At 44.0% G+C, this 239,577-nt stretch overlaps 3 protein-coding genes and 1 non-coding gene across 6 annotated transcripts; 3 read left to right on the top strand and 1 right to left on the bottom strand.

Moving 5' to 3' along the window:
* The first annotated feature begins 17,504 nt into the window (after positions 1-17,504).
* AGXT (alanine--glyoxylate and serine--pyruvate aminotransferase) lies at positions 17,505-34,369 on the top strand. Its single transcript, XM_038749714.1, has 11 exons — positions 17,505-18,123; positions 18,884-19,076; positions 20,707-20,771; positions 23,173-23,273; positions 24,811-24,881; positions 25,241-25,325; positions 26,776-26,871; positions 28,963-29,032; positions 30,051-30,146; positions 31,706-31,834; positions 33,735-34,369. The coding sequence occupies exons 1-11, from the start codon at positions 17,860-17,862 to the stop codon at positions 33,840-33,842; spliced, it is 1,278 nt and encodes a 425-aa protein (XP_038605642.1). The 5' UTR covers positions 17,505-17,859; the 3' UTR covers positions 33,843-34,369.
* Positions 34,370-36,397: 2,028 nt separating this feature from the next.
* MAB21L4 (mab-21 like 4) lies at positions 36,398-79,699 on the bottom strand. Of its 3 annotated transcripts, none has more exons than XM_038749163.1 (8): positions 79,648-79,699; positions 60,822-60,906; positions 57,845-57,950; positions 56,899-57,441; positions 50,699-50,924; positions 47,177-47,330; positions 39,726-40,079; positions 36,398-37,043 (listed from the first exon to the last, which is right to left on the bottom strand). In XM_038749163.1, exons 4-8 carry the CDS (start codon positions 57,383-57,385, stop codon positions 36,951-36,953), a joined length of 1,314 nt encoding a protein of 437 aa, XP_038605091.1. In that variant the 5' UTR covers positions 57,386-57,441; positions 57,845-57,950; positions 60,822-60,906; positions 79,648-79,699; the 3' UTR covers positions 36,398-36,950. The 3 variants fall into 3 exon arrangements, with proteins under 3 accessions (XP_038605091.1, XP_038605090.1, XP_038605092.1); XM_038749162.1 differs by lacking the exon at positions 79,648-79,699 and adding an exon at positions 61,641-61,689; XM_038749164.1 differs by lacking the exons at positions 57,845-57,950; positions 60,822-60,906; positions 79,648-79,699 and adding an exon at positions 61,641-61,708.
* Positions 79,700-82,842: 3,143 nt separating this feature from the next.
* Positions 82,843-233,138, top strand: CROCC2 (ciliary rootlet coiled-coil, rootletin family member 2). The gene is given in 36 exon segments (XM_038749439.1): positions 82,843-82,908; positions 109,803-109,953; positions 110,668-110,813; positions 120,241-120,383; positions 120,555-120,606; positions 124,098-124,181; positions 127,280-127,386; positions 129,140-129,305; positions 134,120-134,226; positions 135,754-135,981; positions 139,742-139,838; positions 139,937-140,026; positions 140,894-141,109; positions 144,335-144,534; positions 145,945-146,127; positions 147,394-147,538; positions 149,186-149,332; positions 151,326-151,556; positions 152,650-152,843; positions 155,395-155,522; positions 156,802-156,971; positions 161,181-161,360; positions 165,127-165,261; positions 171,446-171,589; positions 175,414-175,652; positions 177,450-177,609; positions 182,609-182,776; positions 187,158-187,509; positions 188,577-188,779; positions 196,139-196,259; positions 197,229-197,392; positions 204,493-204,933; positions 214,647-214,796; positions 216,200-216,400; positions 231,134-231,313; positions 232,665-233,138. Coding segments are annotated over 36 exon segments (5,973 nt in total). The 3' UTR covers positions 232,749-233,138.
* LOC119931172 lies at positions 130,716-130,853 on the top strand. The gene has a single exon (XR_005452029.1). It is a non-coding gene; the product is annotated as a small nucleolar RNA SNORA7 (small nucleolar RNA).
* Positions 233,139-239,577: the final 6,439 nt, after the last annotated feature.

The raw sequence follows: 239,577 nt of genomic DNA, 5'->3' as shown, positions 1-239,577 counted from the left end.
TAATTAGGTTGGACACCATCTTAACCCCCATTTTACAGATGAAGTAACTGAAGTTGTGACTTGCATGGCTCAGTGGAAAGAGCATGGGCTTTGGAGTCAGAGGTCATGGGTTCAAATCCAGGCTCCACCAATTGTCAGCTGTGTGACTTTGGGCAAGTCACTTCACTTCTCTTGACCTTAGTTACCTCATCTGTAAAATGGGGATTAAGACTGTGAGCCCCCTGTGGGACAACCTGACCACCTTGTAACCTCCCCAGTGCTTAGAATGGTGCTTTGCACATAGTAAGCACTTAATAAATGCCATCATCATTATTATTATTATACAGCAGGCAAATGGCAGAACCAAGATTAGAAGCCAGGTCCTCTGATTCCCAGGCCCATGATCTTTCCAATAGACCTCACTGCTAGTTATCTAGCAGCCTAAAGATATAATAATGATGGCATTTGTTAAGCGCTCACTATGTGCAAAGCACTGATCAAAGCGCTGGGGAGGATACAAGGTAATCAGGTTGTCCCATGTGGGGCTCACAGTCTTAATCCCCATTGTGCAGATGAGGTAACCGAGGCACAGAGAAGTTAAGTGGCTTGCCCAAAGTCACACAGCTGACAAGCCAGGATTAGAGCCCATGACCTCTGACTCCCGAGCCCGGGCTCTTTCCACTGAGCCATGCTGCTTCCTTGATATGCTTGAGTTACTTCAGCTATTTCTTTGCCCCTAGTCTTGGAGCTACTGAGTAAATTCCTATGTCTTCAGTCTCCGTGTGGCCAGGGAACATGTCTACCAACTTTGTTGTACTCTCCCAAGCACTTAGTACAGTACTCTGTACACACGAAGTGCTCAATAAATACCACATTGACTGAAATCTAAGTCCCAAATCCTCCCTTTTCTTTACACATACCAAATAACAATTAATTCGGTGCTCTTTCCACTAAGCCACTCAAGTCACAACTTCTCTGTGCCTCAGTTACTTCATCTGTAAAATGGGGGTTAAGACCATGTCCAACCTAATTAACTTGTAGCTACCCCAACACTGAGTTTAGTTCCTGGCACATAGTAAGAGCATATACCATTCTCCATCACCCCCATCTTACCTCCTTCCCTTCCCCACTGCACCTGTGTATATGTATATATGTTTGTACATATTTATTACTCTATTTATTTATTTTACTTGTACATATCTATTCTATTTATTTTATTTTGTAAGTTTGGTTTTGTTCTCTGTCTCCCCCTTTTAGACTGTGAGCCCACTGTTGGGTAGGGACTGTCTCTATATGTTGCTGACTTGTACTTCCCAAGCGCTGAGTACAGTGCTCTGCACACAATAAGCGCTCAATAAATACGATTGATTGATTGATTTCAAAAAAACAACAGCTATCCAAACACCTTGTTGAATAATAATTAATAATTATGGTATTTGTTTATTTGGGTTCCTCCCTACACATGCAAATTTTAGGATATTTGTTAAGCTCTTACTATATGCCAGGCACTGTACTAAGCACTGGAGTAGACACAAGCTAATCAGCTTGGATAGAGTCTATGTCCCTCATGGGGCTCGCAGTCTTAATCCCCATTTTGCAGGTGAGGTAACTGAGGCACAGAGAAGTGTAATAGTATAATAGTAGTAGTATTGGAGCTACTGAGTAAATTCCTATGTCTTCAGTCTCCGTGTGGTCAGGGAACATGAAGATTTCAGTAATAATAATAGTATAATGCTGCATAAGCACAATAATTTCATTCAGATTAGGCATTCTAACTAGACACTGCTATTTGGTCACCAGTTCCCCAGGAGTATCCTACCCAAAATGTGAGGTGAAAATATATGCATATATAAGAATTTTTGGAGATATTCTGCTAAATGGAAAGGCCTAATGACAGAGTAGCTCATCATAGGCAGCGTGGGTGATTACCAACTCTGTTGTATTGCACTCTCCCAAGCACTTAGTATAGTGCTCTGCTAAATAAATACCAAATAAATAAATGCTAATCCCAGTGACTGATTGATTTTTGATCCTGAAGAAATAAGAATGTATCAGGAAAAATAATTAGCTCATTGCACAAGCATGTCAACCACATGGAGGGACCGTCTCTATGTGTTGCCAACTTGTACTTCCCAAGCGCTTAGTACAGTGCTCTGCACAAAGTAAGCACTAAATAAATATGATTGAATGAATTAATGAATGAATTGAACAGAAATTCTCTCACACAAAAGTCCCCCCCTTATCATTTGTGATTTATCAAAATATCAATCAATGCCTACAATTCCATCATCAGTGGGGTTGTATGTTCTGATGGTCATTTTTTTTCCTCATTACTGAAAAAGGGCAATATTAAAAATAGATTTCAGTTTGTAAAACCTCTCCTGAGGGAAAAAGGACCTTGTATGGGGTTTGGTAGAGAAAGGAATTAAATCCTTCCGATGAGGCTACAAGTAGCCCCTGTCTAGTGTGGTCAAGTCCTGGGGGGAAGGCCTACGTAATGTCCTGACAGAGGAGCTGATCCTGCACTATTTGCAATGGTGCTCAACTCGGGCCGGGACGCACGGGGAGAACGTGCAGCTTTACATGAATTTTGGTAATTCTCTCTAGGGAACCACTGTTTAGGACAAGTTAACAGAAAAAACCCCCAAAAGCAACTTCCCTGTTATACAAAATCATGAAAAGTAGCACTTCTGAGCTGCTCCCCGAGCCTATCAGAAAATAATGCCCTAGTGGAAAGAGCACGAGCCTGGGAATCAGAGGACTTGGGTTCTAACATGTCCTCTTCAACAATTTGCAATTTGAGTGCATCCTCTAGACTGTACGTTCGTTATGAACAGGGAATGTGACTTTATTTTTGTATTGTATTCTCCCAGGTGCTTAGTACAGTGCTCTGCACCCAGTAGGTGCTCAGTAAATATGATTGAATGAAAGTCACTTGTGCCACTTTTTCTTCATCTGTAAAATGGTGATTCAGTACCTGTTCTCCCTTCTGCTTCCACTGTGAGCTCCATGTGGGACAGAGATTATTCAGTCAGTCATTCATTCGATTGTATTTATTGAGCGCTTACTGTGTGCAGAGCAGTGTACTAAGCGCTTGGTAAGTACAATTCGGCAACAGATAGAGACGATCCCTACCCAACAACGGGCTCACAGTCTAGAAGGGGGAGACAGACAACAAAACAAGTAGGCAGGAATCGATAGCATCAAAATAGATAAATAGAATTATAGATATATACACATCATTAATAAAATAAATAGAATAATAAGTATGTACAAATATACACAATTGCTGTGGGGTGGGGAAGGGGGTAGAGCAGAGGGAGGGAGCAGGATTCTATTTCATCTTGATGTATTCAAACCAGTCCCTGGTATATCTTTTTGTATGCATTCATTCAATCGTATTTACTGAGCGCTTACTGTGTGCAGAGCACTGTACTAAGCGCTTGATCTCGCCCTCCCACTATTTTGTACATTTACCTCTGCAAGTCCCCACTAGGCTGTAAGCTGAGACAACCCATTGTTCTGCTTGTGCACTATGAAAACTTTTGACTATTTAATTATTTATGTCCACTTGTATTATCTTGTATCCACTCCAGTGCTTGACACATGGTAAATGCTTGACAGACACTGCTATTAAGTGGGCGTTCCCCAGGAGTTGAATGTTGCAGCCCCAGATAAACTTGCACAGCTAGTTGTTTAACTTCACCTGATTCTTCCACATCCTTGGGGTTTGAAAGTTTAGTTTACACAGATCACCCTATCCTACCTCATGGAGTGTCCCAGACTGAGCCCCCTTTTTCCTCTCCTCCTCCCCATCCCCCCCGCCCTACCTCCTTCCCCTCCCCACAGCACCTGTATATGTTTGTACAGATTTATTACTCTATTTCACTTGTACATATTTACTATTCTATTTATTTTGTTAATGATGTGCATCTAGCTTTACTTCTATTTATTCTAATGACTTGACACCTGTCCGCATGTTTGTTTTGTTGTCCGTCTCCCCCTTCTAGACTATGAGCCCGTCGTTGGGTAGGGACCGTCTCTATATGTTGCCAACTTGGACTTCCCAAGTGCTTAGTACAGTGCTCTGCACACGGTAAGCACTCAATAAATACAATTGCATGGACATGTTGCCAACTTGTACTTCCCAAGCGCTTAGTACAGTGCTCTTCACACAGTAAGCCCTCAATAAATACGATTGATTGAATGAATGAATGAATGCCCCTGAAGGAAGCTGTTTCCATCATTCCATCGTATTTACCGAGCGCTTTCTGTGAAAAGAGCACTGTACTAAGCAAACATGAGCCTGCTGTCTTCTAGACTGTGAGCCTGCTGTTGGGTAGGGACCATCTCTATATGTTGCCAACTTGTACTTCCCAAGCGCTTAGTACGGTGCTCTGCACACAGTAAGTGATCAATAAATATGATTGAATAAATGAATGAACAGTATGACAGACACATTCCCCGTCAACAGTGAATTTACAGTCTAGTGGAGCACCTTCACTGTTTGAGTAGATGTTTCCAATTGAGGGAGAATCAGATTGCCTCAAACCAACTCCATCAAGTCAATGACAAATTCCAAATGGCATTTGAGAAGAAGCGTGACTTAGTGAATAAAGCGAGGGCTAGGGAACCAGAGAACATGGGTTCTCATCCCAGTTCCACTATTTACCTGCTGTATGACATCTAGCAACATCTCTGTGCCTCAGTTTCCTCAACTGCAAAAGGACAATTCACTATCTGTTCTCCCTCCTACTTGGACTGTGAGGCCCATGAGGGACAGGGACAGTGTCCAACCTGATTACCTTGTATCTATCCTGGCGCTTAGACCAGTGCTTGATACATATGAAGTATTTAGCAAATACCCTAAAAAATTTCATTCAAAAAAAAAAAAGGAAAGAAAGAAATCAATGCCAACCTATTATTAATATTGCTAGTTGAAAAGTCTCATTAGGGCCAAGATTAAGGTTAGGCCCATGACATACGGACAGGTAGCTATAAATTTTTGTAACTGACCACAACTGAGAGTTGGCTGACAATTTTAGATTGGTATTTGGTTTGAAAGTGTTTATTATATGGCTGCTATAGACTATTTTTCTTCTTGTTCCTAGACTAAATTATCAACAAGAATTACTGGGGTCTCCCAGGAGCACAGACAAGCACTAGATAGGAGCCCTATCCATGGGAGCAGTGCAAGAATAAACAGGGGCTGCAGTCACGCGGCCTAAAACTCCCATCCATCAGAGGTCCGGGGTCTTTGGGGTGACCCCTGGGACCACTGTACCTCCCACTCCATCACTGGAGGGGTGGAGAGATTTGGTCACGCTTAAACAGGGCAGATGGAAGCCTTCATTTCCTACAATTAGAATGAAGACCAAGAATCTGGGTAAACCAAGGGCAGGCCTGCATGGACCAGTGAGGAGCTGGAGGATGAGTGCCTCCCAGCAGAAATATAACCCTGCTGCTTTCTTCTTCAGGTTAATAACAATAATAATAATGGTATTTGTTAAGCAGTTACTATGTGCAAAGCACTGTTCTGAGTGCTGGGAAGGTTACAAGGTGATCAGGTTGTCCCACGGGGGGGCTCACAGCCTTAATCCCCATTTTACAGGTGAGGTAACTGAGACATAGAGAAGTTAAGTGACTTGCCCAAAGTCACACAGCTGACAGTTGGCAGAGCCGGGATTTGAACCCATGACCTCTGACTCCAAAGCCTGGGCTCTTTCCACTGAGCCACGCTGCTTCTCTTACAGAAGCAGAATCGGTCCATTTATTTCTTTCCCAGTTTGCTCGTCCTCCTGACCACCCCTTTCAGGCTGAGCGTCCTGTAGGCTAATGTGAGGGAATATGGGGCTCAATTCTGAGGCTCTGCTGACCAACTCAGAAGACTTCACTGGTTACATTCTATTTTTTGCACAATTTCTCTTTTGTTTCTGGTGAATTCAGTGCTTTCCATGTTTCTTTTCAAAAAAAAAAACAAAACGAGGTACTTTTCAACATGCATTGTGGAGCATTCTTGTTGCTGTCTTTGTCATTGTCATCATCATCAACAAAATTCTGTATGGATGCCCAGACTAACAATACAGAAAGGCACCATTTTACATCCTAAGTAAATTGACCTTCTGGAAGAGTGGATGCAACATAGGTGAGCCTGCATGTTTAGAAAAGCTATTTTCTCCTTTCCTTTGTTTTGTCTTCTAGACTGTGAGCCCGCTGTTGGGTAGGGACCGTCTCTATATCTTTTCAACTTGTACTTCCCAAGTGCTTAGTACAGTGCTCTGCACACAGTAAGAGCTCAATAAATATGATTGAATGAATGAATATCCTTGTACTTTTCGCTAGCTTTTTAGCACATACTATACTTTGGGCTTTTTTGTTGTTGTTTTTTATGGTATTTGTTAAGCACTTGCTATGTGCAAGGCACTGCGCTAAGCGCTGGGGTAGATACAAGCTAATCAGGTTGGACACAGTACCTGTGGCATATAAGGCTCACAGTCTTACTCCCCATTTTACAAACGAAGGTAACAGACACAGAGAAGTTAGGTGACTTGCCAAGGTCACATGGCTGACAAGGGATGGATCTGGGATTTAGAACCCAGGAGTAAAAATGAGAGAGACAGCAGACAGGGCTTGCCTTCAGAGAAACAACATTCAGCTATTATACATATATATAATCACGTACAAAATCATTATAACCCTTATAAAGATGGCCCTAATCAAACGACGTCTAGACATCCTTTCTGTGCCTCCTTCCCATTCCTCTCAAGAGCTTGACTCAGTACAAAGAGTTATCACCACTGTTATTATTTAGTCTACCATGTATTTTCTTAACACTTGTTATTGCATCTAATAATGGTCACCACAAGCTCCTCTTAGTAGTCTTATTTTCACGGGACATATTTGCAGTGAAGCTCTTTCATAACAAGGAAAAATGACAGTTAAACCTGCTAAATTCAGATTTTTCTTCATCCCTAGTCCCTGGCCGTCCTCAGTTCTGTGAAGAAATCCTTGTAAGAGGGTTAACATGACAATTCTGTCTCAGATTAGAATTTCTTCTGGAACTTGGAATTCACAGAGGAAACGGAAAGGAGGTGCCTAAAAGATCTCAAAGGCATTAGGCTGTTAGAGTCACAGAGCTAAATCACACCAAATATCAGAATAAAAAACCAAAAGAGATATAATATTCATGGTCATCTAAATCAAGCTGTGCTTCTACCAAAGTACTCCAAATCTTTGGTACTGACTGGCATTTTCCTGGGAGTTCTAAATGGCATTTTCTTGGAAAATTAAGTGTCCTTTTAGGGCCTTAATTGTTTATTTCCTCGTAAATAATTCACTCACTTAGGAAACCCTCTATAGCCAAGTTTTTCAAAGGATTGTGGGCACTCTGATTAGCTCCCTCCCACTCCCTTAGATAGGGTCATCCCTACAGCTTTAAATCTAGGCCTTTGGACTGCTCCTTCACCCTCCCCAAACCTTATTCATGAGCTAAGGTTAAGCCCGTGAGAATTGCATATAAACTAGGTCGGTGATTTGAGTAAAGTCACAGAGCAAATTGGCACCAGAACCAAGAACACAAAACGCCAATTCCAAACGTTTACAGTAGTGGTACAAAAATAAATAAATAAATAAAAGGCTGCCCGTAGTCAATCATCTATCATTTGATAATTTTCAGTTAGGCAGCCAGGGTAATTATGCAAGCTCAGTGTCATTTTATAATAATGATGATGATAATGATGGTATCTGTTAAGCGCTTACTATGTGCAAAGCACTGTTCTAAGCGCTGGGGAGGTTACAAGGTGATCAGGTTGTCCCACGGGGGGCTCACAGTCTTAATCCCCGTTTTCCAGTTGAGGAAACTGAGGCACAGAGAAGTTAAGTGACTTGCCCAAAGTCACACAGCTGACAAGTGGCGGAGCCGGGATTTGAACCCATGACCTCTGACTCCAAAGCCCGGGCTCTTTCCACTGAGCCACGCACGATGCTTCTCTTCTCTAGTTATTTTATCCCCACCAACAGCCAATAACACAGCAGCATTTAATCCCCAAGAGAAATATTTGTCTTGCCTTTGGGAAGCATCATGGCATAGTGGATATAGCACGGGCCTGGCAATCAGAAGGTCATCGGTTCTAATCCTGGCACTTCTACTTGTCTGAAGTGCAAATGATTTCAATTCTCTGTGCCTCAGTCACCTCACTTGTAAAATGGGCATTGAGATTGTGAGCTCCATATGGGACAGAGACGGTATTCAACCCAATTTGCTTGTATACACCCCAGCACTTAGTACAGTACCTGGCAAATAGCGCTTAAACACCATAATTATTATTATTATTTTCAGTATGTGTAGTTCACCATCAAGTCTTATTAAAAATAACTGCATCATCTTTTCGGTCCCAGCTGCCCGAGGGTAGGAGTTGAATAGATCAAGGATTGTGTCCCAAGGGCATATTGGTGTCTTTAAAAAAAGAAAATGGCATATGTTACATATGTTAAATCCTTACTATGTGCCAGGCACTGTTCTAAGCACTGGGGTAGATTCTGTCCCACATAGGGCTCACAGTATTAGCACCCATTTTACAGGTGAGGTAACTGAGGCACAGAGAAGTGAAGTGGCATAGCCAAGAGAAGAAGACAAATGGCAGGGCCAGGATTAGAGTCCCAGACCACGTTCTTTCCTCTGGGCTACACTGCTCCTCACATATCACTAGCAAATTACTGGGCATTCCCTCTGTAAGGCCTGAGTAAGGAAGTGTGGTCTTACATCGGAATCATGCTGATCTGAGGGTAATCTGTAAATACAATCCCTTCCTGTCCTGCATGGGGGGTTGGTTCATTAAAACGCCAATTTGTTTTCTATGCCTCCCTACACACCATCCATTCCATTAAAGAAAAACATTTCCCTACGACCCTCATATGTTCGCATCCTCCAATCTCCAGTTCAATTCAGTTCCCTTTGGTGCATAAGCAGCCCATGTTATCCACTTCTCCAAGTCACTGCTTGGTTGACATGTGATACCAACGATATTTCATCATCAGTAGTGGTATTTATTGAGTGCTTACTGTGTTCAGAGCACTGTACTAAGGGCTTGGGAGAGTACAATACAATAGAGTCGGTAGATAGTTTCCCTGCCTGCAACAATGGTAAAGCAGGAGTTTGTGAAATTCATTTGGCTCTTGTCTCGGCAAATTAGCCTCCCTTCAGATCGGCAAAAAAAAAGGATAAACAGATATCTGAACTAACTTGGGTGTGCACTTCTAAACAAAACGAGCTAATTGAAGGCACATCTATAATAGGCCTTCCCAAACCATGCTCTCATTTCTTCTTCTCCTACTCCCTTCTGTGTCACCCGGATTTGCTCTCTTTATTTACCCCTCCCTCAGTCCAACAGCACTTATGATGCTATTGATCAGAGAAGCAGCGTGGCTCAGTGGAAAGAGCCCGGGCTTTGGAGTCAGAGGTCGTCGGTTCAAATCCTGGCTCCGCCAACTGTCAGCTGTGTGACTTTGGGCAAGTCACTTAACTTCTCTGGGCCTCAGTTACCTCATCTGTCAAATGGGAATTAAAACTGTGAGCCCTCCGTGGGACAACCTGATCACCTTGTAACCTCCCCAGAGCTTAGAACAGTGCTTTGCACATAGTAAGCGCCTAACAAATACCATCATTATTATTATTGATACCTGTCTACTTGTTTTGTTGTCTGTCTCCCCCCTTCTAGACTGTGAGCCCGCTGTTAGGTAGGAATTGTCTCTATCTGTTGCCGAATTGTACTTTCCAAGTGCTTAGTACAGTGCTCTGCACACAGTAAGCGCTCAGTACAATTGAATGAATATCCATTATTTATATTAATATCTGTCTTCCTCTCTAGACTGTAAGCTCACTGAGGGCAAGGAACGTGTCTGTTATATTGCTATACTGTACTCTCCCAAGTGCTTCATATAATGTTCTGAACATAGTAAGTGCTCAATAAATATGATTGATTGAACGAGCTCATATTTGCATTATGATCTGTCAAAGATATGTCGGTTGATTTTAGAGTGAAAGCACCTAGAGGGTAAGGATTTGCTCAGGGGCAGACACAACAGGCCTCCACAGGCACTGGCCCTTCACGGTCTTATCCCCCAACCCCTCAGCCCACCATAGCCCACTGGTCCAGTCCAGCCCTGGCAAAGATGATATCTGAGCATGGCTTAGTGGCTAGAACACAGGTCTGGATGTCAGAAGGACCTGGATTCTAATCCTGGCTCTGCCATATGTCTTGCTGTGCAATCTTGGTCAAGTCATTTAACTTCTCTGTCTCAGCATCATCTGGAAAAATGGGGATTAAGAGTGTGAGCCTCATGTGGGATAGGGACTGTGTCCAACCTGATCAACTTGTATCTACTCCAGTGTTTAAAACACTGCTTGGTATATACTAAGCATTTAACAAGTGCCACAATAATAATAATTATTATTATTATTATCAGGTACTCATCTACCTGAGCACAACACATCTCTGAGGGGTCTTCAGAGATGAGGGGGTTTGGCGGGGGGGGGCGGTCACTAACTGGCAGTGAGTCCACCAGCTGGACAGCCATTCCTGATTTATTCACCTCAAATGCCTTCTCCATGCAGCTCAATGAGATGCAATGAACTTCTAAGGAAAGGCATGGAATAGGCTCTTCAGCTCACAATCCCTCAAGCTGATAATAATAACAATAGTAATAATAATAATGGCATTTGTTAAGCTCTTCCTATGTGCAAAGCACTGTTCTAAGCTCTGGGGGGGATACAAGGTGATGAGGTTGTCCCATGTGGGGCACACAGTCCTAATCCCCATTTTACAGATGAGGTAACTGAGGCTCAGAGAAGTTAAGTGATTTGCCCAAAGTCACACAACTGACAAGTGGCAGAGCCGAGATTAGAACCCATGACCTCCGACCCCCAAGCCCGGGCTCTTTCCACTGAGCCATGCTGCTTCCCAGTGAGGCCTTGGATGGGAAACTGAGGCTTAATGATTATGCAAATTCTCACTTTACTTTTTTTTGGAGGGGTGGGAGAGGAAGGCAAGGGACAATGGACTCTGTTCCCCTCAAGCCCGTTAAGTGTATTCACTCTGTCGGATGGGAAAGAGTTCATTTCCCTCAGTCAGTGCTAAAAAGTTAAAAGTCCATATCACAAAACAGCCAAATTCTGCGCCAGTTTGGTTTAAGGACACCAGAACTGGAAGACATGGAGTTGTTGGAAACAGACTTGGCGGACATTAATATAGCAATGGTAAAGGAGGAGTTGGTGAAATTCATCTAGCTCTTGTCTCTGCAAAGATAAATTAGCCTCTGACCTTGACTGACCTGTTACAAATTAGCCTCCATTCAGATCAGCAAAAAGGTAAAACAGATATCTGAACTAACTTGGGTGTGCACTGCTAAACAAAATGAGCTGTGTTTTGGGTCGTCCATGGTTCTCCCAGTAAAAGCCACTGGGAAAGTCTTGAATGGGGAGTACGGAACACACAACAATACCATTGCTGTATGACCAATGCACAAATTATCTTGTTCAATTAGCTGAATTACCCTCAGTCCCAAGTAATTCAGATAATTGGCATTCAACTATTCTTTCTGAATCTTATTTTCCTCCCACTGTTGACCACTACTTTATTAAAAATAATAATAATAATGGTATTTGTTAAGCACTTACTACATGCCAGTCACCGTACTAAGCACTGGGGTGGCTACACGCAAATTGGGTCGGACGCAGTCCCTGTGCTATGTGGGGCTCACAGCCTCAATCCCCATTTGACAGATGAGGTAACTGAGGCACAGAGAAGTAACTTGCCCAAGGTTGCATAGCAGACAAGTGGCAGAGATTAGAACCCTTGACCTTCTCACTCATAGGCCCATGCTACTTAGACTTTAAGCTTAGAAGTAAATGATAAATGTTTATTCTAGATGGAACTACAGGGTAGCCCTGGATCGTATTCTTGCAATTAAAGTAGTATTTTGTTAATGATGGAAAGGGTCTCCAATGGGGAACCCACTGCCAAGCACATAATTGTGACCCTGCTGATTCAGATTACGCTAACATCTACTGGCCACTAGTGAAGATAAAAATGATGATGATAATAATCGTATTTGTTAAATGCTTACTATGTGCTCAGCACAATACTGCTCTGGGGTAGAACCAAGATTATCAGGTTGGTGCCAGTCCCTGTCCCATATGGGTCTCACAGCCTAATTGGGGAAGAAAGAACAGGTTTTTAAATCTACATTTTACAGATGAGGAACCTGAGCCACAGAGAAGTGACTTGTCCAAGGTCACACAGCAGGCAAATGGTAAAAATCACTACTAGAACCCAGCTTCACTCCCTCTCAGGCCCATGCTCTTTCAGGAGGCCTCACTTGTTTCCCAGTGAAGGTTCAAGGATTCCTTTCAAAGAGGCTCACGTGGAACCAGGGGGTTCCAGCAGTGACATTGCCAGGGAATCTCTCATTATCACCCATCTGTGGGAATCCATTAATCAGGGCGCGTTGGTTAGTTTGTCTGCCTCGTCACACAAGAGTGACTGGTTAACCCGGGGGGTGTTTATTATCTGTGATATTTACACCCAATCGGCTTCCACTTGATGGAAACTCCCTCTTGGTTGCATCAATGCATCCTAGATGAGCACATACACCCCATTTAAATCAATAAAGACAAGGGGAACCTGGAGTTCTTGACAAAGCCCAATTTCAAAGAGAGATTTTGGCTTGTAGCTCACAGCAATACAGCCTCACTCCAAGACCACCCTGGAGGTCGAGCTGGGGCTCATCTTGAAAGACGAGCTCTCTGAATGAGGCTATTCCATGATGCAGTGATGTCACCTAGAACAGTGCCTGACACCAAATGCATTCATACACATATTATGTTCAGTAAGTGTATTAAATATTGGCACAGGCATACCTCACCTCGCTACTCTCGGGTTCAAATCCCGGTTCCGCCACATGTCAGCTGTGTGACTCTGGGCAAGTCACAACTTCTCTGGGCCTCAGTTACCTCATCTGTAAAATGGAGATTAAGACTGCGAGCCCCCTGTTGGACAACCTGATCACCTTGTATCTCCCCAGTGCTTAGAACAGTGCTTTGCCCATAGTAAGCGCTTAATAAATGCCATTATTATTATTATTACTCTACTACTACTACTACAGTCCACACACTTTATTCCTCTAATGCTATCCTACTCACTGTACGTCAATCTCATCTATCTTGCTGCCAACCTCTCTCCCATGTCCTGCTTCTGACCTGGAATGCCTTCCCTCCTTGAATCTGACAGAAAATTACTCTTCACCCCTTCAAAGCTTTATTGAAGGCACATCTCTTCCAAGAGGCCTTCCCTAACTAAGCCCTTCTTTCCTCTTCTCCCTCTCCCTTCTGCATCTCCTTGACTTGCTTCCTTTATTCAGCCCCCTCATGATAGCCCCACATCACTTATTTATTTATATTAATGTCTGTCTCCCCCTCTTGACTGTAAGCTCATTTTAGACAGGGAATGAGTCTATTTATTCTTACATTGTACTCTCCTAAACGCTTGGTACAGTGCTCTATACACGGTAAATGCTAAATAAATGTGATGGCTATTACAGAGGGCTGTTCTTCCTGTTCAAAAGACAGTTCTGCTCCACTGAGATTTCATCCTTCCTTGTGCTTGAGGAGAAAAAGATGACGTCTTTTACAGTGGGCGTGCATAGAGTGGTGTAGCTTTCTGACTGCTTAGCTTCCTAAAAAGGGCTTCTCAGACATCCAAGCTGCTGATGAATGAGATTCCATCTTCCCCTATCACATTTATAGTGAAGTAAAAAGGTGAAGAAGTAGCATTCTCTAGTCAGCTGGATATTATCAGCGAAATTGAGTGCTTACTGTAGGTTTGTTTTCTTTCCAATAGTTGTGATGGGAAATGGCTGAGAATGTAGCATTTCATCAGACCAGTAATGAGTGTGGCCCTTAAGCTGGCTATCCTAAAGGTTGATGCCTTCATTTTTTGAGAAACAGAATTGAATATTTCGGGGTAATGGAATTATCAAGTTGAATGCACTGTACTTTGTGCCTGGGAAAGTACAACAGATGCACAAGAAACATACTCCTGCCCACAAGCCACTTACCCTCTAATGGGTACCAAAGTCAGAGATGGAGATATACTTCAGATGAACGCTGCACAAACTAGGTATTCCATATACACTGATAAGGATGATAATGTGGATGAGAAAACAATGGAGAGAGCATGAGCCTGGGAGTTGGAAAGACCTAAATTCTAATGCCGCTCCGCCACCTCTCTACTGTGTGATCTCGGCAAGTCACTTAACTTCTCTGAGCCTCAGTTACCTCATCTGTAAAATGGGGATTGACAGACCACGTGGAACATGGACTGTATCCAACCTCAGTAACATATATCTAACCCAGGGCTTAGTAGACAGAGTGCCTAGCACAGAGTGCTTAGTACCATAAAAAAGACAACATACTTTTTAAAATTCTTCAGTTTCATTACTATCAGAAGCAACTTCTAGACTGTGAGCCCGCTGTTGGGTAGGGACCGTTTCTATATGTTGCCAACTTGTACTTCCCAAGTGCTCTGCACACAGTAAGCTCTCAATAAATACAATTTAAAAATACTGCAGACACTGTATTAAATGAAGGAAAATGCTGGTCAAAAGGTCTGTAGGCTGACATTGTTTAACTTAACCGCAAAACAGTATCAACAGTATCAGCTGTCTGAAATTCCTTCTCCCTTCAAACCTGCCTGATGAACTGAGCAGTGCACTCAATTCATGAGTTAGAAAACAGAACCAAGAAAACCAGGATGTCTTTGGAGAGCCTGGAGGATAATAGTGGGGCCTTCCTACTTGGAAGGGTGATGAAATCTAGACCTAGGCACGTATGGCATCTCAAGCAAATTCTTCCGCACCAACTGTAAACAGGGCCGGATTAATTAAATCTGGGGTCCGAGGCTGAACGCCTTGGGGGATCCATGGAAATGATATCATCTGTGGAGCCGCATGATGATGTCATGACGTGAATTATGATGAATTATGATGAATTATGAATTCATGATGAATTATTATGAATTATGATGGCATCAGCCCAGTGTCCCTAGCCAGAGTGGCAGCGGTGATACAGATGGCCTTGGTTTGCTTCTCCTGCCCAGCCAATCAGCTTGGGCTAAGTCTTCCCTAGTCACGACCCCTACTACAACCTCAGTACTGTCAGTAGTAATAATTATGGTACTTGTTAAGCACTTACTCTGTGCCAAGCACTATACTAAGCCCTGGGGTAGATACAAGCTGAATCGGGTTGAATACAGTCCCTGTCCCATACGGGGCTCACACACTTAATCCCCATTTTACAGAGAAGTGAAGCGACTTGCCCAAGGTCCCACAGCAGACATGTGGCAGAGCTGGAATTGGCCTCCCAGGGCCGTGCTCTATCCACAAAGCCATGCTGCTTCCCTGCAATGTTATGCCACATTTGTACATATCTACTTACATCCTCTAGGATTTAATCACAAATCCATCTTTCTGTTCTCTTTTTCCTACCTGTAATTTACATTGTTCTCCTTGAGGGCAATGTGTATGCTTTCCCAAGTGTTTAGAAGGGTGCTCTACACCAAGGGGGGCACTGAAATGCTGTGGCTGGGGTTTCGCCCTCACAATCTATGTCCTATTAAGTGAAGAAAAAAGTGTCAATCTCAGAGATACCTAGGAAAGGAGCTAATCTGCCCATGCCCCCAAATCACAGCTAGTATTTGGGACTCAGCAAGCCCAGTTTGACTGCCTCCAGTCCTTTGTGTCACCAAATGGGAATTAATGGTATTTATTAAATGCTTACTTTCATATTTATTGAGCTCTAACTGTGTGCAAAGCAATGTATTAAGCCCTTGCTTTCTGTATGCTCTGCACTAAGCACTTGGGAAAGTACAGTACACCAGAGTTGGTAATAATAATAATAACGGTATTTGTTAAGCACTTACTATGTGCAAAGCACTGTTCTAAGCGCTGGGGAGGTTACAAGGTGATCAGGTTGTCCCTGGGGGGCGGGGGGACTCACAGTTTTAATCCCCATTTTACAGATGAGGTAACTGAGGCACAGAGAAGTTAAGTGACTTGCTCCAAGTCACACAGCTGACAGTTGGTGGGGTCAGGATTTGAACCCATGACCTCTGACTCCAAAGCCCGGGTTCTTTCCACTGAGCCACGCTGCTTCTCATGGTAGGCATGATCCCTGCCCACAAGGAGTTAGCAGTTCATAGGAGGAGTTTTTAAAAAATGGTATTTAAGTGTTTACTATGTAGCAGGTACTGTACTAAGGAGTAGAGGGAGGAGTGAGGCCACAGGGACTGCAGACCATTGCCGATGCTACTATGCCCTAGGATGTTGCACGTGAGCAGAGACCAGTTTGGGAAGGTTTATTTGGGTGCCAAGCAGTATAAGAAGCAGTGTGACTCAATGGAAAGAGCCCGGGCTTGGGAGTCAGAGGTCATGGGTTCAAATCCCGGATCCGCCAACTGTCCGCTGTGTGACTTTGAGCAAGTCACATAACTTCTCTGTGCCTCTGTTACCTTATCTGTAAAATGGGGATTAAGACTGTGAGCCCCACGTGGGATAACCTGATCACCTTGTATCCTCCCCAGCAATTAGAACAGTGCTTTGCACATAGTAAGCTCTTAACAGATGCCATCATTTTTACTATTATTATTATTATTATGACCCCAAGCAGCAACCACGTTAGTAAGATAAAGAGTGGGTGTATTTTCAGGAAGGTCAGGGGGACCCGATGACCAAAGTCCCTGTTGGTCTCTGTCTTTATCCAACCCTGCCAATGATCCAGGCTCAAAATCAAATAGCTTGACAAGATCGCTTAAGGCGATGTCCTAAAATACAGTCAGTTCCCCAACCCTGAAGCTTTGCTAGGTAGGACATGTTAGGAGAACTGATCAAAGGTATTTATCGAGCTCTTACTACATGCAGAGCAGTGTACTAAGCACTTGGGAGTGTACAGTACAACCGTTACAAACAGGACCCTCAGACAGCTGTGACAACCACAATCAGACAAGGCAGAACAAATATTTCAAGGACACAGTGAAGTACAAACTCAGAAAACAGGGTATAACACCAACAAGCACCCAGCTCAGTGTATAGCAGTTCATTGCTTCACAGTTTCCCTCAGCGGGTGGGGAATACATCACATTTTGCATAAATATTTTCTCCTGGCTCACAGAAGGCAGATTAAAGTCTATGAAGGTGAGTGCGTGATTGGGTATGACAGACGGATTGAGGTCACATCATGTTAATTTTTACTTTATGATTTAAGTTCAAATTGACTCCCGTATTATTTTAAAAATCAGCCACTCTTGGCAGCTTTTTGTTTAAAAGAACAGAGAAAAGCTGCTAGTGCAAGTAAAATGTGACGCTTGAGGTCCCAACAGGTTCAGAGTTCACTTGGTTGGAAGAGTTGGGGGAGGGAGAGAGTGTCTCTTAGAACACACACTACTGGATTTGAAAAACTTCAAGAAAGAGTGAGGACTTAAGAAAAACTCCACAATCAAGTAACTTTACTTTTTCAGAAGTCGAATCCTGTTGGCTCGTGGCTGCCATTTTTTAAAAGACAACCGGACTGGGCAACAGTTGAAGAGAATTTGAGACAGTTATATTTTATTGACACTGAATTCTGGGGCAAAGGTACAAACAAAGCACAGAGTTTCAGAGTTCATCAGCCTGCAAGTCAGACCCTTTCCACAGGAACCGAGATAAATAACCAGTTAAGCCAAAAAAGAGAAAACAACAAAAACTACAGCCTAGGTACCTAATATTGACTCATCTTATCTCCAACGGAAGAAGAAACCTTTTTTAATCTGGGGCTGAGGTAACTAGGTAAAGATGCAGAGAATAGTTCAGAGCAATTCTTTTCTTGCCTTCGGACCAGCCTTTTGGCCTCCAGCTCATCTGCCCAGGCATATCCCTCAATACTGCCGAGCCATGTCATCTCAAAGGCTGCTAGTGTCTCCACCCCCATCACTTCTGAAACCTCTTGTGATTCCAGACAAGCTATTGTTGGGACCTGGGCCTTCCAATCTTCCTTCCCGAGTAATGGCAGCTGGAGGGCTCCAGATGATTGGACATATGCATAAAGAGATGTTCCAGGTAAGCAAGGTATCTTCTCCATCTCTAAATCTGGCTCTCATGACTAAAGGAAACCCAGGGACTCAGCTCTTTTCTTTAAGGGAAATAGGAAATCACCACCGGGTTGAGTCATTCTCCTTGTCCTTTACCTGCTCTTATTTGTCGTATGTGTGTTCACTTCCTTAAAAAAAAAAAAAGGCTTCCAGTGTTTGGAAGTTTTAAGGTTGATCACACGTCCTTCAACATTATAAATGAATAAATGCTTTGGACCATATAGCTTCTTTCACAAACATGTTTCTTGAACTAGTCAGCAGGAGATTCTGTCTCAAATAATAATTCAACCCCCTCAGATTTTTATACCTGCTCACAGAACTGTCTCCAAGTAGAAGAAATGGGAATTTAGTCGACAGAGAAAGAACAAGATTAGTCAATCATTTAATCTGTGTCTCAGCCAGCCTTGATAAACCTTCATTCAGTGTTTATTTGGCTCAGAGCACAAAATTCCCCTGAACTCGGGAGGGGAGGAGGAAGGATGGATTACAAAGGAAACAATGCACAGAGTCCCTTCCATTAAGATACTAACTCGGTTTGAAACATCAGCTTCATAGCCTTCATTTCACCCCGCACGAGGAAAAGAAAAATAGATCTGTAATAGCTCTTCACGGCAGGAGTCCAAGTGAGAGTGAAAGCCTGAGTATTCTTTGTGCTCTGGAGAATTGTTTTGCTTTTACTGCTTGTCAATGAGATAACTGGAAATGATGCCTTTTTGCATTCCCTTCAGATTATGGATGAAATCAAAGAGGGGATTCAGTACGCTTTCCAGACCAAGAACCGTATCACTTTGGCCATCTCTGGGTCTGGACACTCTGCCATGGAAGCTGCCCTCTTCAATACATTGGAGCCTGGTGACTCCGTGCTGGTGGGAGTCAATGGAATCTGGGGCCAGCGGGCAGCTGATATCGCTGAGAGAATAGGTAAAATACAGGATCTCCTCTCGCTTGAGTTCCAGGACGAAAGGCCTTTATAAATGGTAAAGGAGAGAAGTTCCAGGACCCCAGGGATTAAACTGGACTCAGTCCAGGGACCTGGCCTTTAATATCAAGAGGAAATTAGTTCCATCTCAGCGGCCTGAACATCAGAGAAAGAAAGGGCACCCAAAAGGAGAGAGAAGATGAAAGAAGTTCGGAGAAGATAGTCACCGCTTGCATTTCCCCTTCTAAATACGTAGGGCATATTTAATCCACCACTTCTGAATTGGGGAGGCTTAGAGGAGAGGTTTGGATAATGTTTGGGACACAGAGCAAGGAGAGAGAGAAGAGAAAATGCCTGTGAAAAGTGGTGCCCTAAGTTTTAAAATTTAGGAGCAGGGCCATAGATATCATTAAACACACATCTGGGTCTGAAAACTTGGACATCTCATGGTAAATATTTTCTTTTATATGAATGGGATAGTTTCAAACACTTTCCTCACCCTAAAATACAGGACATTCTCTTTAAACTCAAGGAGCTTGGGAAAGCTTTGTAATCAACTGAATTTACTGAGTATTTACCATGAGCAGAGCACATTTCTAAGTCCTAGGGAGAGTACAATAATAATAATAATAATAATACCTATTAAGGGCTTACTATGTCCCAAGCACTGTTCTAAGCCCTGGGGTAGATAAAAGTTCATCAGCTCAGACACAGTTCCTGTCCCATATGAGGCTCACACTCATCCCCATTTTACAGATGAGGTAACTGAGGCACAGAGAAGTTTAGTGACTTGCCCAACAGAGTTAGCAGACACATTCCCTAACCAAATGGATTTTACAGAGTTGAGGAGCAGTGCACCTAAGTAATCTTATCAAGCATTTCATTGGCAGGCACTTTTCTTCCAAATTGAGCTGGGAGTTTCTTTGTCTGCATGCAGGGAAAGCAGGACAGAGTTGGCCTTTCTAGAGTTTTCAAAAGTCCTATCATCTGGCTAACCAGCACTCAATGGACCCAGATTTTAGATATGGACACTTTAATAACTACGATTCCAATAGTGAAGACTATCAGGCACAGCCAGCCTGGCCATCTGAACAATGCCACACATCATTACTACTGAGATTCACAATTAGAAAAATCACGAACACTGGGGGGTGTTTGCCTCATTTAAGATCTCTGCCCTTAATTTTTTTATGAATGAGAAATGAAGAGAGGTAAGCAAAGACATTGGAGTCAGGCAGTCACTCAGTTTAATCACCAGTTCTACTGTTTGGAGACATTGCAATCATGTTTCACTAAAAGTTTTTCATAAAATCAAACTCATACAACACTTCTAGGTTCAAATTAATAGACATTACAGGTGAAAAGCAAGAGTATTATGTAGTTTCATGGAACTATAAACAAACATTGAAAAATGGTATCCTAAAAGGGTTAATATTATCACTGCTCTTCCTTGTCCTAGGATCACAAGTGGATTTAATAGTTAATTTTCCCCTGAGATTCAGAATTTGGAAAGGTAGCCAGGTGGGCTGGTAATGAATGGCAAAACAAAAAATCATAACCAGAGGTTTCAAATTCCATCTTGCGCTTTTTTCCCCTACTACTTAATCTCTTCTCTGATTATACATGTTTCAGGAGGTAAAGTACACCAACTAGTGAAGCCCCCTGGAGGATACTATACCTTGCAAGATATAGAAAAGGTAAGTCTCAGGTGAATATTTATCTCAAATACATTTGTAGTATTTGAGTGAAAACCCAAACAATACGATCCTATTAATTTTAACCACCTCAATCTGGAATTCATGATCATTTAGAAATGGCACTTACCCACTCTTTCCTGCATTCCCTCCTCCTATTGGTACCTGAGAAAAAAAATACGTTACTCAAGCAGGAAGCTTTTCATCTAACTGGTGCTTAATGAAGTCTTCTTTAACAAGCCTAACAAGAACACCTGTGAAGGGCTTCAATGTGGAGCCTCTCAGAGCACTTCCTGTCTCCAATAGCCCCACAATCAGATTTAAAGGGCCAAAGAGCATATGGAAGTAAATTTATCAGTACCTCGAGTCCTGCAATACATTTTCATCTAAAAAATATGTTTCTACCATTCAAATTTTGCAGTGGAAAGAGCACGGGCTTTGGAGTCAGGGGTCATGGGTTCGAATCCCGGCTCTGCCACTTAGCTGTGTGATTTTGGGCGTCACTTAACCTCTCTGTGCCTTCAGTTCCCTCATCTGTAAAATGGGGATTAAGACTGTGAGCCCCCAGTGGGACAACCTGATCTCCTTGTAACCTCCCCAGCGCTTAGAACAGTGCTTTGCGCATAGTAAGCACTTAATAAATGCCATCATTATTATTATTATTAGAAGGAGCATGGCTCAGTAGAAAAAACCCGGGCTTTGGAGTCAGAGGTCATGGGTTCAAATCCTGGCTCCGCCACTTGTCAGCTGTATGACTTTAGGCAAGTCACTTAACTTCCTTGTGCCTCAGTTCCCTCATCTGTAAAATGGGGAAGAAGACTGTGAGCCCCCCGAAGGACAACCTGATCACCTTGTAACTTCCCCAGTGCTTGGAACAGTGCTTTGCACATAGTAAGCGCTTAATAAATGCCATCATCATTATTATTATTATTAGATAAATTCATTCCAGTCAGGCTAATCCACACACCCCAGTTTAGCTGTGTTATTGGCAGATTCTTGTGTAAGGTCCTGGGCAATTTTAGAAAGCGGTATAATGTCCAGAATTGAACTGTTCTGGCTAAGCAGGTCTACTATCCCTGAACTGATCTTCAGCTGCTTTGCTTCCCTTTAAAAGCCTGGGCTGAAGCATGCTCAGGGACTGCTCATTTTAATCCCCACAGCATTCTGACATTGACAAATCCGGGGATGTTATAATCCCAATTTCTTACTTTCCCTCCCCCAGCACAATTTTACAGTTGCTGACAGGTAAAGGGAAAGTATGTACAGTTTGATTGGTTTTCACTAAAGTAACATGCTCCAACTAGTCAAATAATCATGACATTTCAATCAATCAATGAATCAATCGTATTTATCGCTCACTTACTGTGTGCAGAGCACTGAACTAAGCTCTTGGAAGAATACCTTATAACAGAGTTACCAAATCATTTAGCAGTAAGTGCTTACTAAATCTTAAGTGCTGGATTAGGTACAAGTTTATCAGTTCAGACATTGTCCCTGTCCTACACTGGGCTCATCTATTGTATTGTACTCTCCCAATCACTTAATACAGTGCTCTGCACACAGAAAATGTTCAATAAATACCCTTGATTGATTCATCTCTATTTTACAGATAAGGAAATTCAGGCCCTGAGTGGTTAAATGGTCTGTAGAAGTTACAAACAGCAGGCCTCTGGCAGAGCTGGAATTAGAATCTGATTCACTTAACTCACTCTCATGCTCTTCCCAAAAGGAAAAAAGTCTTGCTTTCAGAAAGGTGTATGGAAAACTGTTCCAAATATATGAAGTCACAGAAAATGATCGTGAAGTATTTTGAGCCTCTAGGAAGGAACATATGTGTATTTCATATCATTACATTCCACTTGATAAAATAACCACAGTACTGAATGAACTATGTTCAGGGCATAGCAATAATAAGAATAATAATGGCATTTATTAAGCACTAACTGTGTGCACTGTTCTAAGCATGGGGGAGGTTACAAGGTGAATAGGTTGTCCCATGAGGGGCTCACAGTCTTAATACCCATTTTACAGATGAGGTCACTGAGGCACAGAGAAGTTAAGTGACTTGCCCAGAGTCACACAGCTGACAATTGACAGAGCTGGGATTTGAACCCATGACCTCTGACTCCAAAGCACGGGGCTCTTTCCACTGAGCCACGCTGCTTCTCCATTGTGCCTCACTAGGTAATACAACAACATCCCTTTGTTAATTCACTCTTACCGTTGGAATCCTCATGCATTCCTATAAATAGCTTCAAGATTTGTTGAGTGAATAACAATACGGACTGCAAGCCAGATAGCAATGAAAACCATTTCTCCATTTTTAAGCTCAGTGGCCCAAGCATCACTATTTTCTGCATTCAGTTTTTGCATTTGTCCTCATGAAAGTTCTCTCTTATTCAAGGGTCTAACACAACATAAGCCTGTGCTGCTTTTCCTCACACAAGGAGAATCTTCCAGTGGAGTTCTGCAGCCTCTGGATGGATTTGGAGACCTTTGCCACAGGTCGGTCAAACAAATCCATAGATCTGGATACGTAGGGGTGGCAGTTGCGGGAGAGGAGGGGTAGCTGAGTGGAAAATTGGCCTGCCATTTCAGTTTAAATTTGCAATTCTTAGCCCAAATCCAATAGGTGCCTTAAATTCACTTCCATTCTTACTGGTTTGCTTTTGTACTGTATTGGTTTGCTTCAGTCCTTTGTTTTTCCAAATTTATCAGTCAATTAATCAAGCATATTTATTGAGCAGTTACTGTGTGCAGAGCTTTGTACTAAGCATGTGGGAGAATACAATACATAATTGGGGAAAGCAATACTTCTGTCTCCCAGGCCCCACTGCACCATGCTGAAAATGAACCGTTAAAGTTGGCCCGTCTCTGTTTTATTTCCCTAAAGAAATGGCCCTAATTACGTTCCTGCTACGGTATTAGTAAAATGGTACATGGAGGGCAAATTACCATCCTGAGCACTTGGGAAAATAGAATAGAAGCAAGATTCCCATGCCCTGCCCTCTGGGGACTTGGCGTTTAAGGCCATTGTATCCCATGTTGGGAATACAATTTCCCAGCATGGAAAAGGTTATGGCAGCAGGGGGATCAAAAGTGAAATACAGCTAGGATGTTAGCAGGAGTTGATAAAAGTTAACCAGATCAGATGCAGTGTCTGTCCACTTGGGACTCACATTCTAAGTAGGAGGGAGAATCAGTATTGAACCCCATTTTACAGTTGAGGAGACTGAGGCACAGAGAAGTGAAGTGCCGTATCCAGAGTCGCGCAGCTAGCTGCTTCAGAGAAGCAGCGTGGCTCAGTGGAAAGAGCACGGGCTTTGGAGTCAGAGGTCATGGGTTTGAATCCCGGCTCTGCCACATGTCTGCTGTGTGACCTTGGGCAAGTCACTTAACTTCTCTGAGCCTCAGTTCCCTCATCTGTAAAATGGGGATTGAGACTGTGAGACTTAATCCCATGCTCTCAGTAGAAGGGTAAAACATGACTAGGAATATGCTATAAAAGAGACATACTTCAAATATTGATGATTTTGGAATCAACAGGTCTCATCGAGCTGATTAGGGCCACTCAGCTCTGCTGTCCGAAGTTGGCTTGTATAAATCTGAAAGGGAGCACTTACGTGGCTTTCTCACTGAAAGAGATGATGGAGGTGCCAGGAGGGGCATTTAAAACTTTCTGAGAGCCTGAGTACAAAATGTCAATAGCTGAGAAAAAAGAAAGGATTACCTTGTATCTACTCCAGAGCTTTGAACAGTGCTTGGCACATAGTAAGCGCTTAACAAATACCATAATTATTATTAGAAAAATGACTCAGTCGCATGAAAGTAAGTAATGAGACGCATAAACCCCAAACACCACATACATCACAATCAAGGACACACACTCACACCCACGCACATGCACACACACACACACATATTCTAACAAAAGGGGAAACATTTTGAAGTATAGATTTGAAAGGCTGGAGGTGTGGTAGAAGAAACCATAGCATTTTCCTAAGTCCTGATTTAGTTAATCTTCCTTTGCCTTTCCTTTCAGGTATAACTGCTTACTCCTGGTTGACTGTGTGGCATCACTAGGAGGAACTCCAATCTACATGGACAAGCAGGGTGAGAAGCTATGATCTCATCCTTTCTAGGCCCCACTGGCCAACCCCTTTCTGAGGCAGCCCACAGTTGACATTTACAACCAAGGGAAGCAACCTGGGCCTCTTCCCACAACCCGTGGCCTCCGCTTTTGAGGCTAAGCCATCTGCTCCCCTTCTAATCAAAATGATTCACAAACCGTCCCCCTTCCCTATGCTTCCTCCTGCAAGCACTGCCTGCCAGGAATTCTGTTCAGAGCAACAGAACAGGCTGGGACTGTAAATGCCCTGATTGCTCCAAAAGGGATCCTCGGGTCTGAAACCCCATTTTTACGACGCAGTGCTGGATTTCTAATGGCTTTCCCTTCCTTTCTTTTTTCTCAGCTATTGACATTTTGTACTCGGGCTCTCAGAAAGTCTTAAACGCCCCTCCTGGCACCTCCATCATCTCTTTCAGTGAGAAAGCCACGTAAGTGCTCCCTTTCAGATTTATACAAGCCAACTTTGGACAGCAGAGCTGAGTGGCCCTAATCAGCTCAATGAGACCTGTTGATTCCAAAATCATCAATATTTGAAGTATGTCTCTTTTATAGCATGTTCCTAATCATGTCTCCCCCTTCTATACTGTGAGCCCACTGTTGGGTAGGGACCGTCTCTATATGTTGCCAACTTGTACTTCCCAAGCGCTAAGTACAGTGCTCTGCACACAGTAAGCGCTCAATAAATACGATTGAATGAATGAATGAATGAATGTTTTACCCTTCTACTGAGAGCATGGAATTAAGTGAAAAGGCCAAGGTTATTCTGCAATGTCTTCTGCCATCATCTTTTCACCAACAGTTTCTTCTTAGAACAGTGCTTTGCACATAGTAAGTGCTTAATAAATGCCATTATTATTATTATTCTACTAATTGGATCTCCATAACCTTTCTGGATATGCCAGTCCACATTCATCAGATTATTAGCCAGTCAATGATCTTATTGGTCTTTATATCCACACAGGGCCTTGAAGAAGTAGAGTAAAGGTGGAAGAGAAAGAAAGAGTAGGGAGGAGAGGGAGAGCGGAAAATGGAGAGAAAGAGATGAGAGGGAAAACAAGAGAGAAGGCTAGAGAAAGAGGAAGAGAAGGAGGGGAAGAAAGAAGAGAGATAAATAGAGCAGAACAGAGGATGGGAGAAATACCTTCATGGTCAAAGACTCTACTTGAAGGGAGATTTTAATCCTCCATGCAAGTGGGATGAAAAGACCAATACAGAAATGGAAACAGAGATACTAGATCCAAAGGTGAGATTATCTAGAGCAAATGAGGAAAGCAGCCTGACACAGTGGAGAAACCAAGAGTCCTGGGAGCCCAGAGGACCTGGAGTCTATTTCCGACTCTGCCAATTGCTTGCTGTATGGTCATGGGCAAGTCGCTTAACTTCTCTGTGTCACTGCTTCCTTAACTGCAAAATGGATATTCAATGCCCGTTCCTCCCTTCTTCTTAAACTAGGACAGAGACCGTGCCCAAACTAATAAACTTGGGAATCTTCCCCAGTGCTTAGAGCAGTGTTTGACACATAGAAAGCGCTTAACAAATACAATAAACATAATTATAGTACTTAGGAGAAGCAGCGTGGCTTAGTGGAAAGAGCATGGACCTGTGAGTTGGAGGACCTGGATTCTAATCCTGACTTCACCACCTGTCTTCTGTGTGGCCTTGGGCAATGACTTAATTTTTCTGTGCCTCAGTTTCCTCATCCATAAAATAGGGACTGAATCCTACCCTTTCTTACTATATCAACTGCATACAACTTGATCATCTTTTTCCAACCCATTGCTTGGTGCAGTACTTGGCATACAGTAAGCTCTTAACAAGTACCCTCATCGTTATTATTATTAATATCATTATTATTATTATTGCCCTTTCTTGATTCAGAAAGAAAATTTTCAGCCGGAAGACAAAACCCGTTTCCTTTGCTCTAGACTTGAGTTGGCTGGCCAATCTTTGGGGCTGCGACGATAAGCCGAGAATGTGAGTGATGTGGAATTGTTTCTTTGCCAGATGCATAAAGTTTTCTTACACGTCCAATATTACCTCCCTTTGAATGTGGCCTGATGGAAAGTGCACAGGACTGGAAGGACAAGAGACTCAGTTTCTGGTCCTGGATCCTCAACTCTCTTGCTGTGTCACCTTGGTCAAGTCACTTGAATTATCTGTGCCTCAGTTCCCTCCTCTGTAAAATGAGGATTAATTGTCTGTTCTCCCTCTTCAACTGTGAGCTCTGAGTAGGACAGGGGCTGTGTTTGATCTGATTCATTCATTCAGTCAGTCAATCGTATTTATTCATTCATTGATTCAATCAATCGTATTTATTGAGTGCTTATTGTGTGCAGAGCACTGTACTAAGCACTTGGGAAGTACAAGCCGGCAACATATAGAGACGGTCCCTACCCAACAGTGGGCTCACAGTCTAGAAGGGGGAGACGGAGAACAAAACAAAACATATTAACGAAATAAAATAAATAGAATAAATATGTACAAATAAAATAGAGTAATAAATACGTACAAACATATATACATATATACAGGTGCTGTGGGAAAGGTAAGGAGGTAAGGTGGGGGGATGGGGGAGTGTTTATTGAGCTCTTACTATGTGCAGAGCACTGTACTAAGTGCTTAGGAAGTACAAGCCGGCAACATATAGAGATGGTTCCTACCCGACAACGGGCTCACAGTCTAAAAGGGGGAGACAGACAACAAAAACAAAACAAAACATGTAGACAGGTGTCAAAACCGTCAGAATAAATAGAATTATAGCTATATGCACATCATTAATAGAATAGTAAATATGTACAAGTAAAATAAATAGAGTAATAAATATGTACAAATATATACAAGTGCTGTGGGGAAGGGAAGGAGGTAGGGTGGGGGGGAGATGGGTTGGGGAGGAGGAGAGGAAAAAGGGGGATCAGTTTGGGAAGGCCTCCTGGAGAAGGTGAGCTCTCAGTAGGGCTTTGAAGGGAGGAAGAGAGCTAGTTTGGAGGATGTGTGGAGGGAGGGCATTCCAGGCTATGGGATGTAGATACGATTCCCCTGGAACTCCCTTCAGGACAAGTGGTGAAGTCAGGATATGATGTATCCCCCTGGCATTCCAGGCCAGGGGATGTAGATCTGATTCCATCAGATCTATGTCAGTACTTAGAGTGTTTGGTACATAGAGGTGCTTAACAAACATTGCAGCGAATATTATCATTATTATGATTTATTCCCTCAATCCAATCATTCTTGGATCTACCTTTCGCACGTCTTCAAAATGCCAGCTAGCCCAACCTCACTCTGGCCCCTCCTCCCCAAGGGGGTCATTAGGTCCAGGACTGATGTTTATTTACCTTGGGAGTCAGAGGTCATGGGTTCAAATCCCAGCTCCGCCAATTGTCAGCTGTGTGACTTTAGGCAAATCACTTCACTTCTCTGGGCCTCAGTTACCCAGTCTGGAAAATGGGGATTGGGATTGTGAGCCCCACATGGAACAACTTGATCACTTGTATCCTCCCCAGCGCTTAGAACAGTGCTTTGCACATAGTGAGCACTTAATAAATGCCATCATTATACTAACAGCAACTAAAGCTTACTAAATGGCAACAAGGCTATGCCTTGCATTGGGTTTTCTATGGCACCTTTTTCCACATACATCTAACTACTTTTACTGGGATGAAGGCACACAATTATTATGTAAATTCTGCCCAAGGAGCCCCATAGTAGTCCGGGGTGGGGGGGTAGGGGAAGTGGTGGAAAAAGAATGTCGCACCAATATTCCACTCTTTCCCCCATATTTCTCCATTTCGTCTCCTCCCCCTGCCCTCCCACCACCCCCACACACCTCCTAGTTCTGCAAAGCCTCTTCCCTACATTTCTGCCACTCTTTACAAAAATGCTGCCTCCCAGCAGACAGTCACATGCCAAGATCTGGGATGAGAGAGGGACCCTTCCCCCCCAACAATGGGGACTGCCTTCTTTGGTATTTTTTGGGGGGAAATCATAATTTCAAATCATGCTAATTCTGATACGTTAAGTTGGGCCTGATTTAGTTGGATGGAAAATGAAGTGTCTTTTGCTACGCAGATATCACCATACCACACCAATTATCAGCCTGTACAGTCTGCGAGAGAGTTTGGCCATCCTAGCTGAGCAGGTGAGCAGCTTTTTCAACTACCAAAACGAAGGACAAAGTGGAAAGTAAATGCAGAGACAGCAGGAAAGGAGACCCTTGCTTCAGCATACTTTAGGCGATGGTTCAATCACCTTTACTGATGGAAGATCAGGTTTACCTTCTCTTCATTTTTGAGTTTTAATCTGAGAATGAGACACACGGGGCTGTGAGGTCAACTAGCCTATCCCCCAGGCTTTGGGCAGGAACATGTCACCCCAGGCGCTGAGAGTCTAACCCAAATCCAAGACCATCAGAAAAGGACTTTCACGTCCCTCTCTGGTGACCCTTTCACCAGAGTGTTGAACAACACCTTCAGCAAATTCTGTCTCTCCCTTCGTGCTCCCTAAATCCATTCCTTCTCACTCCACCTAATGGAAGCTAGAGAACAGTTGCTTACCTTTCTCTCTGTAGAAGTCTGTTTTACACTTAAAACTTCCTTAACCTTCTCCTCTTGAGGCTGAAAGATCCCAATCCTTTTCCTTGTAGATCTTACTTCCTTTTAAATCTCGGCTCTTCTCTAAACCTTCTGCAGGCTATCAGATAGGGTTTCTCTAGTCTATACCCCCATCGTCATATGGTTCCCCTTCACTTAATTCTATTCTTATCATGCCTGTTAACTCGAGAAGTAGCATGGCTCAGTGAAAAGAGCATAGGTTTGGGAGACAGAGGTCATGGGTGCTAATTCCGGCTCTGCCATTTGTCTGCTATGTGACCTTGGGCAAGAGACTGAACATCTCTGTGCCTCAGTTCCTTCATCTGTAAAATGGGGGTTAAGATTGTGAGCCCCACGTGGGACAACCTGATTGCCTTGTATCTACCCCAGCACTTAGAACAGTGCTTGGCATATAATAAGCGCTTAACAGATACCATCGTTACTGTTATTATTATTATTATTATTATTATTGCAGAATCCCTTTCTGCTGGATTCATTCCTAGCTACTCATTACCATTCCAATGTATAAACATGTACTTATCTGCTAAATGTCCTTTTCCTCTTCAGGGTTTAGAGAAATCCTGGAAGCATCATGAGGAGGTGACTCAGTATCTGTATGAGGGGCTGCAAAAACTCGGACTCAAGCTCTTTGTGAAGGAGCCGGTAAGTAAGGGAGGACCAAGGCCCCTGCTGGAGTGGGCACTACAGAGAAGCAGCGTGGCTCAGTGGAAAGAGCCCGGGCTTGGGAATCAGAGGTCATGGGTTCAAATCCCGCTCCACCAATTGGCAGCTGTGTGACTTTGGGCAAGTCACTTATCTTCTCTGAGCCTCAGTTACCTCATCTGGAAAATGGGGATTAAGATTGTGAGCCCCACAGGGGACAACCTGATCACCTTGTACCCTCCACAGAGCTTAGAATGGTGCTTTGCACATAGTAAGCACTTAACAAATACCAAAATTATTATTATTACTATTATTAGTTGTTAGAGAAGAAGCCCTGGGCTGTTTCTGAAAGACAGTTCGGTCTCATCTTGGCCCACTTAGCTGGCATCTCCAAGAACCTTTAAATTAGTTATGGAAAGACCTTCAGACCTGCTTGGGCATCTTGGAGCCATTTAGACAGAGAGTAAAATGAGGAAGCAAGATGTCTAAAATTTGTCATTCAGCCCAAATGACCTGCCCCCTGGTTTCTACATTTTAATCACTGCTCTCTTCCCCTTTGGAGAGAGAAATGTCACTACTTAGCAGTAACTCCCAGTCAAGTCTGGTCTCTCCATCCAATGTATATGAAAGGATTGAAGGCTGTAAACTCCTTTACAACAAGCATAATGTGCATCGCCTCTGTTGTACTATACTTTCCAAAGTGCTTAACCATTGGTTAATTGATTGAGGCAAGACAATCAACCTGTGAATTCAAATGAGTCAGGATTTGGAGGCCTAATTGTCTCAACTTGCTACCTCAGTTTGACTGCAGCATGACCGAGTGGTTAGATGTTGGGCCCGGAAGTCAGAGGGACCTGGGTTCTAATCCTGACTCTGCCACTTGTCTGCTGTAGGACCTTGGGCAAATCACAACTTTTTTGTGCCTCAGTTCCCTCACCTGTAAAATGGGGATTAAGACTGTGAGCCCCGTTTGGGACATGGACTATATCCAACCTGATTACCTCGAATCTACCCCAGTGCTTAGAACAGTGCCTGGCACATAGTAGATGATTAACATTTATTTACATCACCTCCTCCAAGAGGCCTTCTCAGACTGAGCCCCCTTTTTCCTCTCCTCCTCCCCATCACCCCCGCCCTACCTTCTTCCCCTCTCCACAGCACCTGCATATATGTTTGTACAGATTTATAACTCTATTTATTTTACTTGTACATATTTACTATTCTATTTATTTTGTTAATGATGTGCATCTAGCTTTACTTCTATTTATTCTGATGACTTGACACCTGTCCACATGTTTTGTTTTGTTGTCTGTCTCCCCCTTCTAGACTGTGAGCCCATTGTTGGGTAGGGACTGTTTCTATATGTTACCAACTTGTACTTCCCAAGGGCTTACTTAGTACAGTGCTCTGCACACTGCAAGCGCTCAATAAATACGAATGAATGAACAAATACGATTTTTAAAAAAATACAATCTCAGTGAAGGTTTGGAAGTGGCAGGAAGGTTTGGAAAGTGGAAAGTTGACTGTGATGCAACTGATTCCATTACTCTGTCTTCCAGGCGGTGCGACTACCCACGGTCACCACTGTGGCAGTGCCTGAGGGATACAACTGGAAGGATATAGTAGACTTTCTTATGAATAAGTATGGAATAGAAATCACTGGAGGCCTGGGTCCTTCCATGGGAATGGTAAGCCTGGGAGAGCGGGAAATTTGGGAGTGCTTTGCTCATAGTAAGTGCTCAATAAATGCCATTATTATTATTAAGTAGCCCCTGTCACGCCCGATTAGGCCATGTGGGTGGGTAGAGACAACAACTTCAGCTCAAGTGTGCATAGTAAAGTTCACCATGGAAGTGTCTTCACAGCCCAGCTGGGATACTTTGGCGAACTAGGATTAAGGGCAGTCCCTGCATCCTTTTAGGGCTACTAATCAGATGTCACAGTTCAGAGGTCAATCAAATAAGGAAGGGTGTTGCTGGGCTTCCACATAGCTGCTATGGCTGACCTATCCTGTTCCCCCAAGCGGGTGAAAAAAAAAATCTCCATTAAGCACGAGGGGAGGAGGGAGGATGGGAGGCGGGGAAGAAAAAGATTACCATGATGTCTGGGAAGAAGCAATGCTTGGTAATTTATTATGAAGAATGTGATGGAAAGATGGCAAAGATTTGGGCCTATGGTCAGTGTGGTCCAACCCTTAATTTTTCAATAGAGAAGTTACCATCTGCTTCCCAAAAAAGGGCCAGAGTGCTGTATTGCCACAATCATAGTATCAGATGCTAAATGCCCTCAGGGGAATGGGAAGGCAGAGGCAGAAATATTTGATTCACTCCCTCACCCAAATGCACACTTGCTCTTCAAACTGATGATGGAGTATGGAGGGTGGTATCATCTGCACCACTCCCCACACCCGGAGGCCAATGGAAGCTAACTCCATCCCACAAGTTCATAGCCTTCTTTGGTACTGAGTAGAGGGTATATGACACTTCCTCTTTCCTCTTAAACCAAGTCCTTCCACTCTCTTGTCATGTGTGTGGAGAGAGAGAGAGAGAGAGAGAGAGAGAGAGAGAGAGAGAGAGAAAGAGAGAGAGAGAGATGTGTTGGGGGGAGACTGCTCTTGGGAAGGTGTTCATCTGTCTTCTGGCTGCACACAGTTCTTAGTTAGGGGTGTTCTATCTTCTCTCCCCTTGGACTCCAAATGAGTGAGTCCACCTGTATTCTATTGTCTGGTTGTGCGTGTGTGTTTGTATGTGTGTGTGTTTGCACCTTTTCCTTTTATGATTGGATTGCCCCTTATTGGTTGGGGGGCTCTACAGATGGAAGGAAAATGGAAGGGGAAGAAAGCAAGACCCCTTTCTACTACTCAATTGACCAAGTCATGATGGGGGCCACAGTTGATTAAGAAATTTGGTACTTGCTTGGTTTGGGGCACATTTGCCAAACCTATCAAGGCAGCTCCCTTGATAGCTTAGTCCAGTGCTCTGCACACAGTAAGTGCTCAATAAATATGACTGAATGAATGAACCTCCCCTCTCCTGATCTAGAATATGGGTAATTCCATAAGTGCTTTCTCTATCACCAGAAAGTTCAGCAGTGAATATTCAGCAGTAGGTGGAGTGGGAAAGTGATCTGAGATGAACGTAGTGTCCAAACTCTACAAACTTCATAGCTTTCAAAATCTGGGCATTGTTTTTGGTTTTAGCTAGCTTAATACTAGAGGTACTTTTCAATTCTTCTTCCTCCCTACTATCCCTTGGATTTGAGAGGTTGCCTCTTGCATAATGCCTGACCCCCCTTCCTTGGGGCTGTCAGCTCATCGTGGGCAGGGAATGTGTCTACCGACTCTGGAATGTTGTACTCTCCCAAGTGCTTAGTATAGTGCTCTGAACACGGTAAACACTCAAATACCACTGATGATTGATCTAGACTGTGAGCCTGCTGTTGGGTAGGGACCATCTTTATATGTTGCCAACTTGTACTTCCCAAGCACTTAGTACAGTGCTCTGCACACAGTAAGCGCTCAATAAATATGATTGAATGAATGAGAAAACATAACCTTTCTATTTTTTTCTCTTTCTCTCTCTCCATCAGGTGCTGAGGATTGGACTCTTAGGCTATAACTGTAGCAAAGCTAATGTCGACAAGGTCATTCAGGCCTTAAGGGAGGCACTCCAGCAATGCACTAAGAACAAGATTTGAAAGAGAGAATCCTCTGAGCCAACTTGGAAGAAGAGACTTCCTCACCCACCGCCAGCCAGAACTCACCAATACTTTGTTTGGAAATATGTCAATGTAATCTTTGGAGAAAGGAAGAAGAAGAAATAGGAACAGGTTTTTTTTCAAGATAAGAAGTAGCAGTAGAAGGGAGAATATGGGGGAAAGAAAGTGAGAGGATGAGAGAAGAGATTGAGAAAAGATTTTTTTTCTGCTCTAGTACTCCTTTCTCATTTTAGTCTTTACTTTATGAACCATTTTCTCTCCTACCCAGATTTATCTATTCTGAAGAGAAGACTGAGCAGCCCAAAAACTCTGTTGAAAAAATTCACACCGACTTGGGTAATTCCAAAAACTTTCTGAATTTGGGCAATTTTTTCTTCCTTTTTGTCTAAAAAACCACTTACATGGGAATCTTAGAGTGTTTTTTTCTAGCTAAATGGAAGTCTATGTGATGTAAACACTGTCCTTGTTGGAGGACAACCAGGGAAATAAAATGTTGCAACTCCAAATTTGCCCTGTAATGCAAGACTTAGACCCCCAAAAGTTTCAAATAGGCTCTAAATTAAGGTTAAAGTTCCATAAACAATGAGTAACCAAGCTGATAAACAAAGGATGAGCAATCAGTATGAAAGGACTGCAGGATCTGTTTCAATCTTTTCAGCCACAGTCCACATAATCCGAAGTGTCGTATTTGTCTACGAAACTCAGTCATAGGAATTCCATACAATCCTTTAGACAATAGCTATTTCCTCTTGAAAACTCTCCTCAGCATATCAGGAAAAAAATTGGAGTCAAAGTTCCTCTTGCTTACCCCTGTTTCATCTGAGCTATCTGCTCTCCTTGAAATGCCATACGGTTGCCTTACTTTAAGCCTTGGCCAGTCTTCCAATCTTCCTGTCTCTGTGTCTCCATTTTCATTTCCTCAGAGAGGAGATAATGCCCTGCCTAGGATAAAGGACTGGCAGTGAGAGGACCTGAGTTCTAATCTTGACTGTGCCATGTGTCTGCTGTGTGATCTTGGCCAAGTCACTTAATTTCTCTGTGCCCCGGTTTCCTCATCTATAAAATGGGGCTTTAATTCCTGCTTCCCTCCCCCTTAAAAACTGTCAGTCTCTTGTGGGACAGGGACTGTGTCCAATACAATTTCTTTTTTTTTTTTTTAATATCCACCCCAGCACTCAGGACAGAGCCTGGCATGTAGTCAGCACTTAACATATACCATAATTGCTAGTTTTAGATATTTCCAGCCCAAACATACTCCAGCATTTTGCCTCCACCCCATAATAATTTGGGTACGTGTTAAGAGGATACTATGTGCTGAGCACTCTTCTAAGCACTGAGATAGATACAATATAAGTAGATTGGAACCAGCCCCTCCCTCATGGGTAAGTCTAATGGGGAGGGGTGGAGTAAGCATTTCATCACCATTATATAGATGAGAAAATTGAGGCTTTGAGAATTTAAGTGACCAAGGTCACGCAGCAGACACATGGAGGAAAAGGGATTAGAACCCTGACTCCTAATCCTGTGCCTTTTTCCATTAGACTCATCAAAAACAACATTTGTGATCTCTAAGAAATAAACTTAGATCTCTCAGAAAACTGAGGCGGGGGAAATAGATAGTGCCTGAAGTAACACATGAGCCCTTTTCAAGAAATAATTAATAATAGAAAAATGAACATGGCTTCTCTGGATTGCCCGGGTTCAACAACTTTCCTTCTAGCTACCAGGTTTCCTTGGAGATTTTAACTGGGAATCGGGAAAAATAATCACTGCTGTCCAGATCATGCCCTAAGCCACTTATAAAAGCAAGCGCCCAGCTTAGGGGCCTAAAATCATGGCTGGATTGGAAAGAAGTGATGAGCTGATAAAGAGTGTTGTCTTTGCCATCTTCCGTGGATTTAGTTGGATTAGTTCTGTAATGTTATTTGATATATTTATAAAAGGAAATATACCAGTGCGTCATTATGTGATCCTCACTAAGTTTGTATACAGCTCAAAGAAGCAGAGTTCAATATTAGATCCACAGGAGGCAGGGCGAGTGTAGCACTCCAAGCTGCTAGAGTCCTTTCTGGACTTTTGCAACCTGCCAGGAGATAATGTGTCTCCCTGTCTCGGATCTGGTTTGTTTGATCATCTCCCTGGGTTTTCTGTGGCTTCTTTTAAGCTCACTGTGAGTACGGAACAGGTCTGCTAATTCTGTTGTATTGCGCTCTCCCAAGCGCTTAGTACATGCCCTGCGCATTGTAAGTGCTCAATAAATATGATTGATTGATTGATTCTTGAACCAAAGCAGAAATCCGGAGGTTTATCAGTCTCACTGTGAACCCTGAACCTCCGGCTCTCTTGCTCACAATAAATCCACTCATTCATTTCAGCTAGTTGTGTTTCAATCCGTGTCAATGTCAGGCAAATATATGAGTCAGGAGAGCTACGGATCCTGCTAATGAAATCACCACACAGTCTCTTCCTCGAGCTTAATGCCAAAAGGCTAATCAGGCAACATTCAAAGAACAATCACACAAATACGGAGGGTGTCTCTTACATAGACCCATTGGCAACTATTTATTAAAGCCCAAAGATGCAATGTAACATCACTGAGGAGACACACATGTACATACAGCACATGTAATGAAGCCCTCTATCTCATTCTAGCACTTCTGTTTTCACAGTGCTTTGCAAGCTATTTTAATTAGTGTGAACAAATCTCCATATAAAGGGAAGATTTAAACAAGAATCATGCTAGTTTAGGGAAGCAGAAAACACGCTAAGTCTTGCACCTTGGCTTGGGAATCAATTTCAAGGGAGAAAACATCACTAACAGTATATGAGTACCGCAGTGGCGAGGTCTGCAGTCCAGACGTAACCCATCACCTCTTATTATAGAATAAAACTGGAGGGTAAATTCCAGGCCTGTCCTAGAAGCTGAGGCCCATTCACAGTTAAGTGTAACTTGCATCTGCTCTCTGAGCTTTCAGAAATTCACCACACGAGGAAGTCCTGGCAGAGAGAGGTTTTAAATACCATAGGAGAGGCCCCAAGAATGATCCATAAAATCCAGAGTTCCTAGGAATGAAACTATGATTTTTCTCAACTCCCAACTTCCCCTATTTTCTTGGTCTTGGAGAAGACATTTTGCATAGCAGAAATCCGGTCTTTCTCTTGAATATTGAAGACCTGGAACTAAAGAACCGGAAATGCGAGGTCAATTGAAAGAAAGAAACATCACAGATAGCTTCAGAATTGAGAGAAGTTAAATGCTGGGGAGAAACTAACTCTGGAGTGATTAATGGTACTATAATAGAGGAGAAGTATGGCCAATGGAAAGCGCATGGGCTTGGGAATCAGAAGGACCTGAGTTCTAATCCCAGCTCTGCCACTTTTCTGCTTTGTTACTTCATGCAAGTCACTTAACTTCTCTGTGCCCCAGTTTCCTCATCTAGAAAATGGGGATATAATACCTGTTCTCCTGCCTATTTAGAATGTGAACCCTGGATGGGGCAGTTCCTCGGTCCAACCTGAATGCCTTGTATTTTACCCTAGTGCTTAGCACAGAGAAAACACTTAAAAAATACCACTTTAATACCAGATTGCTTTCCTTCAGCTAATCCTCTAGATTGTCTGTTCATTGTGGGTAGGGGATGTGTCTCGTCATTCTGTTGTATTGTACTCTCCCAAGAGCTCAGTACAGTGCTCTGCACACAATAAGTGCTCAAAATATATGATGGATTGATTTCCACACAGAGTGCATCCCTTTAGCAGGGATAACTCAACATGAGCTCTGTTCTCCCCAGTAAGGAGAGGAAGGAAGAAAGAGCCCCTAACACAGCACCTGGGCCCCACTTCTCCCATCTCACCAGGCTTACTGCAGGATATTGGGGTGGTAGTTACACAATGAAGCAGCATGGTATAGTGGAAAGAGCCCAGGCTTGGGACTCTAGACTGTGAGCCCACTGTTGGGTAGGGACCATCTCTATATGTTGCCAACTTGTACTTCCCAAGCGCTTAGTACAGTGCTCTGCACACAGTAAGCACTCAATAAATACGATTGAATGAATGAATGTCAGAAGGACCTGAGTTCAAATTCCAGCTCTGCCACGTGTCTGCGGTGTGACCTTGGACATGTCACTTCATTTCTCTGGGCCTCACTTATCTGGAAAATAGGGATCAAGGCTATGAGCCCCATGTGGGACTGGGACTGCGTCCAACTCAATTTGCTTGTATCCACCCCAGTACTTAGTACAGTGCCTGGCATATAGTAAATGCTTAACAGACACCGTAATTATTATTATTATTATTTATGATTATTAGGGAAAAATTCACAGGTGGGAATTGAACTTGGACCCTGTCCCTCATGGGCCTCACAATCCAAACTGTGACCCCAGTCTCACCAGGGAATGAACTATGATAAAATTGCTAAAGGATCCCTCTATGTTGCTTAATGATAAAGGCCAGGGCAAGAGACTGGAAGGGAGAATTCTTGGATTTAGTACTAAATACTGGGTGAAAGATTGTCACCTCTTCCAGTCTCTGTCACTGAAGAAACTCTCTCCTGGATTGATTCTGGCCTGAATGCAGGGTTGGGAGAGCCATTGGATCCAACAGTGTTTCCTCAAAGTTTATATGAGAAATTATTTGAAATTTTCTGATGTGAGGAATAGTATAAGAAAAGAGTTATTGAATCCCTCAATAGCAGAAGAACACAAAGAAGCTGAGTGATGTTTTTTCTTAAACCAAACCATCCTCCACTCCCCAAACAAAAGCCTTTCAACCCTATGAAGAATGTGGGCCATTATTTTTCAATCAATAAATAAATCAATGGTATTTATTGAAAGCTTATTGGGTGCAGAGCACTATATTAAAAGCTTGGAAACTCTTGTAGACATGTTCAATTAATTATGACTTTCAAATTTCCTGCTTGGGTTGCAATCCTGTATTTTGGGATGGCACATAAATGGAAAAAGCTATTTCAGTTTTACATAGAAGAAGCAAATGATGGAAAAGACCATTCTAAGGCAAACTGAAAGGAGTGAGATACTGATCTTCATCATTCCTTCTATAAAATCTTGGAGCTTATTTTAAAATGCCACACATATTAACAAAAACAACAACAACAATAATAATAATGGTATTTGTTAAGTACTTATTATGTACCAAGCCCTGTACTAAGCTAAGTGAAACGCCATGCAAAGTAATCAGGTTTGAAAAGAACTTATTGGGATCAATCAAATGATCAACTCTATCCCCAGGTTCACGGTATGGTGCTGATTCCACTTTTACCATCTCCATCCATCCATTTTGTGTGCTCAGAACTCTCTTCGGGTCACCTCAGCTTACCCCCTTAAAGAGGAGACATGTGATTTCTGGGAAATTTTGAGGAAGCCACACTTTGAAAAGTTTGTACCCTGCAGACTTTGCATTTTGGTGTTTTTTATTTGGACATAAGGGTTTTAAGCTTTCTTTCCCTTTTTGGTTCGTTTTCAGTCTCAACCTACCCTCCTAAAGAAGAGACATCCCCACTATTTCTGGGTAATTTTGAGGAAGCTACACTATCATCTTACCCTCCTAAAGAGGAGACATCCCCATGATTTCTGGGCAATTTTGAGGAAGCCATACTATGAAAAGATTGTACCCCGCATACCCTGGATTTTGGTGTCTTATTTGGACATCAAGCTTTTAAACTTTCTTCCCCTTTTTGGTTCATTTTCAATCCCACCACTCCCGCTTTCCCACCTGGCCAGGAGCTCTCTGCCTAATCCTTGGATGTAAGCTATGGGGTTTAGTGCTACAGGTTGAAAAACTGTGGACAGCCCTCACTGAATAGCATAAGGTTAATTTCTTGTAGTGCCCAGCCCAAGATAGTACCTTGTCCAGCAGGACATCAAAATAGGCCGTATCCCAGTAGGCTCTGTTGTTGGCAGGAAGTTGCAGGAAGGCTTTGATGCCATTGTCAATCCGCTGTGGGCTGGTGATCCGATGGGTGATATGAATCTTCAGGAACCGTTCCGGCTGACTGGCAAATTTCTCTACTTGTTGGTACAGAAAGTTCAGGTCTAGATCCTGCCTTTCGAACACGTTGCGCTCTGGGTACAGGAAATGGGGAAGGTTTTTGGTGGCCAGGCAGCACAGCAAGATCACCAGGAGTCGATAGACGGAGCCTTCCAAGTCCTCCCAGTCAGCAGAGGAGGGGAATATTTCGGTGGCCCAGAGCAGCACCATCTGAGCAGAACAGAAACAAACCATTTAGCATCTTAATCCGAGTATAAAAGGAGAACCGAGGAGAAGTCATTCTTCGTGGACGGCTACCCTTTTCAAAACCAACTCCTAGGTGTCTTACAACTTAGGCATACCTAGCTTTAGTTTTCAAAGATACCGTTACTTTTGTGAGTTGAAAAGCAGCATGGCCTGGTGGATAGAGCAGGGTGTAAGAAGGGGGTAAGAAGGACCTGGGTTCTAATCCCAGTTCCACCAGGTGCCTGCTTTCTGACCTTGGGCAAGTCATTTTGCTACTCTGTGCTTTGTTTACCTCAACTGCAAAATGGGGATTAATGCCGTGAGCTCCATGTGGGACGTGGATTGTGTCCGACCTGATTAGCTTGTATCTACCCCAGCACTTAAAACAGTGCCTGGCTACGTAGTAAGTGCTTATCGAATACCATAAAGAAAAGAAAAAAAGAGTTCCTCTAGATTCATGTTTCTGCTGAACACAGTAGTCCGGTAGTTTCTTAATTAAAAAAGAGGGGTTTTCCTCTTCCGTTACCCAAATGAATAGGGGGGTGGGGAGAGAGGTCTCTGTGGCCAGAGAGTGGGGAGTGCGTCTGGATTTGCTCTGTTCTGTTGCCCTGACGTTCTGGAAATTTTAGGTGTGTGGGCACACTAGCCACAGAAAGCGTGTTATATGTGGTGCTGGAGCTTTGGAATCCTACTGCCTGGGCAAAGCTGAGGCCCAGGAGTTCGCAGAAGGAAGGGAAGATGGAGGAGCAGAAGGCATCTGTAACCCCCAACCAGATAATGTTTAAGGCAGGGAAAAGTAACAGGAGGCCAGATGGGAAACAAATTGCCATGCCCAGGCTTTCACCACGGGTTGAGCAGCCTGGCTGCCCCAACCAATCAGGACTCCCCCAAAAAGAAGGGCTCAGGGCAATGTCTGGCCCACCCACACCTGGCCCTGTTAATAATAATAAGAATAATGGCATTTATTAAGCACTTACTATGTGCAAAGCACTGTTCTAAGCACTGGGGAGGGTACAAGGTGATCATGTTGTCCCACGGGGGGCTCACAGTCTTAATCCCCATTTTACAGATGAGGGAACTGAGGCACAGAGAAGTTAAGTGACTTGCCCAAAGCCACACAGCTGACAATAGGCAGAGCCGGGATTGGAACCCATGACCTCTGACTCCAAAGCCCGTGGTCTTTCCACTGAGCCACGCTGCTTCTGTAACGCTGCTTGTTAACTCACAAGTGCTGAACATATGGTTGCCATTTGCCTCTCGGGTTGGTTCAGTATCTATCAGCATGAAGGCAACCACGGCAACATAATGGTCTTTTTTCAGGCAGATAGATATAGATTTAAATAAAATGCAGTATCAGATGGGATATAAAATACTTTACTGAGAGCTTTTTCAAGGGGAAAAAGTGTGATCAACCTATTTGAATTATACTGTGCTAGAAGTGGACAGCACTTTGGCAGGCACAGGATGAATCCCAGCTGGAACTGGGGAGCGGACAGGGCTAGCCCCCCTGACACCTTGCCACAGCTCTTTCATCTTGGCTTCTGTGTCCATTCCTTCCTTTCTGCCCCTTCTTCCTTCCTTTCCCCCTCGTCCCCCTCTCCAGCCCCCCATCTTACCTCCTTCCGTTCCCCACAGCACCTATATAAACGTATATATGTTTGTACATATTTATTACTCTATTTTATTTGTACATATCTATTCTATTTATTTTATTTTGTTAGTATGTTTGGTTTTGTTCTCTGTCTCCCCGTTTTAGACTGTGAGCCCACTGTTGGGTAGGGACTGTCTCTATATGTTGCCAACTTGTACTTCCCAAGCACTTAGTACAGTGCTCTGCACACAGTAAGCACTCAATAAATACGATTGATTGATTGATTGATTGATTGATTCTGCCGCTCTGTGACATCACCCTCTAACATTTTGCCACTTTCGCCCCCAATCCCTTCTGGCGTCGGGGATGCGTAACCAGCATCTTGGGGAAGTCTAACTCTACTGCCATCCTGGGAACGTCTGGCCATCCACCACCTTGGGAAGGTCAGGCAGTTTGCCAGCGCATCGTGCTGTGTGATGCCCCCAAGTCATTCATTCAATCATATTTATTGAGCGCTTACTGGGTGCAGAGCATTGTACTAAGCGCTTGGGAAGTACAAGTTGGCAACATATAGAGACGGTCCCTACCCAAGTCACTGCTTACCTTGAAGCTGGCCTAGGCTGGGAGGAAGGGTATGTGAAAGATAAGGTTTATTCCGTTCCCTAAGTGCCCAAGAGAAACTTAGCTAGTAAATCTGAGAAAATATTAATAAAATGTTTATCGTGAGATGAATTGGTCCTCTCTTGGTTTTCCTGTTGCCTGCATCAGGTCTGCACAGGGCAAGAGTACTTTTTAACAGTGCTCAGTGCTTAGAACAGTGCTTTGCACCTAGTAAGCACTTAATAAATGCCATTATTATTATTATTACTATTAAGCATTTGAAGGGGCGAGTAGGGCTCCAACAGTTTAAAATGTTTTTGTGTTTGGCTTTAATAATCATAATAACTCTAGTGTTCATTAAGGGCTTACTATGTGCCAAACACCCTACTAAGCACTGGGGCAGAGACAAGATAATCGGGTTGGACACAGCCCCAATCCCACACAGGGCTCACAGTCTTAATCCCCATTTTACAGTTGAGGTAACTGAGGCAAAGAGAAGAGAAGTGACTTGCCCAAGGTCACATAACAGATGAGTAGGGGAGCTTGGATTAAAACCCAGGTCTTCTGACTCTCAGGACTGTGCTTTTTTCACTAGGCCATGCTGCTTTGGGTCTATAGTGATTCTTCAATTGAAAAAGGCTAGAAATGAGGGAAGAGGGGTAAAGCCATTTCACAGATCGGCAGGAAGGCTTGAATTCCAACTTTTAATTCATTCATTCATTCATTCAATCGTATTTATTGAGCACTTACTGTGTGCATTGCTGCCACTAGTCTAATTAGTGGGTTCCTGGACAAGACCCGTCTCTCTCTCTAGGCTCCATTCAACTCTCTACAAGGTGGAAAATGCAATACTATGCTTCTTGCCAGGAGTTGACAGGAAGCTCATTATGGGTGGGGAACATGTCTCCCAATAATAATAATAATAATGATGGCATTTGTTAAGCGCTTACTATGTGCAAAGCACTGTTCTAAGCGCTGGGGTGGATACAAGGTGATCACGTGGGGCTCACAAGCCTTCATCCCCATTTTCCAGATTAGGTAACAGGCACAGAGAAGTTAAGTGACTTACCCAAGGTCACACAGCTGACAATTGGCAGAGCTGGGATTTGAACCCATGACCTCTGACTCCCAAGCCCGTGCTCTTTCCTTTGAGCCATGTTGCTTCTCTATAATGATGGCATCTGTTAAGCGTTTACTATGTGCCAAGCACTGTTCTAAGCGCTGGGGTAGATAAAGGTGATCAGGTTGTCGCACGTGGGGCTCACAGTCTACAACCCCATTTTACAGATGAGGGAACTAAGGCCCAGAGAAGTGAAGTGACTTGCCCAAAGACACACAGCTGACAGTTGGCAGAGCCGGGATTTGAACCCATGACCTCTGACTCCCAGTAATAATAATAATAATAATGATGGCCTTTATTAAGTGCTTACTACAAGCAAAGCACTGTTCTAAGCGCTGGGGAAGTTACAAGGTGATCAGGTTGTCCCATGGGGGGATCACAGTTAATCCCCATTTTACAGATGAGGTAACTGAGGCACAGAGAAGTGAAGTGACTTGCCCAAAGTCACACAGCTGACAATCGGCGGAGCTGGGATTTGAACCCATGACCTCTGACTCCAAAGCCCGGACTCTTTCCACTGAGCCACGCTGCTTCTCATGCACGTGACCACCATCTCCCTTGGCAATGGTGGCTTGTCAACAAATAGCTCCATTAAAATCAGCCACGCAGCAAACCGCCAATTCCGAACTCATCTCTGAGGCAACAGGAGAGTGGAACGTGTCAGTTCAATAAGTGACCAGACAAATATTTAGACACTGATTCAAATGAAAGCATATATTACTAGTAAACAATCTTCAAAACACTCTCTGGCTCTCATTTCTTCCTTTGTATTTTCTCTCTCTTGCGTGTCCTACTTACCTACTCATTCATTCATTCAATCGTATTTATTGAGCACTTACTGTGTGCAGAGCACTGGACTAAGCGCTTGGGAAGTACAAGTTGGCAACATATAGAGACGGTCCCTACCCAACAGTGGGCTCACAGTCTAGAAGGGGGAGACAGAGAACAAAACAAAACATATTCACAAAATAAGTAGAATAAATATGTACAAGTAAAATAAATAAATAAATAGAGTAATACAGCCTCAGCACATGGGGAAACACGAATGGCAGGGATGAGAGAGTGCGAATAGTGCTATGCAGACCACCACCGCTATAATCAATTCCTTAGCCCAGGTTCTCCATGCCAAGGACTTGGGCGCTGAAGCTGATCAGCCGCATAAAACAGGCAAAACTTTCTCTGTTTTAAACCCGTTCCTGATCCTCCACGAGCCTAGTTTTTAATGTTGGCTCCTCGTGGCTCAGTGGAAACAGCCCAGGCTTTGGAGTCAGAGGTCATGGGTTCAAAACCCGGCTCTGCCACTTGTCAGCTGTGTGACTTTGGGCAAGTCACTTAACTTCTTTGAGCCTCAGTTCCCTCATCTCTAAAATGGGGATGAAGACTGTGAGCCCCACGTGGGACAAGCTGATCACCTTGTAAGCTCCCCAGCGCTTAGAACAGTGCTTTGCACATAGTTAGCGCTTAATCAATGCCCTAAAAAAAGTCAGAATATGTCTCCTTGATAACCCTTCTACAGCTATTTCTTCCCACCAGATTGGGAGATTCCCACCAGATTTCCCCTATCTGAATCGTGGTTGGGGGCTTCCTAAGTGACTCTGCCCAATCTTGCGGAGAGAAGTGGGGAGGCATTTCTCTCTAGAGACCCCCAGGTGAGTTGATGATCGCCCATCACTTCAGCTGGAGATTGGAGATTCTAAAGACTAGCATCTAAGTGGTTCAAAATGCTCCATCAATCAACTAGATAATAATAATAACAATAATAAGGGCATTTATTAAGCGCTTACTATGTGCAAAGCACTGTTCTAAGCACTGGGGAGGTTACAAGGTGATCAGGTTGTCCCACGGGGGGCTCACAGTCTTAATCCCCATTTTACAGATGAGGTAACTGAGGCACAGAGACCTTAAGTGACTTGCCCAAAGTCACACAGCTAAGTGGGCGGAGCCAGGATTTGAACCCCTGACCTCTGACTCCAAAGCCCGGGCTCTTTCCACTGAGCCACGATGCTTCTCATAGTTACAGTGCTTGGCACATAGTAAGCGCTTAACAAATACCAATATTTTTATTATCATTGAGTGATGACTGTGTGGAGAGCACCCTACTAAGATCCGGGGGGGAGTACAATACAATAGAGTTGGGAGGCATAATCCCTGACCTCAAGGAGTTGACAGTCTAGTGCTCAGGACCTGAATAAGTCAAGCAAGTGAAGCAGTGTGACCTAGGGGATAAAACACAGGACTGGGAGTCAGAAGGACCTGGGTTCTAATCTCTGCTCCTCCATTTTGCCCACTGTGTGACTCTGGGCAAGTCATTTCACTCCTCAGTTACCTCATCTGAAAAATAGAGATCAAGAGTATGAACCCAATATGGGACACGGACTGTGTCCGACCCGATTAGCTTGTATCTACCTCATTCATTCATTCATTCATTCAATCATATTTATTGAGCGCTAACTGTGTGCAGAGCACTGTACTAAGCGCTTGGGAAGTACAAGTTGGCAACATATCTCATTGCTTAGAACAGTGTTTGACACATAGTAAGAGCTTAACAAATACCATGAGGAAAAAAAAGGAAGCTCCAGTTTCCAAGGTCACCTCCACCAAATCATATTAACCCTGTAGGAGTCTAGGGGGAATACAGTTTCTTCGTTTTAGGAAGTCCAAACTTCCAGGGGTGTGAGATTTCTTTTTATTCGTACTACTTCCTGTTCTATCTATTGTACTATCTTCTGTTTCTAATTTTTGCCTGTCTGCTCCATTAAATTATAAGCTCCTTGATGACAGGAAATACGTACCCTGCTTCTGTGTACTCTCCTAAGTGCTTAGCATTCAGCAAATTCCACTGATGGATTGCTCTATATGTTGCCAACTTGTACTTCCCAAGTGCTTAGTACAGTGCTGTGTACACAGTAAGCACTCAATAAATACGATTGATTGATTGATTGATTGAAAGCAGCATGGCCTAGTTGACAGCATGTGGATCTGGGAGCCAAAGGACCTAAATTCTCATTTTGGTTCCACCACTATCTTACTGTGTGACCTTGGACAAGTAACTGAACTTCTCCGTGCCTTAGTATTCTCATCTGACACAGAGATTAAATACACATTCTCCCTCATCCTTAGACTGTGAGATCCTTGTAGGACAGGGACTGTGACTGGCGTGATTAACTCTTATCTAATCAGTGTAAGAACAGAGCTCGACAAATACCATTAAAAAATTGGGTACTAACCATAGAAAAAAACAAAATGGCATATCATGTCAACAACAATAGAGTATTTGATCAAATGCTGTTTCACCTGAGCTGTATTTGTAATCTCTGATTGTCAGGGTCCCCTTTCATAAAAGAATGTTTAACCCACCTCTCACTATATCTCACACCAGTCTCAGATATATAATCGTCTCCCCAGTGGATTATACCGGGGCAAGGTAAGGGAGAAAGGAAAAGTAGAACCAAAGTCCTCTAGACTGTAAGATCATTATGGGCGGGGAACATGTCTGCTAATTCTGTTGTATTGTACTCTCCCAAGTGCTTAGTATAGTTCTCTGCACATAGTAAGAGTTCAATAAATACTATTGATTGATTAATTGAAGAGGATGGGAGCCTAGATGGGGTACACGGCAGAGAAAACATTCCTTTGTCTTGACTGTGAGCCCACTGTTGGGTAGGGACTGTCTCTATATGTTGCCAACTTGTACTTCCCAAGTGCTTAGTACAGTGCTCTGCACACAGTAAGCACTCAATACGATTGATTGATTGATTGACAACATCTTACCTTCAGATGAGTAAATGTGAGGCCTGCTGTCTTTCCCCCGTCTCTCCATTTCTCGTTGTTGACCCGGTCCAAGATGGAAAGGCTGTCCAGGCGGTGACCCTTGAGTGTTCCCACAATACTAAGGAGCTTCGAAAGAAGATGATTGGTGGAAACCCTGGAAAAACAAGGAGAGAAACATTTGAAATCCTCATGGTTACAGTTCAGCTGGAAGTGGCCTGAAATCTTAATATTTAGGAGGGATTTCCACTTTCATTTACCTTAAAAATCTGATCAACCAATCAGTGGTATTTATTGACTTTGTGAAATGATGACTTAAAAGGGGGTTTAATGAGTCCCCATTTTGGATAGAAAGCCTTTGAGGAACATCCTTCCTTGTGGGCAGGGAATGTTTCCACCCAACTCTTATAGTGTACTCTCCCAAGCACTTAGTACAGTGCTCACCACACTGTAAGTGCTCAATAAATATAATTGATTGGTACTTCTGTCAGCACAGTCTGCCTGGATAGAACACGAAGCCATGTTGGAAGAGACATTTTGTGTGTAGTTGTATGTCACTGGTCAAGGTGGGAGACCGTAATATGAGTTTTTCTTAAATTAAGGTTCATCATGACCATAACCCACAGGTTATAGAAGAACCAAGATTCAGGAAATGCAGGACTGTTTCACCTCATCAGATTCAATCGGGGGTAGTGTGGCCTAGTGAAAAGAGCACAGGCTTGGGAGTTGGAAGACTTGGGTTCTAGTCCCAGCTCTACTACTCGTCTTCCGTGTGACCTAAGGTAAGTCACTTCCATTCTCTATACCTCAGTTTCCTCAAATGTAAAATGGAGATTCAATACCTGTTCACCCACCTACTTAGACTGTGAGCCCCATTAGGGTTGGAGACTGTGTCTGACCTGGTTAACCTGAAGCTACCTCAGGGCTTAGAACAGTTGTGAATGCTTAACAAACACCATAATTAACCTGCCAAAAATTACATCTTTACCCATCTGGGTCCATGATTGCACCTATGAGTCTTCATGCTAAACTGAAAGAATCAACTGCAGAAATTATTTCATTCTGTTTTTCCTTAACGCCAGTTTGGCCGGAACGAACAATTGCGGACTTTTAATTTTTATAGCTAATAGCTCATGAAAGCCACAGAATGAAAACTCCTGGCCCCATTTCCTTTTTTCACTGAATCCCAGCAAGCCTGGGCAACATATTTATTTCCCAAACTAAATTCAAATGCTCTTCCTCTGATGGTCACTCCCAGACTGTCAACGTTTCAGAGAAGAAATGACTGTTCCAAATAGTCCCCACTGATGAAGATGCCGAGTAGGGGAATAAATCTTCTGCCTTGCAAGAAAATGCTGCATTCAGAAACAACGGATCATTTGACAAGTCACTTCCCTTGCTCTACAAAGATGACTCATCACACCAACTAACATTCCCCCACCCTCTTTCACGTCTTAAGGAATGAACAATTTCCACTCAGGGAGACGACCTAGAACTCTACATTTTTATTTTTCTAATGTAATGAAAGCACCTCTCCTTAAGCTTAAGCAAAATTGTTGCACTATGGTGACTATTCGCCATCCTAAAATGAGAAACAAGCTTTCATGTTGATAACCAATGGCCCAATTCCTGGGTGCTAAATTACTGCTAGGCCCAAGAAGCCCTTATTTCAGGGCAGATTGTTTATTACATGTGCTCAGAGGTTTTTCAGAGCAGTGGACGTCTGGGCAATAGAACCACTTATTGAAGCAGAGGGATGATGTCTTCAGCGTTCTGCTTCCAACTAGAGAGACCATTCATCTGGTTTGGTTCCAGACAGTCCAGTTTTCAGCTGATCCACCCCTGTCTACTATGAATACAGCACCGGAGGCCTTTACGACATCTATTTGTATATCAAAACTCCCAGCCTCCCACCACCTCAACTCCTGCCACCGAGTCCTATGCTTCTAAGGTCCTCTGGTTCTGACCCAAGGGTTGGGGGATTCATGCTGTAAAGTTGTGTACAGTGTCATTTCACTGCATTAAGTAATCAGCATAAGGCACACAATGTAATGAATGTCTGTTACTTTTGGTTTAGGAAAGGGGCATCTGCCATCTTTGGCAAGCAGCATGGCTTGGTGGAAAGAACATAGGCCTGAGAGTTAGAGGTCCTGAATTCTAATCCCGGTTTCACCATTTGCAGCTGAGCGACCTTGGGCAAGTCAACTTCTCTGGGCCTCAGTTTCCTCAACTGTAAAATGGGGATTCAATCCCCAATCTCCATTTTTCTCAGATTGTGTGTCCATGTGGGACGGGGACACTATCTGACCTTATAAACTTGTACCTACCTCAGCTCTGAGAATAGTGTTTAACACATTGTAAGTGCTTGACAAAAAAAATATTATTACTGAGTGTCGTCAGTGGCCACCGAGGCCCCAGGAACACCCCATCAGTCCCACTCTCAAATATTTGTGGCCTGCAAACCGAGAACATGCCCATCTGGCTGGGAGGAGATAGTCTAACTGTGATGGGCCTTGTCTGCTCTCTGTTCCTAAAATTTGAGGTCCGACTCATTTCACCTGAATCTAAGCTCCTTGTGGGCAGGGAAGCTGTCCCTTCTTCATTCTGGACTTCCCAAGAGTCTAGTACAATACATTGCCCCAACTCGGTGCTCAATAAATACCACTACTGCTCACCTACAGTGGTTCAACAGGCCCAACTTTACTTCATATTCGATCCAACCTTCTTATTTCAACTGAAGTGAAAGCCGACTATCCTATCGCCAATCTTATCTATTGTCCTAAACTGGCATCTGGCACAGGACTGAACCCACAGGGGGCAAGATGTAGCTATGACTTCCAAGTGGAGGGTATGCCTTTTTTCAGGGTGCCCCATATAGAATAACAGCACCTTCTGACAGCCCTTCCAAGTGTGAGGAGCAAGAAAAGAGGGAAAGGGTACTGGGCCCAGAAGTATTAAAAACAACCAAGACTTATTTTGACTTCAAGAGAGAAAATGCAGCCAATCCAGCCCATGTGTTACTGCTGTAGCGAAAAGAGGAAAGGGAACCTTGGGTTGAAATCCAGTCAATCATTCCTTTAAAACAAGTTCTGAGATGACTCGGGTCACATTTCTGCTTTTTAATTCTATCCTCACCTCTAAGTATAATTCAGCTCTACCTCACAGGGGTGAGGCAGAAATTAACTATTGTTTATAAAAGTCCTCTTGAAACATAAAAGATGTTATGCAAATGCAGATTATAATTACTGCTATCTCCTTGGGTGAGACCCAATAATTAGATGCTAAATTCTGAGAGTCATCTGGAAAGATGAAGGAGCTCCTCTGGATATTTTGAAAGTGTTAGAAGCTTCCTGAAATGCTTTTCAGCTGGTCCCCATGCTAGGTTTGGCTATCCAGGCCCACACAGCCTCACTTCCAGTAATATTGTCAGGCCAGCAATTACAAGGGAAAAAGCTGTGTCCAAATAACTTCTGGTACCTGGCCCTTGGAATTCTTTGAGCAAAGTAAATCTAAAACAGCATTTACCCCCAGTAGTGAGAGCTTGAGGGGATGAGATCAGCCCCCTCACATATGACTTTCTTCATGCTGTCTTCCGGGAATCCTTGTGTAAGTTGAGTTCTTCCAAGTTTAAGGATATTGTGATTTCTCTTCACCACCGGCACAATGTTGAATCGAATCATTCTCCAGCCACTGGAAACCAGCAGAGACATATGGAGGTTTTCTTCCTTTAAATTCGCAGCATTCAGAGCACCTGAAATGGCAGATAATGTTCAGACCAAACATAAAATGAAATGCTGGCTATCCTTATGTGTGTCTTTAAAAATCGCTGCATTTCTTTTTTCCTAGAGAAGTTCTTTTATGTGGCTATTTTCCACCTCCTCATCACCTTCTTTGATTCAATCATCTTCCTAGCTATTGTTCTCATTCTCCAATTTATTTTCTAGGAAAGCTTTGAATGCGTCTACCAACTCTGATATATTGTACTCTCCCAAGCTCTTATTACTGTCCTTATACACACAGTAAGCACTCATATATGATTAATTGATCTTCATTTGATGTATCCCTTTCTCAACCACTGCTATTTACTTCCCACCTGTTTGAATAACCATTACTACCAGTTCTACCATGGCAACTTGTTGGTTATCTATTTCTTGTAATGCTCCATTAGCTTGAGGTTATAGTATAGTAACTGCTATCAGGTTGCTGGAGGAAAGGTACTTTTAATATATTACTTATTAGGGGCGATTACCAACAACAACTGGGTGATCAAAATATAATTGTGCTTTCTTTTTGCCTTTCGGTTTTCATGCAAGTTCTCCTATATTAGGAGTTCTATTCTGCAGGATAAAATTAAATGATCTGTCTCTTCCTATTGTAAAACAAGTTCAAAGAAAAATATGCTAAAGGGAAAAAATCCTCTTTATATTTTGCTGGCCTTAGGAACAAAACTCCTTGAATTCTTTGCCCAAGCACTTCAGGAATATTTCCTCCTATGTGGATTTTGAGTATAAAAAAACTAAACTTATGAACCCTAGTCTTAGAATTTTTTCTCACCAGGAGTAAATAATAATTAGAAAAATAATATTTATTTAGCCCTTACTATGTGCTGTAGTAGATATAAGATAGTCCAGTCAGGCACAGAACCTGAGGAGAATTTAATCCCCATTTAACAAATGAGGAAAATGAGACAACAGAGAAGTTAAGTGACTTGCCCAAGGTCAAGCATACGGGAAATGACAGAGTCAAGACTAGAACCCAAATCACCTGACTTGTAGTACAATGCTCTTTCTAGTAGGCCATGATTAGATTGTAGTTTAATGGCAGGGATATTGAATATCCACACTCTTTTCCCAAGAGGACTGCACCGAAGATGCAGAGGCTGATAGGAGAAGTTTGATAGCTCTATTCGGAGGAAGGAAAATAAACACTAGGGAAAGAAAGGAAAATAGAGAAATAGGGAGAGAGAAGGAGATGGCCAGTGGAGAGAGGAGAAGAGATACTGTGAGTTGAGCAAAACAGGAAAGGGTAGCACATTCAGAGAGTCATTAAATACCTTTGATTTACTGATTGTTCATGAGAAAGACAAGGAGAGGAAGAGAGGGATAAGGTGCAACACAACAGAACAGGATACTGTGAAACTGATGGATTGTAAGTTGCTGGAGGGCAGTCATTTTTTCGTATTAGTCTACCTTTACTAAAGGGCCCCAGATACTCAGTACAATATGTCCCGCACATAGTAAACCCTCAACGAATATTGGTGATGATAATGAGAGGGTTCAGGAGTAGGGGAGGGAGCAGAGAAATAGAAAGAAATGAAAAAAATGCTAAAATCATGTGACAGTTTCATAGGAATCAACTAGTTACGTTTCTAAAAGTTAGAGTAGCACCACTGCAATATTATAGCATGACATCGAAGGCCCCAGAGGGTGGACTACCAGCGATTTTTTTAAAGTTATTTCATAAAACTCATTGTATTCCGTGGCTGAAACACGATCGGCAGAGACCAGAGAGTCTGAATGGTTCTGATCACTAGTAATGTAACCAATTCCTCCTTGCAGGAAGCCTTCTTATGGGCAGGGAACGCATCTACAACTCTTTTGAATTGTACTCTCCCAAGTAATAATAATAATGATGGTATTTGTTCAGTGCTTACTATGTGCAAAGCACTGTTCTAAGCGCTGGGGGGGGTATAAGGTGATCAGGTTGTCCCACGTGGGGCTCACAGACTTAATCCCCATTTTACAGATGAGGGAACTGAGGCACTGAGAAGTTAAGTGACTTGCCCAAAGTCACACAGCTGACAATTGGCAGAGGCAAGATTTCATTCATTCATTCAATCGTATTTATTGAGCGCTTACTGTTTTTGAACCTATGACCTCTGACTCCAAAGCCCGTGTTCTTTCCACTGTGCCACGCTGCTTCTCCAGTACTTAGTACAGTGCTCTGCACACAGTAAGTGTTCAATAAATACCATTGACTGAACCAAGGTTCATCCATCATTCTTGACAGGAAACTCCACCACATGAATTCCATAAACCTCTAAGGACTGACGACATATGTAAATTTTCCAAATAATTGAGGACCCAAAAATGCTGGCCTGAATTTTACAGTCCTTTCAGGCAGAAAATTCCTTCTACCTGAAATATCCAGGTAACTGGGGATCTGATATATTTCAGAGACTACTGTGCATATATCGCATGGATAGACTCAGCTTTATATGACCAACATCGTATCCAGAGAGCCTAAATTCCTGAAACAGGACAGCATTCCATTGGTTAAATATTATCTCAGAAGGACTTCTGGTAATAATGCAGTAAGACTCTGATGAAGAGCCTGTGTCCTAGTAATAAAATAATCAGTTAATCATATTAATCGAGCACTTTCTATGTGCAGAGCACTGTGCTAAGCCCTTAGGAGAGTACAATATAACAGAGTTGTTATACATGTTCCCTGGCCACGAGGAGTTATCATTCTAGCCCCGGGGGAGCAGGGCTGACTTTAAAATAAATTACATTTATTAATATGTTCAGAAGTGCTGTGGGGCTCAGTGAGGGGTGAATAAAGGGTACACATTCAAGTGCAAGAGCGATGCAGAAGGGAAAAGAGAGTAGGGGAAATGAGAGCTTGGTCAGAGAAGGCCTCTTGGAGGAGAAGTGATAGTAATAATAATAATAATGACATTTATTAAGCACGTACTATGTGCAAAGCACTGTTCTAAGCACTGGGGAGGTTACAAGATGATCAGCTTGTCCCACAGGGGGCTCACAGTCTTAATCCCCCTTTTACAGATGTGGTAACTGAAGCACAGAGAAGTGAAGTGACTTGCTCAAAGTCACACAACTGACAATTGGCAGAGCCGGGATTTGAACCCATGACCTCTGACTCCAAAGCCCGTGCTCTTTCCACTGAGCCACGCTCATTCTCCAATAGACACAACTAAAGGGACAAAGTGATGAAATAAAGGAGTTTTCAGTAAACCATGACATCGGTCAAGTTCCTTGAAAGCTTGTGAATCCTGTTAGGCCCACTGCAGGCACTGAGTAGTCATTCATTCAATCGTATTTATTGAGAGCTTACTGTGTGCAGAGCACTGTATTGAGCGCTTGGGAAGTACAAGTCAGCAACATATACAGTATCTCACTTTCCTTGCTATTTGCAGGAAAGAGATGTGACCCACCCCAACAACAACTCACTAAGGAGGCTCAAGTTCTGATTAAATCTGCTGAGTTGAAGCAACAACCGAAAAGCAGATTTTCCCAGCAAAGGTTAGTAGTAATCAAATGTCAAAATCCCTGGAATAAATATTTTAAGACTGATAAAACTGAAACAATGTTTTCTGGGAAACTGTTTCTGAACCATCTTTGTTGGCTGAAGGTGAACTTCCATCTTTTTAATGAAGCAGATTTTGTTATCCGCTCACTTACCCTGGACAAAATGCTCCTCCTCTCCCCTCTTTCACTGCAACTTGTCTGTTCAAATGACTAATGTTTCTGTTCTGTCCATAATGTAATTCTGGGACTCAAAGAAACAGATCAACAACATCCAACAACAGTCTGGTATTCAGTCTAAAGATGAAACTATTTTGGCAGTGGTAGAGAAAGACACAACTCCTTTTCAATGCATATAGTTGGGAAAATGTCCAAATAATCTTGATTACAACCTGTGCTCCAGAGGGGTTGGTCTTGTTAAACCTGTCTGCTGCACATAAACTACCTGTTTCCAGGTGTTTTCCTTATAAGAAAGGTGTTCTAAAAAATATGACTGGAATTTAATAAACACAGTAAGGTTTGTACCTTACTGTCACTGTACCCAAGACTTAAATCAAGCAAGAGCTTGCATAACCTCATATTCAACATTCCTTTGTGTTAAATCCTATACCTCTCCTCGGAAGATCTCAAGAACTGGGAGATTTGCACTTGGTTTCTTGGGGAAATCCCAGTCAGCAGGAAACTGTGTGTGGGGGTTTCACGTGAAATTTGTCAGATTCTTCAACTGAATTCTTCTACGTTAAAATTCTGGTAAGATCCTCTGCATGCACTTGGCTGACACACTAGTTACTGTATGGCATGGAAAGGAAGACATCTTTGTTTTAAAGTTTGCTTCTACATAGTCAAGCCCAGTCAAGCAGCAATTGACTGGATGCAGAACAAAACTGCTACATCCAACCGAATTGCTGCTAACTCTGGGTAGTATATGATGACCACCCTGTGCCTGGAGCATAATTCCAAATCCTTGAGATTTAATTTTTTAAATAGACATTCTCTTACAGCAACATCAAGGGTGACTTAAGAGATGAAGGGGATTACAGGATGAGACGTGATCCAGAAATTAGCATAGACAAGCTAAAAACATTTAGCTAATAAAGATGTTCAGACCCCTTGTTTCTCATATACACTACGCTTACCCTCTCCTGAGCAAATCAACCTCTTTGGGTAAGAGTCAGATTGTTGTTTTCTGCCATGAAATCAGATGCTGCTTTCTGCAGCACCTTTATTTTCTCATCCTGCTCTGGGAGATCAATCAATCAATCAATCGTATTTATTGAGCCCTTATTGTGTGCAGAGCACTGTACTAAGCGCTTGGGAAGTACAAGTTGTCAACATACAGAGACGGTCCCTACCCAACAGTGGGCTCAATGCTTGGACATTTAGGAACACAGTTTCCAGGCTCATTCTTTCTCCACGATTTGTGTACCTCACATCTTGTATTATTTGGATTTTTTGGAACGCTAAATGAAGGGACAAGTTGCTTAATAATAACAACAATAATATTTGTTGAGCACTTACTATGGGCCAAGCACTTTGCTAAGTACTGGTGTAGATCCAAGATCATCAGGTCCCTCATGGGGCTCACAGTCTAAGTAGGAGAGAAAATGGGCATTGACTCCCCATTCTGCAGACGAGGGCTGAGGCCCAGAGAAGTTAAGTGACTTCTTTATGTTGCCAACTTGTACTTCCCAAGCCCTTAGTACAGTGCTCTGCACACAGTAAGCGCTCAGTAAATACAATTGAATGAAAGTGACTTGCCCAAGATCACACAGCAGACAAATGACGTGGAAAAAATAATAATAATTTGGGTATTTGTTAAGCACTTACTATGTGCCAAGCACTGTTCTAAGTGCTGAAAACCAACCGCACCCCAGAGGGGACTCGAACACAGAATCCCTGGCTTAGGAGGCCAGTGCCTTATCCAGTAGGCCACTGGGGCTTAATAATAACGATGGCATTTGTTAAGCGCTTACTATGCGCCAAGCACTGTTCTAAGCGCTGGGGAGGTTACAAGGTGATCAGGTTGTCCCACGGGGGGCTCACAGTCTTAATCCCCATTTTACAGATGAGGGAGCTGAGGCCCAGAGGAGTGAAGTGACTTGCCCAAAGTCACACAGCTGACAAGTGGCGGAGCCGGGATTAGAACCCATGACCTCTGGCTCCCAAGCCGGGGCTCTTTCCACTGAGCCACGCTGCGGGATTAAAACCCACGTCCTCCAACTCTCGGGCCTGTACTCTTTCCACTAGGCCATACTGCTCCCCTGCTGCTTTCCTAAGCAGCCTGTCTCTGAACCTCAGTCAAAATCCTGTTGGTTTCTTTCACCGTCTCTTTCAATTAGCACCTCTCTTCTGTGCCTCATCTCCCCGCTGAGGTAAAGAGTAAAGAAACAAATCCTAAATTCTTCCCGTATTCTGAATCGCCCACAAGCCATCTGTGGCTCACAAGATTCATGGTACCTGGCATGATGAGTTGATGGTGCTTGCAGTGAACGATGGCAGCAACAAGCAGGTTCTTCAAAAGCGTGAGGATCTTTCCAGGAACAATGTGTCCCACGCACTCAGGGTCATCCAGTGCGCTGAATACGTCCTCTGTCATCCACTCTTCCATGCCAGCTGCTTCCCTGGGAATCCCCAGTGAACAGGAAACTGGCGCGTTTGGCGTTTCCTCAGATTCGTTACCTGAGTTCTCCTTAACCAGAAGGGCGTCGGCATTCACCCGCAGAGGAACTTCCATCGTTAATTCATCCTCAGAGGTTCGGAGGGCAAACTGAAAGGCCTCTAAGTCTCTTGAATAATCCACTATGAACCTGGAATCCATATCGTGGACTCTCTCCAGCACAGTCAGCAAAACATTCTCCGCTCTTTGGTAATCCTGCATCTTTTGAGCCTCCCGCGACCGAATGGCTTGGATGTAATGATGCCAGAGAGAGATCTTAACAGCCATGGCTAAGCACAGGAGCGAACAGTCCGGGAACAAATATTCTTTCAGCGATGTATCTCCTGCCAACCAGACAAGGACATCAGTACAGTTAGTGCAGCTCTGGGAAGGAAAGGATGAATGTAGAAGGGAGGGGAAAGAAAGAAAGATTCAGGGATCAGAACAGGTACATAAGAGGGAGGAGCACCTAGTGAAATTCCAGTAGAACAAACAGCTCACTGTTTCCCTCTTAAATAGTTGACATGGGGCCAAGTCCCTTTGAAGTGAATTGTTGAGTCAGACAACTAACAATTAGCGATATCAGGCAAAGTGCCCAGTCAGGAAGGGGAACTCCAGGTACCTTCTCTCCCAGCAATCCCAGCCAGCATCCTCACCAATCCTCTCCTGGCTCCCTCTCTTCATTCCTATTTATATTAAACATGCACCAACTTAATTAGCAGCATGGAATACCAGCTGGAAACTTACCAAAAGCCACAGGTAGCAGGCTTGTCAACACCAGTAATTCCTTACTGTATCCCTCTGAAGAATGTAGTATTTGTCTCTCCGTTCACTAAGAATCTGATTTTCCTCCCTGCAGAAGGGAAATATGGTCAGGGCAGTGGAGGTCCATTGCCAGTGACTGATGTCAGTGTGGCTGAGCGGCTTAATGGAAAGAGCCCGGGCTTGGGAGTCAGAGGATGTGGTTTCTAATTCCGGCTCCACCTCTTCTCTGTCGTGTGACCTTGTGTAAGTCACTTCATTTCTCTGAGCCTCAGTTCCCTCCCCCTTCTAGACCGTGAGCCCACTGTTGGGTAGGGACCGTCTCTATATGTTGCCAACTTGCATTTCCCAAGTACAGTGCTCTGCACACAGTAAGTGCTCAATAAATACGATTGAATGAATGAATGAATAAAATGGGGATTGAGACTGTGAGCCCTGTGTGGGACAGGGACTATGTCCAACCTGAGTTGCTTGTATCCACCGCAATGCTTAGGACAGTACCTGGCACAAAGTAAGTGTTTAACAAATGTCGTTATTATTGTTATTATTATTATTAGAGACTCCCCTTCTACAGAGCTGAAAAGTCACAATGGCCAGAGTAGAGAGACTGGTGAGCAGACCACTGCCACCAGGAAGTGAATCTCAGCTTGAAATGAAGGGGAGGTTGCTTCATTCTCCTTAACTCCTAAAATTGCTCTGCTGAGCCCTCAGGGGCTTGAATAGAAAACTTAGAATTGATGAGAGCAATGATAATCCACTCTTTTTGTTTATTCATTCATTCATTCAATCATATTTATTGAGCGCTTACTGTGTGCAGAGCACTGTACTAAGCGCTTGGGAAGTACAAGTTGGCAACATATAGAGACGGTCCCTACCCAACAGTGGGCTCACAGTCTAGAAAAAAACAAGGGAGTTCTAAGAACTCTTTAAACATGGCATTGTTCCTCCCAAGAACCCAGTAAAGCAGAGAGAGGGCAAGCAAGTTCTAAAACATTTCACAGATGAGAAGAGTGAGACAGTGAGAGGTTAACTGCCTTACCGAAGTTCCCTCAGCAAATTAGGCTGTCACTTGGAATGCGAACATAACCTGGACTCCTGGTGATTGTTCTTTCCATGCAACCTTTCTTTTAAGTTATCCTAATTTAACCAAAGGTCAGGAAGGAGCCGTCAATTTTTTCTAAGGTGAGCTATGACATGGTCCTCGAGGCCTCATTCTCTATTTTCTCCTCACAATCCCCCCTATTTCCCACAGTATAATGGCCTTGGTCAAGCTTACTGAGGCTAGAATGGCATGTGGAGGGAATCTTTTAGAAGAAAACACTGTATTGGGCTCAATTCTGTGTGGGGCTAAACTCACACAGATGTAATAATAATAGTAATAATAATAATAATAATAATAATAATAACGGTATTCGTTAAGCGCTTACTATGTGTAAAGCCCTGTTCTAAGCACTGGGGAGGTTACAAGGTGATCAGGTTGTCCCACGGGGGGCTCACAGTCTTAATCCCCATTTTACAGATGAGGGAGCTGAGGCACAGAGAAGTTAAGTGACTTGCCCAAAGTCACACAGCTGACAGTTGGAGGAGCCGGGATTTGAAACCATGACCTCCGACTCCAAAACCCGGGCTCTTTCCACTGAGCCAGGCTGCTTCTCAGTGGTACTGTACTTTCTCAATCATTCAATCGTATTGAGCGCTTACTGTGTGCAGAGCACTGTACTAAGCGCTTGGGAAGTACAAGTTGGCAACATATAGAGATGGTCCCTACCCAACAGCGGGCTCACAGTCTTCGGTGTTCTGTACACAGTAAATGCTCAATAAATACCATGGTTTGATTGATAGATCCAAGCTTGCCCCCAGAACTCTGAAATTAGCACATCTGCCCATCTGCCCCCAAATATTTTAGACTTTTCCATATCTCCACTCTCCCTCCCTCCCACCCTGCTCTCCCCGTCTCTGGTCAGCCCCCAAACCTTGGGCATCTGGTGGAGCAGGGGAAGAAGGAAGGCTTGTGGCCTCCAACAAATAGCCTCCACTTGGGGCTGTGGAAATTTTGAGCCAATTAGGCGTCATGCACCTGGAGACGCTCCAACATCAAGGGGCCCAATGTCAGCGTGATCAATCCATCAATCACATTTATTGAGCACTTACTGTGTGCAAAACACTGTATTAAGTGCTTGGGAGAGTACATTATAACTGAATTGGTAGACATGTTCCCTGCCCACAGGGAGCTTACATTCTAGAGGGGCAGAGAGCTATTAATATAAATAAGCTATGGATAATCTAAATAAATAAATTAGATCGATCCCAACTTAATGATGCTTTCATGCTGAATTGAGAAAAAAATCCCCAACACTAGTTTATAATAAAATAAAATGCTAAAACATATTCAGCCAATGCTCATTACATCCAAAGTTAATTAAGTGGATATTGTTTCCTCTCACTTAAGTGAGGTTCTCACTAGAGACCATGATTGCTCGAGGAAACTTATTCTGTTCACCATCTCGCATTCATTCAATCGTATTTATTGAGCGCTTACTGTGTGCAGACCTCTCACCGTTTTACACCTCAGATTTTTTCACCCAGTTGACTCTCTAAATCCCTGACAAGCAAACCTTGCAACTACACTTTGCTTTCAGCTCCTTCACATCCCTCCTTTCCCTCATGCTGCTCTCCCGGCCTAGATCTCTCTCCCTGGCCGGATCTGACGAAGCACAGCTCTCCCAATGATCAAAGTCCTTCTAAAATATTACCTCCTCCCACAGTCCACCTTCCTGAGGTATTTCAGCCAGGCAGTCTCCCTAGGTCTTACCTCTATATCATTTACTCTGATTAGAGAAGCAACAGGGCCTAATGGAAATAATTTGGGCATGGGAGGGACCTGGGTTCTAATCCCAGCTCTGCCATTTTTCCTGCTGTGTGACCTTGGGCAAATCACTTAACTTCTCTGTGCCTCACTTACCTTATCTATAAAATGGGGATTAGGATTCCTTTTCTCCTGGCAACACGCAAAGGAATCAGCCCTGCAGCGGGTCTTCATAATGAAACTACGAAATTACAAAATTATAGGATGAAATTAGCTTTAATTCTATTTGTTCTGTCGATTTTGACCACTGTCTATGTTTTTTGTTTTGTCATCTGTCTCCCCCTTCCAGCCCGTGAGCCCGTTGTGGGGTAGGGACCGTCTCTATATGTTAACGACTTGTATTCCCAATTGCTTAGTACAGTGCTCTGCACACAGTAAGTGCTCAATAAATACGACTGAATGAATGAATATGGGACATGGATTGGGTCCAACCTGATTAGCTTGTATCTACCTCACCTCTTAGTATAATGCCTCCCACATAGTATGCACATAACAAATACCACAAAAAAATTAGTAAAAATTGTCATGTATTAGTAAATATTTTCCTGCCTGGTGTGTTCTTCTGTTGTCCTTTCTCAAACACTTAGCACAGTGCATTGGGCACTCAATAAATACTCTTACCATCATCATGTCCACCTGCAGGGAAAAATCACCCTCCCCATAGTTAGCTAAAGAAGCAAAATAACTTTAGCTCCCCTAAGGCACAGGTGGCTCCTGGAAAATGTTTTCAGTGCTTTCTTAAGTTTGCTCTTGGTTGATGTGGCTGTTGATTTCTGAGAACAAGAATCCAGCAGTGCCAGGACTGCAGGAAATCGGAGTCTGTGAAGCCCTCCCTTTTTCTAGCCTAAAGTGGAATCAGCTGTAATTCTCATGCTATTCTGGCCACAGCTAAAAGTTAGAATTCTCAGGTCTTACCTTCAGAAACTGATTTTTTTCAGCACCTGCAGGTTAAGCTCTGCTGCCCTCAGACCTGCAATCTTCTTGACTTCGATCTGAGCTTGTGTGTGACTACCTAAGAGCTGAATCTGATCCTTAACTTTGCTTAGCTGTAATCATGGTGACGTGAGCAATGACGGGAGTGTCCGCAAACACTGCTGGAGACAGACCGATTTCATTTCCTCCTACACAGGTGTTGCCTCAAAAAGATATTCACATTAATATATGTTGCCAACTTGTACTTCCCAAGCGCTTAGTACAGTGCTCTGCACGCAATAAGTGCTCAATAAATACATCTGAATGAATGAAGCCTGGCACCATTCCAGATAGTAATATTTTGAGCAATGCCACTCTAGCTACACACACATACACTGTTACTGCCATCACCAGATTTGGGGATTCAAACTTCATCATTTATTTATACAATTTATTTTCTGTAGCAATTCATGTAATTTAGAAGGGTCTGACAACTCAGGGAAGCACAAAGGCATATTAGATCGGGGACAACTCTGCCACTTGTCTGCTCGGTGACCTTCGGAAAGTCATCTAACTTCTCCATCTCTCAGTTACTTCATCTGTAAAATGGGGATTAAGACTGTGAGCACCATGTGGGACTTTGGACTGTGTCCAACCTGATTAGCTTGTATCTACCACAGCGCTTAGTACAGTGCCTGGTACATAGTAAGCACTTAACAATTACGATAAAAATAGACATAATCATTTTCCAGTTAAGAACAAAAAACTAAATCTCATTGTAGACGTCATGCTGACACTATTACTGACACTACCTTACCACTTGGTAGTTGGGTTAATGAGATAAAATAATACTGTGAGTAAACAAGATAAAATCAATTAAGCAAAGTTAAATCTACTTCATGAAGACATAAGTACTGAGTCAGTCAGTATTAAAGCAAATCATAGCAATTGAAACACTGGATTGCAATTTCTATTCTACATAACATATAATTCATGCTCCCCAAACAATCTGCCTTGGATGCCAGAAAAGTTAGAATGCTTATATTCAATGAAAAACCATTGCTTTATTATATAACAATCCTCTAGACTTTAAGCTCCTTGAGATCAGGGAATGTATCAACCAACTCTATTTTATTGTACTCTCCCAAGTACTCTGCACACAGTAAATACTCGATAAATAGCATTGATTGATTATCTTGAAGAACTTTGCTTCTACGGGTCCCAAAACATGTTCACTCATCAGGATAGGTATTCTTGTCCTCACTTTACAGAGAACCTAAGAAATCTGTTGGGTTTTTTAAATACCCAAATTTGCCTAGGGTAAAGCCAATATCAGTCAGAAAAGATTTGCAAGATCTGAATATTTCTTAATATCTCTGATGAAATAGGACTGGAGGATGGAGAGATATACTGCTAACACTTGTCTTAAACCTGCATGGAAGGAATAAATTGAGGTCCTGCAGAGATTTTTTTTCTATGAATTTGCAGTGTAGCTTCAGGTCAAAAGTTTTTTTTATCATATTCATTTTACTTATATATAACCACTTGAAATTTCCTGTCAACAATATACCAAGAATAGACAAACTCAGCTAGAGGTTCTCCCCATGCTGACCTGTTCTCTAGAATTGTTTTCTCACAAGGAAGGTTTCTCCCTATGAAACTGATAACAAATGCACATCCAGAATAATTAAACCCAGATTTCTCCATTCATGGCCTAGATTGTGCCCTGGTTAAATTACCGAGGACATGCCTGTTCTTGTAAATTGCCATATCATGGATTGCTCTACCAACACATTCCCTAAACGCACATTTCCCCTATTCTCCCTCCCTTCTCAATCACCTATACATTTGGTCTGTGCCCTTCAAGCACTTTGATATTTATCTCACCCCCACCTCCAGCACTTATGTATAAATCCATCTTCAATTTATTTTAATGTCTGTCTCCCCCTTTAGTTTGTAAGCTCCTCTGGGGCAGGAATCATGTCTACCAACTCTATTAAATTGTACTTTCCTAAATACTTGGTACAGTGGTCTGCACACAGTAAGCATTTAATTAATACTATTAATTGACTGATTAATTGATTCCTGCTTCCCACAGATGTACTTTCCTAACAACATAGGTCCTCTTGAGGTAGAGTGCCCTCTTTTAGGATAATCCCCAAAACCATTATTTACAATCCTCCTGTCAAGGCCCAGGGGAGGATGGTCACTGAAATTACCTGGAACGTTTCTGACCATAAATCATCTCTTTCTCCAACAGATGGAACCTAATCAAGGATAGGAACCATGTCTTTCTCTTTTCTCCTCACAATCCAGTGTTTCAATTGCTGTGATTTGCTTTAATACTGACTGATTCAGTACTTATGTCTTCATGAAGTAGATTCAACTTTGCTTAATTGATTTTATCTTGTTTACAATCACTACCAGCTCTATGTCCATTTTTAAATGCATTGTTTTCTTTTTTCCATATTTTCTTTAAAATGAATTCATTTCCCATGGTTTGATCATTGCCTTTACAAGTCTCATTTTATTAATGGCATTTTATTAAGTGCTTACTACGTGCAAAGCACTGTTCTAAGCGCTGGGGAGGTTACAAGATGATCAGGTTGTCCCCTGTGGGGTTCACAGTCTTCATTCCTATTTTACAGATGAGGGAACTGAGGCACGGAGAAGTTAAGTGACTTGCCCAAAGTCACACAGCTGATAAGTGGCGGAGTCAGGATTAGAACTCATGACCTCTGACTCCCAAGCCCAGGCTCTTTCCACTGAGCCACGTTGCTTCTCTTGCTGTCTACTTGTTTTGTTTTGTTGCCTGTCTCCCCCTTCTAGACTGTGAGCCCGTTGTTGGGTAGGGATTCTATATAGGGTCTCTATATGTTGCCGAATTGTACTTTCCAAGTGCTTAGTACAATGCTTTGCACACAGTAAGCGCTCAATAAATACGATTGAACGAATGAATGCTTGCCTCCTCCTGTAATTCTCCTTCAATCAAAGCTCTCTAAGACAGCTCAGCCTGTGCCTCCATTTAGTCAATCTGAGACTTAAAATTTCAGAAGAGAGCTGGAGAACTGGGAAAGAGGCCAGAGGCAAACAAGGAAAAGATCCAACCAGTTGGAAAATAAATCCTCTGAGCAATAAAGCTGTCACTGGTCTCAGCAATCCTCTCGACACCAGACCGCATTACTTCACAGCACCTACATGATAGTAAGCACTCAATAAATACTATCGATTGCTTGATTGATTGACAAGTGCCTCAAAGTTAAAACCAGATCCTCATTTAAAATAATTGGAAACTAAAGAGGGATTGGTATCTGTGGAAATGACAATACTTAAATTCATTTGTCACGTGATGTCATCAAATCACGATTTGATTCATTTGATTCATGGAATTGAGGCAACAGCATGACTGCATCTGCATTTCCCAACTGGGCCCTTTTTGAGAGATTGTGCCCAGTTCATTTCAACTGTGATCTTCACTTCAGTACTTCAGTGACAGCAACTGTGTTTCCCAATGCCACAAGTAATCAGTCAATCAATCGGTGGTATTAATTGAGTTCTTACCTTGTGCAGAGCACTATGCTAAGACTTGAGAGAGGACAGACAGTTGGTAGTCACAATCACTACCCTCAAGAAGCTTACGGTCTTAAAGAAGCAGCATGGCCTAAAGGCAAGAGCCCAGACTTGGGAGTAAGAGGACGTGGGTTCTAATCCGGACTCCATCACTTGTCTTCTGGTGATTTTAGGCAAGTCACTTAACTTCTCTGTGCCTCAGTTACTCCATCTGTAAAATGGGGATTAAGACTGTGAGCCCCGCACGGGACAGCCTGATCACCTTATTGCTACCGCAGTGCTTAGACAGTGCTTGGCAAATAGTAAACGCTCAACAAATACCATAATTACTATTATTAGGTGGCTTGGAAATCAGAGGGGTCTTCAAAACCATTCAGACTAGAGACTAGCAGCCTGAAAGAGAAACTGCTCAGCCCTGGAGAGAAGTACCACAGCCTTGACATCTTCAGGCTTCCCATCAGCTACTTGCTCATCCCAAGAAGGGGAAAGGGATACCAGCAGTGTGAGCTCTTTTCAACGTTTAGGACATTGGAAAGGTTGTGACCGAGATTGTGACTGTTGTGAATGTCAGACTTTCAGCAGTGAGAAGCCTAAAACTCAGCTTCTCTAACCACACAAACCTATTGCTACTTCGGTATTTTTCACTTGTCTGTTGTTTTTGTGCTTTTATTGTTTCATTTTTCCTTTTGCTTGCCACCAACCCACTCTCCCCACCTTATTTATAAATTATGAAACTGTGTGGTCCAGAGACTATGTCTAATTCTCACCCATGCATTTTTCCAAGTGCTTATTACAATGCTTTGCAGGCACTAGGCATTTAGGCATAAGAGAAGCAGCGTGGCTCAGTGGAAAGAGCACGGGCTTTGGAGTCAGAGGTCATGGGTTCAAATCGCGGCTCCGCCACTTGTCAGCTGTGTGACTTTGGACAAGTCACTTAACTTCCCTGGGCCTCAGTTACCTAATCTGGAAAATGGGGATTAAGACTGTGAGCCCCCCGTGGGACAACCTGATCACCTTGTAACCTCTCCAGTGCTTAGAACAGTGCTTTGCACATAGTAAGTGTTTAATAAATGCCATTATTATTATTATTTAGTAAATCCCATGATTACAATACTCTAAACTCTAAATCACAGATCTATTTTGTGATTCTATACTGCTGTGATCCTATCCCCCAAAAAAGTGTGACTTTCTCCATTCTAAACACAGTCCTCCCTTCTTCAAAACGGCACTCTAGCATGACGATTAAGAGAGAAGCAGGCGAATGATAAAGAATGGAACTAGAAAGTGGATTAGAATAGGGCAGCCAAGGGAAAAATAAGGGAATTAGCCTTGAGAAGGGAAGGCTGTAGAGTGATTGACAATTTTTTAAGTGTTTAGGTTATATGGAGGGAAGTGACTATTTAGTCCCATCTCTATAAAGATTAACCAGGGAGGAAATAGACTTTAACTGTAGCAATGCAGATTTTAGTCAGACCTAAGGACTAACTTTCTGATTGTAATGATTGGTTACTGAGGAAGAAAATGCAATCATTCTTCCTGGAGGTTTTAGAAATAAGGTAGACTCCCAGTTTGAGATCATTTGATCTCCCCCCTGGACTGTAAGCTCCTTGTGGGCAGGGAATACTCATTCATTCATTCAATCATATTTATTGAGCACTTACTGTGTGCAGAGCACTGTACTAAGCACTTGGGAAGTACAAGTCAGCCACATATTTACTATTCTATTTATTTTATTTTGTTAATGTGTTTTGTTTCATTGTCTGTCTCCCCCTTCTAGACTGTGAGCCCGCTGTTGGGTAGGGACAGTCTCTATCTGTTGCCAACTTGTACTTCCCTAGCGCTTAGTACAGTGCTCTGCACACAGTAAGCCCTCAATAAATACGATTGAATGAATGAATATAGAGACGGTCCCTACCCAACAATGGGCTCACAGTCTAGAAGGGAGAGACAGACAACAAAACAAAACATGGAGACAGGTGCCAAAATCGTCAGAGCAAATAGAATTATAGCTATATGCACATAATTAACAAAATAAATAGAATAGTAAATATGTACAAGCAAAATAGGATAATAAATCTGTACAAATATATACAAATATGTCTGCTATATTGTTATAGTGTACACTCCCAAGTACAACGCAGTATACTACAGTGCTCTGCACAGAGTAAGTGCTCAATAAATAGAAATTACTGACTGACTGACTGGATGGGGCAGGGGTCATGCTCTTGATGACCTATTTGGTCTTTTCCAGTCTTCTGTTTCAGAATCCAGTGAAAAAGGAGAGGTGGGTGACCAGGAGCATACGCAAACAGAAATGAATACTACCTGGGGATGTCCCAGTTCTAGAATTTTCCAGCACTCTCTGGGTCCCTGGAAACAGTCTTCCCTGTCCAATCCACCAAGCCAACCTCACTTTCTCTTTCAAATCCCTCCTGGACAGGCTTCGTGGAAAACTGGATTTTATGAATAATCCTCTCCAGAAGGTTACTTACTTGCCACAGATAAAGAGGGAAGCAAAAAGGGAAAAAACACATAAAGGCAATTAATTGTTTAAGGGAAACAGACAATGATTCAGATGCTACATCCACCTGCCCTCGCCTAAGGGGCTTTCCACATTTGATTGCTCTGATTAGTCCGAATAGGTAGAGCTAAAATCTTCCTTTCTACTTCATGGTTATAAAATGCTGAATAATAATTTAAAAAGCCAAACTGAAATTTGCAAGCTGGAACTGGAAGGAGAATCAGTTCTGAAAAGCAGTCCAATCAGACTGACTGACTGAGAGGAGGCTGCTAGCTGTTCAACCCTTTCTGGTTTATCACATATTTTGCTCATATAATAATGGAAAATAATAATAATAATGGTATTTGTTAAGCGCTTATTAATGTACCAGACACTGGGGTGGATACAAGCAAATCGAGTTGGACACAGTCCCTGTCCTATGAGGGGCTCATAGTCTCAATCCCCATTTTACAGATGAGTAACTGAGGCACAGAGAAGGGAAGTGACTTGCCCAAGGTCACACAGTACAGAAGAGGCAGAGCTGGGATTAGAACCCGTGACCTTCTGACTCTGTCCACTACACCATGTTGCTTCTCCACCGAAAGTGTCTAATGTCATCAACCTCTCTGTCCAATTGATTTTTATGCGTTGCAGCTCACTGAACAATTATGGGAGTTGCTTTCTGGATTCAAAACTGAAGATGAAAGCTTTCAGTGCATTTATTTTGTTTCCTAAAATTCCTTAATTCAGGCATTTACATTACCGTATTTCAGTTTTAGGTATTGAAATAAGTCAATGATTATTCTGTTTTTGAAATCAAAGAAAAATGGATTATCAGTAAATTAGTGTATTTATTGAGTGCTGACTGGGTGCAGAGCACTGTATGAAGCACTTGGAAGAGTAAAATATTAGAGAAGCAGCGTGGCTCAGTGGAAAGAGCACGGGCTTTGGAGTCAGAGGTCATGGGTCCAAATTCCAGCTCTGCCTATTTTCAGCTGTGTGACTTTGGGCATGTCACTTCACTTATCTGGGCCTCAGTTCCCTCATCTGTAAAATGGGGATTAAGATTGTGAGCCCCCGTGGGACAACCTGATCACTGTGTAACCTCCCCAGAACTTAGAACAGTGCTTTGCACATAGTAAGCCATAATAAATGCCATTATTATTATCATTATGATAAAGTGGGTAGACATGATCCACAAGGAGTTTACAGGCTAGAGGGGAATGGCATCCCTGGATGGTATTGTAAATATAACGAAATACCACTGAACTGATAAATTATTTGTTTTAACTGAAATTTGTGAAGTAGTGTTTGGAATTTAAATGCTGCTTGCTAATTGTGGGGCATCTTGCCAAGCTTATGAAAGAAAAGAAAAAGGAAAGTCCCAGAATGAGAAAAAAACGATCTCCTTCAGTCCATCATTTATATCTCTGTAGACATGGGAAGCAGTGTGGACTAGTGGAAAGAGCATGAGCTGGGGAGTTAGAGAACCTGTGTTCTAATCCTGGCTCCACCATATGTCTGCTGCATGACCTTAGAAACGTCATTTCACTTCTCTGGATCTCAGTTACCTCATCTGGAAAATGGAGATAAAACTGTGAGCCAGGACTGTGTCCAACCTTATATCTATCCCAGTGCTTAGTACAGTGGCTGGCCTATTGTAAACGCTTAACAAATGACATTAAAAAAAAGGAGCAATATCTTAACCTTGAGACACACAGCATTATCAACATAGAGCTCAGCATACTGGGATCATTGCCACACCAGTAATCATTCTGGAATTGCTGCCTTTGTTCAAATTAATTAGATGAGGGAAACACTGATTTTGCACAAATCAGTGGGATTATAGCCTATTTCTACTCTTCAGCTCTGGATATCTGGTCTGGGGTGCTCAATAAATAGAATTTATGAAATAAATTGTCCCATGACACACCAACTGAAAAATCTGCCTAGCATGATTCTGCTGCTTGTCTTGAGAGGTAACATGCGTGGCTCAGTGGAACAAGCTCAGGTTTTGGAGTCAGAGGTCATGGGTTCAAATCCCACTCCACCAGTTGCCAGATGTGTGACTTTGGGCAAGTCACTTAACTTCTCTGTACCTCAGTTACCTCATCTGTAAAAGAGGGATTAAGACTGTGAGCCCCACAAGGGACAACCTGATCACCTTGTAACCTCCCCAGCGCTTAGAACAGTGCTTTGCACATAGTAAGTGCTTAATAAATGCCATTATTATTATTATTAGGGCTAGTGGCTAGGAGTCAGGAGCTCCGGTTTCTAGTCCCAGTTCAGCCCCTGACCTGCTTTATGACTTCGAGCCAGTGCCTTAATTTTTCTGAGTCTCAGTTTCCTCATCTGTAAAGCGGGGATAAGATACCATCTCTCTCTCTCTCTCTTAGATTATGAGTTCCATGTGGACTAGGGACTATATCTAATCTGATTATCTGCAACTACCCCAGCACTTAGCAGAGTGCCTTGATATATGAGAAGTACGTAATAACAGCACAACATGTTTTCTAAAGATATGTAGATTGTTTAATCAGTATTTGCTGTAATAAAGGATGAGTAACGTTCTTAGAGCTAGGTTAAAAAAAAGCCTTTATTTGGGAAGATATCATCCCTTACCATGCTTGAGGTTCTGGGATAAATCAGTCAAGTATGCTGCCCCACCTGAATTCCTTCCACCACAGAAACCAAGGGCTATGATTTCACAGTTCTGTTTAGGTAGACACACCTTGGTCCACGTGAGTTTGGCACAAATCTGCTAAAAATCCCTCCTTCCTTCACCTCTCCCTTCCCTGTGATTCAGGTCAAAGCAATTTCCTGATACAAACAAATACCTGCTCAGCCTGCCGGGAGAGTGATTGTCGGTCATTAAATGCCATTAAAAAAAAAAAGTCATAGGCCTTGACTCTGGAATTGGGGGACATGGGGGTGTTGGGAAGAGAACATTTTCATTCTTTCCACTTCCTTTGGTTCTTTTTCTTCTTCCATACTCCAACCCACCCACCCAGTTTTCCTCCTCTCTTCCTTAGCCAAAAAGGTTTCCAAAAAGTTCTGACTATTAAATAATAATAATTTTGGTATTTGATAAGCGCTTACTATGTGCCAAGCACTGTTCTAAGCACTGGGGGAGATACAAGGTAATGCGGTTGTCCCACATGGGGCTCGCAGTCTTAGTCCCCATTTTCCAGATGAGGTAACTGAGGCACAGAGAAGTTCAATGACTTGCCCAAAGTCACACAGCGGCTAAGTGGCGGAGGCAGGATTAGAACCCATGACCTCTGATTCCCAAGCCTGTGCTCTTTCCACTGCACCAAGCTGCTTCTCTTTCTAAAAGGATAGTGGGGAGTGGGGGAGATAGTGTAGCATTACAGCCACATGCTAACAAAAGATTTCCAAGGGAATTGGGGTTTTAGAAGTCACTGAACTTCTAAGAACTGAGAGACTGACTGAGGGAAACAGAAAATAAATAAACAATGGGTTCTGACTTCCGCTAGAGCTAAAAGTGTGGGCAGGATATGTGTCCACCCTCGTTATTAAATTAGTCTCGCCAAGTATTTAGTGACGTGCTCTGCACACAGTAAGTTTTCAATAGTCAATCAACAAATTGATTGACTGACTGTGTTTGATTTCTTTCTACAGACTCCTAAAGCATTTTCTATGGTATTCGTTAAGCACTTACTCCGAGTCAAACACTGCTCTAAGCACTGGAGCAGATTCAAGTGAATAAGGATGGACACAGTCCCCTGTCCCATATGGGGCTCACAATCAAAGTAGGAGGGAAAGCAGGAGAACTGAGGCACAGAGAAGTTAAGTGACTTGCCCAAGGTCACACAGCAAACATTTAGCAGAGCCGGGATTAGAGCCCAGATCCTCTGATTCCGAGGCCTGCTCTCTTTCCACTAGGCCACACTGAGTCTCATTAATACTTTCCATAATAATAATGATAGTATTATTAAGCGCTTACTATGTGCAAAGCACTGTTCTAAGCTCCGGGGAGGTTACAAGGTGATCAGGTTGTCCCACGGGGGGCTCACAGTCTTAATCCCCATTTTACAGATGAGGTCACTGAGGCACAGAGAAGTTAAGTGACTTGCCCAAAGTCACACAGCTGACATTTGGCGGAGCCGGGGTTTGAACCCATGACTTCTGACTCCAAAGCCCGGGCTCTTACCACTGAGCCACGCTGTTCCTCTTGTATGCCTAACAAAAACCCCGTAATTTATGAGTGTGTAATGGAGACACCAAAAGACACAGAGACAGGTAGTGACACACTTAGAGATGAGAGAGACAAACAGAGAGATGTAGAAATGGAGGAGACAGAGATGGAAAGACCAAGAGATCGTGTTAACCGACTCTTGTTGCATTGTGCTTTCCCAAGTGCTTAGTGCTTAGACAGTGCTCTGCACAAAGGAAGACCTCAACAAATAATAATAATAATAATAATGATGGCATTTGGTAAGCACTTACTATATGCAAAGCACTGTTCTAAGCACAAGTTGATCAGGTTGTTCCACATGGGGCTCACAGTTTTAATCCCCATTTTACAGATGAGGGAACTGAGGCACAGAGAAGTTAAGTGACTTGCCCAAAGTCACACAGCTGGCAATTGGCGGAGCCGGGATATGAACCCATGACCTCTGACACCAAAACCTGTACTCTTTCCACTGAGACATGCTGCTTCTCTACCACTGGTTGATTAATTGATGAAAAGAGAGAGAGAATCGAGTGGGAGAGAGCAGAAAGATAAATACAGAGCTGCAACGGATAGAAGGTGTGGTCTTAGAAATAGAGACTACTAGAGAGATGGAGGGACAGAAATGGACAGGGTAAAGACACAGAGGTAAAGACGAATAAAGGCAGATCTGTGGCAGAAGGGAGAGAGAGCAGGACATGACTCCCACATCCTGCCATGAGGGAATATCTCCAAGTCAATCAGAACCCTCACAAGTGGAAACAAGTCTTCTTTAGTATTTATAGAATTCCAGAGAATGTGACCGCAAATCTCATCTGGCGAAAATTGGGTGCATTGAACAGTGAAGTTACCTCTGACAAACCTGGAAAGAACATGGGGTCTCAAACTTCCTCTGACCCTCTTCAAAGTCCCGTCACTCTCCATTACCACCAAAAGCGTGTCCCAGGTCTGCTATTTCTCTCTTCTCTAATTGGGTTTTCTTCCTTTGCCCAGTTGTGAGCAACCCTAACTCCAAAACCACTGGGCAAGAAATATACTTATTGAGCATTCAACAGATACTGTTAAAAAAAGATACAGTCCCAATCATATACAGGGCTCATAGCTTAAGTAGGAGGGAGAACAGGTATTGAACCCTCATTTTATAGTTGAGGATAATGAGGCACAATGGAGTTTAGTGACTTGCCCAAGGTTAAATATAGGTGAGTGGCAGAGCTGAGGATTCGAACCCAGCTCCTCTGACTTCCAAGCCTGTGCCCTATCCACCAGGTTACATTGGTTTTCTGAAATATCTCTCAGGAACCACCTTTTCTCTCCCCATGATCCATACAAATACAAATTTTCCTGCAAATTAAAAACATATTTTTAATTTTTTTAGGAATAGAACATCCTCTTCATAATGGAGCAGGACAAGGAAAATGATCTGTTTGATTTTCTGGAAGTAAATCTCAGTGTATGGAAATATTATTAGTGGCAGTAAATACTGAATATTAGTTTTGCTGTCACGCTTAGCCATTAAGGAAATATATTGGGATGACAACGTCTGTCTGTATAGGGTACAAACAGCCACCTGTAAAGACTCGAGAGACGTTTATCAGAGATGATATGTTTTTCCAAAGATATCTATCAAAACAACATGAATAAGTCAGCTGAGGTGGGAGGAGATTACTGATTATATTGTTCACATTGTTTACTTGTCATCAATTCCATATTCTCTCTACACTGGAAAAGACTCAAGCCATCTGGCAAAACTGTCACTGCGGTAAACTCAGGACAGAGAAGGGCCCCCAGCATGGAAGTTTATGATCAAAGTGGAAACAAGGTGTATTTGTCAGACGAAAGTATTAAAAAAGATAATAACAATAATAACGGTATTTGTTAAGCGCTTACTATGTGCAAAGCACTGTTCTAAGCACTGGGAGGATACCAAGTGATCAGGTTGTCCCATGAGGGGCTCACACTCTGAATCCCCATTTTACAGATGAGGTAACTGAGGCACAGAGAAGTTAAGTGACTTGCCCAAAGTCACACAGCAGATAAGTGGTGGAGCGGGGATTAGAACCCATGACCTCTGACTCCCAAGCCCGGGCTTTTTCCACTGAGCCACGCTGCTTCCTTACATAGATCAGGTTTAGGGGGCAGAGTGGGAAGGGAAAGAGTTGCAGTTTTCATCCCACTCCTTGAGAAAAAGAGCCCAAGCTTCTATCTCCGGAAAATTGGGTGGCATTCTGGAAAAGGACTAAAAACACGGACATTGGAGAGTGTAGTTTACTCATCCTCGCTTCTTCAGTGAAAGCAGGAACTGAGTGAGAACGAATCTATTATCCCTGCCAAGGAAAGAAACTTCGAGATGGAAGAAGATTCAGAACCACAGACGCTGACCAAGGCAAGTCTCCCTTGAAGAGCCCAAGCTGCAGGAAGTTAGAAGCCAAATTACGCCAAATGGTGAGGCAGCAGGCAGTACTGGATAGAACACGGTCCTGGGAATCAGAAGGTCTTGGGTTCTAATCCAGACTCCGCCACTTGTCTGCTGTGTGACCTTGGGTAAGTCACTCCTTAGACAAGTCACTTCACTTCTCTGTGCCTCAGTTACCTCATCTGTAAAAAGGGGATTGAGACTGTGAGCCTCATGTGGGACAGGGACCGAGTCCAACCCGATTTGTTTGTATCCACTCCAGTGCTTAGTACTGTGCCTGGCACATAGTAAGCGTTTAATAAATACCATTATCATTATTATTATCAAATTCATTCATTCAATCGTATTTATTGAGCACTTACTGTGTGCAGAGCACTGTACTAAGCACTTGGGAAGTCCAAGTTGGCAACATATAGAGATGGTCCCTACCCAACAGTGGGCTCACAGTCTACTCTGAAGGTAAGGCTGGAAAATAGAAGAGATTGTTCTTCACTTCTTGAGGCCCTTTATGACCTTGCTCGTGGGACCCCAATCCCCCAGCTGTGTTGTGCAGCATCTGGGGTCAATTTCCTTTCTTAGAAAGGGGAGGGCCCTTGCTTGTTCCCGTGACTAGAGCCAAGGGCTTTCCCAAAAGTCTTCTGCCATCTTCCAACCAGTCAGATTAACTCTCTCCTGCCAATCTCCGCCAGGTTTAATGCAATAAAGATGTCTGGCATGAAAAATCATCTGTTAAAATAATAGGGAAGAGTCAAGTAGATAGTTATTGTCAAGGGCCCCCAGTGTGAATTCTCTCCCCAAATTCTGGATGCTCTTCAATCAGCCCTGAACAAGAACCAGCCCTGTAAATGAATCATCTCAGTCACCTCCAATACCAAGACAAACCCACGTAGTCACACGGAGAATCCCTAGAGTCCAGCCCACCAGTAACACCAATAAACCTCTTCTGTTTAGTATTATTACTGGGAAATGGCCATGAGTGAATACACTGCTGTGTTAACTCAAAAAGAGCCACACTTTCCCTCTCAGAACCAGCAGTCAGAAGAAAAACTCTAGGGGATTTGGGCCTTAAATCTAAATCCTGGAATTTTCTCAGCTGTTAAGAGAGAAAGAGAGGTGAGGGGTGGACAGAGAGAAAGAGAGGAGGGAAAGGAGAAAGAGAGAGAGAGAGAGAGAGAGTTCTCTGGACAACTCCTGGTTAAAGAAACAAGCCCTAAGGTCCCTAATGCCATAAACTGTGGTCTGTGGTAAATTGTTCTGCTCCTGAAGCATCCCTGTTGTTACATTAATCAGTCTAGGTGCTGACATATGGCAAAACACCATAATCAGTCTCCTAAATTTGCTGTTTGCCACCTATTCATGTAGGTGGCCTATGGATTGAATTATAATAATAACAGCATGATATCAACAATTACCTTTTGTACTTGTAAAGAGTCTGGCCTCTGAGCGAGGATCTTGGAAGCCTTTTCCAACCTTGTCTTTTTATGTAATTACCACTTATTCACTATTATTATTACCACGATCACTATTATTACCACTTAGTCTGTGCCAGGTGCTATTCTGAACACTGAGGTAAATGCAGAGCCAAATTTAGATCCAGTCCCAAGAACACAGGAGACCCTGAATCCCAACCTTTCATGGAGGTATCCAAATCTAATAGTCCTGAGTCTACAGGTCGATTCAGATTGTAAGGACAAGTCAAATCAAACTTCAGTCCCCTAAAGCCTGCCTTTTGGGCATTGGGTTGGGCGGAGAGGAGCAGAGAGGAGGTATAGCAAGAGGGAAAGAGACCTAAAAGAAAATGTACTTTCTTTCTTCCAACACTCCCTTCTCCAAAATCTCCTTTGCCTCATCGCCATATCCCAAAGAAAAGGCTCTGCCGTGATCTAGGTCCCTGCAACAACTCGCGCTGGCTCTCAGTGGAGCAAGTCTGACTGACCTGTGAGCCGGGGGAGGCGAGCCAAGAAAAAATCCATCCTGCCAGGTCCAGTTGAGGTTGGACAGGAGTGGGGTTGCCCTGCCCTGCTCTTCTTCCTTGGGAGTTTTTTGGATTCGGGTCTGTGTCTCTTCCCCGATACAGTGTCACCACACTTACAAAATGTCTGTAATAATAATAATGGTGGTGGTATTTGTTAAGCGCTTACTATGATGATGATGATGGCATTTGTTAACCGCTTACTATGTGCCAAGCACTGTTCTAAGCGCTGGGGGGGATACAAGGTAATCAGGTTGTCCCACATGGGGCTCACAGTCTGAATCCCAATTTTCCAGATGAGGGAACTGAGGCACAGAGAAGTTAAATGACTTGCCCAAAGTCACACAACTGACAAGTGGCAGAGTAGGTATTAGAACCCATGACCTCTGGCTCCCAAGCCCGTGCTCTTTCCTCTGAGCCACGCTGCTTCTACTATGTGCCAAGCACTGTTAGATGAGGGAACTGAGGCACAGAGAAGTTAAGTGACTTGCCCAAAGTCACACAGCTGATAAGTGGCAGAGTCGGGATTAGAACCCATGACCTCTGGCTCCCAAGCCCGTGCTCTTTCCTCTGAGCCACACTGCTTCTACTATGTGCCAAGCACTGTTCTAAGCACTGCGGTAGATACAAGGTAATCGTGTTGTCCCACAAGGGGCTCAGAGTCTTAATCTCCATTTTGCAGATGAGGGAACAGAGAAGTTAAGTGACTTGCCCAAAGTCACACAGCTGACAGTTGGCAGAGACTGGATTTGAACCCATGACTTCTGACTCCCAAGCCCGTGCTCTTTCCATTGAACCACTCCGCTTGTCAGACTAGACACAAGTAACTGGTGCATTTCTTTAGCAAAGATGATGGCCATTATTTGACATTTTACATTTGACTGCATAAAGTGTTTGAAGCCTTCTTTGAAATACACCTGGACTCTGTGGATAATCCTCAGCACCTGAAAGAGTTGACCAGCCTTGAGTCAACTCCTTGATGGTCCAGAAGACCAGTGCTTTGCACATAGTAAGCGCTTAATAAATGTCATTATTGTTATTTAAATAAAAGGTAATACGGTAATCAAGTGAGCCTGGTTGACCATTGAGAAATTAGGGACAATGGCCCTGGTTAACCTGTACCAAATTTGCATCTGAACTAGATTTCAAGGGGCTCAGAGTCTTAATCCCCATTTTGCAGGTGAGGGAACCGAGGCCCAAAGAAGTTAAGTGACTTGCCCAAGGTCACACAGCAGACAAGTGGCGGAGTCGGGATTAGAACGCATGATCTCTGACTCCCAAATCCGTGCTCTTTCCACTGAGCCACGCTGCTTCTCTGAACTCACTAGGACTACAAGTCCCAGAAGTTCACAGGGACACGAATACAAATGTGCCACTTGGCACATGCCCAGTCCCCATTACCCAGAAATGAAACCGGTGCCACCACGCTTGGCCTGGGCTCAGTGTCAAGGATAGACCATAGGCTTGGGAGTCAGATGAACATGGGTTCTAATCCTGACAGCACCTCTTGTCTGCTGTGAGACCTTGGGCAAGTCACGTTACTCTCTGGACCTCCGGTATCTCAGCTATAAAATGAGGATTAAAACTGTGAGCCCCACATGGGACGGGATTAGCCACCCTGGTGCTTAGAACAGTGCCAGGCATATTGTGTGCACTTAACAAATACCATTATCATCATCATCCCACTCTTGTGGCCAGAGCTAAACCAGGGGAAGCCTGAGGGTCTTATCTCCCTCACTCCAGTATTTCAGCTATAAAATGAAGATTAAAACTGTGAGCCCCACATGGGACAGGATTAGCCACCCTGGCACTTAGAACAGTGCCAGGCATACTGTGTGCACTTAACAAATACCATTATCATCATCATCCCACTCTTGTGGCCAGAGCTAAGCCAGGGGAAGCCTGGGGGTCTTAGCTCCCTCCAGGGCTCCAGTGTGATCATAAGAGAGCAAACAATCGTCCCTATGCATGAAAACACTTATAATAATAATAATAATAATAATGGCATTTATTAAGTGCTTACTATGTGCAAAGCACTGTTCTAAGCGCTGGGGAGGTTACAAGGTGATCAGGTTGTCCCACGGGGGGCTCACAGTCTTCATCCCCATTTTACAGATGAGGGAACTGGGGCCCAGAGAAGTTAAGTGACTTGCCCAAAGTCACACAGCTGACAAGTGGCAGAGCCACGATTTGAACCCATGACCTCTGACTCCAAAGCCCGGGCTCTTTCCACTGAGCCACGCTGAGACTGAATCATTGATTCGAAAGTCAGATGTCATCCCACTATAGGCCTAATGGATAGAACACAGTACTGGGAGTCAGAAGGACCTGGGTTCTAATCCCTGCTCCGCCACTTGGCTGCTGTGTAACCTTGGGCAAGTCACTTCCCTTCTCTGGGATTCAGTTACCTCATCTGGAAAATGGGGATTAAGACTGTGAGCCCCACGTGGGACCTTATTTTTATGTATCCACCCCAGTGCTTAGTACAGTGCCTGGCACATATTAAGTGCTTAATTATTATTATCACTATTGTTATTATTTGGAGTCCTAGTGAAGATCCCAGTGATTTGTCCAGCAGATGGGAATGTCTCATACAACAAACATCAATCAGTCAATCATTGTCATTGAGCACTTACAGCTTTCAGAGCACTGTAGTAAGCACTTGAAAGAGAACAAGAGTTGGCAGACACGTTCCCTGCCCACAGTCTAGAGGGAGACAGCAACATTAGCATGAATAAATACATGAATTATGGATATGTACATGGAGACTGTGGGCTGAAGGTGGGGTAAAGTGTGCAAATCCAAGTACAAAGTGGATGAGGATAGGAAGAGCTTTCATGTTCCATGGCCACTTGACTGTATCCTTGCTCGTTGCCAGACTGGCTAGTAGGAGGAGGAGGAGAAGGAGGAGGAAGAGCAGGAGTAGTTATAGTAGTAGTAGTAATTGTAGTAGTAGTAATAGAAGTAGCAGCAGCAGCACTTGGTAAATATTATTTATGCCCACTATTGTATAATGCCTATTAAATGCCTACCGTGTGAAAAGCCCTGCCTAAGGGTTGGGACTCCATTCCTGCCTCTCAAAGAGCTCACAACCTAAGAGTAAGGAGTGGGAGGATGCATGTTATCGACACATAAGGAAAGTTAAAAACAAAGAAGTTAAATTTTTGTGAGACCTAGGCTGTTTTGAAGTCATATTGATACTGATACATTTGATTCTTTTGGAAGACAGCTGTGCCTCCTTTTTTGGGACAGCTGAAAAATTAGGCTGCTTTAATCAGAATGATTTACTCACGTATAATATGAACAATGGAGCCGTTGCAAGTTCAACAGAGAGTTTCAAATGGCAGTTGTTTTCTTTACCTCTTGGGGTAATTGTTCTTTCTATCATGTTTTTCTTGGTCCCATGCCAGTTTTATTCTCTCCACCCGATACATTCCTTCTCAATCCATCCTCCAAAACTCATGGCCCGTGTGAAAGCTGGAAGAAAGAGATGAAAGAAGGAAAGAATTAAAGAAAACATAAGGCCCAGAGTAACAAAGGGGACTGGACATAAGGAAACTAGACGTTAGAGCAAGCACTTTGTTCTGTGGGTCAAGAAGAATCTGTGAGTGCCAAGGCCCGAGTTGGACTCTGGAGCCAAAAAAGGGGGCATCAAAGATTCCTCAATACCTTCCTCCCCACCCCCTTAAACACCCGTCAGGCTAGTACTGTCCATGGATTCTTCAACAGTTTTGTTTTGGTTTCTTGCCCTGTGCAGATGTGGAGAAAAAAAGCAAATTTCTAATTAACGAAAATAATCAAAAAGAAATTTCATACACTTTAAACCATTATCTGAATTTCCCACTGTCTTCATAGTTATTTCCTTCAACCACAAAATACAGCTGCATTTATGTGGAAGTTTCCATTATAGTGTGGCTCAGTGGAAATTGCCCAGGCTTTGGAGTCAGAAGTCATGTGTTCAAATCCCGGCTCTGCCAATTGTCAGCTGTGTGACTTTGGGCAAGTCATTTCACTTCTCTGGGCCTCAGTTCCCTCATCTGTAAAATGGGGATTAAGACTGTGAGCCCCCCGTGGGACAACCTGATCACCTCGTAACCTCCCCAGTGCTTAGAATAGTGCTTTGCACATAGTAAGTGCCTAATAAATGCCATCATTATTATTATTATTATGTTGCAGAGCAATGTGTGTGTGTGTGTATTTTAATTTAAAAGGTTGAAACATCTGTGGCTAGTTAGGAATAAACACATCTGGCATACACAACATGATACACATCTGGAAATATCTCCCTTCCTATTAGATTATCATTGCCTTCTTAGTTTTGGCAAAATTTCCTTGCATTCCTTCTGGTTTCATTATAACCGCTTGTCCAGTGACACTCTAGAGAAAGGCAAAGAGAAATACTTGTTTACAATCATGGTACTTTTCAAAAGGGAAAAGTGGGGAAGGATAAAGAAACAGCATTAAAATAGCAAGGTGCTTTAAGCTATAAATCCATCATACCTTTGTCCTCGGAGTTTCTCACTTCTGTACAACATAATGACGGAAGAAACTACTAGTGAACTATTTGAAGTTGATTACCCATTATATTGAGCAATTCAGAATCCCAGATATTTTTCAAATTATCTTTCAAACCAGTTATAGATACATTCATGCTTATTTTGTGCCATTCTCTCCAAGTTGAAATAGGCTGAACAATAAACAAGATTCAGTGAGTGGTATTTATTGAGCTCTTAGTATGTGCAGAGCTCTGTAGTAAGTGCTTGGAAGTGTACAGTACAATAAAATTGTAGACATGATCCATTTCTTCAGTTGAAATAGGCTGAACAATAAACAAGATTCAGTGAGTGGTATTTATTGAGCTCTTAGTATGAGCAGAGCTCTGTAGTAAGTGCTTGGAAGTGTACAGTACAATAGAATTGTAGACATGATCCATTTCTTCAAGGAGTCTACAATATAGTCGATCCTATAATAGGTCTCCCCTTCTTCCCCAAACTTTCCCCATATACTTTGGGATGAACCCTTAAAAATTTCCAACACCGCTGTGTGAGGATTCCAGAAATTATGTGGACGCGGTCTTCTAGACTGCGAGTCCGTTGTTGGGTAAGGACCGTCTCTATATGTTGCCGACTTGTACTTCCCAAGCGCTTAGTACAGTGCTCTATACACCGTAAGCGCTCAATAAATACGATTGAATGAATGAATGAATGAATGACAGCTGAAGCCCGGTCCTGAGACTACCCAAAAATGAGATGTTTTGATTCTTAAAGTTCTAAAAATGAAATCTGCATGATGTAAGTGCCCTCACCTTTGAAAGACCCCTTTCATTACGTACGTGACCTAATGGAAAGAGCACGGGCTTTGGAGTCGGAAAGACCTGGGTACTAATCCTGGCTCCTCCAATAATAACAATAATTGTGGTATTTGTTAAGTACTTACCAGAAGGCCGGTACTGTACTAAGCATGGGGGTGGATATAAGCAAATGGGGATGGACACAGTCTATGTACCACATGAGGCTCACAGTCTCAATCCCCATTTTACAGATAAAGTAATTGAGGCACAGAGAAGTTAAGTGACTTACCCAAGGTCACCCAACGGACACCTGGCCAAGTCAGGATTAGAACCCAGGTCCTTCTGACTCCCAGTCCCAGGCTCTATCACTAGGCCACGTTGCTTGTCTTTGAAACTTTGAACCATTTACCCCCAACCCTTTAATTCCCATTTAACTGATGGTTAATAGAACATTACTTGTACATATTTACTATTCTACTTATTTTAATGATGTCCATATAGCTTTAATTCTATTTCTTCTGACGATTTTGACACCTGTCTCTATGTTTTGTTTTGTTGTCTGTCTCCCCCTTCCAAACCGTGAGCCCGCTGTTGGGTAGGGACCGTCTGTATATGTTGCCAACTTGTACTTCCCAAGCGCTTAGTACAGTGCTCTGCACACAGTAAGTGCTCAATAAATACGATTGAATGAATGGAAAACACCGGGTTTTTCAAGAACACAAAAACTATCACTTTATGGTAGAAATTTGCACACGCTTGCCTTGAACCCAGGCCCGAGTGTCTGTATTTGTGACCAGGTTTATGTCCGAAGGAAGTGTTGCTGAATGAGTTTACAGGTTCCGGTGTGCGTACCTGAAGTGTCGCTTCCTCTTCTGGACTTTTCCCTGGTTAGACATTTGAACCAAAGCGTCCCAAAGTCTCCAGGAAACAAACCATACTGCCTCGGCATTCTTTAGTCCCCAAGGTAACGATGCTCCTGAATTAGGTTTCCAGGGTAATGCCCAGCCCTCCGCGTCTTGGTTTCCAAGGCAATAAGATACTCCAGTGAGGCGGAGCAGGTTCTGCAAACTGCAACAGAAGAGAAAATTGAGTCTTGGACAACGCAAATTCTTAGATTGGGCCTGGAACTGGACTCGGGGGCCTATTCTACTTGTTAAAGCCCTTTGGGATAATTCAGATAGCTTTGCACTGACTTTTTTGAAACGGAAAAAGAGTTCATTAGGGCTTTCTGTTTGTTTCCACCTTGCCTATTACCCTGGGCGATGATGAGTTCTCCTTCGAGCGATCGAGGTGACGGGAATCCGGGGCTGAAGCTGGAAGCTGTGATTCAGGTCAGTTGGAAACCAATCTGACCTTCCTGAAGTTAGTGTGTGGAAGGAGTGGGTCAGAAGAGGTTAAAATGATATTTTCTCTCTTCTTCCCTCTGATTTCTTCCTCTGTTGCAGGTCCCCAAGGTTGCTTCCCCGAAGCTACACAAATGCAATCACTTTGAGAATGTTTTTTGAAAACCTCACAAAACCTCTTTCCCCAAATTTTCATTTAGTGCTTCATTGTTTCGTTTCCAGACTGAGCCCATTGTTGGGTGGGGACCGTCTCTATATGTTGCCAACTTGTACTTCCCAAGCGCTTAGTACAGTGCTCTGCACACAGTAAGTGCTCAATAAATACGATTGAATGAATAAATGAATGAATTGTCCTACAAAGCTTTTTTCATGGGCTTCAGGCCAAAAAAAAATTGGACGAAGAGGGTTGATGGGACGTAAGAAAATTGGGGGGCTGTCAGACTGTTGTCTGACATCTCTGAGTGCAAAAGCTGAAATTGTTTAATGATAAATTCGAGAGTTTATAAACAGCTCTATCACTGTTCTCTCTATATACCATACACTCTTCTTGAAAATTGTGCACTTTTTGTTATGCTATTTGTTAAGCACTTTGTTAAGCATTTGTTAAGAAGCAGCATGGCTCAGTGGAAGGAGCCTGGGCTTTGGCGTCAGAGGTCATGGGTTCGAATCCTGACTCTGCCAACTGTCAGCTGTGTGACTTTGGGCAAGTCACTTAACTTCTCTGTGCCTCAGTTACCTCATCTGTAAAATGGGGATTAAGACTGTGAGCCCCACGTGGGACAACCTGATCACCTTGTAACCTCCTCAGCACTTAGAACAGTGCTTTGCACATAGTAAGTGCTTAATAAATGCCATTATTATTATTATTATTATTATTATTATTATTATTATTATTATTATTATGTGCCAGGCACTGTACGAAGTCCCACACAGGGCTCAATGTCTTAATCCCCATTTTCCAGATGAGGTAACTGAGGCACAGAAAAGTTAAGTGACTTGCCCAAGATCACGCAGCAGACATGTAGTAGAGGGAGATTAGAATGCAGGTCTCTCTAACCCCCAGGCCCATGCTCTACCCACTTGCTCACCCGCTTTTCTTGAAGCACTTGAAGATATTTTGTATGTCCTGTTATCATAGACAAGCAGTGTGGCTCAGTGGAAAGAGCCCGGGCTTTGGAATCAGAGGTCATGGGCTCAAATCCCAGCTCTGCCAATTGTCAGCTGTGTGACTTTGGGCAAGTCACTTCACTTCTCTGTGCCTCAGTTACCTCATCTGTAAAAATGGGGGTTAAGACTGTGAGCCCCCTGTGGGACAACCTGATCACCTTGTAACCTCCCCAACACTTAGAAGACTGCTTTGCATCTAGTAAGCACTTAATAAATGCCATCATCATTATTATTATTAACATTCACTTCATCCTACTCTCAGAGAAGCAGTGTCACCTAATGGAAAGAGCCCAGGGAGTCAGAGGGCCTGGGTTCTAATCCCAGCTCTGCCACGTGTCTGCTGCGTGACCTTTGACAAATCGCTTAACTTCTCTGTGCCTCATCTGTAAAATGGGGATTAAGGCTGGGAGCCCCATGTGAGACATGGACTGTGTCCAACCTGATTATCTTGTATCCACCCCAGTGGTTAGTACAGTGCCTGGAACATAGTAAGCTCTTAAGAGATATCACACTTATTATTATTTTATTCTATCTACTCCAACACTTAGTACAGTACTTAGCACATTGTAAGTGCTTAATATCGTTTAAAAAAAAAACACTTATCCGACAAGTTATTCCACCACCACCAGTTGGATATGAAGGTTAGGGAATAGAACATTAACCCAGGGGAGGAACTTTCTTCAACCCAAGAGCTTTTTTTCAGGTGTGCCTTTGTGGGGAAGGGGTGAATGGAGCAGGAGGAAGGCAGGTGATGTCTTATTGCATTGTGTTAATTGCAGGTGTATCAATTAGTGTTCTTCCCTGCATTATAGCGCTAACTTCAAATACTGATTAATTATATAACCTAAATTAAGGGACTGTGGTAGTCATAGGGCTTCAAACTCCATTTTCCCACCCTGTATTCATTCATTTGTTCATTCAATTGTATTTATTGAGTGCTTACTGTTTGCAGAGCACTGTACTAAGCACTTGGGAAGTACAAGTATAATTATTAGGAATAATAGCCCCAGAAAGATATGGGATTTAAGTACCTCGAAATTAACATCAACCCCAAGGTCCATTATTTTTTTTAGAGATTCAAAAAAATGAGCACAGACTTCTCCTAAAATAAGAACCCCACTGTTTTCACAATTCCTTTTTCCTCTTCTCCTAATGCCAAAACAGCTAACGTGGAAAGTTTGATTTTCATCCTGTCTTTAGTTCATCCTCAGAGGAGAGCCGCGTTAGAACCCAAAGATCAGAGTACATGACAGATCTGAAAATATTTGCTTTAGAAATAAGAAAGCTATCTGAAGGCAGCGGCTGTAATCAACCTGGCTTATAAAGTAATAATAGGCAGTTGGTCTATTATTTTCACCCTGTGTGATCGTTATCTCCGTCTGAGCGCCAAGGCACGCCAGAAACAGGCGCCATCGAGATGCAAAGATAATCTCTTTCTTTTATTTAAATTCATGCTGTCCTTCAGCTTGGAGGCTAGAGTGCTTGCCTGGGGAGCTGAGGAAGGTATTAGTTAGGATTCTGAAAAGGATGCAGAATTGGCCCCGGGGTGAGCGGGAGGCATCCATTTGACCCCATCCTAGATCAAGGAAACCGCTCTGCTGCAGGAAAGATAATAATAATTCTGGCGTTTGCATCGTGCACTGTACTAAGTGCTGGAGAAGATACAAAATGGTCAGGTCGGAGACAAAGTATCTATCCCAAATGAGGCTCACATGTTGGGGGGAGAAAATGCATTTATTCGGTCCCCATTTTACGGATGGGAACATGGAGTTGTGGAGAAGTTAAGTGACTTGGCCAAGGTCATACGACTGGCAGACGAAAGATCCGGGATTAGAACCTAAATCCTCCCATTTCCAAACTAGGGCTTGTTCTACTAGGCCACACTGCTATGGCATAGTGTATAGAACATGGGCCTGGGAAGCAGAAGGTCATGGGTTCTAATCCCAGCCTTGCCACTTGCCTGCCGTGTGGCCTTGAGCTTCTCTGTGCCTCAGTTACCTCATCTGTAAAATGGGGATTGAGACTGTGAGCCCCACTTTGGGACAGGGATTGTGTCCAACCCAACTGGTCTGTATCCACCCCAGTGCTTAGTACAGTACCTGGCACATAGTAAGCACTTAACAAATACCATTATTATTGTTATTATCCATTAATAATAATAATAATAATAATAATAATGACATTTAGTAAGCGCTTACTATGTACAAAGCACTGTTCTAAGCACTGGTGAGGTTACAAGGTGATCAGTTTGTCCCACGGAGGGCTCACAGTCTTCATCCCTATTTTACAGATGAGGTAACTGAGGTCCAGAGAAGTTAGGTGACTTGTCCAAAGTCACACAGCTGACAATATACGTTTGTACAGATTTATTACTCTATTTTATTTGTACATATTTACTATTCCATTTATTTAATTTTGTTAACATGTTTTGTTTTGTTGTCTGTCTCCCCCTTCTAGACTGTGAGCCCGCTGTTGGATAGGGACCGTCTCTATCTGTTGCCAACTTGCACTTCCCAAGCGCTTAGTACAGTGCTCTGCACACAGTAAGGGCTCAATAAATACGATTGAATGAATGAATTGGCAGAGCTGGAATTAGGCCACAACCCTGAATTATTGTCCCAGGATAGGGCTCAGGCACAGCAATTATTGGGAACTGAAGGAGGGATGAAGGAGGAGCAGTGTGGCTCAGTGGAAAGAGCCTGGGCTTTGGAGTCAGAGGTCATGGGTTCAAGTCCCGGCTCCACCAATTGTGAGCTGTGTGACTTTGCGCAAGTCACTTCACTTCTCTGTGCCTCAGTTACCTCATCTGTAAAATGGGGATTAAGACTGTGAGCCCCCTGTGGGACAACATGATCACCTTGTAACCTCCCCAGTGCTTAGAACAGTGCTTTGCACATAGTAAGTGCTTAATAAATGCCCACATTATTATTATTATTATTATCCCCATTAGAGGCAGAATTGCCAAACTGAAATAGACATGTTGCTTTCCTCACACTAATGAGAGTAGGCGAAAAATCTGGGCTGGACCACCTAGTAAAAACAACTGAGTAAGAATGTAGGTTGGCTCTTCCTGCTCTTAATGAAGAGGACGTGATTGTAAAGAGGTTAATATTGAGGAAAGCGATGGTTTATCCTGATTGTGGGGCCTTCCACCTCAGGTGCTGCAACGATCATTTCAGCAGAGTAGGGATGATGCATCTCTCGAAGAAGCATTTCTAAAGAAGCAGCGTGGCTCAGTGGAGAGAGCACGGGCTTGGGAGTCAGAGGTCGTGGGTTCTAATCCGCTGGTCAGCTGTGTGACGTTGGGCAAGTCACTTCACTTCTCCGGGCCTCAGTTATCTCATCTGTAAAATGGGGATTATAATAATAATAATGTTGGTATTTGTTAAGTGCTTACTATGTGCCAAGCACTGTTCTAAGCGCTGGGGTAGGTACAAGGTAATCAGGTTGTCCCACGTGGGGCTCCCAGTCTTCACCCCCATTTTACAGATGAGGGAACTGAGGCCCAGAGAAGTTAAGTGACTTGCCCAAGGTCACACGGCAGCGTGGCTCAGTGGAAAGAGCCCGGGCTTTGGAGTCAGAGGTCATGGGTTCAAATCCCGGCTCCCCCACTTGTCAGCTGTGTGACTTTGGACAAGTCACTTAACTTCTCTGCACCTCAGTTACCTCATCTGTAAAATGAGAGTTAAGACTGTGAGCCCCCCATGGGACAACCTGATCACCTTGTAACCTCCCCAGTGCTTAGAACAGTGCTTTGCACATAGTAAGCATTTAATACATGTTATCATTATTATTATTATCAAGTGGCGGAGTCAGGATTTGAACCCATGATCTCTGACTCCAAAGCCCATGCTCCTTCCACGGAGCCACGCTGCAGACTGTGAGCCCCACGTGGGACAACCTGATTACCTTGTATCTATCCCAGCACTTAGAACAGTGCTTGGCACATAGTAAGCACTTAAGTACCAAAATTATTAAATTATTGTTATTAGAATTGACTATTTCATTTCGAAAAGTCAGGGTTACCATATGTACCATTTGCCCACTGTGGAAACTACTCAATCATAAATCGTGTATTCCCCACACAGACCGCAGTGGAGTAGCTCTATAAAATCCCGCAAAGATTAGAGAAGCAGTGTGGCTCAGTGGAAAGAGCCCAGGCTTTGGAGTCAGAGGTCACGGGTTCAAATCCTGGCTCTGCCAATTGCCTGCTGTGTGACCTTGGGCAAGTCACTTAACTTCTCTGTGCCTCAGTTCCTTCATCTGTAAAATGGGGGTTAAGACTGTGAGCCCCCCGTGGGATAACCTGATCACTTTGTAACCTTCCCAACGCTTAGAACAGTGCTTTGCACATAGTAAGCGCTTAATAAATGCCTTATTATTATTATGAGCAGAACTCTTGCTGGTTTGATCACCCTTCTCCGATCATTTCCTGTTCTTAGAAAGATTTCTCCACAGTTTATTTTCCTGCCAGCCTCAAATTGTTGCCATTATCGATATGTCTGTGTTCCTCCTCTGATCTCAGAGAAACCTTTCCTCTTCATTTTAGAAGCAGCATGGCCTATTGGAAAGAGCACCGGCTTGGGAAGCGAAGGCCCTGGGTCCTAATCTTCGCTCTAACACTTGGCAGCTGTGCAACCTTGGGCAGGTCATTTAACGTCTCGGTGCCTCAGTTTCCTCATCTGTAAAACAAGATTCAATAGCTGTTCTTCCTCCTAGTTAGGCCATAAGCCCCACGGGTGGAGGGACCGCGTCTCAACCGATCATCTTTCTCAGGGCTCGGTACATTGCTTGGCACATGGCAAGTGCTGAATGATATCGCATTTATTATATGCTCCGGAGAAAGGGAGGAGACTGGGCCGGCCCCCGAACATTATCTGAGCCCATGATCATTTAAGTCAAATTTCATTCTGGCCCGGATTGTGGAACAGCTGGGAGTAGGGAAGGCATTATCCCCTGAGTACAGTTTATGCAGTGCACTCATGAACTACTAAGAATTGCCCAAAAATGGCCCTCTAAATGGCTGCTTAATTGCCAGCAATGTAACCTAGTGGATAGTTCGTGGTACAGGGAGTCAGGAGACCTGGGTTCTAAATCCAACTCCAATTACCTGCTGTGCGGCCTTGGGTCAGTCACTTAATTTATCTATGCCTCAGTTTCCTCATCTGTAAAATGGGGATTAAATATGCATGGTAAGTGCTTAACAAAAACCAGTTATTACTTGCGGGGTACTTTCACAAGTGCTTAAAAAAACCCACAAGCATGGTTAAGCACTTACCATGCATTTTTGTGTCTGTTCTCGCTCCCCCTTCGATTGAACATGTGAGGTAGAAACTGTGTGATCTGTTTGTATTGTTTCTACCCCATGGCTTAGCGCAATGCTTGGCACGGAAGAGTGCTTACAAATTGCACTATTATTATTATTATCATTATTATTATCATCATCTTCTTCATTCTATCTTCTCTTGAAACACAGAAAAAGATCGGAGGGAGGTGACTGGCTTCCCATTTGCTTCCCATATTCTAATCCCTGTGGCTCTTGAGGTTACTCCAGGGGTTTAAATGATGAATCGAGGGGCTGTCTCAGGGGCTATCTCAAGGCTATCACACTCCAGGCTGACTAGCCCTGGTCCAGAAGACCCCCAGAAGGCCTTAGCAGGGGTCCTGAAACCCATCACCGGACACTCTCCCACTCCCAGTATGCGACTAACCACTGTGCAATTGAGACCTTAATAGGTCTCTGTTTCTGATCCAAGATTAGAATTCATTATCATTTGACTCCAAGGAATTGAGGTTATAGTTGAGTTTCTGTGAAGCATCAGTGTCACCTAGTGGCGTGCCTCCAAATTTAAAATTTAAAATATCACCATCTTATTCGAAAAAAATGGAAGTTCTTCAGATGTGATCAAGCCGTGGCACTGTACTGTACTAAGCACTTGGGAGAATACAATATACTCTGTGCAAACACTATTCTAAGTGCCGGGTTAGATACAAGCTAATCATGTTGGACACAGTCCATCTCCCACATGGGCTCCCAGTCTCAATTCCCGTTTTATGGACGAGGTAAATGAGGTACCAAGAAGTTAAGTGACTTGCCCAAGGTCACTCAGCAGACAAGTGGCAGAGCTGAGATTAGAACTCAGGTCCTTCTGAGCCCTGTGCTCTATCCACTAGGACCAGAGGTAACCCATCTGTTCATCAGAGATGGGGACAGGGGAAGAGGAGTAGAGTGAAGCACTTTGGAAAGTGAGAATATGTGCTGGAGAGGGAATTTATCTTTATTTACCTTACCCATTGGGATTGGATTTGTTGTCCATCTGTGTGAGTAATACCCCGTCTATAGGATTTCAACAGACTAACCCTAGGCTGGCCCCTCCATGATATGGAAAAACTGTCATTCTATCACCTGCTATCAGAACGTTTGGTCAATGGAAACATCCTTGTAAAAATTTTAGTTTGCAATCTCCTCCACTAGCTTCCTGTTGGCTAGAGACCTTGATTTTCACTCCCATTGTTCTCGCCCAAGTGTCCATACAGTGCTCTATACATGGTAAATGCTCAGTGAAGATTACTGATTGATTAATTGCCCAAGGCCTCACCCCCATTTTCCCTTATAAATATAATAAAATTTCCTCATTTTTCTTCTTAATCTTGACTTGAACAGTCATAGAGCGGGGGAGAAGGAGGGGCAGATCAGGGCTATACAATCATCATACATAGATAATTGGATAAACATGTATAATAATAATTATGGTATTTGTTCATTCATTCATTCAATCATATTTATTGAGCACTTACTGTGTGCAGAGCACTGTATTAAGCGCTTGGGAAGTACAAGTTGGCAACATATAGACACTGTCCCTACCCAACAATAAGCTCACAGTCTAGGAGGGGGAGACAGACAACAAAACAAAACATGTATGTAGACAGGTGTCAAAATAGTCAGAACAAATAGAATTAAAGCTATATGCACATCATTAACAAAATAAATAGTAAATATTTATAACTAAAATAGAGTAATAAATCTGTACAATCAATCATATTTATTGAGCACTTACTGTGTGCAGAGCACTGTACTAAGCGCTTGGGAAGTACAAGTTGGCAACATATAGAGACGGTCCCTACCCAACGGTGGGCTCACAGTCTAGAAGGGGGAGACAGAGAACAAAACAAAACATATTAACAAAATAAAATAAATAGAATAGATATGTACAAGTAAAATAAATAGAATAGATATGTACAAGTAAAATAAATAAATAAATACAGTAATAAATATGTACAAACATATATACATATATACAGGCATATATGTATATATATATATATATATAAATTCAATTGTATTTATTGAGTGCTTACTGTGTGCAGATGACTGTACTAAGCGCTTGGGAAGTACAAGTTGGCAACATATAGAGACGGTCCCTACCCAACATATATGTGTGTATATATATACACAGGTGCTGAGGGGAGGGGAAGGAGGTTGGGCGGGGGGATGGATACAAAGTAATCAGGTTGTCCCACATGGGGCTCACAGTCTTAATCCCCAAGTTACAGACAAGGTAACTGAGGCACAGAGAAGTGAAGTGACTTGCCTAAGGCCTGAAAGCAGACAAGTAGCAGAGTCTGGATTAGAACCCAGGTCCTGTAACTCCCAAGCCCTTGCTCTTGGCACTAGGCCATGCTGTTTCTCTATTTGCTTCTGCTTCTTTTACCAGAGCTGCACAGGTCAATAGTTCATCACCATGAGTTGCTTAACTTACGCTATTCGTACTCTATAGGAAAATGCTCACAACTGGGCTGAAATGTACCTTTAATGAGAGTCCAGGTGTGGCCCAAAGATTGTTACTTTTCGTTGGAACTCTGCTATAAAACTAAGCATGCCAAGCCTATGACAAGGTTTTATAGGGAAATTTCTGGTAGGCTTAATAAGAAAAAAAAACCCTTACCCCACCTGGCAGGAAGACCTTTATTGTTAAAGATGCTCTCAGGTTGTTTTGAATGGACCCTAGGTAGTTCTAAATATAGTACTTCATCTAGATGTGGGAATAACTGGGTTGGGTTACAGATCTTAAGAATTTGGGTGGGTCTGTGTTGGGAGAGAGGAAAAAGAAAGATCGTGAGTTAGAAGCCAAATCCTCCTCTACTGTCCTTTGTAGAAATACCCACTTGGATCCATAATGCCACAAGACAATGAACATGCTGTGGAAAAGTTCCTGCTGCAGGCAAAAATAATAAAAAAAATGGTCACATTCATACCAAAATATAAATATACCGTACCAATATATAAATATATACCAAAAAACGAAAGGCATTTTCATTGCTACAGGAATTGCAGAAGATCAATAAAGACGGTTTCGATTAACAGTCAGCCCCCCTAGACTTCCAGGTTCCTGAAGAATTAATTGTCAAGTAAATCAGGCAGATCCACAAACGATCACATTCCCATGTCAGTCTCTTAAATCCCAATCCACTATCCTGTTTTCTACCCTTCTGGTAGAAAAAGATCAGCGATTCCTCTGCAATTGGAGAATTGCAAACTGTGCACAGGTATTGAAAGTCAGTCATGTTTCTGAATGAGGCATCTCCACAGATGTTTGGCTTCCACAAATAAGATTTGGTTTTTCAGGTTCTCTCTGACAAACTGCCATGAGAGTATGTGGAGAATATTCTGATGATGATAATAAGAAGAAGAAGAATAGCAATAGCACTCATAACAATAACATTCAACAACAACGAATCCAATGTATTTGCTGAAATAAAAGCACAATGTATTTGCTGAAACGTGCAGTAAATAATTGCTCCTGCCGTGGCCTCCTGAAGATAATTGACACTGGGGCAGAGAAAGGACAGAGCAGTTAATTAAAGAAAATTACACAAAGTTCAAGAGGAAAGGTTATGCTTGGGGTGGCAGACTCAGAAGAGAAGAATGTCGTTCATGCTTAAAATCCGTGCACTGCTCTGAGCTTGGGGAATAAAGGACTAAGTTTGGCGTGACAAATTTAAGAGGACAAGGCCATTCCTACACACGGCGAGTGCGTCCAACCATCTTGCATTAGCTATGCCGAATGTCTTTCCTTTCACCCTCAGCATTCCTTGCCAGTTTGCATGAAATGAAACAGGCAAACAGTTTTCCTAGCTTTGCTCAGACAATTAGAAGACATGTTCCCCATCTGCTAGACCTGACCCGGTTGTCATCCTAATAACTGGGACCTTGGGGAAGCCACCTGAATAATAATGATGGCATTTATTAAGCGCTTACTATGTGCATAGCACTGTTCTAAGCACTGGGGAGGATACAAGGTGATCAAGCTGTCCCATGGGGGGCTCACGGTCTTAATCCCCATTTTACAGATGAGGGAACTGAGGCCCAGAGAAGTGAAGTGACTTGCCCAAAGTCACACAGATGACAAGTGGAGGAGCCAGGATTTGAACCCATGACCTCTGACTCCAAAGTTCATTGTCTTTCCACTGAGCCAAGCTGAAAACGTGCCCCCCATTGGATTAGGTGTGAAACCTCCTCCACCCATCTGGCCCCAGGGCCACCATCTCCGGCGCCATCAGTTACCTCCTCTGTAAAATGGGGTTGAAGAGTGTGAGTGAGCCTCACGTGGGACGGGGATTGTGTCCAGCGCTTAGAACAATGCTTGGCACCTAGTAAGCTTAACAAATACCATAATAATAATGATAATAACCGGCCCAGAAACCGAAATCAGATGTGGTGGTTAGTCGGTTGTCTGATTTCTGCCCTTGAGTCCCAGCTTCAGGCCTAGGGATGCAATCAGAATGCACTCTCAGCATCTCTCTAATAATAATGATGGTATTTGTTAAGCGCTTACTATGTGCAAAGCACTGTTCTAAGTGCTGGGGAGGTTACAAGGTGATCAGGTTGTCTTACGGAGGGCTCACAGTCTTCATTCCCATTTTACAGATGAGGTAACTGAGGCACAGAGAAGTGAAGTGACTTGCCCAAAGTCGCGCAGCTGACAGTTGGCGGAGCCGAGATTTGAACCCATGACCTCTGACTCCAAAGCCCGGGCTCTTTCCACAGAGGCACGCTGCTTCTATCTCTCCTTCCGCAAAGTTTAAGCCTTCAGGTCCCAGTGTATGTATGTACGTATGTCCCAATGAATGAATGCATGTCTCATTCATTCCAATGTATTTATTGAACGCTTACTGTGTGCTCTGCATTTTACTAAAGGCTTGGAAAGTAGAATTCAGCAATAGAGACAATCCCTACCCCACAACAGGCTCACAGTCTAGAAGGGGGAGGAGACTGATATCAAAATAAGTAAACAGGCAACAATAGCATGAATATAAATAAATAATAATAATAATAATGGTATTTGTTAAGCACTTACTATGTTCTAAGCGCTAATTACAGATATATACACATCATTAATAAAATGAATAGAATAATAAATATGTAGCTATATACAAAAGTGCTGTGGGGCAGGGAGGGGAGTAGAGACAATCCCTACCCCACAACAGGCTCACAGTCTAGAAGGGGGAGGAGACTGATATCAAAATAAGTAAACGGGCAACAATAGCATTAATATGACTAAATAATAATAATAATAATGGTATTTGTTAAGCACTTACTATGTTCTAAGCTCTAATTACAGATATATACACATCATTAATAACATGAATAGAATAATAAATATGTACAAGTATACAAATGTGCTGTGGGGCAGGGAGGGGAGTAGAGACAATCCCTACCCCATAACAGGCTCACAGTCTAGAAGGGGGAGGAGACTGATATCAAAATAAGTAAATGGGCAGCAATAGCATGAATATAAATAAATAATAATAATAATAATGGTATTTGTTAAGCACTTACTATGTTCTCAGCCCTAATTAGAGATATATACGCATCATTAACAAAATGAATAGAATAATAAATATGTACATATATACAAAAGTGCTGTGGGGCAGGGAGGGGAGTAGAGACAATCCCTACCCCATAACAGGCTCACAGTCTAGAAGGGGGAGAAGACTGATATCAAAATAAGTAAACAGGCAGCAATAGCATGAATATAAATAAATAATAATAATGGTATTTGTTAAGCACTTACTATGTTCTAAGCACTAATTACAGATATACACACATCATTAGTAAAATGAATAGAATAATAAATATGTACATATATAGAAAAGTGCAGAAGGAGGGAGTCGGGGCGATGGGGAGGGGAGGAGGAGCAGAGGAAAAGGGGGGTTCAGTCTGGGAAGGCCTCCTGAGGGAGGACTCAAAGATTTGCACAACAATGCCAATAATAGCAATAATAATGAGAAGCAGTGTGGCTCAGCAGAGAGAACACAACCTAAGAGTCAAAAGGACCAGGATTCTAATCCTAACTCTGCCCCTTGTCTGCTGTGTGACCTTGGGAAAGTAACTTAACTTTTCTGCGCCTCAGTTTCCTCCTCTGTAAAATGGGTACTAAGACTGTGAGCCCCATGTGGGACAGGGACTGTGTACAACCTACCCCAGCGCTTAGCACAGTGCCTGGCACATAGTAAGCGCTTAACAAATACCTTAAAAAATATGATTTACTGCAGCGCTCAGCACCGTGACTGTCACCATAGAAAGCGCTTAACAAATAACTTAAAAAATACAGTTTACTCCAGTGCTCAGCACAGTGACTGTCAACATAGAAAGCACTTAACAAATAACATAAGAAATACAATTTACTCCAGTGCTTAGCATAGTGTCTGGTACATAGTAAGTGCTTAACAAATACCTTAAAAAAATGCAATTTACTCAAGTGCTCAGCACAGTGACTGGCACATAGTAAGTGCTTAACAAATAACTTAAAAAATACAATTTACTCCAGTGCTTAGCACAGTGACTGTCAGAACAGAAAGCACTTAACAAATAACTTAAAAAATACAATTTACTCCAGTGCTTAGCATAGTGTCTGGTACATAGTAAGTGCTTAACAAATACCTTAAAAAAATACAATTTACTCCAGTGCTTAGCACAGTGACTGTCAACATAGAAAGCACTTAACAAATAACTTAAAAAATACAATTTACTCCAGTGCTCAGCACAGTGACTGTCAACATAGAAAGCACTTAACAAATAACTTAAAAAATACAATTTACTCCCGTGCTTAGCACAGTGACTGTCAACATAGAAAGCACTTAACAAATAACTTAAAAAATACAATTTACTCCAGTGCTCAGCACAGTGACTGTCAAAATAGTAAGCGCTTAACAAATACCTTAAAAAATACAATTTACTCCAGTGCTTAGCACAGTGACTGTCAACATGGAAAGCACTTAACAAATAACTTAAAAAATACAAGTTACTCCAGTGCTGAGCATAGTGCCTGGTACATAACAAGTGCTCAACAAATACCTTAAAAAAATACAATTTACTCCAGTACTCAGCACAATGACTGGCACACAGTAAGCACTTAATAAATACCTTAAAAATACAATTTACTCCAGCGTTTAGCACAGTGACTGGCACATAGTAAGCATTTAACAAATAACTTAAAAAATACAATTTACTCCAGTGCTCAGCACAGTGACTGGCACATAGTAAGCACTTAAAAAATACCATAAAAAACAGAAACAAAAAACAACAACAACAACAACCAGGTAGTGGAGAGGAGACAGCTATTCCCTGGCCCATGACAGCCCTTAGAGGAGAAGGGGGTTAACTCAGCCTTAAGATTTGGCTTCAGCATTTCTGCCATGATGCAGACTATAACTGCCAGGATGCTCTCAGCAAGGGTTTTTGCTTGTTTTGTCATGCATCAAAGCGAGCACAACAAAGCTGCTCTGCTGGACACCACATTAGAGAACCGGGATCTAGGAGAAAGGGGGAGAGAGAGGGGGACTCTGTGTTGCATCCTCTAGAGCTCAAGATTGAAGCAAGCCAAATGTGACCCGTGACCTGACCCACGGAAAAAACCAGAAACAACTCAAAGGAAACGCATGGGATTAATAGCCATTCTTGCGGATAGATTGCGTGAACAAAATTTCCAATTAGCCCTTCTCATCTTGGCCAATTCCGGAATGCTGATGGGAGTTTGATCTAAGGTCTGGAGAAACATTTTTGGGTGGTGGATTACGCCGTACTTTCAGTTTTTACTAAAGATGCCTTGTTATACTAAATCTGCGTGAGAATAATAATAATAATGATATTAGTTAAGCGCTTACTATGTGCCGAGCACTGTTCTAAGCGTTGGGGTAGATACAAGGTGATCAGGTTCATTCATTCATTCAATCAATCGTATTTATTGAGCGCTTACTGTGTGCAGAGCACTGTACTAGGTGCTTGGGAAGTACAAGTTGGCAACATGTTGGTAGTTGGTAGTTGGTAGTGAGTCCTACATGGGGCTCACAGTCTTAATCCCCATTTTACAGGTGAGGGAACTGAGGCACAGAGAAGACAAGTGACTTGCCCAAAGTCACATAGCTGGTCAGTGGCGGAGCCGGGATTAGAACCCACGCCCTCTGACTCGAGGAGAAGTAGCGTAGTTTAGTGGAAAGATCATGGGCTTGGGAGTCAGAGGCTGTGGGTTCTAATCTGCCGCTTGTCTTCTGTGTGACTTGGGGCAATCCACTTAACTTCTCTGTGCCTCCGTTACCTCATCTGTAAAATGGGGATTAAGACTGTGAGCTCCATGTGGGGCAATCTCATTACCTTGTATCTACGCCAGTGCTTAGGACAGTGCTCGGCACAAAGCGCTTAATAAATACAATAACTATTATTATTATTATTGTTTTCTCTCATTCCCTGAGCTCGGTTGTCTAAATACAGCAGGGCTTTTTTTAATGATATTTGTTAAGCACCTATTATACTAGTTACAAGCTAATTAGGTTGGACACAGTACACATGGGCTGTACAGTCTTAATCCCCATTTTGTAGAGAAAGTAACTATGGCACAGAGAAGTTAACTGACTTGCCCAAGGTCACACAGCTGACAAGTGGAGGAGCCAGAATTAGAACCCAGGTCCTTCTGACTCCCAGACTTGTGCTTTATCCATTAATAATAATAATAATAATTGTATTAAGTGCTTACTATGCGCCAGGCCATCGTTCGAAGCGCTCTGGTTTGTACAAGATAATCAGGTCAGACACAGTTCCTGTCCCACATTGGGCTCACAGTCTTAATCCCCATTTTTACAGATGAGGGAACTGAGGCACAGAAAAGTTAAGTGACTTGACCCAGGCCACACAGCAGACAGGTAGCAGAGGCTGGATTAGAACCCATGACCTTCTGACTCCCCTGGGCCATGCTGCTTCTCTCTGGAAATCACAACTCTGCATTAAAACTTAAGAGGGGGAGAAAGCAAAGCCGAAAAACCATACTACTAGCAAGAGTGGCTCAGCTATTTTGTAATAGAGGTAAATCCCTCCCCTGTCATGCCCAAGTAGAGTGGCTTGGTGGTATTTGGGAAAAGCTTATTTAATGCCAAGCACTGAACTAAGAACTGGAGCAGATAAGAGGATCGGGTTGAACACAATTCCTGTCCCTCGGGGGGCTCACGGCTCTGCCACACAGCCTCCAGGCGAAGGGCAGGTGTCCTAATTTTTTAGTAATAGTGATATTATTTATGATTTATTTATTAAATTATTACTGTATAATAATATTAATTGTGGTATTTGTTAAGCACTTACTTTGTGCCTAAGCACTGGGGTCAATATAAGCAAATCCCTTTGGACACAGTCCCTGTCCCTCATGGGGCTCACAGTCTCAGTCCCCATTTTACGGATGAGGTAACAGACACAGAGGAAATGAAGTGACTTACCCAAGGTCACACAGCAGACAAGTGGCAGAGCTGGGATTCGAACCCACAACCTTCTGACTTCGAGGCCCATGTTTGCCCCACTATGCCACACTTCTTCTCTACAGAGAAGCTCTGTAGCATTGTGAGAGAATACACTGGTGGGATTTGGACACTGTCCCTGTCCCTGAGCCCACTGGTGGGTAGGGACTGTCTCTATATGTTGCCAACTTGTACTTCCCAAGCGCTTAGTACAGTGCTCTGCACACAGTAAGCACTCAATAAATACGATTGAATGAATGAATGAATTCCTGGAGGCAGAGAAATCAGGGCACTCACCCAAGGCCACACTACAGGGGGCTCATCGCTCCCCCCTTCTGAGTGCTACTTCAGAGAGCTACCCTAAGGCAAGACCACAAAGGGATGGTGGGAGCAGACATATAGCTAATTTGCCAAGCCCAGCTCCCCTTCTTCCTGTCCCCTACCACTCTGTGCAAAGACACCCCTGCAAAATTCCACTTTACCAAGGGAGAAGATCCAAGGTTCTGCCCTGTCTTCCATTTCTTTTTATTATTAATAATAATAATAATAATAATAATGGTATTTGTTAAGAGCTTATTAGGTGCCACTGGGGTAGATACAAAGTACACAGGTTGTCCCACATGGGGCTCACAGTCTTAATCCCCATTTTACAGATGAGGTAACTGAGGCACAGAGAAGTTACGTGATTTGCCCAAAGTCACATAACTGACAAGTGGCAGAGCTGGAATTAGAACCCATGACATATCTATTCTATTTATTTTATTTTGTTAATATGTTTTGTTTTGTTCTCTGTCTCCCCCTTCTAGACTGTGAGTCCACTGTTGGGTAGGGACCGTCTCTATATGTTGCCAACTTGTACTTCTCAAGCGCTTAGTACAGTGCTCTGCACACAGTAAGCGCTCAATAAATACGATTGACTGATTGATTGATTGACCTCCGAATTCCAAGCCCGTGCTCTTTCCAGTAAGCCATGCTTTTCCTCCTCTTCTTCCTCCTTCTCCTCCTCCTCCTCCTCTGACACTACAGGGAACAGTGAGGACTGGGCTAGGAAGGTTGGGACAGGGGTGGGGGAGACCTTCAGAGCTTTTTCTTCCTTATCCTCCTTTTCTACGGCTACCACCTGCTCTCCCTCCATCTCCACGTTCACCTGGCCTCCAAACTCAGTGTGTGGGACCACTGGAAGTGGTGGGAGGCAGCGTGGCCACAGTGAGGTCCATCATGTTGGAGGGGTAGACAAAAAATGTTACAAGAATAGATTTGTACTTCCCAAGCGCTTAGTACAGTGCTCTGCACACAGTAAGCGCTCAATAAATACAACTGAATGAATGAATGAAAGAAGAGAGCATGGGGAGACCTGGGAGACAGGGAGGTAAGTTCAAGGTTTGCAAAAAGAGACTGAAATTCAGCAGGAGTGGGGACAACTTGGCTAGGAAGGAAGGCAGATATTCCCCATCTCCCCATTATCATTCCTTTCCAAACTTTTTGTCCACATGCTGGCTTCATTTCCTGTAGGAAGCAGGGCAGTTATCCCCCATCTCCTCACTACCATTCATTTCCAAACTTCTTGCCCACCGGCTGGCTTCATTTTTTCCTCTGCTCCAATTAATACTCTCTTTACCACCTTGCCATCGGTCTTCCTCCTCTCCCCTCCTTGGAAATGGCCCTTTTCAAAGGCACCACTGTCCTCTTCCTTGCCAAATCCAGTGCCTTCTACTCCATCCTAATCCTCCTCAACCTCTCGGTTGCCTTCAATACTGAGGACCATCCCTTCTCCTGGAAACATTATCTAATCTCTCTGGCTGCTCCTTCTCAATCTCTTTGTAACTACAGGGATCCCTAAAGGCTCAGGTCTAGGCCCTCTTCTATTTTCCATCTACATTTACTGCTTTGAAGAACTCATTTTCTCCCATAGCTTCAACCACCATCTCTAGTGCCAACCTCTCTCCTCTACAGACTTGGATTCCTTCCTGTCTTCCTGGACATACTGGACATTGTACTCTCCAAAATGTTTAGTGCAGGGCGCACAGTAAGTGCTCAATAAATACCTTTGACTGATTGTATGATTAACAAAGAGCTTAGGCCTACTTATGTAATGAAATTGCTAACTTGGACATTTAATCTGCCATATATTTGAAAAGAGGTGATTTCCACCCCGCTGACATAGATCTAAATTGAACTTATCAGATGGGTAATTAATACATTTTAGAAAACAAAATAATGCTACCTTTTCATTCCCAGTGGAATTCAAACTAAATTTTTAACCAGCCTTCCTCATCAGATCGCCAATACGCTGAAAGGGGTGAGAATCAGTAGCTTAAAGAAGTATTCTTGTGCTGCTAAACTAATTCACAACTGTAGCTGAATTTATATATAAATCTTATCTTCTTTCAAGCTAACCTACTTAATATGCTTAGTTCTCTTCTCCCCACTGACCTGTTGCTCACAACCTTCTCCATAAAGCAGAACTCACAGAACTCACCCCTTCAAAACTGACATTTCTCCCTGCCTTCAAAGCCCTTCTGCAACACATTTTCCCCAGGACCGATTCATTTCTAACCTCCCACCTTAGATCCACCAACAGCCACTTCAGCCCTTCTGTGCCCTTTAAGCACTTAAATACTCACAATCCCCCATAGATCTCTCTGCTTTTACCTTGTATACATATACATTCGTATAATAGTATATAGCTCAAATTTATTTAAAGGTCTGTCCCCCAGATAGATTGTAAAATCCTTGTGGGTAAAATCATGTATACCAATTCTAGTGTACTTTTCCAAGCAGTGCAGTGCTGTGCTCAGGATAGAGGTTGAAATCAATCAATGGTATTTACTGAGCAATTATTATGTGCAGAGCACAGTACTAAGCACTCCAGATTGTAAGCTCATTGTGAGCAGGGAATATGTCTGTTATATGGTTATATTCTACTCTCCCCAGTGCTTAATGCAGTGCTTTGCATACAGTAAGTGCTCAATAAATGCAATTGACTGACTTACTACAACACAACAGAATTAGCAGATACGTTCCTTGCCTATAACGATAATAATAATGATGGCATTTATTAAGCACTATGTGCAAAGCACTGTTCTAAGCGCTGGGGAGGTTGCAAGGTGGTCAGGTTGTCCCACCTGCTCATCATCCAGGGGAGTGCATTCTGTTACACCAATTTTTACCAGTTACCTCCTCTCTGACCTTGAGCTTGACTTTCTCTGTGCTTCGGTTTCCTCACCTGTCAAATGGGGATTCAATAATAATAACAATAATAATGGCATTTATTAAGTGCTTAGTATGTGCAAAGCACTGTTCTAAGTGCTGGGGAGGTTACAAGGTGATCAGGTTGTCCCACGGGGGGCTCACAGTCTTAATCCCCACTTTACAGATGAGGGAACTGAGGCACAGAGAAGTGAAGTGACTTGCCCAAAGTCACTCAGCTGACAATTGGCAGAGCTGGGATTTGAACCCCTGACCTCTGACTCCCAAACCTGGGCTCTTTCCACTGAGCCATGCTGCTTCTCTGTGTAGAACAATACCTGTTCTACCTCCTATTTAGACTTGGAAGTCCCATTTGGGACAGGAGCAGGGTCCTACTTGATTATTTTATATTTGTCCAGTGCTCTCAGTACAGTCCTTGGCACTGCATAAACGTTTAACAAATAACACAATTACCACGGGTATTGTCTTCGAAAAGAAAATGCCATCATTTCCTTTCTACCCAACCCAACGTTTGACAGGGGTGTCTGTGGTATGAAAGGCTCCTACCTGACGCCAAGAGACCCGAAGCTCAGGAAATGAGCTCCATGGTAGGGCAAGATCTCCTCAGAGGTCTGCAGGTCTCAACCCCTACAATGTGGTATTTTTCTTCTATGAAGTCTCCTATTCAGGACTCCTTGCATGCCTGGTGCTTTGCAGGGACTTTATGTCTGTCCTCTGGAGAGATATTTGAATGTTTTCTGAATTCCTGTTTGGATTACCACATCTGGGAAAATAAATAAAATATCCAGGAAAGGAAATGGAAAGATTGATGAAACCAAGTAGCCCACATGCTGGCAAACCAGAGTAGTTGGGCATTGGGTTGTTACTGCTCTCTTTCTTTCTCACCACAAGAGAGCAATGAAGCCTCAAAAATCTTAAAGGAGTTGGAGCCCGTAAATCCCAAGGATTATTAGGAGAACTCAGAGTACCGAGTGCCCTGAGAATAATAATAATAATAATAATGGCACTTATTAAGCGCTTACTATGTGCAAAGCACTGTTCTAAGCGCTGGGGAGGTTACAAGGTGATCAGGTTGTCCCACGGAGGGCTCACAGTCTTCATCCCCATTTTACAGATGAGGGAACTGAGGCCCAGAGAAGTTAAGTGACTTGCCCAAAGTCACACAGCTGACAGCAGTACTTGAGAAGCAGCGTGGCTCAGTGGAAAGAGCCTGGGCTTTGGAGTCAGAGGTCAAGGGTTCATATCCCGACTCCTCCACTTGTCAGCTGTGTGACTTTGGGCAAGCCAGTTCATTTCTCTGTGCCTCAGTTCCCTCATCTGTAAAATGGGGATTAAGACTGTGAGCCTCCCATGGGACAACCTGATTGCCTTCTAACCTCCCCAGCACTTAGAACAGTGCTTTGCACATAGTAAGCGCTTAATAAATGCCATCTTTATTGTTATTATTACCCAGATTTCTCACAAGGAAAGAAAAGCAAAGTTTTCTAGCCTTGAAATAGCGTGACCCTTGGAATGTCTATTTGATCTTACAATAAAATCACCTTTGAAAGCAAAATTTTCTTATTTGAATAGATAATGACATTGGTCACCAAAATAACACAAAATAAATGCTAGCATTTCTTAAGCACTTACTACACACCTAGCACTGTTCTAAGTGGTGGGGGAATATAAGATAGTCAGGTCCTCTGTGGGACTTGCAGTAGGAGGGAGAACAGGTATTGAGTCCCCACTTGCAAATGAGAGAACTGAGGAACAGAGAAGTAAAGTGACTTGCCTGAGGTCACACAGCAGGTACATGGTGGAGCTGGGATTAGAACTCAGATCTTCTGACTCCAAGGCCCCTGCTCTTTCCACAGGGCCTCACTGCAATGAGAATGGATTAGGCAGTAGATTGAAAAGGCCCTGGATAGAAGAGTCACCCGGTAATTTGTTAATTTCTTGCACAGTTTGAGCAGCATACCTAGTGAGTTGAGCTAGGGCCCTGGAGTGAGAAGGACCAGGGTTTCTAATTCCTGCTCTTTCTTTCATTCAATCGTATTTATTGAATGCTTACCATGTGAAAAACACTGCACTAAGGGCTTTAGAAAGTACACTACAACAATAGACACATTCCCTGCCCACAGTGAGCTCACAGTCTAGAAGGGAAGACAGAAAAGAAAGAAAGAAAGAAAGAAAGAAAGAAAGAAAGAAAGAAAGAAAGAAAGAAAGGAAGGAAGGAAGGAAGGAAGGAAGGAAGGAAGAAAGAAAGAAAGAAAGAAAGAAAGAAAGAAAAAGAAAGAAAGAAAGAAAGAAAAATAGAGAGAGAAAGAGAGAAAGAAAGAGAGAAAGAAAGAGAGAGAGAAAAGAGAGAAAGAGAGAAAGAGAAAAGAAAGAGAGAGAGAAAGAGAAAATGAAAGAGAAAGAGAGAAAGAGAAAGAAAGAAGGAAAAAAGGAAGGAAGGAAGGAAGGAAGGAAGGAAGGAAGGAAGGAAGGAAGGAAGGAAGGAAGGAAGGAAGGAAGGGAGGGAGGGAGGGAGGGAGGGAAAAGAGGGTGGCTCTTTTCCACTGAGCCACGCTGCTTCTCTGCTGCTGCTACTCTCCCAAGTAACAGTAATATTTAATAATTGGAGTGTTTTTTAAGCCCTTACTATGTGCCAGGCACTGTACTAAGCGCTGGGGTGGATAGAATAATAATAATAATAGCACTTAGTACAGTGCTCTGCACACAGTAAGCGCTCAATAAATACGATTTAATGAATACAAGTGAATTGGGTCCCTGTCCAACGTGGGGCTCACAGTCTCAGTTCCCATTTTACAGATGAAGTAACTGAGACACAGAGAAGTGAAGTGAGTTGCCCAAGGACACACAGCAGACAAGTGGCAGAACTCAGATACACTGCTCTGCACACAGTAAGTGTTCATCAAATGCCATTGATTGATTGATTGATTGTTGACACTGCCCTGAAAGCACAATCCCTGCTGTGGAACCCTGAAAGGGGCACGGCCACTGAGGGAGAAGCCAGTTGTGCATTGTGTTTCAACTGCTGCTGTAGTGCAAACCCACAGGGCCAAGAGGAGCAGGCGGCTCTGAGCTGCTTGGACAAGTCAATCAATCAACGGTATTTATTGAGCCCTTCCTATGTGCATGGCACTGTAGTAAGCATTTGGGATCATTCAATACAACAGAGTTAGCAGACACGTTCCTGCCCACAAGGACCTTACAGTCTAACTTCTATTGGTATCGGTGGCTTCTGCTCAGATGGAGCAGAAGTCGCACAAGCAGCAATGAGTGCCAGGATTTTACTAACCCTGCCTGTGGTAAGGTGAGCCCTGTTTAATTATTATCATTATTTTTGGTACTGATATGATTACCAATAATAATAATAATGGCATTCGTTAAGTGTCTACTATATGCCAAGAACTGTACTTAACACGGGGATAGAAACAAAATAATCAGGCTCCACACGGGGCTCTCTAAGTAGGAGGCTTCCAAGTGCTTAGTACAGTGCTTTGCACACAGTAAGCGCTCAATAAATATGATTGAATGAATGACAGGACAGCCACTCCCTGCCCTTAAGGAGTCCCAGGTTGATAATTTGCAAGTTGTTTCTGATCCCTTTAGATTGTTAGCTCCTTGTGGGCAGAGGACAGGTATTGAAACCCCATTTTTCAGAAGAGGAAACTGAGCATTGAGAAGTTACGTGACTTGCCCCAAGTCACACAGCAGGCAAGTTGCAGACCGCCGATTAGGACCCAGGTCCTGTGAGTCCTCGACACTTGCTCTTTCTGCTAGGCCCTGCTGCATCTCAGGAGTCCCAAGCGCTTAGCATAGTGCTCTGCACGCGGGAAGCGCTCAATAAATATGATTGAATGAATGTGACCTGGAGCAAGGGACTTTCCTCCCAAGGCCTCAGTCTCCCCATTGTTCATTTGAAACTGAAAATAGCTGCTACCTGACCACTGATCTAGGAATCACAGAATCATCTGGATAGGAATTTTCAAAGTCATCTCATCTATTCCCCCATCTTTGGGCTGGACCCCAATCAAATGATCCCCATGTGACTCTATGAAGTGTTTCAACTTCTCCAGAGAAAGAGATTTCCCAAACTTTCTTGGAAACCTTTCTTGGGTGTAACTTCTCAATGCTAGGAAATTCTTCCTTTTCTCTTCCTCTTGTTCTTGGTAGTCCTGAAGGGAGAACAGGCTAGGAATCCTCTTTTTGATCCCCTTTAAAGCAGTTGAAAACCTACTTTCAGCTCCTCCTTGGCCCTCTGCCTTTTCTCCACCCACTTCAGTCCTTCACCTGGACTAGAGTGTCAACTAATAAAATCATAATAAAATAAAATAATGATGACATCTGTTAAATGCTCACTATGTGCCAAGCACTGTTCTAAGCACTGGGGTAGATACAAGGTAATCAGGCTGTCCTATGAGGGGGCTCACACTCTTAATTCCCATTTTATAGATGAGGTAACTGAGGCCCAGAGAAGTTAAGTGACTTGACCGAAGTCACACAGCTGACAAGGGCTGAGCCGGGATTAGAACCCATGACCTCTGATTCCCAAGCCCCTGCTCTTTCCACTAAGCCATGCTGCTTCTCTGACTGAAGGAGGGATTCTCTCTGGGTGGTCAGAAAAATGTCCACTCTCTCTTCCCCCACCCACACAAGCAGTATATGTAAAAAAAGACAGGTTACCGAAGCATGTGCCCTGGAAAACACGGGACAAAATGCACCCTGGCTTCTCCCTCAGTGGCCGTGCCCCTTTCAGGGTTCCACAGCTGGGATTGTGCTTTCAGGGCAGTGTCAAAAATCAATCAATCAATCAATGGCATTTATTGAACACTTACTGTGTGCAGAGCAGTGTATCTCAGCTCTGCCACTTGTCTGCTGTGTGTCCTTGGGCAACTCACTTCACTTCACCCAAATGTCACCATTGCATCCCCTCTGGGCGGTCCAGGCGTAAAAATTCTCCTTGCAGCTAGGCCTTGGCCCCTGAACAAAGTCACAGCTTTTGGCTTCTAATCAACATGAGTCTGTGCCCAGATCCAGGCACATAGCATGGCCCAGAATGAGCAACTTGGTTTCTATTGCCTAGAGCAGCTGTGGAACACTGCCCCCAGATAATAGGCCAAATATAATGAGCTTCGCCAAACAGGTTTCCCGAAGATCCTGCTTTGACCAAAGCAGAATGTGGAGGTTTCCACTTTGGCGAGACCTTGTTTTAGGCTATGACCACTCAGTCCTTCCTTGTCTCATCACAGTCCCCCTGTCAGGGGAATCCATTTTTGACCTTTCCAACACATCAGTGCTGGAAGGCAGCCCCCAAGAAGGAAAGACCAGAGATAGCTAGAGATTAAACTTCCCCACAGAAATGGAGTTTACAATAAACAGCATTCCTGGGAAGCTCTGTGCTATTTTTCATCCATTTTCAGGGTGACATGGAAGAGACGAAGGAGCACCTGTGGCAGAGCTGCTCCAGGCTGGTAGATCTAGCGTTTAGAATAGTGCTTCACACATAGTAAGTGCTTAATAAATACCACCATTATTATTACAGGAGGACACTGTGTGTTGGCGAAGCGAGCTTTGCTCACTGAAAGGAAGCTCCCATTTCCAAGAGGTTACAATGTCCTCAATAGATGGGCATATCCATGGTGTTCCGTGATTGGTTCCAGGAAGACAAATGTTCCTAGACAATAGACAAATGTTGTGTTGCTTGGTTTTCTAATATTTACCAAGTATCCCCATGCAGTCAATGGGGACTAATGCCTTTCAGGAACTTCCACTCTATGGTGGTGGTGGTGGTATTTGTTAAGCACGTACCGTGTGCCAGACACTGTTCTAAGCACTGAGGTGGATACAAGCAAATCGGGTGGGACACAGTCCATGTCCCATATGAGGCTCACAATCTTAATTCCCAGTTTTCAGATGAGGTAACTGAGGCACAGTGAAGTGACTTGCCCAAATTGACAGAGCAGACATGGTGGAGCCAGGATTAGAACCCAGATCCTGCTGAATCGCAGGCCCGTGCTCCATCCACTAGGCCATACTGCTTTTCTAAGGGTGGGAGGGGGTGGGGGGAGAGAAGGAATCCCATTGAGTGATTCTCTCAGGTTTTCTAGAGAAGCAGCGTGGCATAGTGGAAAAAGCCTTGGGAGTCAGAGGTCATGGGTTCTAATCCTTGCTCCGCCACTGATCAGCTGTGTGACTTTGGGCAAGTCACTCGACTTCTCTGTGCCTCAGTTACCTCATCCGTAAAATGGGGATTAAGATTGTGAGCCCCACGAGGGGCAACCTGATGACCTTGTATCTACCCCAACATTTAGAACAGTGCTCAGCACATAGTAAGCGCCAAACAAATGCCATCATCATCATCTTGGCCCCACATTGGAACACAGGTCTCCCATCTTGCAATGTAAAATGTCCACTTACTTAGTCGTGCAGCTGTTGACTCTCAGTTTGGCAGAAATGAGAAGCCTGTTTGTCAGCCGATAGGTATGACGAGCCACAACAGCAAAGGTGACTCTCTTGGCTACCCTTTCGGATAGCACGTGTATTTGCTTTGATTTTCAATTGTGCGCGCTGGCTCCAAGATACCAGTGCGAAGGGCGCCTAAGAGATCCTCATGAAAATAAACAGCTCGAAGGCCCCCAGAGCAGGTCGGCGTCTTCACAGTCTATGATTTTAACGTTCTTTTGGCGGTCAGTGCCTTTGGGAGCTATGGCTAAAGAAAAAAGCTGGGTGCTTTGACTAAAGCCTAAATCTGCTCAGTGAGAGTCTCCTGCTTGCTAGGAATATAGCCAACTTTAACAGCATACTGACAGAGTAAAATAGTTGTCTAGGGCTTCATTCATTCATTCAATCGTATTTATTTAGCACTTATTGCATGCAGAACACTGTACTAAGCGCTTGGGAAGTACAAGTCGGCAACACATAGAGACGGTCCCTACCCAACAACAGGCTCACACTCTAGAAGGGGGAGACAGACAACAAGACAGAACATGTGGACAGGTGTCATCAGAATAAACAGAAATATAGCTGGATGCACATCATTAACACCATAAATAGAATAGTAAATCTGTACAAGATAGAGTAATAAATCTGTACAAGTATATACAAGTGCTATAGTTAACCTCATCTGTAAAATGGGGATTAAGACTGTGAGCCCCACGTGGGACAACCTGATCACCTTATAAACTCCCCAGCGCTTAGAACAGGGCTTTGCACTTAGTAAGAGCTTAATAAATGCCATCATTAAGTGCTGTGGAGAGGGGAAGGAGGTAGGGCTTCTTTTCTAAACGAATGTGTTGGAGATATTACTTCTTCTCTCTCTCTTGCTCCTACTCTTCCTCTCATCCTCTTTGTCTTTAGCATCAAATATCCACCTCTTCTTTTGTAGAATTCCAGAATATGCTTGAAAACATTCAGGAAGAGCCATGTGGAGCTAAGGTTTATAATTCAAACAAGGTATAAGGAAAAGAGGAAATTCAAGATGGTCGTTCCGAGGAATGTGGAGCTCTTTAAGTTCTTCCTCTGATTTCCTCCTTTTCCCTCTCTTTCCTCCTCACCTGTGGCAACAGTAAGAGTTATGAGGCTCAGGGTAAATGTGTTCTGCATGAAGGAGAGTGCAGTCACCGAAGACTGAATCTATCTAGTTCGGAAGTGCTTTTACTCTGTGGGCCTATTTGTCCTCACGGTACAGAGGGAGAAGGGCCACTGGGATTGTACCTTGCTACGATGTTTTTCAGAGGTTAGAGGACACGGTTCTAAGCCCAGAAGCCAGCAAAGAAGACAAAAGTCTCACGGTCCGAGGGGAGGGAGGACATGCCCGGCCCACTTCTGTGCCTGCAAGGATTCGTCAGATTGTCACAGGGAGCCTGGTCGAGCATCCATTCCAAGGTAACATGTGAAGGGTTTTCTCAAATTTGGGCAGGATAGCAAGGGCAAAGACCTGGTCTCAGCGTATGTTTCAAGTCCACATCAATAGTAAGGCAAAAAACATGGAGGGAGAAAAACATCATTTGAATCATGCAACCTAATACCAGAAAAAAGAAAAAAATTTTAGAGTCCAAACTGCCCCGAGAAACCAAGAGCCCTATGTGTCTAAAATGTCACAGTAGCATCCCAGTCTAATTTAATTAATGTAATTATGGTATCTGTTAAGCACTTACTGTGTGTCAAGCACTGTTCTAAACACTGAGGTAGATACGAGTTAATCAGGTTGGATACAGGGACTGTCCCACATCGGGCTCCTGGTGTAAGCAGGAGGGAGAACATGTATTGAATCCCAATTTTACAGCTGAGGAAATAGAGAAGTTAAACAACTTGCCCAGGGTCACACAGCAAGCAAGTGGCAGAGCCAGGATTAGAACCCTTGTCCTCCAGCTTCCAGGCTGGTGCTTTCCATCTAAAGCTGAAACTTCGCCTGTGAAAGCTCCTTCTCAGAAAAAATTTACCTCCCACATTTCCTCTAAATGGGTCCATTTATTCCTCTTGACCCAAATCAGGCTGAGAGACTGTTAATACACAGGACGAGGTCCATGGGTAATTTATCCACAGCCTCTCTCTTCATAAAGTTCTTCCCGGGTCTTAATGGCTCTTCCTTTCTCTTAGGTCTGTGGGAAGCCTCTTCTCCAGCCAACATGCAAGAAGAAAACCAGCTGCTGCGGAGGGAGTTGTCCCGGCTAGAGGATATGCTTGCCGAGACCCGGGCAGAGAAGGATGAACTGGCAAGCAAGTACCATGCTGTGAGTGAGAGGGTGAGCACTGTGATTCAGTTCAGGTCAGCCTTCATTCACAGAGACCAAACCCATCTTCTGCTGACTGGACATCCTATTTCAGTATCGCTATTTCAGCTCTTTCTCCCTTGCTTTTCCCGGGGATCACCGATCGACAAGCCACTGAATCGGGGCAAGATCAGGAAATCATCAGTTTGTAAGTAACCTTCCAGTCTCCCTGCTGCTGAATTTCAAGTGAGTTCTTTCAGTGTCGATTTAGCAACTGGCTTTACTCGATGCTGGTAGCATAAACGTGGGGATAAAATACAGGCCCGAGAGTCAAAAGCTTGGAAGTGCAAATTCTTGTTGAAATATATCTGGAAGCTGGAAGCTCCAGGCTGCATCCTCTCCAAGGCAGGATAATGGAGAGAGTTGGGATTCCTTCTGGACTCCAACCTCAATTGTTTCTTCAACTACGTTAACTGCAGTTGTGTGGAGTTCTTGGAGCAGAGACAGGGTAAGAGGGAGTACATGCAGTGGTTTACTCACCAGACCTCTTTTTATTGCATGAATCCAACCTTATCATTCTGAAGCTCATTTGGACACCAGAGAAGCAGCATAATAATAATAATAATGATGATGGTGGTATTTGTTAAGCGCTTACTATGTGCAAAGCACTGTTCTAAGCATGGTCATGTGGATACAGTATTGGCCTGCTTGTCAGAAGGACCTGCGTTCTAATCCCAGCTCCTTCGCTCGTCTGCTGTGTGACCTTGGACAAGTCACTTAATGTCTCTGGGCCTCAGTTATTTCATCTGTAAAATGGGGATTAGGACTGTGAACCCCTTGTGGAACAGGGACTGTGTCCATCTTGATTGGGTGTGTCTACCCCAGCACTTAGTATAGTGCTTGGCACATAGCAAGTGCTTAACAAATGCCATTATTAATATCATTATTTATTATTGCTTTAATTACCTGCCTCGATCATTTTCTCCTGCACACGTGGATTTGCTTTTAGCTTTGAGAGGTTTTTCTCACAATAAATCCCATTGTTCAAGATTGACATGTGTATGATTCAACAGTCATACCAAGCTGTGCTTCCTTGCCATTCTGAACCCTGGGTATCCATCACTGGAAAGAACTAGGGTACCGTATCCCAAGCATGGAGTTGGCATTGGCTGGGAAGCAAGGATAGTTTACAGCCTCAGTGCCAATGTCTCATTTAGGTTTTCCACAGCCGCGAACCGGGAAGGGGAAAGTAGCTCCTTTTAAACCTATTCAGACACTCCTTCGTCTGAGTCACTCTTTTGCTCCTCCTTCTTAGAAAGGGAGGTTTCCCAAGCGCTGCCAGGAAATATGTTCCAATGTAGGTGGTTTGGAAATCATTGTTTCTGAACCCATCCATTGATAATTCCTCAAGTGGGCTGAATTAGATGAGCTATGGCACATGAGAAGCATTTAACAAATAACATTGTCATCATTATATAAGCCTCATTTTCCCAGGTGGCTGGCTACTCTCTGGAACATGCAGGTGGAGTGGGCAACTGGTCTCTTTTTGGAGATGGCTGTTCATGTTGGAAGATTACTGCTTCTTGCGGGGTCATGACACCATTACTCTAGTGGACAAAGATTCCCATCAAAGAGAGCAAAAATGATGGACTCTCAAACCTTTGAAGGTGCAAATGGTAATGCTGTCTGCATGCTGACAGAGAAAAGCAACTTCATATAAATATTCTTGATAATAATTCATATATACATTTCATGTGACCCACAAACCTTTGCTAGTCTTGGAATATATACATTTATAAATACATGTATATATTCTAAATTATATATGCATATATATATGTGTATATATATATATATATATATATATATATATGAAAAGAAAGAGAGAGTGGGTGAGCACTTAGTACGGAACACTGAAGAAATACTGCACTCCTTCAGTAATACCACCATATTCACGATCTTCAAGAATGAAGGTCAGAGAGTTGGTTTGGGAAACTACTAAGGTATCCATCTCCCTGCTTTCCATAGCAACGAGATATAGCCAGAATCCCTCTGGACAGGCTACTAAAAAAGAGTATGGTTAGCCATGCACTCCCCAAATTGTAATTGGGCTTCAGACCAAAACCTCAAGCAGCATTTTATCCCCTGTTCATTGTAGCAGTTCGCTGTATAGTGCACATGAGGAAAAAAGGAAGTAGCCAGCTTTCTAAGCAGTTCAAAGGTGAATACCATTGTGAGAGGCATTTTCATTGAGGATAAAGGCCAACTGAGAATGTGGCTTCCCATCCCACTTTGAGCTCGAGGAAATGAGTTACTTTAACCCTGCTCATAGCCTGCATGAGATTGAGGGGATCCAGCCACCTTCATGGTCTATAACGGCGACATGCCTCCTCCTCCATCAGCCATTACCCCGTTAGAATAGTGCTCTGGACTCTCAACTTGTCTCTGTCACTTGTTCTTTCTGTGTGGATTTAATTAGATGACTCTTCACCCCAGTCTCCATGACGATAATAGGGAAAATAATTGCATCCCACTTAGTAGGAATGACTAATCAGAGAAGTGTTGAAAATATTCATTTTTAGAATATGACCTCCCTCTGAGAGGTTCCTGCACTTCACAGACATCAGTGTATTTCATTGTATTTAAGATTTTTGGTTGGAAATTACAAGGGGAAGATGCAGTCTAAACGCTTAATGCTGCTCTCTCTGATTCCCCACTTCAGCCCCTCCTCCAGCTTCTGCAAACATTCCTTTCCCAGTTAAATAAACCCTCCCTCTAAGAAACTGGTTTTCCCTAAGACCCTTTCCTCAGACACCTCCACATTGGCTCTCTATATACACTCCACTAGAATGCACACTCTTGGTGGGCAGGAAATGTCACTTTGTTCCCTTAGCAGTTGGTACTACACTGCACTGCATCCAGCGAGTGCTCAATAAATACTAATAATTCTACAATTTGGGGATCCCCTTTCTTCCTGGATCACTTTAAATTGCTCCTTCTGGCTCTATAAAACTTTAAGCCCTGCAAATTGTCTGGCTTCTCCTACCTTGGACACACCAACACATCTACACACATGTGCAAACACACACTCACACAACCCCCTCTCCCCCTTTTCTTCAAAACCTTCTGGCTCCAGGGTGGATTTTCACAGCTCTAACAAATCCACCTCCTCTACTCCCAGTTCCCCTATTCCCAGTTCACTCAGAGTCCATGCCCCCTTCCTCTTTTCCTGATACACATTCTGCTTCATCCTTCACTCCCTCGGGTATAAGGCTTCCCCTAACTCTATTTTTTTTTCTGCAGCTGTATGTTGAAAAATTAGGTTCACCTGTGACAGCAATACCCAAGAGCATAATATATTATCTCATACCTAACCTTATGGGGTTGGCAGATGGAAATTCTATTCTCTCCAATTTAAGAAGGCACAAAGTAGTGTATTCTAAATCTTGCAGCTGGCCTTGGGCACACCTGGGAAGAGAAATGTGAATCTTAGCCATGGTTGTCCTCCATTCTTCTTCTTTTTCTCCATCATTATTAAGTGTGCTAATTGCGCTCAACCTGAAGTGCTGGGGATCAAATTAAATAAATCAAATAATAATAATGATGATGGCATTTATTAAGCACTTACTATGTGCAAAGCACTGTTCTAAGTGCTGGGGAGGTTACAAGGCGATCAGGTTGTTGCACAGGGGGCTCACAGTCTTAATCCCCATTTTACAGATGAGGTAACTGAGGCCCAGAGAAGTGAAGTGAAGTGACTTGCCCAAAGTCACACAGCTGACAACTGGCAGAGCTGGGATGGTGCCTGCCCTCAAAGGGCCTTCAGTTTAATGGAATGAGTTTTCCAGTCAAACAGACTGCTCAGTCAGACTGTTATTCCCAGAGTGTGATGAATATTAATGCCCTGGCCCCATTCCTCTGAGGTTAGCTTCCCCTCCCATCTCATGCCAGGAAAACATTTCCTTCTCTGAATTCAGGTTCCACAGGTAATTTTTTGTCTTATCTAGAAGCCTAACAGGAAACAGTACAGTTTCAAGCACCTCTAGGCCTTTGTTCTCAGGCTTCTTAAGGACACTTCAACTCTCTGATTCATTTACAACTTTCTAATCCTTCAGATGAATTCATTAGCGTATGTGTCCCTGGCTCCTGCTTTCTTCCGAAGACTGGTGTTTCTGATTCATGGCCTGGCATCTTCTGACCCATACTATGCCATTAACCATCTCACTCCTGCCAGAAGGCCTCTGTGTTCTGGCAGCAATTTCTCATGGAAAAACCAATGAAATCAAACATTGCGATACACACGATGTTCTCATCCTTACTGGATGCCCCTTCAGCACTCATGACATCAATCTCTGGTACAACAGACTGACAGTGTTATGTGTTACTATATCCCCATTTGCCCTTACCCCCAGAAAATAACTTCTACCTTCATCTGTTCCCTTCACATGCCAGAAACCCTGGGTGGGTCGGGGTAATAGGATTGAATCACAGAGGCCGAAAGGGAGCCCATTCTGTACCTCCGAAAAGCATCTTTGAATGCTTTAAAATATGAAATATCTTTGAACCCATTGCATTTGGGTTGAAATTGGTCCCTTGATAGGCCCAGTTCTACCCCAGAGTAGTTCAGAATAATGCCAGTTTGTGGAAGAGAAGGATTTCTATACCCTGACTGGCTATACCTGCCTAGCCTGCTCTGTGGATCATCTCTGGCTGTCTCCAACCACACCCACAGAGGTACTGCAGCCAGGCATTACCCTTGAGGGAACGTGTTTGGAGGGGAAAGAGTGATGTCCCCTGCCCGCCTCTGCCCATGTAGAAGCTGAACCCGTGCAGAGTTATGAGAGCCTGCTTACGCTCTCAGCAAGGAGTTGAATTTCTTCCAAATGCCTTTTATTTAGTAATGCTCTTCAACTATGGGATCATCTGACTCCTGGGCAAGATTCCTTGGAGGAGGCAATGATAATAACAATGATGGCATTTATTAAGTGCTTACTATTCTAAGTGCTGGGGAGGTTACAAGATGATCAGGTTGTCCCACGGAGGGCTCACAGCCTTCATCCCCATTTTACAGATGAGGTAGCTGAGGCCCAGAGAAGTGAAGTGACTTGCCCAAAGTCACAGAGCTGACAAGTGGCGGAGCCAGGATTTGAACCCATGACCTCTGGCCCTTTCCACTGAGCCACGCTGCTTCTCTAGCCACGCTGCTTCTCTAAACAAATGCCCCATTTCCTTCCCCCAAACATAGTGAGGCTGCGGGTTATGATGAAAGAGGGACGGTAGAGTCCCTAGACACAGGAAGCCACTAGGATTTTAGGGACCGTTCTTCCAACTAGTTGTTGAGACCTTTCCAGGCCTCACATGAGGACAGAGAGATAAGACAGAGAAGCAGCATGCACTAGTGGATAGAACACGGGACTCAGAGTTCAGAGGACATGAGTTCTAATCCCCGCTCTACCACTTGTCTGCTGTGTGACTTTGGCCACCCATTCTCAGTCTCTTAGGCTCTGCCTCCGATGCCCTAACTGTGGGGCTCCCTCAAGGTTCAGTTCTGGGTCCCCTTCTATTCTCCGTCTATACCCACTCCATTGGAGAACTCATTCGCTCCCATGGCTTCAACTACCCCCTCTATGTGGATGATTCCCAAATCCACACCTCCTTTCCCTCTCTCAGTCTCTCAAATCCTCCTGCCTTCTGGACTTGATTGTCCTGCCATAAACTCAAACTTAATGTGTCCAAAACAGAACTCTTCATCTTCCCACCCAAACCCCGTCCTCCCCTTGACTTTCCCATCGCTGTAGACAGCACCACCATCCTTTCTGCCTCACAAGCCCATAACCATGGCTCAGTGGAAAGAGCCCGGGCTTTGGAGTCAGAGGTCATAGGTTCAAATCCCGGCTCGGCCAAGTGTCAGCTGTTTGACTCTGGGCAAGTCACTTAACTTTTCTCTGTGCCTCAGTTACCTTATCTGTAAAATGGGGATTAAGATTGTGAGCCCCTCATGGGACAACCTGATTACCTTGTAACCTCCCCAGTGCTTAGAACAGTGCTTTGCAAATAGTAAGCGCTTAATAAATGCCATCATTATTATTATTATTACCCTTGACTCATCTCTCTCATTCAATCTATCACCAAGTCCAGTCGGTTCTACCTTCACAACATCGCTAAAATCCACCCTATCCTCTCCATCCAAGCTGCAACTGTATTAATGCAATCACAGACCTCCCTACTTTCTGCCTCTTCCCTCTCCAGTCCATACTTCACTCTGCAGCCGGGATCATTTCTCTACAAAAACGCTGAGTCCATGTTTTCCCAGTGGTTGCCCATCCACCTCCGCATCGAGCAAAAACTTCTTACCATCGGCTTTAAAGCACTCAGCGTGGCTCGGTGGAAAGAGCCCGGGCTTTGGAGTCAGAGATCATGGGTTCATATCCCGGCTCCGCCAACTGTCAGCTGTGTGACTTTGGGCAAGTCACTTCACTTCTCTGGGCCTCAGTTATAGTATCTGTAAAATGGGGATGAAGAGTGGGAGCCACACGTGGGACAACCTGATTACCTTGTATCCCCCCAGCGCTTAGAACAGTGCTTTGCACATAGTAAGTGCTTAATAAATGCTATCATCATCATCACTCAATCACCTTGCCCCTTCCTAACTCACCTCACTGCTCTCCAACTACAACCCAGCCCACATACTTCGCTCCTCTAATGCTAACCTACTCACTGTATGGAGGCATCTTGTCTATCTCACTGCCGACCTCTTATCCACATCCTGCCTCTGACCTGGAACTCCCTCTCTTTTTTTTTTCATAGCTGACAGACAATTACTCTCACCACCTTCAAAACCGTATTGAAGGCACTTCTCCTCCAAAAGGCCTTCCCTAAGCCCCCCTTTTCCTCTTCTCCCACTCCCTTCTGCTTCACCCTAACTTGCTCCCTTTGTTCTTTCTCCCTCCCAGCCCCACAGGACTTACGTACATATCTGCAACTGTTTTATTTATATTATTGTCAGTCTCCCCATCACTAGAATGTAAACTCACTGCGGCTAGGGATTACGTCTGCTTATTGTTGCATTGTGCTCTCCCAAGCACTTGGTACAGTGCTCTGGACACAGTAAGCACTCAATAAATACAATTAAATGAATGATTGAATGGACTGCGTCCAAAACCTGATTGGGTGCATCTATCCCAGTATTTAGTACTGTGACTAGCACATAATAAACATCTAGACTGTGAGCCCGTTGTTGGGTAGGTACCGTCTCTATATGTTGCCGACTTGTACTTCCCAAGCGCTTAGTACAGTGCTCTGCACACAGCAAGCCTCAATAAATACGATTGAATGAATGAATGAATGAATTTAACAAAAATCCAGTACTTAGAACAGGGCTTGGCACATAGTAAGCGCTTAACAAATACTATTATTGTTATTATTATTATTAAATAACATTTTAAAAAATAAAGATAAGTTCCAGCTGAAGTGGACATGCCCTTTCCCTCTCTTCCCCAACAACCGTGTAGCAGAGACAGCATGGGGCCTTTCACCCTCCCTGGGATTACTTGGCTGAAAGGGAGATGGAGATGATCATTAGGGAAAATGATAACTTTTGCCCCAAGTCCTCTCGCTTCCTATGGAAAACCAGTAGTTATTTAAATATGCTGAGCCCAGGTGAAGAATTTTTTCTAAGCAATGAGCATTGTAACACTCACAAAATGATTTTGAGGGCTATTCTGAGAGGGTTATCTATTAAAAGAAGTTTGAAGTCAATGACTGCTGTAAACGGACTATCTCGGCACACAGGAAAAGCCTGCTCATGACTATGATTGATCAGGCAAGTTTCCACAGACAGCAGAAAGATTTTCCAGGATGAGTTTCAGAATGCTCTGTCAGTGTTAGCTTCTGCCCTCTGGCAGAACTAAAGGAAAGGTAGGGTGCAGAGAACAAGCCAAACAACACTAGCAGGAATATGGGTGTTACTGGAAACTCACTGGGCATTTCTTCTAAGTTCTCATGCTCCCTTCCCATAAAAAATGCTCACCAGAGAGAACGCAGGGGATATTTTTTAATGAGGAGAAATAACAAATGCATTTCCTATAATTGATACTCAAGTTACCAGAAAACAGATCTGAGGCCAATAAGGGACCTTATATTAATGGGGCACTTAGCAGACTCTTACCATAGCAAAGCAAATGATACAGTGACCCACCCTTCTAATACAAGTAAAATGACCATAAAATTAGCAGCCGAGATTGTGACCCACGTCATGGAGTCACAACTGCTATTCTCCAGCTCAATATTCAGGCTTGGGTCCCATGAAAGGAGCCTTCTTATACCCCAGTTATTTCTGGGAGAAGTCGAAGAATGGGCTCTAAACATGCTCAGAGTACTCATCGATGCCCTTTTTGGTTCTTAAACTATAACTCCTGAAACATTAAAAGGAGGCCAAAATAGACATCATGCATTTCTCTAAATATGCTTAGGGTTCATGATAGGACTACATTCCCCAGGAATAATAATAATAATGGTATTTGTTAAGCACTTACTATGTGCAAAGCACTGTTCTAAGCGCTGGGGAGGTTACAAGGTGATCAGGTTGTCCCACGGGGTGCTCACAGTTTTAACACCCATTTTACAGATGAGGTAACTGAGGCACAGAGAAGTTAAGTGACTTGCCCCAAGTCACACAGCTGAGAGTTGGCGGAGCCGGGATTTGAACCCATGACCTCTGACTCCAAAGCCTGTGCTCTTTCCACTGAGCCACGCTGAATACCAACCCAGAGAAGAAATCCAGACAGAATGCCTGGAAATTTCCAGGAAAAATTCCAGGCGCATTTGCCTGGTCTCCGTTGCTCCCACTTACACAAAGCAACTTCCCCAGGAAGGTCTTTAAACCCCACACAGAACCGGAGATACAAACCCTAACTAGGGATTGGCTTCTGCAAATAGGAAAGAATTGCTGAAATAAACGTCCTGCCTTCCCAGTAGATGCTTCGGTAAGGGCTCATAACTGAATATCAAGCCAACACGACTACATACTGCTTCTGCAAAAATAATGTGGGTTTTTCTTATAAAGTAACAGTGTATAGTCCTAAGTTAGAGAAGCAGCGTGGCTCAGTGGAAAGAGCACGGGTCTGCTGTGTGACCTTGGGCAAGTCACTTAACTCCTCTGAGCCTCAGTTACCTCATCTGTAAAATGAAGATTAAGACTGTGAGCCCCATGTGGGACAACTTGATCCCATTGTATCCCCCCAGCGCTTAGAACAGTGATTTGCACATAGTAAGCGCTTAATAAATGCCATCATTATTATTATTATTATTCCCTCTCCAGGAAAGGACTGAATATGTGGGTTTGGGGGGCTTCTTTGTCTGTAACTGTCCTCTTGCAGCTTTGGGCCTCTTCGGGCTTTTCCGAGGTACCACCAGAGACAGAGCAATAATTCAATCCTTTGAGTGCTCTCTGCTTTTTCAGCTGGAAAAGGCGCTGAGAATGGAAGTGGGTCAGCAGGAAGGAGAAAGCAGTCCAGCAGTTTGGGAAATGAAGCGCAGATTTGAGGAAGAAGAGAAGAAATACAGATACAAATTACAGGTTTACAAGGAGGGACAGGCTCAGCAGTTATTCACCTTACGTGTACATATTTATTCTCTTTGTTTTATTTTGTTAATATGTTTTCCTTTGTTGTCCGTCTCCCCCTTCTAGACTGTGAGCCCGCTGTTGGGTAGGGACCGTCTCTAGATGTTGCCAACTTGGACTTCCCAAGCGCTTAGTGTTCTGCACACAGTAAGCGCTCAATAAATACAATTGAATGAATGAATGGTTCAAAAACTGCAGAGCAAGGTAAATCCTCTCTGATGGAGTGGCAACACATCTGCCCCTTCCTTCCTCTCCCCCTCGTCCCCCTCTCCATCCCCCCATCTTACCTCCTTCCCTTCCCCACAGCACCTGTATATATGTATATATGTTTGTACATATTTATTACTCTATTTATTTATTTATTTATTTTACTTGTACATATCTATTCTATTTATTGTATTTTGTTAGTATGTTTGGTTTTGTTCTCTGTCTCCCCCTTTTAGACTGTGAGCCCACTGTTGGGTAGGGACTGTCTCTATATGTTGAAAACTTGTACTTCCCAAGCGCTTACTACAGTGCTCCGCACACAGTAAGTGCTCAATAAATACGATTGATTGATTGATTGATTGATTGATCTGGGGACAAAGAGTAATCCCTCTGGGCACAGGAGCGGAGGGGCAGGAGGAACTAGGGAACCCCACCTAGCCCCCTCTCTCCATCCCCCCTGCCTTACTTCCTTCCCTTCCCCACAGCACCTGTATATATGTATATATGTTCGTACATATTTATTACTCTATTTATTTTACTTGTACATATCTATTCTATTTTATTTTGTTAATATGTTTTGTTTTGTTCTCTGTCTCCCCCTTCTAGACTGTGAGCCCACTGTTGGGTAGGGACCGTCTTTAGATGTTGCCAACTTGTACTTCCCAAGGGCTTAGTACAGTGCTCTGCACACAGTAAGCACTCAATAAATATGATTGATTGATTGATTGATTGATTGATTGATTGATAGGGTCCTCTGGCCTGGCAGTCAGAGGACTTGCGTTCTAATCCCACTTCCCCACTTGTCCGCTGTGGAATCTTGGGCAAGTCACAACTTGTCTTTGCCTCAGTTTCCTCATCTGTAAAATGTGCATTAAATCTTACTCCCTTTTACTTAGACTGAGTCCCACTTGGGACAGGGAATGTGTCCATCCTGATTATCTTGTATCTACCTTAGTGTTTTGTATAATAATAATAACAATGGCATTTATTAAGCGCTTACTATGTGCAAAGCATTGTTCTAAGCACTGGGGAGGTTACTGGGTGATCAGGTTGTCCCACGCCGGGCTCACAGTCTTAATCCCCATTTTACAGATGAAGGAACTGAGGCCCAGAGAATAATAATAACAATGATAGCATTTATAAATGCTTACTATGTGCAAAGCACTGTTCTAAGTGGCGGAGAGGTTACAAGGTGATCAGGTTGTCCAACACAGGGCTCACAGTCTTAATCCCCATTTTACAGATGAGGGAACTGAGGCCCAGAGAATAATAATAATAATAGTGATAGCATTTATTAAGCACTTACTATGTGCAAAGCACTGTTCTAAGCGCTGGAGAGGTTACAAGGGGATCAGGTTGTCCCACATGGGGCTCACAGTCTTAATCCCCATTTTACAGATGAGGGAACTGAGGCCCAGAGAAATGAAGTGACTTGCCCAGTCACCCAGCTGACAACTGGCGGAGCCAGGATTTGAACCCATGACCTCTGACTCCAAAGCCCGGGCTCTTTCCACTGAGCCACTCTGCATAGCACACAGTAAGCCCTTAATAAGTATAATAATAATAATAATAACTAGGTTCATATCTCTGATCTGAGAAATAATTAATACCACTCCCCATGAACTCTTTGATTAGTTCAAGTTATGCTTAGACCACCCAAGCATAGGTCAGCAGCGTGGCTCAGAGAAGCAATATGGCTTAGTGGAAAGAGCCCAGGCTTAGGAATCAGAGGTTGTGGGCTCTTTCCCAGCTCCACCACTTATCAGCTGTGTGACTTTCGTCATCACTTAACTTCTCTGGGCCTCAGTTATCTCATCTGTAAAATAGGGATTCATTCATTCATTCATTCAATCATATTTATTAAGCACTTACTGTGTGCAGAGCGCTTCGGAAGTACAAGCTGGCAACATATAGAGACGGTCCCTACCCAACAACGGGTTCACGGTCTAGAAGGGGGAGACAGACGACAAAGCAAAACATGTGGACAGGTGTCAAGTCATTAAATAGAAATAAAGCTAGATGCACATCATTAACAAAATAAATAGAATAGTCAATACGTACAAGTAAAATAGAGTAATAAATCTATACAAGCATATATACAGGTGCAGTGGGGAGAGGGAGGAGGAGAGGAAGAGTGGAGTTCAGTGTGGGAAGGCCTCCTGGAGGAGGTGAGCTCTCAGTAGGGCTTTGAAGGGAGGAAGAGAGCTAGCTTGGCGGATGTGTGGAGGGAGGGCATTCCGGGCCAGGGGGAGGACGTGGGCCAGGGGTCGATGGCCCATCATCATTATATTATCATCTGTAAAATGGGGATTAAGACTGTGAGCCCCATGTGGGACAACATAATTACCTTGTATCTCCCCCGAGTGCTTAGAACAGTGCTTGGCACATAGTAAGCGCTTAACAAATACCATCATTATTATTATCACGGTCAGTGAGGAACAACAGAAGGCATAAAGGAAACTGTGGCCTAAAGCTAAGCTCACTGGCCTGTAAATCAGAGGACCTGAGTTCTAATCCTGACTCTCTGGCTTGCATGCTGTGTGACCTTGGGCAAGTAACTTAACTTCTCTGTGTCTCAATTTCCTCATCTGTAAAATTCATTCATTCATTCAATCGTATTTATTGAGCGCTTACTGTGTGCAGAACACTGTATTAAGTGCTTGGGAAGTACAAGTTGGCAACATATAGAGACGGTCCCTACCCAACAGTGGGTTTACAGTCTAGAAATAATAATGGCATTTATTAAGCACTTACTATGTGCAAAGCACCGTTATAAGCGCTGGGGAGATTACAGGCCGATCAGGTTGTCCCACGGGGGGCTCACAGTTTTAATCCCCATTTTACAGATGAGGGAACTGAGGCCCAGATAAGTGAAGTGACTTGCCCAAAGTCACACAACTGACCATTGGTGGAGCCGGGATTTGAACCCATGACCTCTGATTCCAAAGCCCGGCTCTTTCCACTGAGCCACGCTGCTTCTGTATTCAATAACTGTTTTCTCTCTACCTTAGACTTTGAGCCCCATGTGGGACAGGGACTGTGTTTGACCTGGTTATCTTGTATCTACCCCAGAGCTTGGCACATAATAAATGCTTAACAAATACCATTATTACAAGAATTTCATAGGTTTTCTCTTACACTCTCTGCCAATGTTATATTTGAGAGAGTTGCACATTTAGTAGCTAAGATATATGAGGCTTTTTCTCGGTGCGGGGTGCGGGGCTGGGGGGGGGGAGAATGAATATCACGCCAAACAACTGCCTTTCCCAGTTCCCACATGGCAACCAAAAGGACATTACACATCTCAAGAAATCATCAAAATTCAGCATTTACTGGAATAATGATAGCCGATTGCATCAGCAGTACTAAGTCAGAGGTCCTAATCCATTCGTCTTTCTCTTTTTTGAATCCATTCGACTTTCCATAAATTCCCTTCTCTTTATCTCTACTCTGTTTCTGCCTCTTCTCACTGTTATCCTTCCCCTCAGGTACTACAGTATAAGAAGAGATGCGGAGAAATGGAGCAGCAGCTACGGGAGAACACATCCGCATGGGAGCACCAGAAACTGATGGTCAGTACGCCTAGGGCCAAGGGCCTGGGGTTCCCTCCCCCTATTCTTCGCCCCTGAGAGGAACAACAGGTAGCCATCTCCCCCCAACCCCCGCACCCCACTTCCTCCTTCCCATTCTAGTTGTCGGATGAAAGAGCCAAAGCTCTCTTCTGGCAGCCCCATCTGGGTTCTTTATGACACTCTAAAAAAAAAAATAACAACGTATGTGCCGGCTAATCTGGTAAAACTCAAAATAAATTCCCCTTTTCCTCCTGGAAATACCACAAAGTGATAGGATGAGACACAGAAGGGCTCAACTTTTAGCTTAGTAGGCAATTTGTATAGCAGTACCCCTTCATGCCTTCTGCATTTAATTATTACTTCTTGGCAGATAGCCCAGCCTAATGAAATATCCATTACTAAACATATTCCCTGGTGCATTTCCTTACTGTAGGCCTTCTCTGACTAGGCGAAATGGCCATATGTGCAGTCCTCGGACGCCTTTTAGCAGGCTCCGTGGCACAGATTTTAATAATATTGGACATAACAATGTAAAAGGCTTTCCAAGTCCCCCCTGACAGCGTGCACCACACAGACCCCACACTTAATCACTCTAATTTATGGGGAAGAGGAGAGGACCTGAGGTCAGAGCTGTGTTTCTCCAGTGACTCACACAATGACCATGAACATCACATGCTACTTCTTTGTACCTCCATTTCCCTGCTCTTCATATGGGAATAATCAACCCCACTTAAAAGGCGCTTTGAAATCCTCCTAAAATACAGGCCAGGTATGTTACTGTTCTTTTTATGGTTGCTCCTTTTTCACCTTTGTGCTTTGTCCCCGGGTTCCTACGGAACAAAATACCAAACCAGCCTGTCAGCAACCGCACAGATGACTTCAGATCATAAATTCCAAACCCAAACACTTTCTCTAAATTGACGAGGGGCTGTGAGGGGTGACCTAAAAAAGAGCCACATAAGCCTGCACTTTAAATTCTAGGTATTATGAAGTAAGATCTGGGCTCCTGGATGGATGGACAATGGGGATTTGCACAGGAAGATAGTATGGTCTAGTGGATAGAACATGGGCCTCGGAATCAGAAGGACCTAGGTTCTAATTCTGACTCCATTACTTGTCGGCTGTGTGACCCTGAGCAAGTCACTTAACTTCTCTGTTACCTCAGTTTCCTCATCTGTAAAATGGGAATTAAGATTGTGAGCCCCATGTGGTAGAGAAGCAGCTTGGCTCAGTGGAAACAGCCCAGGCTTGGGAGTCTGAGGTCATGGGTTCAAATCCCGGCTCCGCTACTTGTCAGCTGTGTGACTTAGGGCAAATCACTCAACTTCTCTGCGTCTCAGTGACCTCATCTGTAAAATGGGGATTAAGACTGTGAGCCCCAAGTGGTACAACCTGATCACCTTGTATCCTCTCCAGTGCTTAGAACAGTGCTTTGCACATAATAATAATAATTTTGGTACTTGTTAAGCGCCTACTATGTGCAAAGCACTGTTCTAAGCACTGGAGAGGATACAAGGTGATCAGGTTGTACCACTTGGGGCTCACAGTCTTAATCACCATTTTACAGATGAGGTCACTGAGGCTCAGAGAAGTTAACTGACTTGCCCAAAGTCACACAGCTGACAAGCGGCGGAGCTGGGATTTGAACCCAGACCACTTAAGCACTTAACAAATGCCATCATTATTATCAGTATTATTATTATTACATGGACTGTGTCCAACCTGAGTAACTTATGTCGACCCCAGTGGTTAGTACAGTGCCTGGTGCATAGTATGCACTTAACAAATACAATAAAAATAGGAAATGTAGAAAGAATACTCCTCTTTGCCTTCATTCCTTCAACCGAATGTGGAGCTGAGCCCAAGGCAGAGGCGTCTGACCTCAACTCAGAGTCCCATTTCGCCAGTTGCCCTAGCCCAAGAGCCAGCTGACCATTTTCCAGAAGAGGCTCCGCTACGGCCAGTGAGGGGAAAAGGGTGAATCCCAGAAGTCTGGCTGCCCCTCCAGCTGAAGGGGACAGGGGAGCAGGGCACAGAAAGCAAATGCTTCCAATTCCTCTGCATCCTCTTCCTCCATTACAGTAACACTCTAGTTTGAACAGGGCATGATGTGGGCCTAGATTCTGGGCAGCATCAGTCTTCCCCTTCCTCTCACCCATTAGCCCAGGGAGTTATTGGGGTCTACTACCCATCCACTTCCACTTGCTGTTGACAAGACACCCAGTTCATCTGGGGATCAGATGTTGGTATTTCACAGATATTGGCAAGATCATCCTTAGGACTTCCTAAGTTTGAGGATATAGCTGGCCATACTTAAGATTTGTGGTTGATAAATCAAATATTCCATCAATCGATTAACCAGCCTAACAATCAGTCAGTCAATCAACAAGTATTTATCAAGTGCTCCACAGGTCCTTGAGTCTGGAGTCCCTGAAGAGATTCATCAGCCTCCAGAGGAAATAAGAAAACAACTTTAAGTTAGGAAGAAGAGGACCGTAAGTTGGAATATAAAGGAGACTCCTATCTGGCTGTCTCTCTGAGATAGTCTTAGTTCACCCTTTTGGAAAACTGAAGGGGATTTTTCTGGTTACATGGAAATCTTAGGGCAACCTCTCTAGTGGAGCTCTTGACTCTGAGAGGAAGAAGTCTTTTGTCTCATCAGTTTTTGGTTATTTGTCCATTCATTCATTCATTCAATTGCATTTATTGAGCGCTTACTGGGTGCAGAGCGCTTGGGAAGTACAAGTTGGCAACATATAGAGATGGTCCCTACCCAACAACGGGCTCACAGTCTAATTGTTTGTACGTATTTATTACTCTATTTATTTATTTATTTTACTTGTACATATTTATTCTATTTTATTTAATATGCTTTGTTTTGTTCTGTGTCTCCCCCTTCTAGACTGTGAGCCCACTGTTGGGTAGGGACCGTCTCTATATGTTGCCAACTTGTCCTTCCCAAGTTCTTAGTATAGTGCTCTGCACACAGTAAGTGCTCAATAAATATGATTGAATGAATGAATTGAATAATTGTGAAGCCACATCTACCCTGCTTGATGATACTGCTATTGCCCTTTCCTGCTTACTCCTTTCCCCAGCTTCAGACCCAGCTGGAGGCAGCGGAGTCCCGATTCCGCCGATCTGAGCACGAGCTCAGCAGTGACATGGAGAATGCCCTTACGTGCCTTGAGGAGGAGGAACAGAGGTGAGTCGTCTGCCCCTTGGAGAGTGATGGAAAAAAATTAGGGAAGCCCCCCCCCCCCCCCCCCCCCCCCCCCCCCCGCCCATTTCTAGGAGGTCTGTTAAGTGAATCATGTCTGAGAGCCTCTTCTTTTGATTTGGTGACTAGGCATCCCCAGGGTAGGGTAGAGCCAGGGGAAGGAGGCCAGACGTGGTCTGGAGGAGCACTGGAAGAGAGGACAAGAGCGAATGACTTATCTAACTGGTGTCAGAGAAGGCTCCAGAACCCAATTAGGGACTCTGCTCTGTCCCACTCCCAGGCCCTCTGTGGACAGACAAAAAGTCAGGGCTTCTGCAGGCACCAAAGTTCCCACTGTATTTCCCGGCCCCTTTAACATCCTCAAGCGGAACCCAAAGCGTTAACGTTCACAAAACTTCTCTGAGTTTCTTTATATTCCTTTCTCTGTCTTTATCAGCACAGGCTTACACTAACACACCATTTCACGTCCTGTTTAAAATCCATTAACCTACAGCTTACAATCTGTCAAAAAGCATGAATAAAATAATAAACAATACAATACCTCACTGTACCCGTGAATACCTCCTCTACTTCAAGAAAAATTGCCATTTACCAAAGCTGTCTGGCAATAGTCCTTTTCATTTTTTTTTTTTTCAATCCACGCAACAATTCTGCTTCAAACCTTAGAATGTGCTATTTTACGGGTATATTTTCTCAGGAGCTGCAGGTGTTTTCTAAGCTTTTCCTACTAACACAGTCACTCATTCTAAGAAAGATCAGCTTTATCTGGACTGATCTGTCTGTCCTATACCACTTCTCCTTGGCTAATTATAATATTAATCAATCAATCAATGGTATTTTTTTAGGGCTTACTATGTGCAGAGCATTGAACTAAGAGCTTGATAGCATGCTCTATGATGCTCCTTTATTCTTCAGACCAAGTAATTTTAACCAAAGGAAATTCGCCAGTGGATGATAAGTATGTCAGGCCTGTGCCATCAAAATGATGTCGGTTGTGGCCGACTTCGCCCTGGTTTGAATTTCCCTGGATATAGAGTTTAAACAAATAGAAAAAGCAGTTTAAGAAAGAACTAACCTCCAAGTTTCTGAATGGATTTATTTCACTTAGAAAATTAAAAGTTTTCATTTCACTTTCCCTGTGGTACAGAGGAGTCATCAACGCACTTCAGAAATACTATTTTTCAGGTTACAGGGTGGAAATTGTAAAAGCCCAGGGTTCGCTGGCATTTCCTGATCATATTTTCTAAATTTATTTTCCTTTCTGGTAACATTACAAATGCTAAAATATCATTGAATGGAGAGTAAATTCATGACCATGTCTCTCTCTGGACTGTCCCACCAGTCCCTGGTTGGCAATGGCCAAGATACATGTAGAGAAGAAGGGTGGCTTAGTGGATAGAGCTGGGGCTGGGAGTCAGAAGGACATGAGTTCTAATTTCAACTCTACCATATGTTTTCTGTGTGACCTTGAGCAAGTCACTTCACCTCTCTGTGCCTCAGTTACCTTATCTGTAAAATGGAGATTAAGAGTGTGAGCACCTTGTGGAACGGGGACTGCGCTTAGAACGGTGCTTGACACATAGTAGCGCTTAGAACAGTGCTTTGCACATAGTAAACGCTTAATAAATGCCATCATTAATATTATTATAGTAACTGCTTAACAGGTACCATAATAATAGTAATAATAACAATCAGTAGTAGTAGTAGTATTTCACTGGTGCTGTGTTTGGGCCTATAGGAGCACCAGCCTTGCCCAGGTGAACTCACTTCTGCGGGAGCAACTGGAACACATGAATACCTCCAACCAGAAACTGGCAGGAGAACTGGAGAAGATAACCAAAGAGGTGCACAGGCTTAGGAGAGAAGTGGCCCTGAAGGAGTCCCGATGGCAGAAGGAGAAAGAGGTTGCCCCTTTTTGCCCACTACTTTTAGAGCAAAGAAAATCTCCTTTTGTCCTCAAAGTGATTCCGCCTAAACTCTACAGGCTGCTTTATGCCCTCGGCCTGTGACCCTCCCTCCTCAAATCCGTCAGCTACTCTCCCAGGCTTCAAAACCTTATTGAAGGCACGTCTCCTTCAAGAGACCTTCTCCAAGCCCTCCTTTCTTCTTCTCCCACTCCCTTCTGAGTCACCCTGACTTGCTCCCTTTATCCATCTCTCCTCCCAGCCCCACAGCGCTTACGTTCATATCTATCATTTATTTATTTATATTAATGTCCATCTTCCCCCCTAGATTGTAAGCTCGTTGTGGGCAGGGAATGTGTCTGTTTATTGTTACAAGCAGCATGGCTCAATGGAAAGAGCACGGGCTTTGGAGTCAGAGGTCATGAGTTCAAATCCCAACTCCGCCAATTGTCAACTGTGTGACTTTGGGCAAGTCACTTAAGTTCTCTGTGCCTCAGTTACCTCATCTGTAAAATGGGGATTAAGACTGTGAACCCCCCGTGGAACAACCTGGTCACCTTGTAACCTCCCCAGCGCCCAGAACAGTGCTTTGCACATAGTAAGTGCTTAATAAATGCCATCATTATTATTATATGTATTGTTATATTTTACTCTTGTACTTTTGCATATTGTACTGTCTAAGGATGGCTTTATCCTCAACTCATCCCTTTTATCAGCCCACATATTCAATATCACCAACTCCCGTAACTTCAACCTTCACATCGCTAAAATCTGCCCTTTCCTCTCCATATAAACTGCTACCACACTAAGCAAAATACTTACCGTAGCAGCCTTGATTACTTGATTCAGCCTCTTTGCTGACCTTCCTGCCTCCTGTTTCTCCCCATTTCACTTCACTCTGCTGCCCAGATCATTTTTCTCAAAAACCACTCAGTCCAGGTTTCCCCACTCTTCAAGAACTTCCAGTGATAGCCCACCCACCTCCATAGCAGACAGAAACTCCTTACCATTAGCTTTAAATCCCTCAATCCTCTTGCTCCCTCCTCCCTTAGCTCTCTGATTTTCTGCTACAACCCAACTCACAAACTTCGCTCCTCCAATGCTAACCTACTCACTGTACTTGATCTCGTCTATCTCACTGGCAACCCTTCGCCCATGTCCTAACTCTGGGCTGGAACTCCCCCCTGTCTTCATATCTAACACACATTCACTCTCCCCACCTTCAATGCCTCATTAAAAACACATATCCCTCAAGAAGCTTTCCCCTATTTCCTCTTCTCCCACTCCCTTCTGCGACACCCTTGCACTAGGATTGGCACCCTTTATTCGCCCCTCCATCAGGCCTATAGCACTTATGTACATATCCATAATTTAATCAACTTATTCAAATTAATATGTGTCTCCCCATCGCCCCTCTCAGGGTCATACCTGGAGAGTTTCCAGTACTCTACCAGTCCCAGCTATGGGGGGAAGAGTCAAGCAGAAGCCTACCCGTTCCATTTCCAGCTTGGCCAGTGGCTAGCGAGTGGAAGGCAATCTGCTACAAGTCAAAACGCACCCATGCTGGGCAGCAGCATAATGGGAGAGAGTCGAGGGCGGAGACTCGAGTTTACTGCGCGGGAGAAGGTGATGGTAAACCACTTCTGGATTTTTTACCAAGAAAACTCTATGGATACGCTACCAGAACGATTGCAGATGGAGAGCGGGGCGTTCTGGGAGAGATGTGTCCGTGGTGTCACTACGGGTGGGAAACCACTTGATGGCATAAGATAAGACAATCTCCCCATCTTGGCTATAAGCTCATTATAGTCAGGGAACATGTCTCCCAAGTCTGTTTTAGTGTACTCTCCCAAACACTTTCCTCTGCACACAGTAAGCACTCAATAAATATGACTGAGGGATTTACTGAATGATAGGAAGTCAGCAACCTGTGTATTCTCTCCCAGCACTTAATACATCATCCCTCCTGCAGTAAGCACTTAATAGCACTATTACCACTTCTGTTCATTCATTCAATCGTATTTATTGAGCACTTACTGTGTGCAGAGCACCATACTAAGCGCTTGGGAAGTACAAGTTGGCAACATATAGAGACGGTCCCTACCCAACAGCGGGCTCACAGTCTAGAAGGGGGAGACAGACAACAAAACAAAACATATTAACAAACTAAAATAAATAGAATACGTATGTACAAATAAAATAAAAAAATAAATAGAGTAATATTACTAATATTTCTGCTACTACTACCACTGCTACTACTACTTTACAGCTGGGCCGGGGCCCAGGGAGGAATTCACTGAAGCCAAAGCTCACTGCTTTGGGATTCATCAGTTCTTGCAAAAGTTGAACCATCAAAGGTAAAAGGTTTGATCTCCCATTTATTTTCCTTAGTCACTGGGTCTTCACCAGTTCATTCATTCATTCATTCAATTGCATTTATTGAGCACTTACTGTGTGCACAGCACTGTACTAAGCGCTTGGGAAGTTCAAGTTGGCAACAGATGGAGACGGTCCCTAGGTTGTCACTAACAGCTGGCCAAAGGAAACTTAGAGGTGAACTTTAGCACTGTTTTTCCCCAAGTATTGAAATCCCAAGTCACTCTCAGACTCTATGTGCAGTCCTCCGAAGTACAAAAACATTTACATTTTAAATAACTGGCGACTCTGCTCTCCTATGACCATTCAATTCCAGTGGCAGGATCCTGGGCTTCCCCTACAAGGATAATTAATGTCACACATACTTGAATTAGACTGTTTTCTCGGGTTAGCCGGTTTGAACGATTGCAGAATCTTGAATGCAAAACTAGGAAGATGAATGAAGGAGGAATCAAGTTTCTGATCGATTGCTTCGAAGATGAAATGTACTTAGAGCCCTGTATTTGCTCTGTGCTCTGAGCTGAACTCCTTGGCCATTTAAAATGGGCAGGGATCTTTAGCAGCCTTTCGCCTCCCTTTTGTGTCTTAGAGTTGTCTCCCATTGATGGATCTATTTGGTTCTTTGTTATCTTTGGTTTCCCACAGGCATTTCCTCGAATTGTTTTTAGAGCATTTGCCTTTACAAGTGCTCTGCATTCGTTGGCATGGCTTATTCTACACAGCACCCCTCTGAAGGAGCTTGTCCTCTCAAGCAGACTGGAATGGATGTCTTCCTAAATCCCTCACCTTGACCTTCAGCCTTGTATTTCTTTCTGTCTTCAGCATGCATCTATTCCAATGTCCCACTGACACCTTAAAGGTCCCATCTAAAATTTAACCTTCCATTTTTTCCCCTAAACACTCTCCACTTCTCATCACTTTGACATTAATGACTTAGAGATAATAATAATAATAATTTTGGTATTTGTTAAGTGCTTACTATGTGCAATGCACTGTTCTAAGCTCTGGGGAGGATACAAGGTGATCAGGTTGTCCCATGTGGGGCTCACAATCTTAATCCCCATTTTACAGATGAGGGAACTGAGGCACAGAGAAGGTAAGTGACTTGCCCAAAGTCACACAGCTGACAGGTGGCAGAGCTGGGAGATTAATTTGACTGTTCTCATTCATTCACCTCTTCCACCCAGTCATCCCAGAGGCCTGCTGATTTTTTCTCTCTAACATTATATGGATCATTCATTCATTCATTCAATCGTATTTATTGAGCGCTTACTGTGTGCAGAGCACCATACTAAGCGCTTGGGAAGTACAAGTTGGCAACATATAGAGACGGTTCCTACGCAACAGTGGGCTCACAGTCTAGAATGGGAGACAGACAACAAAACAGAACATATTAACAAAATAAAATAAATAGAATAAATAAGGAATCATCCATTCTTTTCCATTTTCTCAAGACTTTCTCCCCTTGCCCCTTGAGCAGGACAATTCTCTTCATCATCATCATCATCAATGATATTTATTGTTTACTGTGTGCAGAGCACAGTATTAAGTGCTTGGAAGGATACAACAGAGTTGGTAGACACATTCCCTGCCCACAGTGAGCTTTTGTCCTCAGTTTCCTCCCCCGACCTCATCTCTCTCCCCTCCTCTCTAATCCTTATGCTCCAGCACTAACTGCTTTTCTGAAATATCACTCAGACCAACGAGTCCCCTTCGCAGAAGCCTACAACAACTTCTCATCACTCCCCACCTCTCAATGGATTCCTCACTTCAAGGGTTCAAGGCTCTTCAAGTCTCTGCACCCTCACATCATAATAATAATGGCATCTATTAAGCGCTTACTATGTGCAAAGCACTGTTCTAAGCGCTGGGGAGGTTATGGTGATCAGGTTGTCGCACAGGGGACTCACAGTCTTAATCCCCATTTTACAGATGAGGTAATGGAGGCACAGAGAAGTTAAGTGACTTGCCCGAAGTCACACACTGACAACTGGCAGAGCCGGGATTTGAACCCATGACTTCTGACTCCAAAGCCCAGGCTCTTTCCACTGAGCCACGCTGCTTCTCACATGTTGTTGACCCTTTCTTGCTCTATTCCCCATATCACTCCCTCCTTTCTGCCCATCCTGACCTCCTTTCCATCTCCTGCTCTCAACTCTTCTGACCCCCACCTCGGATTAATTTCACCAATCCTGCTCATCTCATCCACTTGAGCGCTTTCTGCCCTTACATAGGTATTTAAAAGTCTCTGTATATTCTTTGGGTCATAGGCTGGTCCCCACTCATTAAGCTTCTTGCCGGCAAAGACCTTACCTTAAATTTATTCTGTATTATGTCCCACCTCACCACAGCACTTATTTCCTTATGCTGCACAGAGTAGGTGGAAAATAAATATGGCTAACACCTTCCCGCATGCCCACTTGGGGTTATTTTCCTAGACCTACAACAGATACTTGAGCAATGAGCACGGCGGAATCCTCATTCTCTGGCGTCAGGCAGCCGCGCTCCGCAGTCACTTTGCAGAGCTCCAGGCTGAAGCGGAGAGGTAGGTACCAGCTGAACAAGGTATCTTCTGACACCACAGACACGACTGCAATCCTCTTTAGTCATTCAGACCGCATCAACGTGGACTGATTTGTTCGCCAGCTCTGAGAGGCAGGGAACTCGTCCAAGTGGAGAAGGCTGAGTCCCTGACCTCAGGGTGATCGGCACAACACCAAAAGCCAGAGATCTTGAAAAGACTCTTGTTTGAGGATGATGTCACTCTGAATGCTCTCAGTTGGCACTTATTACCTCTTTCGCGGTGTGTTTTCCCACCTTGTCTTCAAGCCTTTCACCACTTCATGAGCTCAAGTCATTATGCAAGTTTGCTCTGGGGTTAGCTTCTCAGTTTTAATAGGGTCAAATCTATTAATTACTCTACTTTTGTATGCAATGATGAGCACCAACTAGATTACTGAGCTGTCTTTGGTGGTCTAGTGCAATAATAATAATGATGATGGCATTTGTTAAGTGCTTACTCTGTGTCAAGCACTGTTCTAAGCCCCGGGGTAGATACGAGCTAATCAGGTTGGGCACAGTCCATGTCGCACATGGGGCAAACAGTCTTAATCCCCATTTTACAGATGAGGTAACTGAGGCACAGAGAAGTGATTTGCCCAAGGTCATACAGCCGTAAAGTGGCAGAGCCGGGATTAGAATGCACGTCCTTCTGACTCCCGGTCCATGCTCTATCCCCTAGACCATTGTTGCATCTCAGACTAGATGATGATGATGGTATTTGTTAAGTGGTTACTATGTGCCAAGCACTGTTCTAAGCACTGGGGTAGATATAAAGTAATCAGGTTGTCCCACATGGGGCTCACAGTCTTAATCCCCATTTTACAGATGAGGGAACTGAGGCCCAGAGAAGTGAAGTGACTTGCCGAAAGTCACCACACAGCTGACAATTGCCAGAGTCTAGATTTGAACCCATGACTTCTGACTCCCAAGCTCGTGCTCTTTCCATTGACCCACTCTGCTTCTCAGACTAGACCCAAGTAACTGGTGCATTTCTTTAGCAAAGATGATGGCCGTTATTTGACATTTTACATTTGACTGCAAAAGGTGTTTGAAGCCTTCTTTGAAATACACCCGGACTCTTTGGATAATCCTCAGCACCTGGAGTTGACCAGCCTTGAGTCAACTCCTTGATAGTCCAGAAGAACAGTGCATTGCACATAGCAAGTGCTTAATAAATGCCATTAGCATTATTTAAATAAAAGGTAATACGGTAATCAAGTGAGCCTGGTTGAGCATTGGGAAATTAGGGACAATGGCACTGGTTAACCTATACCAAATTTGCATCTGAACTAGATTTCAAGGGGCAGCCTTTTTACAGAAAATTTCCAATTCATGGCTCATGATCCAGGAGCTAAAAACACAGGTGTTCCTTCTACTGGGGCTATAGCCCCGAGAAATCTTTTCTCCCAGAGGCAGTATGAATCAGAGGCTGGGAGAGGAATGTTTAGGAATGACTGGAGTCTTTTTGGCTTTTCCCAGCAGCCTAAATGCTTAGTTTTCTGTCCGGCAGAGGTCTGATGGACATGAGAACGGAGGTGGCGAGGACTGCCCGCCGCATTCAGACTGCCTGTCTGAAACTGGACTCCAACCAGCGCCTTTCGGAGAATGGAGCCACCTGCTCCCTGGAGAAACGGGCCCTGCAGGGAGCACGTCTGGAACAACAACTCCGGGACAAAGTGCGGGAGATGATTCAGCTCCAGAGCCGCTGGGACCGGGAGAAAGTAGAGCTCAACTCCAGGTGAAAATTATAAATAGACCCTAAAGGCAGAAACTCACTTGGGCTGGTCAACTCAGGGGATGCTATGCCCCTTACCTTTGAAACATCTTTAGAGGAAAGATGGATAGATATGGAAACTTTCCAAGATAAATTCCTTGACTTTTACTTATACTGGCCTTTTTCAAATTCTTTACTTATATTGGCCTTTTTCAAATTCTTTTTCTATTTCAAAGTCTCAGTACTGTCAACTCAGGGGATTCTATGCCCCTGACCATTCTTACCTTTGAAACATCTTTAGAGGAAAGATGGATAGATATGAAAACTTTCCAAGATAAATTCCTTGACTTTTACTTATATTGGCCTTTTTCAAATTATTTACTTATATTGGCCTTTTTCAAATTCTTTACTTATATTGGCCATTTTCAAATTCTTTTTCAATTTCAAATTCTCAGTACTGTGTTCTGCCAATGGTAGTGCTCGATAAATACTAATGATTGATATAGGCTGGGTTTATCTGACTCTGCTTCACAAACACAGCTTCCCAGGCAATGCAGTTACTTACTTGATTTGCAGGAAGACTGGTGAGCTGGTATCAGCCTCTCCATCCCCACCTTTCTCTTTCTTCTGTCACAGTCATCAATCAATCAACTGTATTTATTGAGCACTCACTGTGTGCGGAGCTCTGTACTGAGCACTTGGGAAAGTAAATATAGCAGTATGACAGACACATGCCCTACCCACAAGCTTGCAATCCAGAGGAAGTTACATGGGTATGTCTTGCTCTTATATCCAGTGGGAGGATTTCACCTTTCCAAACCTAAATTGTGCTCCGTTTAGTCCAAACACTATTGATGAATATCTGTAGTAGGTGAACATACGCAGGCAAAATCCATCATAATAATTGTACTACTTGTTAAGTGCTTACTCTGTGCCAAGTACTGTACTAGATGCTAGATTAGATACAAAATAATCAGGTTGGACACCACCCTTGTCCCACTTGGGCTCACAGTCAAAGGGAGAGGGAGAAGACATATTTAATCCCCATTTTACAGATGAAGAAACTGGGGCACAGAGAAGCTAAGTGACTTGCCCAAGGTCTTCTTATTCCCATCCCTTCCACTAGGCCACATTGTTAATGAACTCTACTACTGAATAATACTAAGAGCATTGCTTGGTTCTCCAGAGATTAAAGCGTGGCTTCTTCTGCAGTGCTTTCAAATCTACCCATGTATCTCCTATTAAAAAAAAAATCCCTTCATCCCAGGGGCCCTCCAGTTATCTCATCTCCCTCCTACCTTTCCTTTCCAGACTCATCAAGTGAGTTGCTTACACCAACTGTCTCCACCTCCTCTCCTCCAATTCTCTCCTTGATCCCTTGCGATCTGGCTTCCACCCTTTCCATTCCACGTAAATGGTCCTCTTTAAGTTCACCAATGACCTCCTTCTACCTACATCCAAAAGCCTTTATTCCCTCCTTATCCTGCTCTACCTTTCAGCTGTCTTTGATCACCCCCTTCTCCTGGAAACTTTATTTCACCTTAGCTTCACTATTACTGTTTGCTTCTAGTTCTCTTCTATCTCTCTGGCTACTCCTTCTCAGTGTTTTTCTCTTGGTCCTCCCCTACCTCCCATTCTCTAACTGGGGAGTCCCTCAAGGCTCAGTTCTGGGCCCCCTTCTATTCCCCATCTTTACCTACTCCCTTGGAGAACTCATTCACTCCCACGGCTTTATCTACTATTTCTATGAAGATGATTCCCAAATCTACATCTCCAGCCCTGACTTCTCTCCTTCTCTGCAGTCTGGCACTTCCTCCTGGTTTCAGAACTTCCCTTCTTGAGTGTCTCACCAACACTTCCAATTTAACATGTCCAAAACAGAACTCATCTTCCCACCCAAACCCTGTCCTCCCCAAGACAGTAGGTAGTATCACTCTCCTCTTTGTCTCAAAAGCCTGTAACTATAGCATTAGTCTCAATTCATCTCTCTCATTCAACACCCATACTCAGTCCATCACCACACCCCATTGGTTCTACCTTGAGAACATCTCTAGAATCAACTGATTTCTCTCTATCCAAACTGCTACCACATCCACTAAGCACTTATTTTGTCTTTACTACTGCATCAGCCTCCTCACTGATCTCACGTCCTCCCATCTCTACCCTCTCCAGTCCATATTTCACTTGGCTGCACAGATCATTTTTCTAAAATAAATGTTAAATCCACATCACCCTACTCCTCCAAAACCTCTATTGGTTGCCCATCCATCACCACATCAAACAAAAATTCCTAACAATTGTCTTTAAGCCACTGAATCAACTCTCTCCCAGCATGGCTTGGTGGAAAGAGCACAGGCTTGGAAGTCAGAGGACATGGGTTCTAATCCTGGATCCCCCACCTGTCTGCTGTGACTTTAGGTAAGCCACTTAACTTCTCTGTGCCTCAGTTACCTCATTTGTAAAATGAGGATTAAAAGTGTGAGCCCCACCTGGGACAACCTGATTACCCTGTATCTACACCAGTGCTTAGAACAGTGCTTGGCATGTAGTAAGTGCGTAACAAATACTATTATTTGTATATAATACAAATATTTAATTGATGAGCATGGTAAGGTAATAATAATGGTATTTGTTAAGCACTTACTATGTGCCAAGCACTGTTCTAAGCACTGGGGTAGATACAGGGTAATCAGGTTGTCCCACGTGGGACTCACAATCTTAACCCCCATTTTACGGATGAGGTAACTGAGGCCCAGAGAAGTTAAGGGACTTTCCCCAAGTCACATAGCTGATAAATTGCGGAGCGGGATTAGAACCCATGACCTCTGATTCCCAAGCCCACGCTCTTTCCACTGTCATGCTGCTTCTCCTAATTAAACTATCAGTGGTATTTACTGAGCACTTACCTGTGCAAACCACTGTACTAAGTGCTTGGGAGAGTATAGTATAGTGGAATCGATAATCTCCTTCTACAAGCCAGCCCACACATTTTGCCTCCCTCATGCCAACCTTCTCAGTCTCATCTGTCTTATTGCCAATTCCTTGCCCACCTCCTCCCTCTTGCCCAGAGTTCCCTTCCCCTTTGTAGCTGACAGACCACCATTCTTCCTGACTTCAAAGCCTCACTAAGCTCACATCTCCTCCAAAAGTCCTTCCCTAACGTTTCATTTCCTCTTTTTGCCCCTTTTCTGCATCTATACCCCTTAAGCACTTAATATTCACCCCACCCCTCAGCCCTATAGCACTTATGTACATATCTTTATACTCTTTCACTTCCCTACCTCTCATTTATTTTCATTCATTCAATCATATTTATTGAGTGCTTACTGTGTGCAGAACACAGTACTAAGCGCTTGGGAAGTACATGTCGGCAACATATAGAGACGGTCCCTACCCAACAACAAGCTCAAAGTCTAAAAGGGGGAGACAGACAACAAAACAAAACATGTAGACAGGTGTCAAAACCATCAGAATAAATAGAATATGGTTATAATTTTAATGCCTGTCTCCCCAACTAAATTGTAAGCTTCTTGAGTACAGCGATCATGTCTACCACCTCTAAGGTATTTTACTCTGCCAGGCACTTAGTACAGTGCTCAGCACACAGTGAGTGCTCAGTAAATGCCATTGATTGATTTGATTGATCGACAGCCCCTAATGTGGCCTTAAAACTATCCGTTAAGAATTTGAAAGATCCTTGAAGACTTAATATCATGGTGGATCTCTTGCTCTGATTTCTGCCTTGACAATCATCTTCCTCTGTGATTCTGCCTTTTTCTCGTAGGATCACTGAACTGACTGCTGTTGGAGAGAAGCTTAAAGAACAAAATGCCAAGAAAGAGAAGACCATTTCTTCCTTAAAACTGGACATTCAGAAACTGGTACATATAACTATGGACTCTCCTTTCACTTCATTTCTTTTTCTCATGCTTTTTCCATTGTTTGCTTGTATCACTAAGTTTCCTATTTTTAAATCCAGGAATCCAGTAAAACTGGAGGTCTGTTAGAAGTGGAGGACCTGAAAGATGAAAGTGAATCTTTGCAGCGAATTTTACACAGCATTACTAAGGTGTCATGTTTCTAATGCAATTCATTCCCATGGAAATGGAGTTACTCGTGTGATATTTACATTCAGGAAAAATATATCATGATTTAGATTTCTAGTGGGGGCACACATCTGTAATTTATTTATATTAATTTGTATTTATTTTAATAAAATAAATATTTATTTTTTCCCTCTCTAGACTGTAAGGTCACTGTGGGCAGGGAATGTGTCTTCCATCTGTTACAGTGTACTCTCCCAAGTGCTTAGTATGTTGCTCTGTACACAGTAAGCACTTAGTAAATATGATTAATTGATTGAGGGGTGGAGAAGCAGTTGTCCGGGGCCCTAAAGTGGAGTGTTGGTCCAGGGAGGCTAAACGGGATGCCCGAGATGAACAGGCTAACAGCTTTTTTGTCTGGCAATAGCATAAAAGCTGTCAGTAACTCTTCGGTCTGTAATTTTTTCCCCCCATTCCTACCCATTGGCTCATCCCCAGGGATACAACCCAGAAGGCTAGATCTAGAGGGCTGGACAAATCCAGACTGGTCAACACTTCTGGGTTCTGGGGAACATCAAACAGTCCCAGACTCACCAGTGCTCTCCCTGGGTTCTAAAATGTGAGGCACAAGATTCTAGTACATAGACTTATTGATACCGAAAATGAGGAGTTGGACCCGATACAGAACTTCTTGCTATTTTCACAAGATATTCCAACCTCTCTTCTGAAACAACAGAAGACAATGTGCAGGCTTCTCTCCCCGGGATGTGTATCTGGGATGACAACTTGAAGTTTCCTTTTTGACTGTTCTGCTGATGAAAATACTGTGGACTGAGTGTGCTGAAACAATTAATTCTCTGAATTATTCTCTGTTCCCCACCTCCACACCACAGTTAGCTTTAGCTGATGCCGAAAGCTTAGAACCCTCCTCACTGGGGAGTGTCAGAGTTGCACTTGATGAAGACTCCGGAAGACAACCGTCCCCTTTGCATTTTGGTTCATCCCATCGTCGCCGGACTTCCCCCAGCCGGGCCCACTCCCCCTTACACCACGATGCAGCTCTGCAGACTGTGAAAAGAGCCTTCCAAAAGAGACGGCAGCGAGAACAGGTTGGAAATGCTTCTAGTTCACATTCCTTCAGTCGCTTAACACGTGCATACCGAAGGAAATTAAGTCTCCCTTCAAAACTTGCTTCCCAGTGAATCCAGCCCAAGGTGATTAAATTTCACTCAAAGTTTCTATTTAAGCGTCATCTGGTGAGATTACTCAAAAGAGGTGCTCACCAGATTCTTTATCACTAGATGAAATACCGAAACCAGGGGGAGGTGAGCTGAAACAATGGACAGAGGCAGTCTGAAGAATATAAGCAGAAGTTCATTAGCAGTGACATTAGAAGGCCTAGGAGTCCCTCCATCGGGGATTTGGACTGGATGTGAGATGGAGCCACTGGGGCCTTTTAAGGCTCGGAGCAACGTGATCATAACGTCGGAGAAAAATGATTCTCGCTGCTCCACGTAGATTAGAAGCAACGTGGCTCAGTGGAAAGATCCCGGGCTTTGAAGTCAGTGGTCATGGGTTCAAATCCCGGCTCCTCCACTTGTCGGCTGTGTGACCCTGGGCAAGTCACTTCATTTCTCTGGGCCTCATTTACCTCATCTGTAAAATGGGGATGAAGACTGTGAGCCGCCCCTGGGACAACCTGATCACCTTGTAACCTCCTCAGTGCTTAGAACAGTGCTTTGCACATAGTAAGCACTTAAGAAATGCTATTGTTATTATTATTATTATAGAGCAACAAGGAGGCCGTTGGGGCTCCTGAGTTTTTCAAACTCATAGCTGAATGGTGGCTGTTTGGAACCATCCTTTGCTGGCGGGCCCACCCTCCAGAGCTATTAAACAAGGCCATTGTTCTCTGTTCAGTTGCATCACCCTGGGGAGAGTGGTACGTGCTTTGCTGTCCATTGCCTAACTTTTAACATGTCTTTCTAGGGAAGGCGGTTATGAAATCTTTCTGCCTGTTTTTGTCCCTGTTTTTCATAAAGCTGCATCCCATGGGCCAATTTTAACCAAGTTTGGCAGTAAGATGGGGTAGGGGCAGCCCCCGAGGGCACTTAATGATCGTGGATGTTCTCTAGCAGACCCTCCCCGCGACACCAAACAGTACTGCCAGGTCGAGATTTCATCCCTTTGATTCCTGAACTTTCACTAATTTATAACCAAGTGGAGGGATAAAACGAAGTAGGCAGGGGGTGTAAGTTGCACCCCTGAGCAGTTGGTTCTCCTCCCCCCCGTCCTCCTCTCCATCCCCCCTACCTTACCTCCTTCCCTTCCCCACAGCACTTGTATATATGTTTGTACATATTTTTACTCTATTTTACTAGTGCATATTTATTCTATTTATTCTATTATTATTCTATTTATTTTATTTTGTAAATATGTTTTGTTTTGTTCTCTGTCTCCCCCTTCTAGACTGTGAGCCCACTGTTGGGTAGGGACCGTCTCTATATGTTGCCAACTTGTACTTCCCAAGCGCTTATTACAGTGCTCTGCACACAGTAAGCGCTCAATAAATACGATTGAATGAATGAATAGGTGCGTAATTATTTGGATCAGGACAGTTTTAAATATGGAGTCTCTGAGACCCAATCAGGAGTTAATAATAATAATAATAAAAATAATAATAATAATGGCATTTATTAAGCACTTACTAGGTACAAAGCACTGTTCTAAGTGCTGGGGAGGTTACAAGGTGATCAGGTTGCCCCACAGGGGGCTCACAGTCTTAATCCCTATTTTACAGGTGAGGGAACTGAGGCCCAGAGAAGTGAAGTGACTTGCCCAAAGTCACACAGCTGACAAGTGGCGGAGCCGGGATTTGAACCCATGACCTCTGACTCCAAAGCCCGGGCTCTTTCCACAGAGCCAAGCTGCTTCTCATGTTAATGGGGGTTGGGTCAGCTCAGGACCAGCCCAAACCCTTCCCAGCCCACCATTCTTCACATTCGCTACAGAACCCCTGTCATCACGGTTTCCCACCACAGAATCAGAGCTCTAATCCACACGATGCTTGGGAAATGAGATCACCCATTTTGTCCCAACTATTTGCACCCCCCAACCCTGCCCCCCCTCCAGAGCGATGACAGAGATGGCATTTGATCTATTGAGGATGAGAACTCAGCAGCTAACCAGTACCTGAACCCCCCAAGAATCAAAGAGCCTTCCAAACAGATTTGTTCCATTCATCCCTGAGCTTTGATGCACAGCATTAAACTGTGAGCTCCACAGTGTCTGATCTCATTATCCTGGATCTACCCCGGTGCTTAGCATAGTGTTTGGCACATAGAAAAAGCTTAAAAATACCACAAATTATTATTATTAATAATTGTGAGCTCAAGCCATTTTTCCATCTGTTTGTCTTGTCTATTTCATCTATCTTGTCTATCTCGCCGCCTACCTTTCGCCCATATCCTGCCTCCGGTCTGGAAATCCTTTCCCCTTCATATTTAACAGACAATCATTCTCTCCACCTTCAAAACCTTATCACATTTCCTCCAAGAGGCCTTTCTCAACTAAGCCCTATTCCCCCTGTTCTCTCTCGCTTCTGCATCACCCTGGCATCTTGGATTTGTTCTTTAGTCACCTCAGCTCCCAGTACTTAAGTAGGTAACCATAATTTGTTTTAATGCCCATCTCCCCATCTGGATTGCAAGCTCCTGGGGGTCAGGGAAAGTATCTACTAAACAGAGTTGGTTTTTATCTGTTATATCAGATTCTCCCAACTACTTAGAACAGTGCTTTGCACCCAATAAGCACTCAATAAATATGACTGACTGATTGATTAAGCCATGCCCCAAGTCACATAAAGAGAGAGGAAGCAGCGTGGCTCTGTGGAAAGAACCTGGGCTTTGGAGTCAGAGGTCATAGGCTCAAATCCCCGCTCTGTGACTTTGGGCAAGTCACTTAACTTCTCTGTGCCTCAGTGACCTCATCAGTAAAATGGGGATGAAGACTGTGAGCCCCCCGTGGGACAACGTGATCACCTTGTAACCTTCCCAATGCTTAGAACAGTGCTTTGCACATAGTAAGCGCTTAATAAATGCCATTATTATTATTATTATTATTATTAAAGAGCAGTTTCATATTCTCCCTCAAGAAAAATTTCCATAAGACTCAAATAACAGCTAACCAAGTCTTCCTCATCAAACCCATAGGGAGCCTTTATGTTGCCAACTTGTACTTCCCAAGCACTTAGTACAGTGCTCTGCACACAGTAAGTGCTCAATAAATACGATTGATTGATTGATTGATGGAACATCATCCCCATTTTTGTACAGGAACTTCACTTGCAACTGGAATCCTCCGGGAACGCAGTGACGGCGCTCCGAAAACAGCTGGCTGACTGTCAGCTGGAAGTGCAGGCAGCAGAGCAGGGCCTGCAGGAGCAGAGGAAGGAACGAGATAAACTGCAAGGAGTTCTGCAGGATCAAAGGAGGGATTTGGAACGCTGTAAAAGCTCAAGGGAGACCTTTGGAAGGTGAACCATACGGCGGAAAGTCTGGATCAGCTGATCTAGAGCGGAATATTTGCCAGGAGGAGCCTGGATTTGTCCCTCACACACGCCCACATTGGCCCCCCACCATTTCCACACCCACACTCCACTTGTGGCAGGGTGTTTTGAGCACAGAGACATAGAGAAGCAGCGTGGCTCAGTGGAAAGAACACGGGCTTGGGAGTCAGAGGTCACGGGTTCTAATCCCGGCTCCACCACTTATCGGCTGTGTGACTTTAGGCAAGAAACTTAACTTCTCTGTGCCTCAGTTACCTCATCTATAAAATGGGGATTAAGATTGCGAGCCCCACGGGGGACAACCTGATCACCCTGTATCCCCCCCCCCCCCCCCCGCCAGCACTTAGAACAGTGCTTTGCACATAGTAGCATGGCGCGGTGGAAAGAGCTTGGGCTTTGGAGTCAGAGGTCATGGGTTCAAATCCCAGCTTCACCGATTGTCAGCTGTGTGACTTTGGGCAAGTCACTTCACTTCTCTGGGCTTCAGTTACCGCATCTGTAAAATGGGGATTAAGACTGTGAGCCCCTCCATGGGACAACCTGATCACCTTGTAACCTCCCCAGGGCTTAGTACAGTGTTTTGCACATAGTAAGCGCTTAATAAATGACATTATTATTATTATTATAGTAAGCACTTAACAAATACCATCATCATTATTGAGAAGCAGCATGGCTCAGTGGAAAGAGCACAGGCTTGGGAGTCAGAGGTCACGGTTCTAATCCCGGCTCCGCCACTTATCGGCTGTTTGACTTTGGGCAGGTCACTTAACTTCTCTGTGCCTCAGTGACCTGATCTGTAAAATGGGGATTAAGACTGTGAGCCCCCCATGGGACAACCTGATCACCTTGTAACCTCCCCAGCTCTTAGAACAGTGCTTTGCACTTAATAAATGCTATCATTATTATTAATTTATTTATCTATTTATTTACATTAACATCTATCTCCCCCTCTAGACTGTGACCTCACTGTGGACAGGAATATGTGTGTTGTTATATTCTACTCCACCAAGCAGTTAGCATTGTGAGCCCCATGGGGGATGACGTGATCTCCCTGTATCTCTCCCAGTGCTTAGAACAGTGCTTTGCACATTGTAAGCGCTCAATAAATACAATTGAATGAGTGAATAAACAGGTGGGGGTGGGTGCTGATATAGTCCTTAGTCACTACTCCCATTTCCATCCGCTGAGAGGCCCTCCTGCTTTGGACATACTCAAGGGTCCCAATTTCCATTTTCAATACTGCCAGCTGTCTCTTGCCTACAGTACCACCAATTTCTAGGATTGGGAGCTGATTTCCTTAGGCTTCTCCGACTCATGTTCTGCGTCAGCCCCTTCCACAGCGGGACACTAAAACGCCTCCCCCTCCCTGCCACTCAGGGAGAAGACAACCCTGGAAACTCTAGTGCAAGATCTGAACCACCAGGTGGGCGTTTCCCAGGAGGAAATCGCAAGGCTGAAGGCCGCAAACACGGACCTACAAAGGCATCGCCATCTTTTGGAAGAGCAGAAGGAGGAGATGGCCAAGAAAAGTGAGAGGAGCAGGAAAGAACTGGAACGAGGGTGAGTCTTTATCCTGAAGGTAACCATTTAGAGGGGGATTCTGAGCTGCAGAACATTAGCTGATTGAGGATTGGAGGCAACATGACGAATAAAGGACACCCAACATGGCCCTAGGTGGAATGAATTCCATTCTGATTCAGGGAATGTTCTCTTTCCTACTTAGATTGGTAGCTCCTAGTGGGACAGGACTGTGCCCAACTAGATTATCTTGTATTTACCCAGAGCTCAGAACAGTGCATTCATTCATTCATTCAATCTCATTTATTGAGCGCTCACTTTATGCAGAGCACTGTACTAAGCACTTGGGAAGTACAAGTTGGCGACTTATAGAGATGTCTCTATCCAGAAGGATAGAGAAGGGGGAGACAGACAACCAAACAAAACATGTAAAGGAAGCCCTTAACAAATATAATAATGATAATAATAACCTCAGCTTCTCATTTCTGCCCCTCAGATTTTCCATTTGAAATATGAAATAAAACTAGTCACTATCTACCTTTTGGAAAATGCACTGCCAACTTCTTTGGTAGGAAATACTCTGTTGATATGAAGGGTTGTTGTTTTGTTTTTTAAATAGTCATATTTCCAAAGCAGCTTTTCTAACACTATATAGTAAGATCTTAATAGAATGCCATAAACACAGTAAGACTTCAATAAATAATAATAATGATAATGATGGTATTTGTTAAGTGCTTACTATGTGCCAAGCACTGTTCTAAGCGCTAGAGTAGATACAAGGTAATCAGGTTGTCCCACATGGGGCTCACAGTCTTCAACCCCATTTTACAGATGAGGTCACTGAGGCACAGAGAAGTTCAGTGACTTGCCCAAAGTCACACAGCTGGCAGAGCGGGGAATCGAACCCATGACCTCTGACTCCCAAGCCCATGCTCTTTCCACTGAGCCATGCTACTTCTCTACCATGCTGTTCTACCAGCTCTACCACGCTGCTGTTTCAATACCATGGATTGATTGACCGAAAGTACAAAAACAGAGAAGCAGAATTTGAAATCCCAATGATAAAGATCCCAGCATTACAAGAGTTAAGAGCGCAATGTGCATTTATAATATTGATGCTAACTTGTTGATTTCGCAGATCGATATGACTAGGTGGTATTGCCCAAGGGCTTTGATGTCTTTCTACAGGAAGAAGTGGGGATAGAAGTTAACGGGGATGATAAGGAAGTTGATTGCCGGAGTTATGGGATGAAGACCTTAGGCCTCCCCTTTATTCTATTTTACTTCCTGTTTCTCTGACTCTTGCAGACAAAGATGCCTGGAGCAACTGGAAGAGCGAAGCTCGGGCCTGAAGAAGGAATTAGTGGTGGTAAGGGAGGCCCTGAACCAGGCCGCCTTGGAGAAGGAAGTCCTGGAAAGTGAGAAAGAAGGTTTAAGCAAAGCTCTAGCCCAAGTGAGTATGGTCTTTTAATGTCCTCATCAGCAATAGGCTCCAATGGAGTAGAGAAACAGAATTTCTCTCTGTTTTTCATTCTGCATCATGCCCAGGGTTCTCCTTTTGTTTTCACTGTTCTCCTGGTTGTCAGTCCACAGCCCACAGTCATTCACTGGTGGTAGCCTCCGGGAAGGGCTCACAGGAGCAGGAATTCTGCCGGTCCCTCAGGGACTGAGCACAGAATGCTGTGGCAGTGCCCAAGACCCCATTTCCACATGCTATTACAATAATAATAATAATAATATCTTGACTCTCCCACCTCATTAACCGCAGGGTCTAGAACAGTGCTTGGCACATGGTAAAACTTTCACAATTACCACAGTCATTATTGCCTTGACTTTGTAGAGTACTTACATTTTTTCCATCACCTCATTTCATACTCACAACAACTCTAAAATACAGAAGAGAAAACTGTGTCCAGAGGAATTCAGTGATTTGCCCGAGATTATACTGCAGGACTGTGGCAGAGCTGGAACTGAAAACCAAATCTCCTGAAAGCCAGGCCTAGGCTCTCTCCTAGTAATAGTGTTTGTCTCCCCATCTAGACTGTAAGCTCATTATAGGCAGGGAATGTGCCTGCTAATTCTGTGGTATTGTACTCTCCCAAGCACTTAGTACAGTGCTCTACCATTGATTGATTATTTATTAAGCATTTAATGAGTGCAAAGCCCAGGGCTAAGCCCTGGGAAAGAATACAGGAGTGAGAGTCAGGGTCCCTGGCCCTCAAGGAGCTTATTATGTTTTGAGTAAGGGGGGAAGGGGTCAGCAGAGGCGGGGGGGGTGGGGAGAGAAGGCTGGCGGATAGACACATAAGGAAGAAATAAAACAATAAGAACACAAAATTAATATAAAAGGTGAGGGCAGGGAAAATACAAAATAAAATATAATCTGTAGGGTTCTGCAGCTATAAGAGCAGACTTTCAAACTTCTTGCAGCTCAGAGTTCAACAGCCTTAGTCCAAATGCTGGTCACAACTGCAACCTTCCCAACATTCTCCATTCCGCTGCTGTTGCCTCTGCCCCTCTAGCAGAGATAAAGTCCCCAGGCCCCCTTCCTCTGCTTTTAGTAGTGGAGACCCTCGGGACACCCTGTACTCATAAAGAAGAGGCAGCTATGTGGGAATTCAAATCCCTCTAGACGACCCACCTGGATGACGCAGAATTAGACTTTACCGATAGAGCAAAGCAGATGTGATTTGAAAAGCAAAGCAGAGAACATATTCTAGTAACTATGTAAAGTTCATTGACTGAAATAGATTGCTAAAGCAAAAACGTTTTTCCACCTCATTATATTCCAGATACTCTGAATATATCAAATTCAACTAGACTTCAGGACCTGCATGCTCTCTGATTTTCAGCTCTAGCAAAATTCTCTAATGCCTCTCCATTTTTTGAAATGCTTTAAGTGTGGTTTTTCAGGAATTCTAGTGTCCTTACTATAAAGAGCTGGTAAGAAATTAAGGATGGCTGAGCTCCGAAGCAGAACAAGTGGTACAAGCTAAGAATCTCAGCTCCCGATTGTTTCGGAGCGAAGATTTATCCTTATCCAAGGAAGGTTTGGGAAACATAGAGCCACAGATGCTTGAGGTTTCTTTCCTGACCACAGGCTGAGTCCAGCACTGCTGAACTGGAATTGTTAATAACCAAGATGAGATCAGAGGATGCTGATCTGAGAGACTCCTTAGCCAAGATGGCAGCCTTGACTGAAAGTCTTGCTCAAGACAAAGTCAATCTGAACCACATTATTTTACAGGTAAAGAGTCTTAAATGTCACACACCTTGAAATGTGCCTGTACCCTTTGAGCACTTGGTAGTCACCCTACCCTCGGCCCCACAGTACTTAGGTACATATATGTAACTTATTTATTTATATTAATGTCTGTCTTCCCCTCTAAACTACAGGCAGGGAAAATGATGACCAACTCTGTTGTACTGTACTCCTCCAAGCACTTAGTACGGTGCTTTGCAAACAACAAGCACTCAATAAATACCACTGATTGATAGGCCGTAAGCTCCTTGAGGACAGCTTCGGTCTATGAACTGTAGTCTACTTTCTCAAGCAGTTATTAATCATTCAGTCAATAGCAGTAGAGTGTTCTGCACAAAAGAAATGCTCCATAAATATCACTATGATTGATTGAGAAACTGTCCTCTCTAATCTAAAATATACGTTGCTTTTAAAGAGAAGCAGTGTGGCTCAGTGGAAAGAGCCTGGGCTTTGGAGTCAGAGGTCATGGGTTCAAATCCCGGCTCCGCCACTTGTCAGCTGTGTGACTTTGGGCAAGTCACTTAACTTCTCTGGGCCTCAGTTCCCTCATCTGTAAAATGGGGGTTAAGACTGAGAGCCCCCCGTGGGACAACCTGATCACCTTGTAACCTCCCCAGTGCTTAGAACAGTATTTTGCACCTAGTAAGCACTTAATAAATGTCATCATTATTATTATTAAAGAGCAAGAAAGAAAACTATAAAACTGTGAGACTGTCAGATGTAGGTAGGAAATAAAGTAACATGCTTTATCTGGTGTCTTTACTATATCGATTCCAATCTCCCATTAGTACTTTCAAACTGAATTCTTCAGTGATGCATCTTCTCTTTAGGTGTCCTGGGAGTCATTGGCTTCCAAGAGAGCTCAAAGAGAAACCAAGTGATAGCAAATATTATGTGGTGGAGATGTCCCAGGAAATATTCTTGGAACATGACTGACTGAAACACTCACTTAAAATGAACAGAGTATCCCCTCCCTGATATGGGATTGGGCCCAGATTTCGATTTTGATTTCGGTAGATGAACACCGTTAACTGTCAAATGGATAATACTAATACTGTTGAATGAAAATGCCGATCATATGGAAAAGATGTTTATGGGAATACTCTTGGGTCAGTCAGATGGTCTAGTGAGCCCATGAGCTGAGGTTAGTTCCTACAGGATGTGCTTAACTCGTTTAAATCACGAAGGTAAAGCATCTGCTATTCTGGGGCTGCATTTGCAGAAAGTGCAGGTTGCGGTGATGAATTCAGGGTCCTGCTCTGACTTGATCCTGAGTGTCTGCATAGAGACTCCTGTTCTGATTTTGCCTTTCACCTCCAGCTTAGCATGTTGACTTTGTCTCAGTATCCTTCTCCATAACAGGGATGTGGCGGTACCAAGAGGTTACTAGGTGGATCACTAGATCGTGATTACAAAGGCTAAATCACAGAGTCTGAGGCTGATTCTCAGGCAAATTTCATCAACAGCCTGGATGGGCCTTAACATCTAGAGAAGTTTCAACTGTCCTTTTCCAAGTGGAGTAACTATCACTTGATAGGTGAATCAGATTTCTCTGAATTTGGCCTCCCTCTGTTGATACAGCTATCACATATAGGCTTCTTACAGCTGAATTCTACTGCCAAATGTACTTTTTGTCCTGGCTTTTCCTTCAAAGCTACTCCCTCAGTTTCCTGAAGAGTCAACAGTTCTGTTTCCTTTCTGGTCACTCCCAAAGAAACCATATTTAGAGAAATGTTCTCAAGGAGCCCTACTTGGTGATAGATAAAATCTTTCTATCACCGAGTAGGGCTCCTTGATAATGTTTACTAGAACATTTCATTATATCTCCTTGTGTGAGTGTAGCATCTCATCCTAGAATAGCACAAATCACAACAATTTCATTTGGAACCATATTGCCATCCAGTAAGGCCCTAGACTGCTTAGTGCCCTGGTTTTCTCTGAGCATGATCCTTGTTTTCTCTTCCGTGGGGTTGGGAAGATGGAGGAGGAGCAAAGCCTGCTAGTGGAACAGCAGCGGGAGCTAGAGCAGGAGCGAACGAGCATGAGGAAGCAGCTGACACACCTGGAACAGGAACTCGTGCACATCCGCACAGAGAGAAGAGGATTGGAGCAGACCCGGCAGGTGGAAGAGGAGAAACGAGAGAATCTGGAGGAGGAGATGGTTCTGCTTCGCGAAGAGAAAGTCCAACTGCATGAGCAGATTATGCAGGTGAGAATATAAGGCTGTCAGGAAGGCCAACACTGGGTGGATCAATGGAACACCTAGGTAAGTCCATCTGCCATCTCTTATGGCAGAGACAGGATGCTTGGAGAAACCGTCCGAAGATCGTCCTCATGGACATCCTTGCTCCAGATGGCTTGGAAACTATCATTTCCTCTACATCCCTGACTTTGTAGTAACCTATTATGAACCTTTCAATCTGTCCAATCCACTTTTGTATTTGCTGGTATTTTCAAACTGTACCATCTCCTGGGATAGTGAATTCTGTAGGTTTGCCACCCCCTGTGTGGAAAAGTGCGTATTTTGTTTGTTTTGAACTTAGCACCTTCAGGACATCTTGAGATGGGTTTCCTCTCATCTTCAGTCGGCCTAGTTGCCGGTCCATAGTTTTCTGTTTACTACTCAATCGATATCACTCAATCATATGTACTGAGCTCTTACTGTATGCACAGCACTGTACTAAGCACTTGGGACACTGTACTGCAACAGAGCTTTTTTGTTTTGTTCTTTTAATGGTATTTGTTAAGCCTTTACTATGTGCCAGGCACTGTACTCAGACTAGTGTAAATACAAGTTTATCAGGTTGGACACAGTTCCTGTCCCACATGGAGCTCAGTCTTAATCCCCATTTTACAAAGTAATTGAGGCACTGAGAAGTGAAGCGACTTGCCCAAGCTCGCACGGCAGACAAAAGTGGTGGAGCTGGGATTAGAACCCAGGACCTTTTGACTCCCAGGCTCTATCCATAGGGCCAAGCTGCTCACGTTCCCTGCCCACAATGAGCTTACTGTCTAGAGGGATACTAGCTTAGAGTCAGATACTCTATTATTTATTACTCTATTTATTTGTTAGACTGTGAGCCTACTGTTGGGTAGGGACCATCTCTATATGTTGCCAACCTGTACATCCCAAGCGCTTAGTACAGTGCTCTGCACACAGTAAGCGCTCAATAAATGCGATTGAATGAATGGATGAATGAAAAGGTACCCTCTCTACCCTCCCATACTTCCTCCCACTAGCACCTAGGAGAGACTCTTCTTTCTCTCTCTCACTCTCTTGTTTTCCTCTTGAATCCCTGAAGGTAAATGGTCAGAAACTTGCTCTGGAAGAACAGCTAGGGCAGAGTCAACGGGAAATGGAGGTGCAGGCCGACTCCCTTCACCAAACCATGCAGGACAAGGAGGAGATGGCCAAAGACAGAGCAAGGCTCTTGGTGGAGCGGGCAGCACTGGAGAGGCAAAATCGGATCATGGCTGAAGAGAGAGCTGCACTCAGGTACTCGTTTCTCCCGGCTCAGTTCAGGTCTTGATTATACAACCACAAGCGACTGTGGCTTTTTCTTTTCTGGGAAATCCAAGGATCATGAAAGATAACACTGGTATGACCTTTTTATCCTGGACCCACCCCCTCCAAAACTTCCCGGGCCGTGGTGATTCAAGTTTCTGGACATGATTCTGCTCAGATGGCCCAGGCATCTTCCTGAGAGGGGACCTTCTTCTTGCCAACTCAGCTTGTGGCAACTGTTGAAAGGCTAGTTGTACTGACCTCTTTGATGATGTGGAGACTTGTTTTTGCAAGATATTATTACAAAATGCTCTTTATGTAATTAGATGTTACCATCTTTTTCATTAGTTTGTTATTCCTCCCCAAAGCTCGATCAGAGTCAGTTCCTAATTACTGGTGGCATCTGTAATTAATTCCTTCACCTCATTTTAGCCAAGAACTTTGACCTCTTTCTCTACCACAACATTTAACAAGTACTCTCCCTAAATAGGCTGATGTGAGTCTCACCTTCTCTCCTTTTGCTACACTTTCCTCTTTAGGAGAGTTTAATGAGACAGAAAATGGTGGCTAATAGGAGGAAAAGAGGAAACCAGCTAGAAACCAGGATGAACTGGGTGACTGTCTGGGGTGATTTTTTTTATGGTATTTGTTAACAACCTACTATATGTCAAACACAGGTCTAAGTGCTGGGATAGATACAGGTTAATTAGGTTGGACACAGTCCCTGTCCCACAGGGGGCTCACAGTCTAAGTAGAAGGGAGAACCGGAGAACTGAGGCACAGAGAAGTTAAGCAACTTGCCCAAAGTCCCACAGGAAGCAATTGGCAGGTCAGGGATTTGATCCCAGGTCCTCTAACTCTCTGGCCCATGCTCTTTCCTCTAGGCCATGCTGCTTCTCTAAATTATAAGGGGACTGCTGATCAGGGAAAAATGGACCAGTATGGGACCCCCTGGAACTAATACCTCATAGAGGGTCCCAGAAATCAAGGCCTCATTGTGGACCCCTGGAACCGTGTCATGTGGGAGCACTGGAAATGAAGCCTCACAGGGGACTCCTTCTAGACTGTGAACCCGTTGTTGGGTAGGGACCGTCTCCATATGTTGCCGACTTGTACTTCCCAAGCGCTTAGTCCAGTGCTCTGCACACAATAAGTGCTCGATAAATACGATTGAATGAATGAGTCCCTGGTATTAATGGCTCACAGAAGACTCCAGGTACCAAAGCCACATAGGGGATCCCTGGAACTAATGTGTCATGGGGTGTCTTGAACCAAAGCCTCATGGGGATCCTGGAGCTAATGCCACATAGAAGACCCCAGGAACCAATATCTCACAGGGGGGCCCTGGCATTAATGCCTCATGAGGGGCCTGAAACAAGCAATTCATCACGGGGGAGCCCAGGAACTAATGCCTGAAAAGCTCAGATCAGGCGGCTGTGGGGGAGGGATCAATGGGGAGCTTGGTTAAGGAGTGGAACCACAGAACCAGCAAGTTGTTCGACACTTTAACCCTTCCCCTTGCCTTCCAAACCAAGCCTGAAACCGGTCCCACCTCCCAGGGGAAAGCCTGGTTCTGGAGGAAGCCTGGAAGCCTGAATCATTTGCCTGAGCCCTCCAAAGAGGTAGTAGTAGCTCTGAAAGAGAAACATAGTTTGGCTAACCCACAGCCAGGTAAACCAGTGTCTAAGTAATCAAGAGTCAACTATATCATTCTCCTCATTTGACAGCAAAGAAATATGGAGAAGTTAAGTTTCCAGTTTCCTGCCTAAGATCACAAGCAAATTACTGGTAGGATAAAAACACCCTCAGTCAGTCAGCATATTTTTTGAGTACTTACTGGGTGCAGAGCACTGAACTAAGCACTTGGAAGAGTACAATATGACAATGAACAGACACATTCCCTGACCACAGTGAGCTTTTATGTAATTGCTTTCGCTACCAATCTGTTGCCCTTTCTCCCTCCCCGTGGTAAGCAATACCTCTCAACAGCCGCCCACCAAATAGCAATCCAACTGCAATCGCTCTGCCCACTTCCACCAAGACAGATGTACACTGAACATAAAATATGTAAAAGGCAGTGAGTGAGGAAAGAAATTATTCTTTGCACCATGATACTGTCTTTGTCCAAGAATTTGAAGACCCTTTAAGGTCTTCATCATTTAACCAGTGGGAAATGTGAGGTTTGGAGAGGCTGAGTTATTTGTTTGGCTTCCACAGTGGGATTGGGAGAGAACCGGGAATTGGCTCCAGTCTCCTCACCCTCAGTTCTGTTCTTTAACTGGTGTGCTATGTTTCCCCCAGGAGAAGCCAATAACATGAAGGAAACCCTTAGTCACACAGAGGCCCTGGTTCATTTTCCAGGGGGTGTGGGGGATTAAACTGCTTGCTCTCTAAAGAGGCTTAATGCCATCCTTCTGGCCCAAGTGTGGCAGGCGTTCTTCCACATGCAGATATTTGAGTAATGCCCTGACTCACTAAGCAGCAAAGACCAGAAGGCCATTCCTTGGATTACTGGTTCTTGTTGTTTGATGATAAACTGCAGAGCTGAGAAGGATTCACTGGAAAACAGCCTCTTTGAAACACAGCAGCTGCTGGTCCAGCTGCAAGCCCGGAAGGACCAGCTGGAAGAAGAAAATCAAAGCATCCACCTAGCGAGACAAGCTCTCCAAGGTAAATGAGTCTCTTAACCCTCTGAATTGGCTTTCCATGGTGAGCAAAAGCTAATTTACTCCATCCCTCCTATGCCAGGTGAATCAAACCCCACGGAACCTGTGTAGAGACTGTAAGCTCACAGTCTGTGAGGGCAGGGAACATGCCAGTCAATTGTTGTACTGGACTCTCCCAGGTGCTTATTACAGTGCTTGGCACACATAAAGCACTCAACAGATGATAGCAATAATTACGATATTTGTTAAGCGCTTACTATGTGCCAAACACTGTTCTAAGCACTGGGGGAGATACAAGGTCATCAAGTTGGACACAGTCCCTGTCCCACATGGGGCTCACAGCCTCAATCCCCATTTTACAGATGAGATAACTGTCACACAGTTACACAGAGTACCTCAATCCCCATTTTACAGATGAGGTAACTGTCAGTTACACAGAGTAACACAGAGAAGTAAAGTGCCTTGCCCAGAGTCACACAGCAGACAAGTGGCGGAGCCGGGATTAGAACCCATGACCTCTTACTCCCATGACTGGCCAAGAGTTTTCAAGCAGAAACTCCTCACTCCCGGCTTCAAGGCTGTCCATCACCTCGCCCCCTCCTATCTCACCTCCCTTCTCTCCTTCTCCAGTCCAGCCCGCAACCTCCGCTCCTCTGCTGCTAACCTTCCGCTGTCGATCCCCGGCCCACATCCTTCCCCTAGCCTGGAATTCCCTCCCTCCACGCATCCGCCAAACTAGCTCTCTTCCTCCCTTTAAAACCCTACTGAGAGCTCACCTCCTCCAGGAGGCCTTCCCAGACTGAGCCCCCTTTTTCCTCTCCTCCTCCCCATCTCCCACCTCTGCCCTACCTCCTTCCCCTCCCCAAAGCACTTGTTTATATTTGTACATTTATTACTCTATTTTACTTGTACATATTTACTACTCTATTTTGTTAATGATGTGCATATAGCCATAATTCTATTTATTCTGACTGTTTTGACACCTGTCTCCGTGTTTTGTTTTGTTGTCTGTCTCCCTCTTCTAGACTGTGAGCCCGTTGCTGGGTAGGAACCGTCTCTCTGTTGCTGACTTGTTCTTCTCTAAGCGCTTGTACAGTGCTCTGCACACAGTAAGCACTCAATAAATGCGACTGAATGAAAGAAACCATTGATTGACTGGAGGGTAGCTCTCTGAATTCATCCTGCCACTGTGGAGAAGTGGAGGCAAAGCTGTCATGGACCATGCTGGGGGAAAATGGGAGGGAGAGAGGGAAAAGACCAAGTTTTGCTTGTCTGTTCCACAGTGGAAATAGAAAAGGCCCAAAATGAACTAGAGGTTCAAGAGACCAAGATGAAGTGGGATATGGAGTTATTGAAACAGCAAGTGGCTCAGATGGAGCAAGCAACCCAGAAGTCCCTAAAGAACCAGGTGCTGGCTCACGATGAGGATATGATTCGCCTGAAGAAAGAGAAGGTTTGCAATCCAATCTCATGAGCTCAGCCAGTGAAGCCGGAGATACCGAGTAGCACTCCTTCAATTTCCTCTCCAGTCTGAAATCTCCCCTTCTGCCTAAACTCTACTTCCCATTTTCCAACTTTGCAACAAGTGCTGATAGAAATCTCCTCATTCTCCTTAAATCTTCCCTTCAGCCCATATTATCGCTGCCCTCGTTGTGGGCAGGGAACGTGACTACCATTTGTCACATTGTACTCTTCCAAGTGCTTAGTACAGTGCTCTGCACACAGTAAGCACTCAATAAATACCACTGATGATGCTTACCTGTCTCCCAAATTCCAGTCAAAGGTGCAATCTTCCATGCTTCTCTGGCCTTCATGTCCTACATCAAGTAACAAATCCTAAAACTTCTTTGATGAACAACAAAACTGTAAAGGAACTAAACAAGTCACCTAAACTTTCAGGCAAGAGGCCTCATCTAAATAATCCCAATAATCTATCACCTTTGTAGAAACCTCAGAAGAATAAATGCAATTCAGTTATTGATTGTATTCATCAGCATGTTCATCAGCTACATGATCATTTGCTAAGTGTCCTCAAGGTCAGAAACTGTGTCTAATCTTGAGTCTATAACTCCCATAATGATCAGAATTTATTGACCACTGACTGTTTACAGGGTACTCTAGGAGACACTTGTAGAATATACAAAAGAAATGTTTGATTCTTAGCAAGAGGAGCTCATAATCTAATGTGGGAAACAGTTAACAGATATATACAATAGTTAAGGGGGGGATAATTGATAAAAATAAATAATATATTATTGATTAAAAACTGCCATCTGTCAGGCACCCGGAGGGGGACAATAAATGTTTTTTTGCTGATGGTAGGGACAGAGTTGGCCCCAGCATGGACCGTGCCCTGAGACAAAAACCCGAGGCTGGGGGTTCTTTCCCCACTGTCATTTGCCTTGATGATATCATGCCAGGTGCAGTGACTGACATAATAATAATAATGGCATCTATTAAGCTCTTACTTTGTGCAAAGCACTGTTCAAAGTGCTGGGGAGGTTCCAAGGTGATCAGGTTGTCCCACGGGGTGCTGACAGTCTTAATCCCCATTTTACAGATGTGGTAACTGAGGCCCAGAGAAGTGAAGTGGCTTGTCCAAAGTCACACGGCTGACGATTGGCGGAGCCGGGATTTGAACTCATGACTTCTGACTCCAAATGCCCGGGCTCTTTCCACTGAGCCACGCTACTTCACATTGTGCCACCTGCATGGCAAAGCAGGGAGCTTTCTGAGCCACCTGTTAGTTGACCTGGGCTACTTATTATGCTCCTGGCAGCATCTAGCTGCCCACTGGGCCCTGGAATTTTCCTGACTTTGGGAGGTAGGGTGAATGGTGCTACACTATCCACCTCCTCTCCCCTTCACCGCTGCCACCCACCCTCTCAGGCCCACCATTCATTCATTCAATCGCATTTATTGAGCGCTTACTGTGCGCAGAGCACTGTACTAGCACTGCACTCCCTCACCTAGGGAGTTGTGAGGGAAGCAAGGATGAAGGGAAGGAAAATGGTGATCTTACAGAGATTTAATAAATATGTAAACAGAAACTTTATGTTAGGGTGCAGCAGGGAGGTGATGTTCTGGGATGACCAGCATCCCAAACTTTGAGGCAGGAAGGATGGTGTTGTTTTAGAGGAGAATAGGGGATCCACACAAGCACGACACCAGAAGGAGAGGAAGGGTGGGGTGGTGGGGATTCTGTGCATGCATGGTGGCCATCTAGGGAGGTCCAAGGGGCATGTCGCTGCTCCCCACTTTCTGCCCCTGTGAGGCAACCGTGTTCCTCTATTACTGACAGGGTCCGGACTTGGATAATGGAGGTGATGATGGCCCGTGATCTGCCAGAAGGCAGTATATAAGCCCGTTGTATTGGGCACTCGGGGCCTTTTCCCTTAAGGAAATGAGCCCGCTGGGTGCGTTACCCCCTATTCGGTCTTCAGCCAACTTGTACTTCCCAAGCGCTTAGTACAGTGCTCTGCACACAGTAAGCGCTCAAATACGATCGATTGATTCGGTCTTACCAATAAAACTTTATTAAAACTTTCAGCAGTCACATGCTGTCTGACTAATTCTTTAGTGTCCCGGCGACTTGGTGGCCATCCGGAACAACCGCTGCCATCAGAAGCAGCGTGGCTCAGTGGGAAGAGCACGGGCTTTGGAGCCAGAGATCAGGGGTTCAAATCCCTGCTCCGCCAACTGTCAGCCGTGTGACCTGGGGCAAGTCGCTTCACTTCTCTGTGCCTCAGTTACCTCATCTGTAAAATGGGGATTAAGACAGTGAGACCCCCGTGGGACAACCTGATCACCTTGTAACCTCCCCAGCGCTTAGAACAGCGCTTTGCACATAGTAAGTGGCCCACGTCGCCTCCCCCGCCCCCCGGTCTGGAATGCCCTGCCTCCGCACATCCGCCAAGCTAGTTCTTGTCCTCCTTTCCAAGCCCTACTGAGAGCTCACCTCCTCCAGGAGGCCTTCCCACACTGAGTCCCCTCCTTCCTCTCCCCCTCCACCTCCTCCCCATCCCCCCACCTTACCTCCTTTCCCTCCCCACATCACCTGCATATATGACGTATATGTGTGTGTACATATTTATTACTCTATTTATTTATTTTACTTGTACATATTTATTTTGTTTATTTTATTTTGTTAATATGTTTTGTTTTGTTGTCTGTCTCCCCCTTCTACACTGTGAACCCACTGTTGGGTAGGGACCATTTCTATATGTTGCCGACCTTTACTTCCCAAGTGCTTAGTACAGTGCTCTGCACACAGTAAGCACTCAATAAATATGATTGAAGGAAGAGGATTGTCTTTGGTTGGGTAATATTGAGGACATTTTATCCCCAGGTTTTTGCAAAATGTTGTAGTGTGCGAAAATCTGTCCTGGACAGAATTAGTGCAGGAATATTTCATTAGTCAACAACATTTGCTTAGTGGAAAGAGCCCGGGCTTTGGAGTCAGAGGTCACGGGTTCAAATCCCTGCTCTGCCAATTGTCAGCTGTGTGACTTTGGGCAAGTAACTTCACTTCTCTGGGCCTCAGTTACCTCATCTGTAAAATGGGGATTAAGACTGTGAGCCCCTCATGGGACAACCTGATCACTTTGTAACCTCCCCAGTGCTTAGAACAGTGCTTTGCATATAGTAAGCCCTTAATAACTGCCATCATTATTACTAAGGGGGTTTTTTCCCCCATTTTTATGGTATTTGTTAAGCATTAATTATGTACCAGCCACTGAACTGAGCTCTGGGGTAGTCTGGGCCTCAGTTACCTCATCTGTAAAATGGGGATTAAGACTGTGAGCCCCCCGTGGGACAACTTGATCACCTTGTAAACTCCCCAGCGCTTAGAACAATGCTTTGCACATAGTAAGTGCTTAATAAATGCTATCATTATTACTAAGGGTTTTTTTTTCCATTTTTATGGTATTTGTTAAGCATTAATTATGTGCCAGCCACTGAACTGAGCTCTGGGGTAGATACAAGCTGACCACGTAAGACGCAGTCCATATCCCACATGGGGCTCACTTTCATTCATTCATTCATTCAATCGTATTTATTGAGCGCTAACTATGTGCAGAGCACTGTACTAAGCGCTTGGGAAGTACAAGTTGGCAGCATATAAAGACGGTCCCTGCCCAACAGCGGGCTCACAGTCTTAACCCCCCTTTTGCAGATGAGGGAACTGAGGCACCGAACACTGAAGGCACAAAGTGAAGACACAGAGAAGTGAAGTGACTAGCACAAGGTCACACAGCCACCATAGGGCAGAGCTGGGATTAGAACTCAGGTCTTCTGACCCTCAGGACCATGCTCATTCCACCGGGGCAGGAATCGTGCACTCGACTTCTTTTTTGGGTTCCCTTAGTTCACCTAGGACAGGTGACTCACTATAAACTGTTGATTCTGATACTGATCCTGAGGACTGTAACGTGTGATTAGAGAGTACCGCCCTTAATTAGCAGGTTTTCCTACAAATATCCCCCACCACCAACGGGCTGTAAGCTCCTAGAAGGCAGAGTCTACCAACTCTGTTGTATTGTACTCTCTGAGATGCCCACCACAGTGCTCTGCACACAGTTAGCCCTCAATAAACACCACTGATTGATTGATACATCCTTTCGGCGTCAATCCTGTAATGGTCTGCTCTTTCGCTACTCAGGAGAGCTTGTGCCTAGCCCTGGCAGAGGAGAAGGAGACAGCGGTTCACAGGCTTCAGCAGGAAAGAGATGAACTGGTGTCAAGACACGAAGTTGAGAAAGAGGCCCTCGGTGAGGAGATACTCATCCTCCAGCAGGAGCGGGATGAAAGCCTCCTTCAATCGGAACATGAGAAGCAGAAGGTGAGGAGCGTTGTAGAGGTGGTAGAAAATTGAAGCTGAGAGCTCAGATCTGCCTAAGATAATGATAATAATGACGGTATTTGTTAAGCACTCACTATGTGCAAAGCACTGTTCTAAGCGCTGGGGGGATACAAGGTGATCAGATTGTCCCACTTGGGGCTCACAGTCTTAATCCCCATTTTACAGATGAGGAAACTGAGGCACAGAGTGACTTGCCCAAAGTCACACAGCTGACAATTGGCGGAGCCGGGATTTGAACCCGTGACCTCTGACTCCAAAGCCCGGGCTCTTTCCACTGAGTCACGCTGCTTCTCTAGCTGCCAGCTGCCCCAGCTGCCCCCGTCCCAGCCAGAACCGAAGCAGTGTGGCTCAGTGGAAGGAGCCCGGGCTTGGGAGTCAGAGGTCATGGGTTCTAATCCCGGCTCTGCCACTTGTCAGCTGGGTGACTTTGGGCCAGTCACTTCACTTCTCTGTGCCTCAGTTCCCTCATCTGGAAAATGGGGATGAAGACTGCGAGCCCCCTGTGGGACAACCTGATCACCTTGTATCCTCCCCAGTGCTTATAACAGTGCTTTGCACATAGTAAGCGCTTAACAAATACCATCATCATCATCATCATCACAGCCAGCACTCTCATGGTGTTCTGATGATGATGATGATGGCATTTGTTAAGCGCTCACTATGTGCAAGGCACTGTTCTAAGCGCTGGGGAGGCTGTGATGATGATGGTATTTGTTAGGCGCTTACTATCTGTCAAGCACTGTTCTAAGCACTGGGGTAGATACGAGGTTATCAGGTTGTTCCACATGAGGCTCACAGACAATCCACAATCCCCCCATCCTTCCTTGTATTAGGGAAGATACTCGCGGGTACAGTGAGGTATGGCATTGTTTGCTATTTTATTCGTGCTTTTTGACAGGTTATAAGCTGTAGGCTGATGGATTTTAAACATGATGTGAAATGATGTGTTATTGTAAGCCTGTGCTGATAAACGCAGAGAAAGGAATATAAAGAAACTCGGAGAAGTTTTGCAGATGTTAACGCTTTGTGTTCTGTTAACATTTGTGTTCTGTGTTTCCCCCCCGCCCCCACTTTTAGACTGTGAGCCCGCTGTTGGGTAGGGACTGTCTCTATATGTTGCCAATTTGTACTTCCCAAGCGCTTAGTACAGTGCTCTGCACATAGTAAGCGCTCAATAAATACGATTGATGATGATGATGATGATGATGATGATGATGTCAGAGGATGTTAAAGGGGCTGGGCAGTAAAGTGGGAACTGTGGGGCCGTCAGAAGCCCTGCCTAGTCCCCAACTGCCCCCTCCCAGCCGGAACACCATGTGAGAGCATTGGTTGTGGAGAATTGTCCCCCTCCTTTAATTACAACATATCTATTCTATTTATTTTACTTTGTTAGTATGTTTGGCTTTGTTCTCTGTCTCCCCCTTTTAGACTGTGAGCCCACTGTTGGGTCAGGACTGTCTCTATATGTTGCCAACTTGTACTTCCCAAGCGCTTAGTACAGTGCTCTGCACACAGTAAGCGCTCAATAAATATGACTGATTGATTGATTGTTTGATTGATGGAGTCTTTCATGATTAAGGCCTCTAGACTGCGAACTCATTGTGGGCAGGGAACGTGCTTACCAAGTCTGTTAGACTGTATTCTCCCAAGCCCATAGCACTCTACACATAGCCCTTGTCCCACACGGGGCTCACCACCTAAGGGAAAGGGAGAACAGATATTAAAAGCCTATTTTACAGAGAAGCAGCGTGGCTCAGTGGAAAGAGCACGGGATTGGGAGTCAGAGGTCATGGGTTCTAATCCTGGCTCCCCCACGTGTCTGCTGTGTGGCCTTGGGCAAGTCAGTTAACTTCTCTCAGCCTCAATTACCTCACCTGTAAAATGGGGATTAAGACTGTGAGCCCCACGTGGGGCAACGTGATCACCTTGTGTCCCCCCCAGCACTTACAACTGTGCTTTGCACATAGTAAGAGCTTAACAAATGCCATCATTGTTATTATTATTATTATTATTATTATTATTATTATCATTATTATTATTAGAGGAGGAAACTGAGGTACAGCGAAATTAAGTGACTTGCCCAAGAATACACAGCGGACAAATGTCAGATCAAGATTAGAACTCAGATCCCTGCCAGGACTGCCTCTTCAGGCCTCTATGCTAGGACAATTTCCCCCATCCTGCCATGTCTCCCCCTTCTAGACTGGGAGCCCACTGTTGGGTAGGGACCATCTCTATATGTTGCCAACTTGTACTTCCCAAGCGCTTAGTACAGTGCTCTGCACACAGTAAGCACTCAATAAATACGATTGAATGAATGAATGAATATCAAGCTAGACTCCCCAGGGTCCCCAACCCTCCATGCAGCTCTGTCTCTTCTCGATCCTCACAGCCCACTCCTCTTTAGCTCAAGGCCTAGGGACTTCACCCAAAGTCGGCTTCAGACCATCCACGTGACGCTATGTTACACCAGGCAAGTAGCAAAACGTAATGATGTCGTATTGAAGTCCGCCCAAACCCCAAGGCTTACAGCGCTTTTCCAGAGGGAACACAGGCCACCCCGCTTCCTCCAGAGGAGCCATTGTGTCCCCACCCCAGGCCCAGTTAATATATGTGCCACTTCCAACTCCAGCGAAGAGAGTCTGTGAACTTTCAAATTATTTTCATCCTGCCACCCTTCAGCGGTCCCTTCTGGCAGCGCTCACTGGAGCTGTTGCCTTGCTTGCTCACTGAATGAAGTCAGCCCTGCTTTCACCTCAGCGCAGTTGTCTCTGAGACCCACTGCACAGCCATTCATTCATTCATTCAGTCGTATTTATTGAGTGCTTACTGTGTGCAGACCACTGTACTAAGCACTTGGGAAGTACAAGTTGGCAACATATAGAGATGGCCCCTACCCAACAACAGGCCTCACAGTTTAGAAGGGGGAGACAGACAACAAAACAAAACATGTGGTCAGATGTCAAGTCATCAGAATAAATAGAAGTAAAGCTAGATGCACGTCGTTGACAAAATACCACCGTTCAGAAGCCTGGGGACTACCCTGCAGCGTTCTGTTCAATTCCCAATCAGCTTCTGAGGACTTCAGCAGGGAGAGAGAGGAGGCAGAAGTTCAGAGAGGTTGGTCTAGCACTATGTTAAGGCCTGCTCCTTGGAGCCAAGAAATCCAGTTCTCACGAGCCATCCTATTGCAGGCTTCACTGTCCCGCGTTCCTCCCCTCCATGCGCTTGTCTGTGGCACTGAAGCCATTCAGATGTGAAAGATTGTTGCATTGTACTCTCCCAAGTGGAACGAGAAGCAGCGTGGCTCAGTGGAAAGAGCCCGGGCTTTGGAGTCAGTGGTCATGGGTTCAAATTCTGGCTCCACCAACTGTCAGCTGTGTGACTTTGGGCGAGTCACTTCTCTGTGCCTCAGTTGCCTCATCTGTAAAATGGGGATTGACTGTGAGCCCCCCGTGGGACAACTTGATCACCTTGTAGCCTCCCCAGCACTTAGAACAGTGCTTTGCGCATAGTAAGTGCTTAATAAATGCCATCATTATTGTCCAGCGCTTAGAACAGTACTTTGCACATTGTAAGCGCTTAATAAATGCCATCATTATCATTATTATTATTATTACAGTGCCTGAGAAATACAATTGAATGAAAGGGTGGTATGACCAAGAATGCAGTCCACCAGTTGCCCAATATGTCATATTCTAACTCTCCTTGTGAACTCCTTGTACTCACTTCTTCTCACTCCTAGGCTTTATCCCTGAAAGAAGTTGAGAAAAATTTGCTGTCAGAGAAGCTTGGGGAAGCCCAGCGTGAACTCACGAATGTTAGTTTGGAGCTGGACAGAGCAAAACGAGAAGCACTAAGCCGACAGGAGCAGGATAAGGTGAGCTTGAAAGGTTTCGTGTTCACTTTGGTTCTTAACTACAGAGACCAGATGTCTCGCGAAAGTGTTGGGCATTACCTGCCAGGGAGAGGGAGCTCACTTCTGGAGGCTTTTGAGGTCACTACCTCATTAGCCTCCCAGAGGCCTTACCCCATTCTTCCAATTAGGTGCCAAATAGTTTCATTCTGTTGCCACCACCTCAGCTGGTGCTGGGACGGCTGGACCAGGAGAGTAACCAGAGAGGCTACGCTCAATTCTGAATTTCTAGTCCATTTGAGGCTGTATGGTAGGAGGCTACGGAGAGAGGTGGGTGGGGTGGGGAGAGAAAACATATCCAAATCAGTTTCTCCTGATGCAGATGTTACAGTTGCTGCTGCTTTGAGTCAGAGGTATTTAGCACTCAAAGGGACCACCCAGACATGAGAGTTAGTAAAGTCAAAAAAATTATTTTCCTTCTGTTATCCTCCACATTCTTTGATTCTTTTTTATTTGGCTTGTATATAAAAATTACTTGGACAAGGGGTTCTGGGTGGGTGTAATAAAAGGAATCCCTAAACCTTACTGACTCCAGGCCGCAGGACCTGAAATGCTGCTTGGCATTCTGAATCTAGGAGGCCAAAGAGGGAAAAATCTCTTTTTTTTTTTCCCTACAGCTTGACCTCAGAAGGCAACGATAGGGCACTGTAGCAACTCCGCAAGACTGTAGGTTCCTTGTATGCAGAGAACATATTTATCAACTTTGTTGTAGTGTACTCTCTCAAGTGCTTAGTACAGTGCTCTGCACACAGTAAGCAGTCAATAAATACCATTGATTGATGGATTGGTTTGGCACATTTCATTGGTGACGAAGCTATTAAAAGCAGAGTGCCATTCCACGCTTATTAAGATGGGACCAACTCTTTCCAAAACTCATGTGCTCTCTCAGTCTCTTACTACAGTGCTCTGCCAACAGTAAGAACTCAATAAGCACCAGTGATTGATTGATTGGTTGTATCTGTGTTCCACAAGGTGGAAGCCATGATTTGAAAGATTGGTTTAGGTTGAGCAAGAGAGATGTTCCCAGGGTTTTGCAAGTAAAAGCTGAAATTTGTCTCCAAGAATCCTCTTGGAGAAAGGAAAGCGACAATAGAGTGGATCAAAGCCCTCATGTTTCACCTCTGCCAATTTATTTGCTGCGTAAACTGAACTAAATCAGAAAACCCCAATGTGCTCCTTAGTTTGGTTACAGAAACATCTTTTAACACAATGACTAGCAATTCCACCACTGGGACAAAACTGGAACTGAATTTAGACAGAAGCCCAGAAAATCTCCAACTGTATATCCTTTCTTGACATCTGACATGTACTTTGGTTCTCATGAAGAGGGGAGGCAGAGAAATGTGCCTCAATGGACAGGATGGGAAGGGGAGAATCATCACTGTAGAAAATACCCCCCAGCCTCCCTATTTCACAAGCCCATAACTTTGGCGTTGTCCTTGCCTCATCTTTCTCAAACGACCCATATATTCAGTCTGTCACCAAATCCCATCGGTTCTACCTTCACAATAACATTAAAAATCTGCCCTTTCCACTCCATCCAAACTGCTACTTCACTGATCCAAGCACTTATTCTAGCCTGCTTCTGCCTCCTTGCTGACTTCCCTGCATCCCGTCTCTCCCCACTCCAGACCATACTTTACTCTGCTGCCCTGATCATTTTTATAAAAATAAGTTCAGTCCACGTCTCCTCAAGAACCTCCAGTGGTTGCCCATCCAATTCCCTGTCAAACAGAAACTCCTTACCATTATAGCCCAGCCTGCACTCTTCCCTCCTCTAGCCTCAGTTCACTCACTATACCCCAATCTTGGCTATTTCATCAATGAACCCTACTCCCTCACACCTTGAAAGCCACCCTACCACTCTCCCTGCCTTCAGAGCCTTATTAAAATCACATCTTCGAGAGGCCTTCCCCAATTAAGCCCTCCTTTTCTCTGGCCCCCTCTCCCTTCTGTGTCATCTATTCACTTTGATCTGTATCCTTCGGGCATTTGGCATTCACCCCATCCTCAGAACCAAAGCAATTATGTACATCTCTATAAATTATGTTGATATTAATATCTGTATCTCTCCCTACACTCGAAGCTCCTTGTGGGTAGGGAGTGTGTTTACCACCTCTGTTGCACTGCACTCTCCCAAGAGCTCAGTACAGTGCTCTGCATACAGTAAGTGCTCTATAAATACCAGTGATTGAGTGATTGATTGTTGTCCAAGGATAAATTGAGCTGAAATGCTTGAGAGTTGGGCCAGAGTTGGGGGGTGCAATGATAGGGCAGGGGAGAAGGCATGGAGATCTTCCCTTAGCTACTTTCTATGCTGGGCCTGGCCCTGTTCAGCGCAACCTGGCCTTCATTTCCATGACCCCTGAAAGTGCAAGATTTCACTGGAGGTTTCATTGATTTAATACACTGTTGTTGCTTTAAACAAAGAATGAAAATGTATGCATGAGATTGCTTGGGTCTAACTCACTAGGGAGATCAGTTCAGAAGAAGAAATTAAACAGAAAAAAGCATAATAATATAAAACAAACAAAAAGTACAGAAAGGATAAAAAAAATTCCAACCAGAACAAATTTGAAAAGCATTTGAATTGGAAAGGCTGCTTGGAAACCATACAGGGGACCCAAATAAACAAGCTCACTTCCCTACATCACTGTAAACAAAAGCCAAAAACTTAGATAAACATTGCTGAACAGAGGGAGAAATTGTTACTATCGAATTGTGTGGGAGGGTAAAACTCATCACCTGGAGATTTTTCTTTCTTCCCCCATCCTTATTGATGGGTTGATTGATTGACTGATGTGTTGTGGGAACGCCCCCCCACCCCCACCCCCGGGTGTTGCGCAGTATGCCAAATGACAAGAGCTTCAGAAAGCAGCTCACGCATCAAAGTCCAGGAGGGAAGCCTGATCCAAGAATATCTTTGGGATGGGTGGCCCTGAGAGGTCTGAGTTCTGAGCTCTGAACAATCTCAGAATTCCCTAATCCAAAGGGACTCTGTTTTTATGGAGTTGGCAACATCGGACCATCTATCTTACCCTGGTGGGTCTAAGTAATGGGGAAAGAAGGAGGTGAAAGATGAATCCTAATTCACATGATTATCTGCAGTGGGAAAGAATTTTGCAATTAGAAATTGGATGCTCTTGTTGCTATATTTCTTCATCCTGCTATATGCATGATTCTGAGATTTTCAGTCCTTGGGGCAATTTTGTGTAGCTGGCAATGCAGCAAATGAGTTTCTGGCACCAGAAGAAAGATCTTGCCCAAGAGCCTCTCATTTCCTGGAGTCTCCTCCCTCCCCTTCCCTGAGTCCTCATCCTCCTTGACTGAGCCCGATGGTAGCTTTCCAGTATATGGACCGACTCCCCCCTTGGAAATAACATTCCAGATACACACCCAGGTGCCTAGAGGGGGAGATTGTGTCCATTCCCTGATGCTGCTGTGTCTCTGTCAGGAGTTTTTATGGGTTTGTTTTCCTTGCCTTCATCCCCATTTCCAGTTAGAGAAAATTCCTTGGCTGGACTACTCTTGATGTAACGGTAAAACAAGGAGAATGCTAATGGGTCCCCAGGGAGCATTCCTCAGTCCCTGAGTGAAACTTTCTTTGGAGTCTCTCCTCGCATCCAGAGTTTTTAACATTCACTGACTTTGAAGGTTCCTCCCCAGGTAGAAGACTCCCCTGCCCCCCACCAACCTGCCTACCTGTGGTCTTTGGAGAGCCAATTAAGCGAATTTCACCACTTCAGATCCAACCATTGCAAGGAAAACTCCCTGAGATCTGAAAAGGAAGCCAGACCCCAGCCTAAAAGTCCTAACTGTGATCTTCTTCAAAGCAAACCACTCTGAGGCTCTAAACCCAAGCACTCGTAATTGTGCCCATGAAGAGCTCCTTGAGTTCCCGGGGGAAGAGCAGTGAAATCCTCCAAGGGAGATCTGGCTTGGATCATCTAAGTAGTATAATTATGTCTCGGGGAATGAAGCTGTGTGAATTTTCCAGCTAGTGGTTAAACAGGGGTCATCTGTCCCACAACGATAGATGGAATCTAATGTGATTCACATATCTTTCTGCAGCATCTCTTTTCCTGGAGGTTTTTAAAAGTAGGATAAATCCCCATCCGACTAGGATGGGTTGGAAGAGTCCTCGGAAGTTTCTTCTAATGTCATGTCTTGATGACTAGGGTAGAGATCGCGTTGAGAGATTCTGAGAATAAGCACTCATATTAAAAATAGAAATCAGCATGAAAGAATCTTGACTGAGCTCTTCAAGAGTAAAAGAAAATATAGTTCATGCCATTGCTGGATCAGATCAGTGGCTAGATTGTCAAGCCCAGGATTCTGCATCTGACAATGGCAACGGGATGCTTGGAGGAATAGTAAGAACATTTCCCTCTTTGATTTTTGTTATCCTAGTTCTTTACATTTTACATCCCTAACTTTCCCCAACTACTTCGATACGGGCACATATATGTAATTTATCCATATAATGTACATGGCTATGTATATATGCAAATATTCTGGTCTCAGTGAGCTGGAGATGCTTTGAAACAATAATGAGACTATAATAAAAGGAAAGCCCATGATGTATTGCATGCCTCTGAAAAGGAACAACTCTATCAGTACCGCAAAATTTGCTGATCTGCTCATCAAGCGCTTAGTACAGTGCTTTGCACACAGTAAACACTCAATAAATACAATTGAATGAGTGAATCAGAGCAATCGGTCAATCAATAGCATTTATTGAGCATTTACTGTGTGCAGAGCACTGTACTGAGCTCTTGGGAGAACAATCCCTGCCTTCAGGGAACTTACAAGCCAGTAGGAGAGACAGACGTCTAGAGAAAAAGGATATGTACCTAAGTGCTGTGGGGGGTGAGAAAGGGGCGAATATTAAAGTGCTCAGGAGGTGTGGACTTAAATAAGTGTATAGGTGACACAGAAGGGAGGGAGGATAAAGTGGGGAGATGAGAGGTTGGTCGGAGAAGGTTTTCTGGAAACAGATACGATTTTAATTGTGCTTTGAAGATGGAGAGAGCATTGTTCTGTCAGATGTGAAGGGGAGACAGCATGAAATGAAATGAAACATGAAATTCTGACAATGAGAACTGAACAAAGAGAGGCAAGATCACAGCATGGATGCTGCTTGGTCTTCGGATGGGTTAAAATGGCCACATATTTCTGTTGAACCCAACAGAAAGACAACCAAGGGGTTTGAAGACAGGGGAGCAAATCCTGAAGGCATGCAACCTAGTGGAAACTAAACAGGAGGAATCTGCCTGAGGCCTATGTTCCAGGGCTCAGTTCAGCCTCTGATTCACTGAATAACTATTTGTGAGTCCTCAGGCATGATAACACTTCACCCCTTCTTCAGGGGGATGTTGGAAGTGAATGCAGCAACATTGGAAACCTGTTTTGAGACACTTGGAAAATAAGTCGCTTTCTCAAAATGAAAACATTAGTATACAAAGAGGCTTCGTTCCAACAGAAAGGGATCCTTTACTTAAGGTAGCTCAGAGAGAAATAGTGGGGTGAAATATAGCAAAGAAACGTTTAGGCGGCACATTAGGAAAAATTTCCCAACAATAAGGTCAATTAGGTGATGGAATAATCTTTTCAGGGCCATGCTGGAATCCCCATTGCTGAAGTTATTCATACTTGGTCTAGACAAGTCACTGGGGAATGTTCTGTAGGGAATGATCCTGCACTGGCAAGGGTTTAGACTGGATGATCTAATAGGTCGTTTTCCATCTCTAAATTTTATGATTCTTTGAATTTCAGTTCTAATGGAAATGTAGGGGGACAGTTGGTGGCTGACAAGTGAAAAAAGAGTGAAATCAATAGGGATCTCCTTTTTTTCCTTTGAGCATGCGAGATTGTGATAAGAATTACGGCCTGAAATCAAAATTTAGCTTTTCTAATCCCTCTGTGCTTTACTTGGGGAGCTGTTTGGGGACTTTTCTTCTAATAAAAAAAGAAACAAGTTAGAGATGTCAGCAATATAAGTAGATGCCTTTCAGAAAAGATACTTGGCAGCTTTTTCCCACCTGAGATTCCTCTAAAGAGGGACAACTCCCTTTTCCGCCAGAGACCTTCTGTCTTGAAGCTATATAACAGCAGCATTTCTCCCTTTCTCATTCCTGGTTCTTTCCAGAAGACCATCGCCAGCATCGCAGGAGAGCTGAAGGCTTTCCAGGCTCAGTTTGAAGAGGCAGTGGATGCCCATCACAAAGAGGTCCTGGCCTTGAATGAGTACATAAAGGAACTGGTGAGAGAGAAGAGCGCCTTGGGGAGGGAGGTAAGTTGTTGTGCTGCTGCTTTTCTTGCTCCCAATGAGAAATAGACGGATTCTCCATTCCCACAGCAGTTGTGCCAATGCTCTGACGTAGGGGCGAGCAACGTTTGGGCTGACGTGGGGACTGGAGGCTTACAAATGTTCCAGGGACTGAGCAGTTTCAAGAGAGGAACTGTATAATCCTCCTGCTCAGGGCCACTGCCTGGAAGAAGTTGGGCCAGAAATTATATGCTGCATCCCCAACCTATGCTTCTGGAACATTCCCCAAAGTGACCCCTGAGAGGGAGAAAAAACGACCTGGTCCATTAAGACTAGGTAGCCGAGCGACAACACTAGCCCATTGCCTGTCTACAAGCGGACCTGGAAAGTGAAGAGACGGCAACAAAGGAAGCAAATGGCTCCCAACACAAAAATGCCAAAGAAGAGGAGGCAGGGGGAGAACAGAAAATTGAAGGACATGAAAGAGGAAGAAAGAGTAATTTACCATGACAGGCTGTTTATTTTGGCAAAAATGGCCTCCTTTCAACAGATTTCAAAGTCAGACCCTGGGAGAGACCACACAGGCAAGTTAAGAGGGGGGTTTAAAATGGGGGGGGGGGGGCGGGAGGGACGCAGAAGGGGAGGGGGCAGTTGGAGTGAAGGAGAGGAAGAAAGTGAGAGGAAAGGAGAAAACAGAACTTCATTTTAACAGAATGAAAAAAGTGAACATCTTCATCAAAAAAGGTGTGGGTCCAATGAGCCACTATAACAAAAAGTGAAAGCGGATGTTCTAACAAGTGAGGGGGAAGCGAATTTTTGGAGACAAAGACAGATGAGCCAGGGGAAGAGCGAGAGAAATGAGGGGGTGAAGGAGAGTTACAGGACTAATATAACAAACTGAGGGCAAAGAAACACAGAGAGAAATCCTAGTAGGGGCCAGCTACGGCCTACCTATCACCATGGGAACTATAACATTTTTCACAGCCTTTCAGCTTGAGAGACTTTCAGGCCAGTTAAGCAGCCCTGCTTTCTCTTTACACACGTGTGCGTGTGCCCGCGCATGCACGCAAGCACACACAATCACATGCATGCACACACACGTGCGTACACACTCACACACGCCCTCTCTCCCCCCTCCCCTGCCCAGTTCTTTCCTCCGCTCCAAAACTCCCCTGGAGTCCGGCTCCCCGCATGAGATTTCAAAAGAGGCTGTTTAGAGAATTTCTAGTAAAGAAATAATTATTACAATCACATTAAAGCGATTTGGCTGTAAAATTCCTGTCACAGGGGGAGCTGATTTTTTTTCCATTTGTTTTGATTTTTTTCATCTCCTCTATCCTGGGAAATGAAAACAGTTTATTTTATGATGGATCGCCCCTTTCTCTGGTCAGTGACCTTCTGGGTGAATTTCTGCTGAGCTTGGCGGAAAATGCTAGGCACAGTTGTGGATCCCATATGTGGGGGTGGGGGTGAGGAGTGGGGGGGAAAGGGGAAGGAGGGGGACTCACCCTAATCCTTCCCAAAAACAGAACAACAATAACACAGAGTGGGACAGAATGATCCAGGCCAGCAGGGAGGATCTGGACAATGTTACAGAGTAAAGAATTAGGAAAGAGCATTTTTTTTTTCCTTTCAGAAAAACCGGTGACTTTACGTTCCTGTAGATTTCTCTTCTTTCTCACATGCATTTACTGCACCCGCATCCATTTTCCTACACCTTAGCAGTGTTTAAAAAATCAGAATACTAGGAAAATAAACCAAATGGTATCTTCCTTTCTATCCCACCGCCAATAATATCCCTCCTCTTGGTAAACAGCCGTATGTTGTCCAAGCAATTTATGTCTTCCCTTCCTCCCCAACTAGGGTGTTGTTTACAAACATTCTGTTTTTTTTTCAAATCTGCTTCAATAGAAATTTAAACACAGATATAAATTATGAAAAATCAGCCCTTATGTTCTTTTATTCTTCTGCTTTTCTCTTTGCCCTACTATCAGGCTGAGGTCAGATGGAAATGGGTGGTCAGTAGCGGGCTTGGGGGTTCCGGAGGAGGATGCATCTCTGGAATCAATCCTTCTCTATGAGGATGAATTGAGAGTAGTTACACAAAACAAGGATAGAGCTAGTAGAGTCACTTCCTAGCAGATAATCTCAGGGTGCTCTCTTATTCTGGGATTTCACGGTTCAAATCGCTTTAAAATGCTTGGTCGCCCCAGATTTGAGAGGCACCGAGTTGGCAGTACTCAGTTATCCTGAATTCCCTTCCCTGGGTCTGGAATACTTCTACTTAGACATATATTTTTTTCCAGTTTCTTCGGTGAAATGACCTGGGCCTGCCAACCCCCTCAAAGGGAGGGATACCGAAGAGTCACTGGAAGATTTCAAGGCCCTGAATTTAGAGCCTATTGAAAAGGTGCAAGCAACTTGTAGGTGGCTAGTACAGGAATTTAAAGTGTCATAATACTGCAGATGTTTGGGGAGAGCAGGGAACTAGTTAAAAAAAAAAAAAGCTAGGAGAGGGACCCAGGGAGGTGCAAACCCTACTGAAAGAGGTTATAAAGGAAGCAAACCAAGGGCCCGTTTTTCAGCAAGTAAATAAAGCAAGCTGAATACCTGCGTCATAAAGTCAGTGAGGCCGTGGATAGCCCTGCAGGAAGTGGAGAAGAGGCCAATCTGGTGACCTACGGTTCTCGGCTGAGTGATGTTTTTCCAGTTCCAGAAGATTTTATTTTTTTTCTTCTTTTGTTCTCCTCTCCCATATTCAATGTGGCGTGCCCAGAAATGTGGCAGGAATGCTGAGGGAGAGCTCCTTTGCTCAAGAGGGTAATAATAATAATAATAATGATGGCATTTATTAAGCGCTTACTCTGTGCAAAGCACTGTACCATCTACTCACCATGGAGAGCAGGGACATGGCGGGGGACCCTGGTTTCTCTTTCTTTCTTCTCTACCACTCTGCTGGGGAACTCCAGGGGATGGGAGAGCCTCATGCTGGGAGCAGTCCTGTTCTCTGCTGCACTGGTTAGCTTTACAAGTCTTTTTTTTTTTTTTGTATGTTTCTTTGGAAAGCAAGCGTGGCTTAGAGGGAAGAGTGCAGAGCATAGCCTTGGGAGTCAGGGGATCTGCTGGATTCTAATCCCAACTCTGCCGCCGCCTGCTGGGTTTCTCAGTTTCCAAAGCTGTGAAATGGGGATCAAATACCGGTTCTTGCTCGCTCCATATTTGACCGCAATCTCCCCAGAGAACAGGGACCGTGTCTGATCGGATGCTCTTGTATCTACCCCAGTCCTTCCTTGGTACAATAGTTGGCACACGGTAAGAGTGTAATTACAATTATTCTTACTAGTTTCTCACAATGTGGAGTCTACAGTTTCTCCCCAAATAACCCAAGCCATAGAACTACAACTATGGCTCAGTGGGAAGAGCACGGGCTTTGGAGTCAGAGGTCACGGGTTCAAACCCCGGCTCCGTCAATGGTCAGCTGTGACACTTTGGGCAAGTCACTTCACTTCTCTGGGCCTCAGTTACCTCATCTGTAAAATGGGGATTAAGACTGTGGGACAACCTGATGACTTTGTAACCTCCCCAGCGCTTAGAACAGTGCTTTGCACATAGTAAGCGAGACTGTGAGCCTGCTGGTGGGTAGGGACCGTCTCTATATGTCGCCAACTTGTACTTCCCAAGCACTTAGTACAGTGCTCTGCACACAGTAAGCGCTCAATAAATACGATTGAATGAATGAATAAATGCTATCATTATTATTATTATTACAGTACAAAATCAGTCCCTCAAGTTGGACCATGGATCAGCATGGAGGCATGTGGCCCAGAGGTTTTCTGTCTCCCCAACAGGTAGAACAGTTGAACACACAGCTTCGGCTCGCAGAAGAGACCCATGAAAAAACTCAGAAGGACGTGGCTGAACTGCACCGTGAACTGCGGGAGGGGGAGGAGACCCGAGATCTCCAGCACAAGGAAATGTCGGAGATCCGCCGGGCCCTTGGCGACGAGGCCAGAGAGAAGGACACCCTGCAGCGCTCCAACACTGAGCTCAGGGCTTCCATCAAAAAGATTGAAAATGAGAGAATCAGGTACGGGGGTGGAGGGTGAGGGAAGGCTGGGACCTTGCTGAAATCTGCAGGTTAAAACCTGGGAAGCTGTGTGGCCTAGTGGAAAGAGCCCCGAGTCAGAGGACCTGGCTTCTAATCCCAACTCTGTCACTTGACTGCTGTGTGACCTTGGCAAGTCTCTGGGCGTTAGCTTCCTCAGCTGCAAAATGGGGATTCAATACGCATTCTCCCTCCTACATAGACTGTGAGCCCCACGTGGGACCTGCTGATCACGTATCTACCCCACAGCTTAGTAAAGTATTTGGCATAAGTAAACACTTAAATACTATTAGTAGTAGTAGTATTGATCCTGGTTATGGGGTCTACCAGCTCAATCTGTGGGCCTGAAGTCCCACCTAGCCTTTAAAATGTTGAAAATTGTTGACTTAGTTTGGAAACCAGGAAAGGCAGAGAAGGCAGGGAAATAATTTGGCTGTTAATCTAGGAAGAATTTCTCAACTATTCCCTCCTCTAATGATTTCATAGCCTTGAGGAATGCTATTCCAGAACTTCCATTCATTCATTCAATCGTATTTATTGAGCACTTACTGTGTGCAGAGCATTGTACTAAGCGCTTGGGAAGTACAAGTTGGGAACATATAGGGACGGTCCCTACCCAACAGTGGGCTCACAGTCTAGAAGGGGGAGACAGACAACAAAACAAATTAACAAAATTAAATCCATTCATTCATTCATTCACTCAATCGTAGTTATTGAGTGCTTACTGTGTGCAGAGCACTGTATTAAGCGCTTGGGAAGTACAAGTTGGGAACATATTCATTCATTCAATCATATTTATTGAGCACTTACTGTGTGCAGAGCACTGTACTAAGAGCTTGGGAAGTACAAGTTGGGAACATATAGGGACGGTCCCTAACCGACAGCAGGCTCACAGTCTAGAAGGGGGAGACAGACAACAAAACATACCAACAAAATAAAATAGAACTTCTCACCAGTCCTAACGATGGCTAATAAGGAACAGGGACCTGGGGGACGGCAGACCTGTATTCTAATCCTGACTCAGCCACTTCCCTGCTGTGTGACTTTGGGCAAGTCACTTAGCTTCTCTGTGCCTCAATTTCTTTATCCTTAAAATTAAGGATTAAATTGAGATTAAATACTTGTTCTCCCTCCAATTTAGATTGCAAACCTCATGAAGGAATAGGGACTGTGTCTGGCCTGGTTATCTTGCAACTACCCCAGTACTAAGTACATTGCTTGGCACATAGGAAGTGCTTATCAACTACTTCAATTATTATTTCATAAATGCTCCCTACATAAAACAGAGTAATTTCTGGGGTCTAGAAGAGAATTAGCATCATAGTGTAGACCCAATGACAGAATATCACAGAGGCAGTGGGTCATATAGATCTTAAGCAAGTTGCCAAAAGCAGCTACTTGAGGGAGAAAGAAACAATGAGGGGACAAACACACACACACCCCACCTCCCCTTCCCACCCTCAAAAAAAAAAAAAAAGAAAAAGGAAAAAAAACCCACGACTCCACTGCTATGTGGGGGAATGTATACTGGAGGAAACAAGGTTTAAATCACCGGAGTTATCTCCAGGTCCAGCTGCCCGGGATCAGAGCGTGTCCCATAAATACTTGAGGTGTCCAAGCGTACCGACACAAGGATGGCCTGTCTCTTCATGACTGCTGATACTTTCAAGCTCAGGTTGGAGAACTCATAGTGCGTGAGAAGGGCACAGAGCTAGAACCCCAGATGAAGCGATTATTTGGACATCGATGGTGTCATAGATGCGTTATGTCGTTCTTCAGTTTCAAGAGATCCAAGGAGGAGAAGGAACAGAAGATTACTATCTTGGAAGAAGCTAAGGCCTCAGCTCAGAAAGAGGCTGGAGATCTTAGAACAAACCTCCGGGAGGTGGAGAAGTCTCGATTGGAAACCCGACGAGAATTGCAGGAGCTCCGAAGACAGGTAGATAACGGCTCCCCAGAGATGAGCTCGAATCACTGGGCTTGAAGGGGGTGAGGGAAGGGGACGACGTGGAGGGTGCCAAATCTGATACTTTTAATAGTGTAGTGGAGAGAAGAGGTGAGAAAATATGTCCGCAACTAGTTTGGGTATTTTCAGTACATTAACACCTTGATGATGATGATAATAATAATAATAATAATAATAATGGCATTTGTTAAGAGTTTACTATGTGCCAAGCACTGTACGAAGCGCTGGGGTAGATATAAGCTAATCAGTTTGGACACAGTCCATTAATCCCCAAACTTAATCCCCATTTTATAGATGAGGTATCTGAGGCATAGAGGAAGTGAAATGACTTGTCCAAGGTCACAGCTAAAAAGTGGCAGAGCCAGGATTAGAAACCAGGTCCTTCTGAATCCCAGGTCTGTGTTGTATCTACTTGCCCATGCGAGTTGCTCTGCAAAATAGCCACCCCATCTGTCAGTCTGGCAGGAGTTCCTCTTCATCAGCCCTACTTTACCAATCTTTCCTCAAATAATAATAATGGTAGTGTTTTTTAAGCACTTTCTATGTCCCAAGCATTGTGCCAAGCACTGGGGTAAATACAAAAAAATCAGGTCAGACACAGTCCCTGACCTGCACTGGCCTCACAATCTAAGTAGGAGGGAGAATAGATATAAAATCCCAGTTTTGCAGATGAGGAAACTTTCCACTGCTCAGAGTAAACTACCATTTGGAGAGCATTCGAGTAAAACCCCATTCGTCCAGTTCTTTGCATACAGTAAGAGCTCAATAAATACAATTGATTGTATTTATTAAGTGGGAACAAGAAGCGAAGGATTGATACTTGGGACAGAAAACAAAAAGTATCCCAGAGAAGGAGAGGGAAAGTTCAAAACTTTTTTCATTGGCTCCATGTTAACTACCCGAGGCTCAGAAAGCCCTGCCCTTAATCATTTTATTGTTTTTCTTTCGTGGATGGGGAGGAATAAAAGCAAGTACATGAAAAAGCACCCAGGGGAAATCATTCATAATAGAACTGCTTTATTGGTGCAGTGAAGTGTGTGTGTCTCTGACCCTAAAAGGGTCCATTGTCATATCCAAGAATGCCTCAGGGTTCAATCAATCAATCAGTTGTGTTTACTGAGCGCTGTGTGCAGAATAATGTGCTAGGTTCTTGGGAGAGTACAAATTCTAGACTGTGAACCCACTATTGGGTGGGGTCCGTCTCTATATATTACCAACTTGTACTTCCCAAACGTTTAGTACGGTGCTCTGCATACAGTAAGTGCTCAATAAATACAATTGAATGAATGAATATAACAGACATATTCCCTGCCACAGTGTGCTTACGGTCTAGAGGATCTGATGAGGATTTTCCTCTTTTCAGTAGAATAATAATAATAATAATGGCATTTATTAAGCACTTACTATATGCAAAGCACTGAGAAGCGCTGGGGAGGTTACAAGGTGATCAGGTTGTCCCACGGAGGGCTCACAGTCTTAATCCCCATTTTACAGATGAGGGAACTGAGGTCCAGAGAAGTGAAGTGACTTGCCCAAAGTCACACAGCTGACAATTGGTTGAGCCGGGGTTTGAACCCATGACCTCTGACTCCAAAGCCTGGGCTCTTTCCACTGAGCCAAACTGCAGTCATGGTCACTCCCAGAAATAAGACTTTTCACATCCTCGATACCTCGCAACATCCCTGAGAGGTGGAACAGTTGTTTTTTGTTTTGTTTCATTTTTATGATATTTGTTAAGTGCTTACTTTCTGTGAGGCACTGTACTAAGCACTGGGGTAGAGGCAAGCTAATCAGTGCATCTAGCTTTACTTCTATTTATTCTGATGACTTGACACCTGTCCACATGTTTTGTTTTGTTGTCTGTCTCCGCCCTTCTAGACTGTGAGCCCGTTGTTGGGTAGGGACCGTCTCTATACGTTGCCAACTTGTACTTCCCAAGCGCTTAGTACAGTGCTCTGCACACAGTAAGCGCTCAATAAATATGAATGAATGAATGAATGACACAGGCCCTGTCCCACACAGGGCTCACAGTCTTAATCCCCATTTTACAGGTGAGGGAACTGAGTTACAGAGAAGTGAAGTGACTTTCCCTAGGTCACCGAGCAGGCAAGTGGCAGAGTCAGAATTAGAACCCAGGTCCTTCTGACTCCGGGGCCCCTGCTCCGTCCACTACACAACTCGGTTGTCTCTCTACCAGAGATGAGAAAGAAGGCTTAAATGATGGGCCTTGGGAAAGGCCCAGTAGGAAGCTGGAGCTGGAATCCTGCCTCATGGATTCCTGGTTCTTTGTTGAACTCCCTGAGCCTCTTTGTTGTTTGCCGCCCTCACACACACTTTCCACTTCTTGACATCTTTCCTTCCTGCCTGGTAACCATTAATCCTTAATGATCAGCAATAGCTGCAATATCTTTGCACAATCCACCCGCTTGCACCAAAAATGAGAGGCAAACTGTGAATTTGTGGGTTCAATCATTCAATCAATCAATGGTGTTTATTGAGCACTTACTGTGTGCAGAGCAATATATTAATTCTTTGGGAGAGTAGAATACAACAGAGTTGGTAGATACATTCCCTGCCCACACCAAGGGATGAGAAGCAGCGTTTCCTAGTGGGAAGAGCAAGGGCCTGGGAATCAGAGAAGCTGGTTGCTAATCCTGGCCGAAAGTTTCCTCTGCCGATGGCTATGGCCTGAAGTGGGAAACACCTACATCAATAACAGGTCCTCCTGGAGGAATTCTTTGCACAAAGAGGTGATCTGAAAGAAGATCTCCTGTTCTGCTACTTCCGTAGTGTAGTGGTTATCACGTTCGCCTGACACACAAAAGATCCCCGGTCTCTATACTGTGAGCAAGAATGTGTCTGTTGTTATACTATACACTCCCAAGTGCTTAGTACAGTGCTTTGTACACAGTAAGCTCTCAATATATGTGACTGAAAGAATGAATGCTGCTCCTTAATCCTTTGGTTACTCTGTGCCAGGCACAATAATAAAAATGGTGGCATTTATTAAGCGCTTACTACGTACCAAGCACCGTTCTAAGCACTGGGGAAGTTACAAGGTGATCAGGTTGTCCCACGGTGGGCTCACAGTCTTAATCCCCATTTTACAGATGAGGTCACTGAGGTCCAGAGAAGTTAAGTGACTCACCCAAAGTCACAGAGCTGACAAGTGGAGGAGCCGGCATTTGAACCCATGACCTCTGACTCCAAAGCCCGGGGTCTTTCCACTAAGCCATGCTACTTCTCTAAGCACTGGGATAGATACAAGCTAATCAAGTTGGACACATGTCCCACATGGGGCTTGCAGTCTTAATCCCCCTTTTTGCGGGGCAGGGAATGTGCTTATTCTGGTGTATTGTACGTTCCCAAGTGTTTAATATAGCGTTCCACACATACTAAGCACTCAATAAATATGATTGATTGATTGATGAGGGAACTAAGACAGAGTAGTTAAGTGACTTGTCCAAGGTCATACTGCAAGAGAAGCGGCAGACCTGCTTCCAGGCTCTATCCACTAGGCAACACACCTGTCTACATGTTTTGTTTTGTTGTCTGTCTCCCCCTTCTAGACTGTGAGCCCATTGTTGGGTAGGGACCATCTCTATATGTTGCCAACTTGTACTTCCCAAACGCTTAGTACAGTGCTCTGCACACAGTAAGTGCTCAACAAATACAATGGGTTCTAGTGTCGGCTCCTCCATGTGTCTGCTGTTTGATCTTGGGCAGAAGTGATCTTCACTTCTCTGGGCCTCAGTTAACCCATCTGTAAAATGGAGATTAAGACTTTGAGCCCCACATGGGACAGGGACTGTGTCCGAACTGAATTGCTTGTAACCACCCCAACACTTAGTACAGTGCCTGGCACACAGTAAGTGCTTAGCAAATACCACAATTATTATTATTATTATTCCACACTTTGAACTGGAACTATTCATTCATTCATTCAATCATATTTATTGAGCGCTTACTGTGTGCAGAGCACTGTACTGAGCTCTTGGGAAGTACAAGTTGGCAACATATAGAGATGGTCCCTACCCAACAGCGGGCTCACAGTCTAGAAGGGGGAGACAGACAACAAAACAAAACATATTAACAAAATAAAATAAATAGAATAAATATGTACAAATAAAATTGAGTAATAAATACGTACAAACATATATACATATATACAGGAACTAGCCAGTTTGTCTTGGCTGTACCACCAGGGCTGTCAATTCTGAGGACATGCTGGCTTGGGCAAGTCACTTCAGTTCTCTGTGCCTCAGTTACCTCATTTGTAATAATAATAATAATCATGGTATTTGTTAAGCACTTACTATGTGCCAGGTACTGTACTAAGCGCTGGACACTGTGGGGATTAAGACTGGGAGCCCCAACCTCCCAGGTTGGGTCCCACCTGATTAGCTGATATCTACCCCAGCGCTTAGTACAGTGTCTAGCACATAGAAAGCACTTAAGTACCATTAGAAAAAGAGAGTTAAACCTCTAGAAAAATGGATGCTTTTTTTTAAAAAAAGAAAATAGCAATCTGCCTGCATTGCTAGGTTTCTTCCCCCCCCCCCCCCCGCCCCCAGCCCCCGTCTTCTGCCCTTAGTGTATTTTGGAGCTTTTGTTTAAGTCAGTCTGAAGCAAGGATCAGTGTGTCCTGCCCAACTAGTGGGACACGAGGGGAGGCTTGCCACGGAAGACAGGGCGAGCACTCTGGGGGAGGAACAAGTCAATGATGAGAAGCAGACGAGGAGAAGCCAACGAGCAGCAATAGGGTGAATTTATATCCACGGTCATAACAACGACTGTCACAACTTTTTAAAATAGCACGGCAACAATTGAGGGATTAGCACGTAACGGCTATGGAAAAGCGTTAATTTAGCCAACTCAGCTAATCAGAACCAGATTTGACCAGGCGCACGGAGCAGCGTGTCCTGGCTCCTCCAAAGGCAAGCTCAATACATGAGTGTCCTCAAACCCGCAGGTGAAGACCCTAGGGGGGGAGAACCAGAAGAAATGCCAGGAGCTGAGCGAACTGCAGGCCCGGGTCGCCCAAGACGAACAGCGGGAGCAGCAGAACCGAATGGAGTCCCTCGAGCTGCACAAGAAGATCATGGAAACGGAGACCGGCCGAGAATCTGCTCGGAAGGAGGTAACGCCACACAGCCAGGCACGACACCCTTCCCTCAGAAACCGGAGCTTACTTGTGGACAGTGGGATAGTAGCCATCCGAGGAGCTGCCTCCAGAAGTCAACCGCTCAGAAGCCTTAGGGGGAATGAGGAGGAAGGGGAAGATGAATGGGCCTGAAAAGGAAAGACCGACAAGAGTGTGGCAGATGGGGGATCCCATCATTTCCCTTGTCATTTTTGAAACAGAACGGCCCAGTGGAACCAGCACAGGATTGAAAGTCAGAGGACTTGGGTTCTAATCCCTGCTCTGCCACTTGCCTGCTCTATGACCTTAGGCAAACTGACTTCTCTCTGTCTCAATTTTCTCATCTGTAAAATGGGGATTGAACATCTGTTTTCCCTCCCTCTTACTATGAGCCTCAAGTGAGGCAACGACTAGATCTGATTCAGTTGAATTGTAGCTTCCCCCGTGCTTGACACACGGGAAGCAGTGTGGCTCAGTGGAAAGAGCCCGGGCTTGGGAGTCAGAGGTCATGGGTTCTAATCCCAGCTCCACCACGTCTGCTGTGTGGCGCTGGGTTAGTCGCTTAACTTCTCTGAGCCTCAGTTACCTCATCTGGAAAATGGGGATGAAGATTGTGAGCCCCACGCGGGACAACCTGATCACCTTGTAACCCCCCCAATGCTTAGAACAGTGCTTCGCACATTGTAAGTGCTTAACAAATGCCATCATTATCATAACACACACGCAAGTATCATTATTATGGTTGTTGCTACTATTATTCTCAACCCCCCACTAGGATGGATCTTGCTGTGTATCCATCAGTCATGTTTACTGAGCACCCATTCTCAGTCAATGCTTTTTATTGAGTGCTTACTCTTTGCCAAGCACTGTATTAAGCACTTAATAATAATAATAATAATGGTGGCATTTATTAAGTGCTTACTATGTGCAAAGCACTGTTCTAAGCACTGGGGAGGTTACAAGGTGATCAGGTTGTCCCAAAGGGGACTCACAGTCTTAATCCCCATTTTACAGATGAGGTAACTGAGGCACAGAGAAGTTAAGTGACTTGCCCAAAGTCACACAGCTGACAGTTGGCAGAGCCGGGATATGAGCCCATGCCCTCTGACTCCAAAGCCCGTGCTCTTTCCACTGAGTCACACTGCACTTGGAAGAGGACAGTACAACAGAGCTGATAGACACATTTCCTGCCCACAACAAGCTTACAGTATAGAGAAAAAGCTTACAGTCTAGAGTCTATTATGTGCAGAGTACCAACGAAAGGATTCTTTTCCCTTTCTTCCTCCTTGCATAGTTGTCCAAGCCCTTCTTAAAAGCATCAAGGAGGTCCCCTCTCCCCAGTGCTAAAGAAAAAGTGGACATCACCTCAGACGACTCGGGCCTCCAGTGGCAAGGTGGGGAGACAAGGTGGAAAGAGGCAGGGAAGAGGCCGTGAAGCAGAACTATTGAGGTGATGGGCCAGTTTTTAAACATTTACTCATGCCCTTATTACCTCTTTGTCCAAACCGAGTTAACTATTCACATACACGCACCCCGCAGCTTCTTTTCCTCACTTCTTTCAAAGCTAACATGAAATAATAAAACAAATAAATACCAGATCAAAGCCCTGGTGATGTCCCCTAAGTGAGCTCTGACCTTTCTCACAGAGGGCTCACTGATACCCTGGGCTAGCACTGAGGTAGAGGAGAAGGCTGGAGGCTGGGGACTCCTGGTGTCTGATAATACTGCTTTTTTAGGCCAGTGGTGAATTTTGCTGAAGGAAATTTTGATCCAAGTCCTCCATAGTCAAGTAATAAAAAGCTCATGCATTCAGAGGGAGGGAAGGAGGGAAAGAAAGAAAGAGGAAAAGGAGTTAAGGGAGAGTAGGGAAAGGAAATTAAAAAGGAGGGAGGGAGAAAGAAAGAGATAGGGGAGAAGGAGAGAGAGAGAGGGAAAGGGGAAAGAAGGAAGAAAAGATCGGGGAAAGAAGGAAGAAAAGATCAGGGGAAAGAAGGAAGGAAAGAAGGAAAAGAGGGGAAATAAGGAAGGAGAGATAGAGGGAAAGGGGAAAGTAGAAAGAAGGGGGAAGGAGAGAAAGGAGGAAAAGGAAGGATAGAGAAAGGAGGAAAGAAGGAAGAAGGGGGAAGAAGGAAGGAGGGGGGAAGAAGAAAGGGGGGGGGGAAGAAGGAAGACATAAGGGAGAAGGAAGGAGGGGGGGAAAGGAGGAGTTAGAGGAAAAGAAGAGAGGAAAAGAAGAGAGAGGGAAGAAGGAGAAAGGGAAAGAGCTGAAGGGAAGGAGATAATAATGAGGGGGGAAGAGCAAGAGAGAGGGAAAGAGCTGAAGGGAAGGAGAAAAAGAGTGAGTGAGCGCGGGGGGGAGAGAGTGAGACGGTGAGGGAAAGGGAATAGTGCTGCTTTCCCTCATGAGCTGGATCAGCTTCCCGCAATAATGATAAAAATAATAATAATAATAATAATAATAATATTTATTAAGCACTTACTATGTGCAAAGCACTGTTCTAAGCGCTGGGGAGGTTACAAGGTGATCAGATTGTCCCACGGGGGGCTCACAGTCTTCATCCCCATTTTCCAGATGAGGTAACTGAGGCACAGAGAAGTTAAGTGACTTGCCCAAAGTCACACAGCTGACAATTGGCGGAGCCAGGATTTGAACCTATGACCTCTGACTCCAAAACTCATGCTCTTTCCACTGAGCCATGTTGCTTCTCTATGCAATGAGGAAGGGGAAGTAGGGGGAACCATTCATACCCACTTATTGGTCTCTACAGCTTTCTGGCCTGTGGATAAAATGACACTCTGTTGTAAGCATTCCCTGTTCAGTAAGGGCTTAATTCAAACTTGGCCAATTTGTAAATTTACCAATTCCTCCATGAATAACCCTAAAAGGTAATTTTGGCCTAAGGTGGTACATAAAGCAGTGAAGAGCAATCACAGCATGCAAGTCACGAAGCGTATGATGAAACAGTCACGGGATTCAGAGTGTCCCTTTCCATCCACACTGGGAAAACTGGGCATCCAGTGAGCCAAACTGGGCCTCCAATAGAGCTCTTTTTAGCTCAAGTCAATGCTGTGCCGAAATAGCTTAGTGGAGAAACAGACCCCGGATCAGTCTGAACTAAGGGAGCTTTGACAGCGACACCTCAGGACATCTGCTCTCTGAACCTCAGCCCAGGAGCAGAGGGTTTGTAGGAGCTGAGGGTTGGAGTCCCCATCTGTTCCGCTGACAAATCTTGATTTGTTTGTTTGTTTATGGTATTTATTAAGTGCTTATTATGTGCCAGGCCCTGTACTAAGTGTGGGGTAGATACACAGTCCCTGTCCCATGTAGGGCTCACAATCTTAATCCTCGTTTTACAGATGAGGTAACTGAGGCACAGAGAAGTGAAGTGACTGGTTGGATGGCACAGAGTAGGTGTTTCATTTAAACAACCTTCTCATGCCACTGGCATAAACTGCGTGTATTGGCCCAGGAGGGAAAAGGCGTGGTCAAACCACTTCAGATATCCTAAAATGCAACAGCAGTGATCAGTAAGAGCAGGATGACCAGCATCATCATCATCAATCGTATTTATTGAGCGCTTACTGTGTGCAGAGCACTGTACTAAGCGCTTGGGAAGTACAAGTTGGCAACATATAGAGACGGCCCCAACCCAACAGCGGGCTCACAGTCTAGGACGGGGAGACAGAGAACAAAACAAAACATATTAAAATAAAATAAATAGAATAAATATGTACAAATAAAATAAATAGAGTAATAAATATGTACAAACTCCCCTGCACGGGTGCACCCACAGAGGCTGTACTTTTGACTGATTCTGATTCTTCACAAAAACAGGATGGCCTAATGGATATCGCTCAGGCCTGGGAGTCAGAAGGATGTGAGTTCTAATCCCTGCCCTGCCACTTGGCTGCTGTGTGACCTTGGGCAAGTCACTTCACTTCTCTGTGCCTCAGTTGCCTCTGTGCCTCTCCATCCCCCCATCTTACCTCCTTCTCTTCCCCACAGCACCTGTATATATGTATATATGTTTGTACATATTTATTACTCTATTTTACTTGTACATATCTATTCTATTTATTTTATTTTGTTAGTATGTTTGGTTTTGTTGTCTGTCTCCCCCTTCTAGACTGTGAGCCCACTGTTGGGTAGGGACTGTCTCTATATGTTGCCAACTTGTCCTTCCCAAGCGCTTAGTACAGTGCTCTGCACACAGTAAGTGCTCAATAAATACGATTGATTGATTGATTAAAACCACGAGCCCCACGTGGGACAGGGACTGTGCCCAATGTGACAATCATGTATTTATCTCAGCACTTAGTGTGGTGCCTGGTGAATAGTAAGAGCTTAACAAATACCATAAATAAACGTTCCTTCTAGGTTCTCAGCCTGCAGCGTAAACTGACGGACATGGAATTGAAAATCAGAGGCCGAGAGAAGGAGCTCGTTGAGAGCCTGAGCAGGAGCCACGGAAATGAGAAAAAGCTCAAGGATGAGCTACGTAACCTAGAGATGAAACTGCAGCAGGTGAGCGGCGCGGCCGAAGACGCTCAGGTGCACCTGAACTCTGCGAGGGGCCGGATTCACGCTCTGGAGCTGGAACTCGACGAGAGGGATGTTGCCAAGAGAGAGGTGGAGGCCAAACTGGGCAGGCTGTACTCTGTTCTGCGCCGGACCCTGGGGATGAGGGGACGCAGCCCGTCACCGGAGAGAGGACGCTCCCCTGTCAAAGGTTAGCTGCAGCCCATCCCTGAGCCTCTCCTACTGAGAGTAAGCTCTTAGTACAGTGCTCTGCACACAGTGAGTGCTCAATAAATACGACTGAATGAATGAGAGGGTGCAAGGAGGAGAGGAGGCTACCCACGACCTGGTTGTAATAAATGAGTCATGATTTGTGTGTAGAAGATGGGTGAAGACCGTTCCAGATTCTCTGGATAGCAGAAGACCAAGGCTTCCCCATGGTGCCCAAGGTCTACCAACAGAACCACTAATTAAGGAAGGTCACCTGAGGTCCATAGTGGTAATAATAATAATAATAATAACAGCATTTATTAAGTGCTTACTATGTGCAAAACACTGTTCTAAACACTGGGGTAGAGATTTGACCAGGCAGCCATCCGTCCCCCCTCCTGTTGAAACACTAACAGTAGCTAGCTAGTCACCGACTGCAAGATGGGGAGAAAAGAACCAGGATGCTGGGAATCAATCAATCAGTGATATTTATGGTGTGCTTATTTGGGCAGAGCACTGAACTAAGCACTAGGGAGAGTATAATACAAAAAAATAGGTATAGATAATAATAATAATGACTAATAATAATGACTTCTAGACTGTGAGCCCACTGTTGGGTAGGGACTGTCTCTATATGTTGCCAACTTGTACTTCCCAAGCGCTTAGTACAGTGCTCTGCACACAGTAAGCGCTCAATAAATATGATTGAATGAATAATAATGATAGTATTTGTTAAGCACTTACTATGTGCAAAGCACTGGTCTGTGCGCTGGGGGGATAAAAGATGATTAGGTTGTCTCACGTGGGGCTCACAGTCTTAATTCCCATTTTACAGATGAGGGAACTGAGGCACAGAGAAGGTGACTTGCCCCAAGTCACACAGCAGACAATGGTGGAGACAGGATTAGAACCCATGACCTCCAACTCCCAAGCTCATACTCTTTCCACTGAGCCACACTGCTTTGATGCCTACCCTCAAGGACCTTACAAACCATTTTCACTTTGCATTGTCCTTGTTTGTTATCTTTCTCTGTTTTTCACCTGCCCCTTTCTGATCATTTCCCGCAGACTCTCAGAGATCGTCGGCGACTGACGTACAGAAGATTCCTGCCTCCCGAGCAGGATCCCCAGAAAGAACCCCATCCCGCTCTCCATTCAGATGGACCTCCCCTTCCCAAGGAGAACCTGGACTGTCGGAGGTTGATGTAGAAGCAATCCGGGACACCTTGAGAGACTTCCTACAGGAGCTCCGAGACACTCAGAGAGAAAGGGTAAATAATAAGAACGAGAATAATAATAATTCTGGTATTTCTTAAGCACTTACTAATTGCCAGGCATTGTACTAAATTCTGGGGTAGATGACAAGCTAATCAGATTTTACATAGTCCACGGGGCTCACAGTCTGAATTCCTATTTTACAGATGAAGTAGCTGAGGCACAGAGAAGTGAAATGGCTCACCCGAGGTCACACAGCAGACAAGTGGGGGAACTGGGATTAGAAGGCAGGCCCTATTGATTCCCAGGAGAGTGCTTAATCTACTAGACCGTGCTGCTTCTCTCCTACGGCCCATGATTACATTTCCCCTTCATCCTTGTTCACTCTCCCCAAGCTGTTCCTCCATTAAAGAAGCCTCTTTTCACATTCCAAGAGGGGTCAGCTGAGTTCAGAGTCCCTGTTTGCAAGGGACAGCATGACACTTGCAAATCCAGATGTGAAATTAACTATGAAAGATGACCAGAACAATATAAGCTTTCGTTCTCTAAATAAGCCCTCTGGCACCCTGAAGTGGTTGGAATCCATTCAAATTACTCCTTGAAGAACTGGCATTTAAGCTCCATGTGAGCTGGGAACATGCCTACCAACTTTTTCATATTGGACTCTCCCAAGTGCTTAGTACAGTGCTCTGCCCAAAGTGAAGGCTCAATAAATTCCATGGATTGATTACAGACTCAAAGTTTTCCTATCAGGACCTGAGATTGTTTCTCTTTCAATAAATCCATCAATGGTATGTACTGAGCACTCAGAGCAGCACACTATACTTAACGCTTGGGAGAGTACAATACAGCTTACAGTTTAACAGGAGATTCCGACTTCTTTAAAACTAAATTATAGGGAAGGGAAGCGACCAAGGACAAGAATATTAAGACTGTGAGCCCTGTTTCTAGCCCAGCATTTAGTACAGTGTCTGGCCCATAGTAAGTGCTTAACAAATACCATAAAAAAGATAGATACTAAATGCTTTGGAGGTGGAAGGGAATGCTCAGTGGTGGGGCTAAGTTCATGGATGAGGCAGTATTCATTCATTCAGTCATATTTATTGAGCGCTTACTGTGTGCAGAGCACTGTACTAAGCGCTTGGGAAGTCCAAGTTGGCAACATATAGAGGCGGTCCCTACCCAACAGTGGGCTCACAGTCTAGAAGGGACGGATAATGGTGTTGGAGAGGAGAGCTTAACCTGGGAAGGCTTCCTAGAGGAGATACAATTTCAGTAGGTTGTATGATCGCAATTTACAATTCTTTGACCCCTAATGTATGTATAGCTTATCTCCTCTCAAAATGTGGGACTCATTCTAGACTGTGAGCCTGTTGTTGGGTAGGGATTGTCTCTATTTGTTGCCGAATTGTACATCCCAAGTACTTAGTACAGTGCTCTGCACACAGTAAGCGCTCAATAAATACAATTAAATGAATGAATGAACTGTGGTATTGCAGTCTCCCAAGTGCTTAACATAGTCTCTACACCCAGGAAGCCCTCAGCAAATACCACTGATTGGTTGATGGGAGAAAGACTTTTTGCACCTTTCTTGGACTCCTAACCATAGCTTTTTCTGATTAGCCTTTTCTACTTCCCCTTCTGGCCCACGCTGCAGTCACCGCAGCTCTGCTCTCAAACCAGCACCTAGAATCCAGCAAGAACCGCGTTCCTACCCTTGCCCCCCGAAGGCCAGGAACGATGGCATTCAGTTGATTTAGATTTTCAGGAAAACTTTGCTCGACTGCAGTTGCATTTTGAAAACCAAAAGCCTGGAATATTGACCAAGGAGTGGTGTCTTGCCAGCTACCTTGGACTTTGATTTGGAACCCCTGATGAGAAGGGTGGTTTTGTTCTCTGTCTCCCCCTTCTAGACTGTGAGCCCACTGTTGGGTAGGGACCGTCTCTAGATGTTGCCAACTTGGACTTCCCAAGTGCTTACTACAGTGTTCTGCACACAGTAAGCGCTCAATAAATATGATTGAATGAATGAATGAATAAAAGTAAGGTAGGCCCCTGATTCCCCCTTACCTAGAGTGACAGGGTTCCCTTGTGGGTCAGTAGTGCTTTCTCTCAGCCCTGAACTATTACTCCCACCCACCCACTCACCTCCAAGACTGCCAGATCGAGCCACATGGAAAGAGTATGAAGTATTCATTCTCTCCCCACCGCTACCTCCCCTCCTCCTCGCCCACCTCCCTCCCCTCTCCCAACCACACAAGCCACCAGCTGTGAAAGGAGGACTTCACTCAGGTCCCCAGCAGTGAAAACCCAACCAGACCACCAGGCCAGGACTCCCCACGCTTCACTGTTCACATCACATGGTCCAGGCAGCCGAGCTCAACCCCAGATTGGCCTCAGAGTCATTTTAAGTAATAACATTCTGTGATGGTTGGATATGCTCACCTCTGCCCTCACTCTGTCAGGGCGTAGGGTTTAAAACGTGGTTCGTATAAAAATGTATAAATATTTATGGAAGTTAGATTTTTTTTAAAAACACGAACTGTCATAATAATCAAAGCATCAGGACTTTTGAGGAACTTTTTTTAAGATTGAGAAATCAATTAATATCACTCCCTGCCATAAAGGCTGCCTCTTGTGCCCCTGCCTCTTACCCTATTCCACTTTCTGGAGGCAGCTGGATTTTTCAAGAACCGAGATGAACTCTGAGCATCCAGGCTTTACTACACTGAAAGATAGAAGCACCTCCACACCATAGTAGCTCGCATACTAATAATAATAATAATAGCATTTATTAAGCGCTTACTATGTGCAAAGCACTGTTCTATAATAATAATAATAATAGCATTTATTAAGCGCTTACTCTGTGCAAAGCACTGTTCTAAGCACTGGGGAGGTTACAAGGTGATCAGGTTGTCTCACAGTCTTCATCCCCATTTTACAGGTGAGGGAACTGAGGCCCAGAGAAGTGAAGTGACTTGCCCAGAGTCACACAGCTGGTAATTGGCAGAGCGTGGATTTGAACCCAGGACCTCTGACTCCAAAGCCCGGGCTCTTTCCACTGAGCCACGCTGCTTCTCTAAGTTAAGTGATTTGCCCAAAGTCACACAGCTGGCAATTGGCAGAGCCGGGATTTGAACCCATGACCTCTGACTCCAAAGACCGGGCTCTTTCCACTGAGCCACGCTGCTTCTCTAAGTTAAGTGACTCGCCCAAAGTCACCCAGCTGCCTAAGCGTTTCATTTCTCTGGATCATTTTGTCCAGTTGGGCCAAGTGAGAAACGAGGTTGGCCCTGGGTTAAGATGGAAAGTGGAGCTCTTGGAATAGCCAGGTTAATGAAAATGAGCAGTGTGGCCTAGTGGATAAAGCATGGACTTAGGAGTCAGAAGGATCTAGATTCTAATACCGGCTCTGCCATTTGCCTGCTATGTGACCTCGAGTAAGTCCATTAATTTCTCTGGCCTCTGTTTCCTCATCTACAGAGAAGCAGCATGGCTCAGTGGAAAAGACCCGGGGCTTTGGAGTCAGAGGTCATGGGTTCAAATCCCAATTCCACCAACTGTCAGCTGTGTGACTTTGGGCAAGTCACTTCACTTCTCTGTGCCTCAGTTCCCTCATCTGTAAAATGGGAATGATGACTGTGAGCCCCTAGTGGGACAACCTGATCACCTTGTAACCTCCCCAGCGCTTAGAGCAGTGCTTTGCACATAGTAAGCGCATAATAAATGCCATCATCACTGTTTAAAAGAGTGCCTTGCACATCGTAAGCACTTAATAAATGCCACCATTATTTTAAAATGGGGATTAAGACTGTGAGCCCCACGTGGAACATGGAATTTGTCCAACCTGATTAGGTTGCATTTACCCCAGTGCTTAGTACAGTGCCTGGCACAAGGTAAGCACTTTACAAATACCACTTTTTTTAATGGGAATTTACAGTCAGCCCTACCTTCCCTCTTGGATGGCCCATGGGCAGCATGAAGGGGGAGAGGACCAGAGCCTTCCATCCTAGCTAGGCCTGGCTGTCTCCCCTTCTAAACTGTAAACTCATGGTGGGCAGGGAATGTGTCTACCAACTCTGTTGTCTTATACTCTCCATGCACTTAGCACAGTGCTCTGCACACAGTAAACATCACTGAGTGATTGACTGGGCAGTCCTAAAATGGGCCCTGGCCTAGAATTGATGAGGAGGAGCCCCACAGCACAGTACAGCACAACTTAGATTGATTGTCCCACCAACTGAAAATCACTTTGAAGGGACCTCACCTTCCTCAGAGTAACTTGAACTAGCAACCCCAAAGAACACCCAAGCACTCTGGCCATTATCCTTCTATCTAGACCTAGCCACTCAAAGAGACAGAGAATACCAAGACAAACGAGGGAAAGTTGCCTGGCAGTCATTTATACCCCCATGCCCCAAAAGAGGTTATGGCTAGTAATTTCCTAGGCGCCCAGAAGAAGGAATTCAATGGAGAGCAGACTTGGGAATCCCAGTCCTCCAAGTTGTTCAGAGACCTTTCCTGTTCGAGGGAGATGACGTCTGGTTTCCCTCTAAAGTGGCCAAGGTTATTAAATCAAAAGAAATCTGTTTATCTGCAGAGCTGAAAAGGGGAAAAATGGTCAATAAGGAAATTATCTCTCTGACTCAGAGAGGAGACAGTTTAGAAGCAAACAGAGATGGGTCAATCAGGCGACTCTATGCAGAGCACTGTACAAAAGAGCCTACTGTGAGCAGAGCATAGCATTAAACACCTGGGAGAGTACAATAGCAGTGAAGACAATCCCTGCCTTCAAGGAACTTGCAATCACATGGAGGAGACAGACACAAAATAGTTTACAAGTAGAAGGAAAGGAATATGGAATGATGGATAGAAGTGTAAATAAGTGCAAAAATCAATATATACAGAAGTTCTAAAGGTGGCTGTGAGTGAATAATTTCTGAGGTGACAGTTGGTAGGACACGACCTGGGAGAAGAAAATGAATCAGGGAATCCTAGAGGAGGTGGGTTTTCAGGAGGGTTTTGATCTGTTCTCTGGAGGATTTGAAATGGGAAGAAGTTCCAGGGAGCAGAGAGGGTATGGAGCAAGGAACTAGGGGTGGGAGAAGTTAGAGTAAGGAACCATTAGAAGTTTCATCTTGGAAGAGTGCAGAATGCATGCTGGCCATTATCATTATTATCATTACAGTTACAATGCAATCAGATTGGACAAAGTCTCTATCCTATATGGGACTCACACTCTAAGGTGAGGAGAGAACAGGAATTGACTCCTCATTTTACAGATGAGGAAATTGTGTCACAGAGAAGTTGAGCCCTAGGACATGTATCAGGCAACTGAAAGAGCCAGGATTAGAACCCAGGAATTCTGACTCCTCGTCTTGGGCTTTTTTCACGAGCCCTTGCCGCTTGTCATTAGCAGGGGTCATTAGCAGGCAGAAGAAAGGTAGCCTAGTAGGAACAGCCTGGGGACCTGGGTTTTCATTCTGGCTCTGCTCCTTGCCCCCGTGTGACCTTGGGCAAGTTACTTAAGTTCTCTGTGCCTCTGTTTCCTCATCTATAAAATGGATATTAAATATCTGTTCTCCTTCCTCCTTAAACCTAGAGCCCCACGTGGGACAGGGATGGCCGAGGTAACTGAGGCACAGGGAAGTGAGTTGCCCAAGGTCACTCAGCAGGAAAGTGGCAAAGTGGGATTAGAACCCAGGTCCTAGCTCTCAGATCTATGCTTAATCCAATAGACCAGGCTGCTTCTCGGTTCTCTCTACTGTGTTTGCTTGGGTGATTGAAGCAGCGTGGCTCAGTGGAAAGAGCCCGGGCTTTGGAGTCAGAGGTCATGGGTTCAAATCCCAGCTCCGCCAACTGTCAGCTGTGTGACTTTGGGCAAGCCACTTAACTTCTCTGGGCCTCAGTTACCTCATCTGTAAAATGGGGATTAAGACTGTGAGCCCCACCGAGGGACAACCTAATCACCTCATAACCTCCCCAGTGCTTAGAAAAGTGCTTTGCACATAGTAAGTGCTTAACAAATACCATTATTATTATTAATAATAAAAGTCTTTGCCTGCCTGTCAGACCTTCTAATGGTACAACACTTTCAACCTACTGGACATCAAAGATGGAGCCCACTGTTGGGTAGGGGCTGTCTCTATATGTTGCCAATTTGTACTTCCCAAGCGCTTAGTACAGTGCTCTGCACATAGTAAGCGCTCAATAAATACGATTGATGATGATAATGGACAGAGAACTTTTGGCCACACAGAAAGATGTGGCCACAGGCATCCGCCTGATGTAAAGCCCAAGGTCTAATTCTGATCGACAAAGAAGACCACTCCTAAAGGCAACCGTATAAGGGGCTCTGGTTTTCCGGTGAGAAGTTTAGAGCTACCCATAGTCACACTGCTTATGTCAATGGCTTGTGAGTTGCAAGCCAAAATTAAATATATAACATGTCCAGAAGTACATAAGTCCCTGGATAATGTGTAACAACTTTAGTCTTAGCTAGCATAGATTTTTCACTATGGCATTACCTCTACACATGTATTGTTCTAGAAAGGCTATGAACCAGAAAGTAGAGGCTGAACTTCAGAAGCAATTCCAGGGCTAGTGCCTATTGTTTCAAACCTTCTGCCACAACAACACAAAAATAGTGTCATCCCAACTCCTTGACCTGGAGAGCTTGTGAAATGGTGGCCCAGGATATACTCATCAGTATATCTTCTTCCAGGGAAGGCCCTGCTGAATATCTACCTGGGACTTATCCAACTGGATATGCTGGCTCTCCCAAGATACTCTCTTGAGCAAGCGGATGGGTTATTATCTGCAGAAGGTGCCTGCCACGGGATTTTTCTCTGACTCTCAGTTCATACACAGCCCTTGCTGTTATCTTTTAGAACCAAATGATGCTTTCTTTTACCTTTTTTTCTTCGTATTTTTACATCTGTAAAAATTTGCACTTCAAGAGTCCTTTAGAAGAACTATAAGAGTCTTCCCTCTCCTAATCCCCACCTGAGAGATGACTTCAGAGATCCTTAGCCTCTGAGCTTTAAAGAATTATTAGAGATCAATCCATCAATGGTATCTATTGAGCACTTTCGGCGTGCACTGCACTGTACAAAGCACTTGGGAGAGTACAACACAGTTAGTAGACATGTGACCTGCCCAAAGGGAGCTTAGTCGAGAGGCATGATGTTATCTATGTGGAAATATTTGCTTCTAAATGCTAACACATTGACTCATGCATGGGAAAATGCAATTGTTGAAAATAAGTTCCTTAGAAAATATCGCAGAAGAGGTAAAATAATTGAAGTGAGGAATTGTTGGGCTTGAAGTAGTCTCTCTTCTCTTCTCTCTCTGTCCCTGCTTCCCCCACGCACCTTTTTCCTGACTGCCTCTGAAAATATTTTCCCATCTCCCAGGATGACTCACGGCTGCAGGTAATGAACCTGAGCCGCCAGTTGAATGAAATGGAAAGCGACCGAGACCGTACCAAGAGTCGCATCCTGCAGCTGCAGAAATCACTGGCAGACTCCGAGGAAGGCTAGTCATTCATCAACCTCTCTTCTCCAGAGACCCAATTAATGGTTTCGTCTGTGAAAGAATAAAATAGATCTGTTGTAACTCGCACGCCTGAATAAGCAGTGGAAGAGCCTAGCAGTTTACAAACAGGAAAACAATTTCCCTTCTGTACCAGCAAAGATAGAGGAGGCCCGCCCAAGCTCACTGGGCTTTTTCTGTTTCACCATGTGGTTAGCTCTCCCTTTACCTACAATGCTCAGGGGAAGGGCTCTCAAATCCAGGGGGACACTTCAGATGGACAGTCTGGTAAAGGGTTCCATCTGTTGAGTCAGAGAGGCTCGATTTCATGAGCTGCTCATACACAGGTTCGGTTTAAATGAGGTTATTTTTTAATACCCCAGCTACAGAATGAATACCAAAAGATTTATTCTTCTCTTAATCACCAAAAGATATATTTTTTTTAATTCGGCAGAAACCTTTTCCTCATATTTTCAGAGAAGGATACAGATCCAGCAAGTCAGTCATCCCCAAAGTCATATCTGGGTGCCATGCAAATTTAGCACCAGTTTCACAGATTTTTGAAATCGTGGCCTCAGGAGATATTTGGATTTTAGCGATTTTTCTGTTACCAGGCAGGAGAAGGGAGAGGGAAGAGATAGAAGCACTAAGATGCTGCTCCTGTGTATCTCCAATGTGAAATTGTTAGTTGTTTCCATGTTTGCTTTCCCTACTAGATTATATCTACTGAACTTGAGCTGCCACTAATACGGCCGCACATTCCCTCAGCTTCTGAAATACAAAAAAAATCTTGCATTATAAAAATTGAGTGGAAGCGTGATCTTCATTGTCATGTTTACTGAGGACTAACAGGAGTGCATAGCACTGGGCCCTTGGGAGAGACACAATTGTAAAAGACACGATTCCTCCTCTCAAGGAGCTTGCAATCTAATAGAGTATTCTTGAGTCCCAACCTTTTTCTGTCTCCAACAGGTAAGCGAGGAGCAGATGAGCGCCTGAATAGTGCCCAGACAGCGCTGATGCTGCAGGACGAGACCATCAGGCGGGTAGAGAGAGAACGCCAGACATGTGCCGAGCAGATGTCCTCACTGGAACGTAGCCTGCACGTGAGTGAGGAAGAGAAGAGGGGTCTTCAGGTAGGTGTATGCGTGGTGGGAAAATAATGTAAACCGTCAGCCCCAAAAAGTCTTTCAGGATGTGGGCCAGTTTGGCTAGCAGTCACACAAGCGGTATATTGGATAAATCGGTATAGTATTCATTTGTGAGACTTGCGAAGGCATGGAGAAAAGACAGTGTATTTACACAACAGATTGAGCCAACTTTTCAGAATGCTTCACCCCATCTTCCAAATGTTTTCTTAGCTATTACTGAAAGATAGCTCACAAAGATAGAAAGAAGAGACCTCAGCACCAGAAAAATGAAACTGTCGCATCATACGGAAGAGAGAATTGTAGCACCAACATGCTTTCAGAGCTATCAAATGGCTTTCGGTCTGATGTACATTTTCCGGATATCCCATCTACACTCCCAAAAGATTCATTTCCATACGTGGTCACAATCCTGAATGAATCCAAAGGATATGGTTAGATGGATTAAGAGATTGAGAAAACATGCTTTGGTTCAGCCTGGAACGCAGTAGGAAGAAGAGAGGATTGTACTTTCATCAGTTCCAACTTCCAGGCCCTCTTCAAGAAGCAAGCACAACTCCGGATGACTCAGAGCCTGGTCGATCACGGTGAAGTCTGAATTTGAAGAAATCCAAATTCCCTATACCAAACTAGGCTCTCCACATGGCAGCAGCTACCTGAGGATCCAGGAGGGTTGAGTGGCAAGGACTCTGGGAGACAATGGATGTCACCGACAAAAGGCAAACCAGAAAGGAAAACACAATGAATTAGTTTTCTTGATCCAGATCTCTGAATCCAGAAGAGCTGTGCTGAACTCTGTGAGCTAAGAATGGGATGGCCAGAATTGGGAGACTCTGGCTGCTTTATGGGATTGGGGGGTGTAGAATCTCTTCTTCTTTAAAAAAAGAAGTTCTAGGTTGTACAAAACTCCCTTCAGTTTCACAAACTCTTTTTTTGTTGTTTTCATTCAAGCCATTGTGTTTGTTAAGAGAAAGTTAATTAAGAACATATTTTTCTAATTAAATGAGAGGCTGTGCTATGCAAACAGTAAGATCTTGTTTGAGAGTAATCTTGCCCTGTTTACAGGGCTACCATGGGAATTAAATAAAATAACCATGCAAAAACAAGCATAGAGATGTCAGAACATGCACAGCATTCTACAAACACAAGAGCACAAACAAAGCCTTCACCAGTCCTATCGAAACTCGTGTGAGAGCATGCCTAAAAACCCAGAATTCAGGCTCTTTCACAAAACCAGGACCAAGGACTCAAAACTATTTACCAAACTAGTCAAAAGTGGGATGGGGGGTGGGGCGGAGGAGTGAAGGGAGGGAGCAGTCGTACAAGAACTTTCCTTAACACTTATTTCCTTGAGTAGTATCCGAAAGGAAGCATGGTGCATTTTCTTGGGAGACGGGACGTCTGTTCCCACTTTCCAGAGACATAGAAGGAAGGTCTTCTCTGAATCTGATGTTCCTCAATGGAAATCAGGGAGGAAATCCCAGGGAGAGCTCATCCTGGGAGACACAGTTGGGGTAATCACTTAGCCTACCAGCATGGCTCAGTGGAAAGAGCACGGACTTTGGAGTCAGAGGTCATGGGTTCTAATCCCGCCCTGCCAGTTGTCAGCTGTGTGACCCTGGGCAAGTCACTTCACTTCTCTGTGCCTCAGTTACCTCATCTGTAAAATGAGGATTAAGACTGTGAGCCCCCCATGGGACAATCTAATCACCTTGTAACCTCCTCAGTGCTTAGAACAGTGCTTTGCACATAGTAAGCGCTTAATAAATACCATTATTATTATTATTAGCCACTGGCTTGGCTCACTGAGGTGCTTCTGAGTTTGAGGAATGGCAAAGACCGGCAGCAAGGAATCAAAGTCTCTTTAAGCGCGATCGTGCCAAGGAAAGTACTTCCATTCCAACACCCATCCCTTGCTAAGTGCTTAAGAAATACCACTGAGTGATTGATGCCACGTCATCACCTTCCCTATCCAGAAAGAGGGGTTTACTTGCACCATTCCCCAGGTTTATCATCACATGGTATACAGAGACCACTAATGCCACCAGGGTCAGGCCTGAGCAGCGTGGCCGTATGGAAGGCACATGGGGTTGGGTAGTGGGAAACCTGGCGTCTAGTCAGTGCTCTGCCACTGGTCTGCTGTGTGACCTTGGGCAAGTCATTTGACCTCTGTGGGCCTAAGTTTCCTCATTCATAAAATGGGGGTGACAGAGAAGCAGCGTGGCTCAGTGGGAAGAGCACAGGCTTTGGAGTCAGAGGTCGTGGGTTCAAATCCCTGCTCTGCCATTTGTGAGCTGTGTGACTTTGGGCAAGTCCCTTAACTTCTCTGAGCCTCAGTGACCTCATCTGTAAAATGGGGATTAAGACTGTGAGCCCCCTGTGGGGCAACCTGATCACCTTGTAACCTTCCCGGCACTTAGAACAGTGCTTTGCACATAGTAAGCACTTAATAAATGCTAGCATTATTATTATTACCTGCTTTCCTCACCTCTCAGATTGTGAGTCCTGTGTGGGAGGGGGATTGTGTCCCCCCACAATCACCCCAGTGCTTAGCTCATAGCAGGCACTTAATACCACAAGGATAATTGTTACTCACTTTTGGCCAACTTGCGACAGTCCTGGTTTTATGGAACAATGGAGTCCTCCCCAACATGAGTTTGAAGTTTTTAGACTGTGAGCCCACTGTTAGGTAGGGACTGTCTCTATATGTTGCCAACTTGTACTTCCCAGGTGCTTAGTTTAGTGCTCTGCACATAGTAAGCGCTCAATAAATACGATTGATGATGATGATGATGATGATGAAGGCAACATCTAATCTGAAAGACATTGGCCGGCACCAGAAAAGCCCAGGTCTATACTACAAATGCCTAATGAGGCACTGAAAATCAAAGATCTTACCTGATGGCTTTTTTTTTTCCCAGTACAAGCTGAAAGCTTTCCCTGCTGCTTAGGGCATTTCCTTCCAACACAGGCCGGAATCTTTTCAGAGCAACACAATCTGTACTAAGATGATCTCTGAAAAGTATGAGGCTGTGGTTTGGAAGAAAATGCACACTTTTTTTTTTTAATCGTATTTGTTAAATGCTTATTATGTGCCTCGCACTAGACACTGGCACAGATACAAACTAATCAGGATGGACACAGTCCATGTCCCACAGGGGGCTCACAGTATTAATCCCCATTTTACAGATGAGCTAATTGAGGCACAGAGAAGTGAAGTGACTTGCCCAAGGTCACAGAGCAGACAGGTGGCAGAGTCAGGATTAGAACTGATCATTCAACAGTAACCAGCTCTTAATAATGATGGCATTTGTTGAGCGCTTACTATGTGCAAAGCACTGTTCTAAGTGCTGGGAAGGATACAAGGTGATCAGGTTGTCCTATGTAGGGCTCACAGTCTTCATCTCCATTTCGCAGATGAGGTAACTGAGGCACAGAGAAGCTAAGTGGCTTGCCCAAGGTCACACAGCTGACAATTGGCGGAGCCGGGATTTGAACCCATGACCTCTGACTCCCAAGCCCGGGCTCCTTCCACGGAGCCACGCTGCTTCTCTTAATACAGGGATGCCTTTCCTGGGAGCTCCTGCTGCTGCACTTAGAAGTGATGTCAAAGGATCACAGCGGAACTTGAACCTAAAAGATTTACATCTAGTTTTAAAATCAGAAGCCTTAATTTTAAAGTGGACACTAACTCTGACTAAATGTGTTCTGTTATCCCAAGAACAAGGTATAAGAGGTGTGTGGGAAATAACTTTAAAGCGTATTTCTAATGGGAGAGGTTTAAAAATTTTCCAATGGTAAATATCCCTTGTATTCTGACACATCTGCTGTGGGACCTTGGGCAATCACTTAACCTCTCTGTGCCTTAATTTCCTCATCTGTAAAATGGGTATTAAGACTATGTGAGCGCTATGTGGGACAGGGACTGTTTCCAACCCAAATATCTTGAATCTACCCCAGTGCTTAGAACAGAGTCTGGCACACAGTAAGCACTTGACAAATACCATAAATCATTATTATTATTATTCATGACCTTGGGCCTTTCCACATATGATGCTGTCCCCTTCAACCTGACCATATGGCTCCAATTTAGCTAATGAATGGATGTAATTGTCCATCAATTACCTCCAAGGCTACTAAGACACAGCGAGGTTAGTCAATCAAAATTGCATTTATTGAGCACATACTGTGTGCAGAACACTGTACTAAGTGCTAAGGAGAGTACAGTAGAGGAGCAGCATGGCTCATTGGAAAGAGCCCGTGCTTTGGAGTCAGAGATCATGGGTTCAAATCCCGGCTCCGCCACTTATCAGCTGTGTGACTTTGGGCAAGTCACTTCACTTCTCTGTTCCTCAGTTCCCTCATCTGTAAAATGGGGATTAAGACTGTGAGCCCCACGTGGGGCAACTCGATCAGCTTGTATCCCCCCCAGTGCTTAGAACAGTGCTCTGCACATAGTAAGCGCTTAACAAATGCCAACATTAGTATTATTCTCTGTTCCTCATTTCCCTCATCTGTAAAATGGGGATTAAAACTGTGAGCCCCCCGTGGGACCACCTGATCACCTTGTAACCACCCCAGTGCTTAGAACAGTGCTTTGCACACAGTAAGTGCTCAATAAATGCCATTATTATTATTACAGTATGACAGAGTTGATAGACATAGTCCTAGCCCTCAGTGAGGCTCTCCCTAGGTAGTGTGCAATCAGGGTGTAATTAGCCATTACAGAGCTTATTTGAGGTAAGAGGAGAACTACTCACTGGGTCTATACTTTGGCCCTCAAACCAATTCACCTCTCTCTCACCTCTCCGTCCCCCACAGCCAAGACCAACTGGTCCTTTACTGGCTGATTTCTCCAGGACCAAGTGGTTCCCTCACTCACACAGAAAGGGAAGGGACCCAAGCCATTTGCCCCAATCTACCTCCTATAGGAATATACCTGGCCTTACTCCAGAGACAGTGACTGAACTGAAGTTCTGAAGGATTCTAGACTACAAAGTCACCTATCTTCAAGACTGAGCCCATTGTTGGGTGGGGACCGTCTCTATATGTTGCCAACTTGTACTTCCCAAGCACTTAGTACAGTGCTCTGCATCCAGTAAGTGCTCAAGAAATACGATTGAATGAATGAATACCTAAACACTATTCCATCCTGCCTCCACAAACCTTCAAGTGACAATACATTTTCATTAAGTCAAAAATACACAATCAATGTGAAATTTCCCTACAGGAGTCCCTTGATATCATCTCCAAAATACTTTTTTCTATTCATGTGGGGTTAAGTGCAACCCTGGATCTTGGTGTTTGAAGTCCCACCAATATAGGAATGATTGTGCCTGCAAACATTTATGCTCCGTGGTATGAAATGCAAATATGAGTCACAAGGATATTGTAGAGGGGAAAAAGGCCGAGAAACCTGGTAGCAAAACCTAAACAGAAAGGGGTGTGTTTGTATGTGTGTGTGCATGCATGTGCATATTGACCAGTGAAATGGAAGCATACTTAATAGCCAAAGTTTCCATGACCTACTCACCAGTTAATGCGGTTTCCTCTGTTTGCTTAAGAGACCTTCTCCCTCCCCTAACCTTTCTTCGTTTAGTAAAATTCTTTTTTTTTGGAGGTAAAATGAAAACATAACACATATTTTGTCCTTTCATTCTGCCTGCAGCAGGGGACAGGAGTTCAGCTGCCAAAATTTACTTCTTGGGTGGGCTCCAAGCCCAGGGGAGCCTCAGGATTACCAAGAGGGCCTCAGATCTCAGTGACTCAGTGAGGAGGAAAGCACCTTTGGAAAATGTGGACTAGGCAAGGTCTGGAGAACACCAGCTGAAACTAGATCCTCAGTGCCCATCTCCGGAGTCAGGATCAAATCCAGGAAGACACTAGGCCTACTCCAGCCTCTGAAGGACTCTAACATAAGAGCCTAGAAGGGCGGCATTAGGGGACATATGTTTCCTTTAATCTACAAGTCCAGTTCCTTTCAGAGATCACTGATGCTTTCTTTGATATTTTACTGGAGAGAATCCAGAGTTCTAGCTGCATGGTTGGGAGCAGTCTGTAGTAACTCCTCTGGAAAAGAAAAGGAAAATATTCAGTCTATAGCCAGGGGTTCTTATCCCTATGCCAACCTTTGGTCCCTGCTTACTCCTCAGCTAAGCTCTCTCCTCAACAGCTGACTGGGCTTTTCTTCTCTCACTAATTATCCCAGCAGCACCAAGTCACCTGCCTTCCTCTTATCTTTATCCCTCCCACTTGTTCCTTGTTAATCCATCTCTTCTTGCTCCTCCCATGGCCCAGTCTACCTAGCCAATCAACTCCAGGGAGCCATTTCTAAAACAATTAATCAATCATACTTATTGAGGGCTGACTGTGTGCAGAGCATTCAGCCAAGCACTTGGGAGAGTACAATATTGTGCTTGAATAAGTGCTTGCGAGAGAACAATATTACAGAGTTGGTAGGCACATTCCCTTCCCATGAGCTTACAGTCTAGAAGAGCAGACAGACATTTGTATAAATTACAGATACATAGATAAGTGTTGTGGCATGAGGGGATGGAAGGTGGTGGGGTGAATTGGGGCAACTCAGAAGAGAGTGGGAGAAGGGGAAATGAGGGATTAGAGAAGGCCTTTTGGAGGAGCTGTGGCTTCAGTAAGGCTCTGAAGAAGAGGAGGGTGGTAGTCTGTCTGATATAAAGAAGGAGGACCCTCCAGGATAGAGGAGAGGTCAGCCGTGGGATAGACAAGATTGAGGTACAATGAGGCGTTTGGCAAAAAAAAAATCAAGCAGAACACTTGAAGTCAATGGCCCAGACAGGGAAAACGTCTACTTCTTCATAGGCATACAATATAGGATGCCCTAGAAGGGAAGCTGACACACATCAGAATTCTGATCAATCAATTAATGGTATTTATTGAGCACTTACTATGTGGAGAGCACCATACTAAGCACTTGGGAGAGTACAATACAACAGAATTAGCTGGCATGTTCCCTGCACATAATGAACAGTAGTAAGGGAAGTAGTTACCTCCAGGGTTCAACTTGGAATTTCCACCCAGGCATTGGAAGTTTTGTCTGTCTTGAATTGTAGGAGAGAATCGGTAAACTAAAAGCCAAAGAAGCCAAGCTAGAAACAGATAAGAGGAAGCTAAAAGAAGTCCTGGAGGTCGCCGAGGGCCGAGCCACTGAGCTAGAGCTGCGCAGACGCTCTGTGGAGGGGGAACTCGAGCGGACCCAGATGAAGGTGGCCGATCGAGAGGTGGAAACTCAAGGTCTCCGGGAGCAGGCGCAGCTGCTTCATTGTCGGTTGGAAGAGAGCGAGCGCAAATCTACCTCCCTGCAGCAGGAGCTGGACCGCCTGACCCACTCGCTGGCAAGGACAGAGGATGAGGAAAGCCTCCTGAAGGACAAAGTTCAGAGCCTTTCTCAAGCACTGGCAGAAGCTGCTGCCGGCTCTTGCGGCCTTCAGGAAAATGTCTCTCAGCTGCAGAAGGCCCTGACAGCAGCCGAACAGGATCGACGCGTGCTGCAGGTGAGAGACCCCCTGACCCTGGCTCTGAGCCTGAGAGGTGGCGTGGATCGCTACCCTGGGAGAAGAAGAAACCTTAGCAGCAATCTCAAGGCTCAGAGTTTTTCCTCTCAGTGTTTCCTGATGAGCAGATCTGGTCCCATCAGATTACAGTGTAAACTCGCTTGTGCTTCAGTAAGCTATAGAAATTGGTCTTTCCCCACAAAGATAAGTTTCAGCACTCACTACTTGAGTATGAATTTTCATATAATGCACTGTATGCTGCCTAATTGAATACTGCCTCCTTGTAATAATAATAATAATGGCATTTATTAAGTGCTTACTATGTGCAAAGCACTGCTCTAAGCACTGGGGAGGTTACAAGGAGATCAGGTTGTCCCTCGGGGGGCTCACAGTCTTAATCTCCATTTCACAGATGAGGGAACTGAGGCCCAGAGAAGTGAAGTGACTTGCCCAAAGTCACAGAGCTGACGATTGGCAGAGCCGGAATCGAACCCATGATCCCTGACTCCAAAGCTTGTGCTCTTTCCACAGAGCCACGATCTGGTCCCAACAGATTACAATGTAAGAAGGCACATGCTAACTCTCTCGTGCTTCAGTAAGCTACAGAAATTGGTCTTTCCCCACAAAGATAAGTTTCAGCACTCACTACATGAGAGTATGAATTTTCATATAATGCACTGTGTGCTGCCTAATTGAATACTGCCTCCTTGTAGATCAGGGGATTAGGTGGCTGAGGAAACCAGCAAGGAGATGCTATGCAGAAACTTTCCCTTCTAGGTTGTCAACCCAGATAAGTAGTGACCAAAGTGTATTATCATTGTAAGACCTCGAGGTTACAGTTGGAATGGTTTTCTTTCTAAGCCGGTTGCACAGGCCTGAATAACCAGCAATAGAATTGCTGGGAAGGAGAATACCAGAAGAAACACAAAACCCAGGGTACAAAAGGGCCGATTTTGCCTATGCATTCCAGAAGCCACTCGGACATTCTGGGAATCAATCAACTGTATTTATTGAGTGCTTACTATGTACAGAGCACTGTACTAAGCACTTGGGAGAGTAATAATTGTGGTATTCATTAAGTGCTTAGTGTGCCAGGCGCTCTACTAAGCGCTGGAGTGGATACAAGCAAATCAGGTTGGACACAGTCCCTGTACTACTTGGGGCTCACAGTCTCAATCCCCATTTCACAGAGGAGGTAACTGAGGTCCAGAGAAGTGAAACGACTTGCCGGTAGATAAGTGGTAGAGCCAGCATTAGAACCCATGCCCTTCTGACTCCGAAGTCCATGCTCTATCAAGATGAGAGAAAACTACTGTCACTCTTTCCCTTTATAGAATGGAGTCATTTGGTCCAGGTGTTGCCAGAATCAGCACTTAATGAAGGACTAGGATTCATTCAGTTGTATTTATTGAGCACTTACTGTGTGCAGAGTGCTTGGAAAGTACAATTTGGCAACAAATAGAGACAATCCCTATCCAACAACAGGTTTGCTATGGTGAAAAGACTCTAATGAAGCAGCATGAAGACTCCACGGAAGTAGTGTGACTCAGTGAAAACAGCCCAGGCTTTGGAGTCAGAAGTTGTGGGTTCAAATCCCCACTCTGCCACTTGTCAGCTGTGTGACTTTGGACAAGTCACTTAACTTCTCTGGGTCTCAATTCCCTCATCTGTAAAATGGGGATGAAAGACTGCAAGCCCCACGTGGGACAACCTGATTACCTTGTATCCACCCCAGTGCTTAGAACAGTGCTTGGCACATAGTAAGCACTTAGCAAATACCACCATTATTATTATTAATGAGGTTTTCTACTCAGTGGTGTTATATTCTTTGCCTTACTCTCCTAGGTGCCACTTTTCATTTGAGGCATCAGTCTGCTGCACCTCTGGGACATCGCCTTCACTCTCTCTGTCCCTGTCCTGATTTTGAGTCCAATACACCAGAATTAGCAGACACGTTCCTTGCCCATAACAAGCTTATGGTCTAGAGGTGGAGAAGGGAGGTCGAGAGAGGAAGTCTACAAGGGGAAGACCTCCCCTTCTCTCCTCCTCCCTGCCTTCTCCATTCCCCAGGTAGAGTAGAGTTTTTCTCAGTGAGAATTTCAGAAAAGCCTTTTAGTCTATAATGACTGTTTAGGACTGGTCAGGACCTACCACACCAGAAGAAGAGTTCCATGTGGTAAAGTAATTTTCTCTGTGCGTAAGATATACCCAAGGTAGAGAGAGACCGAAGGGATTTAATTTGGAGTACTTCAGTATAAAGCTTTTTTCCCCCCACTCCACTTTCCCCAGGCGAACACCCAAGCATCTGGTGAATGCCAAGCATTGTAATAAGGCAGTTAAGTTTTGCATTTACATCTTTAAACCTCAATGGCTTTAAATGTCAATTTCTGCACATTGGAGATCTTTCCAGTTTGCACTATTGTTTAAATCTTGTCTCTGGACATTATTCTGCTTGGAAATCCATTCAGCTGTGATTACTGTGGCCTTGGCAAAATTAGCAGATGAATTTTGGCCAACATCCACACACTCTCTTGTTCTCTGGATTGCTCTGAACAAAGGATTATCATTTTTAGATAAGTGGTCCAATAATGGTATTACTAATAATAATTATGGTATTGGTTTAACACTTACCATGTGCCAAGAACCGTACTAAGCATTGGGATGAATACAACAAAATCCTATCAGATAGGGTCCCTAGCACACACAGTCCAGTGAGGAGGAAGAACAGGTATTTCATCCCTATTTTAGAAATGAGGCACCTGGGGTACAGAAAAGGTAAGTGACTTGCTCTAAGTCATAAAAAAGGCAAGTGGCAAGGCCAGGATTAGAACTCAGGTTCCCCAACTCCCAGGCCTGCCAACCATCTCTAAGCAAAAATTTCTGACTCCACTAACTACCTCAATCCGGATTAATGGGAGAAGTTGGAATTAGATCTGGAACTGAAGATACCACAACTCCTATCATTGTCTTAGGTGACTAACAGAAGACTGAACAGGTGTACGAATGTCTTCAGTAGTAGACTTCCTTAGGAAGTCTGAATTCCTGCTGCCCACTTTGACTCTACATTTGGAGATCCTCAGAACCTGAAAAAAATCAACCCATCCAGGATACTAACAAGGCAGTACTACTGTATTGCATAGTATTCTCCTAGGCACTTAGTACAGTGCTCTGCACTCAATAAATACATTCGATTGATTGAGTTTTCACAAACATTTTTGACTCATTTGGAACGTCCAGATTTTGGAAGGAAGGACATCCAGCACTTAGAACAGTGCTTCGCACATAGTAAGCACTTAACAAATACTATTATTACTTATTATTATCTGCCTGAGAAGCGGAGTGGCCTAGTGGATAGAGCATGGGCCTGAAACTCAGAAGGACCTGGGCTCTAATCCCACCTCCACTACGTGTCTGCTGTGTGATCTTGGTCAGGTCACTTAACTTCACTGGGCCTAAAACTTACCTCACCTGTAAAATGGGTACTAAAACTGTGAGCCCCATGTGGGACAAAGACTGCATCCACCCTGTTTCGCTCATTTCTGCCTCAGCACATAATGCATTGCCTGAAACATAGTGCTTAACAAGTACCATTAGAAAGAATTATATTCTCTTAGAATTGTCTCTTACTGCACTAGCGGGAAACCCACTTGGAATTGAGAAGCAGCATGGCCAGGACCAGAGATTCAGAGGACCTGTGTTCTAATTCTGGTTCCGCCACTTGTCTGCTTTGTGACTTTGGGCAAGTCACTTAACTTCTCTGTGCCTCAGTTACATCACCTGTAAAATGGGGATCAAGACTGTGAGCCTTGGGTGGGACAGGGACTGAGTCCAATCTGACTGTCTTGTATCCACCCCAGCATTTAGCATAGAATTTGACACACAGTAAGAGCTTAACAAATACCATTTAAAAAAAAACTGTGATCCTCACAGCATGCCCTGGGGTTCCTGGAGTCTGAGAAGTCTTTGAGCAGGACAAGAGGGAAACCATAAATACAATGATCTACAGACCGTCACTGTCCCAGTCCCATCTGTTCACGTGTTGTCCCTCCTGCTTCCCCTACCCAAATCTCTATGGGCCTCATTGTACCTTTCTCCCTCTTTATTCCTCACTTTCTTTGCTCTGTTCAATTCTTCCTCCCTCTTCACTTTTCCCCTACACAGTCCATAATAATAATAATAATAATAATAATACATTTGTTGAGCACTTACAATGCGCCAACCACTAAAGAAGATACAAGATAATCAGGCTGGACACAGTCCCTATCCCCACAGAGCACAAAGTCTAAGGAGAGCAGAGAACAGTGAAAATCAATCATATTTATTGAGCGCTTACTGTGTGCAGAGCACTGTACTAAGTGCTTGGGAAGTACAAGTAGGCAACATATAGAGACAGTCCCTACCCAACAGTGGGCTCACAGTCTAAAAATCTGGAAAGAGCATGGGCTTTGGAGTCAGAGGACATGGGTTCAAATCCTGGCTCCGCCACTTGTCAGCTGTGTGACTTTGGGCGAGTCACTTAACTTCTTTGTGCCTCAGTTACCTCATCTGTAAAATGGGGATTAAGACTGTGAACCCCATGTGGGAAACCTGATCACCTTGTAACCTCCCCAGCACTTAGAACTGTGCTTTGCACATAGTAAGCGCTTTAATAAATGCCATTATTATTGTTATTAGACAGTTAATCTCCATTTTACCCATGGGGAAACTGAGGCCCAGAGAAGTTGACTAACTTGTCCAAGGTCACAGAGCAGGAAAATGACAGAGCTGGGATTAGAACCCAGGTCTTCTGACTCACAGCCCTGTGCTCTTTCGTCTACAATACGCTGTTTCCCTACTTCTTCCCCCTCTACCCCCATATTGTATCTACTAAAGCAACAAAAACCATAAAAGTTTCCTCCCCCACCCCCTCATTACATTCATGTTGATTGTCTTTGGTATTTGGTAAATGAGCTCCATTCTATGAGGCTCTGCCTGCATATGTTTATTTGAATGCCCGTGGCTATATCTGTTTGAGACTGTACATTCTCATGGGGCCAAGGACATTTCTACTTAATCTGTTTAAATAAAACCCTCAGTTTAGCAACCAGGAGGTAGTGTTGAAGAAACAATCCCCAAAGAGCCTGGTCACTTGAAAGAAGTCATAGCCTCCACTGTGGCCAGCAAACTGGGAGGAAAGAAGTGATCTGGAGAGCTCCTGGAAGTGGCGTGGCTTAGTGGAAAGAGCCCGGGCTTTGGAATCAGAGGTCATGGGTTCAAATCCCAGCTCCGCCAATTGTCAGCTGTGTGACTTTGGACAAGTCACTTCACTTCTCTGTGCCTCAGTTACCACATCTGTAAAATGGGGATTGACTGTGAGCCCCCCGTGGGACAATTAAATCACCTTGTAACCTCCCCAGCACTTAGAACAGTGCTTTGCACATAGTAAGCGCTTAATAAATGACATTATTATTATTATTATCAAGTCCCTGCTGCTGCCAGCAGCTGAACACTGGAGAGAATGAAGCAGCGTGGCTAAGTGGAAAGAGCTTGGGCCTAGCAGTCAAGGACCTGGGTTCTAATTCTGACTGTCAATTGCTCTGCCAGTTGCTTGCTGTGTGATCTTGAGGAAGTCGCTTCACTTCTCTGTGACTCAGTTTCTTCAACTGTAAAATGGGGATTAAATACCTCTTTCCCCACCAAGATTGTGAGCCCCATGCGAGGCAGGAACTGTGTCCAACCTAATTAACTGGTACCTACCCCAGTGCTTAGAGCAGTGCTTGACACATGGTAAGCTCTTAACAAATACCATAAAAAATAAGCTTGGGGCAGGACAGAAATGAGTCTCTCAGGGCCGAATGGATACAGAGTTATGGGGGCCTCGGGCTGTGGGGGACTTGGCCCATGCCCAAAATCATACCATCTCTTATGGTAACCAACAGGGTCCCAGATGGACACATTATGAAGACGGTGTCCTAAACAGATCTTTCCTAAATGACCAACTGTTACACTTTCTATGCTGGCATATGGGGCTCTTAAAGAGAATCCTACATTTGACACTTTGTATAAGAGTATAAGTTCTTTGTTTCTCAATGTATTCTCCCAAGCACTTGGTACAGTGCTCTGCACACAATAAGCACTCAATAAATACAATTGAATTGAATGAATGGCACAGACACTAATGGTAGACACAACCATACTCCATAGCTCTGCCCAGGGGAAAAACACCCAAATCATGGACTCAAACAGTAGAAGAGGTGGAAAAATAGGGACAGGAGACCCGGAGCGGGCCCTAAAAAGGGAGTGAGAGAGTGGAAGATTGGGGAATGACTGGAAAGAGAAGGACTTTGGGAAAGAAAAGAAAGCCCATGCTGCGAACGATGAGAAATAAGAAAACACAAAAATCCAGTGGTTGTTGCAAGGGATATTCCAGTTCTAAACCACTGAACCTTGAGAAGTTTGCATTATATTTCTCATTTTCTTCAACTGTAACACCATCACGTTATAAAACTTCCTAATTAACTGAAAGCTGACTTGACTGTATTTTTTAACATTTCCTCCAGGACATTGGGAAAATCAAAGTTCAACTTTATTGCAGTATGTTGGAGCCAATATCAAGGGCATAAACTCTAGGGTTGGGGGAGGTGACAAACGTGGGGTAGGTTAACAATCCCAGCAGGAGAACAGGAGAGCAGTGTCTAGGCTAGGAAGAGCTAACTGGGAGAATAAGCCTCTTCTGTTCAGAGACTCTGGGACCGAAATTACAGAAGGTATCATACACCTCCAGCTTTTGTGTCAGAGCCAGTTTGGGATCTGGAAATCAGAAAATCTGGGAACTACTTTAGCAGATTTTTTTTTTAAGCCCTGGCATTAAATCCTATACTTATAAGCTACTGGATCAGCAGTTTGGGGAACCCCTAGGATCTTGGTGTAAATACATATTTACAATAAATGATTGTATTGTTACAGAAGCAGCCTGGCTCAGTGGAAAGAGCGTGGGCTTTGGAGTCAGAGATCAGGGGTTCAAATCCCAGCGCTGCCAATTGTCAGCTGTGTGACTTTGGGCAAGTTGCTTCACTTCTCTGGGCCTCAGTTACCTCCTCTGTAAAATGGGGATTAAGACTGTGAGCCCCATGTGGGACAACCTGATCACCTTGTAACCTCCCCAGTGCTTAGAACAGTGCTTTGCACATAGTAAGCACTTAATAAATGCCATCATTATTATTATTATTACAAGAGCACTCCTTTAATAATTAGAATTCCACCAACTACCTATAGTCCATTTCACTGTCACAACTGTAATGTGCCAGCGTGGCATAGTGTATAGAGCACCTGCCTGAAAGTCAGAAGGTCATGGGTTCTAATCCTGGCTTGGCCACTTGTCTGCTATGTGACCTTGGGCAAGTCACTTCACTTCTCTGGGCCTCGGTTACCTCATCTGTAAAATGGGAATTAAGACTGTGAGCCCCATGTGGAACAGGGACTGTGTCCAACCCGATTTGCTTGTATTCATTCATGCATTCATTCAATCATATTTATTGAGCGCTTACTGTGTGCAGAGCACTGTACTAAGCGCTTGGGAAGTACAAGTCGGCAACATAGTTGTATCCACCCCAGCACTTAGTACACTGCCTGGCACACAGTAAGCATTTAACAAATACTATAATCATTGGAAAGAGCACAGGCTTTGGAGTCAGAGGTCCCGGGTTCAAATCTCCATTCTGCCCATTGTCAGCTGTGTGACTTTGGGCAAGTCACTTAACTTCTCTGTGCCTCAGTTCCCTCATCTGTAAAAATGGGGATTAAGACTGTGAGCCCCAAGAGGGACAACCTGATCACCTTGTAACCTCCCCAGTGCTTAGAACAGTGCCTTGCACATAGTAAGCACTTAATTCCATCATTATCATTATTATTATAATAACTCGCTGTGGGCAGGGAACATGTCTGTTTATTGTTATATTGTTCCCTCCCAAGCTCTTAGTACAGTGCTCTGCACACAGTAAGTACTCAGTAAATACGTTTGAATGAAATGAATGGATGTACTAGAAAGACACCCAAAGGTTCACAGACTTACATGGAGAAATACATGTGGACGCAAGCGCACACCAAGATACAGAGGCACAAAAGAAAGCGAAGACACATGGACATAGGTAGAGCAAAGAAACATCCCTCTTCTCTGCTGACTCTCTCTGAAGCTGCCGGTCTGCTTGGTGCCGCCGGGAGGAGACCTGCCCCTGACTGACTCTGACCCAACAGTTAAATTCCAAGTTGTACTTCCCAAGCGCTTAGTACAGTGCTCTGCACACAGTAAGCACTCAATAAATACGATTGAATGAATGAATGAAGTGCAGGACTTGGCCCAGAGGGGCAGCATTAATGTACATATGCATAATGTATTTATTTATATTAATGTTTGTCTCCCTTTCCACACAGTAAGCTCATTATGGGCAGGGAACACGTCTACCAACTCTGTTATATTGTACTCTCCCGAGTGCTTAATACATTGCATTGCACACAAAGGCTCAATAAAAATGATTCATTGACTGATTGAGCTAGATTGGGCAGTGCTCCAGCCAGTTTCCTCATCTGTAAAATGAGGATTTAGACTGTGAGCCCATGTGAGACAGGGACTGTGTCCAGCCCCATTAGCTTGTATCTACCCCAGCGCTTAGAACAGCACTGGAGAAGCAGCATGGCTCAGTGGAAAGAGCACGGGCTTTGGAGTCAGAGATCATAGGTTCGAATCCCAGCTCCACCACATGTCTGCTGTGTGACCTTGGGTAAGTCACTTAACTTCTCTGAGCCTCAGTTACCTCATCTGTAAAATGGGGATTAAGACTGTGAGCCCCACATGGGGCAACCTCATTACTTTGTTTCCCCTCCCCAGCGCTTAGAACAGTGCTTTGCACATAGTAAGCGCTTAACAAATGCCATCATTAGAACAGTGCTTGACACATGGTAAGTGCTTAAAAAATACCATCATCATCTGTGGAGAATGGACAAGGACCCAGAGAGCCGTAGGTCCCCTAACACTGGGCCTCTTCAAGGAGGAGGCTGCCCAAACCCATGCCTCGGTGTCTAATTCTCATCTGCATATTTTTTTCCCCAGAACTTAGTGCGGTGCTTTGCACACAGAAGGCTCTTGGTGATACTACTACTAACTCTAGGCCTGGGAAAATTCTATTAAAATGAACTGACAAGGTGCCTGCTCTCACAAAGCTTACTATCTAATATTTGGGAAACAGTGCTTTGAGAAGACCTCAATCTTCCCAAAACTAAGTCCAAATTAACCAAGTAACAAAGATTATGGCATTTCAGAAGTATCTCAATCTTTAGCAACCTGCCTAATCGGAGCTTCAAGGAGCCCACATTCCACCAAGATGCCTCTCTATCATTATCCATAAAACCCTAGAGATGTAGTTTTTTCTCTCAAGTGATTTTGGGAAGGTGGGATGAATCAACCAATCACATTTATTGAGTATTCACTCTGTGAAGAGCACAGAACTAAGCACTTCAGAGAGTCCAGTATAACAGAGTTGGAAGACACGTTCCCTGCCCACGAAGAGCTAAAGGAGCCAGTGTTTCACTGCCTTTGGCCTGGATTTATAAAGTCCAGAATGTCTGGCCCTCACAACTGACTGATCATTCTCCCTACGGCTGCTCAGGCTGCATTTTATTAGGTGGATAGTGGCCAAAATGTCCTTCACAAAACCCCGGTGTGCCCTATTTCTCCTTAGAAACACCTGGATTCTGTACGTCTGGCACTGTCTGAGAGTAAGAGGCAGAGCCAAGGGCTGGCTGAGAGGGAGAAATTGCAGGAAGACCACCTCAGTCAGCTGGAGCTGCGGTGTGGAGACCTAGAAGGGCAGATAGACCACCTGCAGGAGGTAAGTAAGGGTCGGGAGAGGATGGAAGAGAGAGGAAGGGGTGGGGAGAGGGAAAGGGAGAAAGGAGGGGGGAAAGGAAAGAAAGAAAAAGGGGGAGGGAGGGAAGAGGGGGAAATAAAGAGAGAGAGAAAGTGGGGACGGAGCAGGGTAGGGAAAGAGAGGGGCTAGCCTGTGAGCTCGTTGTGGGCAGGAATTGTGTCTGTTGTATTGTACTCTCCCAAGTGCTTATTTACACACAATAAGCACTCAATAAATACGATTGAATGGATGGGAGAGAGAGAGAGAGACCGGGGAGGGTGGCAGGACAATATCAATGTAAAGGCTACAGTGCTACTGGGGAAGGAAGGAGAAGACAGACAAAGGCCTTATTTATATTTCGCAAATCAGGGTAGGGCCATTCAATGCCACTGTGTTGGACTCCCAACCCTAAGGACTCTGCCAGTCTGAGGGAACTCCAGTGAATTGCCAACAGGCACAGCATCGTGGGGAGCACAGGACCCATGTCACAACCATGTCTAGCTCTGTTAACCTGTGGAGCAGGATTATAAATTCTCTCATTTTAAAATATCACAGTTCACTGACTGATGAAACAGTGTACTGCAGCCCAAAGGACAGTTCCACTATCAGCAAAGTAGTGTTCTGAAATCTCTTCCTACACTTTCTGAAAATCCAGCCCTATTTAGCAGCTTTTCATTCACTCATTCAATCGTATTTATTGAGCACTTACTGTGTGCAGAGCACTGTACTAAGCGCTTGGGAAGTACGAGTCGGCAACATATAGAGACGGTCCCTACCCAACGACTGGCTCACAGTCTAGAAGGGGGGAGACAGCAAAACAAAACATGTAGACAGGTGTCAAAACCATCAGAATACATGGAATTATAACTATATGCACATCATTAGGCAACGTATAGAGATTGTCCCTACCCAACGACGGGCTCACAGTCTAGAAGGGGGGAGACAGTAAAACAAAACATGTAGACAGGTGTCAAAACCATCAGAATAAATAGAATTATAGCTACATGCACATCATTAGCAAAATAGAGTAGTCAATATGTACAAGTATAATAAATAGAGTAATAAATCTGTACAAGTGCTATGGGGAGGGGAAAGAAGTAGGGTGGGGGGGATGGGGAGGAGGAGAGGTAGAAGGGGGCTCAGTCTGGGAAGGCCTCCTGGAGGAGGTGAGCTTTTAAGACCATCTCCAAAATGTCTTATCAACTCAACCTGCAAATCATTTACTTCAGGGAAAAAGAATAGTTGTCCACGGGACCCTGCCAGAATTCAACTTCTCTAGCACCCAGATTTGAGCAAACCCTTCCTCAGGGGGAGTTCACTGCCCTTGGAAAACCAAGGCTTTAGAGGCTGCAGAAACCTTCCCCATCTCACAATGTATGCCTCAGATAATCCTTCGACAGCAGCAGAGCGAGGCGGAGGCGGTAGCTTCAGTGCAGAAGTTCCAGAATGAGAACGGGGCCCTTCGCGAGAGGGTGGCTGGCCTACAGCGAGCTCTGACCCACCTGGAAGGAGAGTACAAGGAACTGGCCCGCTCAGCCTTCCGCTGGGAGAAGGACGCCTCTGCTGCTCCTAAGACCCTCACCCAGGTATTGTAAGAGAAATTAGCCACACACAAAAATGCACAAGAAGATTCAGACATGGACTCAAATATGCAAATGTTGCTAAAATTATTAGCCCTCTTCTTTGGTTCCTCCTTTCTCTTCCTTTCTATTGTCGTCTTCCCTTCTAGAAGGCTTTCGCCTTCTGTTGTCATTTCTACCAGCCGCAACCCTGATACCATTTTTACCTTCCCCTTGGTCACTTTTGTTTTCTCCCCTCTTCTTTTGAGTTTCACCCTTTCAAGTAACTTTTTTATCTCTTCTTCTTGCCGCTCTTCCCCTTTCCTTTTTCTTCCGCTCATTTCTCTCTTTTAACCAACCCCCTCGTTCTCTCTCTTCCTCCCACTCCCCTTTCCCACTTCTCTCTTGGCCTCCACCCCCTCTGTGGGCTTTCCTCCGGGGCCCCAACCCCAGTTTAGTTCATTCATTCACTCATTCACGCATAAATGAATGAATGAATAGCACCCCAGTCAACAGTAAAGCTCAGGGGTTCTGAGTTTTCCGAATGCTTCCCAGGGCAGCGTCCATGATCATAATCACTTTCTCAGATTGATTCTGCCTTTCTGGTCTTCTATGGGAGATGAACAGTCAATTTCAAACTCAAGGTTTGATTCAGTGTGATGTAAATGTGGCCAGTATATCAGCAGAGCAACCTGTTCAAGCACACAAGTGCCAAATCCTGCAAAGTTGAAAAGAATGCAATAGGTTGGAAAACAATATAAACTCTAGACTTAATACAAAAATCATCACGCTGGAAAAAATTCCATTGAGGTCAGTGGGAGATTTGATTAAGAACTAGTGAATCACACCCTTTGTGAGCTCTAATGCAACCTAAATAAACAAAATGACAATGAAGCCAAACTAAAAGAAAAGGAGTTAAGTAAAACACTGACTTGGCATAACAGCATCTAAAACGGGGGTCAGCAATCTTTTTTTTGCCTAAGAACGGAACAAAATTAAATCGCTGAGCAGTTGGTACACAAAGAGCCATACAGTTCACGGGATGATGTCATTGAGCCATGCAACTGCTTCATAGCAACAGCTGTTGTTGCCAAAGGGGAGAGGAAAGGGACAGGGATGGGGGAGCAAAGGGGACAGGAGAAGAGATGAGACAGGAGGAGAAAAGGGGAAGGGAGAGGAGGGGAGAAGGGACAGAGGAAGGGAGGGAAGAAGAGGGCACAAAGGGGCAGCAGGAGACACCTGTACACAAAGTCTACCTCCTTAGCCCTAAGCCCTAGTGGAAAGTCACATTTAGTGCCAAAAAGAATCAGCCGTAGCTCTAGAGACGAAGGTTGCACCCCTATGCTAAAAGAAAACACAACGCTCCACCCTCAAAAAGCAAGCTCCAAAATATCACGTTCCTCATTCCAATTTGTGATGAGCTTATATACATTTGCATGCTTACAGGTATCCCATTACTGTTCTGCAAAACCACTAAATGCTATGTCTTCCACTATAATAATAATAAAAATAACAATAATAATGGAATTTATTAAGCCCTTACTATGTGCAAAGCACTGTTCTAAGTGCTGGGGAGGTTACAAGGTGATCAGGTTCTCCCCACAGAGGGCTCACAGTCTTCACCCCCATTTTACAATTGAGGTAACTGAGGCACAGAGAAGTGAAGTGACTTGCCCAAAGTCACACAGCTAATTGGCAAAGCTGGGATTCGAACCCATGGCCTCTGACTCCAAAGCCCGGGCTCTCTCCACTGAGCCACGCTGCTTCAGACATAACTACATATATCATTTTAGGACAGTAGTGACAGACTGCTGGAAGCAGCATGGTGTAATGGGTAATGCATGGCCTGAGAATCAGAAGGTCATGGGTTCTAATCCTGGCTCTGCCACTGCCTGCTGTATGGCCTTAGGCAAGTCACTTAACTTCTCTAGGCCTCAGTTACCTCACCTGTAAAATGGGGATTAAGACTGTGAGCCCCATGAGGACCGGAATTCCATCCAACCTGATTTTATATCCACGCCAGCACTCAGTACAGTGTCTGACACATAGTAAGCTCTTAAATACTACAGCTATTATTGCTATTGTAGTCACATAGCTGAAAGTGGGGTACATTCATTCATTCAATTGTATTTATTGAGCACTTACTGTGTGCAGAGCACTGTACTAAGCACTTGGGAAGTACAAGTTGGTAACATAGAGAGACGGTCCCTACCCAACAGCGGGCTCACAGTCTAGAAGGGGGAGACAGACAACAAAATGAAACATATTAACAAAATAAAATAAATAGAATTCATTCATTCATTCAACCGTATTTATTGAGCGCTGTGTGCAGAACACCGTACTAAGCGCTTGGGAAGTACAAGTTGGCAACATAGAGAGACGGTCCCTACCTAACAGCGGGCTCACAGTCTAGAAGGGGGAGACAGACAACAAAATGAAGCATATGAACATAAATGTATGCCCTGTGAGCTGCTGGAAGAGCTTCAGATAACAGAGAATGAAAACAACTTTAATTAATCAGTCATTAGTGCCTACTGTACTGAGTAGTTAGGAGAGAGCCTGTCACTGTCTCTATGTGTTGCCGACTTGTACTTCCCAAGCGCTTAGTACAGTGCTCTGCACACAGTAAGCGCTCAATAAATATGATTGATTGATTGATTGAGTGCAACTGAATAGGATAAATGATCCCTGGCCTCTGGGGCCTCACAATCTAATGGGAGAGACTAACAGAAATAAGCCATGGATGGACGTGATCTGGGAAGGGAAAGCTTACTAGGGAATGCCTCCTAGGGAGGTGGATTTTCAGGAAGGTTGGAAGATGGGGAGAGCTGTGATCTGGTGGACTTTAAGTGGGAGGGAGTCCCAAGCAGGAAGAAGTGAGTGAGTAAAGGCCTCTTCCTCTCTTATTCTCCCCACCCTGCCCGCCCCCCGACAAAAGACTTGATTGCACAGAACACATGCTTGATTGCACAGAAGCAGCGTGGCTCAGTGGAAAGAGCCCAGGCTTGGGTGTCAGAGGTCATGGGTTCTAATCCCGGCTCTGCCGCTTGTCAGCTGGGTGACCTTGGGCCAGTCACTTCACTTCTCTGGGCCTCAGTTCCCTCATCTGTAAAATGGGGATTAAGATCGTGAGCCCCACGTTGGACAACCTGATCACCTTGTATCCCCTCCAACGCTTAGAACAGTGCTTGGCACATAGTCAGCGCTTAACAAATACCAAGATTATTATTATTATGCCACTTCTGTAAGGCAAATTGTTGGACGCTTCTGAAATTTGCTTCCTGCCCAGTAGAGACACATTGCAAAACACAAGTTGCAACACTAGGAACACGCACCCACTGGGAGCTCTATTAAGAGTTGTAGATGTGGCTGACAGTGAAACGCAATGGGAATCTCCTGCTGAAAATTGCTCGGCTTGATTTTTTTTATACTATTTGTTAAGCACTTACCAGGCACTATACTAAGTGGTGGGGTAGACTCTGTTGCGAAATTGTATTTTCCAAGTGCTTAGTACAGTGCTCTGCACACAATAAGCGCTCAGTAAATGTGATTGATTGAATGAATGAATGCAAGTCAGTCAGGTTGGACACCATCCCTGTCCCACATGGGGCTCACAGTCAATCCCCATTTTACAGATGAGGTAACTGAGGCACAGAGAGGTTAAATGACTTTGCCAAGGTCACACAGCAGCAAGTGGCAGAGTGGAGATTAGAACCTAGGTACTTCTGAATCCCAGGCCTGTGGTCTATCCATTCAGTCATGCTACTTCTCTATTAGTAGAGATTCTCTCCTAACATCAAGAAGTAGAGAGTGGCCGTTACGTGAGCAAGTGAATGTAGGTTGTAGAAGAGATTTTGAAAATCCAGTCAGTGCCATAGTAAATATATATGAGATTCATTCATTCATTCAATCATATTTATTGAGTGCTTACTGTGTGCAGAGCAATGTACTAAGCACTTGGGAAGTACAAGTTGGCAACATATAGAGACTAGTCCCTACCCAACAACCGGCTCACAGTCTAGAAGTGGGAGACAGACAACAAAACAAGATGAGATGGCTTCACCCAAGCTGCATCCTCCAGGGTTTCTCCCCTTTATGTCCAGGGGAGATTCTAGTTGGATAGACTCCTAGGGCTGGAGGGAAGACGAACCTTCCATACATCCATATTCTCCCATGTATCTTCACTTATACAAGGATTCATTCAAGGATGGACTGATTGCCTCTCACATCTGTCCATTTCCCTGAACCTAGGCTGGCTCAGAAATTACAACTGGGAGATTCTGGCCTCACAAGTCCAGGACCCTGGCGTTGTCTTTGATTCATCTATCCCATTCAACCTACATGTTCAGCCTATCACTAAATCCTGTCAGTTCAACCTTCACAACGTTGCTAAGATCTGCCCTTTTTCTCTATCCAAACTGCAACCATGCTAATCCAACCACTTATCCTAACCCACTTTGATACTGTATCGGCCTCCTTGCCTCCTGTCTCTCCCAACTCCAGTCCATACTTCACTTTTCTGCCCAGATCATTTTTCTACAGAAAGATTCAGTCCGTTTCACCACTCCTCAAGTCCAGAAGTTGCCCATCCACCTCTGCATCAAACAGAAACTCCTTTAAAGCAGTCAATCACCTTGCCCCCTCTTACCTCACCTTGCTACTCTCCTGCTACAAGCCAGCCCACACACTTCACTTCGTTATTGCCAACCTACTCACTGTAACTCCATCACACCTCCAACCTCTCATCCAAATCCTATCTCCTGCCTGGAACGCCCTCCCTCTTCGTGTCTGGCAGACAATCACTCTTCCCACCTTCAAAGCCTTAATGAAGTTGAGTGAGTCCTCATTTCCTCTTCTCTCACTCCCTTCTTCACCGCCGTGATTTGCTTCCTTTATTCACCCCTTCTTCAGCTCCAGAGCATATAAATGTACATACCCATAATTTATTTATTTATATTAATGTCTCTCCTCTTCTAGACTGTGAGCTTGCTGTGGGCAGGGACTTTGTCTACCAACTCTTTTATTTTGGACTCTCCCAAGCACCTAGTACAGTGCTCTGCCCACAATAAGTACTCAAGAAATGAGTGATCTTCTCTTTGCCTCAGTTTCCTCATCTGTAAAATGGGGATTAAACCATACTCCCACCTACTTAGACCGTGAGCCCCATTTGGGACCGGATCTGTGTCCAACCTGATTACCTTGTTTCTATCCCAGTGCTTAGTAATAACAATAGTAATGATGATGATGGCATTCGTTAAGCTCTTACTATGTGCCGAGCACTGTTCTAAGCACTGGGGAGGATACAAGGTGATCAGGTGGTTCCAAGTGGGGCTCATAGTCTTAATCCCCATTTTACAGATGAGGTAACTGAGGCACAGAAAAGTTAAGTGACTTGCCCAAAGTCACACAGCTAATTGGTGGAGCCGGAATTTGAACCCATGATCTCTGACGCCCAAGTCTGTGCTCTTTCCACTGAGCCACACTGCTACCTTGCTTGGCACAAAGTAAGCACTTAACAAGCACCATAAGAGAAAGAGAGAGAGGTGGGAGAGAGGGAGGAGGAAGATGGGACTTCAGGACTGTAAACTCCCCACTAATTGGCACCTTACTTGCTCTGAATAAGGTAGAAGCCATTCAGAACCAGTCTCAGCTTCGAGCAAATAATTCACGTGGCCATTAACCCACTGGGATATTCCCAGTTACCTAGTGGACCAGTCCACTGCTGCCTGCATAAAGCCAGAGGAGGGATTTGTCCTTTCAAAGATAGGGCCGCAAAATCCTCATGGGAAAGGTTTCGTCTGCTGCTTCCTTGAAGAGCAGCTGCTTATGCTCCTCATCACAGACTCCAGAACTGAATTTATATGATCCTTTAAGTAACAGGAAAATGCAGAGATTGACCTTACTATGTTTCCAATCAAAGAAGTTTAGGATGTCCTGGCATGGATTCACAGCAATACGGATCTGCGAAAGCAAAATGTAGCAAATCCTTGCAATAAGAAAACTTGAAATAAAGGGAACATTTTTTTCCCCTATAAAGCAATGTATTAGAGAGGAAAATGTAGTTCTAGCTTTTTTTTAAATGGTGTTTGTTAAGTGCTTACTGTGTGCCAGCCTGTTGTTGGGTAGGGACCACCTCTATATGTTGCCAACTTGTACTTCCCAAGCGCTTAGTACAGTGCTCTGCACACAGTAAGCGCTCAATAAATACGATTGAATGAATGACTGCTAGGCACTCTTCTAAGATCTGGGGTGGATACAAGGTAAACAGGTTGGGCACAGTCCATGTCCCACTTGGGCCTCACAGTCTTAATCCCCATTTTACAAATGAGGTAACTGAGGCACAGAGAAGCTAAGCTATGTGACAAATAGCTTGACACTCAAGAGGTTCACTTGGCATTGTTTTTCAAACAAATATAGCTAATATTTAATAGAAATGAAAACATAAAATAATATAGGAACTATACCTGTAATAGAAAACAGATAATAATAATAATAATGGTATTAAGCGCTTATTATGTGCAAAGCACTGTTCTAAGCACTGAGATCGACCATTTGGCTGAAAATAGTCTTGGCAATTAAATGATGATGGGAAGCAAGTGACTTACCTTTCTTTGGGCTGATTCTGGGCTTCCAAACCCCCCGAATATGTACCTGACCATTGCTCTCAGAGTCTTTGAATTTAGTTCAAATAACGCCTACCCATTCTTCAAAATGAATTCCATCCCTCAGGCCTGGCAACCACAAGCCCTCGTGTTCCATGGCTACTTGTTTTGCTGCCTTGAGCTCGGAGTAGGGGCTTGCAGGCAGCTAAGAGGTGCTGATTCAGGCTTGAAGAAATAATTTGTGTCACGCATGTGTTAGGTATCAGCAGGGGCGCTTGGGGATTGGCCTAATTAGCTCTAGTGATGGAGAAAGCAAAATCCAAACCAGGTGGTAGAGCCGTCTTCTAAATTTATTATGAGCAGTTTCAGCTGACCCTTGACTCCTTTAACAGAAAAGATTTATGTATAAAACTTTCCATATTTTTAATCAGCTCTTATTCCTTTCCCCCAATTCCCCTTGCTACACAATATTTTATTCATTCAGAAAGCTTTTTTTTTTTTGGTCCTGGTAAATTTATACAGTTTTCATAACCTTGAATCCACCTAATTCAATGGTGTTTGGACATGCATTCAGCAGGTAGAGGCGTATCCAAAAGCAATCCTATCAGAACTGACTCAGCACAAGAAAGTCAGGACTAGATTTACCTGAAGACTTGAAGACTCCCCCATCCTTCATTCATTGCTTTTTGGATTTTTGAACTGTAAGATAGATTTGCCTGTGTCCTAAGGGTATCATGGGAGTTAGATGCCAACATCTCCAGAAGAGGACTATCCTTTAAAATTAAAAAAAAAAAAAAAAATGTGGCATTGAAAAGACATGGCCAAAAAAAGGGAATATTCCAAGCAGGCTTCCTTGACGTCTCAAAGTCTGAAGAAAAGATCTCACTTATAGAATTCCTCAGCATATACACAAAACTTCAAATTAAAATGCGTAAGAAACCAAGTACTACCTTAATTCTGGGACACTTTGAGAATATAGCTTTGGGAGCAAAAACGATCTGAAATCAACATATTATTACTAGACATAATTTTAAAGAGGGCACTATATTTGTCCTGATGGGAAGAGGGAGACTATTTTAACTTTGAGAATAAAAATGAATAATATATTATTTGTATGAGTGTAATTAATAGTAATGGCTCTAAATGTTTACTATGTGCCAAGCACTGTACTAAGCAATAGGATAGATACAAGAGAACAGATTGGATACAGGTTGGAGAGTATTGTACTCTCCCAAGTGCTTAGTACTGTGCTCTGCACATAGTAAGTGTTCAATAAATACCATTGAGTGTGTGAGGAGCGAAGGAGACGGGCTAGGAGTTAGATGCATCCATGACCCATAAGAAAAAAAGTCATTTTCTTATTGATCTGCCAAAGAGAAAACTGAAAAAAAGGAAAATAGGACACTTCAGAGCATGAATCCAATATCTGTGATCCAGAATCATAGTTATTAGTGTAACAGAAAGTAACTATGTAGCTATGTTGTAATTTAATAGCTAGTCTGGCTTAACCTTTCAAACTGATTTTTATGCAATTAATTTTAAACATTCACCCCTGATGACTGGTCCAGTTATGGTTCAACTAGACTCCTCTCTCCTTCATCCAAAAAAACAGAAAAAAAAAAAAAACAACCCAGCCTAGAAAAATCTGTGGCATCTTGCATAAGTTACCAGAGTCAGTCACTGAAAGAGGTTTTTGGTTCACCTCTTCTTGTCACTGTGGGGATTTAGAACACATGCTTTTGGGCCTTTTGCTGTAAATTCCCAATAATATCAACAAAGAGAGAGTCAAGAATGGAATATGGCTAAAAATATGTCTCACTGCTAAACATACTCAAAATACAGCTGCCTTCTGTGGCAAGCCTTCCCCCACAACTCTCCTATTGCTAATAGAGGAGAATCCTATTGCTCTCCCTCTGTTGATACAGTGTGAATTTAGTCGTCTGGACTGTAAGCTTCCCTATAGAGTGTAAGCTCCTTGTGGGTGGGTGACATGGCTACCAACTCTCTTATATGGTACTCGCCCAAGTGCTTAGTAGAGTGCTCTGCACACAATAAGGGCTCAATAAATACCATCGATTTACGCGAATGCTTTGGCCGAGAAATATTTTGATTGGACCAAGTGGCCGTGGAGGTGGAGATCATCATCATCATCAATCGTATTTATTGAGCGCTTACTATGTGCAGAGCACTGTACTAAGTGCTTGGGAAGTACAAATTGGCAACATATAGAGACAGTCCCTACCCAACAGTGGGCTCACAGTCTAAAAAGGGAAGACAGAGAACAAAACCAAACATGATGGTGAGATGGTGGAGATGGTGGTTTAGCACTTAGTACAGTGCTCTGCACACAGTAAGCACTCAATAAATATGATTGAATGAATGAATGGTTTAGGGAAACAGCATAGAGTAATAATAATAATAATAATGAAGGCATTTATTAAGGGCTTACTATGTGTAAAGCACTGTTCTAAGCACTGGGGAGGTTACAATAATGATAATAATAATGATGGCATTTATTAAGAGCTTACTATGTGCAAAGCACTGCTCTAAGGACTGGGGAAGTTACAAGGTGATCGGGTTGTCCCACGGGGGGCTCACAGTCTTAATCCCCATTTTACAGATGAGGGAACTGAGGCCCAGAGAAGTTAAGTGACTTGCCCAAGTCACACAGCTGACAATTAATAATAATAGTAATAATGGCATTTGTTAAGTGCTTACTATGTGCAAAGCACTGTTCTAAGCACTGGGGAGGTTACAAGGTGATTGGGTTGTCCCACGGGGGGCTCACAGTCTTAATCCCGATTTTACAGGTGAGAGAACTGAGGCCCAGAAAAGTTAAGTGACTTGCTCAAGTCACACAGCTGACAATTAATAATAATAATAATGGCATTTCTTAAGCACTTACTATGTGCAAAGCACTGTTCTAAGCACTGGGGAGGTTACAAGGTGATCAGGTTGTCCCATGGGGGGCTCACAGTCTTAATCCCCATTTTACAGATGAGGGAACTGAGGCCCAGAGAAGTGAAGTGACTTGCCCAGAGTCACACAGCTGACAAATGGCAGAGCTGGGATTCGAACCCATGACCCCTGACTCCAGAAAAGCCCGGGCTTTTTCCACTGAGCCACGCTGCTTCTCTAGAGTAGTGGACAGAGCACAGGCCTGGGAATCAGGTCATGAGTTCTAATCTCAGCTCCACCCCTTGTCTGCTGTGTGACCTTAGGTAAATCACTTCACTTCTCTGGGCCTCCATTCCCTCATCTGTAAAATGGGGATTGAGCCTGTGAGTCCCACGTGGGACAGGGACTGTGTTCAACCCGATTTGCTGGTATCCACCCCAGCACTTAGTGCAGTGCCTGGCATGTAGTGAGCGCTTAACAAGCGCTTAGTACAGTGCTCTGCACACAGTAAGCGCTCAATAAATATGACTGATTGATTAACAAATTCCATAATAATGCTAATAACAGCGTGGCTCAGTGGAAAGAGCACGAGCTTGGGAGTCAGAGGTTATGGGTTCTAATTCCGGCTCCGCCACTTATTGGCTGTGTGACTTTGGGCAAGTCACTTCACTTTTCTGTTCCTCAGTTCCCTCATCTGTAAAATGGGGATTAAGATTGTGAGCCCCACGTGGGACAACCTGATCACCTTGTATCCCCCCAATGCTTAGAACAGTGCTTTGCACATGGTAAGCGCTTAACAAATGCCATCATTATTAGTAATAAAAGTGCGGGGAGGAAAGAACCCCTATCATCAGCTTGGCGCTTATTTACTGGAGAAGAAACAGCTTTGTCTGGGGCTTCTTTAAGGATGGGGTGAATTTTGTCCACGGGCCTCATTTAGAAGACCAGAATCATTTGGCTCAGTCTTACCCTGTCTCCATCATTGTGGTCCCCTCGGGAACCTACCCCTCAAGAACTCCCTTTTAAAATACTCAGTGGAGATGGGAGGGGAGACACCTCCCACCTTGCCCATGTGTTCTCCCACTTCTTCTACTTGCTACCCCATTCTCACAGTTATTTAGAAAACAATTGAAGTTCTCACAGTTGGAAGATCAAATCCCCCTTTTCTCCTTCTTTGCCACCTCGGAGCTTTGAGTTTCTGTCTTATGGGCTATTCAGCAGATGGGAAGACATCTAAACACTACTGGCTCTGACCTGGGCCAGGACTGAACAGCCCGGTGTCCAGAATCCTCCTCTCTACTGCACCCACTCCAACGAAAACCTTATTCCCCGTGTAATTCTCCTTGCAAAATCCTGCAATGCAGCATAGTGTTTACTCTCAGGAAATGTTCTGACCTCCCAGGTGCCTTCTGAATTGATTGGGCAGAGAATGTTCTGAGCAGGAGCTGTTTGGGAAGCGGGTAAGCCAGGCTCTGCCTTCTTGGCTGGTTCAGGACAGAACAAAAGTTGTGTTAATAAATGTTCCTGTGGGTGACTAGAAATGTGAGACCGGTTTCTGTTGTGGGAAAAAAAGCAGCCTCGTAAACTGTAAAATTGTACTTTGCAAAGTATGAAATGCTTTGTATATGGTGCCCTGCGATTCCCTCAAGTTCACCCCCTTCGCTTGGGCTGGGGGAAGGGGAGGGAATAGCTAATGAGTTCCAGAAGATCAGCTGTAAATGGCCGGGAAGGGTAATTCATATCAAACTCATAAAACCCTTTATTAGTGTCTCAGGAGGGGAAATCCGGATGTGGCCGTTTATTTATTTTGGATTTCACTTTTTTCTCTTCTCCTTTTAACATTTGCTTCCAGGAGCCTGCCATGGATTTTTAAAGAGACAGGACTTCCTTTTTTGCCCCCCTTCTCTTTCTTTTTTTTTTTTTAAATACTTGGGGTTCTTTGTTTCTCAACATAAGGAAAGGGAATGTAAAACATATACTTCTGACCCTGCAGTTTCCTCCCCAAAGCCTAGTAAATAATGATAATATCTCCCGTGGCTGCAAACATGAATTCTCATAGCACCCCCTTAAGGCAGCTTATCCGTGACTAAAGGACAGGCATGAAGCTGAGAATTCCTATCTATTGAGCACTTACCGTGTGCAGAGCACTGTACTAAGCGCTTGGAAAGTACAATTTGGCAACAGATGGAGACAGTCCCTACCCAACAACGGGCTCCATAGTATGGTTGGGGCTAAGAGAAGAATCTCCAGAATTTAGCTCTCACTGAACATTTACCCACAACCTCTTCTCTCCTAAATTCAGCAACCTATACAACCCTAAATGGATGGGTGTGTACACACACAACACTCCACTTTTCCTAACTTGTCACCAAGCCTCCTAACCATTTGATAGGGCTTTGGTGGAGAACGGTCTCAGTTAACTCTTGGTATTTTTGAAGGATTTTTATTTAATGGTATTTAATAGTAACTGTGGCATTTGTTGTCTTACTACGTGCCAGGCACTCTACTAAGTGCTGAGGTAGAGAAGCAGCGTGGCTCAGTGGAGAGCATGGGCTTTGGGGTCAGAGATCATGGGTTCAAACCCCCGCTCCGCAACTTGTCAGCTGTGTGACTTTGGGCAAGTCACTTGACTTCCATGGGCCTCATTTCCCTCATCTGTAAAATGGGGATTAAGACTGTGAGCCCCCCGTGGGACAACCTGATCACCCTGTAACCTCCCCAGCACTTAAAACAGTGCTTTGCACATAGTAAGTGCTTAATAAATGCCATTGTTATTATTATTATTATTATACAAGGTAATCAGGGTGGACACAGTCCCTGTCCCACATAGGGGTCACAGTCTTAATCCCCCTTTTACAGATGAGATAACATGGGCACAGAGAAGTTAAGTGACTTTCCCAAGGCCACACAGAAGACAAGTGGCAGATCTGGGATTAGAATCCAAGTCTTACTATGTGCAAGGCACCGTACAAAGCGCAGGAGTAGATACAAGCTAATCAGGTCAGACACAAGCCGAGTCCCATATGGGGCTCACGGTCTTAATCCCCATTTTAGAGATAAGGGAACTGAGGCTCAGAGAACATCGATAACTTGCCCAAGGTCATACAGCAGACAAGTGGAGCCAGGATTAGAATTCTGGTCCTCTAACTCCAAGCCCATGCTCTTTCCATTAGGTCATGCTGCTTCTCAAGGTTTTCATGATTGGTACTTTTCTGAGCTGTTCCTCTTCCTGCAAAGCTTAGGTGATACTCTGCTCCAGAAGAATGACATGGCTTGGAGAGCACAGAAGCTAAACTGATCAGTCCCTCAACTACTGTCCCCTGTTGAGCAGTTACAGGATCTGGCTCCCAGGAGAATATTTATCCTCTGTTCCTTGAACACAACTGAGGATCTGTGCCCTCTGGACATTTGGTATTTACTCCACCTTCAGCCCCACAGCAATTATGTACATATCTATAAATTATTTATATTAATGCCTTTCTCCCCCTCTAGACTGTAAGCTCACTGTGGGCTGGGAATGTGTCTACCAGCTCCATTTTATTGTTCTCTCCCAAGCACTTAATACAGTGCTCTGCACACCGTAAGTGCTCCATTGATTGATTGATTTACTCCTTCCCATTCAGCTGATTCTGGTGGTGGGTGAAGATTCAGCGTGGCTTAGTGGAAAGAGCCCGGGCTTAGGAATCAGAGGTCGTGGGTTCTGATCCTGGCTCCGCCACTTGTCAGCTGTGTGACTTTGGGCAAGTCACTTCACTTCTCGGTGCCTCAGTTACCTCATCTGTAAAACGAGGATTAAGACTGTGAACCCCACGTGGGACAACCTGATTACCCTGTATCTACTCCAGTGCTTAGAACAGCTCTGGGCCTTAGTTACCTCATCTGTAAAATGGGGACGAAGACTGTGAGCCCCACGTGGGACAACCTAATTACCTTGTATCTACCCCAGCGCTTAGCACAGTGCTTGGCACATAGTAAGCACTTAACAAATGCCAACATTATTATTATTATTATTATTCTAGGCACATAGTAAGTGCTCAACAAATACCAACATTATTATTATTATTCAGAAACGTCAGGCTGAAGTTAGCCATCTCCATCCTTATTGTCTTTGACAAGACTTACTCTCCTTCTTAGTCCTCTTCCTTAACTCTCCAGTCTCAGCCCAATAGTCTTGCCAGCTTTTATTCACCTGATAGGAAAAAAGCATCGTTGGCTAGAAATTAGGGGTGGCTAGGCTACCTCAGGATGTGTGACTTTTTGCGTTCCAAGGGCCGAGCGCGAGAAGCTGAGCAGGGTAGTTGCAATCAGGCCCAGTCCAAAACCCACACTGCAGGGATAGCAGAGCTAGCACCGATGCAAGGAATGTTGAGGATAAACACACAGCTTCTCTCTAATAGCGATTCTTCCAGGAGCAAATTTTCCCGAACGTTCAGGGACCATCCATGTATCGATCCCTCTGGCTGTTTTGGACAATCCGTCCCCTAAAAAAGCTCCCGGAGACCTTATTGATACACTCACGGAGAAAGTTGGATTTCTCCTTTGGCCTTGACGAAAGGCGATTTGGGAGTCTGCTGAGTCACTACACAGCAGTGGCCACTTTAGAGGGCTGGGAAGAGTGGGGGATTTGGCATTTGGTAGGGAACTTACGGACTATTAATGTGCTTTGGGAAGAAAGAAGAAATACTTGGCAAGGGGTATACAGTGTGTGTGGTTCCCATCTGTCAGCTCAATGGCAACGATGAGGCCAAATCATCTTTTGAGTTCTAAAGGCCGAAATTAACCAAATATTTGGCCAGATCCCCCTGGCTCTCCCTTTTTACAAATGGTAATTAATCGAGGTGAAGAAATTTGTTTCAGGTCACACGACAAGACAGTGGCAGAACAAGAAGTAGAATTCACTGCCCCATATTCCACATGTGTAAGCCAGAGGGAAACAGGGAATTTCAGCCACTTCCATGAAATGTTCTTTGGTAATCTCGTTGGAAACGAATTATGAACATTTCGAACTGAGCTGTGATTTAACCAAAGCAATCGACCTAGCAAACCCAAATCCCCAGCCTGGTGTTTCAACCCAACCACAGCTGGCTTAAAAACCCGAAAACTTCCATTCTGGGTTTGAAACACAAGCTCACCTCGAAGGGATAGTCGGTGACCACAAGCCTGGGCTGTAGAGCAACGTCACCTCATGGGTTTGGGCCGTAAAGCTCACCAGATAGGTCTATGGAGGGAGCCGCCTGATACGTCCTCTGGTTTGCACAAGTCCCAGATTGCTGAGCTGGAGCTGGAGCACGCCCAGAGACTGCTAGAGCTGACTTCTCGGCATCGAGAGGATCTGGATCTGGAAGCTGAGAGGCTGCGCAGTACCCAGCTCCACGCAGAAAGGACTCTGGATTCTCAAGAGCAAGCCTATAAGCAGAGAGTGAAGGGCCTGGAGGAACAGGTAAGTACTAGGAAAGTGCTCAAAAAAAGTGATGAAAGATAGCTCCAGGGAGCCCTTGAGGAGAAATTGCAGAGAAACATATGCTGGAGAAATAATAATAATAATAATAATGGCATTTGTTAAGCGCTTACTATGTGCAAAGCACTGTTCTAAGTGCTGGGGGGATACAATGTGATCAAGTTGTCCCTCGTGGGGCTCACAGTCTTAATCCCCATTTTACAAATGAGGTAACTGAGGCTCAGAGAAGTTAAGTGACTTGCCCAAGGTCACACAGCAGACATGTGGTGGAGCTGAGAAATGGAGTGGATGCTAAAGCACCCTATTTCTCCTACAGTGCAGGGGTTGCATTCTTGCAGAAACTGCATTAAGGGAAACTCATCTTGTACTTCCTGTGTATCTGATATCACAGGCATAAACTGTTTCCTCTGACACCATGTCACCCACTATTCAAATCCCGGCTCTGCCAATTGTCAGCTGTGTGACTTTGGGCAAGTCACTTAACTTCTCTGTGCCTCAGTTACCTCATCTGTAAAATGGGGATGAAGACTGTGAGCCCCCCGTGGGACAATCTGATCACCTTGTAACCTCCCCAGCGCTCAGAACACTGTTTTGCACATAGTAAGCGCTTAATAAATACCATCATTATTATCCAGAAAGATAAGCGTTAATGCTCAATTCTGCCACCATGTTCTATCCAAACCATGGTGTGAAAATAGGCCTTCTGGTTGAATTGAGTGTAATAACTGACTGCTCCAGATCCCATAAATGATCTGAAAAACCAAGAGAAAAATCAGTGATGGTGATTTTGTTGAAATGGTAAAGAAAATGGTATCGACTTTTACAATGATAAAGAGGGTTTTCAGGTTGTAGCTGTGAGGGAGGCACTTTCAATTTTCCCCGTAGAAAGTTTTAAAGCATCACTGCTAACATCAATAATCAGTAATACATCTCTCATTGTTTTCTGTGAAGAAAACTTTTGCTTTGGCTCTTCCTCTCAAATACAAACACACATTCAATCATATTTATTGAGCACTTACTGTGTGCAGAGTAATAAGCGCTTGGAAAGTACAATTCGGCAACGGAGACAATCCACTCACACACACACACACACACACACACACACACACACTCATTCATTCAGTCGTATTTATTGTGTACTGTGTGCAGAACACTGTACTAAGCGCTTGGGAAGTACAAGTCGGAAACATAGAGACACACTATCCTACAGCTCTAAGTTCACCTTTTTGCTCAAAGTTGGCATCTACCTGTCCCACAGAGTCGTACAATATTAATATTGATTTCAAAGGGAAATCCCTCTCTGGATGGTCTTAAATAGAGGCACTTTCCCCAGGTGAGGACACTGAAGGGGCAGTTGGACCAGGAAATGCGGAGAAAACATTCCTATCTCAACAAGAAACTCCGAGCAGGAAAGTGAAATCCGGACTATCAAGTGTTGCTACGTGCAAGGACTTGGGAGGTCTGTTCATTGACAAGATATGGAAGAGCCTTTCAGCTGAAGTCCTGTGATAAAGGGGCAGGTGAATGCAATGGCTTGTCACCCAAGTCATGATCAGTTGCTACCAATCAGAAAAGATTAATGATGGGAATGTACTTTTGGGTAAGTTGAAAAACTATAGGTAGGAGCAATTAAGACTGTCATCAGCTAGACATGGCATGCCTGAAGAAAACCATGTAATAACATCAGCTGTTCCATCCATGACTGGGTCTTGGTCATCACTGTCTGGCTTAGAAGGAAATTTAGCATCAGTGGATTTCCCTGTACTCTTAATCCCTAAAGAACTGGTCTTTGACAGACCATCCTCATTATTAGAGCTTGAATATGCGTTTGATATCATCTCACAGTTTTTGATTTCCTTTATCCAATCACTTCTCTATAATGATTGAGCCTTCTGCTACTTTGGGATGACACTTTCTCATCTTTTAAAAATGGAAAGAGCGATGGCTCTTTGGAGGCCAGTTTCTGAACTATAGTGCACATATTTTCATGTGTCCTTTTAGACTGTGAGCCCACTGTTGGGTAGGGACTGTCTCTATATGTTGCCAATTTGTACTTCCCAAGCGCTTAGTACAGTGCTCTGCACATAGTAAGCGCTCAATAAATACGATTGATGATGATGATGTGCTAGAAGAATGCTAGGGCCTGGCTCCTTACCCAGCCTTCCGCACTACCCAAATTCAGGATTGCTTTAGTGTCCCTTGTCCTCTTCAGCCATAATACTTCATCTCAAAGAATCAACCTCCGGTAAACATAGGAAAATTTGTGAAGAAATATTTCCACTCACAGTACCCAAAAGCACACTTTGTACTAAGAGACACAAAAAGAGAGGCAGAAACATTCACAAAACAACCACACCCCAGGGCTGGTAAAAGCCCTTTGCTCTCTGTATGAACTGCAGGCCTCTTTCACGGTGGCAGGTGGCTGACTCACAGCCAACTTGTCTTGTGACTCGTTGGCCATAAGATGCGTTAAAGTGTAAAATTAAAAGTTGGTCCAGACCCACCCACTCTCTCAGCCAGCAGTCTCCGAGAAAATCCCTGTAGGAAGCAGACTGTGGTTGCCATGACAACAGTAGCACCCATCTTGGGGCTGTCATGGGCTTCACCTGTTAGCATTAGTAAACTTTTTTTCCCCCCATTAACTTTAGTTGAATTTTGTTCCCTCTCATTTTCTTTTCTTTGCCATCTGGAAAGGTGTTTCTAATCCTCTTTTCCAGGAACCAGTGCTTTTCTCAAGAAATTTACACTAGAAAGAAAAATTTGAAACAGCATTGGCAAATATATTTGCAGGGTTTTCATATTTAATCAACTTCAGGTGCTTCAAAGAGAGTTTGACAGCTTTAGGATATTGGGTTCTCCTACCCTCCTTCTACCTCCCTAGTTGTGTAATCACTCAGTGTCTAATGGCATACAACATCCCCCCAAAAAAACAATAAAAAGTTGCTTCAAAATTTGATTATGTTACCATTTCTTTATCATTCATTCTGTTCTACACTCACCATTTCTTCATTTGTTTTTCTTGCTTTATATTGTATTAAAAGATAATTCTGTGACCAAACACTAAAGCAAATATGAGCAGGAACCAGATTCAAAAGTAGCACCCCAAACCCACACTCCACAATCAGAGCATTACCTCAACCTCTGTACCCTGTTTCTGAAGCTTCTCATGCACAATTGGGCAGGGGTTAGGAAGTTTAAGAAATTTTTAAAAAAAGGAAAGTCAGGGAGGTACCAGGTTAAGTGGAGTAGGAATCTGCCCCAGGAGAGTGAGTATTGACGAAACCACAAATTCCACTTACAAAGACCTCTCCAGGTTACTTTCCCAGAGCCTCTTTGTTTTTCACCATTCTTGCATTTAGCGGGTTTTACCACTTTAAGGATTACAGCCTATATCCCTTAGATTATTCACAGTATTAAAATGCAATGGAAAAATGAGTGAATTTTATTTATATGACATTTTTATAATAAAAAATAATTTATCATGATTCTGACTTCTGCAGGAGTTAGATATTCCTTTAGAATGTTTGGAGCAGCTTTTTCATTCATGGTTTGTTTTTATTCTGCCTTTCTGTATTTTTCTTATATGTAATGTGGAATAACAAAAGATGATTTTTACGATAATAAATTACCAACATTTTCTTATGTGTGTTATAAAATAAATGAGGGTTAAGAGATATGCTTTCCTGAGGGTTTCCCATTGTAATCTCATCAAAAACTCAACGGTGGAAAGAAACAAGTAGGAACATAAAAAGAACTACAAATTGAAAGAACCAAATGATCAGAGGGAGATAAAGATGGATGAGTGATAAGATAAACTGAAAAAATACAGGGCTAAATAGGTGATACTGGTAAAAAAAAAGTGAGGATACTATAGAGAATTGAAAATGGAAGGAAACAAATGAAGGAAATTGGTAAAAATTGCTTTTTTAAAAACATCACTTGTCTTCCAAGAGGCCTGCCCAGGTGAGTTTCTAATTACCCCAGTTTACAACCCCATGATGACCACTTCATCATCATCATCATCAATGGTACTTATTGAGTACCTACTTTGTGTAGAGACTGTACTAAGCATTTGGGAGAGTACAATACAGGAGAGTTGGTAGACATGTCCCCCTACATTCTAGAAGGAGAGACAGACAATATAAATAATTTATAATATATCATTTATATGCAACAATGATGATGATGGTATTTGTTAAGCACTTACTATGTGCCCAGCACTGTTCTAAGCACTAGGGTAGATACAAGATTGTTGTCTCATACGGGGCTCGCAATCCTAATCCCCATTTTACAGATGAGGGAACTGAGGCCCAGAGAAGTTAAGTGACTTGCCCAAGGTCACACAGCAGACAAGTGGCGGAGCAAGGATTAGAACCCATGACCTCTGACTCCCAAGCCTGAGCTCTTTCCACTAAGCCACACTGCTTCTCACGTATAATTTATAAATACTTCAGCTCTACTATGACACCTAAACACTTGTATACTCCAAACCTCTCAGAGCAATCAATCAATCAGTGGTATCTACTGAGTGCTCACTGTATGCAAAGCATCATACTAAATGTTTGGGAGAATATATGTATCTTATATTCCTTATTAAGCACTAAGGAACATATCCCTTGTCATTATTCTTTTGACATATCTCTTTTCTTTCTTCCTCTGATCTGTAAATCACCTAAGTGTTTGTCTTCCCCACTAGATTGTAAACTCTTTGAGGTCAGCGATCACTATACTTTACTGTGCTCACCCGTGCTTAGTACTGAGTTCTGCACCCTGCAGGGACTCGGCAAATACTCGATTAATTTATTGATTTGAAGAGAACTGGTCTGATGGGATAGATGTGGGGAAATCACCAAACAGATCACCAGTGAAACTGAGTCTGATAGAAAACTTTGTAGGGATAGCAAAAGGAAAAGCTGATACTTGACTGAGATCCTGTTTTTTTTCTCCCATAAATCTAATTCCCTTTTTATTTTCAGTTATAAAGTTAAATTTCCAGGAGTCTTATTCTATAAGTATCATTGCCCTTCATGTTGGAAGATTTTGCAGATAAAGTGGTGGCCCATTCAATTCATGCAGACCAATTTTCCGGGTGGATCGAAACTGTGGAAAGAGAGCTACACACAGTTTTTCAGGACAAAGCCACGATTGTAAATCCTGGCAAAATATGCCACACTGCATAGGGCAGAACATCCTAAGCGCTAGCATATCTCCCTCCCAATGATGGAATTTGAGCTTATCCATAATGCCTAAAAGAGCGAGAGCTAAAATAGGATGGGGACAGAAGAGGCTAGGACCAACGTAATCTATGACAAACCCTTTCATTATGCTCCAAGCGGGAGTAGTACAGCTACAGAAACCCCTCAAACTATTCCCCGAATGGCCAGACTCGGTTGTCTCACTAAGGACCCAGCACATCCCTTCAGCAGTGTAATTTTCCACACATTTTCTTGAGATGGGAGAGGATATGGGACAGCTCCGGACTGGAACATCCTCTCTCCAGCAAAAAGCCAATGACAGAGTCGCCCAGACAAAAACCTCTAAACAGAGCTGCCTCAAATGCCAAAAATCCATCTGCCATCCACCTCCAGGGCAGTAAAACTTCCTGTACAAAATAATAATAATAATAATAATGACATTTGTTAAGCGCTTACTATGTGCAAAGCACTGTTCTAAGCGCTGCGGGGGATACAAGGTGATCAGGTTGTCCCACATGGGGCTCACAGTCCTCATCCCCATTTTACAGATGAGGTAACTGAGGCTCAGAGAAGTTAAGTGACTTGCCCAAGGTCACATAAAATCATCCACTCCTCTCACCTACCTATCAACTCCTTATATTAGTTGAACACTGACAGAATGCAAAGCGCTGAACTATCTCCTACTGCGCTTGGAAGACTGGCTTGAAAGAAGCAAGGAACAAGCTTCAATCTACTGGAGTAGATGGACAAAAATTAATTAGAAAAAGTGTACATCAGAGGGCACAATGAGGAAATAACAGCAGTAAATTGAACTTACAAATAAAATATACATATCCTCAAGCCTTGGAAGGTCAGGAGACCAAGGTTGTTCTATAAGTAAACTGTGTGAGGTCAGAAGGACCCTCTTTCCAACTGGTCTGTGCCCCTCCACCTGCTCATTCATTCAATCGTATTTATTGAGCACTTACTGTGTGCAGAGCACTGTACTAAGTGCTTGGGAAGTACAAGTTGGCAACATATAGAGACAGTCCCTACCCAACAACGGGCTCACAGTCTCAGTCCATCAATCTATTGATTTATTGAGCACTTACTGTATGCAGAACAATGTACTAAGTGCTTTGGCGAGTACAGTATGATAGAGTTGGTGGACGTGATCCCTAGCCTCAAAGGAGAAGCGGCATTACCTAGTGAACCTGCGCCTGGGGAGTCAGAGGACCTGGGTTTTAATCCTGGCTCTGCCTCTTGTCTGCTGTTTGACCGTCTCTTAACTTCTCTGTTTCCTCACCTGTAAAATGGGAATTAAATACCTGTTTTCCCTCTTATTTAGACTCCGAGCACCGTGTGGGACAGGGACCGTGTCCAACTTGATAAATTTGAGTCTACCCCAGTGCATAGAATAATGCTTGACACACAGTAAATGCTTAAATACCGTGAATATTATGATTAATTATTAAGGGCCTCACAAACTAGTGGGGAGATTACAATCTAACCCCTTCCCCCTCTATTGCCACCAATTAATCAATGATATTTGTTGAGTGCTTACTGTGTGCAGAGCACTGCATTAAGTGGTTGGGAGAGTACAATGTAGGAGAGTTTGTAGCCATAATCTCTGCCTTCAGGGACTTTACAGTCTAATGGGGATTTTACAGTCTAACCCCTTTCCTTTTTGTTGCCACCAGAAACACCTCCCAACTCTAGCCCTCTCTCCTTCTTCCCTTTCTCTGCCCTTCCAATCTGCATAAGTTAAATGCTAAATTGGCACTCACTGCAGAATGGGGAATTGGGGTAAATGGGAGTGGTCTTCAGGCTCCAGGATCTTGGTGCTCTCTCCATGTCCTTACTGGGGGAACTGAAGTGGAGAATGCAAACACAAATCAGCATTAAAGTTCATCCAGATGGTCATGGTTTCTCCAACCCAACTCCTATTTCTTCTTAACCCAACTCCTATTTCCCCTCCTTACTCGACCTTAATTCCTCCTCCCTATCTCTCTCCCACCCTATTGCCAACTCTCCTTCTCCCCCTTGCTAAATACTTATATGTTTGTTTTGTGCACTCAGTCGATTAATCAATAAATCAATCAGGAAGCAAGGACCCTGTATAGATGTTCCACATCTTGCAAGCGCTCAATAAAGTGAACACTCAAGTTTAAGAGAGACTTGTCATCGACTGACTGGGTCTCGTAACAGAGCCCGTGGCTAGCCGACTCCGAATGGTATCTGAGATTGTAAGCGCGGTATGCTTCCTCTGCCAAACTCATTGGAGTGCTCACTGATTTCCAGGTGATGCGGATAAGAGGGATGAGCGTGAGGAAGCTGTTTTTCGACCTTGTGGTGGCCCAGAATGACCTGTGGCAGTTCCCCATTCCACCTCTAATTAGGAAGAGACTTATCAGAGTTCTTAGTCCTGCAGTAAGAAAGCAGGGAAGAGTTCAGAACTAAGAATCACCCCTCTGCAACTAGAAAAGCCTAGGCTAATGCCTGCTTGATTCCTAATAGGAGAATAGAATCCACTGATTAACACTGATAGAGAACTCTGTGAGGTAGCCGATACCGTTTTAGCCTTTTCGAAGACATGTATGTATCAGCCAGTTATAGAGTAGATAAGTAACTGTGTAACATTTATAAACTGTTTATCATTTAATACAGAATAGACCATTTATAAGAAAAGTACCTTCATAACAGAGTACACAACAGCGGTCCTAATAAATCTAAATTAAATACATATTTAGAATCTGAATTGAAAATGTCACTAGGTCTCCCCAGCCCTGTTATGGAACTTTCTGTTTCTTTGCCAGAATAACTTGAGCTTTCTTGATAAAAAAATGATTTAGTTGTGATAAATGTGGACTTTTTTTTTCAACAGAGGAAACAAAGGAGCCCTTGAGTCGAAAGAGTAACCTAAAACATCGCATTGCTGAAAAGTATTTCCTGATAATATTTTTAGCACCTGAAAAAAACCAAATTTTTTTCTTTTTTGCCTTAGGGAATTTTTTTTTAATGAAATGTAATGCCCAAAGTGCTGACTCTCTATTAACTCCCGGGATCCCAGAA

Source organism: Tachyglossus aculeatus, chromosome 7, assembly GCF_015852505.1.
Source record: "Tachyglossus aculeatus isolate mTacAcu1 chromosome 7, mTacAcu1.pri, whole genome shotgun sequence".
NCBI lineage: Eukaryota > Metazoa > Chordata > Mammalia > Monotremata > Tachyglossidae > Tachyglossus > Tachyglossus aculeatus.
The sequence above is the reverse complement of the archived record's forward strand: the minus strand, read 5'-3'. Positions and strand labels throughout refer to the sequence as shown.

Excerpts from the sequence above, each read along its gene's own strand:
- MAB21L4 (XM_038749163.1), bottom strand. The coding sequence starts at position 57,385 with ATGGCTGTTAAGATCTCTCTCTGGCATCATTACATCCAAGCCATTCGG. Across the intron at positions 50,925-56,898 it reads CCATCAACTCATCATGCCAG|GTGCTCTGAATGCTGCGAAT; the intron begins GTACCATGAATC and ends CTGCCATTTCAG. Across the intron at positions 47,331-50,698 it reads TCAAGCTCTCACTACTGGGG|GGTTTCCACCAATCATCTTC; the intron begins GTAAATGCTGTT and ends TTGTTTTTCCAG.
- AGXT (XM_038749714.1), top strand. The coding sequence starts at position 17,860 with ATGCAGAGAATAGTTCAGAGCAATTCTTTTCTTGCCTTCGGACCAGCC. Across the intron at positions 25,326-26,775 it reads TCTTTCAGTGAGAAAGCCAC|AAAGAAAATTTTCAGCCGGA; the intron begins GTAAGTGCTCCC and ends TTCTTGATTCAG. Across the intron at positions 31,835-33,734 it reads TGGGTCCTTCCATGGGAATG|GTGCTGAGGATTGGACTCTT; the intron begins GTAAGCCTGGGA and ends TCTCTCCATCAG.